The sequence below is a fragment of the Dipteris shenzhenensis genome, chromosome 33 (assembly GCF_047967505.1).
Source record: "Dipteris shenzhenensis isolate YYH24624 ecotype China chromosome 33, Dip_SZ_1.0, whole genome shotgun sequence".
NCBI lineage: Eukaryota > Viridiplantae > Streptophyta > Polypodiopsida > Gleicheniales > Dipteridaceae > Dipteris > Dipteris shenzhenensis.
The window spans coordinates 26,798,824-27,087,181 of record NC_141628.1 but is presented as its reverse complement, the minus strand read 5'-3'; the positions used below and the strand labels follow the sequence as shown (position 1 = coordinate 27,087,181).

The 288,358-nt window shown below is 43.3% G+C and overlaps 3 protein-coding genes and 1 pseudogene across 6 annotated transcripts in view; 3 read left to right on the top strand and 1 right to left on the bottom strand.

The window, feature by feature from the left end:
* LOC147879903 (RGS1-HXK1-interacting protein 1-like) overlaps positions 1–95,693 on the bottom strand; it is a 98,876-nt gene extending 3,183 nt beyond the window's left edge. For both annotated transcript variants that reach the window (XM_087371862.1, XM_087371861.1), the window contains exons 1-4: positions 95,399–95,693; positions 33,958–34,024; positions 14,182–14,259; positions 13,948–14,000 (exon numbers count right to left, since the gene is read on the bottom strand). In XM_087371862.1, coding sequence (XP_087227988.1) covers positions 13,948–14,000; positions 14,182–14,259; positions 33,958–34,024; positions 95,399–95,647 — 447 coding nt within the window. In that variant the 5' untranslated portion in view covers positions 95,648–95,693. The remainder of the gene's footprint in view (positions 1–13,947; positions 14,001–14,181; positions 14,260–33,957; positions 34,025–95,398) is intronic.
* A 14,874-nt stretch (positions 95,694–110,567) lies between these two features.
* Positions 110,568–113,479, top strand: LOC147879902 (uncharacterized). 3 transcript variants are annotated; one of them, XM_087371466.1, is made up of 7 exons: positions 110,568–110,828; positions 111,041–111,112; positions 111,450–111,517; positions 111,800–111,956; positions 112,574–112,654; positions 112,760–112,849; positions 112,941–113,479. In XM_087371466.1, the coding sequence occupies exons 1-7, from the start codon at positions 110,574–110,576 to the stop codon at positions 113,184–113,186; spliced, it is 969 nt and encodes a 322-aa protein (XP_087227592.1). In that variant the 5' UTR covers positions 110,568–110,573; the 3' UTR covers positions 113,187–113,479. The 3 variants fall into 3 exon arrangements, with proteins under 3 accessions (XP_087227592.1, XP_087227595.1, XP_087227593.1); XM_087371469.1 differs by having other exon boundaries at positions 112,934–113,159; XM_087371467.1 differs by lacking the exon at positions 112,574–112,654.
* A 23,415-nt stretch (positions 113,480–136,894) lies between these two features.
* Positions 136,895–139,759, top strand: LOC147879901 (uncharacterized; annotated as a pseudogene).
* A 2,578-nt stretch (positions 139,760–142,337) lies between these two features.
* On the top strand, positions 142,338–249,281 carry LOC147879900 (integral membrane family protein). The gene is made up of 5 exons (XM_087371786.1): positions 142,338–142,742; positions 183,851–184,214; positions 208,921–208,991; positions 226,762–226,860; positions 248,807–249,281. Exons 1-5 carry the CDS (start codon positions 142,464–142,466, stop codon positions 248,918–248,920), a joined length of 927 nt encoding a protein of 308 aa, XP_087227912.1. The 5' UTR covers positions 142,338–142,463; the 3' UTR covers positions 248,921–249,281.
* Positions 249,282–288,358: the final 39,077 nt, after the last annotated feature.

Genomic DNA, 288,358 nt, shown 5'->3' with positions numbered 1-288,358 from the left:
GTCAACCAGAGAATAAATATATATTTTTATATTTGTTATGTGTGCACATGTGTTCAGTGGGGACGCCCACCGTGACTAGAACTAGTCCACAATATGTTGTTTGCATGCAAAGCGCTAACAATTAATGAGTGCCATGGTGGTGTGTTTTAATTAATTGTTGCAGGTACTAGGAAGAGTTCTTTTCCTAAGCGCTACAGGAGCCTAATCAGAGTCTGGGAGGCGGTTCGCGTGACTAAGTGCTTCGAAGACTCCAAAGTTGCCCTTAGTGGCATGTAATTAGGAAAGTAATGTAGAAATTGACAAGTGGCTTGTTGCCAAGAAAGGGAGCCTGAGAGCTCATGTAATGATTCATTCATTCACGTTTTGGATTTTCATGCATGAACAGCTCTACGTGAAAGACCTCCAGACAGCTTACAGCCAAGTCCAGACAGCAATCCAAAGGTCTCAAGAAAAACATAAAAGAGCTGCAGATAAGCATAGGAGACAGTTGGATCTCAAGGAAGGGGATTGGGTACTTTTGAAGTTTGAAAAAGCTAGGCTCCGCAAGTTTAAAGGCAAACAAAAAGTGTATGCAAAGTTATCTCCCAGATACTATGGCCCTTTCTGAGGTCAACTGAATAGAAGCCGAAGGGATGTCACCACAATGTAAATATCCTAAGTCAAAGTACAGTTGACCATTTAGTTGATCACAATTAAAGAGTTTTATATGTGTTAATTATGGTCAAAGAGTTCTTTTAATGGTCAAAGAATTGACTACGGTCAAAGAAACTTGACTCTGATCAAGTAAACCTGACCTCAATCGGGGAGACTTGGTTTATTACCAAGAGAGTTAACTACGGTTAACCAGAGAACTACAAAGCTGACTACGGTTAGAGAGTGTTGACTTCGATCAACGAGACTTGGCATGCGCCAAGAGGGTTGGAGAGTTGTGCCAACTTTGGTTGGAGAGTTGTGCTAACTTCGGTTGGAGAGACTTGGCTATAATTAAGGCGCCTCGATCCTTGGTCAAAGCTCCTTAATTATGATCAAGAGCGTTGACTTCAGTCAACCAGAGAATAAATATATTTTTTAATATTTGTTATGTGTGCACATGTGTTCAGTGGGGACGCCCACCGTGACTAGAACTAGTCAACAATGTATTGTTTGCATGCAAAGCGCTGACAATTAATGGGTGCCATGGTGGTGCGCTTTAATTAGTTATTGCAGATACTAGGAAGAGTTATTTTCCTAAGCACTACAGGAGCCTAATCAGAGTCTGGGAGGCGGTTCGCGTGACCAAGTGCTTCGAAGACTCCAAAGTTGCTCTTAGTGGCATGTAATTAGGAAAGTAATGTAGAAATTGACAAGTGGCTTATTCCCAAGAAAGGGAGCCTGAGAGCTCATGTAATGATTCATTCATTCACGTTTTGGATTTTCATGCATGAACAGCTCTACGCTGAACTATGTACTTGATTTCTCTCTGATGAATAAAAACCTTCGGGGGGGTCCAGCCCGACTGTTAACCTGGGCCCTAGTGTCTCTGTTGAGAGAGGGAGAGAAATGAGAGTGTTGTTGGTTGTTTTTCTATGGTAGTATTTCAGTTTGCGCCTTGCATTATCCTCTACTATCTCCTGAAACAAAACAACACCCTTGATTAGTGAGTCACCTGGGTGCAAAAACTTCTTTAAACGAGAAACATGAAACATTGGGTCCACCTTACAACCCTGTGGTAATTCCAATTTTTAGGCAAGGTTATTCTTTTGAGAATTAACCATGGCCTCCAATATCGGGGTGATAACTTAGCACACTGTCCTATAATCAAAGACTTAGTGTGAAGAAATTCTGAGAAGAACTCTCTCCTTAAATTCTGTAAAAGATCTATTTACATCCGCATATGCTTTAGCTCTTGGCAGATGTTAGCTCACGCAAGTGCTAGCATCTCCTGCATCTGGACCACATAGTTCGCGGCACTAGCATTTTCTCAAGTATTCCAACCATAGTTGGATTTGCTGGCCTATAACCATAGTTCAGCTCAAATGCACTCATTCCTGAATAAGAATGTTTTCTATCATTGTAGGCAAATTCCAAAAGATACAACCATTTATCCCACGTATGTTGCCTCAATGAAACATATGCTCTAAGCATATCCACTAAAGTTTGGTTGACTATTTCCATCTGACCATCCATTTCAAGATGATCCCGACTACTCATTCCCAACTCTCTCGTTGTGCCTCAAACATGTCTCAAACACTAGTAAATTTAACGTCCCTGTCTGACATTATGGATCTCGGTAATCCATGCAGACAAAATATATGTTTAATAAACAAATCCGCGACTTGTGGCACTAACACACTCTCTAGTCGAAATGAAGTGAGCCATCTTGGTAAGACGATCAACCCCCACAAGGATAGAATCATATCCACCTTGTGTCGTAGGCAGACCAACTATAAAGTCCATGGAAATGCTCTCCCATTTACCTAATGGTATTTCGAAGGGTTGTAAAAGGCTAGGTGACTTCACCTACTCTGCCTTACTCACTTGACACGAAAAACGTGTCACATATTCATGAATATGCTTTTTTCTTTTTTACCAAAAGAAATCTTGCTCACGAGATCATATGTCTTCTGGACACCTGGATGTCTTGCACACGGGCTATCATGGCACTCTTGGATGACACTCTACCTGAGATATTCTGATTGGGTACGACTACCTTGCCATTTCGTTTCGGCATACCATCCGCTATGGTATATCTTGCATAGGATTGGCCTTTTCTTGATGCCAGGTCATCCCTTTCCCAAGGTTTAAGCATATGCGTCTTACGTCAAAGGCTCTAGACTGACTGGTCCACTTTCAGAGTTTCTCTAATCTTGGTAAAACTTGACCTATAAGGAGGCCTATTTACAAGTTCTTCCCTTGGGATAAGTTCAATCTTATGTGCTCTAGAGGTAAACCATAAGGCAACTCGTCCCTAAAACAATCAGAGAACTCTGCAATCCGATCTGCCAACTACCATCAATCGACTCTATCAATGCTGAACAAAGAAACAAAAACTCTTCCTAAGTTTTTCAAACTTCCATCTCGGAAACTAATGGTCCCTGAGGCACATTGTACATCTTGAATTGATAAACGTGCCTTTTCCAATCAATGGCTAGACTCTTCTTAGAATGCCAAGCCTTTCTCAAGGCTAATGTCTATATGAGCAAGTCTGGTCCTTTCAAAGTCCAGCTTCTCCGCATAATTCTAAATCCAAAATTCCAACTGGGTAACCCTTTGGTCCCATACCTCAATTGAACTTACACCTGCCATCCTGACGGAATATGCATAGTCAGATGGACTAATCTTTATTGTTAGCCTCTTTACGAGCTTGGAGTTAATTACATTGTGTGTTGATGCTAAGTTAAACAACACAATGACGTCATGATTGGCCACTTACCCTTTCATCTTAATTAACTCCGTATCGCTATAAGTTGTATACCATGTTGTTACGGGCTTAGATAGGATATTATCAGGTGCACTGTGTACTACTTAACAACAAACACACACAACAAAACATGTACTGACCTCTGAGAAGATCTCGCTAGCTAAATCTACATCTGTTCGCCTCTAGGCCAGCAATGTAGGATCGCTTAGGAGAGAGAGAGAGTGCAGGTAGCAAAAGAGTCGATGATAAACGCCTTAGCCATCACGTCAAAGTTGGATAATAAAAAACAAAGGAGTACAAGGTACAAGTACCTAGACCTAGGACTAAGTGTCCTAGGTGTCACATAGGACTAAATGTCCTATGTGGCCTAAAAGACACTAACACTATAAGTGTCTTTATTTATGCCTACAAGGCCCATACCATGGCCTATAGGGCATCACTAGAACCACCACAGGATGGCCTACAAACCCCCCTCCATGGGATGGGCTGAAGTACTCTGAAAACGTCTCAGAATACCTGGTATTTTCTGGTCATGGTGGCACATGTTCATTCAAAAGGATATAGCCACCTATGAATGTACAAGGGATGTCACATCATCTAACAAAGGGAACCAAGTGTAAAGCCTGTTGAAAGACTTTGAACATCGGACAAGGAAGTGCCTTTGTAAACATATCTGCTATGTTGTCCTCTGTGGGAAGATAAAACAACTCTATGTCTCCTGCTGACAACCGCTCCCGAACATAATGATAGTGAACTTTAATATGCTTGGTACGCACATAAAACACGGGGTTACGCGCAATGGCCAAAGCACTCTTTCTGTTAGTGTAGACAATAGTGGAGGATTTCTAGCGAATACCAAGATCTGTAAGTAACTGTCGAAGCCAAACACACTCTACTGTAGCGATGAAAGCTGCCCTGTACTCAGCCTCACAGCTAGATGTGGCAACTGTTGGTTGCTTCTTGCTGAGCCGAGAGATACATGAATTGCCAAGCAAAAAACAATTGCCAGTAGGTGACACTCTGGTGTTGGAACATCCTGCCCAATCACTATCCGTGTAAGCATGCATGGTAAGTGAAGCTTAATCACCATAGAAGAGGGCTAAATCCTGACTGCCTCTGAGATATTTGAAGACTGTCTTCACTGCCTACCAATGCTGTGAACTGGGCATGTGCATGAATCTCCTCAGCTGAGATACTGCATACTGCAAGTCAGGTCTAGTGTGACATAAATAAATAAGGCATCCAACAGCCTACTGATAAAGAGTGATATCACATGGTGGGCTCCCATCATGAGACATGTGACAGCTCCATTATTACTTGGGCATTCAGTTTGCTCATGTTGAGAGGGGTATCATGATGTCTCAGTCCAAGTATATTGGACAGCTCCTTGATCATTTTCAGTTTGAGGATTGCAAGCCAATCTCTACTCCAGTGGACCCTGGCTTCAAATTCTCAACTCATGAATCAAATCCACTCCCGTGGACATAAAGAGTGGGTTCTGAGGGACTATTCTGAAAACCAAGGGATAGTAAATGCATGAATTTTGGCATACCATGCCTTGGGTACCTGCTTCAAACTATAAAGGGCTTTTCTAAGCCAGCATACCTTATTTTCATAATTAACAACCTCAAAGCCAGGAGATTGTGTGACATAGACTTCTTCCTACAGATCCCCATGAAGAAAAGTAGTCTTGATGTCAAGTTGGTGCAGTTGCCAATGATGATAGGCTGCAATGGCAATGACACATCTAATGGTAGTAATCCTGGATGTCGGAGCAAAGGTCTCCTCAAAGTCAATGCCTTGTTGTTGGGCATACCCTTTTGCAACAAGACGGGCTTTGTATCGATCTCTGCTACCATACGATTTCCTTTCTAATTTGTAGACCCACCTGCTTCCAATGGCATGCTTGCCTGGAGGGAGATCTACTAATTCCCATGTGTCATTTTTAGCAATGGAATGTAACTCAGCTCTCATTGCATCCATCCACTCTTTGCTATCAAAAGCATCTTTATGGCACAGAGGCTCTTCATTGCAAGTTGTAGCAAGGAGTGCAAACTCAAGAAAGTGACCATGCTGTCTATTCCCTGATCTTGTCAAGGCAGCAAAAGGCTGATCTTGTTTGCTGTCCCTCAATGTATCAAGAAGCCATCTGGGAACTTGCCTTTGCTGTCTATTGACAGCTCTTTCTTCAATGACTGCATCATCAATAGTGGGATCATTTTGTGCTGAAAGAGAAATCTGCAAATCAGCATGAGGTAGTGGCTGATTATTGCTTGGTGGAGGGCCTGCAGGAGGCTCATGTTGCTGGTCAAAGTCCTCTTCTGAGGATGGCAGAGGTAACCAAGATTCAAAGGCATCAAACATGTCAACATCTGGCTTAACTTTGCAGTCCACAAGAGGAGAAGCTGAATGTTCAGCAAAGATTACATCTCTATTGACAACAATCTTCCCAGTATTTGGTTGGTATAACCGATACCCTCTGCTCTCTGGCTGTAACCAATAAATATGCATTTGATTGCCTTGTCATCAAGCTTATGTCTCAGCTGAGATGGTACATGAACATATGCAAGAGACCCAAAAACTCTCATGTGTGAAAGTGAAGGCTTCCTGCCTTTCCATGCTTCATTCCAAAGCAATGCGCTTCCTGCATTCTGTAATGTCGTGTGCAAGCTTGCGACAATAGTTGCATCTTTTCTTCTTTGACTTATCTGCGCTGTATTTTTAGATGCATGGGAGGAATTGCAGCTGCTATGCGCAGATTTTGGCTTGCCCATAGGCTTGGAAGCCTTGTCTCTTCCTATCTGTTGTGAAGCAAATGCATGATAAAAAATAATGGCTTGTCTATTAGCTCTACTTTGCTCTTCCTACAGAAGCAAAGTAACTAGCTGATCAAAAGAATAGTGGTCTGGATTACCCATGGCTACTAATCGAAGGGTTCTAGCAAACCCTTGATATGTATCTGGCAGTCCATTCAATGTGGGACTGACAAGCTGTGAATTTGGCACCACCTCATCAATGTTGGCAAGCTGTTCCATGAGGTCCTTGATCTTTGTCAGGTATGCATCCATAGAGTCACCTTCATTCATACTGACTTCCTGTAATTGCCTTCTCAAATATGCAACACGAGCTTCATTGCGAATCTGATAGAGAGAAGCCAATTTATCCCAAGCATCCTTTGCTGTCCTGCAAGACCGGATGTGTGGAATAATGATTCTCTTGCATGATAAAGCAATGCATGAATGTGCATTTGCATCTCTTGCATCCCATCTTGACTGTTCTTGAGTTGGAAGAGCAGCAGCAGGAGTGCTAGAGGAAGAGGCATCAGGAGGAGTACCCCTGCAGAGGGACCAGCAGTAGAGGCAACCACTGTAGCATTGGCTGGCCTCAGATCAGCCCCAGAAACAATATTCCACAAATGCTTTGCAACTAGAATATGTTTCATGAGATAAGACCACATCGGATAGTTGGTGCCATCCAACTTATCATCTTCACGAAGAACTCCAAATAAATCACTGCAAAAAGCTGGCTGTCCAAAAATGACAGCAAATATCTACAAATTTCTAACCCAAATCAAAGGGCAAATGCAGATTTGACCCAAATATGGCTGTGGCAGGCAATGTTCACTGCAAAAACAGCAAATCTGGCAAAAGCCCCAAATTTATTGAGGGCAAATAGGCCAGAAAGAGGGCAAATACAGAAAAGCCCCAAATTTTGCTGAAATTTTGCAAATGTGACCCAATGTATGCGAATCTGACTCAATGTCTTGCAGAAAAGACTCAATGTCTGAAAATCTGACTCAATGTCCTGCAAATGTGACTCAATGTTCTCCAATCTGTCCCAATGTATTGCAAACAACAAGAGATTGCAGACCAAATTCCAAAGCCCCAATGTTCTTGCAAGAAATTGCAACCAAAGAAGGTGAAATGAACTGAAAGCCCCAAAAATTACCAATGTCTTGAATGTGACTTTGTACGTGCAACACCTGTACGGAGATCTCGAGAGAAGTACTAGCTGTACTGACTTCTCAAGTACCAGATCAAGTACACCGTACGATGGACGGTGTACGACTATACGGTTGTACAACCATACGTTGTATGGAGATCTAAAGTACTGCAGTTGTACACTTTCACACGTGCAGGTACGGAAGATGTATGTAGTGCAGTACGGACAGTACAACGATGCAAGTACTCATCTGTACGGTTTCTCTAGTACGAAACACATCGCAATAAAGTACAATACGACGCAGTACCGAGTGCAAGTACGGACGTAGTGCAATTACGGACGTACGATGAAGGTACAGATTTATACGATGATGCAAGTACATACTCAGTTACGACATATGTATGGGCAGCTGCAAGAACATACGATATCCGTACGTGACTGTACGGACGTCCGTACTGTTGTACGGACAGTATGGATAAGAGGCACAAGCTAGGCTTTGATACCACTGTAGGATCGCTTAGGAGAGAGAGACTGCAGGTAGCAAAAGAGTCGATGATAAACGCCTTAGCCGTCACGTCAAAGTTGGATAATCAAAAACAAAGGAGTACAAGGTACAAGTACCTAGACCTAGGACTAAGTGTCCTAGGTGTCACATAGGACTAAGTGTCCTATGTGGCCTAAAAGACACTAACACTATAAGTGTCTTTATTTATGCCTACAAGGCTCATACCATGGCCTATAGGGCATCACTAGAACCACCAGAGGATGGAAGAAGAAAAAGCGAGGAGAGTAGGCTTGTGCTGTTGATGCCTTCAACCTCATCAGTGGAAAGTTTGTCCACGGAACAAGGATCGTCGGATGGCTGAGATGGTGATCTCAGAGTGCAACGTGGAGATGAAGGAGGCTTGTGAAGGGCGCCTAGATCTCCAAAAGGTCTCGAATCAAGGCGGCTGGCTATGGAGGCAATAACTAAAGCAAATAGCTACTGCAAACGGGTGCAAGGAGGAGGTGAATAGAGGCGAAATGGAGCAGGGCTGATGCAGTTGCAAGCTATAGGAAGAAGGGCTGAAGCAGAAATAGGGTTAGGACTAGGGTGATGTGCCAGCTACTTGGTTTGCTCCCTTTCGCATCCTCATAGTTTCCTTTCCTTTCTGAACTTCCATCTAGATTCTATCATTCAGTACGAAAATAAAGTCCTTTACTTGTACCGACTGAGGAAGAGGTTTAAAACACCTGCATTACACATTCTCTAAATTTATCAGTGTATTCAGCCAGTGACAAATTTCTCTAACGAAGGTTTCTATACTGATCCCAAGCTCGAGACGCTTCATTAGGAGATGAGAAATGTTTTATAAAGTCTTTCTTGAACCCCTCCCACGTAGTAGATGCTCCACCATCCCTTTGTTCCTTAAATCACCATTTATTCGCTGCCTTAATAAACATACGGGTTGCCCCGCGGATTTTCTTCATGTCATTCCTGATTTCACGAATGGCAAAAGCCTCTTCCCATTTGTGAAACCAGGCTTCTATGGCATCAAAACTATGGTAAGTCATCCGACCAGAATACTTTTCTGGTCTATAATTGGCAATATTAGGTACCTAAGCCCCCCTAGGCTTGATTGTATGAAAACACGTTTCAAGCTCCATTGGATCTTTTCCTTTATCATCTCGGGATGGTCTAGTAGACATACTCTGAACCATTTTTCTAAATTCGGATGGCCCTAAGTTTGCTTGCAATTGCTGAGCCAGAATCTGTTGTAAGGCATCCTCTAATAAAGCAATCCTACCTGATAGTGTGTGGGCTGCTGGGTGCAACACCTACTGTGTCTGCCGCACTCCCGATTCCACGGATCCACCCTTGAAGCCTCTTCTTCAACCTCCATTGTTATAGCTTCGCCTTTGTCCATAAAATCTTAGATTTAAAAGTTTTAACCTTGCCTAGGTTGGTTGAGTGAGTTTTTTTTTTCTTTTACATTGCTTCAACTATATTTACAATTGGAAATCCCAACTTCCAATTATGAACTGTAAACTCCAAATGCTCAAAACAACAGCTATACATGCATATATTAGGCTGCAAACCAATAATAATTTTCCCTATACTAGGGAATTCCTGCACCACCAAACAACTGGAAATATCTATTGCTGCAATCAAAAGACTCAGAAATTTCCTAACACGACCAAATCTAAATCTAAATAAGGAAAGGAAACTCCCTGGTCAATTATGTTTGCTCCTGCTCCGATCACCGAATATCCAGCTCCTTTTTCTTTTATGTTTTCCACACTGCTATTCTTCCTCTGCTTATCAAGTTCATCTGGCACAAAATTTGCTACTTGGTTCTTCCACTCAAGCACATCATCCAAGTTCATATTTAGCACCGTTGCCCCCAAAATGGTAAAAACGTAAGCCTGAATCTGTTCACATGGATTTGTGAGTGTGGAACTCCAATAGTCAATGTGTCCAGCCCTGATCCACTGTCTTCAGCCTCGCAATTGGCCAGAAAGCCACTACGTGGGGAAACACCTCTCTGTGTTTTCCTTCCAAGAACCCCAAGAGGCAGCCTTGCCCGCAACATAAGACAGCACCAAAGATAGCCTTGCCCCTTCCTCCTGCTAACCAATCCGCAATGCAACGTCAATACAGACATTGTCCCGGTGATCAATCGCATCGTGCCATTTCTTTGTCTTCACTCTTAGCCAGCCCGTATAACCCCAACATGGGAAGAGCTCACTAAAGCATGTCAAACACCACGACACGTGAAGAAGCACCGAGATCTCTGTGTGCCTTTTCTTTCTACCTGACAATTTATAGACCCGCATGACGTGATAAAGGCACAAATCTTTGTTTTCATCATGTAAGCCGCAAGCATGCCTGCGCAACGTGGAGAGAAACCAGCAGGAGTTCTTTGTATAGAACCCAGAAAGCCATGCTCTCTAGCCTAGAAAAATCGATGTGTCACTCCAGAGACGCCTTCCTAAACTCATGCCACATGAACAACCCTTCGTCGATCACGTAGCTCTGATACCAAATGATACAACCAACTACTGAAATCTGGAAATCTGAAATATATTGTAAGAATCATAGGTGATGGCACGATGATAATCCTCCCAACCAACCTGTGTAAAAGCAAGCGCATCAGATCAAACATAATTTCGCTCCTGCAAGCTTTTGCAGAGCCCTCATCTCCCTATATGAACCTGGATGCCACGTGTGATAATCGAGACGCCCCTAGCATGCACCCTTTTTCGCCCTTTATTGGGATAAACATTAATTCCATTTTCTCCTTGGCAATTCACATATTTCGGTGCACCTAGGTCCTCGACATTAGATTCGTCTAGTCTATGCCATGTCACCCTCACCGAGGACCTTGACATTGATTCCTTTAACTGTTTACTTGAAGCACAATAAAATATAATACAAAAGTCATCCTCTAAAGGAAAATGACCACTGGCCCTTCCGAGGTCATGTTATCTCGGCTTCAGCATAACAGTCCCACACTTTTTGGAATGTCAAGAAAGCCTTAGAAACTTACCAAATCACTGAATCTGAATATCCAAGTCAAACGAAGAGGTGAAGCAGACCATGGGAAACATTACGATGCCCAAGGGCATATGGTAGGAAGTAAGAAAATGGCAGAGCCCCATGAACGTGGATGATGTTTGTTCGCACATTAAGAAACTTGGAAGAAGGCAAAGCCTCGGGCATATCCCTTTAAAAAACATCCGGCCGCTCTTAACACGTAAGAGGCTTGGAAGCAAGCAGTGAGGATATTTTCAAGCACATAAGAAACATGAAATTTGATATGGTATGCCTGCAACAAAACCAAAATCAAGTGAATTGCACTTCACATGGTAAAATCATCCCCAAAGGCTAAAAATAGGAACCTAAATATTTTCTTTGTGTTGGCGATCAACATTCTCTCACTCCTCTCCCATCCTTAGAGGCCTTTAGCAATGAGATGTGGACTCTTTCCCTCTTCAACATGTGAGCTTGTTTAACCAAATTATGAATCATGTCAATGAATATAGACGGCGACAAGTTGATGGACAGCGATTTTGAGTTGCGCCTTGATGAGGACTCCTTCAAACTCTATGGGGGTGTCTTTCAGTCGCTCTGCAAGCCGATCATCATTCACAGCTCTATCAGCAGTTCATAGTCTAACTATTGAGGGCGGTAGCAAACTAGTTCAGAATGAATCATCGACGATTACCATCGCGGGCCACAAAGGTGAGGCATCTCGACGGTGGACTTCTCATTCTTCTCGTATCAAGGTTCGTTGCAGATGGCAGAATGGGAGTGGTGGGGGATCCTCCAAGAGAGTTAGATAGAGAATTGTCCATGGGATTGAGCATAAAATGCAGACTAGAAAGAACAAAGGACCCTTCTACGGTCTTTACCTATGTCTAGATCAATCCAACAAATGCCGAAACTCATCCTCAAAAAATACAACACAACGCAATTTCAATCAAATACAACAAAATGCAGTTTCAATCTAATGGCATTCAATAACAAGGTTGAAAACCAAAAAACTCCATCATGCATAGAAAGGATAGCTACTATGACATCCCCACTGCATCATTCGCGCCCAAGGGTGGGTGTAGACCATAGTGTAAAGATATGTTCTCACATATACACACCCACACATATTTGAGCATCCATTTATACAAGTACAGCTTCAATCTCATGACAATGCCTCACAAGCTCGACAACCATAAACTGCATCACGCATAGCAAGGACTAGCTATAGCTATGGCCTTTACCTTACTAAATTGCTTGCCGATCTTGCGCATGGTTGTAGCACACATTCTATTGTCATATACAAGTATTGTTTCAATCTCGTGACAGCCTCTCACAAGCTCAACATACCATAAACTCCATCACACATAGCAAGGACTGTGGCTATAGCCATGGTCTTTGCCTTACTAAATTGCTTGTTGAGCTTGCACTTGGTTGCAGCACACATTCTATTGTCATACTTTCTATTGTCTTCCTCAAGGCTTGGGTTCATCCCTTTGCCCCAACAATGTGCTTGACCAATGCTCAATCCTAGAAATCCTACACAAAGCTCTTCGCTATTTGCATGTCTTGTGAGTCTTTAATGGCAGTGGGAATCGAGGGAGATGGCATTCTTGCTAGAGAAAGAAAGAAAGAAAGAAAGATATATTAACCTCAACGGGAGGCCTCACGGGCCTATGGAACAAAGTACACAGAAAAGCGAAATCATACAAGCCTCAATGGGCTAAAGCAAACGGTACGCTATGACCCTTGCTGAGTATTAATCTATGCTAACAGAATCATAAACATAGAAAAAACAAGGTCAACTACAACTGCAGAGTGGGCCATATCAATCAATCCATCTATCCAGGTGCTAGGACGCAACCAAAGCCTAGTACAATGATGGATCTTTGGTGGGCTGCGAAGATGTCTCGTATCTGCGTCTCTCTAACTTTCTCGCGCTGTGGTGGGGAACGCGGTCTCCTCGCTCCTCTAGACTCTCTGAGCTACGTCTAGGGTGACCCCTCGTCTCTGTCGGTCTTCCCTTAGGAAAGCTGTGATAGATCAGACCTCAATAGAGTGTACCTTAGGGGCTCTCTGTCGCACATGTGGCCTCTGAGCCCCTCTCTCCGTGGTACTGTGCCGGCTGCTCATCCAGACTGCTCTCATGTCGGCTAGCTCCTCCTCCTCCTCCACTTCCCTTGTGCGAGGGCTGACACAAATGTATATGAGTCTGTGACGTGTCGATGTGCCCGGTCACCCTCTATGTCCTGTAGTGGTCTGACCATCCCTTGCTGCTCTCTGATCTGTCATAGAATTGTCTCCCTATGTCGCCGCATCTCCATCAAATAAAGCCCGATATAGACATGGTCATGGAAATGGATCAGTCGTGACAAAGGACCGAAGCCACTCCCCTCTAGATAGAGACAGTGGTAGCGTCCCCGAATCTCGTAGTAGGCTGGGCAAACACAAAGAAAATGCTCCTCTGTCTCAACCGCCCCTAGCGTGCAGACCCGTTGCTCTCTCGGTATACCCGTTGCTCTCCCTGCCTTGACCCTCAGCTGGTGGGACGAAACCCGCATCTGACCAATGGCAATCCTCAGTGCATGGGAGACTCCTCTATCCTCGAGATACTGGGGTCTGATAATGAATCCCTCCTCTGATACTCTTAGGAAGTGGTCGCGATAAAACTGAGTCTTGGTGGGGAGCTCCTAGTCCTCCCCCCAAGTCCGGGATGTGTGAAGCTAGAGGAGGTCTAACCGTATGATACGGCTAATCTCATCTCGCGGGATCGACGTAGGAGGTGCATCCATGCTGTACAGAAAGAGGGGAAGCATGTCCATCTAGATACCGTGCCAAGATCTCCCAAAGAGTGAAAGAGCATCTGTTGAGAGGCATGTTCTGCTGGCTAGCTGCCTTTGCACATTATGCCGACTTGCCATGCCAGATACAACCATAGCAACAGAACAATGGCATCCATCAAATGCAAGAAACCAACCAATTGGCATGTTAAATAGAAAACCTCAAGCTCATATATTGCTTGCTATAAAGGCCTAATATATCAGTGATGAAAGAATCAACAAGTTAGAAATAGTTTGGTTATAACTTATACCTCGTCACTCTGAAATTGACCTATGGTGTATCGAAATAAAAACCTTCTTGGCCCTGCAGAGATAAAATTTCACGTTTTACATTAGATATAAGCTGTAAGAATACAAAATCGGGACTTTCCTTTGCCTGACATATGATGGAGCTTTACAATTCCCATATTTCTTTCTAAAAATCTAAAAGATGAGAGAAGATAAGCATGTGATGCATGGCTTCAGTTTTCCCAAATTACTCTTACTTTTCATTAGGAGAAGCCCCAATCCAGCTAAGACACTGTATGATATTCCAGGATGATTGCCAGCACTTCGTAGACCTTCTGTTTGAACCACAAGAAGCAACCTCAGTCAATAAGACAAAGAGAAATGAAAGAGGCGGCAAAAACAAGGACGCTTTTGAATGATTCATGAGAAGGCTCTGCACCAGTTTCTTTTACATAGAGTAATGGTTTCATGTTATTTTGAGACCCACAACACCTGACATCTAAGATACACTGTACATTCATTGAAAAAAGACACAAGCCTAGCACAAAGTAACTTTCTCCATCTCATAAAAGAAGATCACAAAACCAGCATCACTGACCTGACACACGACGATAAAAGCTTAACTTTTATTCCCAAAGTTAGCATCGAAAAGTGACAATTGTACCATTTGAAAACACAATCTGCTCTATACCCCCCAGCACTGCCACCATTGCCAACAATGAGAATTCAGATCATGAAGGCAACATGTTCAAGGTTACAGATCACTCTGGCATAAGCCTTGGAAGTGACTTTTAGGAGTTTCAAAACAAGGATTCGACTTTGGATACAGCCTGCCTGGCTTCTTTTGGTGAAGCTGATTATTCTGTAGGAGAAGGCCAAGGCTCCAAAACTTTGGATAAGCAAAGACAACATGATCCTAACGATGTTGTGTTGTCAGCATTCAATTGCAGGTTGGGGTGCCAAGTCGAGGCCAAGCATTCTTCTATCTTGAATCGAATTCTCGCTCTCTGATGCATTGGATCACCATGAGATCAATCAAGACTTTCACCTAGAGAGTCTCTCGATTGTTGATGGCACTAGCAACAGTGTTGCTCCTTGAACCTCCAGCTGGACAAGAAATAGTTATTCCACCACATGTAAAGAGCAAATACTTCACACAGCCGTTGTTTCTCAGGGTGCTAGACAGTCTTCAAAGAAGGTACTGGAAACGTCTGCATCCTACTGAGAAGATCCTTATAATGGAGGTTCTACTCTCCATTTGCTTCATACAACAGTTACAAGAACCTGCAAACACGTATTCAGCATTTGCTAGTGACATAATCTGTTGAGACAGGAGACTGGAGGAACACAATACTCAATAAAACACGAGGCTACACCTGAAAACTGTGCATGAAGTCCGTAGTTTTATGGGACTCTGCTCCTATTACAAGAGATTCATCAGGCATTTTACAAGCTCCACTACATGACCTTACCAAGAAAAATGCAACCTTCACATGGGGAATGTCACAAAAGAAAGCATTCAATACACTCAAGGAGAAGTTGACTACAGAGCCTATTCTTGTAGTCCCGGATCTTTATCAACCTTTTGATGTTCATTGTGATGCCTGCGGAGAGTGTGTTGGGGCTGCATTGCATCAGAATGGACATGTAGTAGCATACGAAAGCCAAAGATCGTGTGATTCTGAGAGATACCTGGGAATCTATGAAAAAGAATTGTGGAAGGCACCTGGCCTACTTATGCCTCTTCCCGCGCCTCAGGCATCGTGGGAAAGTATTACAATGGACTTGATTTTTTATTTACCAAGATCAAAGTCAAGTAATGATGGGATTTGGACTATCATTGATAGATTCAGCAAGCAAGCTCATTTCATTCCAGTTCGCAAAACCTTAAAGGCAGATCATATGGCTAAGCTTTTCATGGCACAGATCTTTAAGCATCATGGTATGCCTAAGTCCATTGTCAGTGATCGAGATCCCAGAATGACCAATCTATTCTGGAGAGCTTTATTTGATAATATGGGGACGAATCTGAATTTTTCTTCTTCTTTCCATACCCAAACAGATGATCAAAGTGAAGTAGCAAATTCTACAGCATTGCATATGCTGAAATGCTACGTGGGTGACCAAGGTTCAAACTGGGAAAAGTACCTACCATTGGTAGAGTTCGCTTACAATAATACAGTTCACAGCTCTACAGGCAAAGCCCCCTTTGAGGTCATCTATGGGAAGGTGATTCTGCGACCTATCCTAAGGACCAAAGATGGAATATTTGCAGCTGATAAGTTTGTGAGAGACCTCCGGACAGCTTTCAGCCAAGCCCGGACAGCAATTGAAAGGTCTCAAGAAAAGCATAAAAGAGCTGCAGATAAGCATAGGAGACAATTAGATCTCAAAGAAGGGGATTGCGTACTTTTAAAGTTCGAGAAAGCTAGGCTCCACAAGTTTAAAGGCAAACAGAAAGTGTATGCAAAGTTCTCTCCCGGGTACTATGGCCCTTTCAGGGTTACAGAAAGAATAAATGAGGTTGCATACACGTTGGCATTGCCAGAGCATTGGAGGATTCACAATGCATTCCATGTGAGTCTTCTAAAGAAATTCAAGGGGCCAAAGCCTACAGAGCCAATAGCAGAGAATCCACTAGAAGTGGATGAACTGGAGGAGGTGATTGTGTACCATATTGTACGCAAAGGCCCTCAGGGCAAGGAATTTTACAAGTACCTTGTAAAATTCAAGAATTATACCGCATTGGATGCCAAGTGGATGGATGAAGACATGTTGTCCGATCATCCACAACATTTGGATGTTTACAAGGAAGCTTTTCAGTTGAGGTCAACTGAATAGAAGCCGAGGGGATGTCACCACAATGTAAATATCCTAAGTCAAAGTACAATTGACCATTTCTTTGATCGTAATTAAAGAATTTTCCATCTAGGTTAATTATGGTCAAAAGAGTTCTTCTATAGGTCAAAGAATTGACTACGGTCAAAGATACTTGACTTCGGTTAAGTAAGCCTGACTTCGGTTAGGAAGACTTGGTTTATACCAAGAAGGTTAACTGTGGTTAACCAAGATGTGCCAACTTCGGTTGGAGAGTTGTGCCACCTTCGATTGGAGAGACTTGACTATAATTAAGGCGCCTCGACCCTTGGTCCAAGCCCCTTAATCATGATCAAGAGCATTGACTCCGGTCAACCAAACAATATATATATTTATATATAGTTGTTATGTGTGCACATGTGTTCAGTGGGGACGCCCACCGTGACTAGGATTAGTCCATAGTTTATTATTTTTGCATGCAAACACTAACAACTAATGGGTACCATGGTGGTGCGCTTTAATTAATTGTTACAGGTACTATCAGGGGCTAAAGACCCAAGCAATTTGGAGCATAGCAAGCATTTCAGAGGCCACCCACGTGACCAAGTGCTACGAAGATCCTAGTCTAGATTTTAGACAAGTGGCATGTTGCCATTTTGGAATGAGCTTGAAGCTCTTGTAAAGATTGATTCACGTTTGAAAATAGGTATGACAGCTCTACGCTGAACTATGTACTCCAATTCTCTCTTCTTTAATAAAAACCTTGGGGGGGGTCCAGCCCGACGATTGTTCTGGGCCCTAATGTATCTGTAGAGAGAGGGAGAGAGGGAGAGCAAGAGAGAGTGTTTGCAGCAGTTTGCTTCCTGTGATTTCTGCAAGCAGGAAGGGTGAAAAACGGAAGGATGTTTTAATGATGGAGATTGCATAAGGTGTTGCAGCAAATTGGGAATGTGGCATATAGTTTGAAGCTACCTATTTCTCAACCATCATCGTTGCTGCAGTTCAGCATGCAATAGTGGGGACTATTGACAGATGCAACAGAGAATACTCACTCCATTCACTGTTACATATATGCTATGTAGACATGAGCTTCTCTTCTTCATTTTATTGTTTGTGACTCCTCGTTACAGCTCCATTGCAAATTTGAGGGTAAATTTCCTTTGAGCAATGTGGACTACTTAGTGACTTTCTAGTCTAATCAGCCTTTTAATGGCATTGTAAATAAGTAGTACTTTAATAGGATGGCCTAATGTTGCCATGTGGCAACCTAGGGTGGACATCCCATAAGCATTGTGGTATATTTTGCCCAACCCTATACATATAAAAGGGGGCCCTGCTGTACCATGTACTCATTCTTGAAATGCAATCTAATGAACATTCATTTACAGCTGAGCCTTGTTTTGCTAGGCTGTGAGCTAGCTTAGCTACAAAAACCCAGGACAAATGCAGTTCTACAAACAAGAAATTAACCCAATGGACAGCTCCGGCATGCCGAAATACCTAGGGGAAGACCATGATTGTATTCAAGTCTGCGGGAGACCCTTCACGATCTATGGGGGACTGGCGATCAATATCAATTAATAGTGATCCCTTACACCTAATAGAGAGAATATTACCAGCTTGTCATGTATTCAGTACTTGTGGGGCTAGCTTGTGTGCTAGACCCAGTATCTTGTTACGGTGTTTCAAAATCTATTTCAAGTAGCTTCCTAGCCTTTTGGTTTGTTGCTCCAGCAGATTTTTTAGATCTCTTCTGTCGACATAGCCTTCTCTGATCTGTGCGTAGGCTCTACATGTAAGGAATACATTACTGTTCATTCTCTACTTCCCTTGTGGGGCAGATTTTGCAGGTTTTCCTCTTTGGGAATCCGTGGTCTTATCCATCTACCTCGATATGATGTGAACTAGTTTTGATTTTGCGTATTAGATGCCTACATTCCTATGTCTTTCCAGAGATATTTCTGCATACCATGGCTGTCCATTGAATTAATTTCCTGTTTATGAAACTGCATTTTGTTACCGGATTTTGCTGCGTCACAATCTCCCTTATTTCACATGCATCTTCTAGTATATGAGTGGTTGTTATACCCCATGATTTCATCCACTTCATTCCCTCTCTGTGCCAGCCCAATCCGTGTAGTTTCCATCGCCTTGTACACTGGTGTCCATGTTCTCAAATTTGTCGAGGTAAGCCAAGAATTGACACAATGCTCCCACCTCTAGAGGTATCATACCCCTTTCAGCCAGTAGAATGGGGCAGTGTGTGTATGCCTTAACCCCTAACTCTCCTATCAGGAAACGTTTATGTATAGTTTCTATTCTTTCACAGTATATCCTAGACAGCCCGGGTGACCAAGCGGGCATCCGGGAGAGAGAGAGAGAGAGAGAGAGAGAGAGAGAGAGAGAGAGAGAGAGAGAGAAGCTAATTAACGTGTGTAGAAGTCCAAGAAGGCATCCGTGAGTATTGAATTACATCATGTGAAAAACTGGTGATCTTAGATTACTCATGAATGACATATTACCGAAAAAGTCTTGACACATGGAGTGTTTTCCTTTCTCTCGCATGGGCTCGAGTGGGGACCTAGTGCCTCTGAAACACGGTTGAACTTTGATGTTGTCTGTCTCTATCCTTCCCTAGGGGCCTCTCACATGGGCATTGTGAGAGATCTTAGCATATTGTGATCCAAGGCATGTGTCCTATCTTGCTGACCTAATGTCCTTGGGGAGAAGGCTAAAGTTCGATCCTGACAGCCCTTAGCACGCATTTTGAGCTAGATCGTAGTCAGCTAGCCACGTTGATAGGCAGATTTCGAGGACCCCAATTTTGAATTGCTAGTCATAGTAACTAGGTGGATTTGATATTATTGTACACCTTAGGTCATGTTGTTAGAATTATTGGTATATTCTAGGCCATGGCCAATGTAATTTAATAAATAGGTTAGGGGCACTTTTCCCTCATTGAGGTTTTTCCCCCTAACCACAGTTAGATCCTTAACTACGATTAGTGGATAGGATAAGGTTTTGTCACTTAGACAAAACCTCACACTCTCTTGTATTTTCACTCATCTATTCAGACATTTTGCTCCTCTTGCATTCTTCTCTCACATTTGGTATCAGAGCAGGTTGCTCCCGGTACTGCTCCTTACCCGCAAGCTCGAGCTCTAGCCCACGTTCCTACTAGTCCGTACAGTCCATACGACTATAAGGATTTCTGTCGCTATAAATCTGAAGGTCGCCGTACAGCAAGCGCCATTTGTACTAGCTCGCTCGTACATCTGCAACTGACAGGTCGTTCCGTACATCTGCACCATCCATACCAGCTCGTCGTACATCTACCAATCGTCCATACCTTGTACGGATTCTGTACACTGACTACGTCTCAGATGCGTACATTCTCGTCATACATTTTCGTGCAGGTGTACGGATTCCGTCAACAATGGGGGGTAGACCATAGTATAAAAATATGCGCTCACACATACAAATCCACACACCCACACAAACTTAAGCATCCATTTATACAAAGTCTTTGTATTGAGTTTCTGTCGGCACTCTGGAGGTGAAGGGCATACTCAGCCATGATGAAGGCTAGCACTAAAGGAGAAGGCTAATCAAAAACTAGTCCAAAATCTATTCATTCAAGCTACAACTGCTTGTGAAGTCTAAACGATTTCATTTTAGTCTCTCCCAAACGAGCATCTAAATCTATCCGATAGGGCAACGCACCATTTAAGATAGAAAGAATTATCGCAATACCAACAAGCCGCGACATGGACGAAAACTTCACAAGGTGAAATTTGCATGTCCGCTAATACGGCAGAAGCATATACCTAGATGAATCTAGGAACATTCCCAAACTCATCCTCTAAAAACACAACATAGTGCAGTTTCAATCTCATGATAGTCACTCATAAGGTTGAAAACCATAAACTCCATCACGCATAGCAGGGACTAGCTCCTATGACATCCCCGCTAACGTTTTGTTGCAGGCATTGCAGTCAGGTTGCAAAACCTGCTCCAAAAATTTGGGGCTTTTTTGGTTTTGCTTGCAATCTTGCATACAAAATTTGGGGCTTTTGCAGATAATTGCAAAATTTGAGGTTTTTGGATGCTTTGCCCCCTTTCAGCTGCAATTTCTCGCAAGAATTTGCAGCTTTTGCATTTTGAATGTAATTTGGCCGTGGAAAGATCATTTGGGAGCTTTGAAAGCAGTTTTGGACTCAGTTTGAGTCATATTGCAGACATTTGCCACTTTTTGCAGATATACTTAGCAGTGTTTTAGCATTTGCAGAGCATTGTGGTGCATCTCAAGCTTTTGATAGGCTATGACAGCAATTGAGTTTGTTGGCAGAAGTTTTTGGCAAACTTTGGTTGTGCATTTTACATCCCAGGAAGGGATTTTATGTGTCTAGTTTCCTGCATTTTTTAGTTTTCTGGCAGAAATGGCTCAAAACAACCCCAAGGAGGTGTTTGGAATCCTCACTCAAGAGGATAAGATGGATGGAACCAACTACTGCTTGTGGAGTTTTATGGTTCACAACATCTTGGTTGGCAGGCATCTGTGGGATTATGTCAATGGAGATGAGACAAGGCCAAAAACTGTGGCTACTTGTCACTCCTACAGCTGGAGGCACGGGTCGAGGTCAAAATGCAGGACAAGTGATTGGAGCAGCAGCTGCTACTCCAGTGGCTCCCACAACAGAACATAAAAGGTGAGATTCTAGGGATGCACAAGCTCTTTCAGTTAGTTCTCTTTCTGTCGAGCGATTTATTATTCCTCACATTCAGTCATGCAAGACCTCGAAGGCAGCTTGGGAAATTTTAGAGAGCATGTTTGCAGCAAGAAATGATACCAGAGTTTCCTTCGTGAAGAGAGAGCTATCTCATACACATATGGATGAGGGAGATTCCATGAATGCTTACCTCACAAAACTTCACGATTTGAGGGAATTGTTGCTGAATATAGATGAGGTTATTCAAGATTCAGAGATGATTACCACCACTCTAAATTCTCTTCCTAGGTCTTATCTCAGTTTCCACACCTCACAGAATTTCTCATTGAGGGGGGGATGCAATCCTACGAGTGGGTAGGACTCTTCTTCCAGGAAGAGCAAACAAGACAGAACATGGCAATACATGCTGCTTTCTAAGTTCAAGCCCAAAGGGAAAGGGCAGCAAAAGCAGCATGGAAATCAGCCCACACATCAGCATAAAGTTGATTCAAGATAGCCCTCTTATAAGGCTAAAGGGAATGCAGATAAGCCTAAGAGGAAGGGCATTTGTCAATACAGCAAGAAGCTAGGTCATTACATTGGTGAATGCAAGAAACGAATAGCTAAGGAAAAGAAAAGGGATTCAGGTATGGCTATTTCAAATGCATCAGCTCCTAATGCACATGATGGAGGGGATGTTACAGCCAACTTTGTGAAAAAGCACTATGCATTTTTTTCTTGCATTTCAGATTTTCCAGTGGCTAGTCCATATACTACAGCCACTCTTGAGGATGACCCGTATGCTTTCTTGACTTGCAGCTATGACCCTTCAAAGGATGCATGCTCTTTCAGTGTTACCGAGACACTGAACACTTGGTATTTTGATAGTGGTGCTTCTAAGAACATCACTTCTAGGAAGGTCTTTTTGCATCTCTGAACGCACCACCTGCTAAAAAGAAGGTGACATGTGCAAGCAATTCTTCTTATTCAGTGTGTGGAGTAGGTGACATCATACTCACGAGTCACATCCACGGATGGCACAAATTTTAGAATTACAGATGTTCTTTATGTGCCAGGTATAAAGAAGAATTTGCTTTTAGTGCCCTCTCTCAATCGAGGAGGATTTCAGGTCATATTTGAAGATGCTAAGTGTGCAGACGAGACAAAGAGAATGACTAAGCTTGGATGTTGTCTGGCACTTTGTATCGTGGTCTTTTTCAGCTTGACATTTATGAGAAACGATCCGATCTTGCACTTTCAGTGAGCACTACCACTACTGCGATGCAGAATGTGTAGTTATGGCATGCCAGATATGGGCACATGAGCTATGGCAGCTTGGTGACACTTCAGAAGCATGCTATGGTTGATGCATTGCCTCCTTTGGAGTCACCTCCTCCTCATGCATGTGACAGATGCATCCTTGGCAAGATGCATAGATTTCCTTTTAAGAAGGATGGTGCAATTAGAGCTACTCGTAAATTACAGCTCATACACAGAGATGTCTACGGTCCCATGAGGACACTTGCTTTTGGGGGTTATCTCTATTATGTTACATTCATAGATGACTTCACCAACTACACTTGGGTCTGTGGTAGGAAGAAAATGTGTTTATGCATTTCAACAATGTGTGGCCATTGTTGCAAATAAGGCAAGACTCAAGGTGTAGACACTTCGCACTGATAAAGGGGGGGAGTATATGTCTCATGAATTTGAAGGGGGAGAGTATATGTCTCATAAATTTGAGGCATTTTTTAAGGAGAAAGGCATCATGCATTAGCTTACAGTGAGGCTTACACCTCAGCAAAATGGCAAAGCTGAGCGCAAAAATCACACTCTCATGGAGATGGATAGATGCATGCTTACTAGTAAAAAGTTCCCTCACAGATTTTGGCTCGAAGGCCTCATGTGTGCCAATTATGTTTTGAATTGGGCTCCACCAAAGGCTTTGAAGACAATCACTCCCTATGAGGCTTGGCATGGGAAAAAGCCTTCAGTGGATTACTTCAAAGTTTTTGGTTGTCTTGCATATGCCCACGTGCCTGTGGAGTTTCGACATAAGTTGTCAGATAAGACACATACGTGTATTTTTGTTGGGTATAGTGCACAAAGCAAAGGCTATAGTCTCTACAATCTTGCTTCTCGCAAGATTTTTGTGAGTAGAGATGTTATTTATTCATAGAATTCAGCACATACACATGCTGAATTTACTATTCCAGCTTCTTCAGATGATGTTTTTGAGGGGATGCTTCCTATAGCTTTTGGTTCCCCACCTGAGGCTCATGCTGAAAATCGGAATTTACAGCAACCTCCTCTTGATCCGCATGCCCCGATTCAGCCACATGCTGATTTTGTTCCTCCACAAGGTGTGGATAAAGTTGTCAGGCAAGATATTCAAGAGATACATGCAGCCAAAACAGTTCCGAATTACAGCCACGCTGTTGGATGCCTCATTTATTTGTGCAATACAAGGCCCGATATTCAGTTTGCAGTATCTCAGGTGAGTAGGTATACGCACAACCCAAAGACAACACATTGGCAAGCTGTAAAATGCATCTTTCGTTATTTGCAAGGCACAAAGTCTTATGGCTTGATGTTTCCCGGGGGGTTGACTTGCAGATGCATGCTTACAATGATTCAGATTGGGCTGGAGACTATGATACCAGGCAGTCCACTAGTGGTTATTGTTTCTTTTTGGGCAAAGCTTGCATTTCTTGGCTAAGCAGGAAACAATCTACAGTGGCTACTTCCTCATGTGAAGCTGAGTACAGGCCAGCTTTCACAGCGACAGTTGAATGTGTTTGGCTGTGTCGTTTGTTTGCTTATCTTCATCTCTTGTTGGAGGGTCCTTCTCCAATTCTCACTGATAGTCAGAGTGCTATAGCAATGGCAAAGAATCATGTGTTCCATGCTCGCACGAAGCACATTGAGGTTTATGTCTGAGAGAAGTTGCATGCAGGGCAGACAAGTATGATCTATGCGTCAACACATGACAATGCTGCAAACATCTTCACCAAAGCACTTCCACGTGAGAAGTTTGAGGCATTTCGCAATGCCCTGAACTTATCTCCTTTTGGTGATTGATCACTACCTTGTACACCACATTGGCACTGCAGGGGGTGTTAGAATTATTGGTATATTCTAGGCAGTGGCCAATGTAATGTAATAAGTAGGTTAGGGGCACTTTTCCCTCATTGAGGTTTTTTCCCCTAACCACAGTTAGATCCCTAACTACGGTTAGTGGATGTCACTTAGACAAAACCTCACACTCTCTTGTATCTTCACTACTCATCTATTCAGACGTTTTGCTCACTCTTGCATTCTGCTCCCTCTTCTTTCACACATGTTTTGCATGCTAGGACTAGATGTTTATTTGCATGAAGATAGAAATTGATTGTTGATTGTGTAACTGGTGGTAGATAGACCAGTGGAGCAGTGGGTAAAGAGCATGTAGATTAAAAAAGCACCTATCAGTATTTTTGCAATGACTTTTGATCCGTAACTCAGGTTTAGGAGTTTTTATTGCTAAGAACGAGATCTACGACTTTCTAGAAGAAGTCGGGGTCTAAATTGCGAAAGAGAGAGTCTCCTACTTTGCGCCATTGGAGTCTTCCTTGTGTATGAGAGCCTCCTACTTTGCGCCATATTGGAGTCTTCCTTGTGTATGAGAGCCTCCTTGATCGCTGTTCTGGATTGCAGAAGTGTTGGTTGTAGAAGTCAAGACTGTTGCAAGGTGTGTTGATGAAATATATGAGTTGCCGATTCTTTTCTCGTCTTCAATGTATGTTCTAATGTTCGGTGTATGTTTATGTGTTAGAGGCCTATGATAAAGGTCATCCACGGTCCTCTGGTTTCTCTCATCCCTGTTTTGGAGCTTCCAATGAGGAGTTTCCTCAAGAATTTCTGGTGATTAGGGAGAAATACTCACGTCACATATGTAGCTGTTGTTGTAAGAGCGAGATGGCCCAAGATTTTTCCAAGTTTCTTAGATTGCCTATTGAGAATCCTTCTCAATTCATCGAAGACTTCAAAGTGTTGCTAAAAGGCAAAGATAGACCCGGAGTTCTTTAGCAGATCCTAGGCTAAGCAAGGATATGGTTTTAGAGATTTGTTCAAGGTGTTTCGGTAACCCAAAATTGGGACGTTGAATATTAGGAGGTAAGAGCTGCGCTTTTAGTTCAATATGCATATGAAAAGGATCTGGAACGAGTTGTGTAACCACTAGCAAGCACCCAATCAGGAAGTGGACCAATACCCAAACCGCTTTGCTGAGCTGTGGCAGGAATGGAAGGCTTCTTTGCATCTTGAAGTCCCACCCGAGACATTCGTTGCTGGACTCATGTTAGGACATTCGTTGCTGGACTCATGTTAGATCTCAAGTTGAAGGTGGAATTGAAGAATCCTCGTCGGTTTGATGAAGCTATTGAAATTGCACGTGCCAAGCAGTGGAAAATGCATCACTTGGATTTTTTCAAGTTTACAAGGGAAGTGGTCTTATGCATCAAAGCTCGTAAAGCCTGCTTTGGATGTGTCTATGTTGCCTTATACACCAAGCAGTGGATTTCTTTCCGATGTATCAATGTCAACAATGCAAGTGGATACGATGTAATGAAATCAGAGGAGACCAATGATATGCTTTTTTCCACCGCCAATGATAGGTGCTACAGATTCATTTATAGAAGGTGGTGAAGGAGTGCTTGATGACACTTTGAACTCTCATATTATAGATGCAGAATCATATTTAGCAGAGGCGAATGAAGTGGAGCTAAAGATGCTTGAAGGGGGTGATTAGAAGAGGATCCGGGACCTCTTGAAAAAGAACTGTGCATGCATGTTGAAAATGAGGCGGGTTTTTATGCTGAAGAAGAGAAACAGATGATTTATATTTCCAACTAGAAAGACGATCGTTTGAAGGTGGTAGATGCTCAGCATGATGAAGAGGTGGATGCTTGGGATTCATTTATGCAACTAGTCCATGAGACAGAGACAATGATGGCCAAGTTACAAGAAGCCATTTGCACACAAGCTAAAGGTAGACAAGAGGATGGGCATGAGCCGTATCAACCCCATATTGATGAAGAGGTAGTGCCAGTGCAAACAACCTGTGAGGATGATGAGGATGATAATGAAGAGCAAGAGAATAGTGAGGCTTCTTACTCGATGATGCTGATGTGTTTGACAGAAACAACCATTTCGCTTCTCTTTCTACCTTTCCTTATCCTTCTTTGGGACGAGTCAATATGATGTGGCAGAGCCTCTTGTAGCAACTCCAATGCAGGAGAAGAGAGTCGAAGATTCTCGTAGGGATATGCCTCTTGATGCAATGGATGTACTGCAAGTGCAAGCCTGTGAGTTGGATGCCTTTGACAAAGATATATCTGTCTAGATCATGTGCGATGAAGGAATCTTGGATAACCATAAAGGTAGCAGGTGATGTTTTGCCACATGACTCAATGCATGATGCATCTTATGGAGAGTTTTCAAATAGAGACGTGTATGCACAAACCACATACAATAGGGAGGTTCTTGATTGGGGCTTTAAGAAATCGATTGAAGCATCGGATTTGAAGATGGCATGCATATTGGAGAGATTGAAACAAACCACATACAATAGGGAGGTTCTTGATTGGGGCTTTAAGAAATAGATTGAAGCATCGGATTTGAAGATGGCATGCATATTGGAGAGATTGAAACATGGACTATAAACTTTGAAGACACAAGAAAAAGAGACTCAAATAGTGACTGGTACAAAAGGAAGGGTTAATTTCCTTCTTATCCAGAACGATAACAAGGCAAAGAAAAAGGAGACTCTGTCCACAGCTGAGGGGTGAGAAAAATGATGGCGGACTCCAATTTTGAAGATAGAAACTGATTGTTGATTGTGGAACTAGTGGTAGATAGACTAGTGGAGGTGTGGGTAAAGAGCATGTAGATAAAAAAAGTAGTCGCACCTCCCAAAAGAAAAAGCAACAGTCACTATTTTTGCGATAAATTTTCATCCGTAACTCGAATTTAGGAGTATTTGTTATCATTGCAAAGCTGCAATCGAGATCTACAACTTCTAGGAGAAGTCGGTCTAAATCGGCAGAAGAAAGGGTCGGAACTGAAAATACGATATGGAACTTGTTTTTGGTGTGAAAGGTGTAGAAAAGTTGATGTTTTTGAGGGGCAGTTGTCAGTATCTTGGGATTGGAAGAAGGGTGGTGCTTCTACTTTGCACCCCTTGTGTATAAGAGCTTCCTTGATCATTGTTCTTGGTTGCAGAAGTGTGGGTTGTAGAAGTCATGATTGCTGCACGGTGTGTTGATGATGAGTTACAAGTCTTTTTCTAGTGTTCGGTGTATGTTTGTGTGTTAGAGGCCTATCATAAAGGTCACCCACGGTCCTTTGGTTTCTCTGATTAACGTATGCCATGTGATTAACATATATGCCATGTGAACGGAACGTACTAACACTACTCATGTGGTAGCATTGTTTATCTCCCTCATATGATGAAAGAGCTCTAGTAACTTTTGTCTATTGTCATCTATTAGGGCATGCTGTCTAGCTCCATTTTAATGTGTAATGATTTGAAACGAGACATCCATGTACAAATGTCTCGCTGCAAACTCTACAAGTTCGATGTCATGTGGAGTGCACCTAGTCCTCAGATCATGCAAGAGAGTGTCATCCACGTGAAGTCCGTCCGTTCATCCTCTCTAAGGTCTATCATCCAAAAGCTCATCCTCCATACAGGGCTTCTTGTCGGACTAGTCAAGTAAATACAAGTCCTCTGTATTGACGTACTAGAAGTGAGCCTGGAAACGTTCTTGCTATATCATTGCTAGTGATAAACAAGCACACCTATCTCAAGCAATTCACCTACAAAGGTGATTGAATCGTGCTGAAGCTAAGCTTCATTGGTATTGAAGATCACAACTTTGGTTTTAGCTATGTTAACCGTCACGTCCGGGCTCTCAAAAAAGGCTTGTAGAGCGTGGATGCATTCTGTAATCCTTTTGTTGTCTTTGAGATCAACACTACATCGTCAACCTAGACATTTGTATGTACGATTATGTTATACAAGGTATGAGTATATTTAAGTCCGCATTAGACCCTTTAGGAGCTATGAGACTCTTCAATGAAAGAAAATATTACCAACTTGCTACATGGCGAGCACTTGTTGGGCTAGTTTGTTTGCTAGCCCTAGTACCTTTTCGAGGTGTTCCAAAACCTCTTTTAAGTAGTTTCCTAGCTTTTTGGCTGACTGCTCTAGCAATTTTTAAAAACTATTTATTTTGTCCCCATAACCTTCTCTGATGTGTGCGTATGCTCTACATCTCAAGAGTAAATGTTGCTCATTTTCCACCTCCCCCCTGGGGTGGATTTTGTAGGTCCTTTCTCCTCTGGGCATCCTAGGTCTTCCAACCTACCTCTCTCCACTTGTAGATCATGTGAACTGGTTGTAATTTTGCAAATTAGATGCCTTTTCAACATTGATAATGCTCTCTCTCTCTCTCTCTCTCTCTCTCTCTCTCTCTCTCTCTCTCTAGAGACGCTACGCGAGTACCATCATCTGATACGCAGGAAGAAACTTGACTTCGTGCGTCAAAACGAGGAGGAGCTACTGAACATTCTGTTCAGTAATAACTCTAAGGACTTCCAGCGGAGATTTCTAGAGGGACGGCCCCCCCCACCACTCATTGACACTCAGGTTTGGTCTGATTATGCACGCACGCTCTATGATATCCCAAATCAGCCAACCCCTAACCTATCACATATGCCACGCCCCACATCCTGCACCCTCTTCACTAGGGAGGAGTAAAGGATGCCGTAATGAAACTACATAATCGCCGAGCAAAGGATCATGAGGGACTATGCACTAAGTTCATTGCATATGGGATTAACCTCCTAGCCCCGATCTTAGCCAAGCTATTTAATGAAGCCGTTTGCTTGGGGTTTCCATGCACATGGACCATCAACACTATCTCACCCATCCACAAGGCAGGGGATCCCATGAACCCAGAGAACTACAGGACCATTATGATTGGACATGTCATGTCCAAGATTTATGCATCAATACTTGATTCTGAGGTCAGCAGATTTGCGTAGTATCAAGGACTCAGAGCAGCAGGACAGGCCGGTTTCAGGCACGATCATGGGACCATGGACCACATTCTTGCGCTCAGATGTATCATCGAGGAGGCAAGGGCACGGAAGCAGAGGGTTTACTGTTGCTTTGTGGACTTCCGCAAGGCATTTGACACTGTTCTGAAAGCCCACCTCATACGACGCCTACAGGACTTCGGTTACGACCAGGAGATCATTTGGGCTATCATGGCACTTTATGAGCGAGTTTCAAGCAGAGTCCGGACAAGATCTGGATGGACAGACGAGATCATGAGCACTATCGGGATCAAACAAGGGCACCATTATCACGTACCTTGTTTGGCCTCTACATTGACGAGCTCGAGACAATGATGCAGGCACAGGGTGGGGTAGGCTAATCTCTCGCGGGCACGCTGATCCGGATATTACTTTACGCAGATGACGTGGCTCTCTTGACCTCCTCAGCAGAGGGGCTCTAGACACACCTTGACGCACTTCAGTCCTTTTGTGAGTCTCATGATTTGAAGGTCAACTTGGGTAAAACCAAGGTTATGATCTTCAATACATCTCGAGTCGTCATGCGCGATGAGCATTTCGCATTTGATGGGTCCCCTCTTGAGGTAGTTTCATCATACACTTATATGGGAGTCCTCTTTTCCGGATCCATCTTCACCATGAGACTCGCGATGTAGGCACGCCTGAGCAGAGGATATGCCTCATTGGCTAGACTAGAGAGACAGTGCTTCCGCTCTCACTTTCAAGATCCACGGACCAAAGGGTTGCTTTTTAACTCCTTGGTCCCCGCCTGTCAGGGATGTATCGCAGTCCATGCTAGGGGCCAGACTTGTCGGACACAGACTCGGCCAAGGTGGAGCGGCTACGGGTTCTCATGTTATCATGGATGATCCGTGGTAAGCCATTTGTCCCTCACCACATCATTCGCGCGGAGTTTGGGTCGCCCCCATTACAACTAGATGCTGCATTTCAGGTCATTACATATCTGTACCGAGTCAGGGAGTATGGGGATTACACATCTGGGCGTAGCAGGATACCATGGCTAGCACTTTCCTCTTCTATGGCACTTGCAGCAAGGGGAGATCAGAGATGCTAGTATGCACGTACAGAGAGATGGTTTGCGGGAGCTCCACATAGACAGACTACCTCCTTTTCAGTACAGTAAGGATGCTCCTCTCTCTCCCCTCCTATCACACGAGGTCAACCCGGTTATCCGTGAGGATCTACTATAGCTACACACATTCCGGACTTGGTTGGGCCGAAGTGATCTCCCAGTGAAGCTGGGCTTCTACAGAGATCACTTCTTACATATCACAGCGAAGGGTTTCATTGATCCGCCAGGATACACACAGATTCACCCACCCCACTCGCTGAGGATCTCCCTTGGGCAGTTCTGAGTCTCTTCACACAGACTTTGTATCGAAAGCAGCAAAGCAGAGCGCTTACCCAAGGAGAGGCGCATATGCACACTGTGTGACATGCAGGAGGGGTTGAGACAGAGGAGCATTTCATCTTTAGGTGCCCTATTTACTATGAGATCCGAGGGCGTTTCTACTGCCTCTTCAGAGATAGTTATGGGATGTTGGCCCGTTTCCTCTCCTACCCAAACCAGCGATGTTTGGCTGGTTTCATTCATGAGGTGCTCAAACACCGCAATAGGATACTCCGATCACAGAGACAAGAGCAGACTTCTCCCTCGACTCATGCTTCTCAGAGCTCTATCACGGAGTTCTTTCAGCCAAATCACATAGACCCCCACGAGGCGAGACCTCGACATGACCATGACTCGGAGCCTGTGACCCGACATCTCAGACAGAGAGTTGACTCACAGATCATACTTGGGGACATTCCCTCCTTGTTTAGGGTTGGAGCCCGACCGACAGGGGTCACAGTGGCCTTGGTTAGACGCAGAGCTACGACCAGGAGACGTACCAAGAGTGCATCCTTGAGGGGGCAACAGCATTCTATTGTTGACCTCATGCCTCCACTTCCACAGCCCCATTCATCATGATGTCCTGCTGCTGGCAATGATGATGATGATGGTTATGATGATGCCGACGATGATGCTGAGATTGATACATATAGTCGGGAGATGACTATGTTGTACTTAGGACTTAGTACTGCCATTTTGCATTTTTTTGCATTATGCATTGGTGTGGATGCTCGTTTAGTAGCTCCACTACCACAACTCATTGTATCAGGTTTTTCACAGTCTCATAGACCCATCGGTCTTCTGAAGACTTTAATAAACTCTCTCTCTCTCTCTCTCTCTCTCTCTCTCTCTCTCTCTCTCTCTCTCTCCACAACTCGATCCGCACATGTCCCAACACGGAAGATGCCTCACCCTACGAGTGCAAAGACATGAGAGCTAACCTGAGACATGAGCGAGCCTTAGGCCATCTGACGTCACCTAAGGTACAACAGATCTCACGACAATTGGCACAGCGTAAGAGGGGGCCTTTCCTTGCACACAGGATGGATGAGGCAACCAAATCATTTCAAGAGGGAGATGCTACCATTGGGTGGGGGTTTCTATCCTAGGGGAAGCCGCCTATAGATCCAAATGTTTGGCACGCATATGCATGCTCTCTCTATGACGTCCCGATATAGGCACCACTTGATATGCCCTCTATGCCCAGGCCCACTACTCGTCATTTGTTCACTACACAGAAAATACGGGCTGCACTCCGTCGGCTCCATAACAAGAGAGCATAGGATCATGAGGGACTATGGACCTAGCATTTCGCACATGGGCAAGAGAACCTGGCTCCGGTTGTGGCACGGATGTTCAACAATGTTGTATACCACGGCTTCCCATCTGCTTGGAGCACTACCACCATTGTACCAAAAATACACAACGCATGGGACTGGGAACTACCGCACTCCAATGATTGACCACACTTTGGCCAAGATTTATGGATCAGTACTACAGAGGGGGATCAACAGCCCCACAGAGGCTTATGGACAGCCGGCTCTAGGGCAAGCAAGAGTTCGGAGACAACAGAGAGAGAAATCTGCTGTAGAGAAAGAAAGAAGAGAGAGAAAGTGGCATTAGAGCAGAAAATCATGGGAATTTACCAGGATATGAGCTCGTTTCTTTTAAATTTTGAGTGTGCATGCACGCGCACAAACTTTTGTCATGGGCCCACTAGCACAAATAGCCAAATATCTGCAACTTTAGAAAGACTGAAGGGTTTACTCATTCAGCCACCAACAGCACTGGCACATGCTGTGACTCACAAGCATTTTGACACAGTGCCAAGACAAAGCTATGGGATAGAGTAGTAGCTTAGAATGTCACAAAGGAAATAAAAGAGGCAGCTTTACGATTATAGGAAAAGCTTTTGGCTGAGCTAGCAAGATGCATTGTAGACGGCTCAAAAGGAGAAGAAAAACTTAAAAGAAACCTTTGCTAACATCAGGGAGAAACAAGGCTGCCCAGTCTCCCAAACCTTGTTTGGGATATTTGTAGATCAGTTTGAAATTAGATAAGGAGATGAAGAGAAAAAAGCGTCGAAATATATGGGTATGTCCTTGTTCTGCTACTATATGTACATGATGATGCGGTGTTAGTAGCAAGGGACAAATCTAATCTCCAAAGACACCTGGATGCACCCACTAGATCCACCTCGATGCACTCACTAAAACCTGCAAGATTCATAAGATGGAGGTGAACCTAGTCAAGACCAAAAGTGATGATTGTAGGAACGGGGATTTAGTTTTTCAAAAGACGGATAGATAGACAGCTACAAATGCTTGTGTGGAGAGTAAAAGACTTGGGAGGACAAAAAGCACTCTTTAAAATGCATAAGACACATGTATGGAATTGGAAAATCTGAGTTCTTATTCACTAATTTGGAACAACTACTTGTTTTGTATAGCTGCCAAGCATGCGGACTTGCCCTAGCAGAAGAAACATGGAAATAAAATAAATACGCAAAATGCCGAAAAGAGAGGACATAAAAGCTATGCACACGTGCATTGGCAGAGGATGAAGCTCACATACTACTCTATTACAGCAACAATTAGCATATAAGAAGGAAACTAGTCACCCAGAACTTGCAGCCTCTTACTTTCTATGTCTCCTTGAATTGTATCCAAAGAGCAACGAGCGACGGAGGGGCCAGACAGTGGTAGGGAGAGCTTGGTAAAGCAGATGTGTATGAAAGGAGGGAGAGCAAACAACAGTGAGGCATGGGCAATATTATTCAAACCTAAGACGCCTTGAATAACCATCAACTGTAGATATGCTCTCACATGTATGCCTATAATCACAGGTCTTTGTATTGGAATGCCAGATGTGAAGAGCAGACTCAATCATGATGAAGGCTAGCTCTTAAGAAAAGCCTAATCGAAAAATCACAGATGAGACACCTTGGAATATCTTATCGTGAGAACTATCAATACCTTTGAGCTTCCCAAAAAGTAGGTCTTCATATTGGCCATATTGAGATCGCACATTCTGCCATACAACCTGCACACAACTTTTGAAGTAAGCACAAGCCTTACCACGTTCCACACTTTCTCCACTTTCGTACGTTCAATATGAGAAATTAAAAAAATACACAGCCATAGTGCGAGCTACGAGTCATCCATACTATCTTTCAGCTTAAAGATATTTAAAAGCCTTTATAATGTCTGATCTTTCAGCTTAAAGATAGTTAAAAGCCTTTATAATGTCTAACATACAAGTAGAAACCTCAACTCTACATCAGCCCGAGGACTCCATCTCAGTCACTCAACCCCACCCAGCCAGTTGGCTTTTCGGTATTCTTATTTCCCCCGCCACCTTTTTCCATTCGAGAGAAACAGTCTCTGTCATGGCACTGGTGCGTTGCTTGGTGAGAGATTGACCAGGTGAAGAATGATGTTTAGGCAGCTTTGGCATGCTCCACTACACGCATTACTCTAAAGTCTTCCCCCTTGGGAAAGGATGATATTGCATTCAGTTTGGAAGACCAGAGCATTTAGAGGAGGTTCTTATACAGATCCCTATTGACCTGTGCACAGGGATTGGCTTTTTTCCAAGTGGGTATAGGGACAAGACTTCTCAGTTTTGGGGGCCGGCCTGGTGGCCAACATATACTTTCCTAGGCTTCATATAGAGTATTTATCACACATCCATGACATATGGTGGAGCTCTGGCCATGTGGTCCAGAGGGACAGATCCTTGGTTAGATTGGACCTGCCCCTTGTTCCTTCCATCCGAGTAGTTACATGTTACCAGAGTGGCGGACCGAGCTTCCCAACATCTATGGTGGAGGGATCATACCGCATAAATGTCTTGGTCAAGGGCCAATGCTTTGCTTGTAGACAGTTGAGGCATGTTGCAGCAGTTTGCCCCACAAGTAGACAAAGTCATCTTACACGAAGAGAGACAAGGAGGTGTCTCTCAGGACAGGGAGGACAGCAGACAAGACAGCAAAGGGTCGAGTAGCAACCAGAGACAGTAGCAAAGGCCTCATGAAGGGGGATGGAAGAACTCCGCACAAGAGGTCAGAGAGAGAGAGAGAGAGAGAGAGAGAGAGAGAGAGAGAGGGCCATGACAAGAGAGACGAAGAGGAAACATCAATAGGCTCAGTGCAAGAGTGTTCAAATGGAGTGTCGCCCTGTGCAGCAGACTACTGAGACATGCATGCAAAGGCATTGTTGAGAGAGAGAGGCTCAGACTCACAAGAGTAAGCCCCATGGCACTTCACAGACCTAGGCACACATAAACACCTCCATGGATGAAGCAAATGCCTCGAAGTTGTCTACCCCTCCGTCAAGGTACACTGCCCCGTAAAATTGGCAAACTTTGCATCAAGATTCTTCGAGAAGCTCCTCCAAAGTTGGGCATCCTGATGCCATGAATACCAATTCCTTTGTCTCTTGACAAATTGCTCTACCTTTTGCATCAAGAAGCTCCTCCAAAGTTGGGCATCCTGATGCCATGAATACCAATGCCTTTGTCTCTTAACAAACTGCTGTACGTTTTGCAATAAATAGAAAAAGTAGAGGGGCCAAGGAACATCCTTGTCTCATTGATCTAGCCATATGAAATGTGTCCCGCAAGGTGCCCCTAGCTCAAACTTGGCTATGTGTCGAGGAGTAGAACAACAAAAAAATCTAAATTTGTACGATTGGATTTATTCTAGTCTTACAAAGGGTGGAGTAGTAGAATGTTGACACTCCTATTATCCACTATCGCGGGAAGCCCATCCCCCTCAAGAAACTCCCAATCCACCTTATCATAAAACCTTTTCAAAATCAAGAAGCAAGATCAAAGAATGTTCGCCTCTCCTCCTTCCCTCCTATCATCTCAAGTCTCTAGCGTATTGAAATCATGCCTAATACACCAGTAGTCAGCGATTGGAAGAGCCGATTAGATGGTGGTGCAACCTGCTTGTTGCCACATTAGGGGCATAAAATGGACAAAAGTCCTATTGCAATGTCATGGGCATCCACAGCCCATGTCATACTCCTTTCACATGCTGTCGCATCAGCAGCACAACAGGATAGAAGTCAGAAGAGGACAAAGTAGGTTGAAAAACAGAGTTGACTTTTATAGTCAAAAGGCCAACCTGCATTGACTAGTTGATCAGGGCCGGCCAGTCAACAGCCCTATTCCTATAAAGCCCACTAGTCCTCTCTCATTCTTGCATCTTCTATGTAACCATAGTTCCTCCAGCGTATCTAGACTTACCTTCAGCAGAATGACCTTCATAGAAATAGTAGATGGTCACCCTAGTTAGCCTCAGCCTCGCGCCTCGCAACAGTGAGCTTAGCCTCAGCCCTACAGTTATAGCCCTTCAGTGGGATCCCATCACGTAGCTTCAGCTCTCTTCAACGAGGATTCATAGTTGTGAAAGGATATCTAGACTTTCCCAAGCCCAAAGCACGAAGAAGAAAGATAGTAGCTTAGCATAAAGTCTGAGTTCATGCCTATTTCAATATCTCTATTTCCATGCTTCAGCGAGGATGGGCTTAGTTAGCTGAGTGAAGGACTCTTAGCCCTCAAGCTTGTTACATTGGTGTCGGAGCCTAAAAATTTCCCTGCGGTTGGAAGCAGCAGCAAGGGCCATCCTTCAACCTGGGTGGGACTAGTATCACCAGCAGGTATATGGTGACAACCCGCACCGGAAGGACACCATTAGCTCAGCAGTCCGGCATGGAAGAGGAGGAGGCAAGATCCACAGACGTATCAAATCTCCTTACAGTATCTCTAGCTACACAGGTTCCAGTGATGCAGGAGGATCGAGTATACAAAGTTGGAGAACGTGAGCATGAAGCCCAAGGAGCAAAGGAAGCACGTGATGGTACTGACCGAGAAGCCGAGCGTGAGGCTCGGTAAGCAAAGGAAGAACGAGATCATCATCTTCTCATTTCCCTATCCTAACCACAGGGAAGTGAGCAAATCAAGAGGGTCCATCAGCCGCAATTGTCATCCCTGGGAAGCTCAACTTCTTATGGTATGATATAAAACAAACCCCTTAGTGTTGATTTCCTGGTTCAATCAATTCGAAAGGTGTTTTTCAGTTGTAGCCATAGAAGTGTATTCTTGCATAATGCATCTCATAGGAAAGGCGATTACCTGGTGGCATAACTGTGTTAGAATTATTGTTATAATTTAGCAGTGACCAATGTAATGTAATAAGTAGGTTAGGGGCACTTTTCCCTCATTTTAGAGGTTTTTTCCCCTAACCACAGTTAGTTCACTAACTACGATTAGTGAAGAATAAGGTTTTGTCGCTTAGACAAAACCTATCCCTCTCTTCAGTTGTATCACACTCTTCTATTGCAACTATAGCTTTCAGCTCTCACTCTCCAACTCACATTTGGTATCAGAGCCAGGTTGACCCTGCTCCCTGCTTTCTTGCTCGCAAGCTCCCTACTCCAAGCTCAACAGCTCGCTGCCCGTCCGTACAAGCCCGTCGTCCGTACAGTCCTCCGTACAATCTGTACGGACTGTACTTCCTGCGCCGTACAACTCCCAAGCGTGCAGCTCCCATCGCCCGTACCTTCATCGTACAACCGTACTGTTTCGTACAGCTGCCGTACGCTTGTCCGTACCTGCACGCGCTGACAGCGCCATCTGTACGCACAGTCACTGCTACAGCCCCTTGCTGCGCACATGATCTCTACACACTTACAGATCTGAAGCGGCGCCCATACACTGCTGCCGTGAGCAGTCCATACTCCACGTCAACCTTGCTCTCGTCCGTACTATGTACTGCAAAGGTCGTCGTCCGTACAAGCTACCAGTTCCGTACATCGCCAAACAGTTCGTTGACCGTACAACCATACACCTTGTCCGTACAGCTCGCCGCCAGATCCGTACATCCGTACAGAAATCTGCACTATACCGTACGCCCATACACAGGAGGGTACCCGTCCGTACAGCAAGGTAGCTATTGGTTGGTAAATCAAATGGTAGATTTTTGCTTTGCAGGCCATTTTGTCCGCAGATTTGGACACATTTTGTGTATTGGGAATTTTGTCAAATTTGGGGCTTTTGCATTTGTTACAGAGAATTGCAAAAATTTGGAGCTTTTGCAATCACACTGCAATTTTGCAGTGATATTTGGGGCTTTTGCAGGCAGAGTGCAATTTGTGCAACATTTGGGGCTTTTAGACCATTTGCCCCTTTCTGCTTGCAATTTCAAGCCACAAATTGGGGCTTTTGTGTTATGAGAGCAATTTTGCAGGTTTCAGTTCACAATAGCTTTCTGTAAGTGTTTGGAAGCACTTTTGGTAGGTTTTGGGAGAGATTGGATGCTCTGGCAGATTTCTGACGGAGACATTACAGAGATTTGAGTTGCATTTTCAGCCAGTGTTTGGCTGTATTTTTTGGGAAACTCCATTCCCAGCAAGGGAATTCAGATTTGCATTTACTGTATTTTCTTTCTCAGACATGGCCCAGCAAAATCAGAATGATTTCCAATTCAGTGGTCTCTCACAAGAGGATAAGCTGGATGGTACCAACTACTCCCTCTGGAGTTTTATGGTACACAATATTCTGATTTCCCGTAATTTGTGGGACTATGTAAATGGGGATGAGATCCGGCCAGCAAATGTGGCACCTAATACCCCTCCCCAGCAAGGAGGAGGCAGAGGTCGTGCACAGGGTACAGCTACAACACAAGTTATTGGTGCAGTTATACCTACCACTCCAGAGCAAAAGAGATGGGATTCACGTGATGCTTTAGCTTTGTCGTGTATTTCTCTTTCAGTGAAAAGATTCATCATTCCGCATATCCGGTCGTGTAAGACCTCAAAGGCAGCATGGGATATTTTGGAGAGCATGTATGCAGCTCGGAATGATGCCAGGGTGTCTTTTTTGAAAAGAGAATTGTCTCATACACATATGGAAGAGGGTGACTCCATGTCAGTGCACCTCACAAAGCTACAGGATTTACGAGAGCAATTGCTGAATATTGATGAGATCATTCCTGATTCAGAGATGAGTACCACTACTCTGAATTCTCTTCCTGAGTCTTATCTCAGCTTTCATACCTCGCTGAATTTGTCATTGAGGGGGGGTGCAAATCCTCTCAATTTTCACGAGTTGATAGGACTTTTGTTGCAAGAAGAGCAGACCAGTAAAAACATGGCTTCACGAGCAGGTGAACATGCCATGCTTTCAAAATTCAAGCCTAAAGTAAAGGGACAAGCAAAGACATCAGCAAATCAGCCTTCCAGTGGTTCAGGACAGCCTTCTCAAAAGGTTAAGGGTGATGCAGGTAAGCCCAAGGAGAAGGGAATATGTCATTACTGCAAAAAGCCAGGTCACTACATTGGAGAATGCAAGAAGAGGCTTGCAAAAGAAAAGAAAAACAGCTCCGGTATGGCTGTTTCAGATTCAGCTCCTCATGCATCTGACAATGAGCAAGCTACAGCCAACTTTGTGGAGCACGACTATGCCTTCTTGTCTTGCATTTCAGACTCTCAGTTGGCTGCTCCGGATACTACAGCCACTTGTAATGATGACTCTTATGCTTTTCTGACATGCAGTTATGATTCTTCCAAGGATGCATCAGCTTTCAGTGTCAATGAGACACAAAATACATGGTATTTTGATAGCGGTGCCTCAAAGCATATCACTTCCAGGAAGTTTCTTTTCACATCTCTGCATCCACCTCCCGTTGGTAAAAAGGTCACATGTGCCAACAACTCCTCCTATTCAGTTCGTGGTACAGGAGAAGTTGAACTTACAGCCATTGATGGCTCAACATTCAAAATTTCTGATGTCTTGTATGTGCCTGGTATCACAAAAAATCTACTTTCAGTGTTCATTCTTAACAGAGCTGGATTTCAGGTCATTTTTCAAGATGACAAGTGTGCAGTCCATGACAGAGAAAATGACAATGCCTTGAGATTGTCTGGCACTTTGTTACATGGTCTTTTTCAGCTTGACATGTATGAGAAAAGACCAGCACATGCTCTTGCAATTTCCACTCCTACTGCTGCTATGCAGAATGCGGAGTTATGGCATGCCAGATATGGACACATGCATTATGGCAGCTTGATGACACTTCAAAAACATGCTATGGTTAATGCATTGCCTCCTCTTGAAACACCTCCTCCACATGCCTGTGAAGGGTGCATTCTTGGTAAAATGCACAGATTTCCTTTCAAGAAGGATGGATCAGTAAAAGCTGTTCGAAAATTACAGCTTATTCATACTGATGTCTGTGGTCCCATGAGGACTCCATCATTGGGTGGTCATCTTTACTTTGTCACTTTTATAGATGACTACTCCAACTACACTTGGGTTTATGGGCTGAAACGCAAATTCGAAGTGTTTATGGTTTTCAAACACTTTGCAGCCATGGTTGAGAATGAATCAGGACTCAAGATACAGACATTACGCACAGATAGAGGAGGGGAGTATTTGTCTGCAGATTTTGATGCATTTTTGAAAGACAAGGGCATTGCACATCAGCTTACAGTGAGGCTAACCCCTCAGCAAAATGGCAAACCTGAGAGGAAAATTCGTACTCTTACGGAGATGGACACATGCATGCTAAAAAGCAAAAGATTGCCTCACAAATTTTGGCTTGAAGGTCTCATGTGTGCCAATTATGTTTTGGATTGGGCTCCCACAAAAGCTTTGAAGACCAAGACTCCCTATGAAGTTTGGCAAGGGAGAAAGCCTTCTGTGGATCATTTTCGTGTTTTTGGATGCCTTGCATATGCTCATGTGCCCGTTGAGTTTCGGCATAAGTTGTCTGATAAGGCAATCAAATGCATTTTTGTTGGGTACAGTGCAGAGAGCAAGGGCTACCATCTCTACAATCTTGTTACACGCAAGATTATTGTCAGTAGAGATGTTGTATTTTCAGAAAATTCAGCTCACACTCAAGCTGAATTTGATTTGCCTACTTCTTCCGATGATGTCTTTGAAGTTTGGCAAGGGAGAAAGCCTTCTGTCTCTGGCGACGCTGCATGAAGAAACCGTGGTCTCCTGGCTCTGGCTCAAAGAGAGCAAAGGCTCCAGACCCTCTCCCCCATAGGGCAGCACCCCATGTCATCAGAAAGGACTCGGATGTAACATATGAGAACAACCCGAAAATACCTGCCCATACCACTCTAGAGCTAGGGCAGCTCCATAAACAATGCTTACTAGATTCCTCTGCAAGCTGACAACGCATACACAAGGAAGGTCTACCCATCTGCTGAAGCCATGTACCCACTGGTATACCCCTATGTATAGTGAGCCAAAGAAAATATGATACTTTCCTGGCTCTACTAATGCCAGAGACGGGGTCCGACTGATGTCAGCATCATGGAGCCGCATGATTTACTTTTGTTACCTATACCTGCTCAGGATTCCATGCCTACTTCACCTGCAGGGACAGCCTGGGAGGTGATTTCCAGCATCACTCTATGGTGTTCCCGATGCTCTTTTGTCCTTGGGGACCATTTATGCACGGAGGCTGACACTCTTGCTTCCATTTGGGCGGAGATTATCTTCACTCTCAGGAGTCAGTGGGAGCGGTGTACAGGCACCTCTTTGGCAGCTCGTGGGAGACTTCTATCCTTCATGAGGACATGGGACTGCTCATTATTTTTTCATTTGACCCCTTTTGGGATGTCGTGGCATTTTAGACCACCACCATGGCTTTTTTGCCACATTGTTGAGGCTAGGGATAGAGTACTTTCTCTCCCACCCGTTGTATGATTCGTTTTGAATAGAATATATCACTTTTCCAAAAAAAAAAGCCTTATGTGGATCATTTTGGCAAGGGAGAGAGCCTTCTGTGGATCATTTTCGTGTTTTTGGATGCCTTGCATATGCTCATGTGCCCGTTGAGTTTCGGCATAAGTTGTCTGATAAGGCAATCAAATGCATTTTTGTTGGGTACAGTGCAGAGAGCAAGCGCTACCATCTTTACAATCCTGTTACACGCAAGATTATTGTCAGTAGAGATGTTATATTTTCAAAAAATTCAGCTCACACTCAAGCTGAATTTGATTTGGCTACTTCTTCCGATGATGTCTTTGAGGGATTACTACCCATTGCCTTGGGTTCCCCTGCTGATATATCTGATGCAAATCAAAATTTCCAGATACCTCCACATGCTCCGATTCAGCCACAGGATGTCTTACCACCTCCACAAGCAGTGGAAGAGGTTGTTCAGCAAGAAATTGCAGATATACATGCAGCAAAAACAGTTCCAAATTGGCTGTTACAAAGTCTCAGGGAGAGTAAAATTGATGCTCCATTACTTGGCAGAACTCGGAGTGCAGTAAGGCATGGGGGGGGAGCTCTTTCAGTTGAATCAGCTTATGCAGGGACTCTTCTTGATGAGGAGGAGCCTAAGACATTTGAAGAAGCACAGGATAATGTGCATTGGATGAATGCCATGCATGATGAATTGCAGTCCATTCAGAAAAATCAGACATGGGAAGTTGTCGATTTGCCACCAGGTAAACATGCCATAGGTACACGGTGGGTTTTCAAAGTCAAAAGAAAGCCAGATGGGTCCGTTGATCGGTACAAGGCAAGGCTGGTTGCAAAAGGATATGCTCAGAAAAAGGGCATAGACTATGAGGAGACTTTTGCTCCTACATCCAGAATGACAACCATCCGGTCAGTTATAGCCATGGCTGCAAATTTTGAATGGAATGTTCATCAGTTGGACATTAAAACAGCTTTCCTTAATGACTTGTTGGAAGAGGTTTATGTCAAACAACCTCCAGGCTTTGAAATTTCAGGAAATGCACTTCAGGTATGCAAGCTGAATAAAGCTTTGTAAGGGCTGAAACAAGCCCCACGTGCATGGTATGCCAAAATTCATGCCTTTCTGACCAGCAAGGGGCTGCACAATAGTCCAACTGAAAGCACCCTCTACATCAAGAAGGATGGGGGGGATATTTTAGTCATCATTCTTTATGTAGATGACTAACTGCTCACAGGGTCAAATGAGGATAATATTGCAGATTTTAAAGCTGAATTGCAGACCACTTTTGACATGTCAGAATTGGGGCTGCTACACTTTTATTTGGGGATCCAATTCACTCAAGAGAAAAGTGGCATCGTTATGTCTCAATAATCCAAGTATGTGCAGAAACTCTAGGACAGATTCAACATGCAGGATTGTAAGCCCATAGCTACTCCCATGGAGCCGGGGCTGAAGCTTACAATGCATGATGCAGGTGAATCAATTGATGTCACACTCTACACTCAGGCTGTTGAATGCCTCATTTATCTCTCCAATACATGACCTGATATTCAGTTTGCAGTTTCTCAGGTGAGCAGATATATGCACAGCCCAAAGACTATGCATTGGCAGGCTGTAAAACGCATCTTCCGTTATTTGCAAGGTACAAAGTCTTTTGGCTTGATGTTTCCCAGGGGGGTGACTTGCAGATGCATGCCTACAGTGACTCAGATTGGGCTGGAGACTATGACACTAGGCAGTCCACAAGTGGCAATTGTTTCTTTTTGGGCAAAGCTTGTATTTCTTGGTTGAGCAAGAAACAGTCTACAGTGGCTACCTCCTCATGTGAAGCTGAGTACAGGGCAGCTTTCACAGCGACAGTTGAATGTGTTTGGCTGCATCGTTTATTTGCTGATCTTCATCTTTCATTGGAGGGTCCTTCTCCAATTCTCACCGATAGTCAAAGTGCTATTGCAGTGGCAAAGAATCCTGTGTTTCATGCTCGCACGAAGCACATTGAGGTTCACTATCACTACGTCAGAGAGAAGTTGCATGCAAGAGAGATCAGTATGATCTATGTGTCAACACATGACAATGTTGCATACATTTTCACCAAAGCACTTCCACGTGAAAAGTTTGAGGCATTTCGCGGTGCCATGAACCTATCTCCTTTTGGTGATTGATCATTTCCTTGTACATGACATTGGCAATGCAGGGGGGTGTTAGAATTATTGTTATAATTTAGCAATGACCAATGTAATGTAATAAGTAGGTTAGGGGCACTTTTCCCTCATTTTAGAGGGTTTTCCCCCTAACCACAGTTAGTTCACTAACTATGGTTAGTGAAGGATAAGGTTTTGTCACTTAGACAAAACCTATCCCTCTCTTCAGTTGTATCACACCCTTCTATTGCAACTATAGCTTTCAGCTCTCACTCTCCAACTCACAAACTGGCGCTAGGATCATTATGATGCAGAGCACGAGTAGCCATAGTATGAGTGGACACAGTTCCTGAAGGACACCAGGGAACGTTTCCTTCCTCATTACTTGGATCGGTTAGAGTTACAGTTCTACGAACGTAACCAAGGATCCACAGAGTCAGCAAAAGTCAGGCCAACCAGTTCAATCAGGTTGCCATTCGGTTATGGAAAGATGAGCGCGATAAGACCATGAAGTTCCTTCATGGGTTGTAAGCAGGCATTCAATAGTATGTTCGTAGCTTCAGACCTACTGGATTTGACAGCACTTATGAGCTTGCTGAAATTTTTGAACACAAGAGCAACGGACCCAACTCCAAAGGCCATCCAAACAACAAGACCCAGGAGATCTCAGGTTCCATAGATACCACAGCCAGCGGTACAACAGGTAGCCAGCCCACAACCAACAGCAAGTTTGGAGGTTTCCTCAACGTAGAGAAGAAGCTGAGACATGACAGAGTATCTTTGCTCCCACTGCCATGAGAAGGAACATGACAAGTGGTACTACCCTTATTTGCATCCGCCAACCAACGTAGCCATCAAAATAGCTTCTTTTGCTGAGATGACAGAATGTCACACAAGGGCCAGAGAACCCATCAGAGAGGTTCGCATGTGTTATGGACAAGTAACAAGCAGGAAGTCACCATTCTTTTTTATGGACGCAACTCGGAGGATTTGCTCGATACCATAGTAGCAGTTGAGAGATTTCCCCCTCGTATAGTCACGGTTGGTGTTTAAGCTTTTTTAGCGCATTTGGCACAGCTCAGCCCCTAGTTAGCACCAGCGCAGGAGCCCAAGATGTCAAGCTCCGCATCAGTGGGATGGCAGAGAATCGTACCTTCATTGTCGCCCTGTTAGGCCCAAATAACGTCATCCTTAGTGCCCCATGGCTTGCTGACCACGCATTAGTTGTCATTGGCAAGACTGCACTATTGCAGCTCAGGAGCCAGCCAGGAAGACTCGGGTACTTTTTATGGTGCCTGCATTGACCCATAGGCAATAAGTAGCTGGTCTATCAATGACTCAGCACCAGCCACAGGTTCCAATAGCGTGCACAAGGGCTTTTACAGCTTTAGTAGAAGGGGATGTCATGGGCATCCACAGCCTATGTCGTGCGTACTCCTTTCACACGCTGCCACATCAGCAATACAGCATGTTGAAAAATGCAGAGTTGACTTTTTTAGTTTAAAAGTCAATGTCGACTTTTGACAATCATGTTCAATGGTCGGCGTTGACTAGCTTGTTAGAAGTCATTGACCCATCCATGAGCCCCAAGACAAGGGTCAGTAGACTAGTGAGCGGTTGCGCAGCAAACGTGTCAGGATTAAAGGATTGTTTGCATCTGTGAAGGGTTCAGTGAGGCTGCGATGGATCTGCAGAGGATTGCATTGCAGTGGGGCAGAAAGACAGCCAATAAGAGGGGCCTATTTATAGGCCTGGTTGTAGGCGCCTTTGTCTGCAACAGGTCGCAAGTCAAAAGGGGCAAAATCCTGGCAAGTCCAGTCGGGACAACCTGGTAGACCCAGTCAGTAGATCTACAGTCTGAGTCGGCCATTTTGGGACAGGATTCATCCCTATAAACAGCCCCCACTTCCCTGCACACACTATAGAAATACTGAAGCCCTTTTCCAGCAGGCGACATGGACCTGAGAAGTGGAGTCAGGTTTTATCACATCCGTGGATCAATAAAGATTGAGTTCTCCTTCTCTGCTGTACATTCTTTGAGTGAGTGCATCTAAAAATGTTTGGAATGAGTTTCCGTAGATCTGTTTGTGAAAGCAGCGTGTGGGCGGAAGCATGCAAGAAAGAAAGAGAGAAAAACAGACACAGAAGTAGGCAATAGCAATTGTATATATCAAGGAATACAACTACAACTTGAGGAATGCTAGAGGGAAAGAATGCACCAAGTGAGCTTGTGTGAGAAACATATGAGTGTGGAAGGGGGGCATATTTCCAGCCTGGTCAGCCTGAGAGAATTTGATCGACCAGCAGGTCAGCTCTACCCGACCGGTAGGTCGGGCTGACCCGACCCAAGCAGGCTTCGGTTAGGTCAGTTGACCCGACTAGTCAGGTCAGTTAGCCCGATCTGGTTGGGAGCCCAAATTGCGCCGCAACTCAGCCCTGACCATGGGCCTTAATGGCCTCCACCAGCCAACCTACGCTAGGCCATCAACTAGTCCTAAAACTGCTCTTTACCCTAGCAAGCATGCTTAAGTATGTGGCGGAATGTGTGCCTACTCCTCACTCTGGGCGGGCACCACAAAGAAGCTCTCTCATTAGGAGATGCCAGCAAAATGATCTGGAGAAGCGAGCCGATGAAGATGCAACCATGGACCCTTCAGCAACGTGCATACTGGATTTACCTCAGTGAGAACAACTGAAAGCTGGGATCCTTATAGCAAAATGCCTAGCTTGGATTTCCCATACTAGTCTGCATTGAGTAGAATGACATGCCCAGTCCTTGGTGAACACATCATGTCTAGGAACCTCGAACAATGAGCTCCCGTACACACCGTGTCCATAGTCTCTGCGACATCAAGCAATGGACCTTGAACATATCTGGTCCATAGCTCCGTAGCCTTGCTTTGCCTGCCAGACTTTCAAATGATAGGGGCTGCAATCAGCCTGCCCTCCCGCCCACACGCCCTCTCTAGCTGTGACACGTGGGAGAATACTTCCTTTTTGTTAGAAGGCTGGTACTATCTGGCATTCCTGAGCAATAGCTGCAACCTTGGAAGCGCCTAATGGTTGGAAGGTGAGTCTGACTCCGTGTCCTAGTCGTTAGCTTTGCCTTTGTTCTTGGACCGGCAATCCTTGGTGCCCTCTCTTCCCACATGCATAGCACATGCTCTGCCTTGTGCATTATCGAAAGTCCTTCAACACCACCCTGAGTGAGCTTGACTCACTCTAATTCACAAAGAAGAAGAGCTCGAGCATTGCCAAGACAAGCTTGAAGACATGCAACAATCTTTGGCAGTACGCACATTCAGCATTGAAGAGCTTACAATGGAATGCAGAATCATAAAGGACCAACTTGCTACCGCTCAAGAGGCCAGTGCAGCACAATTCTTGGACCAATGGTCCAATACCACTAAAGACATTCCTCAACAGGCGAAGGTCACCTTGCAAATGAGAAAGCTTGAAGCATATACGTCCATCTACCATAAATATAAAGAAAAAATGGATGAGATGCAATCCCAAAAGATAATCATCTCCAAGCTTGAACTCCAATTGCTAGTGCACAACAATGAGGCAATGGAAGACAACACCAATGAAGCCCTACTACAAAGCACAACGGTGGTGTACCACAAGCTCCATGAGCTTGTGGCTGCTCTACAAGCGGAAGATCACCTCAATGCACATGCTTATCCAATGGAAGCAGCTCCAAATCAGGATCATATTCGCTCATACAACAATCAAATGGAAACGTTCCATAGGGACCAAAACTCTGTGCAGAATTTGCCAAGACTTGTCCAAAGATGAGAAAAATATCTTATGTCTGTCTACACATGCCGGGTTTATAGCACTCAGGACAGATGCTTTCATCGCATATGTATGCCTCATGGGTAGTCCTCCCCTCAGAGTTACTGCTGGTTTGTTGCCATTGCTACAAAGGCCATCACTATTATTTGCAAGGCATGACATAACTGACATCCCACCACTTTCAAAGCACATTTGTGAGGGATGCTTGTTGGGGAAGATGCACAAGTTCTCCACTCCCAAGGATGGGATTGTTGGTGCAGCTTGCAAATTGCATCTAGTACATAGCGATGTGTGTGGTGCTATTTCTATTGGTGTATTTGACTATTTTGTTACTTTGGTGGATGATCAAAACACTTGGGTCTATGCTTCAGATGTATACTTGCCATGTTTGACTACTTGTCCTTCTCATGGCATAGTTCATCAGTGTAATAATCAATTATACACCAGAGTAGAATGGTGTTGCAGAATGCAAGAACTGGACTCTAATGGAGATAGCCAGGTGTATGTTAAAGGGTAAGTCTTTGCCCAATAAATTCTGCATGGATTCTATTATATGTACAAATTGTGTGTTGAATAGAGCACCCACCAGGGCATTGAAAACTATAACACCCTTTAAGGCATGGACATGCCGCAAGCTAGTTATCTCATAGTATGAGGGTCTTTGGTTGTTTGGTTTATGCACATGTATTGTCTCAGTTGTTGCGGCATAAGTTGGAGGATAAGGCAGTGAAATGCATCTTCATTGGTTATAGTTCCCAAAGTAAAGGCTACTGTTTATACCAACACTGAGGATGATTGTCAGTAGAGATGTTATCTTTCCTGAAAAATTAGGTTTACCTTGGTCCTTTACTGGTCTGTCAGAAACAGCTTGATGTTGATGCCTCTATTGCCTTTGACACACTACTGCCCCTTTTTAAATCAGGTATACAAATTGATCAGCCATTGGAGAGTACAAATTCCTCAGCTGCACATAGTTCTCAGCCTCAGTGGTGCAAATAATCACCCTAATATCCCTTTGAACAATGACAATACTATTGAGCAAGTTGTTATCAAGGAAAGAGCTGTTATTAGACAACACAAAATAGTCTTGAGATTTTTTGCTACACTTAAGGGCAACAAATAGGATGATACTTTGGCTGCCTACAACAATAGAGGTGCCAACCACTAGATGCATGCTCAATTAGTTACTGTTGCAATGGTTGATGTAGCTTGTAATGAAGAGCCATTATGCCACAAGGATGCCTTCAAGAGAAAGTATTGGATGGGGGCTATGCAATCATATTTGGATTCCATTCATTACAATGGCACTTGGGAGTTGTGTGATTTGCCTCTTGGCAAACGTGCCATTGATACCAAGTAGGTGTACAAATTGAAGCGAAAAGCTGATGGCAATATTGACCGCTACCAAGCCCAGCTTGTGCAAAGGGATATGATCAATAGTAGGGCATTGAATTTGAAGAAATTTTTTCGCCCCACTCGTGCATTACTACTACCCACAGTGACTGGGCAGGTTGTTATGACACTAAGGTGTCACACAGTGGCAACTATTTTATGCTTGGGACCTCATGCATTTATTGGTTTAGCAAGAAGCAACCCATAGTTGCTACTTTGAGTTGTGAGGCTGAGTCTTTATAGCTACTGTGGAGTGTGTCTGGCTCCGTCAGTTACTTGTAGTCTTGATGTTGGTCAGACATCTTGTACTACTATCTACACTAACAACTAGAGTACCTTGGCTATGGCACGCAATCCAATGTCTCATGCATGTACTAAGCACATAGAGGTTCACTATCACATTAAGTCAGGGAGCGACTGTCAGCAGGTGATATACAGTTGTGTTATGTTCCCATAGATGACAACTTGGCAGATCTCTTCACGAAGGCTTTCTATGGCCCAAGTTTGAAGTTTTTTGACAAGCTTTACACTTGGTTCCTTTTGTTACGTGATATTGCTATCCCTGTACTATCATAGGTAGCTATATCCTATATGGATGAACATGAGCAACCATGATTTAGTTTCCAAGTATCTCTCAGATGTTTCCAAGATACGTCTATCATACCATTGTGGGGATTTTGTTCACAATTATGCCCTTGTACGTCTTGCAGGCTAGGCTAGATATGCTGATTTTAGTTCGTTTAGGGCAATTAGTAAAGTTAGAACTCTTATGACACCTGCGACACCTAGGTTTATCTTATGTTGTCACAGCAGGTGGTGGTACTTTGAGGACCATCATGGTACATTTTTCTAATGGTCCTCCAACGATCTAGGTAGTATTATCTTGTAAGTAACTTGATTTTCACTAGGAAAACATGCCTCTTTCACTCAATTGTAGTTCACTTCTAGTTTTACATATCACTTTGTCCTCGAACTAATGTGATTCTTCATTTACCAACCTTTAAAAGAACCCAATATTTTACTTGGAATTGCACATCTCTTTGCTTCTTATTGGCTACTCTCTTGTATTGGAATTGAGCCTACTACTCCAACTCAGGAACAAACAAGATGGGATGCAGAAGATGCAAATGCGCATTCCTGTATTGCTTTATCATGCAAGAGAATCATTATTCCCCACATCCGGTCATGCAGGACAGTAAAGGATGCTTGGGACAAATTGGCTTCTCTTTATCAGATTCGCAATGAGGCACATGTTGCATATTTAAGAAGGCAATTGCAGGAAGTCACCATGAATGAAGGTGACTCTATGGATGCATACTTGACAAAGGTCTCGCAAGGACCTCATGGAACAACTTGCCAATATTGATGAGGTGGTGCCAAAATCTCAGCTTGTCAATACCACATTGAATGGGCTGCCAGATACATATCAAGGGTTTGCTACAACCCTTCGACTAGTGGCCATGGGTAATCCAGACCACTACTCCTTTGATTAGTTCGTCACTTTGCTTTTCCAGGAAGAGCAAAGTTGTGCTTTTCAGAATGCAGGAAGCGCAGTGCTTCGGAGAAAAAGAAAGCAAGATTGACAGTCAATGCCTCACATCCAATTGAATCCCACCAGCCAACAGATGCCTCACATGCACATGCTCTCCAGGATGATTGGGCATGGGCTGTCCATTGCTCCTTTGATCCCTCCAAAGTTGATGCATTCTTTACTACTAATGATGCTCAATCTTGGTATTTTGATAGTGGTGCTTCCAAGCACGTCACATCTTGCAGACACACAACATATTGCTGGGTATATGCTTTAAAAGCCAAATCTGAAATGTTCTCATGCTTTCAAAGGTGGCTGAATATGGTTGAGAATGAATCAGGATGCAAGCTTGTCACCCTCAACACGGATAAGGAGGGAGAGTATATGTCAAAGGAGTTTGATGCATTTTTGTCTTCACGGGGCATTGTTCACTCATGCACTACTCCTTACACTCCTCAGCATAATCCTGTTCCTGAAAGAAAGAACACGTCCACTATGGAGATGGCCAGATGCATGCTTAAGGCCAAGACCTTGCCCAATAAATTTTAGCTTGATGCAGTGATGTGTGCCAACTATGTGCTGAATAGATCACCCACAAGGGCATTGAGGACTGTTACACCTTATGAAACATGGAAAGGCAAGAAGCCTTCACTTTCACACATGAGAGTTTTTGGGTCTCTTGCATATGTCCATGTACCATCTCAGCTGAGACATAAGCTTGATGAAAAGGAAATCAAATGCATATTTATTAGTTACAACCAGGAGAGCAGAGGGTATAAGGTATACCAACCAAATACTGGGAAGATTATTGTTAGTAGAGATGTAATCTTTGCTGAACATTCGGCTTCTCCTCTTGTGGACTGCAAAGCTAAGCCAGTACCTGACATGTTAGATGCCTTTGACTCTTGGTTACCTCTGTTTCCCTCAGAGGGGGACTTTGACCAGCAACATGAGCCTCCTGCAGGCCCTCCAACAAGCAATGATCAGCCAGCAAGCACTCCATGCTGATTTGCAGGTCCCTCTTTCAGCACAAAATGATCCCACTATTCATGATGCAGTGATTGAAGAAAGAGCTGACAATAGACAGCAAAGGCAAGTTCCCAGATGCCTTCTTAACACATTGAGGGACAGCAAACAAGATCAACCTCTTGCTGCCGAGACAAGATCGGGGAAGAGACAGATGCATGGTAATTTTCTTGAGTTTGCACTCCTTGCTACAGCTTGCAATGAAGAGCCTTTGTGCCATAAAGATGCTTTTGACAACAAAGAGTGGATGGATGCAATGAGAGCTGAGCTACAATCTATTGCCAAAAATGACACATGGGAATTAGTAGATCTCCCTCCCGACAAGCATGCCATTGGTACCCAGTGGGTCTACAAATTAAAAAGGAAATCTGATGGCAGCATAGATAGACACAAAGCCCGTCTTGTTACAAAAGGGTATGCCCAACAACAACGCATTGACTTTGAGGAGACCTTTGCTCCCACCTCCACGATTACTAGTATTAGATGTGTCATTGCCATTGCAGCCCATCACCATTGGCAAGTGCACCAGCTTGACATCAAGACTAACTTTCTTCATGGGGATCTGCAGGAAGAAGTTTATGTGATGCAACCTCCTGGCTTTGAGGTTGTTGGCTCTGAAAACAAGGTATGCCGATTGAGAAAAGCCCTTTATGGTTTGAAGGAGGCACCCCGAGCATGGTATGCTAAAATTCATGCACACTTATTGTCCCTTGGTTTTCAAAATAGCCCCACAGAGTCCACTCTTTATGTCCGTGGGAGTGGATCTGATTTTTTAGTGCATATTTTATATGCGGATGACATGCTGATCGCGAGCCCTGATACTCAGCATATTGCAGCTTTCAAGGCTAATTTGCAACAAGCTTTTGAAATGTCAGACATGGGACAGCTGCACTATTATTTGGGCATTCAGATTGCTCATGTTGAGGGGGGTGTCATGATGTCACTGTTAGAATTATAGTTATAATTCAGCAGTGACCAATGTAATTTAATAAGCTAGTTAGGGGCACTTTTCCCTCTTTAAAAGGTTTTTCCCCCTAACCGCAGTTAGTTCACTAACTATGGTTAGTAACTACTAAGGTTTTGTCACTAGGACAAAACCTTATCTCTCACTCTTTCAGTTGTACTCTCACACTCTTCTATTGCAACCAAGCTTTCAAGCTTTCAGCTCTCAGCTCACTCTCTCTTGCTCTCTCTCTCCCCAATACTCACATTTGGTATCAGAGCAGGTTCAAGAGCTCTGTGCTCCCTGCTCCCTTAAGCTCTTGCTCTCTGCCTCCAGCTCCAGCCCAACATCTCCCTGCTCCAATCGCTCGCTCTCCGTGCTGATCTGCAGTACCTACGCTGTCCGTACTGATCGTGATCGTCTGTACCTGTTGCTTTCGTACCTTCCGTACAATCCTGCCGTACCTGCGCTTCCTTCTTTGACACTCCGTACGTTCGCCGTACATCTTCTATACTGCACGCCGTACAACAGTCGCTGTCCGTACTGCAGCGCCGTACCAACCTTACCTGCATCAGCGCCGTACCAGTCGTACATGCCATAAGTTTGCCGTGCGTACATACGCGTACCTGCCGTACCTGTTTCCATACATTGTCCGTACATGCTTCCGTACATCGTCGTACCTGCTTCCGTACAGGTCCTGTTTTCGTACAGGTCGTCATACGTCTCTGCACCGTACATCTGTACTTTGCCGTACAGCCTCGCCAAGTTCAGTTCGTACACCTCGTACACTTGCGCTGAGTTGTCCGTACAGATTCCATACATCAATACTATCTGCTTGCAGCCCATTCATACAGGCACTCTTGAAGATTGGTCATTTGGCAGGTACACTTTGCTTGTTTGGCAGAGCAATCTTTGGACAGATTTGAGCACAATCTGTGAATTGGGCAGTTTGTTAGATTTGGGGCTTTTGTCCATTTTTTGGCACACATTGCAAGCATATTGCAAAGATTGGACAAGAAATTGGGACTTTTGCAGGAGAATAGCTATTTGGGTGAAATTTGACTCAATTTCAAGCTCGAAATTTGGGGCTTTCAATTCTGCAGTACAATTTCTTGAAGAAATTTGGGGACTTTGTAATTACACTACAATTTTGCAATGAAATTTGGGGCTTTTGCAGACAGAGCGCAATTCTTGCAACATTTGGGGCTTTTGATCAATTTGCCCCTTTCCGGTTGCAATTCCGGGCCTATTTTGGGGCTTTTGTGTTGGGAGAGCAATTTTGGAGATTTCAGTTCATACTGCCTTTCTTGAAGTGTTTTGCAGCACTTTTGGCGGATTCTGGAGAGTTTTTGATGCTTGGACAGATTTCTGACAGTGCGAGTGCAAAAATCTGAGTTGTGTGTGTTTTTTGGGAGTTATGCATTTCATTCCCAGTAAGGGAATTCAGTCGTGTATCTGCTAAAATCTCTTTCTCAGATATGGCCCAGCAAAATCAGAATGACTTCCAGTTCGGTGGTCTTTCACAAGAAGTTAAGTTGGATGGTACCAACTACTCCCTCTGGAGTTTTATGGTACGCAATATTCTGATTTCTCGCAATTTATGGGATTATGTGAATGGGAATGAGATCTGACCAGCAGGTATGGCACCTAATACCCCTCCTCAGCAAGGAGGTGGAAGAGGTCGTGCACAGGGTGCAGCTGCAAAACAAGTTGTTGGTGCAGCTATAGCCACTACTCCAGAGCAGAAGAGATGGGATTCACGGGATGCCTTAGCTTTGTCATGCATCTCTCTTTCAGTGAAAAGATTTATCATTCTGCATATCCGGTCATGTAAGACCTCGAAGGCAGCGTGGGATATCTTAGAAAGCATGTATGCAGCCCGGAATCATGCAAGGGTATCTTTCTTAAAAAGAGAGTTAAGTAATACACATATGGAAGAGGGTGACTCCATGTCACTCCACCTCACAAAGCTACAGGATCTCAAAGAGCAATTATTGGACATAGATGAGATTATTCCTGATTCAGAGCTGATTACTACCACTCTGAATTCTCTTCCTGAGTCTTATCTCAGCTTTCATACCTCGCTGAACTTATCATTGAGGGGGGGTGCAAATCCTCTCACTTTTTATGAGTTGATAGGACTTCTGCTTCAAGAAGAGCAGACCAGGAAAAACTTGGCTTCATGTGCAGGTGAACAAGCTATGCTCTCAAAGTTCAAGTCAAAAACAAAAGGGACAGGCAAAGACATCAGTACATCAGCCTTCTAGTGGGTCAGGACAGCCTTCACAAAAGGCTAAAAATGATGCAAGTAAGCCCAAGAAGAAGGGTTTTTGTCATTACTGCAAAAAGCCAGGTCATCACATTGCAGAATGCAGGAAAAGGCTTGCAAAAGAGAAGAAAAACAGCTCCGGTATGGCTGTTTCAGATTCAGCTCCTCATGCATCTGACAGTGGGGATGCTGCAGCCAACTTTGTTGGACAGGATTATGCCTTTTTATCTTGCATTTCAGATTCTAGGCTGGCTGCTCCAGATGCTCGGGATAGTACAGCCACTTGTAGTGATGATACATATGCCTTTTTGACTTGCAGTTATGATCCTTCCACAGATGCATCAGCTTTCAGTGTCAATGAAACACTGAATACTTGGTATTTTGACAGCGGTGCCTCCAAGCATATCACTTCTAGGAAGTGTCTCTTTACTTCCTTGCATCCACCTCCCGTTGGTAAGAAAGTCACTTGTGCCAACAACTCGTCATATTCAGTACGTGGTACAGGAGAAGTTGAGCTTACCGCCATTGATGGCTCAGTTTTCAGACTTTGAGATGTCTTATATGTGCCTGGTATCACCAAGAATCTTCTTTCAGTGTCCACTCTTAACAGGGCTGGATTTCAGGTCATCTTTGAGGATGACAAATGTGCTGTCCGGGACAGAGAAAATGATTATGCCTTGAGATTATCTGGTACTCTGCTGCGTGGGCTTTTTCAGCTTGATCTTTTTGAGAAAAGAGTAGCCCATGCTCTTGCAGTTTCTACTCCTACTGTTGCCATGCAGAATGCAGAGTTATGGCATGCCAGATATGGCCACATGCATTACAACAGCTTGATGACACTTCAGAAGCACTCTATGGTTGATGCATTGCCACCTCTTGAGATACCTCCTCCACATGCCTGTGAAGGGTGCATTTAAAGCAAGATGCATAGATTCCCCTTCAAAAAGGATGGTTCAGTTAAAGCTGTCCGGAAATTACAACTTATACACAATGATGTCTGAGGTCCCATGAGGACTCCATCATTGGGTGGTCATCTCTACTTTGTTACTTTCATTGATGATTACTCCAATTTCACTTGGGTCTTTGGGCTGAAGCGCAAATCAGAAGTGTTCATGGTGTTCAAACACTTTTCAGCCATGGTTGACAATGAAACCGGACTCAAGATACAGACATTGCGCACAGATAGAGGTGGGGAATACTTGTCTACAGATTTTGATGCTTTTCTGAAAGCCAAGGGTATTGTGCATCAGCTCACAGTGAGGCTGACCCCTCAGCAAAATGGCAAAGCTGAGAGGAAAAATAGAACTCTTACGGAGATGGACAGATGTATGCTGAAAAGCAAACACATGCCTCACAAATTCTGGCTTGAAGGTCTGATGTGTGCCAACTACATTTTAGATCGGGCTCCCACTAAGGCTCTGAAAACAAAAACTCCCTATGAGATCTGGAATGGGAGAAAGCCTTCAGTGGATCATTTCCGAGTCTTTGGATGCCTTGCATATGCTCATGTGCCAGTTGAATTTCGGCACAAGTTGTCAAATAAGGCAATTAAGTGCATATTTGTTGGGTACAGTGCAGAAAGAAAGGGGTACCGTCTCTACAATCCTGCTACACGCAAGATCATTGTCAGTAGAGATGTGATATTTGCAGAAAATTCAGCTCACACTCAAGCTGAATTTCATATGCCTTCTTCTTCAGAGGATGTTTTTGAAGGGTTACTACCCATTGCTTTGGGTTCCCCTGCTGATATTTCTTATGCAAATCAGAATTTACAGCCACCTCGCGATGCTCCAGTTCAGCCACAAGATGTCCTACCACCTCCACAGGCAGTGGAACAGGTGGTTCAGCAAGAAATTGCAGACATACATGCAGCAAAAACAGTCCAAGATTGATGCTCCATTACTTGGCAGGACTCGCAGTGCAGCAAGGGACATGGAAGGTGCTAATTCAGTGGAATCAGCATATGCAGGTACTCTTCTCGATGAGGAGGAGCCTGCAACATTCGAAGAAGCAAACGACAATGTGCATTGGATGAATGCCATGCACGATGAGTTGCAGTCCATTAAGAAAAATCAGACTTGGGATGTCGTAGACTTGCCACCAGGTAAACATGCCATTGGTACACGATGGGTTTTCAAGGTGAAATGGAAGCCAGATGGCTCCATTGACAGATACAAGGCAAGGCTGGTTGCTAAAGGCTATGCTCAGAAAAAGGGCATAGATTATGAGGAGACATTTGCTCCTACATCCCGGATGACCACCATCCGATCTGTTATTGCAATGGCTCCACATTTTGAGTGGAATGTTCATCAGTTGGACATAAAAACAGCCTTCTTAGTTGGAGACTTGCTGGAAGAGGTTTATGTCGAACAACCTCCAGGCTTTGAAATTACAGCAAATGCACTTCAGGTATGCAAGCTAAACAAAGCTTTGTATGGGCTGAAACAGGCCCCTCGTGCATGGTATGCCAAGTTTCATGCCTTTTTGACCAGCAAGGGGCTGCACAATAGTCCTACTGAAAGCACCCTCTACATCAAGATGGATGGGGGGGAAATTTTAGGCATCCTTCTTTATGTCGATGACTTACTGCTCACAGGGTCCAATGAAGATAATATTGCAGATTTCAAAGCTGATTTGCAGACCACCTTTGACATGTCAGATTTGGGGTTGCTTCACTTTTATTTGGGGATCCAGTTCTCTCAAGAGAGACGTGGCACTGTTATGTCTCAGTCCAAGCATGTGCAAAAACTCCTGAACAGATTTAACATGCATGATTGTAAGCCCATAGCCACTCCCATGGAGCCGGGGCTGAAACTCACAATGCATGATGCAGGAGAATCAGTTGATGCCACATCTTACAGTCAGGCTGTTGGATGCCTCATATATCTCTGCAACACTAGACCTGATATTCAGTTTGCAGTATCTCAGGTGAGCAGGTATATGCACAGCCCAAAAACTATGCATTGGCAGGCAGTTAAGCGCATCTTCCGTTATTTGCAGGGCACGAAACTTTTGGCTTGTTATTTCCCAGGGGGGTGACTTGTAGATGCATGCCTACAGTGATTCAGATTGGGCTGGTGATTATGACACTAGGCAGTCCATGTTTCTTTTTGGGTAAATCTTGCATTTCCTAGCTCAGCAAGAAACAATCTACAGTGACTACCTCATCATGTGAAGCTGAGTACAGGGCAGCTTTCACAGCAACAGTTGAATGTGTCTGACTGTGACGTCTATTTGCTGATCTTCATCTGTCTTTGAAGGGTCCTTCTCCAATTCTCACTGATAGTCAGAGTGCCATTGCAGTGGCAAAGAATCCAGTGTTTCATGCTCGCACGAAGCACATTGAGGTTCACTATCACTACGTAAGAGAGAAGTTGCATGCAGGAGAGATCAGTATGATCTTTGTGTCCACACATGACAACGTTGCTGATATTTTCACCAAAGCACTACCACGTGAAAAGTTTGAGGCATTTCGCAGTGCCCTGAACTTATATCCGTTTGGTGATTGATCAGCACTGCAGGGGGGTGTTAGAATTATAGATATAATTCAGCAGTGACCAATGTAATTTAATAAGCTAGTTAGGGGCACTTTTGCCTCTTTAAGAGGTTTTTCCCCCTAACCGCAGTTCGTTCACTAACTTTCGTTAGTGACTACTAAGGTTTTGTCACTAGGACAAAACCTTATCTCCCACTCTTTCAATTGTACTCTCACACTCTTCTATTGCAACTAAGCTTTCAAGCTTTCAGCTCTCAGCTCACTCTCTCTTGCTCTCTCTCTCCCCAATACTCACATTTGGTATCAGTTAGAATTATAGATATAATTCAGCAGTGACCAATGTAATTTAATAAGCTAGTTAGGGGCACTTTTCCCACTTTCAGAGGATTTTCCCCCTAACCGCAATTAGTTCACTAACTATGGTTAGTGACTACTAAGGTTTTGTCACTAGGACAAAACCTTATCTCTCACTCTTTCAGTTGTACTCTCACACTCTTCTATTGCAACTAAGGTTTCAAGCTTTCAGCTCTCAGCTCGTGTTCTGAGACGTTTCCAGAATACTTCAGCACATACCATGGAGGCGGGTTTATAAGGCATCTTCTCCCGATCGTTTTGATACCCTCTGGGCCTTGGTATGTGCCATGTAGCTTTAGTTATTGGCACTTAGGTCACCTAGTACTTTTAGTGTCTTATGACACCTAGTACTAGTGGTGATCCTTCCACGGATGCATCAGCTTTCAGTGTCAATGAAACACTGAATACTTGGTATTTTGACAGCGGTGCCACCAAGCATATCACTTCTATGAAGTGTCTCTTTACTTCCTTGCATCCACCTCCCGTTGGTAAGAAAGTCACTTGTGCCAACAACTCGTCATATTCAGTACGTGGTACAGGAGAAGTTGAGCTTACCGCCATTGATGGCTCAATTTTCAGACTTTGAGATGTCTTATATGTGCCTGGTATCACCAAGAATCTTCTTTCAGTGTCCACTCTTAACAGGGCTGGATTTCAGGTCATCTTTGAGGATGACAAATGTGTTGTCCGGGACAGAGAAAATGATTAAGCCTTGAGACTATCTGGTACTCTGCTGCGTGGGCTTTTTCAGCTTGATCTTTTTGAGAAAAGAGCAGCCCATGCTCTTGCAGTTTCTACTCCTACTGTTGCCATGCAGAATGCAGAGTTATGGCATGCCAAATATGGCCACATGCATTACAACAGCTTGATGACACTTCAGAAGCACTCTATGGTTGATGCATTGCCACCTCTTGAGATACCTCCTCCACATGCCTGTGAAGGGTGCATTTTAGGCAAGATGCATAGATTCCCCTTCAAAAAGGATGGTTCAATTAAAGCTGTCCGGAAATTACAACTTATACACAGTGATGTCTGAGGTCCCATGAGGACTCCATCATTGGGTGGTCATCTCTACTTTGTTACTTTCATTGATGATTACTCCAACTTCACTTGGGTCTTTGGGCTGAAGCGCAAATCAGAAGTGTTCATGGTGTTTAAACACTTTTCAGCCATGGTTGAAAATGAAACCGGACTCAAGATACAGACATTGCGCATAGATAGAGGTGGGGAATACTTGTCTGCAGATTTTGATACTTTTCTGAAAGGCAAGGGTATTGTGCATCAACTCACAGTGAGGCTGACCCCTCAGCAAAATGGCAAAGCTAAGAGGAAAAATAGAACTCTTATGGAGATGGACAGATGTATGCTGAAAAGCAAACACATGCACAAATTCTGGCTTGAAGGTCTAATGTGTGCCAACTACATCTTAAATCGGGCTCCCACTAAGGCTTTGAAAACAAAAACTCCCTATGAAGTCTAGAATGGGAGAAAGCCTTCAGTGGATCATTTCCGTGTCTTTGGATGCCATGCATATGCTCATGTGCCAGTTGAATTTCAGCATAAGTTGTCAGATAAGGCAATTAAGTGCATATTTATTGGGTATAGTGCAGAAAGCAAGGGGTATCGTCCCTACAATCTTGCTACACGCAAGATCATTGTCAGTAGAGATGTGATATTTGCAAAAAATTCAGCTCACACTCGGGCTGAATTTCATATGCCTTCTTCTTCAGAGGATGTTTTTGAGGGGTTGCTACCCATTGCCTTGGGTTCCCCTGCTGATATTTCTGATGCAAAGCAGAATTTACAGCCACCTCCCGATGCTCCAGTTCAGCCATAGAATGTCTTGCCACCTCCACAGGCAGTGGAACAGGTGGTTCAGCAAGAAATTGCAGACATACATGCAGCAAAAACAGTCCCAAATTGGCTGTTACAGACTCTCAGGGAGAGTAAGATTGATGCTCCATTACCTGGCAGGACTCGCAGTGCAGTAAGGCACATGGAAGGTGCTAATTCAGTGGAATCAGCATATGCAGGTGCTCTTCTCGATGAGGAGGAGCCTGCAACATTCGAAGAAGCTAAGGACAATGTGCATTGGATGAATGCCATGCACGATGAGTTGCAGTCCATTAAGAAAAACCAGACTTGGGATGTCGTAGACTTGCCACCAGGTAAACATGCCATTGGTACACGATGGGTTTTCAAGGTGAAACAGAAGCCAGATGGCTCCATTGACAAATACAAGGCAAGGCTGGTTGCCAAAGGCTATGCTCAGAAAAAGGGCATAGATTATGCGGAGACTTTTGCTCCTACATCCCGGATGACCACCATCCGATCTGTTATTGCAATGGCTGCACATTTTGAGTGGAATGTTCATCAGTTGGACATTAAAACAGCCTTCCTAAACGGAGACTTGTTGGAAGAGGTTTATGTCAAACAACCTCCAGGCTTTGAAATTACAGCAAATGCACTTCAGGTATGCAAGCTAAATAAAGCTTTGTACGGGCTGAAACAGGCCCCTCGTGCATGGTATGCCAAGATTCATGCCTTTTTGACCAGCAAGGGGCTGCATAATAGTCCTACTGAGAGCACCCTCTACATCAAGAAGGATGGGGGGGCAATTTTAGTCATCATTCTTTATGTCGATGACTTACTGCTCACAGGGTCCAATGAAGATAATATTGCAGATTTCAAAGCTGATTTGCAGACCAACTTTGACATGTCAGATTTGGGGTTGCTTCACTTTTATTTGGGGATCCAGTTCTCTGAAGAGAGACGTGGCACTGTTATGTCTCAGTCCAAGTATGTGCAGAAACTCTTGGACACATTTAACATGCATGATTGTAAGCCCATAGCCACTCCCATGGAGCCGAGGCTGAAATTTTAGTCATCATTCTTTATGTCGATGACTTACTGCTCACAGGGTCCAATGAAGATAATATTGCAGATTTCAAAGCTGATTTGCAGACCAACTTTGACATGTCAGATTTGGGGCTGCTTCACTTTTATTTGGGGATCCAGTTCTCTCAAGAGAGACGTGGCACTGTTATGTCTCAGTCCAAGTATGTGCAGAAACTTTTGGACACATTTAACATGCATAATTGTAAGCCCATAGCCACTCCCATGGAGCGGGGGCCGAAACTCACAATGCATGATGCAGGAGAATCAGTTGATGCCACATTTTACAGTCAGGCTGTTGGATGCCTCATCTATCTCTGCAACACTAGACCTGATATTCAGTTTGCAGTATCTCAGGTGAGCAGGTATATGCACAGCCCAAAAACTATGCATTGGCAGGCAGTTAAGCGCATCTTCCGTTATTTGCAGGGCACGAAGTCTTTTGGCTTGTTATTTCCCGAGGGGGTGACTTGCAGATGCATGCCTACAGTGATTCAGATTGGGCTGGTGATTATGACACTAGGCAGTCCACTAGTGGCAATTGTTTCTTTTTGGGTAAAGCTTGCATTTCCTGGCTGAGCAAGAAACAATCTACAGTGGCTACCTCATCATGTGAAGCTGAGTACACGGCAGCTTTCACAGCAACAGTTGAATGTGTCTGGCTGCGTCGTCTATTTGCTGATTTTCATCTGTCATTGGAGGGTCCTTCTCCAATTCTCATTGATAGTCAGAGTGCCATTGCCGTGGCAAAGAATCCAGTGTTTCATGCTTGCACGAAGCACATTGACGTTCACTATCACTACGTCAGAGAGAAGTTACATGCAGAAGAGATCAATATGATCTTTGTGTCCACACATGACAATGTTGCAGATATTTTCACCAAAGCACTTCCACGTGAAAAGTTTGAGGCATTTCGCAGTGCCCTGAACTTATATCCGGTTGGTGATTAATCATCCTTGTACATGACATTGGCACTGCAGGGGGGTGTTAGAATTATAGATATAAGTCAGCAGTGACCAATGTAATTTAATAAGCTAGTTAGGCGCACTTTTCCCTCTTTAAGAGGTTTTTCCCCCTAACCGTAGTTAGTCCACTAACTACGGTTAGTGACTACTAAGGTTTTGTCACTAGGACAAACCTTATCTCTCACTCTTTTTCAGTTGTACTCTTACACTCTTCTATTGCAACTTAGCTTTCAAGCTTTCAGCTCTCAGCTCACTCTCTTGCTCTCTCTCTCTCCCCAAATCTTACAAGCCATTCTATGGGCTATCCATAGGTGCCACTCATTCCTTGGTATGTGCCTTGTAGGCCTAGTTACATTCAATTAGTCGGTTGGTATAGTTACTACATGTACCACTTAGGACAGTTAGGACACTTAGTCCAATTAGGACACTTAGCCCTAGGGTTTTGTTATGTTGGCTCTCTCCTCAGCCTCCACTCTCAGTTTTGCAGCAATTCATTACAACATCTCGTTTTTTGTCTTCTCACCTCCATTTTTGAGTTTCCATTGCTTGCCATAGCCTACAGTGGTTTCAGAGCAGGTCGGGAACCCATTCCCTCAGCCATTGACAACTTTTCCAAGCTGTATGGCAGCCTCTCGAGCCCTCTTTCTTACTGGTTTGCTCATTTTTCAAAGTTTTCTTCATGTGCGTGAACACTTGAGGCCTCCCCAAGCAACTCCATCGCGGGAAATCTGCATTTTGGAGCATCTCCTTCAAAAATCAGCTCATTTTCTTCCTACTGCAGCATAGCCACCTCACATGTGTGGAAGTACGGCGCATTTATTGTGTGCAGTCTGCTGTACGGATTCTGTACATACGGGAGCATTTAATGCAGTACGGATTTATATGGAGCTATTTCGGCAGGTGTACGGCCATTGTTCGGGTGCATTTAAAGCTGTACGGGACTTGCACCGAAGAGCGTGCCAGCCATTTGAAGCCCCTTCTCAACGAATTTCTTCATTTGGAGGCTTGTGCTTGGTTGTTGAATACATTTGGAGATTGTTGAAGCGATCCGGAGGCCTCTCCTTGAGCCCATTCCTTCTCATTTGGCTGCCCTTTGCCTCGGGCTGTGAGTTTCACTCCATTGGATCACTCTGCTCTCATTTCCAAGTGCTCTCCTCCTCATGGGAGCACTTTCCCTTGCTATAACTCTCATTTCCAGCCCTCTGTTGGCATCTCTCATTGCCATTTGCTCTCATTTTCACCTCTCCTTCAAGGGTGAATTGCTCTGCTTGCATTCAGAGTCTTTTCCCTGCTGTATTTTTGGGCTACATCATTGGTTCTTTCCAATTTCTACTTCATTTGCATTTTGGAAAGGCCACGTGTTGCCTTGGAAGGCCTCATATTGCCATTTTGGGGAATTTTCTGCAACATGTACACCTTGCAACAGCAGAGTCTTTTGCAGTGAAGCTTGAGCAGAATTTTGCCGCTTGATGTTGAGAGGTTGCCTTCCTCTCATTTGCCTTTTTGAATTTCAGAACCATGACTAGCAGCAAGGATCATTTGTTTGGGATGCTTGGGGCTGAGGACAAGCTTGATGGCACAAATTACCCCATGTGCATGTATTTTGTGGCACATTGTTTTAGGATCTGAGGCTAGGCCTACACGCAATGCAGCTTATGACGCTACACCTACTGCCTCTAGTGCTACAAGTATTACTTCAGGCTCATTAGGTGATGGGTCCAATGCTACTTCTGGAGCAACTGCATCTTCTACTACAGGTACTTTGCCTACTACACAGGAGCAGATTCAGTGGGATGGTCGTGATGCCGAAGTACATGCCTTGATTGTTCTTTCAGTTAAAAGGGTCATTATCCCTCATATCCGGTCTTGCAAGACAACAAAGTAAGCGTGGGATCAGCTTGCATTATTATATCAGGTGCGGAATGAGGCGAGAGTTGCCTATCTCCACAAGCAGTTGAAGGACTTGAAGCCTGAAGAGGGTAATAACATGGATGCCTATCTTACCGGTGTGATAAGGTGGTGCCTGATTCTCAGCTTGTTTCTAATACCCTTAATGGGTTGACTGACTTATCAGGGCTTTGCTACTACATTGAGATTGGTTGTAGGTGGCAATGCCAACCATTATTCTTTTGACCAGCTGGTTGCTCGTCTACTTCAGGAGGAGCAAAGCCGTGCAAACCGCAATGCTTCTATGGCTAGTGATCAAGCCTTTGCTACCCAGCATAAAAACAAAGGCAAAGGCTAGGTTTCCACTGGTAAACCCCCTCATTCACATGCTGGTCACTCTCATCGTGCCTCTTCTTCGGGGGATAACAAGAAGAAAATGCAACTATTGCAGGAAACTTGGGCATGATATGTCTGAATGCAGGAAGAGAATTCTTGTAGTATCTGGTTCTCCTAGTCCGGAAGATCGACATGAGTCAGCCTACTTTGCACAAGACCAGCATTGGGATTTTTTGGTTACATGTCAGTATAATCTTGATGTTCATGATGTTCATGATGCCTGCACAACAGTTTCTGATGTATCTGATGCCTGGTTCTTTGATAGTGGTGCTAGCAAGCATATTACTTCCAGAGGAAGTTATTCATCTCACTTGAGCATACATCTACTAAGGGGGGGAGCGTCACATGTGCCAATAATGCATCATATACAGTGAAAGGCATTGAGCAAGTTTCTCTTACTTTTGTTTCTAGTGGTCTTGTCACTCTAGAGAATGTGCTTTATGTTCGAGGCATTTGCAAGAACCCAATTCTATATTTCAGCCATAGCTACTTGTGGCTATCAGGTTCTTTTTTATGGTGTTTGGTGTGCAGTGTATGATGCTACACATGCCTTTACTATGGTCTTGACTGGGAAATAGACTCAAGAATTGTATAGACTTGATGCCTATGGCAGATGCTTGGATGATGCTCGACTTGCAGATGCAACTGCCTTTGCTGTTGATTCCTCTACCATGGCAGATACCCATTTGTGGCATGAGAGGTTTGGACACCTCAATTTTGGAGCTTTGGTGAAGCTTCATAAGGATGGTTTACTTGTTGATCTTCCCAAAATGCATATGCCTTCAAAGCATGTTTGTGAACCTTGTTTGCTTGGTGAGATGCACCGTTTTGCATTTCCCAAGGATGAGAGAGTTGGTGCCTCTCGCAAGCATTATTTGATTCATAGTGATGTTTGTGGACCCATGCGAGTTGCAGCTCTTGGGAGATTCTATTATTTTGTCACATGCATTCATGACTTCACCAGGTATACTTTGGTTTTTGCATCGAAATACAAATCTGAAGTTTCTACATGCTTTAGGCATTTTATTGCCTTGGCTGAGAATGAGAGTGGGCTGAACATTGCTCACCATAATACAGACAGGAGGGGTGAATATATGTTAAAGGAGTTTGCTGTTTTTTTGGCCTCCCATGGCATTCATCATCAGTGTACGGTGCCTTACACTCCTCGCTAAGCGCAAGAATAGATCATTGATGGAGATGGCTAGGTGTATGCTGAAAGGCAAGCACTTGCCTAATAAGTTGTGGTTGGATGCCGTTATGTGTACTAATTACATTTTGAACAGATGTCCTACAAAGGCATTGAAGAAGTCACCACAATGTAAATATCCTAAGTCAAAGTACAATTGACCATTTATTTGATCATAATTAAAGAGTTTTCCATCTGGATTAATTATGATCAAAAGAGTTTTTCTATTGGTCAAAGAATTGACTACAGTCAAAGATACTTGACTTCGGTCAAGTAAGCCTAATCTCAGTCAGGAAGACTTGGTTTATACCAAGAAGGTTAACTGCAATTAACCAAGATGTGCCAACTTCGGTTGGAGAGACTTGCTATAATTAAGGCGCCTCGACCTTTGGTCAAAGCCCCTTAATTATGATCAAGAGCATTGACTCCGGTCAACCAGAGAATAAATATATTTTTATATTTGTTATGTGTGCACATGTGTTCAGTGGGGACACCCACCGTGACTAGAATTAGTCCACAGTATATTATTTGCATGCAAAAGCGCTAACAATTAATGGGTGCCATGGTGGTGCGCTTTAATTAATTGTTGCAAGTACTAGGAAGAGCTATTTTCCTAAGTGCGATGGAGCCTAACAAGAGTCTAGGAGGCAGTTCGCGTGACCAAGTGCTTCGAAAACTCCAGAGTTGCCCTTAGTGGCATGTAATTAGGAAAGTAATGTAGGAATTGACAAGTGTCTTGTTGCCAAGAAGGAGAGCGTGAGAGCTCATGTAATTTGAAATTCATATTTTGAATTTTGTATGCTCAGCTATACGCTGAACTATTGTACTAAAAGTTTTGTCTCAAGTAAAAAAGAACCTTTGGGGGGTCCAGCCCGACATGTTGTCCTGGGCCCTAGCTGTTGTAGAGGGAGGAAAAGAGAGAGTTTTTAAGAGAGTGATTTGAGTGTAGAAATTTGATGCTAGTGAATGAATAAGGTTGCATTGGTATCAGAGCACGGCATGAATTGCCTTCTATAGCAATCACGATCAAAGAAAACAATTCTTGTGTGACGATGGAAAAAAAGAGCGAGGTCTGGGATGGTGGGTGGTGTAGGAATATAAAAGGAAGAACTAGAAACTAGAAAACTAGAAGTAAAAATAAGAACAAGATTGAAAGACAAAGAAGTACCTTGAGAAGAGTGTAGACAAGACACAAGCTAGATAGATTGCAATGATGTGACCCATGAATATATGGGCCAAAGTACAAGACATAGAGCAAGAGTGCTTATGGGATAATTGTAGAGGTGCCACATGGCACACACTCAAGACACAAAGACTAGCCTAGACTAGACAAATGTAGACTAGGAAAATAGTACACTTAGTGTGCACTTATCTCCAACACCCTCCTTAAGTGGACACTAGGAGGAAGACAGAAAGACAAGACTAGAAGACAGACATAAAGACTGATAGACTGAGAGACAAGATAGAAGACATGACAGACAAAGATCCTGAGACACCCCTCCTCAAGTGATATCCTCATATGGGTCCACAAGGGTAGGGACAAGATGGATCTGAAACAAAACATAGTCAGATTGATAAACAAATAGACAAACAGACAAGACTAGATAGACAGAAGACTGACTGTAGACAAACAGATAGACCTTGGAGACATTCCCTCCCAGATCCAAAAGCAGAATGAGTAAGACACTAGAACCCCTTGACCTACATCATCCGTGGTCAAAGTGGTAGACAAGAAATATGAAGTAATCAGAAAGCCCACTTCTCATCATATGAGGAAGGAACAGCAAGATCTGCTGATGGAGATGTTGCAGCAACATGGGCTGAGGTAGATGCAGGGGCTGATGTAGAGGGTTTGGAGTAGCAGTCCTTCTCCCGGTGATTATCACGGCCACAAATGGTGCATGGATGAGCCTTGAAACGGTCCTTCTCCATATGATTAGTTTTGCCACAATGGGTGCAAGGCTTTCTTACCTTAGAACTTCCTTTCTTTGCTAAAAATGCAGTGTCAGTTACCTTTCGTTGTTGAGTTCTTTCTTCTTCTTGGAGAGCATTGATGATACCTTCAAGAGAAGGATTATTGTGATACTTGAAGGTAGTGACAAGAGTAGCATAGGTGTCAGGTAAGCTTTTGAGAAGCACAGCAATAGCAATATCTTCGGAGATGGGGGACTTCACTGATGCAAGCTGAACCATAAGACTGCGAAGATAATTGACACGAGAGGCTATAGTAGCTCCCTCCTGCATATGTAGATCAAAGAATGAGATCATAAGTGCAATCTTAGAGTTTTTAGATCGGGGTCCAAAAAGGGTATCCAAAGTGATCCATGCTTGAGAAGCAGACTGTATGTCGGAGATGTGATGAATGTAATCATCTCCAAGACCGAGCAAGATGATAGCATAGGCTTTGTCGTTCTTGGCATTGGGAACATAAGTGACAACTTGCTCAATGTCGGAATCTTCGGGAGCAGCACGGTGAACAACGTCCCAAAGACCTTCTTTCATAAGATGGCACTTGATTTTGATTTGCCAAGTATGAAAGTTGGACCCATTGAATTTGTCAATAGACATGAGAGAATGAGTAGAAGAGGCCATATGGGAAGGTCTTACCTCTTGCTAAGATGCCAGGGCAGTGTCTATTCCCTTACAAGATTGCAGAAATGAAAGAGGAGATCCAAGAAGCCGGCTCTCTCTCCAAGAAGCAGTTTGCAGATATGAGGATTAAAAAAAAGACTGCTCAGCAAACTGAAAGAGACAATGCACAGTACCTTGTAGACTCTTCAAGAGGAAGTGATGGCAGAACTGAATGCAGGTTGGGCAGAGATAGAACAGCTTCAGCTCCTCCTTTGTTTCGAACAGAAAAGGTACGTGCAGCAGCTTCAGAAAGTCGTGGGCAGCAACATGGAGCGGCTCTTCAGCATGAACAGGGGCGGCAGCTCACAGCGCAGCAATGACGCGCTGAGCGCAGCAATGGCGCGCAGATCTGGCAGAGATGTGGCGGCCTGATGTGGTGGCGCAGATCTGGCAGAGCAGACAGGAGCAGCCCGTGGCGCAGAGAATGGCCGGGCAGACAGAAGCAGCCCATTTCGGGGATGATGGCGACCAGCTGAGAGGGGCAGAAATCTGAGAAGAGGCGGCTATGGCTACAGCAGACTGAGGGGAGAGAAGAGGGATCTACATGGCTCTGATACCATGTAGGAATATAAAAGGAAGAACTAGAAACTAGAAAACTAGAAGTAAAAATAAGAACAAGATTGAAAGACAAAGAAGTACCTTGAGAAGAGTGTAGACAAGACACAAGCTAGATAGATTGCAATGATGTGACCCATGAATATATGGGCCAAAGTACAAGACATGGAGCAAGAGTGCTTATGGGATAATTGTAGAGGTGCCACATGGCACACACTCAAGACACAAAGACTAGACTAGACTAGACAAATGTAGACTACACTTAGTGTGCACTTATCTCCAATAGGTGGGAGTACCGGAGGGGCATCTAAACTATACTGAAAAGGAGGTATCCTATCGATGTGAAACCCTAGTCTCACAAACCTTCTGTGAGTCCATGCATACCAGCATCGCTCGTCTCCCTCTGCTGCCAACCTCATGGAGGAATCGAGAGCCAACCATGGCAACCTCTGTCTCCCTGATGTGCAGTCCCCATATGATCTAACCTGGTGTAGATATGTGATGGTCTGAAAGGCTGCATCTAGTTGGAGTGGAGAAGCACCAAACTCGGCCTGAACGATGGGATGTGGTACAGACGATTTCCCTCGGATCATCCATGAGAGCATGAGGATCTGCAAGCGCTCCACCCGTGTCCACTCTATCTCTGACATGTCAGGCCCCCAACAAGGGCTACCATACATACCGGCTGGTCGGACGAAGGAGTCGAAGAGAAGAGCCTTGGTCCGAGGGTCCTGGAAGTGGGAGTGAAAGCACTGTCTCTCTAGCCGGGCCAGTGAGGCGTATCCCCTGCTCAGTCTGGCCTGCATCGCTGGTCTCATCATGAAGATCGGGCCGGAGAAGATGACCCCCAAGTAAGTGTATGAGGATACGATCTCAACTGGTGACCCACCCAAAGTAAAAGTAAACTGCTTCCATTGCATGTTTGCTCGAGAGGTGTTAAAGATCATGACCTTGGTCTTGCCAAGGTTGACCTCCAAATCATGGGATAAACAAAAATCCTGCAATGCATCCAGGTGTCGCTGAAGCCCCTCGGGTGTGGACAACAAGAGTGCCACGTCATCTACATAAAGAAGAATCCTGATGATGATACCGACAAGTGAGCAACCGATCCCTCTTGAAAGTCTCAAGCTCATCGATGTAGAGGCCAAATAGAGTCGGTGATAAGGGACAACCCTGTTTGACCCCTATGGTACTCAGGATCTCATCTGTCCAACCTGCGCCTGTACGAACTCCACCTGAGACTCTCTCATACAGTGCCATGACTGCCCAGATGATCTCTTGATCAAATCCCAGTGTCTGTAGGTGTGTGATAAGACGAGCTCGAGGTACTGTGTCAAAGGCTTTGCAGAAATCCACAAAGCAATAGTATACCCTCTCCTTCCGTGGTCTGGCCTCCTCAATGACACTCCTAAGTATGAGTATGTGATCCATAGTCCCATGGTCTCGCCTGAAACCGGCCTAACCCTCTGCTCTGAGCCCTCTCATCTCTACAAATGACAACAAACTTTGTGTTGCTCAATATTCACAAGTTAAAGTGGAAGTTTCTACCTTTAGATTAGGCAATTATGTTTATGCCAATGTAAGTCGCCAAGCACTGTCTTTACTTGATGTTATGCTAGAGATGCATAAACTATGGTTGAAATGCTTAAGACGACACTGGAGCGTTTAAAAATCAAACACCTCAAAGGATCTATAACTAGCCTACTGATGGGTCAACCATTCCCACCTGTTGACATGTCCATCTCCTACATAATGCCTCCTTTTAATACTAGAGATTGCAAGGAGGGGTGCCATGTGGCATTGCCCTCTACATGCCACATTACATCTCACAAGTAAGGAGATATAAAGATAAAGAGCCAAAGAGGTCGTGGTGGATGGCAAAGAGGCCAAAATGCAAACAACAATGTTGAATGCTACTACTGTGGTAAAATGGGTCATATGGTTAAAGACTGCTATAAAAAGCAGAATGACATCATGATTGGAGAATTGTAGCAAGGCAATTATGCATCCTCTAGTAAACAGGGTGATGACAGAAATGAGCATCTGTTTATGGTGCAGCACATGACCAATTCTCTGACAAGTGCAAAAGAAAGCAATGATGTGTGGTATGAATCTTGGACATCACATGTCCAATCATGATAGTCCTGTAGTTACTCAGGTCCATGGGATCCCCTACCTTGGATGGGGGTGATGGTGTTGAGTGTCCAAGTGCGGGGGAAGCCAAGGCAAACAGCATCATAGAATAGCTTTGCTAGGATCGGGGCTTACGTGTCCATCCCATATGCGATAAACTCAATGCATAGCCCCTCGTGATCCTTAGCTCGGCCATTGTGCAATTTCAATGTCGCCTCCTTGACTCCCCCTTTGGTGAACAACGTGCAAGTGGTGGGACGAAGTGTGTGTATGAGGTCTGGAGTAGGCTAGTGTGGGACATCATATAGATGGTGTGCATACGTGTGCCAGACTCTCGTGTCGGTGAGAGGTGATGGGGACCTACGCTCAAGGAATCTCCGCCAAAAACCCTTAGAGTTGTTACTGTACAAGATGTGCATCAGCTCCTCATTTTGACGAAGAAAATCCTACTTCTTCCAATGTACGAGACGTCGGTACTTGCATACCGTGTCTGGTGTATTCGGAAGGTGACATCTGGTTTCAAGTCGGAGCTGTCGGCGATAAGCCTTGCACTTTGCATCGCACCAATTTTTGCAGGGTACAGAACCAAGAGGTGGTGGTCTAGTGGACTGTGTGGTGTGGGGAAAGATTTGGAGGACAACCTCGTGGAGTGTGCGACTAATCAAGGCAGCACGGTCCTCTATGAGTGGTATGTGATCGATGTAGGTTAGGAGTCTGTTTAGGAGTCCAAAGTAGGCCAGTGAGAGGCTGTGATCAAAGTGTATGTCGTGGCAGGTGTCGTGCTTCCTATGTGATGTGTGGTGTGGCTAAGCGTGGGGTGGTGATAGTGAAGAATAGGTACCTGTGATCAGCTCTTGGAGGGAGTAGTGCTACGGTGAAGTCGGTGATACATGAAGTGAAGGTAGGGGATCCCATGATGTAATCTACTACACTAGTTCCCCCCCATGTGGGAAGCAAGTAAAACCATCTGAGGAGGGCCATAGGTCGAGCCCGTTGTAGATGATGAGATCATGCATCCTGCCCAAATCAAGGAGCGCGTGTCCATATGGTGTAACAGGCCCGTGTCGGTCCAATGAGGTCCTGGTCATACCTGCTCCGTCTAGGTCCATCTCTAGCAGCATGATAGAGTCGTCTCGAAAGTCCAAGAGTGGTGCCTGTCGCGTACTCGTCCTGGCGTTGAAGTCCCCAACAAGGAGAACTTCCCCGCGGGCTGAAAGGTCTGGGATATCCTGATGTAAGGGTGCATATGGCGATGTCTCACCATCTTCTCGTGCCACTCAGGCGAAGTGGGATGTGTCTGGCGGGAAGTAGCATATTGCTATGAAAAGGTCACGGGTGTCTGTACGTCGGATCCGGATCCACATGAATCGGAAGTGTGCATCCTTCCTCTCAATGGAGATGGCTCTAGCGAGGGAAGACCTGTACAATACTACGACCCCGCCTGATCCTCGAACTCCTCCTGTATCCCTCGTCTCATCCCTAAAGGCTGACTCCCATGTGTAGCCACTAACTATCGGTAGTGGACGCTCTGGGCTCTGGTGTGTCTCCGTGTAAAAGACTATGTCTTGTCCTGTAAAAGACTCCGAGAAGTTCCCTGGGTCTCACCATAAGGTGCCATTACAGTTCCAAATGGTGCAGTCTAGGGTTTCGGAAACCTGAGTCTCATAGGCCCCGTCTCCCTAGGGGGTATGGGTGGGAGCCCGACGGGTGCCGGTCAACAACCTACCATCTCGGACCACGGCCCATTTCCCCTCCTTGAGAGTATTTACTGTCAGAAAAAGCAGAAATCAGAGAAAATCAGAGATTTGCAGAAAAAGAGTATGCATGTCTTTGAGCAGTGAAAAGAGGAAAAAACAGATGCTTTTTGAAGTCATTTGCAGTAGCCAAAAAAGGGGCACACAGATTTGAGTTTATGCCTTGAGTTGACAGCCCGGCACTGGCATAAGTTGTGAATGCAAGACACCTCTTGTTGAGGTAATTTTCTCTTTAAAAAGCAAAGGCAACGTGCATCAGTTGCATACACAGTGTGTGTGAGAAACTTGCAGATCTCAGACAAGTTGTAGGAGAATGGCTCAATCACCTATCCAGTGGGATCCACAAGATAGGGATGCACATCCAAGACAAAGGAGTGTGCAACAAACTCAGCAAGAATTTGAGCAGATAGTACGCACTCGTATGCACGAGATGGAAAATCTTAGAAGGGATCCAAGAGCTCAGCATTTGTTTCAGCTTATGATGTGCCAATGCCAGAGGCACACTCTCGTGTACAGCCCGAGAGAGACAGAAGGATCTCATAGGGGACGGTCTCATAGCAGGAAGAGATCGAGGCATCATCACCGATCCCCAAGTTCTTCACCATCTACCTCAAGTTCAACTTCTGTATCTTCTTCTTTATCAGATAAACCATCCAAGAAAAGAAGGAAACACAAGAAGTCTAGGAAGAGTAAGTCTTCCAAAGAGACCAAGGAATTCAAAGATGGAGGTAAATCTGTCAAGTTTATGACCTATAATGGACAATATGGTCATACAAACAAAGCATTGCAGTTCATTAGACAGTTTGATGCTGCATTTGGTACAGAAAAGTTTTCGGAATCCTCCAAGTTGAGAATGGTCAGTTTGCACTTGACAGCGACAGCTAGTGCATGGTGAAGTGCACAGACCACAGATGGGTCAGCCCAAAAGACTTCAAGAAAGCCTTCTACCAACAATTCATGCCTAAACAGTTTAGAGATCATGTTCTTCAAGATTGGGACAATTTGCATATGGATGCAAGAGATACAGTGAATGTGTACAACCAAAAGTTTTGGGATGCTTATTTGCAAGTTGCACCTTTCAAAAAGATCTCCACAAGAACCCAAATGAGAAAGTACAGAGGAGGTCTCAGTCCAAAAATTCAAGCAGTGGTAAATGCTTTGGGGGCAAAGAACATTCAAGATATCATGCATTCAGCTTCAGTAGCTAGTCTCGTGCCGTTACAAGATCCATCCACAGTGCTATCCTTGCATGCAGGAGGTGCTGAAAGGAAGAAAACTGATTTTTCAAAATCAGAAAAGAAAGAGTATCCCAAAGTTGAAAAGAAAGGATTTCAGCCTTAGAAGCCGAGGGGTACTCAATTTACAAATATAAAGGCAAATCCCCATTCACTCCTGAACAGATAACTGAATTCCGCAGAGATGGGAAATGCTTTAGATGTGGGAAAGAGGGGCATATGGCTGCCCAGTGCCCTGAGAAGCCTTCCGGTTCTAAGGAGCAGAAAAAGCCACAAGTACCACCGAGGCCAGTGGTGGGAGCAGTCCCAGATGTTTTGGGTAGTGCCTCTGTCATCACAATGTAAATATCCTAAGTCAAAGTATAGTTGACCATTTATTTGATCATAATTAAAGAGTCTTAAATGTGTTAATTATGGTCAAAGAGTTATTTTAATGGTCAAAGGATTGACTACGGTCAAAGATACTTGACTCTAGTCAAGTAAACCTGACTGCGGTCAGAGAGTGTTGACTTCGGTCAACAAGACTTGGCATGCGCCAAGAGGGTTAACCCCGGTTAACCAAGATGTGCCAACTTCGGTTGGAGAGACTTGGCTATAATTAAGGCGCCTTGACCTTTGGTCAAAGCTCTTTAATTATAATCAAGAGTGTTGACTCCGGTCAACCAGAGAATATATATTTATTTATTTGTATATATATTTGTTTAGATGTGCACATGTGTTCAGTGGGGACGCCCACCGTGACTAGGATTAGTCCACACTGTGTTATTTGCATGCAAAGCGCTAACAATTAATGGGTGCCATGGTGGTGCGCTTTAATTAATTGTTGCAGGTACTAGGAAGGATTATTTTTCCTAAGCGTAATGGGAGCCTGACAAGCATCTAGGAAGCGGTTCGTGTGACCGAGAGCTTTGAAGACTCCAAAATGGCCCTTAGTGGCATGTAATAGGATTTATTCTAGATTTTAGACAAGTGGCATGTTGCCAATTTGAATTGAGCTTGAAGCTCTTGTAGAAAAGTGGATTTTTCACGTTTGCATGTAGAGAGAGGTTTCCAGACAGCGTGCTGAATTTCTGTAACAGATTTTCTCTCATGAATAAAGACCTTCGGGGGGGTCCAGCCCGACGATTTGTCCTGGGCTCTAGTGCATCTTCAGAGAGAGGGAGTGAGGGAGAGCTTTTGAAAGCATAAATTCCGTCGTTTATGAGTGGTAATAGCTGTCCTACACCCACGATCCGGTTTCATTGGTATCAGAGCCTGGGATTCGCCATCTTTTCAGGTGGTGACGATCCAAGAAAGGCTGGAGGGTGTATGGTTGGGTGATCAGAAGATTATCGGACCTTTCAATGTTCTATTTTGCCTGCTGCAAATTACGCCCAAACAGTGGACTACGAGATTCTGGCTCTCAAGCTCTAGTTTTCAAAACGACTGGTGACCACCTACCCTTGGATACACCGACGAAGGCTATACGCAGGACGGTGGCCAAGCAAAGTGCGAAGGTTCATAGGGTCCTGCAGTTAGTAAGCTAAACGAGGAGTCGGGGGCATGGGCTTAAGTCATTCCTTGGAGAGATCTTTGAGCAAATAATTGCGTGACGCATCGGGTGGGACAGCGACGCCTTCACGCACGGGTTCGCTAGTTCGCTGGCTGACGGAAGACCATCGCCTCTCCAGAGATGTAAAAACCAACGACGCCCGACGACGACCAGTGCATAGCCAAGGTTTGGAACCTTAGGCTCTTGCTGACGTGGCCAGGTGTTCAGCCAGGTGTACACGTGGCGCTGACGTGGTAGGCTTAGCCGACAGATGACGTGGCAACCAGCAGATCCAGTTGACGTGGCAACCACACGTGCGAGGTGACGTGGCAGCCAGGTGGCATGCACGTGCTGACGCTGACGTGGCAGATGAGTAGTGGGCCTGATGACGTGGCAGTCCATGCTGGCAGACAGCGCAGTTGCTGACGAGGCTTTGACACGTGGTAGGTGCTGATGTGACAGGGCTGACAGAAAGCTGATGTGGCACTGACATGTGGCAAACCAGTGGTTAAATTAATTCTGGTTAGTTAACTCTGGTCAGAGGTCTAGTTAACTTGACCCAACCAGACCAGTCTGGTCACTGCAACCAGACTGTGACCAGTCCAGTTGGTCCAGTTGCAAACTAATCAAACCAGAACCAGTCAATCTGGTTAGAGTAACTACTGGGATCCCTTTTGAGATTTTCCAGCTCTTGTATACGAGTGCGTACCATCTGTTCAAATTCTTGTTGAGTTTGCGGCACATTTCTCTGTCTTGGATGTACATCCCTATCTTGTGAATCCCACTGGATAGGTGATTGATCCATATTCTGAGATCTGCAGATTTCTCACACCGTGCAGGTAACTGATGCACACTACCTTTGCTTTTCCAACAGAAAAAGTACCTCAACAAGAGGTGTTTTGCATTCACAATCTATGCCAGTACTGGCTGTCAGTTCAAGGCATATACCCACACAGTTGCCAAAGCATCAACAACTATATTGCCTTTTTCTGGCTGTTGCAGATGGCTTCAAAAGGCATCTGTTTTTTCCCTCTTTTTACTGCTCAAAGGCATGCATACTCTTTTTCTGCAAATCTCTGATTTCTCTGTTTTCTCTGTTTTTCTGCTGCTTTTCTGACAGTAAAAGTCTGACAAGCAGGTGAAAATTGCTAGCAGAAACAGTCTTTGCAACTGTTCTTTTTTTTTTTTTTTTTGTGGAAAAGAACAGTAACCAGATAGAGTAACTTCAATAGAATGATGGATCGCATCTTCCGAAAGTACAAGCACTTCACGGGTACTTTCTTTGATGATATCCTAGTCTTTTCAAAGACAGAAGAAGAGCACAGGGAATATCTTGCTTTAGTATTTCAAGAACTTCAAAATCATCAGCTTTTTGCCAATAGCAAGAAAAGTGAATTCTTTTTGGAAGAGATCCATTGTCTGGGACACATAATATCCAAGAATGGGATACAGATGGATCCTGCAAAGATCCGAGCCATCCAAGAATGGCCCGAGCTGAAAATTGTGCATGAAGTCCATAGTTTTTTGGGACTTTGGTCCTATTACAGGAGATTCATCAGGCATTTTGCTGATATCGCAGCTCCACTACATGACCTTACTAAGAAAAATGCAGCCTTCACATGGGGAATGTCACAGAAGAAAGCATTCAATACACTCAAGGAGAAGTTGACTACAGAGCCTATTCTTATAGTCTCGGATCTTTATCAACCTTTTGATGTTGATTGCAATGCCTCTGGAGAGTGTGTTGGGGCTGCATTACATCAGAATGGACATGTAGTAGCATATGAAAGCCGAAGATTGCGTGATGCTGAAAGATATCTGGGGATCTATGAAAAAGAATTATTGGCTGTAGTTCATGCTATGAATACATGGAAGTAACATCTTTTGGGTGCAGATTTTACTGTTAAAATAGATCACCAAAGTCTGAAATATTTTCTAACTCAGACAAAACTCTCCGAGAAGCATATGAAATGGGCAAATATGCTGTGAACGTATCATTTTCAGATTGTCCATACTCCAGGAATTCAGAACAGAGTGATAGATGCCTTGTCCCGAAGACCCCAGGTCAACAATGTGACCATTTCTTATCAACAGGACCTGGAAGGCATGAGGGAGCAATATGCTAATGATGCAGATTTTGATGAGATTTTACAGCAAATGCAAGAGGTGCAGTCCACCAGTCACTATTCCCTGAAAGATGGGTATTTAATGAAAGATGACTGCCTATGCATCATGACTGCCTATGCATCACCCAGGAGATGAGGAAAAAGATTTGGGGGAATGCCATGCACCTCCCTATGCAGACATAGAGGAAATACAGCAACAACTCTAGCACTAGAGAGGTATTTCTTTTGGCCAGGGATGCAGAAAGATATACATCAGTTTGTTACTGAATGCCTTACGTGTCAAAAAGTAAGGTATGATAGACGGAAGGCACCTGGCCTACTTATGCCTCTTCCCGTGCCTCAGGCACCACGGGAAAGTATTACAATGGACTTCATTTTTTATTTACCAAGATCAAAGTCAGGGAATGATGGGATTTGGACTATCATTGATAGATTCAGCAAGCAAGCTCATTTCATTCCGGTTCGCAAAACCATAAAGGTGTTAGAAATGACCCAACAGAGGGTACATGCAGCGGAAGACTTATAGTAATGCCCAGGAGCTCACACAGTGTGTGGTGTGGGTGTGGAATCACAAACTTCTTTACTTATGTGCATACAATAGGTGTGCAGACTCATCAATAGACAATGAACCAACCAGATAGAGAAACCACCAAAATATATATTTCCCTCCACAACTATGGACACAATACAAAAGAGACAGATCCAGAGTCCCACCAATGGTGTGGTCCTCTCATCTTACCACAAGGTACTTCTCCTATCTGCTAGCTATCTCTAGACTCGAGCCCGCGTGCTCCACCTCGAGCGTAAGTAGACTTTCCGTCTAGAATGATCCTCTCCACCTTGCTGTCTGGAAACCAGCCTAGGTGGGCAGCCTCCTGCAAGCTAGGTCTGCAGCACAAGGTACTTCTTTCTCCTCCTGACTATAGGCCCAAAGGTAGCCCTGCTGCTGCTCCTTCTGCTGGTGGATTGGCTGCTCCAGATGATGAATGAATGAGGCTAAATGGCCTCTTTATATAGGCCCCAGGCCTTGCTCCAAAAAAACCGACCAGCAGCATCATTCTGGCTGACCCAAACAGGCCGACCAGTCTGCTGGAAAACCGCCCTTAAAGGGCTCTCATTACAAGGGCCCTTGGCCCACAACACTAGGGCTTTGGCCCTCCTTTCAAGGGCAGATGCCCTACTATATATTCAGGGTCCAGCCCCTCCCAAACCTACTGCAAACAGTGCGCCTCCATGTCCTAGATCCATCACAATCTGTCCCAGACTGTCTTGCCTCTGCTCCAGGCTTGTTCCAGTTCTAGGGCTCCTGCCTGAGCTCCGTACGTGTCCCTGAAACCAGCCGTACAGCAGGCGTCTGTAATCCGTACAGATCTGCCATGCTTCCGCACTATCCTGGCCCTCTGTCCTGCCCATAACAGCTCTAGATGTGCTGCCCACATGACAGCCATGATGCTGTCGATGTGGCAGCCCCTTTCTATCTTTTTCTGTTGGGTATTGCCCTAGGTCTCCCTCCCCCATGCTCTCCTCATATGGGGGCTTACAGATGGGGAGGTGACCTTTCCAACAGGCAGATCATATGGCTAAGCTTTTCATGGCACAGATCTTTAAGCATCGTGGTATGCCTAAGTGCATTGTCAGTGATCGAGATCCTAGAGTGACCAGTCTATTTTGGAGAGCTTTATTAGATAATATGGGGACGAATCTGAATTTTTCTTCTGCTTTCCATCCCCAGACAAATGGTCAAAGTGAAGTAGCAAATTCTACAGCATTGGATATGCTGAAATGCTACGTGGGTGACCAAGGTTCAGACTGGGAAAAGTACCTACCATTGGTACAGTTTGCTTACAATAATAGAATACACAGCTCTACAGGGAAAGCCCCCTTTGAGGTCATCTATGGGAAGGTGATTCTGCCACCTATCCTGAGGGCCAAGGACGAAATATTTGCAGCTGATCAGTTTGTGAGAGACCTCCAGACAGCTTACAGTCAAGTCCGGACAGCAATTGAAAGGTCTCAAGAGAAGCATAAAAGAGCTGCAGATAAGCATAGGAGACAGTTAGATCTCAAGGAAGGGGATTCGGTACTTTTGAAGTTCAAGAAAGCTAGGCTCCACAAGTTCAAAGGCAAACAGAAAGTGTATGCAAAGTTATCTCCCAGGTACTATGGTCCTTTTAGGGTTACAGAAAGAATAAATGAGGTTGCATACAAGTTAGCATTGCCAGAGCATTGGAGGGTTCACAATGCATTCCATGTGAGTCTTCTAAAGAAATTTCAGAGGCCAGAGCCTACAGAGGCAATATCAAAGGATCCACCAGAAGTGGATGAGCTAGAGGAGGTCCTTCAGCTAGAGAAGATAGTGTACCATACTGTACGCAAAGGCCCTCAGGGTAAGGAATTTTACAGGTATCTTGTAAAATTCAAGAACTATACGGCATTGGATGCCAAATGGATGGATGAAGACATGTTGTTCGATCATCCACAGCTTTTGGATGTTTACAAGGAAGCTTTTCAATTGAGGTCAACTGAATAGAAGCCGAGGGGATGTCACCACAATGTAAATATCCTAAGTCAAAGTACAGTTGACCATTTATTTGATCATAATTAAAGAGTTTTCCATATGGATTAATTATGGTCAAAAGAGTTTTTCTATTGGTCAAAGAATTGACTACGGTCAAAGATACTTGACTTTGGTCAAGTAAGCCTGATCTCAGTCAAGAAGACTTGGTTTATACCAAGAAGGTTAACTGCAGTTAACTAAGATGTGCCAACTTCGGTTGGAGAGACTTGACTATAATTAAGGCGCCTCGACCTTTGGTCAAAGCCCCTTAATTGTAGTGTTTGCTCACTCTTTTGCTATTGATTTTCTATTGCACTCTCACAACTTCTTGATCCCATCCTTGTCAGACGCGTGCAATTGAATAGCCACTTGCATAAAAAATTTCATGTAGTGGTTGACTGACTCTGTGAACTAGCTCGAAGAATTAGGCGTGAAGACAGTACATGTATTGAGGTAGCAAGAATTAGGCTCAAATGTCCTTAAGAACTCCGTCCAATCGTAGTGAGCTATTGCTAGCACGTCACTATACTACTCTGTGCGCCACTTGTGTCACCAAGTAACGCCTTCACTTGTCCAGTGCATGCAAGCCAACTTCTCATTGTCTTGCATCTTAACAACGAGAAAGTAACTATCAAACTAGTTGGGCCAAGACAAGAGAGATAATGGTTTTGTCTTTCCATTCGTCTCTGTCAAAGTTCAGCTTCCTTGGAAAAGATGATGTGAGTGGGTCCAAGCTCGCAATCCGTGTTTCATGCTCGGACAAAACATATTGGGATGCAGTACCGTTGTGTTTGGGAGAAGCTGCTCAATGAAGTGATCTTGCTCAGCTTCTATAAGACGGAGGACAACACGGCGGCCCTATTTACCAAGCCACTTTCACAGCAGCCATGGTGGTGCGCTTTAATTAATTGTTGCGGGTACTAGGAAGAGTTATTTTTCTAAGCGCAAGGGAGCCTAACAAGAGTCTACGAGGCGGTTCGCATGACCAAGTGCTTCGAAGACTCCAGAGTTGCCCTTAGTGACATGTAATTAGGAAAGTAATGTAGGAATTGACAAGTGGCTTGTTGCCAAGAAGGAGAGCCTGAGAGCTCATGTAATTTGGAATTCACGTTTTGAATTTTGTATGCTCAGCTCTACGCTGAACTATTGGACTCAGAGTTTTCTCTCAAGTAATAAAGAACCTTCAGGGGAGTCCAGCCGCACATGTTGTCCTGGGCCCTAGCTGTTGTAGAGGGAGGAAAAGAGAGAGAGTTTTTGAGAGAGTGATTTGAACGCAGGAATTTGACACTGGCGAATGAATGAGGTTGCAAAAGACCATCACACCTTATGAGGCTTGGACAAGTCATAAGCCCAGATTTCTCACATGAGGACTTTTGGATGCTTGTGTTAGAAATCGACCAACAGAGGGTACGCACAGCGGAAGACTAATAGAATAGCCCAAGAGCTCACACAGTGTGTGTGGGGAGTGGAATCACAAACTTCTTTAACTTATGTGCATCAAATAGATGTGCAGACTTATCAATAGACCATGATCCAGCTAGATAGAGAAACCACCAAAACATATTTCTGTCTAAAGCTATGGACACAATACAAAATAGATAGATCCAAAGTCCCACCAGGGTGTGGTCCTTTAATCTTACCACAAGTTACTTCTACTATGTGCCGGATATCTGTAGACTTGAGCCCGCGTGCTCCATCTTGAGCGTATGTAGACTTTCCGTCCAGATCCCTTCCACCTTGCTGTCTTTGCACCAGCCTAGGTGGGCAGCACCCTAAGCTAAGTCTGCAGCTTCTGTCTACTCCCTTTACCTCCAGTGATGAGGCCCAAGGCAAGCTCCCTGCTGCTCCTTTCTGCTGGGACTATTCTGCTGCTCCAAGTGATAAGTGTATGAGGCACAATGGCCTCCTTATATAGGACCAAGGCATGCCCCAAAAAACCGACCAGCAGCCTCAATCTGGCCAACCCAAACAGGCTGACCAGGCTGCTGCAAAACTGCCCTAAAAGGGCTCTCATAACAAGGGCCCGTGGCCCACAAAACTAGGGCTTTGGCCCTCCCTTCAAGGGTAGATTCCCTCCTATATCTGCAGGGGCCAGCCCCCCTCTGCCATGCCATTTTCTAGGCATGGTAGGCTGGCTGGAACCAGCCCTACCAGGCCTATACCTGGCCGACCAGGCTGCTGGTAACCCCGCCATATTGCACCTCTGCTAGGCCCTTCTCCAGCGCCATACAGATCTGTACACCCTGCAGATGTCAGCCCCATGTTATCGCCTCCTATTTTGGGTCCCTTGTGCTGGCTACTGCTTCACCTTTTGCTGCTGCAGATCCCAGCTCTCTTTTCCCTCCATGTTCTTTGATGTGAGGTGCTGCCCATGTGGCAGCCCCCTCTCTTCCTTTTCTCTTGGGCACATCCTGCCCTAGGTCTCCCTCCCCCATGCTCTCCTGATGGGGGCTTGCAGATGGGGAGGTGACCTTTCCAACACCCCCTCTCACCGACACATCTTGGCCCAATGCCAACACGTCGATGGCAATGCTCCAATGACTCCTTGGTAGTAGTCCTCTGGAACATTTTGATGTAGAAGTCTTTTCATGGCTTTTCATCCAGTGGTTCTTGCTCCACCAAGTCTGGTTTTGCTTCCGCACACCATCCTGGTACACCAATCCATCTCTGGTAGCACCTCCTGGCACCACCACCTTCAGTCACGATCCCTCCTTCGAACTCGAGCAACCCAAACACCACGATCTTCTAGTTGTCCCCGTCATAATGAGTGAACAACCTGGAGTCTTCCAAGCACCAATACTCTGAGCATCTGTTTCAACGCGTCCTTCCTTTGTCAAGGTCCGTAATAAAAGAACCATCTCGAGAAATGAAATTCCAGGAATATCTCTAGATAACCTGGACCACAAACTCTCAATGAGCTCTCAAGCAGGTACTCTTCTGGCTTCAGTACACCTTGTCCATCACCTTCCAGCAATCTATGTCCGAGATTTAAAGAAGCACCCACACTTTCCCTTCTGCCTTCGAAGAAGGCTCCTTCCTTCCAATCTCGCATTACCTGAGACATATGAGGAGCAAATTCTCTCCACATCATGCTATAAAGGCTTAAATCAGGCACATACCAAATCCTCGTACTGACTGTGCTCTGAAAGCAAACCATGCACCTCATCGAGGCACCTACCAATAACCTATGCAATCCTATACTGCCTCCTCTTGAATTATAGCATCCATCTGAACATGAAACCCTAGGGCTCTCCATGGGATCCACCCTCATGTTAATATCAACAACCATGCACCTCGAAGATTCCAAGCACTCCATGATGTCCTTCAACTTCACAAAGGTTTTTGTTTCACCGTCGGCCCACATCTCAATGTCAGCAGACATCTTCACTGTCAGCAGCAAGGCATTGACTTTGAGGAGACTTGTGCCTCCACTTCCAGGATCACTACTATTCAACAATATTGCCTTTGTTGCCACTTTCATTGGGGGTACATCAGCTTGATATCAAGACAAATTTCCTTCATGGGCATTTGTAGGAAGAGGTCTATGTTTCCCAACCATTGGCTTTGAGGTTCAAGGTTCTGAAAGCAGGGTATGCCGCTTAAAGAAATCCCTCTATGGATTGAAGCAGACACCTCGGGCTTGGTATTCCAGGATACATACTCATTTGCTCTGTCGCACGGTGAAAAAACATGATTTGACCACTCAAATTCACACTAAACTTGCATGCATGTTGTGAAGCATGGTATCTCAAAGTCACTCAGCATTTGGGCCTCCTTTATGAGGCTGATTCTTCACTTGTTATGCATGGATTCACTGATAGTGATTGGGCTGGCTGTTTGGACACCCGTGTGTCACATAGTGGCGTTGTATGTGTCAAAAACACTCTAGAAAGCTTGTTTGACAGAGCAAGGTCTTTAATTGGAACAATGATGGTTACATCCAATATGTTAAGAGCAATGGGCTGTGTGTTATGCTTCACACCCACATTTCTCAATATGAATTGAAACTCACCCATTGTCTTGAATTTCTCGACAACCTTGACATAGTCCGACCTTCTATTACTCCAAAAGGTAAGCTATGGAAGAAATCCAATAACACATTAGTGGTTGAGTTATTGGGACAAGAAAACTATAGAAGCCAATGAAGAAAGAAATTGTCAATGGGGACTTGTGGTGATTAGATCCTCAGCCAACACACCATCTCCAATTATCAACTCTTCCCTTTGCTTGAAAGAGGTGCCCAGCTTGATAATTGTAATAGCTAACGTTGCCATGGGTAGCTGAGTTCCCTTACCTTTATCGATGAGGTCTTTGCATGTTTCCTTGTGCTTGGTAATGCTATTTTCAGGTAAGAAGTACGGCTCTACAGAAAAAGCTAGAATCCTATTGATGCAAGTGGAGGGGTCAAAAGTGACTGTGTAATCGGTAGTTCCCCCATCATTTCGAGCATTCTTCACACAGACAAAGAAGTTGGCAATACGTGCACAATCTCCCACATTCAATGTCTTTACAAATTCTACATAAACACCTTGTCTATGTGGAGAGTGATACACCAAATACCTTTTTGATCTGCTAGGTCAACCTTTAAGGACTTTGGGTATGACACATTTTGCAACATAATGGTGCCATATTTATTTAGCACTCAACCCTCAAGGACTCCATTCTTTATTGAAAATTAGTCAATATCCTAAATGCACAATGGTTTGTTATTCAATGGAGCAACTATTGCTGGTTTCTCTTCACCCTTCCAACGATTAGGCGATCTTGGAGGAGCTAAAGGCAATGGGTCAACATGGGGGGACTTGTTGGATGATTCAGCCAAAAATCCAATGTTTTTGTCTTTCTTGTCCTCAAGTGCCTCACTCTCATACAAGGAACCTTGGTAGCAACTCTATGACCAGGAGACCCTACAAAAGATGGTGGATGGGAGGCAGCTAGCAATGACGCAACTCCATAAAGCAAAGATGGATTTGAGGTAGGACTCTCAAAGGGGAAGACTCATGGGACAAAGGAGCATTCTCTTTCTCATCAGCATATTGATCTGGTATGCAAAAGCAAAAGTTACTTTAGAAAGTTACAAAGGCATAGTTCACAAATACAATAATAACACTTGTCTTATTGTTTCATGCTTGGTATTTCTGCATTTCTTGGTTCAGCAAGAAGCAGAGTACAGTTGCTACTTCTAGCTGTGAAGCTAAGTACAGAGCAACTTTTACAGCTACAGTGGAGTGTTTGGCTCCGGAAGTTACTTACAGATCTTTATGCATGTTAGACTGCTCCTACCGTCATCTAGTTTTCCATAATCGCACAAAGCATATTGAGGTTCACTATCACTATGTCAGAGAGAGATTATCAACAGGTGATATTTAGTTGTCTTATGTTCCCACTGAAGACAACTTGGCAAATCTTTTTACGAAGGCTCTTCCTCGACCTAAGTTTGAAGCTTTTCGGCAAGCTTTAAACTTTGTACCTTTTGTGACTTAATATGTTGTGCTCTGTACAGTCATAGGTTGCTATATCCCTACAGAACGAACATATGCAACCATGACATTAGATATTCAGGTATCCTGAGCCATGTCCAAGATACTTCAGCCCATACCATGGAGGGGGGTTTGTAGGCCATTATATGGGCTATCCATAGGTGCCACTCATTCCTTGGTATGTACCTTGTAGGCCTAGTTACATTTAGCTAGGTCGGTTGGTACAGTTAGTACATGTACCACCTAGGACAGTTAGGACACTTAGTCCAGTTAGGCCACTTAGCCCTAGGGTTTTGTTATGTTGGCTCTCTCTTGAGCCTTACTCTTAGTTTTGCAGCAATTCATTATAGCATCTTGTTTTATGTCTTCTCACCTCCATTTTTGAGCTTCCATTGCTTGCCATAGCCTTCACAAATAGTGTGCAAGCAAATCTTAAATTCGACCAAGTTTCGACGTTTGGGTCCGACCAAAGTCTCAACTCCCTTCTTCTTGAGTTTTTACCTTTGTGCAAACGGGAGACAAATGTCACCGATCCCGGTTCTTTTGGGCAACAAAATAGATAGAAAAAACAAGAAATCTTCGCGATAGAAATAATCAGATGCAAACTGAAAACTCAAAGCTGAATCTACCATCACTAATCACATAGACCTTCGCAACAGAACGCCGGGAAAAAGAGAAGAGAGAAGCACCACGTGCAACTCTAGGGCCTAGAAATAAGGGTTGGACCCCCGAAGGTTTTTATTGCACTAAAATAAGGTTTGTACAACTGACTCATAAAATAGAATTAGCATGAGTACTACTCTTCAATGAATCTAGGAGCACTGAGGATCTTCTTTTATAGACTCATCCTAACAAAAAGCTAGACCTGCTTTTCTAAAGCTACTTTAACAACTGCTACTAATCAGCCTGGTAGGAGATAGGAGTGGTCCTAGACAATGCCTTCTGGCTGCCATGAATTTTCTCTATGTAGACCTTGTTGCAGAGTACATGGTCTCTAAAACCCACGATGCACTCATGAACATAGAGGATGTGGCCCTCCTCATCCATAGGTGGCAACTCCAAAAGAACATGGACATGCTGTCCCACATGTGCTTTCAGCAAAGACACATGGAAAATATCATGGATTTTGGAGGTACTCGGTAGCTCCAACTAATATGCTACCTCTCCAACCTTGCAGATCATCATGTAAGGACCGTAATACCTATGAGCAAGCTTTGTGTTGGTATTACCTTTCAGCGAGGTACAACAGTGCTTATGGAGACACAAATGCACATAATCTGCTTCGCTTGGGCATCCTGCATTTTTTTTTTTGCCAACCGTAGAAGGGCATCCATCCTCTCAAAGTCATTCCGTGCTTGCTTATTTTTCACAAGTATTTTGCATTCTCAGTTAACTGGGAACACAATAGAAACTCAAATTTCTTCTTAGATTGATCAAAATGATACTCCAGCAACGTTGATACTGCAATAAAAAATGATATCTCTGTTGAGCACATTGTTACTAACATAAGATCAGTCTCGGGATGGTAAGCAGTGCTAGGTGTGAGTAACGTACCCACTGCTATAAATAACTCCTACCAAAAGTGACCCATAAATTTTGCATCTCGGCAATTTCCTGAGGGAAACCATGAGGCTTAAAGACATGCTCAATGAATTGCCCAGCAACCTGTGATGCTGAATACCGGTCTTAGTGGGTATGAAATGGGCTTGTTTTGTCATCCTATCCACCACAACAAAGATGCTGTCCCATCCCCTCTCTGTAGAAGGCAATCCTGTGATGAAATCCATTGCTATGTGCATCCATTTGCCCTCTGGAATGGGTAATGGCTGCAAGAGACCTGCAGGTAATTTGCTGTCCACTTTATTCTGTTGGCAAGGCAAGCATTCAGCCACGTATTTAACCACATCCCTCCACATACCTTCCAAGATAAAGCTCTGCTTGATGCTTTCAGATGTTTTAGTGACGCCCGCATGTCCAGCCATAGAAGAGGAGTGCATTTTTTGCAAAACCAGCTGTCTATATTTTGAGTCTGGCACTAAATTAATTATGTCCTGGCACCACAACAGCCCATTATGCAATTTGAATTCCGGATGACCCTAACTAGAAGGCTTCTGCAAATCTGAAAATATGGGAGCTGCCTTAGAATTCTGCATATACTCTTCTTGAATGCCATGAATCCACTCTTGATATATGGTAGAGATAGCAGACAAATTGCAAGCCCACATCCTGGACAAGGCATCTGTAACCACATTTTCCTTCTCTTTTCTGTACTCAATGTCAAAATCATAGGATTGGACTGCAGCCAAACACCTCTTCTGCTTATATGACAAATTTGGCTGGGTGAGGAAGAATCTGAGTGTCCTATGATCTGTTTTCACTTTAATTTTACTCCCGTACAGATAGCGGTGCCATTTCTTGAAAGCATGCGAAATAGCCAACATCTCTTGATCATAAACATGGCAGTTGAGTTCTTTGGCACCAAACTTCCTGCTTTCAAAGGCTATTACCACATGTTCCTTCCTCAGAACAGCCCCCAATCCTTTGCCACTGGCATCTGCCTCCACAATTAAAAGATGCGAAAAATCAGGACATACCAAGACCAGGGCATGAGTGAGAGCAAATTTCAGGTCTTCAAAGCTGCATTGTGCTTCCTTTGACCACCGAAAAGCATCCTTCTTCAAGAGGGTCAATAACAAGAGCTGCCCTCTTGGCAAATTTGCGAATAAAGCGCCTATAGAAGGAAGCATTAAAATCCTCTCAACTGGGTGGGATTTTGTGGCTGTGGCCAATCTTTGATGCATTTCACCTTTGTTGGATCCACCCAAATGCCACTCTACTCACAATATGCCCCGGGCACTCAACCTCCTTTGCCATAAAAGTGCATTTGCTGGCTTTTGCATAAAGTTAATGCATCCTCAAAATTTTCAGCCCCTGCTTCACATGCTTGATGTGTTCCTGTCTATCCTTGCTGTAAATGAGGATATCATCAAAGAAAACCAGCACGCATTTGAAGAGAAGTGACTGTAATATCTTGTTCATCAGCGCCTGGAAGGTGGCTGGTGCATTAGTCAATCCAAAAGGCATCACCTTGAATTCATACAAGCCCCAATCTGTGCGGAAGCCATTTTGTGCTCATCTCCTTCTTTCACCCTGATTTGTTGGTAACCAGACCTCAAATCTATCTTCGTGAAAAACTGAGTTCATCCAACAGGTCATCTATCCTGGGGATTGGAAACCTATTCTTGATAGTGGCCTTATTGAGATCCCTGTAATCAATGCACATGCGGTACGATCCATCTTTCTTCTTCACCAGAAGCACCGGGGAGGCAAAAGGAGAAGTGCTATGAGAGATAAAGTCCTTCCCAAGCAATGCCCGCACCTGTACTGCCACTTCCTCCCGCTGAACCTTAGAGAGACTGTATGGGGCTTCGTTTATGGGCTTATTGCCAAGCTCTAGAACAATGGCATGATCCACATCCCTCTTTAGAGGCAATTGGGATGGCATATCAGCAAATACATCAGCAAACTCCAAGAGCAACATCACAATCCTCAACACAGAGAATGCTACCCCCCTGAATTACTGACATATTCAATGCATAAAGGGCATTCTCCTTCCTGAGCTTTCTGGCCAACTACCTTGCTGAAATGACCTGCAATTTAGGAGTGGCAATGCCATGCAATACTACAGTTCTACTCTTGTGGACAAAGCTGAGTGATAGAGCAGTTAAATCCATGCTGATTTTACCCAAAGATTTTAACCAATCACAGCCCAAGACAGCATCTATTGGACCCATGTCCTAGTGCCAAGAGATCCCCAGCAAAATCATAATCCTCAGAGAGCTTGATCCTTGCATCTTGGCAACAAAATTTACTGATCAAATGCTGTCCATTTGCCACCTCTGCTCTCAGCCCATGATCAAACTCAGTAGCAATCAGTCCCACCCTTCTATAAGGTCTTAAAATTGATGAAACTATGGTGCTACCACTGTCCACAAGAATGTGAACAGTCCTGCCATTAATTTGTCCTTTCAATCTGATAGTTTCCGCACTTTTGGCACCCATCAAGGCAAGAGAAGAGATAGCATAAACTGCTTGCTGCGCATCCCAATAGATCTCCTCCTCGTCCACAGGAGGATTTGCATTTGCATCCTCTCGCGCATGAAAAGGCACAGCAACTTGATGCTCCACATGAAAGATTGTAGGCCAACGGCCTCGCATTCCACATGTGGGCTGAGTGTCATTGGATTGTATACCATGCATGTTATGTTCAATAGCACCATCGAGATATCAGTCCACTTTGTGGCTCCGGTATCTAGAGCTTCTTCCACGTCCTGTGCATCCTCTAAATCATCATGAGTGGCATCCAAGGTCTCAAAAGCATCCATTATATCCTCATCATCCGATATCTCAATAATCATGCTGAGTTTTGCAGTACCACTGCTACACATTTTGCAAACTTCCCGATGCTCAGGACTCCACTTTGCTCACTTTCTACTATCCATAATAGCCCTGGCGTGTTGTTTAAATTCTGATTTTTCATTACCAGCACTTGGCTTAGCTCCTCGCTTAGCATCAGATGACCTGTATGGCTTAGCATATGGCATCTTGCAGCTTGTAACAGTGGGAAACCTTGGAAATGGTGCTGCTGTTGATTTCCTATCATGCCAATCAGTGACCTTAGGCTTCTTCTCAGCCTCATTTGCACTTCCATATGCGCTGCCCGCTGCCATCTTATACTTGTTGGCATATTTGGGCTCAAACACCTCCGCCAATTGGGCTGCATGCTCAATTGTTTGAGGGTTATGTGCCTTCACATCAGCAGCCAGGGAAGGACTCAATCCCTGGATGAAACGCAGCAACTTCCCTTTCACTTCCTTAGGGGAAAAACTTGCACATCCACACCTCGTCGCCTTGCACCTTAGTTTTCCAGGGTCCTGCCCCACACAAGTACAAACTCACGCCCTTGTGACAACCTTTGACTTTGAGAATTACTTGCTTCTGATTCATTTTGAATGGGATTTGCACTCTTAATAGCCATCAATTCCTTGGAGATGTCATTGGAGTGGACTGATGTCCATTCTTGTGCACCTCTAAGAATGTGGACCATCGAAGTTCAATTGGCTTAATTTTGAAGAATATGGACAATTAAAGCCATCAGGATTGCTTGATGGCCACTGACCTGGCATACGTGGATCTAACATCGGACTTCTAGTCACGACCATCTAGATATTTCACAAGGCTCAGATTAACATTGAGCCAGAATCCAATTGTTAGAACAATAGGATATCATATTGTTAGAACAATGACTGTTCACTCAAGACCATCTAATTTGTAGGCTCAGATTGTATCAAACTAATAGAACAATAGAAAACTAGACTATCAGAACAATAGGAATGCAGATTGTTGGAACAATGTTTTTGCACTCAGACCATCAAAATCTGCTAACAATTTTCAATTTGCTAGTTTGATTGCTATTGAATTAGGCTCCCCAAACCATTATGATTGGGCTCCGGTGATTGAAATTCTTTTGTGGCAATCATCTAATTTGCACATGATGGGCTCCGAAGTTTGAGAAATATTATGTATTGGCCAAAATGGCTGCCTACACTAGGCTAGGCTACCGGTGAGGTGGATGCTTCTTGGAATATTTAAGTGGAACTCTGCATGCGCCACCCCTCTTCTCAAGAGTTCTCACCTACAGCGCCACTTTTCTCACCGCTCGTCTCGACACGTAAAGTCATCCCGACAAGGTCGTCAACAAGGTGTCGGTATCGGGAGTGTGACAATGGTCGTGAGATGGTAAAATACGAAGGGGGATTGTGTGATCTCATGTCACAAGGACATGAATTTATGGGAATTTTGATTTGCGACTCCTGTAATTTGTGTGTGACTACCTTGAGCCTCTGGGGCACGGAAGTCTAGCCACGTGTACGGGACTTGGGGAATTAAAATTTCTAGTGGGGCCTTTGAAATTTGTGAATGTGCAGGCCAATTACTAGACAATTAATTCCTAGGACCAGTGTGTGCAACAAAGGGGCAAAAGAGTGGTACAATTAAAAATTGCTATTTTTGACACGGGACTCCAAAATCAGCACAAGACACCTGTTTGGCATGCAGGAGGCCAAAAAGCAAGCCAAAAGAGAGAAAATCCATCATAATTTTCCCTGCAGGAAATATGGAGCTGGGCGACCTATTTTCAGGCTGGATTTTGGACTTCTGCTGCTGCTGGTGACTTCCAGGCTGGTGGGCGACTTGTTTGGATGCTGTTTGGATGCTACCGGAAGCTAATTCTGGGGCCCAGAAGTGTAGCGATTTTTTCTATAGGCTGTTTTCACTGATTTCTGGGCTCGAAAAGGAGAGGGGATTCATCTTGCTGCTTCCCAGGCTGCAAAAAGTGGGGCGAAATGCTTTTTGGCTGATTCATGTCAGTTGTTGTTGGTTTCAGGACCTTTTCCTGTGGGATGACCTGTTTTGGAGCTGCCTTTGGATTGTGCCAGGGCTGAATCATCTATTCTTCGCTGGATTCAGGGTTTTTCATTTCAAATGACCTAACTCCTATGGATTCTGGGTAGAGGAAGGCTGGTCTTTGCCTGCTTTTGCAGTTTTCGTACTGGTTGTTGGCCGGTTATTGCATTTGGTATTGTTTCGAGGTAGAGGAAGGATGATTTATTTTGTTGGGTTGTGGCTAGGGTGACTACAGATAGGAACGACCTGTTTTGGAAGGGTTTTCCTGGCCGGTTGCGCCAGAGTCTTGGCTGTCTTTGGATTTTCTGCAGCTGTTTAGCCATGTCTGGCTGGTTGGGCACTTGGTTGTGTAGGTACAATGGGCATAGAGATAACTTATGCCTTGGGTTCTGTTGCACGCTTGGTCGGAAGGAAGAGTGCATGACTACCTAGTGATTGGATGCATATTAAATTCGAGCCAGAATTGCAGGGTGTGCAGGAAATTGGAAGTCTGTGGGCAGTGGTTTGCCTGTGATGCAGCTTTCAGGAGACCTTGTAATCAACCTCTTGGTTATATTCATATTAAAGAAATACCGCACGGGGCGCCAGTGTTTGGGGCCAATTAGTGTCTTTACTTCTAAGTAGGAGCGCTCTAGCTCCCTGTGATTTAATCTATAATTTGATTATTTACAGTGTATGCTGTGTTTAAAGTGGATTCTACCACCCTTTGATTAGTGAAGGCTGGTTTCATCTCATTTAAGAGGCTGCCGGTATCGGGATTCAAAAGTGATAGTGATCCTAAAATAGCGAAGTCCCAAGGGGAATTGTGTGATCATAGCAACAAGAGATACCCGGGAAGCAGTGAGTTGACAAGGGGGAGGGCGATAAGTCCCCCAACCCTAGCTATAGAAAGGCATCAAGGGAGGAGAAAAACCGCAAGGAAAGCCCTTGCCTCCCCCCCCCCTCTCTTCCTTCTCTCTCCTTTTGCACGGTCACAAAGCCCCCCTCCACCCTCTCAAATGCCCCCTTTTCCTCCCCTGTGATGAATCTTTTGCTGCGACCCTGGCAGTTCCTTCTACGACCTCACATAGGAGCGGGATGCGTCCATTATGCTACCCAAGTCATGGGATGTAGGGTTTGCTTTGGCTCACCGTCTTGCAACACTCAACTGGCCGTAGCCACAACAAGAGGAGTTGCAGGATGGGGAGCCAAGTCAAACGAGTCCCCGCAGGCTACTTGAGTCAGAGGCATGTTGCCTGGTAGTGAACTGTGGAAGGAGCTACTTCTTCATAGACTTTATAAGATCCGACAGGAGTTGGGAGTCGGGACGTCCTTGAGAGCCTAGTACTAGGTGGATTTTTCTTAGGATGAGGGCTCCTTGCATGGGTAGGAGCTCATAGGTGAGGTACAACAGCTATTCTCAAGGCGATGGGATGTAGTGCAAGATACTTTCTTACAAGCATCCCATGTCATTTGAAGAGAGGAAGCAACCCCTCCTATTCAACGGCCTTATCACAATGACGATCAAAGACACCATTGGACAGAGAACCAACCTCTCCTAGGGAGGTTTTGCTCGGACTGTGGCCAGCACAGTGGAGAAAAAATGCAGACTTATGAGGTCTGAAATGGCAAACATAAAAAGTAACCTTCACATGGATAGTTTATACCTTTGAGTTAATAGTGGCCACACCTTGAGACATAAATGCACCTTTAAACGGAACATTATGCCTAATAGAAAATAGATGTGATGTTGGAACAATACACGATACAAAGTTATAAGGTGGATCTAAAGGATAAGTATATGTGTGTGTGAGAGTGTGTGCGCGCGCACTTTTGAGCATTTTTCCATCTGGACAGATGTTGGCTCGTAGACACATTGCTTCTGCGCGTTGCCGCAGATGTTTGAGTTCTCAAGAGACTGTGTCTCATTTATTCTAGTTTTGTCCATGTTCTCGTGAGTTCATTTATCTTCTTTGGCAGCGCCTGCGAGCAAGATTCTCAACTGTTCCTTTTGGAAAGTCTTTCTAGCTCTTTGGTTTTCATCCACCCAAACCGGAGTTTCATCTTTTCTTTGTTTGGGTTCACTATTGGGCACTCTGGACTTTATGGACAGAGAAGAACTGTAACGTCTTTGGTGATCCTATATTTTTCTGGTTTGGCTTTTTTAAGCGTTCTCTGCAACAATCCTTCTTTGATTGCTTGCAGACGCGCTGCATAGATCATGATGTATTTCTAGCATACACTGAGATTTTCAGCTGATGTAATTTCGATTGCCTCGTTTTGAGGTCGCTACTCTTGTGATATAATCAATCAAAACTTTTCACTATTAAAAAAAAGTGTGTGTGTGTGTGTGTGATGTTTCAATCTCATGAAAATCGTTCATCCAATGATTCATTGTCATAAGCGCCTAAAGGTGGGTGTAGACCATAGTATAAACAAGTGCTCTCATATATACAGATCCACACACCCACGCACACTTGGGCAACCATTTATACAAGTCTTTGTGTGTAGTCTCCAGGGATGAAGGGTAGACTCTAACTAAAAAATGCTTAGAACGATAGCTGATTGGGGCCATGCACCACTCAAGATAGAAAGAAGATAGAAAGAATTTAGGCCGCAACATGGACAATAACTTCACAAAGTGAACTTTGCACGTCCCCCCTAAACGATGAGGATAGTGGAACATGGCTGTTATATAAGATCTGATAACCATTCGAGCGACATGGTTGCCAAAGTGGATGACCAATGCGTGCTTCCCGTGGCGTGCCAATAACTTATCCCCAATGCATTCCAGACCCTCACAAAACTTAATTTATAGCTGATCCGAAAGCTTCTCTACGTGATTTATCCACCACTGTTGCAAACATGTGACGTCAAATGCATCCTTCAGCTCACCTGGTCATTTCAAAACCCCTCTCTCATCGCAATTAAGAGAAACTCTTCTCAACTAACACACCTGTGCTGATCGTAAGCGATGAGAAGAGGCTGACTGCAGCTCGCCGAGCTGAGCAAGGGCAGAGTCCAAAGCGGTATCGGTGGACTCGACCATCGTACGCCGAAGCTCATCTGCCTGGGCTACGGTGTGTGCGAGCCAGGGTTTCGCTAGATCGATTGCGGAAGTTGTAGGAGGCGATTCAAACTCCTGAGTCGTATGGTCTTCGAGCATGTTGGAAAGCGTCGAGGAAGAGGAGGACGAGTCCCCCATCACACGATAACTTCGGGAGGTGAGCCCTCTTAATAACCGGGCCTACGGAAAGTGGGGTTTCGTGAAATTAGTGTGTTAATATGTTATTGTTAAATACGATTAGGGTTGATTTTTGGCCATGGGTAGGGTTATAGTGATGATTGTTCTCGTTTTGAAAGGTAAATTAGTTATAATGTGGATTATTTTGATTAGGACACATGGAAATTTGTAATTGGTTGTAGCTTTAATCACGTGGTCATTGCGAATTGAGATTAATGTTCCTCCTAAAAGTCTATGGAATTATTTGTATGTGAACGGGGTTTTCGACGAATTGATTAATGCTATGTGCAGTCATGCAATGTTGCATGCACTGGTTCTGAGAGACGCATGAAGTTTACGCAGCTGTTCATCCAATTTTGGCTATCTTTCAATGGAGATATGAGCAGCGGTACTCTGCACCCATGCCTTGGTAGTTGTATGCAGCCTTTGTTTCATTCGCAAGAAGATTTGGTAATCAAGAAGCGGATTTCCTCCATAAATTGATCATCGTCAGCATACAGAGTGTTCGGAGAGTGTGAAATGCTCATAAATTTTGCTTGATTTTCTTCGAGTTGTCAAGATTTTCGTCTGCTTGATTAGCTTCCTGCTGTGTACTCGTTCTCATATGGCAGACTATGAAAACGTCCCTGAGGCAATTCGAAAAAGGTTTGTTCTCCTTCTACTTCCACTTCAACTTTCTTTTTCATACTTTTTCTTGAATCATTCGTGTGATCTTCAATGTATCGCTCCTTCGTTTGTGTGATTGTTCAATGTATCGCTCCTTCATTTGTGTGATCTTCAATGTATCGCTCCTTCATTTGATCTTCAATGTATCACTCCTGCAATTCGATGTAAATTTTTCCTTCCTTCGTTTCAACACTAGAGTGATACGTTGAAGATTATGGTGACCTGAACCCTTCGATGTTCTGCTTTAGTTATGTTGACCCTTCGTTTTAGAAAAAATTCGTTTGATAAACCCTTCATTCTGTGAAACCCTTTTCTGTGTGTCAATCAGCCTGGTACTTGTTTTTTGCACAACCTGGTACTTCGTTTGATAAACCCTTCGTTGTAAAAGGGCCAAAATACTTAGATGTTCTGCTTTAGTTATGGTGACCTAGACCCTTCGCAGGCGGTCGATTATAGTGTTGGAGGTTTCACACTTCTCGATTTCTTTTGACAAATCCTGGAAATTGGAAGAGCATTAGAACATTGTGGTGAATTTTTCTAGCGTCATTAAGTTGTTGATTACTCCAAGCTACTACTACGATCGTTGTTTGGTGCAAATTACTCCATGCTGCTACGATCGCTGTTTGGTGCAGAATTCATATCGCATGCCTTTGCTAGGTCACGCAAAACGGCAAACGAATATGATGATTCATGCATCGCTTTGACTTGCTTCTACTGATCTTTCTGTTCACATACCTTCTTCTTTCTTTCACGTCTTCCGTTAGTAGTTCTCATACGAACCACCTTCTTCTTCACCTCCATCATCAACCTTTTCCTAGGGATAGCTCCTTTTGTACTCTTATGCTGCTCTTCCAAGCTCATCCCAACTTTGTTGCCTTATCTCAAGTGTATTTTTTGGCTAAACCAACTTTGCGTCTACCAATAAGAAGTCACTCGTGCACAGACTGAGCTTTAGATATCGCAATTGCCATCCATTCATAGGCCCTTTCTGGTAGAACTGTTGTCTAGTCCAAATTCGAATCACATGCTGTTTGCCAGCGCACACAAAACTGCAAACAAAAACCATGATTCGCCCAAGTTTTTGGACTTTCGCTATTAATTTGTTTGATTTTTTCTTTGTTTAATCGACCGGGCGCTTTTTTACAATAGAGTTAGAGACCAAATATGGAAAAGGCATCAAGGCGGATACAGAGGTGGACAACACAGTTTTTGACAATATGTTTTGTTAAAGTCTAAGGCGTTTAAAATAGAAGCGAGCATTTTGTTTGTTTGTAGAAGGAGGGATTCATGGAAATGGTTTTCCAGAGTCTCATAGCCCAGCAAAGGAGACACCTTTGGTGTAGAATTATACAACTTTTTCATATGCTACTCTAGTGATGGTTACTGGTACAGCAAAAGTGCCACACCTACAAGCACAATCAACTATCAATAAATCAACAAAGCGTTCTCTAAAGAAATCTTTCCATGCTGCAGCAAAACAGGCTTATACAGAATGTATATATTTGTGACCATTGTATTTTCATTTTGTGCATTTTGAATTTGTGTCAATTTGTGGACATTATTGATTGATCGTTGTTTGCAGGTACCTTCTACTCCAACAAGCGGCTGTGGTTTTATTGTTGCACATATAGCGGATGTTCTGCATTGCCTCTTGAAATTTTTTGAACTAGTCAGTTTTTTACGTATAAGTCAGTTGCGCTCTGAGCCTTAGAGCATATGATTTACTATTTTTGACAATAATTTTGTGTTTTTAACTTCAACAAATCCAAAAAGTGAAATTGTGACGATAAATAGTCATGTAATAGATGTGTCATTTAGAAATGACATTTTATGCTTCCTTAACTTCCAAAAAGAAATAAGTCATCTTATATGTGCTTTTACATAATTTTCCTTTTGTTTTTCTTCATTAAAATGTTAGTTATCTTCTTTATGATTGAAGCACTTAATTGTGACATTATTTTTAGCTTATGTTAGTAGCTAATGTTATAGTTCTTTTTGAAAGGTTTCTTCTCTTTTGTTTGTTCAAAACTTATGCTTTAATAAATTGATTGGGAAGAATTCATTTGTTATTGTGTTTAGTTTATAGCATTGGAGTTCATGTGAAAGTATGATTAATATTAGGCATTTGTTAAAGCAATTAACTTTGAATAAAATGTGATGATAACAAGCAATCTGCATATGTCTTTGCTAAATAAACTTTTCAAATACAATTGCAGCAACAAGTAAAGCATGCACAACTTCAAAAAGATCTAGTAAAGAGGATGTCAACTCCAAAGTTAAAGGTGTTGAGGGACAAGCAAAATCCTTGCCTTCCAACTATGATAATCCAAACCTTCAAGCCATGGTTCCAATCACCAAAGACATAATAGACGGTGCTAATTCACTACCATTGCTATACATATGGCAACTGACTGATTGCATCAATCATAGGTTCGCCTTTGAGGGTAAACTTCTAGTCAAGTATGGAACTTACAAAGCTAAGGATCCTGACTACCCGATTTTCTTGAGAGCATACTTCACTGATATGCGCAATTGTGACACGATAACATTTGTTGTGTCACATTCATATGTAGAAGAATTCAAGGATAGACTTCAAGTTGACCAATTCTATAGAATAGAAGGCGCAATCGTTCTTAAGCGTAGCATTGGAGAAGGAGGAACCTCGAATTACTCCATTCAACTTGATGCCACCACAAGCATTATAAAGGAAGAGCCTTTCGAGGGAACCATCACATTGATGAATGACCACAAGCTTTGTCAGTATGTGCCTTTTGTCACAAAGAATTACAAATCATTGAAGCATATAAATGCACACATGGGAACCATATCATTCGTGATCATAAAAGTAGACATTGATGGCGGAGTTGCTAACCAACTCATTATTGCTGATGGGCCTAGAAACGAAGATCGTGCTGCGATAAGTCCAAGAAATACACCTTTAACATTCACTTTAGTTTGACTTTAATGGCTTGCTCTAAAAGCTTCTTTGCTTGCAGCTCACTTTTGTGAATGAGCGTAAGGGGCTATTCACATGTTTAGTGCAAGAGTACAATAAGGAAGGTATTGTGATGTACAAATTGAAAAATCTATCATACATGGCAACTAGAAACACATTGTGTGTTTTCAACTTCACTATCTTAGCAAATGTACCTGACAGCCCAAAGAAAGACCAGCTCACTAAAGTTTTTTGTCACACAAGTTGGAAACCTTGGGATACAATCACATGGTAAGCCCTTTTTTGCATTATCAACTATGACATATGGATTAGCACTTCACTATTAATGCTACTGTGTTGTTACTTTATAGATGAGTGGATTGCTTGAATTCACAAATCTCAACTCTCAACTTGTGGAGTATGCATGCGAAGTTTGTGCCGGTACACGTGTGAGCCTTAACTTGCAACATCCCTTTTGCTCCACTTGCAACCAAGCATAAGGCATCACACAAACTGCAACCTTGACTAGGAAAATAGTTTGGCATGGAGGAGATGAAGTCATTGTTCACCTTCGCGGTAGCCACATGGACAGCATATTAACATTGGACGCTCCCTTCTTAGTCTTGCATAGTGAAAGCACTCTCCGCATGCACTCAATGCTCCATTGCATGAAGCGCAGTGGGACTTTTACCATAAAAAGTTCAGGTCAGATTATTGGATTTGAGCCAAGTGTTTAAAGAATAAAAAACCTTGAAATCTTTAAAGAGGCTATCATTATTTATCTTATTTCCAATAACCCTCATTTACATTTTTCTTGCAATGGACATCTCATATGCAAAAGAAACACTCCAAAATTTAGATGAATTCGATCCTTTAGCAAATAGGAGATTCCTATATGAAAATCCAAAAAACGTTGACATTATTAAATGTTTAGTTCAATTGTTCCCTTTGCAAACGTACTCCTCGTTACTAAACAAGCTTCATGTTCAATTTTACAAAAAACAAACTCAAGCAATTGTCCATGGAATGCCCTTAAAAGTATTAACGTTGATTGGCATGATGACCACATTCGTAAAAACTACATTGCAAGCATGTTAGCCAACATTTCTAGTTCTAGAGCGCTAATATATAGCTGACTAAGTAACGCATCCCAAGAATTACAACACTCATTCGTGGTAATTTGTCGTACAATAACCAATGTGCACAAAAGCTATCATGTAGTATGTCATGAGAGTGTACAAGAGCATACAATTCTTCTAGATGAAACAACAACTCCAATTGAAATCTACTGTTTGCTTGAATTAAAACAAAAGCTCCAATATGTCTCTTGGAATAAAGAGCATGAAGTAGACCTTGCACATCTTCTTCAACTTAACCCAAGTCTTAGTGCTAGAGAAGTAGGAACTATATTCATTGCAAACCATAACATGAAAAGTATCCTATTCAATCAGTGATACGCAAGGTCTACAGAATGAATGATGCAATTGTTGCGAACACAAACCAAACATCAAAGCCTATAAATGCTCATCAAGTAGCAAGGAAACATTGCCATGGTTAGTGAACAACAAGCAGCAAGACAAAAGTCCTCTAAGAACCCAAGGAAGAGAAAAAGAGAAACAAGTAAAGCTCTCACAAAGTATGCAAAAGCAATCCAACACTCACCACAACATATTTGCATATGTTGTAACACTTTGACTTTTCTATCAAAACTCAAGATTTCCAAAGCACAAATGTGTACTCTAACAATTCAAAACAATATTGTTACCGATGAAATCCCTCCTAGGAGAAAAAGCTTATGTGCTTCTTGCTTCAAACTTCTTAAACAAAATGTCATCCACAAATATTGTCATAAGAACATCGTTTTATCAAAGAAAACACCGTTCACTACCACATTGAATGACATTGAAGCACGTCTAATATTAGTACGTATTCCATTCGCACAAATACAAGAGCCTAGCTTCGATGGTCAATATGGTCTTAAAGGTAGAATTGTGAACGTATTTGCAGATGTTGATAGAATGCAACAAGTTCCACCGAGATTCATCACCGATGGTGCTAAAGCAATAGTTGCCATAAAAAGAAAATTGTAGTACACACATAATTACATGATCGACCCACACTAACAATGCGTGCTTTGAAGGAACTATTGCAAGCACCAAGTAATTGACTTCGAGGATCGTGCCATTGCTATTGCACCTTTAGAGGGATTCTCTCCTCTATGCATTTTCAAAGATAAGTACTGTGAGGAATTAGCTTTTCCAAATATCTTCTATGGGCATGCACGCAAATACAATTTACTGGAATGTACTTCATACCAAGAAATAGCACACTACGAACTCACAAACAAAGATTGACGATTCGCAATGTCTATTGAAAACATTTTCTTCAAAAGAATGAAGATAATGATACAACAAATTTTATCTTCGACATGGGCGTGAATGTGCAAAGCAAAATTGCATGGCCGTACATTGAAAGCAAGAGATGCCCTCGAGAACACTAACATAGAGCACCTCCTAGGTTCAAACCTTGGGTATCGTGCTTTCGCCTGTCTACAAACATCATCAGATTACAAACTGAAACTTAAAAATAACCTCTTTGCCATGGTTCGCCAACTAGGCCCTCCTACATTCTTTGTAACTCTATCAACTCTACATAGAAACAATGGGAACCTTTGATTCAATGCTTGGAAGCAATTGAGCACAAATCAATCACTCAAGAGAAATATAATGAAACACAAAAAAAAAGAAACTTGATTCACCAAGACCTAGTAACAACAGCACAGTACTATGTGCATAGATTCCAAGCACTCAAATGTCTCTTGAAGCAAGACCCTTCAATTGTAGGCAAAGTTCAAGACTCCTACTTTGTTATCGAATTTCAAAATCATGGTAGTTAGTAGCTAGCATTGTGTAGTCTCGACGGTGACTCACGTGTCATGGGGATCTTGAAGGAATGTTGATGGAGCCTCCACTCCAAGTTATACATGTCACCTTTTGAAGGGAAGGCCAACCCTAATCTCTTTATACCACTCTCTCTTCTCATTCTTTTACCATCCTCTTGGGCCCATCTAACTCCAAGACACAATCCTGGCTCTACGGACTTGCCACTGTCCATCAAATCACATTACTAACCAGCGATGGCATATTGTTACCCAATCTGTTAGCATGCCCACCTTCCTGATCTCGATCTAGTCCTCTGGATCGTGCAACATTCATGGTTGTTGGAGTGTTGTGAAGATCATGCAAAGTAGTCTTTCTTGTGCATTGGGTTGAATCTTCTTTTAGTTGTTGGAGTGTTGTCAATGAAGATCATGCAAAGTAGTCTTTCTTGTGCACCGGGCTGAATCTTCTTTTGGTCCATTGCAATAGAGGGATGTAGTGGCTCCTTGTTATGGGATGATTGCTGGAAGTATGGATGAGTGATTCTTTTAGAACTAGCACCTCAGGGTTTGAGTGAGCCGAGTTGAGTACTTGTGACCATCCAAACAAGTAAGAAAAAGGAAAATAAAAGTATAAGGGGTAAGTTATTAGTGGGGATTGATGTAATATCCTAGTGTTGTTAGTGTTAGCAGAGTAAGTAAAGTGCATTCTCATGCTCCTCTTAAGTCCCATATTTGATTTGAGTGGGACTTCAAATGGATTCTCATCAGACTATGTCTTTGTAATGCCATGTTTGAACGTCTAGAATTGTGCATAACAGTTTGTCTTAGGCATAAGTCAGTGCCCTATTATGTTTTGGCTCTGCTGAAGGGATGTGTTGTTGATGCTAATTGGTGTATTGACTTTCCATAGTGTTTGTAGCTCATCTTATTGACCAAGGATCCCTTGCGCTGATGTAGTTGTCATTTGCTGAGTGTGCAGTGCTGAGGATTGAAAGAGGACTTACCACCTATTTGCACCTAGTCTTATTTTCATCTAGGACTTCCACATGTGAGGAGAGAGGTAGTCCCACTAGGAATCTTAGAGAGGGATCCCCTTTTGCACCCATCATTTATTATTAAGCCTAGGTATAAGCCTAGACCCAAGCCTTCATAGCCACACCAAAAAGCAAGTGTTGTCAAGCCTTAACATGACATGTACGTGAATTCGTAAAGGAGCATGATCAATATTCAAGGTCTCGATCGGATTGCTTGTCATGATTTCTTTTGGAAGTGAAATATTATGAGTTGTCAATATTTACAAGCTTTTGTAGATATATACAAGCTTTGGTCTTCATGATATCCAAAAAGCTAATACTTTCCATCGTCTACAGTAAGGCATGATAGGATGCAACTCTTAGAAGTACGATTGATCACATTTGTCAAAGAGATGATTCAAACATTGTATTGCATATTTTTAGTGCTTTGTGGTTTGTAAGAATATTGGCATGTGTCTATTTTGCAAGTTTGTTATCAATCTGTTCATAAGAAAAACCATGATGCCATTCAGAATAAAAAACATGGTTACGAATACGTGGAATGCCTTGGTGCAAATGAGAATGTAGAATCATTGCTCTCCATAAGAAAGATTAGCCTTTATCTATCCTTTGATAACTCACTCAACTCCTGGATATACATGATCCATGCCATCGTCATTGGCTTCACCCCCGATGGTTTATGAGGGCCTAGTTATTTGATTGATGCTTGTGCTCATGGCGTAAGGTAAAAGCCCCATAAGGTGACCAACTCCCATTGTCTGTCAAGTTTTTTATGCTCGGCTTTTGTGCTATCTATGTTTGACTTCTCCTTGTCTACATTCCAATAAAATCCAAGGTGTCTATTTGTGACGTTAGAAAATGTGCTTCCTTATTGGTGATGCTTTCCTCTAGATTGAATTGCATGTTGTGAAGATTTTGTTTCCATGGGTTTTACCCCTTAGGGATGGCTACTCACCTTCAAAACATGCCATTTTGTCCGTCTCTAATAAGGCTACGATTTGCTTGTAGGAGGCATCGAGATATATGGGACCAAGCATGGCAATACATCAAGCATGGGCGAAAATCCGCATATTGGGTGTTAATAAACTATAGCTCTCCATGCATCGTGCATTGAATGCATCTTGGCCATGGGTTGGATGTGGGCATGCAATCTTGCCCATCCATGATCCGTGCCCATGGTGCGCAAGTTTGTAAAAACCCTTAGGAGAGCGTGGGAAGGAGTGCTAGTGGTGCTTGGAAAGCATTATTTTTTTTGGCCTGCCCTTGTAAGGGTAGGTCTTAGTAACAAGTTTCAATCTTGAAAAAGGAAAAATGATTTTTCAGTGTAATTATTTGGCATCTTGATTTTGTGGTGAGCTGAATGGCTGTTTGCCACGTCTGCTGGTTCCTTTAAGGGAGTGGTAGTGTTAACAGTGGTGCGTGTGCACGTGGTGTTCAAGTAAGGTCGTGCATGATTTTATTTGCACATGGTGTTGTGCCCCTGGTTCCAAATGGAATTGGCTTGGGCTGAGTAGAAATAATGGCTTCAACGCTTCGATCTACACAACCTCGATCATAATTTTTGCAGCTCTCTGCCTAGAGAGAAAACATCATTGATTGATTCATTGCAGAGATGGCAAGCTCGGAGGCTTTCGGGGGGTCAATGGATACCGGCAACTGCAATGTTGGTGGGGTTTCATCTACGAAGTGTGGTCCATTCTCTTAAGCTTTCTTTGTTCATTCATTCATTGTTATTCAAGCTTGGACTTCATTCTTTCTTCGTTGTTGGTCTGATAAGAGTCATTGCGCTATATAGAGAGGGAAGAAGGGAACAAAGGTGCACCCGATGGTGGCTTAGAAGAGGTGAATTCGGGTTTTGTGGATCTCGAAAGTGGATAGTGTATTTGGTTACGTTTATATTCCACCTCCTATAAATCAGGCTTTGGTGCTGTCCAATTAATGATGATTGGAGTGATTATTTCTGTGTAGGTGGGCTAGTATCCTGTTTAGAGGGCTTTCCCATGATGGCAAATATGCCAATATTTGCTGGGATTTGCCGCATATCTTGTTTTTTAGCTGACATCTTTGGGCATTACAGGTGCTCCAGTGGAGACAGAAATTCTTCCTCCACCCGGGCATTACAAGGTTAAACCCCTTTTTCCCCGAAAATTGCAACCTTCCTAGTGAATCGTTGGCTGTTACACCACTTGCATCTGACAATCGCTGACAATGGTTGGCAACTCCAAGCACAAATGCTATGCGGGGACAGACTCCGAGTAATGCTGCAATATGCAAGCCCCTACTAGCCTTCTCATACACGGGAATGCTCTCTTAGCAAGTTGCCGCTATCAAAACGACATCACCTGTTGCACGGATAGGGATCCCACTTGATATTATCAAAAGCAAACGTCCACTTAGAGATGCTCTAGGTGAGGCGCACAAACGGCCATGGAGAAGCTTGCAAGGAGCATTAAAAAACGTGGCTTTGCAAGGCTACACGGAAGGTAACAATGTGCTAATCAAGTGTGTGGTGTACGTAGGTTGTTTGGTGTTTGTTTTGTGATTATCCCACAGAATTGGAGTGAATACAAAAATTTAACGTATTGAGTTCATCTCAGTGCGCAATATCTTACAAGAGAGAGGAACTTGTGGCACTCTAAAATGCATGTTGGCCTTCTACGTCGGTCCTGCACTTGAAGGAGTGGACTTCGAAGAGCATATAGAGGATATCGCCTCGTCCATCACATATTTGGGCAACATAGAATAAGTGTCAAAGCAGCGTAGAGGCAGCAAGTTGGTTTGAAAATATAGCATCTACACATTAATTTGCTAAACTTGTTACGTGATGCCACCTACAAGATGCCAAAATACTTACACAGATTTCACATAGCTTTAAAATCATGGAGACCGTTTTTTTCGCTGCCTCGATGAGCCGCAAGAGAGATTTGGCTTCCCAAGACCCTGTTGTGTTGAGAGCATGTTTGAGGCTCAATCCCGTGTAATAGGTTGGAGTGACCCTTACACAGGTTGGAGTGACCCAGCCTCAAAAAATGTAGATTAAGTTGCCCACACAACCTCTAGTTTTTATTGGGAACACAGGAGACGTCCCCTAATGCCCTTTTAAAACAATTGAAAAATCAATGAAGATATCTCCTTTGCGCACTAATTTGTATTTCGTTTTTGCTATTAAGATTGTATGCACGCACACCCTAATCAGTTGAATTGTTTTAGAATACCCTTGACTATGGCTAAAGTCGTCGTACTTGTGGGTGACTTGTGGCCAGCAAGTGTAGAGGCATTACAAGCAAGTAAGGCTATGTTCGAAATACAAACACCATGCCAACAATCCTCCCCAAAGAAGCAATTGCAAACCCAAAGACATTGGGCCGTGTAGTGGCCAAGTACGGAACTTTTAAGGCAAGAGACACAAATTACCCCACATATATGCGAGTTGATTTTACCAACTCCGCGTGCTATGAAACAATTACTCTACATCTTCCCCACAAGTATGTTTTCCAATTAACGGACATCCTAGAGGTGGAAGAGTTTTATCATGTCGAAGTTCCTTCCATAGCAAAGAAATCCCTCAGCGAGGGTGGAACCTGTGATGTGTCACTATGTGTGGATGCAACAACTAGTGTTGTAAAAGTGGAGCCTTTTATGGCAAACTGTATTTCGTACCTGAGAAAACAATTAGTTTGTACGTTCCATGGGTGATGCAACAAATGCAGAATGGGAGAGTCCTACTCACCTTAGTGATGGAAACAATTGCTTTCCTGATAGTGTAGATCAATCTTGATAGCCCTACATTAGAACAGATAATCATAGCCGATGGACCCAATGCTGAGGACCGTGCCACAGTGAGTTGTTCCCGTTTTGCTCTCGACTTTAATCTAATGTGTGCACACCATGTTCTAATATTGTGATTGCTATAGTTATCTTGTGTAGCGGATCAACGATCTCTTCTATCGTGCTTAATCTAGGAATTCCATGACGGTGGTGTGGTAATGTACGTGGTGAGAAACAGCAGCTCGTACATGTGTGCTAGGCGTTCACTTGCTATATTTGATTTCACCATCTTGGCAGCCATGCCAGAAGGAAGACTCCATGAGAGATTGCTTGCTGCATCTTAAGCATCCACACCAACACCATGGTTTTGGCCTCCCCATGAACGCAAATTTGGATGTTTCTTTGTATCGATCGGCATGATTTAATGGGGCAAACTTCACTTCCGATCATGTATCGCTATAGGAATCATACATGTCAATTCTACAAAACTCCTCTAGCTCCAGAGCCTTGCTGCACAATTGTTTGATGCACGTTTCTGTAAAGTTTTCAACTACATTCACGCTCATCTACTGGAGTGAAGCTAGCCCGACCGAGATAGTCGTAGTAGGGCCCTCCACCATGAAACACCGCCACACTATATTTGTGAACAATTCTTGCTATCCTCTTGCCATGACACAATTGACACTAGTTCTCACAAAGCGAAAGTACAATGCTTGGACAAAGGAGGACGAGGTGGCCCTTATTCAAAGACTATGTAACCATCCTAGCCTTTCTGCGATGGACGCTGCTACTCAATACCAGCACGAGCATCCTCATGGACAATACTCCTTGCGTGACAATCTACAAGTTATGGGCAACCGCATCAAGGCAACCTACTACCGAAGTACAACCGCAAGAAGTAGATGCAACCACCAGCAATTAGCACATTTTTGGTCCTGGTACAACTGCAAAAGATGAGCCAACTACGCTAGGTACTAGCAATTGTCGAAAAAGAGAAAGGCATGCAACAAATGCTCGATTGGTATACATCAAGAAAGTGGAGCCACCCCAAGTTACGTGTGCGCATGTTATGGAACTTTGACTTTTAATGTGAAGCTCCAACTAACATCCACAATGGATGCACTTTTTGAAAGTGTGGGTGTGCAGTTACGCAATTGTAAGGTGAGCATTGCATTTGCCCAAATTACCTCAACCAAGCACGCAGGCAACAACAAATGCCAAAGTTTTGCTCTGAGAACATGGTTGTCGTGGCAAAAACCCGATACACATCAACGTTAAATCGAATTGAAGAAAGGGTTGTGGCAATTCGAATACCATTTGTACAAATAAGGGAGCTAACATATGAAGGCCAATATGGCCTGCACAGAGGTATTGTCAATGTCTTCGCAGATACTGATAGAGTGAAATATGTACTGGCAAGGTTCCTTGCACACAATGCAACAATCCTTGTCGTAAAATCAAACAGAGGCTGCAGTACTCACACAACTAGATGAGTGGCCTTGTCCAACCAACAACAACAATGCGCGCACTGCACGAGCTCCTTGACACACCACTTTACAAGGAGAGCAATGTCCAAGTTATAATCCACTTTGTTTGGCATACATACACATACTACAAGAGAATATAAACCTGCAAGAACAACATGAAGCTGAAACCTCACAGCTTGCCACCACAGAGGAGTACATAAACACGGACACTCTAGTGCATGGGTTGTACACAAGCCACCAGGTGGTCGACTACCAGGACTCGCCCATAGTTATTGCACCGTCCGAGGGATTCTCTCCCCTGAGCATATTCAAAGACAAGCACTGCGAAGAAATGACATTTCCAACATTATTCTATGGCCACCCTCGTGCATACAACGTTACAGAAAGAACAACTTCTCAAGAGATTGTGAAATGGGAGCTAATCAATGAGGACATGCGATTTGCTACTTGCATACAGAACCTATTCTTCAAGATCCTCATGCGGCAAATTCTATCATCCACATGGGTTCGAATGCACAAAGGGTAATTGAGAGGGGCAACATTGCGAGCAAGGGATGCATTGGTTGACACAAACATAGAAAGGTTTCTACAGTCAAATATTGGTTACCATGACTTCACATGCTTGCGTACATCTGCAAATTATAAGCAACGCCTAAAAAGCGAACTCTTCCCAATGGTCCGCCAATTTGGGCCATCGACTTTCTTTGTTACTTTCTCCGTTGCAGAGAAGCTGTGGGAGCCACTACTCCAATGCTTGCAAAAGTTGTGAGCACTTGCACATGAGTAGCGACATAGTGACACCCACAAAAAACAAACACAATGATTACGTATTTAAAACCATCGACACACAGGCACGCATATTACATGCCATAAACGTTAAACATAAATCATGCAACAAGAACATCAACATACCTACAGACACAAGGCTGACAGCTGGGGGCTTCACACAGAATTACGGCTAAAAGATGGCATGATTGTTGAAATCTACTCTAGCAACATCGACACGAGCAATGGCATAGTCAACGGTGCATATGGCATATTCAAGGCGAGCACGACTACTATAAAACTGCCAATAGTTTGGATTGAATTCTTCAACTCACAGATCGAAACGAAAGCAAGAAGCGACAACAAGTTCCTGTACACTCCGCTTACGTAGCTACGATGGACTCCTATTCTGCAAGTTGCCAAAGAGTTCCAGATCGGGAAAAACAACCTCTACAACATCACGCACAGGCAATTTCCTGTACAACCGACAGCTGCACACATCGTGCATCGTTCATAAGGGCTAACAATGGGTGTGGTTCCGCTTGACCCTTCAAGAATCAAGACACATGGACTCATTTACACAACTATTTCACACGTACGAGATCCCTCAAACCTATTCCTTCTATCAAAGCTAGAGCAAAAACACATCAAAGTCGACCACATAATACAACAAGAGATCGAACGCTTGCGATCCCATTGCACATGGCAATTTGTGCACAACCATCCCATGAGCGAACATCATGCAACAAAAACAATACAATCATTGAACATGAGATCGTTGACCTGCCACCTACCGAGGATATTTGTTGCTACAACATCTAGAAAACACGTTGCAACAAATACTGTTGGCAACAATCACATACATAGTGGGGGATTGCAACATGGACTACAACATACAAAGCAATGCCAAAACGACAACTCCAATAATTCACGTCTCATTACAAACTCAAACAGCGAATCAACACACCTACTACAATATACGGGTCTACTCTCAACCACATCTAGACAAACACAACATTGGCCGACGAAGAAAAAGGGACGAACGTTGTCTACTGCTCCGATCACTCCCTCCTCTTGACAAAAATAAACACGGCCTTAAAAAAACATGCCAAAAGATACAACACATATACGCTTTCCGTACATTGCAAAACACCAGCCCCATCCACGGGCACCTGGCCACTTGGACAATGTCCACCTTGTTTAAATTATTAATGAAAATTCCGGCTTAATTATTAGTGATTCACTCTTTCAATTTCAAAACACCAGAGGCAACGGTCAAATTTAGGCAAGGCTGATTAAAGGGCGTCCAGACTTGTGATGGACGCCTTCAAAGCTTTTCCCTGCATCAGCCATGAACGATCATTTTGCTCTATGCGTCGACCGCCTTCTCATTTCCTCCTCCTCTTCCTCCTCCTCCGCCGCTGCTGCTCCGTCTCCCACACAAGGAGACTCTCATTATATCCTTCAAATCCATTCCAGTGCTGGTCAGGAATCGTGCAAGTCGCACCTTGACACGTCGGAAGGCGTCGCAGAGTGCCGAATTTGCCAAGAAGAAGACGACGCGGGGAATTTAGAGGCTCCATGCGCTTGTTCTGGGAGTCTGAAGGTTTTCTACCCTAGGAATCCCACTTTCCATTTGGCAGAGTTCAGAATCGTCTCTGGTCGTCTACGTTCTGGCCTTTAGGGGGTCAGAACTTTGTGAGTGTCAGTCTGTTTGTGCCAACATGTGCGCGCATGTTTGTTTCGCTCTGGGTCCATGTTATTTTTTGCGCTTAGTCTTTTGGTATCATCCTCCAATTTAAGTCGTTTGCAATGCAGTTTGCGCATCGGAAATGCGTACAACGCTGGTGCAATGAGAAAGGAGACACATTCTGCGAGATCTGTCATCAGGTATCTCTTGGTAGCTCTGTCCTTTAGGGCTTATAAATCGATTGTAAAGAAAGGAACGTTGCCACCTTACCCACGATAACGACAGTAAGAGGTGCCGGATTTAAATTTCGCCTTTGTTTGCTACTTCAAGTCTTCCAAGATCGTTCTGTTCTATGCGATTTTCAGCATTGAGCATGAGGTTGAATGATGCCTAGGATCAAAAGTAATATATTAAGAAGCATGATTGCTTCTATCACGACTAGTCCTCCTTTTCATCCTGTTGTTGTAAATGAAACGTTTTCCTCTGTTGCCGCATGCGATCATTGGTCTGCTCTCTGAACGTGGGATGGCTTCCCAGCCTTACAAGAGTGGTTACACAGCTCCAGCACGACCATTGCAAACGGATAGCATTCCCATTGATATAAGGTACATTAGTGCATTTGAACACCCTACTGTGCTCATAGTTGCCAAGCTTTTAAAGTTCGGATCTCTACGTCCTCTCAGTTACCAGATAATAAACAATAGCTGCGATCCTTCGTCTCTAAAAGAAAAGGGGTGCAAATCCTGCGTTCCTGCTCTGCAAGGATAGAAGAGTTTAGTGAATTTTGGTGTCTTTCAAATATGAAAAAATTGTCTCTGAGAGAGTAGATGATTACAAAATAAGATATACCTTTACCTCAGTCGAAGAACTGCCATATATCTGAGCAGTGACAACTGGGGGATTGTCGTTGGATCTCAACTCGACCTACAAGATCGTCGGATTCTCACCATGGCCGCAGATGGTCGCTTTTTTGAAGCTGAATATGATGAATATGAGGCAACCAATGCTAGTGGTGCTGCTTGTTGCCGCTCAGCAGCACTGATTGTAAGGATCACATTCTCTTCTCAATCTCCCCAGAGTATGGTCACACTTTTGGAATCATGAATATGTTAATCTTGGAATGTATCTACTGGCATATATCAAGCTTGTGAGCGTTGTTACAGCATGTAGGTATAAACAATTCGATTGTTAATGATCTGAATCATAGGGCAGCTACGCTAGTTAGTTACCTCCCATGAAACGAAGTAGCCCCTGTGCTAGCGTGTGCTATGATATTTGCTATGACCTCTATACTAAAGTTGCTGTGAAACGTCCATGAAAGTTGCAGTTTTCTAGAAGTTGTGTTTTAAGTAGGGCAAGTAGCCATACCATACCATCCCCTGCCAAACAGTGGTTAAACGGTTGCCATTCTGTTGGGCCTCTTCCTACAGCCATTGGCTAGAAAAATGACCTTTCTTTCTAGGCAAACAATCAGTAGGGCTAGACACTTTTAACTACGGTAAGAACAACAAAATTAGAGTGTACCAGGAAGGACATTCAGCATAGACACGGATTACAATTGAAGCAGCAAACGAGGAATTGTCTGTTCTTAGGAATCAGTAGTTGAAGTTTTGGATGCTGAACCTTACCAATTTGAATCAGCCTCTTTGCACTTGTTGTAGTTGATGGCTCTACTGCTGCTGCGTCATGTTCTCACTTTTACATCTGCAGCACGAGAGGAAGAAGCATCGACATTCTTCACAGTAATCATTCTTATGTTTGTTTTAAGACCTGATCCAATAAAGTCCGTATATATTTAGTGTATTGATGACATATGTACTGATAAAGCTGTTCACACTTTGCAACAGCTGTTTGTTCTAAGAGCAGTGGGACTTTTACTGCCTTGCTACATCTTGGCTCGTGCAATGAATATACTGCAGCAGAGACGCCGGAGACAGGTATAGCTTTTCATATTTTCAATACAGTAGACAATGGTATTTCCCATCTGGATTAACAAAAACTTTTCCTTTGGTGTGATAAAGGAAGCAGCTATGGCTGCAGCTGAAGTTGCAATTTTACTCCAAGCTGGCCATGCTCGAGGCACACACTTTGCAGTGGCTCCTAGTCTGTTGTCAGCCCATGAATTGCCATAATGAACTATTGGAAGTAATCACCATGGCTATAAGGAACGAGATCATCAATACCAATATGATCAATTGGGCATATTATAATGTGTTATTCCAGGTGCTGGTGGCCTTATCCTCAGCATTGTATGGAGCCTTTGCCTTGGCCTAAGCTTACCGCATTTTGAAGCTATGTTCAAAATGCCTCATGCCGACTATACTAAGAATTTGCAGAAGCTAAGCTCTTGATCTGAGTGGATAACTGTATTCAGTGAAGACTTACAGTGGCATTCAGAGAATCCATTTTGGCACAAGGTCAGGCGCCCACATACTCACTGATCTCTTCTAAACTACATGTGGAAACTTTAATTGTATATTTTTAGTCGGCCCATGCAATTTTTGTACTAAGGCTAAACTCTGACTTCTGAGAGGTCACCTAAATTGCAGAAAAGGTTGATATTTGCATCAATGAAAATTCTTCATAACTAGGAACCCTATGTCTCTGTCGTAACATATGCCTCCCCAGGCCAGTTCTACAGAATGGTTTGACTGGAGCTCCAGAATTCTGTTGACCCTAAATGTGTATATGCAGAAAATCACTTTAAAGCATCAGAGAGCATCATTTAATAGTGCAGATCAGGACTAAAAACTTTCCAAATCATCTTCTGGTTTAGAAAAATAACTAACAAGGAAATCTCCCCTGAGGTTTGAAGTGCTTACTTGCGAGGAACACAGATCAATTGCTTGTGCTTGGAGCTGTAAATGTATAGCTGTCTTTCTAGCAGGATGTGATTCAAAATTTCCCCCAACATCCCAGGGAGAGACAAGTAGAATCAGTGAAAATGGACCGCAGTGGATGAGTTAGCTTAGTTCTAGCAACGCAGACCAATTGCCTGTGCATGGAGCTGTAATGTATAGGTTCATAGCAGAAGTGTGATTCAAAATTCCCAATGTCACCGGGAGAGACCCGTAGAATTAGTGAAAATGGTCCATCCATTCACTCTCTAAAGCCTTCAGAAGCAAAACTGTTGCCTATGCGTCGAGCTGTAGATGTATAGGCTTGTAGCAGGAGTGTGATTCAAAATTCCCCAATGTCCCAGTGAGGGACCAGTGGAATTAATGAAAATGGACCAGCTATGTTCACTCTCTAAAGGGAAAATTACCTTCAGAAGTAAAACTGTTCCAAAGCGCGTCTTTTGGAAAACACATCCTAAGAAACAGCCTTCCGAACCACATATTTGGGGCATCAGCATAAGTGCAGATCAAGTTTAACCTTTCCAAAACATTTTCTGGTAGAAACACATAACAAATGAGGAGCTATGTTCACTCTCTAAAGGGAAAATTACCTTCAGAAGTAAAACTGTTCCAAAGCGCGTCTTTTGGAAAACACATCCTAAGAAACAGCCTTCCGAACCACATATTTGGGGCATCAGCATAAGTGCAGATCAAGATTAACCTTTCCAAAACATTTTCTGGTAGAAATACATAACAAACGAGGAAACTCTTCCCTGACATTTGAAATTAGCTTAGGTCAAGTAAAGCAAATCAATTGCTTGGGGCATGGAGCTGTACATGTAAAGCTATATGGAGGACTGATTCAAGATTCCCCAATGCCCCAAATAGAGACCAGTAGAATTAGTGAAAATGGAGGCACACATTACCTTAGTTTGAGCAAGCAAATCAATGGCCTGTGCATGGAGCTGTGAGTGTACGGGTTTGTAGCAGGAGTGTGATTCGAAATTCCCCAATGTCCCAGGGAGAGAACAGTAGAATATGTGAAAATAGACCAGCCATGTGATATCAGTTCACTCTCTAAAAGGGAAATTACCACAGAACCTTCAGAAGTGAAGATGTTCCATCCACAGCATGTCTTTTGTGGGAAAAAAGAAGCACATCCTAAGAAACAACCTTCTGAAGCACAGATTTGAAGCTTGCTTTGCTTAGCTTGAACAGAACGAACATGATTTGTGAAAACTCAACATTCACATATAAAATCTTCTAAAGCGCATTCCACGTAAATCAAGAATAAACCAACAGTACCTGAGCCATGCATGCATGTTGACCGATCAGCAGCTCAATTGCTGTGTTTAAAGTGCAGGTTATGTCCAATATAGAAACAATGAAACTAGATTGCCTTTCACAAAGAGGCCACTTTGCAAGCATGAATGGCAGGTGAAGAGGAAAAGTGAACAGAGCAAAGAGCGCCTGAATGAGAGATCCAAAGTCTGCTAAAGTTTGAGCATAATAGATCATTGCTTGTGCATGACAGTATCAAGTCCAAAAATAAACTCTGATCATAAAAGATCGCCTTAGACAGTATCAAGGGGATCAAAACCAGACATTTGAAGAAACTTGGTTAGGTTGACTGACTGGTCAGCTGTGTGCTTATTTTCTTGCTTAAGATTCAATCTTTCCTGAACAGAGAGCAAACAGTGCGAGAACCAGAGATGCAAAGTCTGCTAAGGATTGAACAATATTCTGAGAGCAGCGAGTCTGCTACGGTAAGTTATTCCTTGGAGTATGTATAGTAGATCATTGCTTGTGCATGGGGGGTTTACAACATCAAGTCCAAAAACATATGATCACCTTAGACAGAATCAAGGGCATTGAACCAAGACATTTGAAATTGGTTAGGTTGACTGAGTGATCAAATGTGTGCATAAAGCTTTCTTGCTCGCTTAAAGATTCAATCTTTCCTGTCAAACCACTAAAAAAATCACTGAAACAAAATTCTCAGCATGGGGAATTCCAGTATCAAGTTCAAAAATAAACCTTGAGCATGATCACATTAAACATGATCAAGGGCAAGAAAACCAGACATTCCAAATTTGGATGGTTAGGTTCACTGACTGACCATCTGTATGCATAAAGCTTTTTGAGCCTTCCTGCTGAATCAAGCTGAATCAATGAAGAAAAGCCTTAACATTGGAATAAGTATTTAAGGGCACATAAAACGACAACAAATAAGGATTGCACATCATTTTGAGCCAGGGATTAAATATTCAAAATGCAGACTCAAGTCGCCATCCAGTTGAAAGAGTTTTTACAAATCTTCATCTGCAAATAAGTATTCACAGCACTGAACAGAACTCGAAAGCTTGATTAAGTTCATAGATAGCACATGAGCATTGCCTTCTGCACTGAGTCCTAAATGGCGCATGACTGTTGCCTTCTATTGCACATAGTTTTGACCGAGGGATTAAATATTCAAAATGCACCGAGTCGCCATCCAGTTGAAAGAGTTTTACAAATGTTCATCTGCAAATAAGTATTCACAGCACTGTACAGAACTCGAAAGCTTGATTAACATGACCATTGCCTTCCACACTGAATCCTAAATGGCACATGACTGTTGGCCTTCTGCTGAGCCCTAAACAGAGAGATACGGAGTCTAGCGTAGAAAATGATTTCAGCTGCCTCTTAGTACAGCAATAGCAAACTGAGTAGCCGTGATCTTGCAAGAGCATATCTTACAAATGTTCATCTGCAAATAAGTATTCACAGCACTGAGCAGAACTCGAAAGCTTGATTAACATGACCATTGCCTTCTACACTGAATCCTAAATGGCACATGACTGTTGGCCTTCTGCTGAGCCCTAAACAGAGAGATACGGAGTCTAGTGTAGAAAATGATTTCAGCTGCCTGTTAGTACAGCAATAGCAAGCTGAGTAGCCGTGATCTTGCAAGAGCATATCTTAAATAGTTCAAAGCGTCCTTGGGATTTCTAACCCGGCTAGCCAAGCGAACTACTAAATGAATTCCAATTCTCTCCTGGCTGTGAGCTCAGATCTTGGCCTCATTGACGATCAAAGCATGGCGGTTCTCAAGGCAGCTCCTGGTAGTCTTCTCCTATAAGATGGCTTGTTGTTTCGACTGGAGCTAGTAGCTAGCATGTATTCAGACATGTAAGACTCCAACAAGCTCAGTAGAGCTGAGGAGTTCATATGAAGAAAGTTGATCATGCTTTCAATCTTGCTCTCAGTTTCATGCCTTTGAATTTTTATTGTACTTCTTGTTCGGTTTAGCTGTCAGTACAACAATTCGGTCTGCATAAACCTGATATCAGAGCTAAGTTCAAAGAGATGGAAAGCAAATCTGAGCATAGTTACAACGGGTCGAATTTTTCAATATGCCATCTCACGCTTCGTCTGTATCTAATGGAGTTGGGTTTTTGGCCAGTTGTCTTAGGTACTGAGAAGAAACTGACCGGGAAAAGGGCACATGACTCCCCCGAGTTGGGTGGATCGATAGGAGGAGAGGAATGAAAAGACTCTTGATATTCTAGGGCAAGCACTTGGTGGAAAATATAGTCATCTCGACTTCACCAAGACAGCATCCGAGAATTGGACAACGATAGAGGTTTGAGGCTCAGGAATTCTAAGTTCCTACTATATAGTGTCAAGATGGTGATGGCCAGACTATGGGAGAACACCTGAATCGTATGCGCAACAACTGGCAGATCTCAGTGCTCGAGTGGAGGATGACGATATAAAGGCCATATTGCTCCCATCTGCTTATGATGATCTCGTTAAAATTTTGAGGGTGAATAATTCAAATGAGGTGAGTCTTTCAAAGATGACTTCCATGCTTTTAAATGAAGAACTTCGAATTGTTGGCAACTATTAATAAAGAGCATGCATACACAAGCCAAGCTTCTACAAGAAAGGGTAATAAATGTAATCAGAAGTGCACTTGATGCGGAAAACCAGGACATAGGGAAGAGTACTGCTTCAAGAAGAGATGACTCTGAAGAACAAGGAGAATGCACATGTAGTCGAGGGCTCTGCATGAGATACCAGCAACGACGAAGGTTGGGTGTTCTAAGTCAGTAGACCTTCATGCATGATTAGGTTTCTTTTCTACATAAAATGTCATCTTAAGTTTGTCTTGTTCGAAGGTACATTAAAGGTCTGTTTGCACTGTTGGTCTTCTTCGGAATACTTCTCTTGTTTTGTGTAGTAATGTCTGGTTTCCACACTCATTTTGTGATGGAGATGCTTTGGAGATTCAAGCTGGTGCTGGCTTTCGACTTATTGTGTTGAGGGAGGATGTTTTGACAATTTATGCACTATCCTCTCTTTGGTTTGAGGGGGGTGTTGACCAAGGGGGGTTGGTCGATTGTCACTTATCATGTGTGCATGGAGTGCATGGCCACCTACATGAAGCGTCTTCTGGAGTCGGTGAGCTTCATGATTCATGGTGGAATTTTCTCCTGGTTGTGAGCGCAAATCTCAAATTGATTGACATCAAAGCATAACACTTATTTCATTAATTTTAGACTTGTCAACGTACAAATTCATTTTAATAGATACTTTTGGACTAGTTTTTTGATAAAATTTAAGAAAAACCCACTCTTCAAAGCACAGATTAAAACATAAAAGCAAGCAATTTTTTAGAGATTTTTAAAGGAGATGAAATGAAAATTCTAAAATTTAACGTGAGACGGATAAGTTACACCAAAAGATAAGATTCGGCAGTTGGTAAACTCTCATAATATTTATAATGGTGTTAAGAAATACCTTCAAAAGTTACAATAAGCAAACTGTCATAATATTTATAATGGTGTTAACGTTTACATCTTTAAAAGTTACAATATTAAGCAAACTCTCATAATATTTATAATGGTGTTAACAAACACCAAAAGTTACAATAAGCCTCTCATCGGAAGACATTCATATTTGTCATTTCTATCCTAACTCTGTTGAGACCATCTCATCATGATCAATGGAGTTAAAACTACAAAAGAGAAGTAAGAAATTATAAATTTTTCCCTAGATAGAACTTTCTTGATTCCGTATAGCTTGCATTTCATGGGATGGAAATCTTTCATAATGAGTGCTACGCGAAGTAACCTCACTTAGAAAGTCTTTTAGCTCTCTCCTATATGAAAGTAATCTATTTATTTCTCTAGTGTTTAATCTACTTATACTCTCTCCTCCTTCTCTAGGCGCTTTTCTTCAAAAAGCAAACTCCTTTTTATCCTGGGTTAATGGAGCTCGTTGTCTCTTTCTTTGCTCTCTGTTCGCCTCTTTCTCGATGCTAATGGCTTCCTCCATGGAATTGATGACTTTGAAAAGATCCAAGCTTTAAGCTATGAGAATATGGAATGAGGAACAAGAGAAAGTGAGGGAGTAAGGTGAGATGGAAGAAGAGTTCTAGAGTAGAGAAGAGTGCAAGAATGATAATGGGAGTAGACTCGAAATTCAAGGTGAGATGAAAGAAGAGTTTGAGAGTAAGGTTGTGAGATGAGTGCAAGAATAGTTATGGGAGTAGACTCGAGTTTGAGAGTACGACTGCGGGCAAGATGGAAGGAGTAAGTTTGAGGAGCAGAGGAAGGTAATGAGAGCATAGTGGAAGAAGAGCTTGAGAGTAAAGCTGTGAGTGAGATGTAGAAGACGAACGACTAGAGTAGAGAAGAGTGCAAGAATGATAATGGGAGTAGACTCGAAATTCAAGGTGAGATGAAAGAAGAGTTTGAGAGTAAGGTTGTGAGATGAGTGCAAGAATAGTTATGGGAGTAGACTCGAGTTTGAGAGTACGACTGCGGGCAAGATGGAAGGAGTAAGTTTGAGGAGCAGAGGAAGGTAATGAGAGCATAGTGGAAGAAGAGCTTGAGAGTAAAGCTGTGAGTGAGATGTAGAAGACGAACGACTAGAGAGGGATTTATAGAACTACAGACTCATAATGTCAGATGAAAGATTTATAATAAAGAATTGGGAGAGGCTGAGGTGTCATTATAATGATGTTTGGAGAACGCTAGACTACTAGATTAAGGTATGTAATAGATGCAAGATCGTATTGCGAGACATGTGAGACGATAGATTTTGAGTACATTGAAATCTATAAAATAAAGTGATGGAACACAAGAATGATTTAATTATTAGAATCATGAGATATTTATTGTATATAATAAATTAGACTTCAAATAAAGTGAAACTGATTAAATAAATTTAGAGAGGTGAGTTGCCGATTGAGTGAAGTAAAAGATGCAAGACCGTAATGCATTGATTTCTTTGCGTAATCTTGTGAGCCATGAAGATCATCCATGTCATCGTCTGCGACGATCATCTCTACATCATTACATGCATCCTCTTCGTTATTTTTTACGTACTCTTTATCTTGGGAGCCATCAAGATCATCCGTGTCATCATCTCCAATCCTCTTATGTTCCACCTCTTTCTTGTAGTAGCCGATAGTTAGATCAGCTTGCAAGTGAAATTATGCCATGTAAGCCTTTCTTTCAACAATATTAGTGGAATATGCTTTTTTTAGAAGATCTTTGAAAAGATATAACATCCGTAATAAGGTGACCTCCCAATTAGGCGGTTGCAATAAGTATTCCAATATAGTAATCAAAAAGACTTCCACTTTTTGCTGGACATGCATATATTTTGGAGTGCACATGATGGCGAGAGGACCCGTGGATTTCTTTCTCCTCTAGCATGAGACGCAAACTCTTGGAAGTCCCCCTTATGTTATGTTGTAGGGAGTGGTTAGGATATGGACTCCGCATGCATAAGAGGAATGATTCGAGGCATTGGATCTTTAATCCACATTCTCTCTTGCTTGTCTTTGTTGCATACACACCATTGTAGATCTTGAAATCACAAGCATAAACTTTCTCCAAAGTATTATGCGTCTCTTTCTTGTTTTCTTTATTGACAAAAATGACATTGCGAATTCCAACTCTACTAATGGTGGTATATAGTATTCTATTGACGAATTGGTGAATATCATTGAAAGAAACCTCATCAATAAAGAATACTAGGGGCTTATCCCAACTTGTTTCATCAAGTAAAAAGTCCTCATCTGAAACGCCCTTGCACGCTACAACCTTTCTAGGTTATGAAGTGATATTGACATTGAATTGAAAGCCATGGTTAATGTCCCTTAATATTCTAAGTCTATGCTCATTCACAAACTTCTCAACATATGCAATCACTTGTGGTGGGATTTGGGCTCTCATGAATGAGGTGACTAATTTGGACCCATCTTCTTGATTCTTCATCAACTTATGTGCCCATGTCTTTTCCTTAGCTATAGATAAAGCGGTTATATGCTTCACAATACTAGGGTCAATATTACATTGACCAATAGGGATATCTTTTTATGTGAGCAAACATTTAATCGCACTATCCACTGCATCACGTTTCACCTGTATGTTGATGCAATGATCTTTGTCCTTCTTGCCAAAAAATTATTGCCATTGTTACATAGCTATCCGACAAATATTTTACGGGCCTCCATATTCTTGTTATCACATCTTTTTTCTCAACCTTTGACTTTTGTGACAGTAACAAAGGACCTTCATAAGTGACCTCACCCTTCTCATATGCACGGTAAACTACCACAACTTGCTCAAACATCTCATCAGGTCAAAAAATTATACATGTGTAGTTTGCATACCTATCTCTCGCTACCTTGAAGCTTGTGAGAGATTCTTCTCGTTCTTGATTTTCCCTTGGTACAACTGCACTTAAACGTATAAAATTTGACTAATGTGTATGCATTCGCTTTTGTGGCAGTTCTTTTTAAATGTGTTGCTAGAGAATCAAGTGTCGTCCATAAACACCTCGCTTTCATTAGGATTTCTGATGCTGAGGTTATCTTAGACTTTGCAAAAATATCATGATTTAGCCTTTTGGACTCAATCAAATATTTTGTTGGATGCTTAAAAATACATATTGTGGCCTTATAAAAATTGAAGGGATGCCGAACACATTTGCCTTCTGAAATACAACCAGCAAAGCTAAACTATTCCACGTATGATAAAGAATAAATGTATGGGAATTCACTGCTAGTCGGAACAAGTATATTCTTGGATGGTAAATACAACAAGTATTCATTTTCTTCAGTTTTTAAATGAAATAGGGCTTCAGATTCTGAAAAGAACGAAAATCAATATCTATGGAAGGATGCTCCTCCTTGAAATTAAGGAAGAATTCTGCCTACTGCAAAATCAATCATCAACACTCGGTATTATTTAAACCTAGATAGCATTTCTCTGCTACAATTAATGTGTATTTGCAATAGCATATAATTGTAGCATTTTTTGTACTTGAAGGAATATGCCAGTTACTTTTTTTTACAAGCATTAGATTTAACTATAAAAAATTAAGTATTGAGGAGTTCAATATGTATTGTTCAAATATAAGTATACTTGTATACTTAAATTTTCTTATAAGTATACTTGTATACTTAAGGTATGCACATCATGTACAATCTTATGGAGATAGGTGATTAAGCGCATGTCATGAGTACATGGTGGGTTGGGGGGGTACGTGACATGCACGCAAAGGGTCGCATGGGGGGTAGGAGGGGGGGTACGCGATATGCGTGCAAGGGGGGGGGGGGAGAGAAGATGGTAATATAGGAGCTTTGTTGAATTTTCAACAAAGCAAAGGAAAGGGGGATAGAATACAGAGGAAGTCATCCACAAGATATTGACTACATTGGATGGGGCCACAATCTTTCCTTCATTGAGAGAGAAATCAAACTACATTTACCAATTTTTTGGAGACCAATTTTGTTTATAGACACATGATAATGTTTATCGAACCATGCCTTCCACAAGTTTCAGATGGAGTTGTAGTTTTGTCACGGTTGTGGTGCCATATCTACGTCATCGGCAGCCATGATGAGAACAGTTGCATCTTCAACATGTGCAACAATCCGCCTCAACCTCCACAATACCAAGCAGCACCCATGCCAGTATATAGGCAACCAGCATTTGCACAAAGCGCCCCTAGCTCTGAGGCTAAATCCTGTTCCCATTTGGAGTAGACCCAAAGTTGCATGACCAATTGATGGTTATGAATCCCACTTCCTTAGAACTCTACAGCAAAGTAGCCATCTATATAAGTGATAATATGATGGATAAGGTTGTTGTCCAAGACAAAACTACAACTCCATCTGAGGTATCACAATCGGTAAGGTCTTCCAGTATGGAGCCTACCAAGAAGGAGAACAATGAACCTAAGGGTTTGGATATGAGCGAGTTGGCCTCCAACCTACTAAATCAGCTGGGCCAACAGTGGAATTCAGGAACCTCCAAAGAAACACTGAGTAACCCCCACTTATTTCCCAAGAGGAATATGAGGCATTCACATCTCCAGCCGCATGTGGAGATATATGCCATAGTGCATTCAGCTATTCAGGCAATTCCATTCCAACATCTATCATTGATGCTTTCCCCTCTAACACAGAGCATATCTGAGACACAGTTTATATCAGTAGTACAAATCAATAGATCAGTCTTTAGGACATTCTAACATTGGCTCAGCCTTGTCACATTGCACCACACTTGGATCTAGTGATCACAACCTTTTTCAATTAGGAGATCATTCCTCAACGTGAGGATATTTATCCATTAGTGCAGTCCTGTCCACTACACTGCAGTCCTGCCCCAGTGTAGTGGATATCATCAAGTTTAGCCATAGTGCAACCTAGGGAACCTCAGTGTTTCAACATGCACTTATGGCTATTGTATACAGTCCATACTTGATGCAGATTAGTGGTTGGATCCAGGACTTCAGATCAATAACTACATCCGCATTTGGCACCGCATATGCCTTAGGGACATCTTATGCATTTTCAATTGTATTTCAAGCTTCTAGGCCCTTATAATGTCAGCTCCTTCTTGATGAGCCTTAGACAAATGCTACATCCCATGCCGATGGATGTTTAGCAATGCACATATTAGACAACCTTGAAGCTCATGACAGTTGAGCATACATGTTTGACAGGTTGCCGTACCTTGTCAATTTTATGGGCCTCTTCATCAATAGAGCAATGTATCACACCTGCACTTTCGGCCCTATTGTAGCATACCTCCACCATTATTGTTAGTTCTTTTGGGTTGGTGATGCCCTCGTATGTCACAACCTACTAGATTCTTTCTTCATAGCTACATCAACTAGCTTCACTTCCGGATGCCTATTCTATAAAGGAGCTGTATAGTCCATGGTGACATATGACATTTACAGCTTTGACATGTTCAGCACATAGCCATACACACCGTTCTTCACACGTAGTCATCTTTGGATTGACCAGTCTTTGAACCAGGACTTTACTGTCTACATATTTCGTGCCTCTTCCCTATCTTCTGGTTTTATTCCTAAAGGCAAAGGATGACCCACAACTTAAGAGGGGGAAATGCACATCATCTACAAGATCGTAAGTTGTATTCATTGTACATGCTTCCATTGCATAGCCGCTGCTGTGCTCACATATGCACATACTACTTTGATTTCTTTTTAGTTTTCTTTTCTGGTTTTGGATGCTATCATATGCACCAAACAAAACACAAAGTGGTCTTGTACATGCACCCTCTACTTACCGAGGTCCAATAAAGAACCAACTGTTTCTTTGTCTTCGACTGAAGTAGAATATAGAGCACTCACTATAGGTGCATGTGAGGCTATATGGCTCATAAGGCTATTGCCAGAAACAGATTACTTTGATGAGTCAAAGCCAACAACAATATACTATGATAATCAATCGGGGCCCAAGCATTGGCCAAGAATCCAGTATATCACTCCAGGACAAAGCACATTGATCTTAGAGAGCAGTTCATCAGAGAAAGAGTGTTACTTGGTGACATCACACTATAGCATTGTGATAGCAAAGAGAATGTTATAGACATCTTTACCAAACCACTCGATAAAGAGCTATTCGAGAAACATCGACTAGGTCTTGGTTTGACGCAGAGGAAGGACATTCCCATTAAAGGGGTGTGATGGAATGTAATGTTCAATCCTTCTTCGATTCCTTAAAATCATCATCTTGAGGGAAGGCCTACTTCATGATGTTGATCTTGAGGGAAGGTGTTGAGAGTTCACACTCAACATCATGTTATCATGTGTGCATAGCACCATCATGTGATCATATGTGCATAGCACTAACCTTATAGAGTGCTATAAAGGAAAGGGTTAGATCCCCTAACCCTAACCCTAAATGGGTTTGTATATATTCTACATTTTTAACTAAGTCTAGTGTACAACTAGTCATTTGTAGTGTGCTCTCTAGCTGTGCCCTCTCTCCTCATCTCCACTCTTCTCCTCTCCCCTCTTCATATTTTGTCACTGTGATCCATATGTTCCAAATAGCTTCCAATACATTAATAACCATTCTACTTGCAACCTAATACAAAACAACATTATCATTGAAATAATAGCAACTCATGCTATGGCATTGAAATTACAACTTACATAAGAGCAAAAAACAAAATATATGTAATTTCTAACATATAGAGACCACCATCCAAAAACTACAAAATATTCACTGAATTGTCACAAAATCTACTAGCACCTTTGACAACAACAACCATGGCTATACTAACAGAGACTTCAACATTGACATTGCAGGCAATAAGCAAAAAGTCACGAACATTAGAAGAAATTAGGAGCACTTTCAATTACATAATACAACTCAATCACATTGCAATATACAAAATGCAACTACAGCATATTTGGACCAACATACCAAACATAAAAAATCATTGTAGAATAGCATAAACAACTAGAGCATATTTGGACCAACATACCAAACATAAACAATCATTATAGGATAGCATATGTATATTGAACATATCACTTTATAACCTATATACATGCTACATTTCAACAAACCCCCCCTGATTACTTAATAGTCATAAGTTCTCTTGCCACCCCATACTTTTAACCTTTTCATACCTCCTCCAACCAACCACCCTTAAATTTTGACTATTACCACTTTTCCACCCACAATAATACCTACTTCCTACACTCAACAAATAATTAAACAATTACACTTTCCACCATGGTATGATTCACACTACCTAAAACAACAAAGCAATTCTTTTTTTAAACATAGAGATACAACAAGACAAAGTGTTCATTACTCAATCAAACAAAATATCAATAATAAGTGTACTAATACAAATCAAAGGCATAACTAATCAAACTAACATACTAAACACAAAACAAGAATGCACTTAACATTTCACCACCCGCCAAACAAAAAATAAACCTTTCCCCTCATCCAGCAATCTATAACACCAAACAACAAAATCACTTCTCCCATTAGATAAACATTGCACCTCCACAAAATAATATCTATATCAACTATTCAACTTAGAAGTAAGTGAACATCTCCATCAACAAATAATAAAATTCAAACAACAATAAAAATTATTGCTTTTATTACTAAATCTATTAGGGATCCAGGTAGAACTTTGATATAAGAAGAAGGGGATCATCCCCAAAATGAATTCATTATAACCATGTTTTCATTCCCTTCTATTCATAACAAGTCAGATGCTTCGTTTCCTCGATGAGTTGTCCAATCACCTCATGCGTACTCACTACACCTACAAATAATACCAATAACAACTGTTACATTCTATGTCGTATCCTACGGTAGTGACTCACATGCCATGAGGTTCTTGGAATAATTACAATGAATTCCTTAACTCCATGGAACCTACTCCTTGTGAGAGCAATGTAAGCACAAACAATCTACAAGTGTCACTCAAGTGGCTTCCAGAGTTGTTGCAATCATGAATCCACCAAGAAGAGAAGGGAGAGGCAGAGGGAGATCAAAAGGAAAGAAGGGAGAAGGAGGAAAAAGGAGGCAATGAGAGGGGAGAAGGGGAAGATGATATGTGGCATTCACAAAAGGCAAGAGCATAAAGGAGACAACACACAACTCGTGAAGGAATGTATTCTATAAAACTTGCATACAACAATTGAAGACCAAAGTCAAAGTTTTGGCCTTTTATACATGCCACCTTTTGAAGGGAGGGCCAACCCTATGCTTTCTTTTCCTTCCTACCCTTGCTAATCTATTATTCCTAGTTTTACAATCTTCTTGGGCTTGTGTGGCTCCCACACACTCTTAGCAAAATCCTCAAGCATGGAATTACATAGAAAGGTGCAAAATGTGGTGGTGTCAACCAATGCAGTTAGCATAATCCATCCTTAGATCAAGGTCATGCAAGCCAGGCATTGTGTAGCCTGGATGATGGAGTAGTAGTTGAGGAGCCATGGTGAGATGTAATAAAAAGGGTGGTGTGGATCCCAAAAGTGTGTATCGTTCATGCTCTTGAATGTTTGAATATGATGTGCATGAAGATTTTAGACATGGAGGCACATACACATCATTTGTTGGAAGATGGACCCTCATCAGGATCAAAAACTAGTTCATTGCCAATGTTGAGATGGTGTTCCTCAACCGTGGGCCCACGATCGGGGAAGTCTTGGAGCAAAATTATAAGAAGGAAAAATGAATGGAGACCACCACAGTAGGGTCAAGGGACCTCGGTGTAGGTTTCCATAAGTTCTTGGTAGATGAGGACGTAGAGGGTAGTGACTTTCTAGAAGTTGAGGCAAGGAAAAGTGTATAGTACATTGGGGTCACTCATTTGCAACTCCTAAAAAAATGATCAATTTCCAATGATGCCGGAAGGGAAGATTTATGGCATGCACCCTACAATCGTGGCTTATATTGTAGTACATCTACCAAAATTGAGGTTGCTTCAAAAAAGGGATCCTCTAGGCTAGTTATAATCTAGCATCTACATGTGGTAGCCACCTCATTTACCAAGGCCAAAAAGTTTTTTTAATGAAGGCAGTGAGAGCTCGGACCTCCATAATATCGAGTGCCTTTAGATCAAAACTTTGGAGCTTTCCCTTCCATCGACTTAAGTTTGTGATATCCTCCAAGGGCCAAAAGTTATTGAGGACCCATTGCCATTGGGGATCCAATGTAGGAATTTCTTCTATGGGTTGATCATCCCCATCAGCTAGAAAATTCTTGGGTTCCTCTATCGATTGTTGTGGTGGAAGGGGCTCTTTCAAGAAGAGAGTAGGCTACAAAACAGTTTGAACTTGATTGAGAGTATATTCATTAGGCATTTATCTATACCAAGTCCCACAAGGTCACCATTGGAACCTAAGTGTGTGCACATGGAGTAAATTCAATGGGCATTGTATCTATACCAAGTCCTGCAAGGTCACCGTTGGAACCTAAGTGTGTGCACGTGTAGGTGGTGGGTTGTGAGGTAGGGGACGTGCAGAGGCAGAAGGAGCATGAGGGTTAGAATGGATGGATTGGATTAGAAAATTCAAATACATTTCAAGAGGGTTAGAATGGATTGGATTAAAAAATTCAAATACGTTTTTAGTGAGTAGGCTAGAGGGAAGATAGTGTTGCAAGAGGGATGTGGGTTATTGGCAAGATCACGATAATCACTGAATTAGAAAATGGGTATGGCCATGTCATAGCCCTCCTAGTTTAGATTGGTTGGGTAGGCCACATGCTCAGTTTTGAATCAATTGGAACTTACTTTGAATCGACTCGAACCTACTTCGAGCATGTTTTGCATGGAAAACTTTCTTATACAAGATAAGGATGCCGGAAGGGTGATATTGAGTCACATTATTTCGGATGAGGTAGTCCCTTATCCACTCAACTTCCATGCAACTATGTTCTTGCAACCACTTGAGGTCTTCATCCACCACAAAATCTGGACTACAGGGCCAAGTTGGCAAGTTAGCTGGTTTTGTGAGCTCGAGTATGTCATCTCAGATGAGAAAAGTGAGGAATGATGCAACACCAGCCCCAAAATTTGAGGAGTATTGGATGGAATGGGAGGGGCTAGATGTTAGCATCATTTTTGAATTGGTGATGCCCGCTAAAAAAGGCCATGGCCAAAATTGGGTGTGCATGGCTGGAAGGGCGGTGAAGGATAGCAAGAAGATAACTAGGAGGGAGAATGTTAATGAGGCTAAAATGATATTGTGCGGAGGCTACTCTATCAATATTTATATGGAAGCAAAGTGTGTCCTCTATAGTGTGGGATTCTAGCATTTGAGTGCCTAAATCAACCTACATATTTGAGTGGGGGATTCTAGCATTTGAGTGCCTAAATCAACTGATGCCCATAGGACCCTGTCATATTCTTCTTCTCACTAACTTTCAATTTATGGCTCCTCTTGAGGCAAGTAGTGAGCCGCCTTAATAAGATGTTGCAAGTGTAGGGTGTGCTTGTGTTGGGCATGCACTTTAGCCTACAAGGCTCCTATTTAGTTTTGTGGGCCTGCATGAGCCCACTTGGCATTATTTCTATAGGCTTTGGATGAGCCTATAAGGCTCCTATTTAGCTTTGTGGGGTTGCATGAGCCTGCTTGGCATTCTTTCTATAGGCTTTGGATGTTTCTTTGATTTTGAGGAGCATTGTTTGAGCCCATTTGCACGAGCTTTCTCCGCTACCAACTCACCTTCTAGCAGAGTCAGGCTCCTATTTAGTTTTGTGGGGTTGCATGAGCCTGCTTGGCATTATTTCTATAGGCTTTGGATGTTTCTTTGATTTTGATGAGCATTGTTTGAGCCCATCTGCACGAGCTTTCTCCACTACCAGCTCACCCTCTAGCAGAGTCAATTGCTCCCTCAGTGCAACATTGGTGGCATAGTCAAGTAAGGCCCTTTCTTTCAATTTGTCACCGATTTCTTAGAGAGACACCACTCTATTATGTTCATTTTGTATCATCTACAGTAGTAGCTGGCAATCCTTGAGCTTAGTGAGGGTAAGGTTAGTGGAGGTGGCTAATTGATTTTCCTAGCATCATTTATAGATTTCAAGGTGGCTTTCGTGCTATGCACTAAGAACTCCATGAATCGGTCTTCCATGAGGGTGGTCTTCTCTAGGGCCTTTGGTTGGAACTCTCGATATTCATTGGGAGAGCTATAGCTAGAGGAGGAGAAATAGCACAATGCTTCTATGATGTCGATCCAATATGAGCCTGGTGGAGTATGTTAGCATTCCATGGGCTCCTTGCCCTTGATGTTGGCAAGGAAGATCACCATTTGTTGTGTAGTTACATCATAGGGTGGGTTTTGAGGTCTAGGGCTAAAGGGTTCGCCAAGCTTAAACAAGAGGTCAATCCCATCTCATGATATTTCAATTTATAATTGGTATTCCTTACACTACACAATAATGCAAGGCTGCCTCCACTAAGGTCCTTGTGTTTTAGCTTGCGGTCAAACAAAGTTTTTGATGTAACTTTTCAACCTTGATGCCATATGCAACCCTTAGTCAGATCTTGTTGAGTTTTTCAGGATCTACATGCCTTTCTAGTATGGCTTCCTTGGATAACCTCTCCCTAACTGGAGCCTATAGGTTGGATATTACAAATTTCATAGGCATCACCACCTCTACCCTAGAGGTACGACTAAATGGGGTGTAATTAGTTGTAGCCTTATATGCGGTATGATATGCCCACAAGGTGCCCATGAGCTTTTGTTCCCAATCATTTTGCATGGCCTCTATTATGCATGTCATCATGTTACATAAAGTTTTGTTCAATCTTTCAGCTTTTCCATTTGCCCTAGGGTAGTAGGGAGTGTATTTTTTATGAACCATTAAGAAATCACTCATACGGATTGTATGGTCTCATTAACAAATTGAGTTCCTCGATCCCTGACTATTTCCAAGGGCAAACCAAAGCATGATATAACAATTTCATACAAAAATTTAGTTGTTGCCCTAGCATCATCTTTTCTAGTTGCCTTGGCTTCTATCCACTTAGTGAAATCATTAATCACCACGATAATATATCATGCTTGTTTCTTTAGTTACCGAAATTATAGATCTAATAAAATCAATGCCCCACTTTTCAAAGGGTTGATCCGTAAGTATTGTCATGAGGGGCATATAGTCCTTCTTTTAGGGTATGTATGCTCTTGCATAGGCATTGCAATGTTTAACAAATTCAACTGCATTTGCAAAATGAATAGGACACCATAACCCATCTTGTAATAACTTACGGGCCCTGATTTCCCCTACAAAGTGACCATGCTATGCTTGAGTGTGCTTATTCCAACACCTCAATGAACTCATCCTCATAGACAAAGTGACACACAATGTCATCCTTTCCCATCCATTATAATTGACCAGCAATCAGCCTTGTCAGGTGGAAACCCATTGGCCATAAAATGATCAATCCTATGCCCATTCTAGTATTAAGTCAACAAGGAATAGTGGAGCATCAGGGAGGTCATCATCGATCCTGATTGCTAATACTACACGAGATCCTATGATCTACCATAAAATGGGTTCTCTGCATGCGAACTGCGATAGTGAAATCAAACTCCAAAAGTATTAGCATCTACCACTTAATGCATCCAGTCATACATGGTTTATTTACGAAATGGAGAAGTGCCTAATGGTCTACAAAGAATACGAGTTTATTTGCCAAGTAGTGGCAAAACTTCTTAACTATGTTAACCATTGCAAGGTCTCTCCCTCTCCATGGTCGTATAGTTCATCTTGGCATTGTTAAGTTGGTGACTTGCAAAATACATGGGGTAATCCAAGTCATACTCACTTGGATACACTGATGCACATCCTACAACAAATTTTAATGCATCTATATGCACATGGGATATCAAGTTCCAATCCAGTGCCCACAACATAAGAGCTAAAGCCAACGCAATGTTAAGGGTTTTAAATGAGGCTTGGCATTCCTCTATCTAGATAAATACTATCATGAGCTTATACAAGGGGTGAGAAATCTTGTCATAGCTATGTATGAATCTTTTGTAATAGCTTGTATGCCCAATAAATCATTGCACACCCTTGGCATTGGTAGGGGTTGGTGGGTCTACCTCTTTAAACTTGGCCAATCCATCAAAGCCTTGCTGATTTCCCTGTTATGTTGTCCTTTTGACTTGCTATAGGAGTATATTATGAGCTTATAAATTTTATGACTTTAAATATAATGGGACTTGGCGTAAGTCCACTTTATCATCCTCATCAACATCTAAGTCTTTTTGGACGGATTGCTTCTCCATAGTAGGAGTCTTACTACTTTTAGCCTTTTAAGTCTCAACCATTTGCCGAGTCTCTTAATATGCCTTAAGAGATCCTATTGAAACCTTTAATAGATTTAGTCTTGTGCACCATTGTAACGAGTGGTAGCACTAATGTATCTGAGCCAATGAACATTAGACCTTACCTTCACTTCTCCCTTACTTTCCTTGGATTCCCTTAGCACATTAATCATATTCAAGTGCACTATGGCCCTCGACACCCTAGGATCAAAAGTTGCCATTTGTGATCCCCTCTTTTTGGAAATAGCTATGGTTGCAAGGATATGCATCCAATTGTGTGAGAACTCAGGCTCTGCAGTGGAGTATACCAATAGTCATCCCGGTGCTCACCTACTAAGGTGGGTCCGCTAAGTGATATCCAATTTTGTTGCAAATAGGTTCCCTTACATAGGGTGACCTTTCCATGGCTAAAGGTTGATGCTTGTGACATGCTTGTCCTTACATAAATGTATTCTATTTGAGCTCTAATCATGGACCAAGGCCACAATACACATGAAAGGTCTACCTAATATGATGTCATAGCCATCTAGATTGTTGTATGTGGAGCCTGATCTTTATTTCAAAGATTTTTTTTAGCAGTTCTTTGGACTTAGGCATGCTTATACCCATCCCATGAAGGGGGTAAGGGGGAATGCCCCCCCAAGCACTATCACTGGGGGGGTTTCACAGGGGGCTGGTGACATGCCTTAGGCCCCCTTGGTGGGAGTTTGGGGGTAGCACCCCCGAAGCCAAAAACAAATGAAAATTGGTGCATGTGAGTTGTGTGGTCAAAATTGTAAGGTAAGGGTGTGGCTCACATAGTAGGAGAGTAGTGGATATACTGTTTGTATCTTGTATCTTCTCATTTTTTGGATAAGAAAGATGCAAAACTGGCTATTTCTCCATGGACGTAGCCAACACTGGATGAACCACATCTATTGATGTCTCTTTGTCTCTTCCATTCCGTGCGCTTTCTGTACTGTGTATGTTACGCATTCCAATTCTCACATTATTGCTCCATTATCATGTTGCTCCTAAGATGGATGGTTGTCGAAGTCCATTATGACAAACCACACTCATTAGATCAGACCAAAGGTCTTAAACTTGATGTCCCTTAGAACTCCTACTAGTTGACCTATTTCTCATCAATCAATTTTACTATGAGGTTTGTGCTATCCATCTAAGGTCATCCCCACTTGGCCTAGCACTGCTTAGTGACTACGCTCACAACTACTCCTCTATCCAAGATTATAGGCATGCTCTTATCTTGGTAGGAGATTGGAAGTATTACCTTGGTGCAATCACTCTATGCTATCCCACCGGTCATTGTCAGACTAGCTCTATCCCCACGGCCGTAGGGATAGCTCTAGGAACCCAAAAAGCAAGAAAAAGCACATGAAAATTGGGAGCCCGAGAATCAAGAAATGATGAAATTTTCATACAAATTACATGAAGCCACAAGGGGCTACCGCCCCTTGCCCTCATGTAAAGGCGGACTCAACCTAGAATTGAGGCCTCAACCGTGCCAATGAACACATGATCTTGAGATTAGGAAGAGTCCTACAAGATCAGATTTGGTGGTGGGGCTAGCCGCATTTTGAGGTAACACAAAAATTTGAATTTGGATTTGGTAATGGAGAAATGCTTAGGATGTTTTCAAATAACTTATTTGCAATATCCATACATTGAAAGTGTGCCCCCACTGCAAAAATGACTCATGGGATATGTCTATCTATTGGTTTTTTAGTTCTACAGTGTCGCCAAGTAACGTGAGGTTATCATATCTATAACTAAAACTGGTAATAGTGTAGGCTTCTTCATCTTGATCAATGCATTTCTAACCCACTCCTCTGACCATCTACTGACTTTTCTATATTCTTCCTCTATAATTCTACAAGTAGATACTACAGTATCCCAATTCTCAGACTTCTTACCTTGAGCAAGTGTACTAGAAGAGCGATTTGTCTTTGAATTAAAATTTCAAGACCTCAAACAAATAACAAGAAAGCAGATACTACGTTGTTCTTTCTAGATATAGCTTTTGCTTTATTTTTTGTTAAAAAATCTCATTCGATGATGGGCCCAAAGCAAGAGAAAGGTCAACTACCAAAGGTGAGGAAATATAAAGGAAAGGAAAAGCAATTGCTATAGAAGATGGAATCTATGGATTTGGAGGAACTACATCATGGAAATTATAGAATTCCTTATTCAATATTCTCCAAACTAGAAAAGGAAACTCTCAATCTAGAAACTTAGTGGGATTATGTTAATGATTCTAGCCAATGGGGTCATAGCCTAGTGATTTAGTGTATGTGTGTTTGTGTGTGTGTGTGCACATGTGCACGTGTGTTTGTGTGTGTGTGCATGCATGAGCTCAACCCCCAATGAGGCCCTACTGTCACTAAAAAAAGTAATAGATTCGTTAAAAACCTCTAATGAATTGATTTCCAAGTTATCAAATTCTTAATCTATAACTCAGTTGAAATATTGCCAACTCCTCCGTGTCAAATTGAAGCATCTTCCTCAAATATATTGAAACACCTAAAGCCACTAATTTATGATGGAGATGGGAAATAGAAAAATAAGGATGCTATAAATTTACAAAAGTGGTAAGATTTCCATAGATTTAGGAATACACCTCTTGAAAATCCATTGGTGGAGGTAGTCTTTCCCTAGGCAAGAAAGCATATAAATGGTGGTTGAGCCTTAAAGAGACTAACAAGATCCCAAAGTATCACTCTAAGTTTGAACAAGTATTCCTAACCAAATTCTTACCTAAATATGCATATATGAATCTTGAAAGGGCACGAGAAGCTTGGGATTGTTGTACTATAGGTAAAAACTCTCTAATGCAATACATAGTTAATTATAAAAATCAGTCCTCAAGTTAAAAGGCATTGATATGTTTCAAAACAAAAGATGTTTTTTGAGGTGTCTAGAAGACAATTACAAGATATAAGTGAGAAGGAATTCTCTCCCAAATCCTTTGAAAAAGATATCAAGTATTTATGATGATATGATAAGGAGATCTAAGGGCGAAACTATCCGAATAAACTATTGTTCTCAAATTCAAAAAAAATCACAATTCTAAAAGAAAAGGGCAATTCAAAAATGAGTTTTTCAAACATATTCCAAGAAACTCTAAACTCAAAGGTATTTACTTTTGAAGAAAGAGGAATATGAAAATCTAAGCAATAAAATATTTGCTTTAAATGTCTAGGCAAAGATCATTCTACTTAGAACTACCCAAAGATTTAAAAGATGGGAGTTAAAGGCCTAATATATCTCAACAGAAACAACACATGTAGTATAGGTTCCATTGAAGCAAAGGTACTGAAAGTAGAGGTTTATCATGAGGATAGCACCCCCATATGTTGCTTATCATCAACAATGTGACAATCCACTTTTAATCCTCATGATCATATGAGGATGCATGGAAATATTATGGGGGGAAAAGCAATAATAATGGTCGGTGATTGTTGAGAGTGATAATGCTAAAATATAGCGACGTATAGTTGAGTTAGATGGGAAAATCATGATCATCCATAACATGCACTATAGTATCCCAAGCAGAATATTTGGAAAGCACCGCTCCATCAATCCCATGATCAAACGACCATCTCACAAACAGATTCTACCTTTGCTTTTCTTGCTTTTCTCTACAAGGCAACATGTAGTTGCCACCACTTTTGAAAACAAATAGTACATGCTTACTTCTCCCTTCAAATTAGTCAATAACCTTATGCCTGTGTTCATTGTATTCTGTTATCAAATAAAGATTCCTTGGAGGTGGCAGTCATTGAAAAAGGTAGCATGTACTAGGAAGGAGCAACAACAATTGGGTTATCAAATAAGAGATGCTATACTATGCATAGCTCCATGGTTGTGATTTCAAAAGAGGCCAAAATTTTGATCCCTATTGTTGAATTCTTAGAGCAAAGTGTTTTCTCCATTTTGGCAGTGCAGGAGGCCTTACGTAAGCTTAAGATCATTTTTTTAGAGATACTGAGAGGGTATTTCATTGCATTACCACTCCAACCTTGGGTCCTAGTGCTCTTTTTCTTGTCTTTTCACATACCTATAGGGCTTTTCATCGCGTTATCGTCCAACCTCGACTCCTACTACTCCATCATAATGTTTTGGTCTCTCTTTCCCTCAAAACCTATTAAGATGTGGAGCTCTCTCTAGACCCCACGCCTAAGCCAAGTGATTGCCACTTAGGACCCTTATGGGTGCCATGTCTCCAATAATGGACTTTCATTACTTTATACCTCCTTTGGACCTTACCAATGCACACTTTAAATTATCGCCTAGGCCTAGGTCTAACCATAGGCCATAACTCTACTAAATGTGACTCCCTTTGTTAATGTCCATCCCTTATAACTCCTCATGGTGTCCTACCTTTCCATAACCAAGGCATAGGCTTCCACAGTTAGGGCTAACATAATGGTCTAGCCTCCTTAGTAACCGCCGCTCTAAGAGTGAAGATATGATTGAGTGTGGAGTTGTCCCATTTGAATCCTACTTGGCTTGTTGCATGCAGGCCTACCCACTTAACCTAGGTATCTCACAGATGCCTACTCACTCGACCTACTCATTCATATGTATCTCAAGTGTTCATCCATTCACCTTGGCCATCGGGTGGCCTACCATGATGCTCTCATAGTTATTATTGCCCCTAGGATCTCCTGCTTTGTGGATTGGGACCATGATATTCACAATCCAAGAAGGCGGCATATAAAACCACACAACCTTACATAACAAACACACCCTTTTCGACAATTATTATTATTAGCACTGGCTCTCCTAGAGATGGTGCTTAAGGATTGAGTTGAGACAAAGTTTTGTGATTATTCAATTTGTTGGGGGAATTTTGGATGGGTGAATTCTTTTTTTGGAACTTGATGCATGGCTTTTTGTTGCACCCTCCACTTCTTCTTCTTCTTATCATCTTGGCTCTGGGGCGCCTCCCCTCACCATCCCCATCCCATCCCTTCCATCCCAAGAACATCCAACCTCGCTTTGCAACCATGCCACTCTTCGATCTCACCATCCTTGTAGGCAAGAATAGGACTCCTTACATGCTCAACATCGACACCTTGCGCAGTTCTTCTTACTTTGTCATTGATTACAAAGAATCGGCATTCCAAACATGATGACCATTCTTCGCTATGGAAGCTTTGTAGGAGTTCCTAAAATGTCCGGATCAGAGATGTTCAAGCTCAGGAGGGAGCTTGAACTCTATGGAATTGAGGTCATGGATTCCCCTAGCAAATCTACATCTAGCAGGACAATTTCTCTCTTACTTCTATGAGCCCCAGAGCACCATATGAAGCAAGCAACTCTCGACATTTCTCCCTCACATATCTGTCGGACTTCCTGGTAGACCTTATGGACCCTTCCAACCTTGTGCTCATGAGTGATGAGATTGGATGACGATGTCTGCCAAAGATGCCCATGTTCCACAAAGGAGACACCGAGTGTATGGGCTCTCAATTTCTACCACATGCATGCCTTTTGCACGACATGTGGGAAATCGCCTTCAAGCATGGCTCCGAAGTTTTTTGCAAAGATGTTTACAGTGGCAACTGCCTACTTTGTGGAAGAAGTGGTATGTGCGATGCAATTCCACTTGCATGCTCAAATTCACATCATCCATTTCATGTTGTTGCTGCTCTTCTTTGAGCAAGTCCTCTGTGTGGGTAGCAAACACCTACTATTCCCATGCTTTCTGCCCTCTATGTGGAAAATGCGTAGAGGGCTGCATATTAGTGTGCCAAGGTGCCAATTAGCAGGGGAGCAACCACTTTGCAGCTAGACCCGTGCTGGCCTCCAACTAGAATGCCAAGCTATGGAAGCCAAGGATCTGGCTGAGGCATGATCTCATGCATTGGAGTGAGGTTGGAATGAGTGAAAGCTCACTCCTTTTTCTGTGCTCCTGTAGTCTCTCAAGAGCCTTCCTTACCACCATATTTTTATGTTGGGTCTCTTACATCTTTGTAGTCTCTCTAAAGCCTTCCTCGCATGTGTATAAAACTTGAGCAATAATATCTGAGATTGCTATGCAAGGATTATCTTGTCAAACCATGCTTTCGCAACAAAATCTCATGATGTGGAGCAGTCATTTTGGAATGTGCACTACAAGCAAATCAATCATTGAGGAGTTTGGATATTGGGTCAGCAATATCAAAAACATTTCTTCAACTGTCGATTCTCAAGTGCTGTCAGGCACATCCAATTCTAGGAGTGGGCAGTTTTTATCATGAGTTGATATCAAAGCTTATAGCCAAGTATGGGCTTTCACTTGATTTAGCTGATGGGATTTCGATTGTAAGCCATGATGAAAGCAGAACTTTAGATTTGAGGAGATGTCATCTATGGTGCCATAAGTGCTTGGTTTCACCTTGGGCATTTTGAAGAGGATTTTGACCACAATGGGAAAATTGAAATGACTGTGAAAGCTGCGAGTGATAGATGCACCCCACTTGATTTACTTGCTAATGGAATGAGGAAAGCTAGTTCTCCTTGAAAGCGATAATAGCCTCAACTGCAACATAAGTTGATTGCTGCATATAGGCCCATCCAATATTACCTTGAAGAACAATGATATGGAGTCGATGGCATCAAAGTGTAGCACACTTGGTTGAATGTTAATTCACCTGTAGTTGGTGAGCACGTTTGTCGTCGTAGTACAGGGCTTGTCAGAATGATCTACGCCCTTTTTTGTTAAGGACCAAGCCATGGGTCCAGGACTTCGAGGGTACTACAATTTATTCCATATATTGCTACGGTTTTCATTAATGAATCAGATTTACATTTTTCAGTGCTTTAGTGTTTGGAAATTCCCATTTAGTGTCATTGAAAGGCTCATTAGATAAACAAAACCAGTGAAAAGAATTCTCATTAGAACCCCAAGGCCTTGAAGTGAATGTTACGAATTGAATTTGTCCTTTGCACTTTGCAAAAACACTTTCTTTTTGGAGCTAGGCATGCTTCTATACATTCGATTTCATCCATGAGAACATTGTGGAGTGTTTTCATTGTACTTTGCTTTTGTGCATCCCACCTGTTCTTTTTCATTAAATGTTTCATTAGTGAGTGTGCGATAGTCGTATCTGCTTTAGGGAATTCCCAGAAGGGTTTTTTCAGATGGCACATGGTATTTGAACATTATTGTATTTGTATGGTCGGTCAATGAATGTGCCCATTCTCTTTCATTAAGTGTTTCATTAGAGAGAGAGTGCTATATGGTTGAGTGCACTTTTAAATATTCCTAAGTGATGATGGTCTTGATTTTCTTTTAATTGATTTTTTAAAAGTACTCCTATGCATAAAAAAGTGTGCACGTTTTCTATCTTCTTTGGAGTATCCATGCAAAGGTTTGCTGGAATAACACATGGAATTCGCAGGCACTGGTCAGTAAATGATAGTTTTTTCTTTTATTAAAAAAAGAGATTTGTGAAATGTTTTTGTTGTAGTCTGCTTTTGTGTGTCCCATCTGCTTTGGGGTATCCATGTAAGGGTTTGCTCAAATGGCACATGGGATTTGCAAAAAGATGATCAATGCATGTGCCCGTTCTCTTTCATTAAATATTTCATTATAGAGAGCGTTTTGGTACCATCTACTTCAATATTATTTTGAAAGGGTTTCCTTAGATAATGCATGGGATTTAATTGTCACTATATATGTATGGTTAAGTGCACTTTTGAATACTCCTAAGTGATGATTATTTTGGAATGTACTAGTTTCCTATGTACCAATAACAGATCCTGAAGATGAATGTGCCTTGCAGAATTCAAAAACTGAGGACAAGTATGCTACTGAAGCCGCTGCCTTAAAAAAGAAAAAAATTGCAAACCAAAAAGCCGTTTGTCGAAAAGGCCAGTTTGCCTGAAAAGAAAAGCCAGTGTGCTTGAAAATGATGTTTGCTTGTTGAAGGGGTTTAATGCCAGCCAAATGGGCTTTATGCTTGCCGGTGAAAAGATTGTTGTTTACTAAAACTGTAAAAGAAAAACTAGGGTGTGGTAGGCCGCCTAAGGGGAATGAATGAAGAGAGTAGTCTACAATATGTTGATTATAAATTAATGATGAAGAAAGGATGACAGGCTGATAATTAAAAATACCCGACCATAAACTAAGTTGACAATAGCAGGCTCGACCAAATGGCGTATGTGTTTAAGCGTTCCCTTCTTGCGAACACCTCAGCACACAAATAGAAAAAGAAGAATTTAGAATACGCAAAAGCAAAAGAAAACACATAACTTGAAATGGAAAAGAGATATATATATAGATATGTATATATTTTATATAACACACATAGTGTGGGCGGGGAGGTGGTGCGCTTCCTTCCCCAAATAGTTATAATCTAAGGGAACGGGCCCTTCCCCATGCATTGAGGTTTAATCATCGAGAATATTAGCACCGAGATAAAGTATCGCGAATATGTAAGAGAATGATATATTACCTAAATCTCAATGAGTGTATTTGTATTCCAACTCGAGCATCAATCGAATTCTTATAATGATTTCTTCCACCATTTGCCATGGAAATCCTGTCTCCACCTCCGAATTGGTTTTTTGATGTGAGCGATGGTGGAGAGAGAGGGCGGCAAAGCCAACATCAGCTAGACAATCCAAAGAGTTGAAGTTTATAAGATATATAGATTTAGAGACCTTCAAAAGTGCTCATGCCTTTTCATCCAAAAGCATGCTTTTCATCAAGTGTTGTAGGCCTTCAGATCAAAATTAAATCCAAGGCTTATATTAGGACACGTGGCTCAAAGAGAGTCCAAAAAGGATGCTTTTCATCGAGTGTTGTAGGCCTTTAGATCAAAATTAAATCCAAGGCTTATATTAGGACACGTGGCTCAAGGAGAGGTAAAAGCATGCTTTTGATCAAGTGTTGTAGGCCTTCAGATCAAAATTAAATCCAAGGCTTATATTAGGACACGTGGCTCAAGAAGAGGCCAAAAAGCATGCTTTTCATCAAGTGTTGTTGTAGGCCTTATATTAAAATTAAATCCAAGGCTTATATTAGGACACATGGCTCAAGGAGAGGCCAAGAAACCCAAAATTCCCCACAGGCTACCTATCGTAAAAAAGGAAAAAAAAAGGAAAGTTGCCATCAACACTTTGCATGTAAGTACTGGTCCAGGAGATATCATTTATAAAGCCTTCATTGTTTTAGTTATTTTCTATTCTCTTTACTAACCTATGCATGGCTTCTAGAAGGATATCAAAGTGATTCATTTAAAATTGTAAAGGTAGCCCTGTTGACATATTTTTTCTCTTTGGAGAAAAAAAAGGCGAGCCTGGCATTCAAAACAACAACAATGGACCCAAACAAATCAATTGATAGCATCTTGCAGAAACATAACTTAAGCCGTGTCATGCATTTTGGTTACACACTAAGCGATTGTTTATTTGACGCAATTGCATACCTATTGAAAAACAAGATGACCTCTGAACAACTATAAACTATAACAATCCAAAATTTTGTTTCGAACTTGCACAACAATGACCAACACGCAATAAACTGTTTCAACACATATTTGGATTTGAGATTCATATGTGAACAACATGGAGTTAAAATGCACGACGAATACCTTACACGAATGAGTGTTTCAATATCATGAGGTGGTCTTTGGGGAGATAGATTTGTCATTGCATGGCTTTTAAAGTTCCTTCAAAGGCTAATTCAAGTGTGGTCATCTGCAACAACCAGAAACACATGTATGTAGTGTAGCAATGAAAACGCATCGACCCCATTATGGATCTTGTATGGTGACAACTCTATACACCCTTATCGCTTTGGGTCAAATGTTGAAATGGAAACTCAATTTGATGAAGAGGTTGTAATTCTTGCAGCAACTACAAACCTAGATCTCGCACCTAGTATTAAAAACCAGCACTCAATTGATGCTGTCCTACGTTATCCACACAACCCTGTTGAATGTTTATTTGATATAATAAAGTTACTTCGTCGATCCTATTGGACTCTAATATTATCGATGTTGCTTCAACCTATTATTTAGGTTGCAACCAAGGATGAGTTATGAGCTCTTGTGAGCATAGTCTTATTCATATATTTGCTAGCCAAATCTTTGCACATCACTAAGGCAATAATAAAACACTACCCCTGACATTTGCAGGGAGGATCGGGTCTTGATGGACCCTGTGTCATTGTCTCATGTTTACATTTTTATTTGTTCTTTTTTTTTCTCTTTATGATATTTTCATTAAACGGTAGGATCCAATTGTAGTTATGTGCTCCATGATAAAAAAAGGAACTGCGTAATATAGAGCTATCAATGACAATAAGCGAGTCTCTCAAGGTTAAGTAGAGGCAAATCGCCTTGAAGTAACGTTGCATTTTTCAACTACAGCGACGCAGAAATTGTGCTTAAATTTCTTTGCGATAGAGCCTCATAAGCAGAAGCGAGTGCTTTTGCGCATACATGCACTCTTGTTATTATTATTCAAAGTACCAAAGCACCCACACGGTTTAAGCGCTTGCTGGCATTTCTGGAATTAAAACGAATAATTATACTCATTCAAAAATCAGAAGCCGCATTTACAGATTTGGCCTATCGTGAAGACATGGCGGGCATTCCTGCAGCTGCCATCCGTCAACCTCATCAAATCACCCAACCATTTCTAATTTCCTGCCGTAAACCTGCGGAGCTCCGGTTCAGGTTCCAGCGATGGTCTTCTCCGTCACTTGTCTGTCGTAGTGCCTCGTATGGCCTGATCGGAACTTCAAGGAACAATGTGCGGGTAGTTCTGCGAGCTGCACTAGACGATTCCCCATCTCGGAAAAGAGAGGTTTTCCAAGGCACATACGGGCCGTGGTCCGTCGATTCCAGTGACGTGCGCGAGGTCTCGTAATCTTTCAGCTCTTTTCGCAACTGGACGTAAAAAGCAAATCAAGTTTTCACGCAAAATATACTCACAAGCTGTGTCGCACACAATCAGGCTCCATAAGACCCCACACAATCAGGCTCTCTACCAAAGTACTAGTTGAAGTTTATTCGTTCCTGTTGTGATCTCCGTCCTTCAAATTTGCTATCCATTTGAGTCGAACAGTCATCTCAACACCAACCTTCACCACATGCAGAAGGCACTCACACACATTATAGTAACCATCCATAGAAATGCCATGTCCATGTACATATAAGCACAAATAGTTTGTGAACAATCAATACTTTTATTAAAGCTGAATTGTGAAATAGAACGTTGATATGCCATATCGAGTTGGCTGCTGCCATCTAAGAGGATGGTATCTCCTAATTTGGTTGTTTTAATATTACAATCCTGGTAAGATTCGCTCCTTCCTCTTACAGAAAATGGAGAGCGAATTTTGTGCCTTGGAGTAGAGAAAGCAGCAGTGCCTTCTGAACTAGGTAGTACAAATGATGTGTGAAATGAAAATGGATTTTGAAGTGCTTATAAAAGATTCCCAATGTGATAGAGCTCTCGAGGGATGTTAGAATATTTTATGGGGTTCAGAGCTTTGCATGTGATAGATACGACTCATGTGGTGACATTGCCCTTTTGAGGTTGTTTACATTGCTTTCTGTGAGGAAGGCCATAACAGGCCTGGTGTTGAGGCTATACTCCAATGCATATTGAGACGTTAAGGAGCTGAGAAATAAACGTGTTGTAATGTCAATATGGATTAAAGAGGACAGAGCTAGCCATGCATGTGTGACACTGGGACATGAAATGAATCAAGGTCGTCATAGAACATTGCCCTTCTATGTAGCGGAAGAGGGAGATTTTATTTTGTTTACATTGCTTTCTGTGATGAAGGCCATACCAGGCCTGGTGTTGAGGCTATACTCGAATGCATATACTGAGACGTTAAGGAGCTGACAAAGAAACGTGGTGTATTAAAGAGGACAGAGTTAGGCATGGGATCATGTGACACTGGGACATGAACTGAATCAAGCTTGGTCGGAGTCATTGTCCAATTTTTTAGGGGGGGTATTTCTTGCGCTTTTTTTTTCAGGTGGGACTATTGCCACTTTCCTGAGCGTGATGTGGTGTGGCTCGGAAGACTTCCCTTCAGTATGTCTACAAGACATGAGACTGTAGCCTCTCAAAAGGGACCATTTGTTATCATTAGATTTGAGGCCCAAAAATACAGCACTATGTACATGCTTTAAAAGCGTTTCAAATAAGAGGGGTTCGTCTCAGCACGTTGCAAATGAATACACAAAAGTTCAGGCTAAGTATGCGAACACGTTGGATGATGCAATAGCCATAGCCTTGAACTATGAAGATGCCAAGGGCAGCAGGCCAAGTGGGTTTGCACAGGTTGGAACCCAGTATGGGTACCAAAAGAAATATGGATTTAAGAAGAAGTGGATTAGTAAAGGGAGTAGGGTTCTCAGCCGAGTGGTCAAGCCAAGTAGGTGAAACCAGCTGAAACTCCTAAATCAAGTACCACTATTGGAGTGAAGAGGAAAGTAACACCAATGGCAGCCCGGGCTTGGTCAAAGTCTCCCTTAAACCCATAGCAAAGAGAAAAAGCGAGGAGAGAAGGCTTGTGTTTTGGTTGCCTTCAGCCTCATCAGTGGAAGGATTGTCCACGAAATAAGGATCGTCGGATGGCTGAGATGGTAGTCTCAGAATGCGACGTGGAAATGGAGGGAAGTCCTAGAGCGGAACAGATGTAGATTCAGCTAGCGGGATCTTCTTAGAGGTCAGTACCTTGTTTGTTATGTGTGTCTGTTGCTAAGCTAGTAACGAGTGCACCTGATAACATCCTATCTAAGCCCGCAGCAACAGGGTATACAGTCTTTAATGATACGGAGTTAATTAAGATGAAAGGGCAAGTGGCCAATCATGATGTCGTTGTGTTGTTTGACTCGGCGTCAACGCACAATGTGATTAACTCCAAGCTCGTGAAGAGGTTGAAGTTAAAGACTAGCCCATCTGACTATGCATATACAGTCAGGATGATAGATGGAAGTTCAATTAAAGTATGGGACGAAAGGGTTATCCAGTTGGAGCTTCGTATTCAGGACTATGCTGAGAAGCTTGATTTTGAAATGACTAAGCTTGCTCATGCAGATATAGCCCTGGGTATGGCATGGCATTCCAGGAAGAATCCAGCCATTGATGGGAAAAAGCACGTATATCAATTCAAGATGAATGATGTGCTTTATGTCTTGCGAGGTGAAAAAGATGTACCTCAAGGACCGTTGGTTTCCGTGATGGAAATCCGAAAAGCTCAAGAAGAGTTTTTATTCCTTTGTACGGCATCGGTAGAGCCGGTTGATGATTCTTCGGCTAGCACTGATGTTGCGCAAAGTGGTGAGATGGCCAAGCTGGCTAATCTTATAGTAGAGGAGTTCTCTGACTGTTTTAGGGATGAACTACCTTATGGGTTACCTCCAGAGCGGAATGTTCAGCATAAGATTGAACTGATCCCGGGGGCAGAACCTGTAAATAGACCTCCCTATAGAATGAGTTTTACTGAAGAAGCGGAGGTGGGTAGACAATTGGAAGAATACCTCAAGTTGGGGCAGATTGAACCAAGTTTCTCACCTTTTGCTTCGCCGGTGATATTAAAGAACAAAAAGGATGATACGTTTCGCCTTTGTATAGATTACAGAGCATTGAATAATATCACTGCTAAGCACAGGTATCCGATGGCTCGGATTGATGATTTGCTAGATGCATTACATGGAGCCGTGATTTTCAGCAAGATAGATCTTAAGTGTGGCTACCATCAGATCCGGATTAGAGCCGAGGATGTGCATAAAACCGCTTTCAGAAGCAGGTTTGGTCATTATGAGTTTTTGGTAATGCCCTTCGGACTTACCCATGCTCCAACTACATTCGTCATGCTTATGAACGATTTACTACGTTTATATATTGGAAAGTTTGTAGTACATTTTATTGACGATATTTTGGTATTCAATAAAAGTATTACTGAGCATCGTGAACACTTAAGAATAGTGTTCAGTACTTTGAGGAAAGCCAGTCTTTATGTAAATAAAAAGAAAACTATACTGTGTATGGTTAGGCTTGAATATTTAGGACTCATAATTACTCCAGAGGGGGTAGAAATGGATCCAAAGAAAGTGGCTGCGATACTGACTTGGCCGATCCCTCATTGTCTGACCGCTTTGCGATCATTCTTGGGATTTGTCCAATTTTATCGAAGGCATATCAAAGGATATTCCGAAATAGTATCGCCATTGACTGATCTGACCTCAGATAAAGTACCTTTTATATGGGGACAGAATCAACAAGAAAGTTTTAACACCATAAAACAAGCTGTGGTCACAGGACCGGTGTTAAAAATAGTTGATGCCCAGAAACCGTTGTTCCTGGAAACCGATGCAAGTGGCATTGCGGTAGGAGCAGTTCTCCTTCAAGAGGGAAGGCCAATAGCCTTTGAAAGCAAGAAGCTTTCTCCCTCTCAAAGGAATTGGCCAACTCATGAATTAGAGTTGTATGATGTTATCCATGCTTTGAAAACATGGAGGCATTATTTGTACGGTTCAGAGTTTTATGTGGATGTGGATCATGATACTCTGAAATATTTTTATAAACAGCCTGACTTGAGGGGCCGCCAAGCTAGGTGGACAGAGCTCATGCAGGAGTTTAATTTGACAATTCGGTACCGAAGAGGGAAGGATAATAAGGTTGCTGATGCGTTGTCTCGCATTATGCACAATATGAGTTTTACGGTATTAGAGAGTGCTCTAATGATCGAGATTAGAGAAACTCAAAAGGTGGACGAGTTTGTCCAGAGCTTATGGCCTAAAGCTCATGTGTGTGGACCCGGGGAAGAAAAGGATGACCTGGCATCCAGAAAAGGCCAAACATATGCAAGATATACCATAAGGGATGGTATGCTGAAAAGAAATGGGAAGGCTGTAGTACCTTGTCAGAATGATCTCAGGCAGAGAGTCATTCGATAGTGCCATGATAGCCCATGTGCGGGACATCCAGGAGTCAAGAAGACATATGATCTCGTGAAGCAAGATTTCTTTTGGCCGAAGATGAGAAAGCATATTCATGAATATGTGACACGGTGTTTTTCGTGTCAGGTAAGCAAGGCCGAGCGGGTGAAGCCACCCGGACTTTTACAGCCCTTGGAGATACCACTAAGTAAGTGGGACAGCATTCCCATGGACTTTATTGTGGGGCTGCCTACGACACAAGGAGGGTATGATTCTATCCTTGTGGTGGTTGATCGTCTAACCAAGATGGCTCACTTCATTCTGACTAGAGAGTCTGTTAGTGCCCCGCAAGTGGCGGATTTGTTTATTAGACATATATTTCGTCTGCATGGATTGCCTATATCCATAGTGTCAGACAGAGATGTCAGGTTTACCGGTCATTTTTGGACGGCGGTATTTGAGACACTAAGGACTGAGTTGGGAATGAGACGGAGACAGTCAGCCAGACTTTAGAGGATATGCTGAGGGCATATGTGTCATTGAGGCAACATACATGGGACAAGTGGTTGCCATTGTTGGAGTTTGCCTACAATGATAGAAAACATTTCTCTACAGGGTTCAGTCCGTTTGAGCTGAACTATGGTTATAGACCAGTGAATCCAACTATAGTTGGAGTACCTCAGAAAGTGCCTAGTGCCGCGAACTTTGTGGTTCAGATGCGGGAAATGCTAGCACTTGCGAGAGCTAATATCCGCCAGGATATGGATAGAGCCAAGGCGTATGCGGATGAAAACCGGTCTATAAGAGTATTTAAGGAAGGAGAAAAAGTTTTTCTTAGAGTTCCTTCGCACTCGAAGTCGTTAACTTCAGGAGAGTGTGCTAAGTTATCACCTCGATACTGTGGGCTGTGGTTAATTCTAAAGAGAATAGGTAAGGTAGCCTATAAATTAGAATTACCACAGGGGTGTAAGGTGCACCCAGTGTTTCATGTTTCTCGTTTAAAGAAATTTTGCATACTGGTGACTCAATCGAAGGTATGGTTTTGTTTTAGGAGATAGAGGATAATGCAAAGCGCAAACCAACAAGAATCCTGGACCGAGGAACAATGCAAGTGTGAAATCGGAAGATACCCACGGTGTTGGTTGCATGGCATGGTCAGCCTCTATCAGAAGCTACCTGGGAATCCGTATACCAGTTGCGGAGAGTATTCCTAGACTTTATCATCGAGGACGCTGATGTCTGAAGAGGGAAGGAATGTTATGCTCTAGCCGAGGTAGCATGACCTTGGAAGAATCAGTCGACATTTCCCTTAAAGGATCTCTGTTTGTAATATATCTGTTTGCGCTTCATGTAAATGATCGGGAGGGAATTAATGTCAAGGTCCTAGGTGAGGGCTGATAGCACCAGACTAGGTGGATCTAAGGGTAAGGGCCTAATGCAAGAAATGTGCCTAGGGGCAAAGGACATTAAAGTATCCCAAGAGAGGGGTGAAAAGATGCATTAGGAAGGCCCTATGATGATGACATGTGGCATCTAGATCCATCTAGGGAGATGGGGCTTGTTGGAGTTAGTGAGAGAAGGAGAATGTACTTTCACGTGTGATTTTTTTTGGATTTCAACTCTCTGAGAGCTCTCACGCTCGAACAGGAATTGGCAGGGAGGATACTCGTGGTGCTGCTTCCGTGATATGCACTAGTAAATAGAGAAAGTCTGTAATACAAGATCTCTCCAACTCTCACACACTCAACTCAGATAGATGATCACAGATGCAACAAACACACACTCAGAAATAAATATAGACGGAGAGAGAGAGTATATTCATCCACCGGATGGTGGGCAGAAAATGGCTCCAAGGGAGCAATAAAAAACAGCAGAGTGCTGGAGAAAACTGATGGACTTTCTCTCACAAACTGCACCAGATGTGAGTGCTAAACACAGCCTTGGAGAAGGGCTTTCAGTATCGCACTGGATGCTGGGCTGAATGGAGAAGTGGGCCTTTTATAGGCACTGCCCAGGCCCCTTGAGATGACCGACCAACAGGGTCGGTACCCTGTCTGGTGGCCGACCATATGGGCCCCATTAAATTGACCAAGGTTGGCCCTGGTCGGTGGTCCTAGTTGGGCCGACTTGGCCTGCCACAGGCCCCTATATAAGGGTGCCCTAGGCAGCCAGTCTGCGCTGCTGCAGGAGCCTCCATGTGAGGCCTAAAGCCCCCTTATACTTGCTGTTGCAGGCTGCGTCCAGCCCGTGTGCTGGTCGCCTATATCTGCCATGCTATCCTCCCTCTAGTTCTGGCCTGAGTCTCTCTCCCAGCCCTCCTACCTCTCCTTGCCCTTTGTCCCCTCAAATCAGGGGCTCACAGATATTCATTGGTTGCAGACCTTGCCAAAGGAAGGACGGGTTGAAACAGACCCTTAGAGCATGGTGCCTGGAAGACTCTAGGTTGTTCACTCAGTATGAGGGGGACAACTGGAAGATCGTGACGGCTGGATTGCTTGAGTTTGAAGGCAGGAACGTGACTGAAGGAGGTGGTGCCAGGAGGTGCTACCAAAGATGGAAATGTGTACTTGGATGGTGTGCGGAAGCGGAACCAGACCTGGTGGAGCAGGAGCCACTGGATGAAAAGCCACGAAAAGATTTTGACATCGAAAAGTTCTAGAGGACTACGACCAGGGAGTTACTGGAGCATCATCATTGACCTGTTGGCATTGGGCCTGAATGTGTCGGTGAGAGGGGGTGTTGACATGGCCACCTCCCAATCTGTAAGCCCCACATGAGGAGAGCATGGGGGAGGTAGACCAAGGCATGATTAGGCTGCTACATGGGCAGCACAAAGGAGACCTTGTGCAGGAAAGATGGCGGGGGCATGAAGCCCGGGATCTGGCCTGGCAAGACGGAACTAATGAGCAGGTATACGGCCTGCAACAGGACCCTGTGAAGGGCATGCTGACATCAGCAGGGTAGGGCCCCACTGTACAGTGCTGTACGGAGGCTTATTTGATGAAAAACAGGGCTGCTGGAAGTCTGACAGAGGGCGGGATCTGCAGTGGCCAAAGGCGCCTGCATGGCAGGGCCTTTGGGCCTTGTATGGAGCCTGCAGCAGGCCTGGAACAGGGCCAGCAGGTGGGCAGAGTGTCTGGGCCTATGGCGGGCTGCCACGTGGCCAGGCAGGTCTGTAGAACAGCCCCCAACCAGGTCAGTTTACAGACTGGGGGGGGGGCAGACTGGTCGGTCCAAACAGACCCTAGGGGTCAGCCCTACCAGGTCGGTCCATTTCAGGGCCCCTTGGGCCTATAAAAGAGGAGGCATTTGGCCTCATTCAACATCACCTGGAGCAGGCCTGGAACAGGGCCAGCAGGTGGGCAGAGTGTCTGGGCCTATGGCGGGCTGCCACGTGGCCAGGCAGGTCTGTAGAACAGCCCCCAACCAGGTCAGTTTACAGACTGGGGGGGGGCAGACTGGTCGGTCCAAACAGACCCTAGGGGTCAGCCCTACCAGGTCGGTCCATTTCAGGGCCCCTTGGGCCTATAAAAGAGGAGGCATTTGGCCTCATTCAACATCACCTGGAGCAGCCAAAAATCAGCAGATTGGAGCAGCAGTAAGACCTATGTATCTTCTGGAGGTGAAGGATGTACATCATAGCCTGCAGACAAAGCTGAGAAAGGGCTGCCCACCTAGGCTGGCTTCCGGACAGGAAGGTGGAAGGGATCTAGACAGAGAGTCTACATATGGTCGAGATGGAGCACGCGGGCTCGAGTCTAGAGATAGCCAGCATATAGGAGAAGGACCTTGTGGTAAGATTAGAGGACCACACCATTGCACACCCCACACCACATTGTGTGAGCTCTAGGGCAATTCTATCAGTCTTCCGCTGTGTGTATCTTCTGTTGGGTTATTTCTAACATGTAGTCTACTAGGAGAGTTCCCAGCTTCTTGTTGGATATCTTGTGCTCACGCTGAGCTTGGTTTTGTCCACTATTTGGTGGAGGAATACATCTGAGTTCTCTCTCATATTTTCTCTGTTTTATATACTGTCTATACTCTATTTGTTGAGTGAGGCTCTAGCGTGTGGTCTGCATCATTGAGTGAGTGAGACGGAGCTGTTCCTATTTCGCAGAGGTTGCGAGTTTTTAGTGATTCTATCGCTCATTTCCAACATGGTATCAGAGCATGGTTCTCAGCTCTAGACGCTCTCACATCGAAGGAAGGAGTTCTTCTTCAGGAAAGCGGCTCCGATTCAAACAAGGTTTGCAGAGTTCTATTTCATCTACTGCACGCTCTATGTAGAGATTCTTTGCTGTGTGAAATTCGTGGTAGACATGTCGAAGTCAAAAGCCTCTTCTGCCACTACTAATCTGCCACTACTTTTCATACTCCTTGTGCCAGTCATGTTCCCTCTTATACTGTCCCTAACTTTGGAGAGTCTGGGAAGTTGGATGAGACAAATTACCCATCTGGAAGGTAAAGATCCAGAGTCACCTTGTGGCCCGGAAGGTGTGGAAGCTCGTGACGGGAGTGGACGCAAAGCCAGAGGATGTTGTAGATCACAAAGGCAGGATTTTGATGCCGGTGGACAAAGATGAACTCGAAGCATGGGCCCAGGCCCTGGCTTTAATCATAGGGACGACGGCGGACTCTGTGATTCCTCATATCTAGATAGTTGACATGTCAGTGGAGGCGTGGGCCACTTTGAAGAACTTGTACGAGACAGATACCACTTATTGTATCTTGACTCTCGAGCACCAGCTTTTCAATATGCACATGGATGAGGTACATGACCACTTGATGAAAGTCAACGTGTTAAGAGAAAGAGATCAATTGGCATCGGTTGGTCAAAAGGTGGATACCTGTCAGCTGGCACTGTTGACACTCGGGAATTTACCTCGCAGCTTCAAGGGATTCGTCACCATTGTGACAGCAGGACAAAGGACCAAGCCTCTGACATTCGAAGAGCTTGGGCCCTTGTTACTATAGGAGGAAGCGCGGGAGAAGTTGTACAACAAGGACAATGATAAAGCACTTCTGGCGAAGGACAAGCCCGGCAAGCCCAAGGACTCCAAATGCAAAGCCGATGACTCAGAGCAGAAAAAGAAGGTCAAATGTTTCTACTGTGAAAGCTTGGTCATTATTGTGAAAGACTACTGGAAGAAGAAGGCGGATCAAGAGAAAAAGGAGTCCCATAGCAAGGAGGAGCCTAAGACAGACAGCCAACATCACTACTGGAGAGCTTTTCTTGTGCATAGAGCATTGCTCACTTGCTCATGTAGTCAGTGACCACAAGGAGGCTTGGTACATGGACAACGGGGCCTCAAAATACATGTCCAACAAATGAGTGGTTCAAGACCATGGAGGGGACCCATCTTGTAATGAAGGGGCTATGTTAGTGGTCCTTCAGGTGGGAATTGGGGAGGGACCATCCTCCCCTCATTTTGTACTTTTTAATGTGGCATCCAATCCTATCTACTCTCCCTCCTTCCTCCTCCTTGTAGCATACACTCTCTCTCTTCCCAATGTGTGTGTGTAATTCCATAAAAAAAAAAAAGTGTGTGTGTGTGTGTGTGTCCCACCTCTTCCTCTCTCTCCTATCTCTCTTCCTTCCTCTCTCTCCCTTCCTCTTCTCAATCCCCCTTTCTCTAATCAGTCCCCTACCCCTTTCCTACATTGGTATCAGAGCTCCGACTCTTGGACCTTTGCTTTTCCTTTCGCGATTCCGTACGGATCTCAACTTGTACGCCAATGCCTATCTTCAATGGTGAAAGGTGGCTCCTTCCACTGGCAAACTGCAAGCATCGTTCACTAGCCAGACGAGCACACCAATGCAAACCCCAACGAAAAACGTAGGATTGGACCACACCAGTCGAACCTCACGATAAACGACTAAGTTGAACTAGCTAAACCAAATCAGTTGTGCCTTTGTTCCTCCACATGTTGCACGCGGCCCGGTTCCTCGTCAATGACGCTAATACCAATCGTCACGAATCTGCTCGACTTGCCATCTTTACTGTCGTCAGACCCGACATGAAGTAGGTTGGGTAAAGGGGAGCGGCTAGTTGTGACCTCCGTCATCAGACCTAACCTCCCCGCCTAGCGACATTCCTTTGTCGAGCGATCCTCGAAATCCACCCGGCTGCTACCTGAATTCCATCGTGACTCGACCTGCTCCTTAGCTCATACAAGAGCTCGTGACATCGCCAGTAGCAAGATCCTAATGGCAAAGAAACAAATTGAGGCCGCCGACGATCGCACCGTATCGACCATCGTTGATTTCTGACGCTCCTCCCTGACGCCGACGCCTATGCCGTAGCTCCAACGTATAGGCAACCTCACCAATTCTCTGCAAGACCTTGTAGGGACCATAGTATCTGTGGGCCAGCTTAGTGTTAGTGTTCCGTTTTAATGAAGCATATCTGGACTTATGGAGCATGAGGAAGACATAATCCTCTCATTCAAAAGCTATGCTCATCAGCATATGCCTTCATGCGTGCTTGTGCTTTAACCATATGGTCCTTGCACTGCTTGAGTAGGGCTACCATATGTGTCAAATCATCAATGGCTTGCTGGTTAGTCATGGCTCTATCCAAAACAGTAGAACGAACATGTACCTTGTACCCATACATGGCCTCAAATGGGCTTATCCTTATGGAGGTGTGCTTAGTATTGTTGTAGCAAAAGCCAAGTGTAGCCACCTGTCCCATGTGGTCTGGGTGTCAAAACAGAAGTGCCTAAGATACTCCTCCAGCCACCTATTGACTCTTTCAGACTGACCATCAGTTTGTGGGTGCTGGGAGTGAGGAGTGTCCCCATTGCCTTGAACAATTCTTGCCAAAACTGGCCCATGAATTGAGTGTCTTTGTCACTGCACTATGTTGTGTTTTTAGAGGATGAGTTTGGGAATTTTCCTGGATTCATCTAGGTATATGTCTGCCTTTGTGAGCCTATCCACCACAACAAAGATGCTCCTAGCTGTCACAGGAAGGCCGGTTATGAAGTCCATTGAAATGTGGGTCCACTTACCCTCTGGAATGGGTAGAGGCTGAAGCAACCCTGCTGGCCTGAGGTTCAATTCTCTGTTTTGTTGGCAGGCCTGCAGCTTTGAACATTATAAACATCCTTCCATAAACCCTTCCATATAAAGCTCTGCTTTACCATTTCATAGGTCTTAAAAAGTCCAATATGACCAGCCATGGGTGAGGAATGCATTTCCAGGACCAACAGTCTATAGGTAGAATTTTCCACTAGAAAAATGCTCCCTTTGTACCATAATAGGCCATTGTACAACTTGTAGTTGGGATGGTCTTCATGGTCTTGAAATATGACAGCAGCTGCTGGATCTGATAGGTATTTCTCTTGAATTCCATGGATCCATTCCTTGTTTATAAAGGTAAGGCTGTAAAATCTTGTTCATGAGGGCTTGAAAAGTGGCTGGGGCATTGGTGAGACCAAATGCCATGACCTTGACTTGGTACAGTCCTGGAGGCAGACGCCAGTGGCAAAGGATTGGGGGTTGTTCAAAGGCAGGAACATGGGGTAATAGCCTTTGAAAGCAGGAAGATCGATGCCAAGGAACTCAATTATGATCGCGAGATGTTGGCTATCTTGCATGCTTTCAAGAAATGGCACCACTATCTGTATGGGAGAAAAATTAAGGTGAAAACAGATCATAGGACACTCAGATTCTTCCTCACTCAGCCAAATTTGTCATATAATCAAAAGAGGTGGTTGGTTGTAGTTCAATCCTATGATTTTGACATTGAGTACAGAAAAGGGAAGGACAATGTGGTTGCAGAGGCTATCCAAAATGTGGGCTTGCAATTTATCTTCTATCTCTACCATATATCAGGAGTGGATTCATGGCATTCAAGAAGAGTATATGCAGAATTCTAAGGCAGCTCCCATATTTTCAGACTTACAAAAGCCTTCTAGCTAGGGTCAGCTGGAATTCAATTTGCATAATGGGCTGTTGTGGTGCAAGGACAGGATTTATTTAGTGCCAGACTCACAATATAGACAGCTGGTTTTGCGAGAAATGCATTCTTCTCCCATGGCTGGACATGCGGGTGTCACTAAGACATATGAGAGAATCAAACAAAGCTTCATCTGGAAAGGCATGTGGCGGGATGTGGTTAATTACGTGGCTGATGCTTGCCTTGCCAACAAAATAAGTGGACAGCAAATTATGCGCAGGCAAAGGGCAAATGGACGCACATAGCAATGGACATCATCACAGGATTGCCTTCTACTGAGAGGGGATGGGTTCCTTGGCAATTCATTTAGCATTTTTTAAAGCATCATGGCTTTCCTCAAGAAATTGTCAGTGACAAAGATGCAAAATTAATGGGTCACTTTTGGCAGGAGTTATTTACTGCAGTGGGTACTTTGCTTACACCTAGCACTGCATACCATCCTAATACTGTGGACAGTCGGAAAGGGTGAACAAGTGGGTGGAGGCATACTTGAGGCACTTTTGTCATGATACTCAGAAGACTTGGGATAGATGGTTGGCACTTGCTGAGTTTTGCTACCACAATACCAAGCAAATGAATGGATGCAAGGTTGGAATGCCCTGTTCACTTGCAGACATGGCTGTGAAAAATGAGCAAGCACGGAATGATTCGGAAAGCATGGATGCCCTTCTGCAGTTGGCTAAAAGGAATATGTAGGATGCCAAAGCCAAGCAGACGACGACGTCCTAGACCTGATGTATTGTCCAACCGCCGACAACCTTTATGACGTCTTCACGAAGGCTCTCCCAGGGAGCAAATGGAGAACCTTATTCGACGCATGGGGATCGGCCCACAGTTGTGTCATTGAGAGAGGGGGTGTTAGAGATCAATGTACCCACTTGTGAGTCCCCAATTGTGGGGACAAAAGGACATTGGAACATAGGAACATATGATTGTCAAGGGGAGGGATAAGGGACAGTTTTGCGCTGCATACCAGCAGCAAACAAAGGCTGGGAGGAGGCCAGACCAACTAGGGCAAAAAGCCCTAAGTGAACCCCTTTTCAGCCCCTTATATAGGCTGCCCAGGCGGCCTCTTTGAGGTTAGGAAAGGGCTGACTAGCAGGTCGGGCTGCTAGCCCCTAGACCGCCGACCAAAAAGTCGGCTAGGATGCATCCCTTCCAGCCCCCTATAAAAGGGGCCCCTTGGCCCCCTCATTTCTCATCAGCCACAACATCCATAGAAGCCTATAGAGATGCAATGTGGAGCAGCAGTAGTACTAGGAGAGTTCCAGAACCTTGGCCAGCCCCTTGTTGGATATCTTGTGCTCACCTTGAGCTTGGTTTTGCCCACTATTTGGTGGAGCAATAGTAGTCTACTAGGAGAGTTCCAGAACTTTGGTCAGCCCCTTGTTGGATATCTTGTGCTCACCTTGAGCTTGGTTTTGCCCACTATTTGGTGGAAGAATACATCAGAGTCCTTTCATATTCTATTTCTTGTATATGCTGTCTATATTCCTTCTTTTGAGTGAGGCTCTAGTGTGTGGTCTGCATCATTGAGTGAGTGAGACCGAGCTGTTCCTATCCCGTAGAGGTTGTGTGGTTAGAGTGATTCGATCCCTCATTTCCAACACTGACAACTGTAGGATCGCTTGAGAGAGAGGGAATACAGATAGCAAAACGTAGCACAAGCCTTAGCCGTCACGTTAAACTTGGATTAGATAATCAAAAACAAAGGCGTACAAGGTACAAGTACCTAGACCTAGGACTAAGTGTCCTACGTGTCACATAGGACTAAGTGTCCTATGTGGCCTAAAAGACACTAACACTGTAAGTGTCTTTATTTATGCCTACAAGGCACATACCATGGCCTATAGGGCATCACTAGAACCACCAGAGGATGGCCTACAACCCCCCCTCCATGGGATGGGCTGAAGTACTCTCGAAACATCTCAGAATACGTGGTATTTTCTGGTCATGGTGGCACATGTTCATCCAAAGGATATAGCCACCTATGAATGTACAAGGGGTGTCAGATCATGTAACAAAGGGAACCAAGTGTAAAGCCTGTCGAAAGACTTCGAACTTGGGACGAGGAAGTGCCTTTGTAAACATATCTGCTATGTTGTCCTCTGTAGGAAGATAGGACAACTCTATGTCCCCTGTTGACAACCGCTCCCGAACATAATGATAGTGAACTTCAATATGCTTGGTACACGCATGAAACACTGGGTTACGCGCAATGGCCAAAGTACTCTAGCTGTCAGTGTAGACAATAGTGGAGGATGTCTGGCGAATACCAAGATCCGTAAGTAACTGTTGAAGCCAAAGACACTCTACTGTAGCGGTGAAAGCTGCCCTGTACTCAGCCTCACAGCTAGATGTGGCAACTGTTGGTTGCTTCTTGCTGAGCCAAGAGATACATGAATTGCCAAGCAAAAAACAATTGCCAGTATGTGACACTTTGGTGTCGGAACATCCTGCCCGGTCACTATCCGTGTAAGCATGCATGGTAAGTGGACCCTGATCACCATAGAAGAGGGCTAAATCTTGAGTGCCTCTGAGATATCTGAAGACTCTCTTCACTGCCTTCCAATGCTGTGAACTGGCCATGTGCATGAATCTGCTGAGCTGAGATACTGCATACTCCAAGTCAGGTCTGGTGTGACATAAATAAATAAGGCATCCAACAGCCTGCTGATAAAGAGTGATATCGCATGGTGGGCTCCCATCATGAGCTGAGAATTTGAAGCCAGGGTCCACTGGAGTAGAGATTGGGTTGCAATCCTCAAACTGAAAACGATCAAGGAGCTGTCCAATGTACTTGGACTGAGACATCATGATACCCCCCTCAACATGAGCAAACTGAATGCCCAAATAATAATGGAGCCGTCCCATGTCTGACATGTCAAAAATCTGCTGCAAATCAGCCTTGAAAGCTGCAATTTGCTGAGTATCTGGGCCCGTGATGAGCATATCATCCACATATAAAATCAGCACTAAAAAATCAGATCCACTCCCACGGACATAAAGAGTGGGTTCTGTGGGACTATTCTGAAAACCAAGGGATAGTAAGTGTGCATGAATTTCGGCATACCATGCCCTGGGTGCCTGCTTCAAACCATAAAGGGCTTTTCTAAGCCGGCATAGCTTATTTTCAGAATTAACGACCTCAAAGCCAGGAGGTTGTGTGACATAGACTTCTTCCTGCAGATCCCCATGAAGAAAAGCAGTTTTGATGTCAAGCTGGTGCACTTGCCAATGATGATGGGCTGCAATGGGAATGACACATCTAATGGTAGTAATCCTGGATGTGGGAGCAAATGTCTCCTCAAAGTCAATGCTTTGTTGTTGGGAATACCCTTTTGCAACAAGACGGGCTTTGTATCGATCTATGCTACCATCAGATTTCCTTTTTAATTTGTAGACCCACCGCGTTCCAATGGCATGCTTGCCGGGAGGGAGATCTACTAATTCGCATGTGTCATTTTTGGCAATAGATTGTAACTCAGCTCTCATTGCATCCATCCACTCTTTGCTGTCAAAAGCATCTTTATGGCACAGAGGCTCTTCATTGCAAGCTGTAGCAAGGAGTGCAAACTCAAGAAAGTGACCATGCTGTCTATTCCCTGATCTTATCCAGGCAGCAAAAGGCTGATTTTGTTTGCTGTCCCTCAATGTATCAAGAAGCCATCTGGGAACTTGCCTTTGCTGTGTATTAACAGCTCTTTCTTCAATGACTGCATCATGAATAGTGGGATCATTTTGTGCCGGAAGAGAAACCTGCAAATCAGCATGAGGTTGTGGTTGATTATTGCTTAGTGGAGGGCCTGTAGGAGGCTCATGTTGCTGGTCAAAATCCTCTTCTGATGATGGGAGAGGTAACCAAGATTCAAAGGCATCAAACATGTCAACATCTGGCTTTGCTTTGCAGTCCACAAGAGGAGAAGCTGAATGTTCAGCGAAGATTACATCTCTACTGACAATAATCTTCCCAGTATTTGGTTGATATAACCAATACCCTCTGCTCTCCTGCTGTAACCAATAGATATGCATTTGATTGCCTTGTCATCAAGCTTATGTCTCAACTGAGATGGTACATGAAAGCATGCATCTGGCCATCTCCATTGTGGACCTGTTTTTCCTTTCAGAAAAAGGATTTTTCTGAGGAGTGTAAGGAGTAGTTTTTCCTCTCATGTGTGAAAGTGAAGGCTTCCTGCCTTTCCATGCTTCATAAGGTGTAACAGTCTTCAATGCCCGTGTAGGTGATCTATTCAGCACATAGTTGGCACACATTACTGCATCAAGCCGAAATTTATTTGGCAAAGACTTGGCCTTAAGCATGCATCTGGCCATCTTCATTGTGGACCTGTTTTTCCTTTCAGAAACAGGATTTTGCTGAGGAGTGTAAGGAGTAGTGCATGAAGAGATTTTGGACTATCTTTTCATTAGCCTTCTCCTTTAGTGCTAGCCTTCATCATGGCTGAGTCTGCCCTTCACTCCAGAGTGCCGACAGAAACTCAGTACGAAGACTTTGTATAAATGGATGCTCAAGTATGTGTGGGTGTGTGGATTTGTATGTGTGAGAGCATATTTTTATACTATGGTCTACACCCACTGTTGGGCGCTGATGACGTTAGTGGGGATGTCATAGTAGCTAGTCCCTGCTATGCATGATGGAGTTTATGGTTTTCAACCTTTTGAGTGACTATCATGAGATTGAAACTGCACTATGTTGTGTTTTTAGAGGATGAGTTTGGGAATGTTCCTGGATTCATCTAGGTATATGCTTCTGCCGTATTAGCGGACATGCAAATTTCACCTTGTGAAGTTTTTGTCCAAGTTGCGGCCTGCTGGTAATGTAATTCTTTTTATCTTAAATGGTGCGTTGCCCTATCAGCTAGATTTAGATTTAGATGCTCGTTGGGGAGAGACTAAAATGAAAATGTTTAGACTTCACAAGCAGTTGTAGCTTGAATGAAGAGATTTTGGACTACCTTTTGATTAGCCTTCTCCTTTAGTGCTAGCCTTCATCATGGCTGAGTCTGCCCTTCACCTCCGGAGTGCCGACAAAAACTCAGTAGAAGACTTCGTATAAATGGATGCTCAAGTATGTGTGGGTGTGTGGATTTGTATGTGTGAGAGCATATTTTTATACTATGGTCTACACCCACTGTTGGGCGTTGATGACGTCAGTGGGGATGTCATAGTAGCTAGTCCCTGCTATGCATGATGGAGTTTATGGTTTTCAACCTTGTGAGTGACTATCATGAGATTGAAACTGCACTATGTTGTGTTTTTAGAGGATGAGTTTGGGAATGTTCTTGGATTCATTTAGGTATATACATGAGTGAATAATGCCCCGTGAAGACAGAAATGCATCAAACTCCTTTGACATATACTCTCCCCCCCTATCTGTGTTGAGGGTGACAAGCTTGCATCCTAATTCATTCTCAACCATATTCAGCGATCTCTAAAAGCATAAGAAAACTTCAGATTTGGCTTTTAAAGGATATACCCAGCAATATCTTGTGAAATCATCAATGAGAGTCATGAAATACTTACACCCCCCAATGGCATTTGTCCTCATTGGGCCAGAGACATCACTGTGTACTAGCTGCAATTTCCTTTGTGAGAGTTTTGGACAATTCTTTTGAAAAGGAAACTGATGCATCTTACCCAAAAGACAACCCTCACACACATGTTTGGAAACTGTGTGAGTTTGAGGTACATCATTTGCCATCTGCTGTGAATGTAGCTTTGCAAGAGCTTTATAATTGAGATGACCCATTCTCTCATGCCAAAGATGAGTTTCAGCAAGCTATGAATCTGAAATTGCAAATGCTTCAATAGAAAGTGCAGCTGAGTGATGATCAAGGTGATAAAGCCCCTTTTGCAAAGTGCCAGTGAGAACTATGGCATTGTCATCACGAAGATCATAAACTAGGCATCTATAGCCATCAAAAATAACTCTGAAACCTGAAGTGGCAATTGCTGAAAGTGAAATCAAGTTTTTAACAACATATGAAGCATTATTAGCACATGTGACAGTCCCCCCTCGGCTAAAGAATGAAACAACTGTCTGCAAGATGTGACATGCTTGGAAGCACCACTATTAAAGTACCAGGACTGAGCATCATTAGCGTAAAGAATGCATCAGCTTTGGAGGGATCAAATGAGCAATGGACAGCCCATGCCCAATCATCCTGAAGAGCATGTGCATGTGAAGCATCTTCTGGCTCATGGGATTCAATAGCATGTGAGGCATTAACTGTCAATACTGCTTTCTTTTTCTCCGAAGCAATGCGCTTCCTGCATTCTGAAATGTCATGTCCAGGCTTGCGACAATAGTTGCATCTTTTCTTCTTTGACTTATCTGCTGTATTTTTAGATGCATGGGAGGAATTGCAGCTGCTATGTGCAGATTTTGGCTTGCCCATAGGCTTGGAATCCTTGCCTCTTCTTGTCTGCTGTGAAGCAAATGCATGATCAGGAATAATGGCTTGTCTATTAGCTCTGCTTTGCTCTTCCTGCAAAAGCAAAGTCACGAGCTGATCAAAAGAATAGTGGTCTGGATTACCCATGGCCACTAATCAAAGGGTTGTAGCAAACCCTTGATATGTATCTGGCAGTCCATTCAATGTGGTACTGACAAGCTTTGAATTTGGCACCACCTTATCAATGTTGGCAAGCTATTCCATGAGGTCCTTGACCTTTGTCAGGTATGCATCAATAGACTCACCTTCATTTATACTGACTTCTTGTAATTGCCTTCTCAAATATGCAACACGAGCTTCATTGCGAATCTGATAGAGAGAAGCCAATTTATCCCAAGCATCCTTTGCTGTCCTGCAAGACCGGATGTGTGGAATAATGATTCTCTTGCATGATACAGCAATGCATGAATGTGCATTTGCATCTCTTGCATCCCATCTTGACTGTTCTTGAGTTGGAAGAGCAGCAGTAGGATTGCTATATGAAGAGGCATCAGGAGTAGTACCCCCTGCAGAAGGACCAGCAGTAGAGGCAACCACTGTAGCATTGGCTGGCCTCAGATCAGCCCCATAAACAATATTCCACAAATGCTTTGCAACAAGAATATGTTTCATGAGATAAGACCACATCGGATAGTTGGTGCCATCTAACTTATCATCTTCACAAAGAACTCCAAATAAATCTTGATTGTTCCTAGCCATAGCAAATGTGATACCCTGAAAAAGACTTGAAAACCCAAAAGCCTCAAGGCTATCACTGCAAAAAGCTGGCTGTCCAAAAATGACAGCAAATATGTGCAAATTTCCGACCCAAATCAAAGGGCAAATGCATATTTGACCCAAATGTGACTGTAGCAGGCAATGTTCACTGCAAAAACAGCAAATTTGGCAAAAGCCCCAAATTTATTGAGGGCAAATAGGCCAAAAAAAGGGCAAATGCAGAAAAGCCCCAAATTTTGCTGAATTTTTTTTCAAATGTGACCCAATGTATGCAAATCTCTGTCAATGTCGTGCAAAAGTGACTCAATGTCCTGCAATCTGACCCAATGTACTGCAAACAACAAGAGATTGCAGACTAAATCCCAAAGCCCCAATGTTCTTGCAGGAATTTGCAACCAAAGAAGCTGAAATGAGCTGAAAGTCCTAAAAAATACCAATGCCAGAATGTAACCTTGCACGTGGAACCACCTGTACGGGAACCTTGAAAGATGTACCAGTTGTACGGATAGCTCAAGTACAGTGTACAGTAACCATACGGATCAAGTACGGATCAAGTACAGATCAAGTGCATCCTACGATGTACGGTTGAAGTATAGAGATGGTACAGGTACAATGGTACGCTGGTACAAAAATTGTACGGAACAGTACGTTCCCACGTGCATGTACGGCTTGCAGTACGGACAAGTATGTAGGGCAAGTACGGAGTTGTACACCTGCTCAAGTATGGAGCTGTACTGCGCAAGTACGATGGCAGGTACGAATCTGTACGAATGCATGTGCGATACCTGTACGGAAACGTACTGACGAGTACGGCGATGCAGGTTCACCTCTGAACGGCTGCTCAGGTACGTTGTACGAAACTCAAACAGGATGTATGGCGCAAGTACGTACGGACTGTACGAGACCTTCTGTACGCTTGTACGGAAAATGTACGACGCAGTACGGGCTTGTGTGAAAGTCCGTACGGAAGGTGATGTAGGGAGTCGGGGGGCAGGAAGATGAGTCAACACTAGCTCTGATACCATTGTAGGATTGCTTGAGAGAGAGAGAGTACAAATAGCAAAACGTAGCACAAGCCTTAGCTGTCACGTTAAACTTGGATTAGATAATTAAAAACAAAGGAGTACAAGGTACAAGTACCTAGACCTAGGACTAAGTGTCCTAGGTGTCACATAGGACTAAGTGTCCTATGTGGCCTAAAAGACACTAACACTATAAGTGTCTTTATTTATGCCTACATGGCACATACCATGGCCTATAGGGCATCACTAGAACCACCAGAGGATGGCCTACAACAAAATACCTCCGAGGCTGTGTCATGTAGACCTCCTCATTCAAAAACCATTGAGGAATGCATTCTTCACATTCATCTGATGGATGGGCTAGTCAAAGGAGAGGCAAGAGCTATGGTTGTCCTGACTGTGGTCATCCTTACAACTGGTGCAAAGGTCTCTTCATAATCCGTTGGGCATATCCCTTGGCTACCAGCTTGGCATTGTATTTATCAACCTCTCCATCTGAGTTGCGTTGGACTTTGTAGACCCATTTGCATCCTATGGGCTTCTTTGTGGTAGGAAGATCTGTCCAAGTCCAAGCTTGGTTTTGGAGGAGAGCATTGTAGTCTTCATCCATTGCATGTTGCTAAATAAAGGACTTGCACTGCTTCTTGGAAAGAGGTTGGCTAATCGAATTTCATCACTTTGGCCATGAATGCATAATTGCTCTGTAGGTGCACCTCTTAGGTGCCTTTTGGTCACAAGCAAATCTTCTGAGACTGGAGGTGGAACTCGCTGAGATGTTGGTGATGACTTTAGTAGTGGCTATATCCACTATGTCAAAGATCTTCTCTTTGCCTTTACTTTGAGTGGTCAATGTGGGCTGTGCACTGATTGACGTTGCAAGCAAAGAAATCCGTTGTATCATTGGCATTGATTGCTGAGGTGGAGCAGAAATTGTAGTTTGACTATCACATTACGACGAAGCCTTGTCAACGATAACATCCCTGGATATGATCAGTCGCTGCTTGGCTGGATCATAGAGTCCGTATGCCTTTGATTCTTCAACATATACTCTGAAGATGCACTTGATTGACTTGACATCAAGTTTGTTCCTCAGTGCATTGGGAACGTGACCGTAAGGGAGAGAGCCCAATTACTCTCAATTGGTCGACAGATGGCTTAGTTCTTGTGAATGCCTCTTTTGGTATCATGTCATGTTTGATCCAAGTCTATGCTTGATTTCTTGACATTTGCTCTATGTTGCTAGACTTTTCTTAGCACTGCTTGCAGTATCGTTTTGCATGTTTGATCCAAGTTTGTGCTTGATTTCTTGACTTATGATTTATGTTGCTAGACTTTGCTTGGCACTTCTTGGAGTGTTGTCTATAGGTTGAGTGCCGTAGCCTATAGATAGCATCTTTGATGTTAACACCCATAATTCCAACTTCACAACTTTTGTCTTATTATTCAAACGACGTCTACCAAAAATAACATTTCCAAAAGGATGGCAATGAGTTAAAAGTCTTCTTGTCGTTTCCGAAAATTTTTATTATAGCAAGAGAACATAAATGCTAGTCGGCAGGGCTCTTGTTCTTCTAGTACATAGCTGTGTCACAGGCTTTGGCCCAATACTATCTTGGAACCTTCTTCTCATTGAGCATGCATCTGGTTGACTCTACTATCACTTTGTGTTCTTGCGCTCAGGGACTCCATTCTGCTCTTGATTGTATCTACATGTGAACTAGCATTTGATCCTATAATGTATCATACCTTTTTCAGCCAATAGGATGGGGTAGGGTGTCTGTGCCTTTGCCCCTATCTCCCCTATCAAGAGATGTTGGTGTAAAGTTTCAATCCTTTCCCAATACATCCTAGAGAGCCCGGGTGCCCAAGCTGGACATCTGTAGAGGATTATTGTTTGCACTAGCATGATGTACATAAACTTCTCATTTCCCAATTCCAGAGATGAGCCTTCCTGCATTTATTTTGGAAGCTATACAAAGCTTTCAAATCTCCTAGAATCCTCCTTTCCACACATGCGTTCCATTTGTAGTTGTCTATAAAAAATCTAGCCCTAGGTATTTATATGTGTTGACTATTTCCGGAGGCTCCCCTTCAAAGGTGATATCCACTTGTTTATTATGTTTTCCGATCACCATTACTTTTGTCTTATCTATGTTGACTGTTGACCTGCATACCTGAACGTTTGTAGAATTCTCTCAGTGCATCCAAATGTGCTTGCAAATTCTACTTGTTCTTTGTGAAGAATACCACATCGTCCATGTAGATAAGCATTAGCAAAGCATAAGAGAGATAAAGAGAGAGAGAAAGAAAGATGTATTAACGTCTGTAGGAGGCCTCACGCGCCTATGAGACAAAGCACACACAAAAAGGGTAAACAACAACATCAATTATAGACTGAGAGTCTCTTGGGAGTCTGTATACCACTCCAAGAGTTATTATAGATTAGCTATGATCTACTACGAAAGATAATCGGCCTGAGTTATATTAGTTTAAGATTGAGAGTCCGTGGGTTTGGTTTTGAAGTCTTTGATAAGTGCTTTTCCATCTCTATGGACAGCCCATTTTCCTTCCTTACGAGCGTCCTTTACTCTGTTCAATTATATGGCTTTCATCTTGAGCTAAGTTGGGGTGAGCTCCTCCGAGCTCTCTTATTTTTTGCTGTAAGTACTAAATCTGCTCTTGTGGATCTTTGCCAATCCTTTGCTTGAAAATCAATGCGTATGGGTTGGGTGTTGCTGCAATGGTAGAGTATGAGGGCTTGCTGGTTGGTGTAGAAGCGAATAGTTTTGGGGGGGGAGAGAGAGAGAGAGAGAGAGAGAGAGAGAGAGAGAGAGAGAGAGAGAGAGAGATTAACGTCCACGGGAGGCCTCACGGGCCTATGGGACAAAGTACACAAAAAGCGAACTCATACAAGCCTCAGTGGGCTGAAGCAAAGGGTACGCTAGGTGTTAGAAATGACCCAACAGAGGGTACACATAGCGGAAGACTTATAGTAATGCCCAGGAGCTCACACAGTGTGTGTGTGGGTGTGGGATCACAAACTTCTTTACTTAATGTGCGTCACATAGATTTGCAGACTTATCATTAGACAATGAACCAACCAGATAGAGAAACCACCAAAATATATATTTCCGTCCAAAACTATGGACACAATACAGAAGATATAGATCCAGAGTCCCACCAATGGTGTGGTCCTCTGATCTTACCACAAGGTCCTTCTCCTATCTGCCAGTTATCTCTAGACTCGAGCCCGCGTGCTCCACCTCGAGCGTCTGTAGACTTTCCGTCTAGTATGTTCTTCTCCACCTTATTGCCTGTGAATCAGCCTAGGTGGGCAGCCCTTGCCAAGCTTTGTCTGCAGCACACAGGTCCCCTTGGTCCTCTTGAATGTAGGCCCCAAGATAGCTGTTCCATTGCTCCAACAACCTGCTTGTGAATGGCTGCTCGAGAAGGTATGCTGATCACAACACCTTGCTGCCCCAAGGTCCAGCCTCTAGGGAACTCAGTCTGCAGCACACCTTCCACTCCTTCACCGCCAGTGTGAGGCCCAAGGGAGTGGCTCTGGCTGCTCCTGTCAGCTCCTTTCCTGCTGGATAGTTGGATAATGAAATGAGGCAAGTGCCTCTCCTTTTATAGGCCCTAATGGGCTGGCAGAAAACCGACTAGTCAGGCTGCCTATGGCCGACCCAAACAGGCTGACCAGGCCCTGACCTGGCCTGCCTATAACTGCCCCTTTGGGGCCCTCTTTTCTAGGGCCTTTGGCCCACACTTCAAGGCAGGGTCCCAGCCCCTAGGTCTGCCCTACATAAGGCCTGGTTGGCTGGCTCCAACCAGCCTCTTCATATAGCCGACTCCCTCCGCTGGTCTGCCCTGTCCTGTTGCGCCCCTTGCTGGCACCCTGATCTGCCCAAACGTGTGCGCCTCAGTTCCGTACTACTGCTGACGTCATCCGTGACCTGTTCCAGCAAGACAGTCCTCCATGGATCTGCTTCTGACAGCCAGGTTCTTTTCTTTGGCTTGCTGCCCACATGACATCCTGTGTGCTGCCCATGTGGCAGCCCCCTCTCTCTCTCTTCTCTGGGCATCTTCTGCCCTAGGTCTCCCTCCCCCACGCTCTCCTCATATGGGGTCTTATAGATGGGGAGGTGACCATTCCAACACCCCCTCTCACCGACACATCCAGGCCCAATGCCAACACGTCGATGAAGATGCTCCAGCAACTCCCTGGTCGTAGTCCTCTGGAACTTTTCGATGTCAAAATCTCTTCTTGGCTTTTCATCCAGTGGCTCCTGCTCCACCAGGTATGGTTCCGCTTCCGCACAGCATCTTGGTACATAGGTCCATCTTTGGTAGCACCTCCTGGCACCACCTCCTTTAGTCACGTTCCCGCCTTTGAACTCGAGCAATCCAGCCGTCACGATCTTCCAGTTGTCCCCCTCATAATGAGTGAACAACCTGGAGTCTTCCAGGCACCATGCTGTGAGGGCTGTTTCATTTCGTCCTTCTTTTGGCAAGATGTGCAACAAAAGTACATCTCCAGATAACCTGGACCGCGAACTTTAAACGCACTTGACTGATTCTGAGTCACCCTCCTTCTCGCAAGGGCACAATCGTCAAGTCGTGGAAGTCGATTCCCAAGAGCTTTTGAATCAGGGTCATCCTTTAGCAAGGTCCCTGCCTTCAGGATCCCACACATGTGAGCCTCCTACTTGGGCTCTGATACCATGTTAGAAATGACCCAACAGAGGGTACAGAGAGCGGAAGACTTATAGTAATGCCCAGGAGCTCACACAGTGTGCGTGTGGGTGTGGAATCACAAACTTCTTTACTTAATGTGCATCACATAGATTTGCAGACTTATTAATAGACAATGAACCAACCAGATAGAGAAACCACCAAAATATATATTTCCGTCCAAAACTATGGACACAATACAGAAGATATAGATCTAGAGTCCCACCAATGGTGTCGTCCTCTGATCTTACCACAAGGTCCTTCTCCTATCTACTAGTTATCTCTAGACTCGCGCCCGCGTGCTCCACCGCGAGCGTCTGTAGACTTTCCGTCTAGTATGTTCTTCTCCACCTTACTGCTTGTGAATTAGCCTAGGTGGGCAGCCCCTGCCAAGCTTTGTCTGTAGCACACAGGTCCCCTTGGTCCTCCTGAATGTAGGCCCCAAGATAGGTGTTCCACTGCTCCAACAACCTGCTTGTGATTGGCTGCTCCAGAAGGTATGCTGATCACAACACCTTGCTGCCCTAGAAGACAGCCAAGACCCAGCCTCTAGGGAACTCAATCTGCAGCACACCTTCCACTCTCCTTCACCCCCAGTGTGAGGCCCAAGGGATGAAGGTCCGAAACGAAGAGAGAGAGAGAGAGTGCAGGTACAAGATGGATAGGTAGTCACGTCAAAAAAACCTAGATAACTTGAAAACACGCAAGTACAAAGTACTTGTACCTAGACCTAGGACTAAGTGTCCTAGGTGTCACATAGGACTAAGTGTCCTATGTGGCCTAGAAGGCACTAACACTATAAGTGCCTACCCTTATGCCTACAAGGCACATACCATGGCCTATAGGGCATCACTAGAACCACCAGAAGATGGCCTACAAACCCCCCTCCATGGGATGAGCTGAAGTACTCTGGAAACGTCTCAGAATACCTGGTAGTTTCTGGTCATGGTGGCACATGTTCATCCAAAAGGATATAGCCACCTATGAATGTACAAGGAATGTCAGGTCGTGTAACAAAGGGAACCAAGTGTAAAGCCTGTCGGAAGACTTCGAACATCGGACGAGGAAGTGCCTTTGTAAACATATCTACAATGTTGTCCTCTGTGGGAAGATAGGACAACTCTATGTCTCTTGCTGACAACCGCTCCCGAACATAATGATAGTGAACTTCAATATGCTTGGTACGCGCATGAAACACTGGGTTACGCGCAATGACCAAAGCACTCTGGCTGTCAGTGTAGACAATAGTGGAGGATGTCTGGCAAATACCAAGATCTGTAAGTAACTGTCGAAGCCAAACACACTCTACTGGAGCGGTGAAAGCTGCCCTGTACTCAGCCTCACAGCTAGACGTGGCAACTGTCGGTTGCTTCTTGTTGAGCCAAGAAATACATGAATTGCCAAGCAAAAAACAATTGCCAGTATGTGACACTTTGGTGTCGGAACATCCTGCCCAGTCACTATCCGTGTAAGCATGCATGGTAAGTGAACCGTGATCACCGTAGAAGAGGGCTAAATCCTGAGTGGCTCTGAGATATCTGAAGACTCTCTTCACTGCCTTCCAATGCTGTGAACTGGGCATGTGCATGAATCTGCTGAGCTGAGATACTGCATACTGCAAGTCAGGTCTGGTGTGATATAAATAAATAAGGCATCCAATAGCCTACTGATAAAGAGTGATATCACATGGTGGGCTCCCATCCTGAGCTGAGAATTTGAAGCCAGGGTCCACTGGAGTAGAGATTGGGTTGCAATCCTCAAACTGAAAACGATCAAGGAGCTGTCCAATGTACTTGGACTGAGACATCATGATACTCCCCTCAACATGAGCAAACTGAATGCCCAAATAATAATGAAGCCGTCCCATGTCTGACATGTCAAAAATCTGCTAAAAATCAGCCTTGAAAGCTGCAATTTGCTGAGTATCTGGGCCCGTGATAAGCATATCATCCACATATAAAATCAGCACTAAAAAATCAGACCCACTCCCACGGACATAAAGAGTGGGTTCGGTGGGGCTATTTTGAAAACCAAGGGATAGTAAGTGTGCATGAATTTTGGCATACCATGCCCTGGGTGCCTGCTTCAAACCATAAAGGGCTTTTCTAAGCCGGCATAGCTTATTTTCAGAATTAACAACCTCAAAGTCAGGAGGTTGTGTGACATAGACTTCTTCGTGCAGATCCCCATGAAGAAAAGCGGTCTTGATGTCAAGTTGGTGCACTTGCCAATGATGATGGGCTGCAATGGCAATGACACATCGAATGGTAGTAATCCTGGATGTGGGAGCAAATGTCTCCTCAAAGTCAATGCCTTGTTTTTGGGCATACCCTTTTGCAACAAGACGGTCGATCTGTGCTGCCATCAGATTTCCTTTTTAATTTGTAGACCCACCGCGTTCCAATGACATGCTTGCTAGGTGGGAGATCTACTAATTCCCATGTGTCATTTTTGGCAATAGATTGTAACTCAGCTTTCATTGCATCCATCCACTCTTTGCTGTCAAAAGCATCTTTATGGCACAAAGGCTCTTCATTGCAAGCTGTAGCAAGGAGTGCAAACTCAAGAAAGTGACCATGCTATCTTTTCCCTGATCTTGTCCGGGCAGCAAAAGGCTGATCTTGTTTGCTGTCCCTCAATGTATCAAGAAGCCATCTGGGAACTTGCCTTTGCTGTCTATTGACAGCTCTTTCTTCAATGACTGCATCATGAGTAATGGGATCATTTTGTGCCGGAAAAGAAACCTGCAAATCAGCATGAGGTTGTGGCTGATTATTGCTTAGTGGAGGGCGTGTAGGAGGCTCATGTTGCTGCTCAAAATCCTCCTCTGATGATGGCAGAGGTAACCAAGATTCAAAGGCATCAAACATGTCAACATCTGGCTTTGCTTTGCAGTCCACAAGAGGAGAAGCTGAATGTTCAGCAAAGATCACATATCTACTGACAATAATCTTCCCAGTATTTGGTTGATATAACCGATACCCTCTGCTCTCCTGGCTGTAACCAATGAATATGCATTTGATTGCCTTGTCATCAAGCTTATGTCTCAGCTGAGATGGTACATGAACATATGCAAGAGACCCAAAAACTTTCATGTGTGAAAGTGAAGGCTTCCTGCCTTTCCATGCTTCATAAGGTGTAATAGTCTTTAATGCCCGTGTAGGTGATCTATTCAGCACATAGTTGGCACACATTACTGCATCAAGCCAAAATTTATTGGGCAAAGACTTGGCCTTAAGCATGCATCTGGCCATCTCCATTGTGGACATGTTTTTCCTTTTAGAAACAGGATTCTGCTGAGGAGTGTAAGGAGTAGTGCATGAGTGAATAATGCCCCATGAGGATAGAAATGCATCAAACTCCTTTGATATATACTCACCCCCCTTAGGGTGACAAGCTTGTTTCCAGATTCATTCTCAACCATATGCAGCCATCTCTGAAAGCATAAGAAAACTTCAGATTTGGCCTTTAAAGGATATACCCAGCAATACCTTGTGAAATCATCAATGAGAGTCATGAAATACTTGTATCCTCCAATGGCATTTGTCCTCATTGGGCCACAGACATCACTGTGTACTAGCTGCAATTTCCTTTGTGAGAGTTTTGGATAATTCTTTTGAAAAGGAAATCGATGCATCTTACCCAAAAGACAACCCTCACACACATGTTTGGAAACTGTGTGAGTCTGAGGTACATCATTTGCCATCTGTTGTGAATGTAGCTTTGCAAGAGCTCTATAATTGAGATGGCCCATTCTCTCATGCCAAAGATGAGTTTCAGCAAGCTGTGAATCTGAACTAGCCAATGCTTCAATAGAAAGTGCAGCTGGATGATGATCAAGGTGATAAAGCCCTTTTTGCAAAGTGCTAGTGAGAACTATGGCATTGTCATCACGAAGATCATATACTAGGCATCTGTAGCCATCAAAAATTACTCTGAAACCTGAAGTAGCAATTGCTGAAATTGAAATCAAGTTGACTTCAATGCTAGGCACAAAAAGAACATTTGTCAAAGTGATAGGATGGCTGGAACTGGATGTCAACTGCACATCTCCAACTCCTTTTACAGCATATGAAGCATTATTAGCAGATGTAACAGTCCCCCCTCGATGTGCATCAGCTAGAGAATGAAACAACTGTCTAGAAGATGTGACATGCTTGGAAGCACCACTATCAAAGTACCAGGACTGAGCATCATTAGCAGTAAAGAGTGCATCAGCTTTGGAGGGATCAAATGAGCAATGGACAGCCCATGCCCAATCATCCTGAAGAGCATGTGCATGTGAAGCATCTTGCATTCTGAAATGTCATGTCCAGGCTTGCGACAATAGTTGCATCTTTTCTTCTTTCCCTTATCTGCTGTATTTTAGATGCATGGGAGGAATTGCAGCTGCTATGCGTAGAGGAATTGCAGCTGGTGTGCGCAGATTTTGGCTTGCCCATGGGCTTGGAAGCCTTGCCTCTTCCTGTCTGCTGTGAAGCAAATGCATGATCAGGAATAATGGCTTGTCTGTTAGCTCTACTTTGCTCTTCCTGCAAAAGCAAAGTAACTAGTTGGTCAAAAGAATAGTGGTCTGGATTAGCCATGGCCAATAATCGAAGGGTTGTAGCAAACCCTTGATATGTATCTGGCAGTCCATTCAATGTGGTATTGACAAGCTGTGAATTTGGCACCACCTCATCAATGTTGGCAAGCTGCTCCATGAGGTCCTTGACCTTTGTCAAATATGCATCCATTGACTCATCTTCATTCATATTCACTTCCTGTAATTGCCTTCTCAAATATGCAATACGAGCTTCATTGCGAATCTGATAGAGAGAAGCCAACTTATCCCAAGCATCCTTTGCTGTCCTGCACGACCGGATGTGTGGAATAATGATTCTCTTGCCTCTTGCATGATAAAGCAATGCATGAATGTGCATTTGCATCTCTTGAATCCCATCTTGACTGTTCTTGAGTTGGAAGAGCAGCAGCAGGAGTGCGCTAGAGGAAGAGGCATCAGGAGGAGTACCCCCTGTAGAAGAACCAGTAGTAGAAACAACCACTGTAGCATTGGCTGGCCTCAGATCAGCCCCAGAAACAATATTCCACAAATGCTTTGCAACAAGAATATGTTTCATGAGATAAGACCACATCGGATAGTTGGTGCCATCCAACTTATAATCTTCACGAAGAACTCCAAATAAATCTTGATTGTTCCCAGCCATAGGAACTGTGATACCCTGAAAAAGACTTGAAAACCCAAAAGCCTGAAGGCTATCACTGCCCAAAAAAAAAAAAGCTGGCTATCCCAAAAGTGACAGCAAATATCTGCAAATTTCAGACCCAAATCAAAGGGCAAATGCAGATCTGATCCAAATGTGACTGTGACAGGCAATGTTCACTGCAAAAACAGCAAATTTGGCAAAAGCCCCAAATTTATTGAGGGTACATAGGCCAAAAAGAGGGCAAATGCAGAAAAGCCCCAAATTTTGCTGAAATTTTTGCAAATGTGACCCAATGTTTGCAAATTTGACTCAATGTCCTGCAAATGTAACTTAATGTCCTGCAATCTGACCCAATGTACTGCAATCTAAACAAGAATTTGCAATCAAAGGAGGTGAGAGGAACTGAAAGCCCCAAATTTGCCAATGTCTTGCAGAAGCTCCAAAACTGCAAATGTTTGTAGATGACTGTAGGTAGAGTCGCACGTGTGAAATTGTACGGAATACGCAGAGCAAGTACAAGCTGTACGATCAGCTGTTCTACATGTACATGTGTACGGAAAGCTAGTACAAGCTGCTGACGATTGATTTGTATGTATACATGTACGGAAGATCGTACGAAAACAGGTACCTTGTACGAAACTACGCAGGTACAGTTGTACAGAGAAGTTTCTGCACAAGTACAGTTGTACGGCGAAGTTTCTTTGTACTGAAAAGTTCCTGTGCAGGTACGGTTGTGTGGCGCAGGTACTGTTGTACGGCGAATCTACCACTGAAGATACGATGATGCAGATACCATTGAAGGTATGGCGATGCAGGTACGGACGTGCAGTACGGTGATGCGATGTGACGACCAACAGTGCAGCAGACTCCCAATGAGCAATGGGAGACTCGGGAGCTGACTTGAGCTGGAAGACAAGAGCAATACTTGCTCTGATACCATTGAAGGTCCGAAACGAAGAGAGAGAGAGAGAGTGCAGGTACAAGACGGATAGGTAGTCACGTCAAAAAAACTTAGATAACTTGAAAACACACAAGTACAAAGTACTTGTACCTAGACCTAGGACTAAGTGTCCTAGGTGTCACATAGGACTAAGTGTCCTATGTGGCCTAGAAGGTACTAACACTATAAGTGCCTACACTTATGCCTACAAGGCACATACCATGGCCTATAGGGCATCACTAGAACCACCAGAAGATGGCCTAAAAGGGAGTGGCTCTGGCTGCTCCTGTCTGCTCCTTTCCTGTTGGATGCTCCTTTCTTGTTGGATAGTTGGATAATGAAATGAGGCAAGGGCCTCTTCTTTTATAGGCCCTAATGGGCTGGCAGAAAACCGACTAGTCAGGCTGCCTATGGCCGACCCAAACAGGCCGACCAGGCCCTGACCTGGTCTGCCTATAAATGCCCCTTTGGGGCCCTCTTTTCTAGGGCCTTTGGCCCACACTTCAAGGCAGGGTCCCAGCCCCTAGGTCTGCCCTACATAAGGCTTGGTTGGCTGGCTCCAACCAGCCCAACCAGCCTCTTCATATAGCCGACTCCCTCTGCTGGTCTGCCCTGTCCTGTTGCGCCCCTTGCCAGCACCCTGATCTGCCCAAATGTGTGCGCCTCAGTTCCGTACTACTGCTGACGTCATCCGTGACCTGTTCCAGCAAGACAGTCCTCCATGGATCTGCTCCTGACAGCCAGGTTCTTTTCTTTGGCTTGCTGCCCACATGACAGCCTGTGTGCTGCCCATGTGGCAGCCCCCTCTCTCTCTCTTCCCTGGGCATCTTCTACCCTAGGTCTCCCTCCCCCACGCTCTCCTCATATGGGGGCTTACAGATGGGGAGGTGACCATTCCAACACTAGGACCCTTGCTGAGTACTAATCTATGCTAACAAAATCATAATCATAGTAAAAGTCAACTACAACTGCATAGTGGGCTAGATCAATCAATCTATCCAGGCATTGGGATGAAACTGAAGCTTGGTACAGTGATGGCTCTCTGGTGGGCTGAGAAGATGTCTCTTTGGGGGGGCGGAGAGAGAGAGAGAGAGATGTATTAACGTCTGTAGGAGGGCTTGCGGGCCTTGAGACAAGGTGCAAAACCAAAAGATAACTCGTACAAGCCACTAAGGGCTGAAGCAAAGGGCTCACTTAGGCCCTTGCTGAAAGATGAAGTGCTAAGCTAGTGAACAAAATAGTAGAGTAGCAAAATATCAGAAGAGTATCGGGTGCTCAGAGCTAATGCTCCTAGTACATGCCCATGTTCCATATATTCAGGTAAATTGGTGGCTCTCTGATGAGATGTGAGGAGCTCTATCTGTGTCTGTCGAGCTGTTTCTCGATGCAGTGGAGGGCGTAGTCTCCTCGATCTCTGTATCCGATTTGCTACGTCAAGGGTGACGCCTCATCTTTGACGGTCACCTTTGAGGAGGGCTGAGATAGACTGGACCTCGATCGTGCGTGCTTTGGTCCCTCTCCGTGTCGCATGTGGAGTGTGTGTCTCTCGTCTGGTAGCATCGTGGTGGAGACTGCCACTGCTAATCCATGATCCTCTCATCTCATCAAGCTCCTCTCCCTCAGCCTCACAGGAAGCTAACTCAGATGCATAGAAATCTGTAACAAGTGTTTGTGCTCTGCCGATCACGGTTACCTATGGCATCAATCCCTGCTGCTCTTTGGTCACAGAGAGAGAGAGAGAGAGAGAGAGAGAGAGAGAGAGAGAGAGAGAGAGAGATTTTATTAGTCTTCGGAAGAGCGATGGGTCTATGAGACTGAAAGAAAACCTGATACAAATCACAGTAAGGGCGGAGCTACTGAAACGAGCATCATCACCCGTGCTGAACCCTAAGTTTGATCATACATAATCAAATACATCTGGATGTAACAATGAAAAGAAAAGAAAAGGACTGGAGCAGAGTGGAATCCTCCGTATGTCATGTCGCCTTGGCTGGTGCATAGCCGGTGATGGGATGCTGGCGCCCGTCAAGGTGTGCTGTGCGTCTCGGTCTCCTCGATGAGGCTCGACACAAGACTAGAGCCACCGTGACTCCCATGGGACGTATCCCGGGTCTAAACAATGACGGGAGGTCCCTCAGAGTGATCTGTGTCCCCCCTCGATGTCTCGTGTGTCGTGCTGTGGTCGTGGGGTCGGGGTCTCTGTCACGTCTGCGGCTAGAGACTGGACGATCAATGTCACTCGATGGAAAGAACTCTGTGATCCTGCTCTGAGAGGTGTCTGATGATGTGGCCAAGCCTCGTCGCTTGAGTAAGTACTCTCTATGTCGGACCCCCTCGTGAATGAAGGCCACGAGGCATCTCTGATCTGGGTAGGCGAGGAATCTGGAAAGGAGCCTGGAGCCGTCTCTGAAGAGGCAGTCGTAGCGACCTCGGATCTTGTAGTACACTGGGCATCTGAAAATAAAATGCTCCTCCGACTCAACCTCCTGACAGTCGCACGATATGCATAAGCGATGCTCCCTAGGAATCCCTTGTGCTCTGCTGCTCTCTATGCGGAGGCGGTGTGACGATACTCGAAACTGTCCGATGGAGATCTGTAGTGAGTGAGGCAAATGAAGCTTAGTGTACCCCGGTGGTGTGATGAATCCCTTCTCCGAAATACGAAGACAGTAATCTCTGTAGAAACTCAGCTTCACTGGGAGCTCCCTCGGCTCCAACCAGGTCCTAAAGGTGTGTAGCTGCAGGAGATCCTCTCGAATGACCTGGTTAGTGTGTGGCCCAATCGGGATGTTGGGTGGGAGTACCGGAGGGGCATCTAAACTGTACTGTAAAGGAGGTATCCTATCGATGTGGAACCCTAGTCTCACAAACCATCTGTGAGTCTGTGCATACCAGCATCGCTCGTCTCCCTCTGTTGCCAACCTCATGGAGGAATTGAGAGCCAACCATGGCAACCTCTGTCTCCCTGATGTGCAGTCCCCATATGATCTAACCCGGTGTAGATATGTGATGGTCTGAAAGACTGCATCTAGTTGGAGTGGAGAAGCACCAAACTCGATGAGCTTGAGACTTTCATGGGGACGTTCGGAGGGACCGATTGCTCACTTGCCGGGATCATCATCAGGATTCTTCTTTATGCAGATGATGTGGCACTCTTGTCGTCCACACCCGAGGGGCTCCAGCGACACCTGGATGCACTGCAGGCTTTTTGTTTATCCCATTATTTGGAGGTCAACCTTGGCAAGACCAAGGTCATGATCTTTAACACCTCTCGAGCAAACATGCAACGGAACCAGGTTTCTTTTACTTTCGGTGGGTCACCAACTGAGATCGTATCCTCATACACTTACTTGGGGGTCATCTTCTCCGGCCCGATCTTCACGATGAGACCAACGATGCAGGCCAGACTGAGCAGGGGATACACCTCACTGGCTCAGCTAGAGAGACAATGCTTTCACTCCCACTTCCAGGACCCTCGGACCAAGGCTCTTCTCTTCGACTCCTTGGTTCGACCAGCCGGTATGTATGGCAGCCCTTGTTGGGGGCCTGACATGTCAGAGATAGAGTGGACACGGGTGGAGCGCCTGCAGATCCTCATGCTCTCACGGATGATCCGGGGGAAACCGTCTGTACCACATCACATCATTTGACCGATTCATCCAATAGAGCTGCATAGATCTTGGACATCACATGTCCAATCATGATAGTCCTATAGTTACTCGGGTCCATGGGATCCCCTGCCTTGTGGATGGGGGTGATGGTGTTGAGTGTCCAGGTGCGGGGGAAGCGTCATTGAATAGCTTTGCTAGGATCGGGGCTTACGTGTCGATCCCATATGCAATAAACTCAATGCATAGCCCCTCGTGATCCTTAGCTCGGCCATTGTGCAATTTCAATGTCGCCTCCTTGACTCCCCCTTTGGTGAACAACGTGCAAGTGGTGGGACGAAGTGTGTGTATGAGGTCTGGAGTAGGCTAGTGTGGGACATCATATAGATGGTGTGCATACATGTGCCAGACTCTCGTGTCGGTGAGAGGTGATGGGGACCTACGCTCAAGGAATCTCTGCCAAAAATCCTTAGAGTTGTTACTGTACAAGATGTGCATCAGCTCCTCCTCATTTTGACGAAGAAATGCCTGCTTCTTCCGACGTACGAGACGTAGGTACTTGCATACGTGTCTGGTGTGTTCGGAAGGTGACATTTGGTTTCAAGTCGGAGCTGTCGGCGATAAGCCTTGCACTCTGCATCGCACCAATTTTTGCAGGGTACAGAACCAAGAGGTGGTGGTCTAGTGGACTGTGTGGTGTGGGGAAAGATTTGGAGGACAACCTCGTGGAGTGTGCGACTAATCAAGGCAGCACGGTCCTCTATGAGTGGTATGTGATCGATGTAGGTTAGGAGTTTGTTTAGGCATCCAGAGTAGGCCGATGAGAGGCTGTGATCAAAGTGTATGTCGTGGTAGGTGTCGTGCTTCCTATGTGGTGTGTGTGGTGTGGCTAAGCGTGGGGTGGCGATAGTGAAGAATAGGTATGTGTGATCAACTCTTGGAGGGAGTGGTGCTACGGTGAAGTCGGTGATACATGAAGTGAAGGTAGGGGATCCCTTGATGTAATCTACTACACTAGTGCCCCCCCCACGTGGGAAGCAAGTAAAACCACTTGAGGAGAGCCATAGGTCGAGCCCGTTGTAGTGATGGGATATCTCAAGGTGTATGCCCCAGGCACACCGTGGTTTCTATGTGTGTGTGTGCTAGAGGCACAGTTAGGTGCCCATAAGCACTGTTAGGTGGTGATGATTGAGGAGCTTGGTGGCTCATGTAGAGGTGCCTACATATGGACCTCACCTTTCTTCATTCCATAAGCAACAAGCATTCTCTCATTTCGTGTTCAGCTTCATGCTTTCCTTTCACTTCTTCAACATGGTATCAGAGCACTATGATCCTCCTTGAGCCCATTTATGCCATGTCATCATCTTCTTCTTCTTCATCTTCACCATTTCTTCCCCAAACTTGTGAGAGCTTGTTCTCCCTCGTCATTTCACCATTCTCCAAGTCCTTCTGGTTGGAGAGACCCTTCGAATGGGCGAACTTCCACATGCAAAGAATTAAAGAATGATTGTCGCTGCTGGTCGCCATTCCTCGAATTCCGTCGAAGCTCTTTGTCGCGTATTCTCCTGCTCTGCTCCACCTCTTTCTAATTCCTTTTAGGGAAAGCTTCTCCATACTTTGGACTCTCTTGTGTTCAAGTTTGAGCAGCAATGGCTGTATATTCGAGGACAACAAAGCTAAAAACCAGTCGACTTTGACGACGTTCCAGCCAGCAACATCGCGCGACATTTTGTCTGACCTCTGCACCAGAAATTCGCCCATATGTGAGCTTTCATTTGAGCAAGAAAGCCCTGTTTTCTTTGCTCTGAAGAAGGAGATACAAGCCCTCCAAGTTCATTTTTGATGTTTTAAAGTGTTGAATAGCATCAGTACAATTGTGGCTACAACTTTTCTTTAAGTTGCTATACCTGGATTTTCTTGGAATACTTTCATTTAGCCACCTCTATGAAGCATGCAAGTTGAAGCATCATTTCCATTATGATTTGTAGTATGGAATTTGGTTACAAGTCTTTGCTACACTAAATGCTTGTACTTTGAAGCTTTTCAACTCTTTCTAGCCTTGTAAGAGAGTAGACACTGCTCATTTTGGGTTAGACCCTCTCATGGCTACCTTCTTGAATATGGATAAGTTCAATGGTAAAGGCTTTCACACATGGCATATGAAAGTTAAGTTTGCATTGATGAGGGAAAACCTCTGGGGGCTTGTCAAACCTGCTTCAACTTCTTCTTCAACAGCCTCTAATGCTGGAGAATCCTCAGCTCCTACACACCCGGCACGAGATCTTGCTAGAGAGGAGAAAGCCTATGGCATTATAGCTCTTGGCTTAGGAGATGACTATTTTCATCGCATTTCTGATATGGAGTCTCCTTCTGAAGCTTGGCAGAAGCTTGATATTATTTTTGGTGCCAGCTCTCACATCTCAAAATTGTCACTTAAGATTGCTTTCTTTGAATTGAAGATGGCTAGTGGCACTCCCTTGGCTGCCCATGTCAATCATATGCGGAATCTCATGACTCAACTTGCTTCTATCAACTCTCCAATCACTACAGATGATGCAATGGCAATATTGCTCAAAAGTGTGCTTGAAGATTATGATCATGTTGTTACCACATTAAAAAATCTTCCTAATCCTACTCTTGAAGGTCTTATTACTGCTCTTCAAGAAGAAGAAAGGCACAAGGAACTCCGGAGAGGCAATGACACAGCCTATGCCATAAAAACTCAAAAGGGCAAGTTTTCACCTCGCAAACATTGTGGGAAGACTAATCACCTCTCAAAAGATTGCTTCAAGATCAATCCTTGCAAATATTGTGGCAAAAACAATCACCATGAAAAGTTTTGTAAGGCTAAAAAGGAAGCAACTACAAAACCGGAAATTGCCAATTTACTTTCAGTTGATGTGCTTCACAAGATGAGGCCTCCTATGATGATTATGCTTTTTGAACCATCTCCATATATGCTCCAGATCTCTCTTTTATGTTGAGTCAAGGTACTCTGCCTGGATAGTCCTCCAAAATGAATGGAATAAACTATTGTGTTCTTTGTAAACACCTCTGGTCACCATATGATGTAGGCCATGTGTATGTGTTTTGCTCCATGGTACCTCTTGCAGACATTGTGTGCATGTACATGTAGGGGAGATAACCATTGGAAGGTCTTATGTATCCCTTTTTTTTACTTCACACTTTTTTTTACTTCACACCCTTGGGAACCCTTGCTAGCATGAGATCCTAGCCATAGATTTATCCTTGACCACCATGAGATGGCATGAGAAACTATGAGACTAGATGTATCCTTGACATAGCCTGAGGCATTCCCTTGAGGGGAGGTATGATGGGATATCTCAAGGTGTATGCCCCAGGCACACCTTGGTTTCTATGTGTGTGTGTGCTAGAGGCACAGTTAGGTGCCCATAAGCACTGTTAGGTGGTGGTAGATGCCACATAGGATGAATGAGAGATTCTAGGAGCTAATTGAGGAGATGATTGTGGAGCTTGGTGGCTCATGTAGAGGTGCCTACATATGGATCTCACCTTTCTTCATTCCATAAGCAAGCAAGCATTCTCTCATTTCGTGTTCAGCTTCATGCTTTCCTTTCACTTCTTCAACATGTAGATGATGAGATCATGCATTCTGCCCAGATCAAGGAGCGCGTGTCCATATGGTGTAACAGGCCCGTGTCGGCGGTCCGATGAGGTCCTAGTCATACCTACTCCGTCTAGGTCATGTCTGGTAGCATGATAGAGTCGTCTCGGAAGTCCATGAGTGGTGCCTGGCGTGTGCTTGTCTTGGCGTTGAAGTCCCCAACGAGGAGAACTTCCCCACGGGCTGAAAGGTCTGGGATATCCTGATGTAAGGGTGCATATGGCGATGTCTCACCCTCCTCTCGTGCCACTCTGGCGAAGTGGGATGTGTCTGGCGGAAAGTAGCATATTGCTATGAAAAGGTCACGGGTGTCTGTGCGTCGGATCCGGATCCACATGAATCGGGAGTGTGCGTCCTTCCTCTCAATGGAGATGGCTCCAACGAGGGAAGATCTGTACAATACTGCGACCCTGCCTGATCCTCGGACTCGTCCTGTATCCCTCGTTTCATCCCTGAAGGCTGACTCCCATGTGTAGCCATTGACTATCGATAGTGGATGCTCTAGGCTGTGGTGTGTTTCCGTGTAAAAGACTATGTCTCGTCCTGTAAAAGACTCCGAGAAGTTCCCTAGGTCTGACCATAAGGTACCATTACAGTTCCAAATGGTGCAGTCTAGGGTCTTGGAAACCTGAGTCTCATAGGCCCCGTCCCCCTAGGAGGAACGGGTGGGAGCCCGATAGGTGTCGGTCAACAACCTACCATCTCGGACCACGGCCCATTTCCCCTCCTTGCGGGCAACATTCCGCTGCTGCAGAAGAACTCGTCGCTCCTCAATCTATTGTGGTGTCAAATCCTCGTCCATGGACAGGGTGGGATGCTCTCGTAGAGAGGCTCGACGTTGGAGTGTCGCTAGTCGAGCATGTGAATCTCTGAAGCGAATGACTAGGGGCTGCTCTTTGTTGGGATCTCTCCCAACATGCCATGCTCCCTCTATGCCATGGTCGGGGACTGCCATGGTGGTGGTCACAAAGGTGATCGCCTCCTCCATGGGCATCGTAGTGGTGCTGGTGCTGTCTTGCATGATCCCTCGTACCCGGATGTTGAGGGCCTTTGAATCCCTCTGGTGCTGCTCATGTATGGCGGCTGAAACGGTTGCCTTTGCGGGCTCCCGTTTCGCCACGTCCACCCATCTAGTCGTCTCTGCTATAGCCCGTGGCTATCTGTGCCTCCATCTCTGTGACTGGGGTCCCTCCATGCGCTGCTCTGAGGGTCTCGAGCTTCTCTCGAAGCTGTGTGATGTCGTGTTTGAGTCCCTGGATAAGGGTGCCCTGCTCCTGTATAATGCGGGCCTGCTCCTGGGTGTAATGTGTCAGCTCTGCCTGACGGGGCCGGATGCTGTGTATCTCAGCCAATAGGGAGTCCCAAGCATTTGGCGGGGGCCTAAGATGTCCTGGTCCAGGTGGGAACTGGATCTCGAGAGGGGTTGGAATGAAGGTGGGCTGCTGAGGTTGTACTGAGGGTGGGGGGCTGCTGAGGTTGTACTGAGGGTGGGGGCAGCATGATCTGGGCGGGGGAGTGATATGTAGGAGTAGCGAGGCCGGACGAGGTGATGAAGGGTGGCTGACTGAGAGGTGGAGGTGATACAAGGGGAAAGTATTGTGGAGCCGTGGCTAGTGGGGCCAGTGGTGAGGCTACTGGAGAGGAGACCTGTGATGATGATGCAGGAGAGGGGGAGGAGAGAGGTGGCGTAGATGATGAGGCGGATGATGGTGGTGAAATAGTGGTGGTAACCATAGAGGTCGAGGATGTTGTGAGTGGCATGGGCTTTGGGTGGGCCCCTTTCTTTTGGGCCGCGGTGCTGTCCACTGTCAAACCGTTCCGGTTGCTGCGTTTGTTGAAGTCCTCCAGACTGAGTTGCTTTTGTGTTTTCGGCTTGTCACCGTTCCCCTTCCCCATCTCCACGCGTATGCAGATTTGGATCGAAGGGTCTCCCGCCTAGTCTCCTGTCCTCATCCCCCTATTCACTTCATTAAGGGGGAAACAGCAGTGGGCAAAGAAGGAAGTGCAGGAGGTCGAAGCTGATTCTCTTTTTTTTTCTTTTTTTTTAGTCGGAGCTAAGAGCGGGGGTTTTTTTTTAAAAAAAAAGGAAAAAAAAAAACAGGGGGGGGGGGGGTAAGCGGGGTTAGCGGAGGGGGTAGCGGGGGGGTAGAGAGGGGTAGTGGGGGGGGTAGCGGAGGGGGTAGCAAGGGGGTAGAGGGGGGGGTAGCGGAGGGGGTTAGCGAGGAGGTAGCGGGGGGGTAGCGGGGGCTGAGTGGAGATGTTGATCGAGACTAAGACATACAACATGATAAGGTCTTTGGCCATGCTATGATAATGTATCTTTAAAGTAACAGTGCCATGCTTCTATGTTATGCTATGTATGAAATCATGCAAGGAAATAATAAATATAAAGTAACACCACCATGTCTACTTTAAGGCTTCCTAGAAACAAGTGCACTAAATATATCCCAAACTTTTTGAAGGGTGTGCTACTGTTTGACTCTCTGTAGCGAGAAGTCTCGCCAATGGCCTGCTAGTCTCCTAAGATCTGCTCCCCAGCAAAATAATTAGTTATAAGAATCACAAGGCTTGCTTGATGAAAATGATAATCAAGATTGCATTTTACTTTGTATTGGTGTCAGCGGCAATGCCAAGTTACTACTTCTGAGACATGAGATATTGTAAGCATATTACATAACCAAATAATATATCAAATGGGTATATATTCTTTGTGAGATTATCACGCTTGGAAGTTCTTGTTTGTTTTGTGCACAGGTTCTCTTATACAGAGCTGGACTGGTAGCAACAGCTGTGGCGTTTGTAACTGTAGCATCAAGGGCCTTTTTGCCTCGAGATAATCCCATCCAATCTGTTTTGGAACAATACTCTGATATTTTTTATGGCATTGGTGCTGGAGGTTTAGGGATTGCATTGCTCCTCATCCATATCTATGTAACGCCAATCAAGAGGACGCTGCAGGTGTTGTGGGCTTCTGGGGTGTTAGGTTCACTTATTATAGCTTTGAACTTTGCAGCACCTGTGGACGAAGGTCTTGTGAATTATGTGCTACAAAATCGTTGGGCTATTTGGCTTGTCGGACCTTTGTTTGCTGCTCTAACTGGACTCGTGTTCAAAGAAGGTTTTTTTCACAAAGCCTTCCCAACTAGCAATCTCTTTACTTGATGTCTATTCCTCGTCTATTTGCATCACATGTGTGTATGATGGAATTTGCAATTTAGTGTTTGGCTTGATTTGATATCAATGGTATGTTGATGGAAATCTGGCATTGATGTGCACCTTTTGGTGGTCACATAGTTCTACATCTAATCAATGTTTTTTGACTCATGGGTTTGATATTGGCAGTGCTATCGTACATTGAAGCAACTTATATGCACATCGTGTGTCAGCAGCTAGTGAGGGAAACCTTAATGCTTTGAATTGTCTCAAGGGATTGCCAATTTAATGCTTGTGAATTTAAAGGGCTCTACCTTGAGACTCACCACAGCTAAACATGAGATTTTTCCTGCAGTAAATGGGTGCAAGTATCACATATGGAAGTCCTTGTAATAGTTTGGGAGAACCAGCATGACTCCCACATTAATTTTGTCCTCTCTAGTTGACTGAACCTACTTCTTGAGAATATGTAAATTTAGTTAAATAGAGATGAATCAACGAAAGATGAGGGTCTACTTGTACACACACACACACACACACATTCTTTTAAAGAAAATTCTTATTAAGAAAGCGTTTACATTCATAGCTGTCCCATAGTGGGACAGCTACTACTCATAACAAAATACTAACAACTAAAAGCATTAAAAGCTGCTGCAGTAAAGAACGGCTATTACACACACACACACACACACACACATTTATTTTTTTGGGGTGAAACTAAGAACATTATATTATGAAACACCCATTTTACAACAGAGCAGTGCTCCAAAAAAGAGCCAATGCCCTATCCATCAGAACTAGTAAAAGAAAAGCTCAATGCAAGAGACATCCAAATCCTCCTCATGCAAGGCATCATATAAGGACTGCTGCAATGAGGCCCGGAAGAACTCATAAGGGTGCTGAAGAGATGAATTTAGAAATGCATGATTTCATTGAAGCCAGAGGGTCCACAATGCCCAGTATTTGATCCAATGGAAGAAAAGAGAGTACTGGGACAAAGAAGCTGGCAATCTGCCAAACATGCAGAAAAACCTCGAGAATCTGTGTGCTGGAAATCTGAGAGATAAAAAATAGGAGATCTTGTCCAGAAGGTCTTTGGAATATGAACAAAACCACAATAAGTGCTGAATACTCTCAGGAGCATGATGACATCTTGGACAAAGAGGAGAGGCAATCCTTCTTTGAGCCAATTTCACTCCCATTGGAAAAATACCAACAATGCATCTCGAGAAAAAGAGTCTTTGCTTTAATGGCATTCAATTTCCATATTAATTTCAATTTTGCTTTCCACCAAGATAAAGACTTATTCAGATGCCAAAGAGAATTGGCATGATAAGCAATCCATGGAGCAGGTAAAATCAATCCATAAGCTTGTATGGAAGTCAATAAATGCAAAGGTTGAGAGGATAAGCCTGGACTTGAAGACTGAAGATGCCAATCTTGAAACCTGTCTCTTACTGCCAATGGTGAAATCGGAACAAAAGGGAGTAAGAGATCTGCAATAACTTTCCATATGGATCTATGATGCATCCCAAGATTGTATTGTTGACAAGCTGCCGGAAAAGAGAGAATATGCCCCTGAATATCTACCACATCATCAATGAACCGAATGCCCAACTTCATGAGATTGTAAGCCTTGATTGGTTGTTGTACAGCAAGAGGAGAGTAAAAAACAGCACTCCAGTGAAGGCTTTCCAGTCGAAGAGATGAAGCTATAGAAGCAGGATGGGGAGACCATTTGATGTGAGAGAGCACCTGCTTCCAATCCTGAATCAAGGCAGTAGAAAATGGACAGCTAGGTATTTTACCTTGAAATTTGCCAAGTACTACTTTCCATGGATCAATGAGCCAATGCCCATAAGCATTTGTGCGCATCTAGCCACACAAAAACGCCAACATAATAGACCATGGCTGCTCTTGCTGAAAAAAATTCCTGAGCATAGTGACCTTTCTTGCCAACACATGAAATTTGATGTTTAGAATATTCAAACCTCCATGCATCTTTGGAGAGCAAAGCAGGTCCATTTTGAGCAACCTCAAAGTTCTTTTATGAAGCTTAGTTTTCCAAAAAATCTCCATGGCTTGAGACATAAAAGAAGAGAGATCTCGAGATGACCAATGTACTAAAGGCAGGTAAAACTGGACATAAGCCAAAACAATGGACTGGACAATTCGAAGCCGAACATGCAAAGGCCAAGTGGAGATCTTCCAATATTCTAATTTGTCCTGAATTTTGTTGATTACCCAAGACATTTGTTGCTTATTGCTGATTTTCCAGCCAATTGGATAACCCAAATGCCTTACTATGTGCTCAGGATGAATAATCTGACCTGGCCAAAGAAGAGCATGCTGGTCACAATGCTTGAGAGGCAAGAGTTTTGATTTCTGAAAATTAATATTTAGACCAGCTACCAACCCAAAATCAGAAAGGGTATCCATCAATAAGCGAAGCTCCCGAGGACAATTCCTTGGCATGAAGAAAGAATCATCTGCATAAGCCTGTGCAATGAAAGGCCGTGAGCCAAGAATCTGAAGCCCCACAAGCTGTCCAGTATCAACCAAATGATCCATATAAAGTAGCAAAGGATGAGAAGCAATAGCATAGAGCAAAGCACTGAGAGGGCATCCCTGTCAAACTGACCGTTCCAGAGTCCAAGACTCAGACAAATGATTCCCTATAAAGCATTGAGCAGTGGAATCTGAGTAAAGCCAATAAATGACATTAACTAGCTTTGGCCCAAAACCAAGTCTAGACATGGTTTGAGAGACATAATCCCACTGTACGGTATCAAATGCCTTTGCCACATCCACCTGCATGACCAAAACATCTTGTGCTGAATATTTAGCATATTCCATTGCAGTGAGAGTATTTGAGATATTATCATGTATATTCCTTCTTGGAACAAAACCATATTGCCTGGTGGGATGAAGACCATCATGAAGAATATCCTTTATCCGGTGAACCAACATTTTGGCAATAAGTTTATATATAACAGGCATCAAAGTGATGGGTCTCCAGTCAGCCATAGTCTCACATAGGAGTTTTTTGGGCACAAGCTTGACCAGACCATGCTTCCAAGCTGAAGGAAGATGTTGATGCTGCCAGGCTACATTAATGAGCTGTAAGATTGGACCCTTCAATTCAGCCCAGAAGGCAACAAAAAATTCAACCGTCAAACCATCCCAGCCAGGGGAATTATGTTTACTAAATGTTTGAGAGCATCATCCAATTCAATATCTGAAAAAGACACTTCCAGCAATGAAGCTTTTGGCAAAGAAACAATAGGAGAGACAAGATCAATAAATTTGCTTTGAGCTAATTCAACTTGAGGAGTAGAAGAAGATGGCTGAGAAAAGCGAAGCTGAAAATGATCCAGACATTGTTTTTCAAGCTGAGATAAAGTCTGGGTCCAAATACCATGTGATTTTCTAATTTTCATGATAGATTGACTTTGTCTATATGCATGCAAATTTCGAAAAAAAGATTTTGAGGAACAGCCCTTATCTAGCAAAGGCTTAACTCTAGCCCTTGTTTGCCATTTGGAAAGCTTGCGTTTATCATTGGCATCAATAATGGAAGAAGCACAAGACAATGAACCCTGTTCAGAAGCGGATAGGGACCTTTGATGGCTATTCTGTACCAAGGACTGCTTTTGTGATTTTGCCCACTGGATATGATGCCTGGTTTTTGCCATGTACCATCTTCCATATTCCTTAATGACATTTTGAATGCGATGCACAAAAGAGTTCCAAGCAAAGTCAATGTCCCAAACATGTGATAACAATGGCCTGCAAGCCAATCCAACCATTTGCTAGAATTTTTTATGAGAAAGATATAATTGATTGACATGTAAGTGTCTGTCTGGAGAGAACTGCATATCATCTAGAGGCATACCAAATGAAAAGTTCAGTCAATGAGGGGTGTGATCAGACAGTTGTTGAGAATAGTCAGTCCACATTTGAGATGTATAATTATCATATTGCTGAGCATGAATAAGATACAATCTGTCAAGCCTAGCCCAATACTCTGTAAAAGCATTATGATGGTATGTAAAGCCCAAAACTGAAGGGGGAGTTGCTGTCCATAAATATGCAGTATGAAGTGATGAAATCATATCTTCCCATTGCTGAATTTCAGAGGGCAGCATATGGGATTTATGAGTAGTATTGTCCTTCCAGTGAGGAGAATTATTGAAATCACCACAAAGTGTAGCATTAGTAGACCAAGGATATTGCTTTATGGAATCCCACATTCGAGCTCTACAATCTGAAGTTTGAGAGGCATACAAGGAACCAATTTAAAAAATCTCTCCATTGATCATGCATTGGATAATCATCCATCGGCCACAAAGATCATTAGATGCTATACAGGGCTGCAAATCATGTTTGGCTAGAACGCACACCCCAGAGAATAGATCAGAACGTGCATAGAATATATCATATCTTGAAAAGAACCCATGCTGGCTAGCAAAAGAATGCTGATTATGCTCTTGCAGACACACAATATCTGGATGAGTTGTATTTACATAGTGCCAAAGGAGCCTCCATTTATTCGGGTTGCAGAGGCCCTGTATATTGTAAGAAACACATCTAAGAGAAGCACGCATGAAAATATGTACAAGGACTAAGTAAACCTCAGAAAGAAAAGGAGGCATCAGGCCTCTGCCATTGCCTCAGGGTCTTGCTGACCTTCAGAATCCAATTCCCTGACAAGATCATCTTCTTCACAAAGCGGAATACCCTTCTTGACTGCATTGACCCATGCCTTTGAGATTGGGCTATCAAAAGAGGTAGATGGTTGACCAGGAGGAGGAGCAGAAGCATCCCAATTATGGGATTGGAGAGGTCTTTGTTTTAGAGGCACTGTCTTCTTTGCCATGAGAAGATGAATTGTTTTCCACTTGCTTGCCCTTTCCTTTATGCTTACTTTGAGCTGAAATGACTTGACTCCCTGTTTGAACTGAAGGCTTTGCCCCTTTGGCTTGTGGCCTCCTTTATTAGATGGCTAGGGAATGGCAGCTAGAGGAGGAGGATGAAGGATAGAGGGACACTCAGAAGCTAAGTGTCCAAACTTGTGACAAGAAAAACAAGCTCCAGCAAAGATCCCCCATTTCAAAGTGAAATATTTCTTTCCCAAATTAACACCCTCAATCTCAACAACAATAGAAGGAGGGGTTGGTCTATCAGTATCCCATAAGATGCAAAAGCGATTTTTATTACCTGTGGGACGAGAGGGACAAATCACTTGTCTCAATGTCATAGCTAAGCCAAGAAGCTCCATCCTCATGTAATCTGGGAACTCAACCACTTCAACCCATACAGGGCAATGGTACTTGATGAGATTCTGATAGTCATCATTAGGAGCCGAAGGCATGATATGCACCATCTGACGGCCAAAAAACAAAGGGGACATTTCAAGCATCTTTTGTTTTGTCAAAGCATCCAAGAGATGAACTTCCTCGAGAGGCAAAATAAACTCCTTCCACATAGCAGCCACCTAATAGCACATCATTAGCCGAAGATAGTTTCCCAGGGAAAAAGATGATGACTGCAGTCTGGGAGAGCTTCTTCAGAGGATGCACAAGAGAAGGCAACTTCATTTTGTAAGTGAGTTCCGGAGCAGGCAGCATTCATTCTCTTCTACTTTGTTGAAATTCCTCATTGAGCACAAACACATAGGAAGCATCTTTAGATGAAGAGGCTAGGGGGGGCAGAGTCTCCCTTGACTGTCTTTTGGGTTCTGGAGAGAACACCCTCTTTGCATAATGCTTATTTGTTTCTGTCATGTGGAGGACAGTCGGTACAATAGAAAAGATTCAGCGCTGAAATTGCAGTCGGATAAGAAGCTATGAAATAGAGGGAGTTGAGGACCGAGACGAAATAAACAGTTGGGGCAGTAAAACCACAGTCGGGGCAGATAGTGAGCAGAAATGGAATAGACAATCGGGGCGCGAACCAAGCGAGAGATGGAATAAACTGACGGGACGCGAACTAGACAAGAGGAAGCAGTATGAGACAGACTGGGTAGAAACCAAACTAGGGGTGGCGACGCTGGAGCGGCTGGGCTAGAACAGTTTCAATAGCAGCGAGGAGAGCTGGGTAGAAGGGCACGGGACCTAGATAGAAGGGCACGAGAACCTGGAGCGATGAACTTAATTGTAGGAATACTGTGGGCAGCCAGGACCTGGACAGAAGGGCGCGGGAACCTTTAGAAAACCATAGCTCGTCGAAGGAGCCCCCTCCCACCCCCCCACACACACACACATTTATGTTTTTTTTTGGTGAGAAGAATATTTATTGCTGTGAAATAATTACATTCATAGGTACTCCAAAAGCGGAGTAACTACTACTCAACCGAAAATCTCAGTATAAGCCATATATACATCATGGTCAATCAAATGAGTCTAAAGCAATCATAAAACGATTGCCACAGAGATCGTTTGAAAAAAACAAAAGATGGAAAATTAGGATCACCAAAGACTCTATGATTTTTGTCCATCCATAGAGTCCAAAGTGCCTACTAGCGCACCCAAACAAAAAATAAATCAAAACCTTGTCTAGCTGGATGAAGACCAAATAACCAGATGAACTTGCCAAAAGTAACAGTAGGAAATCTCGCTCGAAGCCCCTGACAAATGTGAGCGAGGAAATCACAAGTATGTGGACAGTGCCATAAAATGTGAGGCACAGTTTTAGCAGAATGTAGACATTGGTGGCAAACAGCCGAGGCAATATGTGTATGCGCGAGTAACTGCCCAGATGGAAAAATGCCAAGTAGGACTCGCCAGAGGAAAACCTGTTGCCGAAGAGGGACTTTATAATGCCAAAGGAGACGCAATTGCTTTCTCCACCACTTTGATGGGCGATCCATATGCCAAACAGAATTGGCTCTATCAGAAACCCAAGACGGAGGTAACAACACTTTATACAGAGAAGGCACTGTGATATGTGACAGCTTCAAAGGACGGGCTGAAGAGGAGGAAGAATGGAGAGTCCAATCCTCAAGCCTATCTTGAAGTTCCAAACGAGGTACCGGCAAGAAAGGTTGAAGCATTTCTGAAATTTTGTGCCATAAAGGACGATAATGAGCTCCCAAACCATACTTGCTAGCAGTCGCAGAAAAAGATAAAAGAGTACCATCATCCTGAAGTACATCCGCCACAGAAGCAATACCTTTGAAAGATATAAAATAAGAACGCCTGGGTTCTTGTATAGCCAAAGGAGGGTGGAATACTTTGGACCAATAATATTCTCAGCTCTCAAGGAATTTCCCAACAAAGAATTCCTGCCATTCCATTCCAAGTGAGATAAAATATGCTTCCAATCAAGAAGCAAACGAGAGAGGAAAGGGCAGCCTCTGATCTTGCCTTGAATAGAGCCAAGTAGAAAATCCCATGGTGTAGGCTGCCAATGCCCAAAAGCAGAAGTATCAATATGCAATAGAAGAGAGCGGATCATGAAAGCCCAAGGCTGATCCCCTTGCATAAACTGCAACATCATTTTCCCCCTGTGAGCAAGTATATGCACTTGAATATTGAGTATGTTCAAACCCTCGTGCATCTTTGGAGAACAGAGACGATGCATAGAGAGTAATATGAGACTTTTCTTGCTATTTTTTGAACGCCAAAAAATCTCCATGATAGCAGACATGAAGGAAGCCAGATTTGCCTTAGTAAACATAATGAGGGGTAGATAGAATTGTATGTATGCTATCAAAATGGATTGCGTTATTTGCAAACGAACATGTAATGGCCAAGTTGCAAGCTTCCAATATTCAAGTCTTTTCCTCAGCTTTGTGAGCACCCAATCAGTTTGTTGAGAATGAGTGAGCCCCCAACCTAGAGGATTAGTAGCCAAGATGTCGAATTAATTGAGAAGGTGGAACAATTTCCTCAGGCCACAAAAGACTATGCTAGTCTTTAGCATGTAAAGGCAAGAGCTTGGATTTCTGAAAATTCACATGAAAACCAGCAGCCAAGCCATATGTGGAAAGAGCCTGCATAATCAAGGAGAGATCGCTCTGAGTATTTTTCGGGGTAAAGAAAGAATCATCAGCATATGCTTGAGCGATCATGCTGCGTCTGCTAGGAATTTCCAATCCATGCAACATGCCAGTGTCCAAAAGGTGGTCCATATATTGAAGCATTGGATGAGTGGCTATGGCAAATAGTAAAGCACTAAGGGGACAGCCTTGCCGAACAGAACAACCAAGAGTCCAGGTTGTAGAAATATCCCGTGAAAGTATGCAGGTAGCTTTACTATCTTGATATAGCCAATTGATAACTTGCTGCATTTTTTGCCAAATCCCAAGGCCTGAATTGTTTGTGAAATAAAGTCCCACTGAACAGTGTCAAAATCTTTGGCAATATCAACTTGCAATAGCAAAACATCCTGCTGCATACATTTGGCATATTCTATTCCAACATAGGCATTAGCAATGCTGTCTGTGATATGCTTACGAGGAACAAAACCATATTGCGCAGGATGCAACCCATCATGCAAATAGCCTTTTATCCGGTCAACAATTATTTTGGTAGTAATTTTGTAAATAGCGGGCATAAGCGTGATAGGTCTCCAATCAGTGAGGCATTTTCTGATTTTGCCAAGCAGAATTCACTATATGCAGCAAAGTATGCTTCTAAAGAGGCCAATATTCTAAGAAAAACTCAATTGTAACACCATCCCATCCTGGAGATTTCCATCTATTACAAGATTTGATTGCATCTGACAATTCCCTTTCAATAAAAGGTTCCTCCAATTCCAAAGCCTGAGTAGTGGAGATAATAGGAGAAACATGCTGTAAAAGCAAATTTCTTGCAGAGAAAATCTACTGTGAAGGAGGATCTGCATAACCAAACTGCTGAGAGAAATGATGTACACAAACAGAAGCAAGCTGTTGCCTTGATGTAGTCCATGAACCATCAGGCATAAGCACCCTGCAAATGTTTGTGTTTAATCTCTTCTGATGCAAGCTTTTAAAAAATTGTTTGGAAGAACATTCTTTATCTATGAAAGCTCTTTGTCTTGCTCTGGTCTCCCATTCGGCAAGTTTCTTGTTATCATTGATTTGGAGACAACGTTTAGCTTGGCATAGTGTTGTTTGCTCATGCAAGAACAAAGGACAAAATTGACTGAGTTCAGTGAGGTCTTGGCAAGTCAATTTAGCCTGAGCAACAGTTTCCCTCATAGTCTTCACGTTAGACTTGCCATAATCTCTAATTACAACTTGCATTTTGGAAACAAAAGAATCCCATGCATTATGAATATCAAAGTGGGTTTGAGAAGATAGAGATTGATAGGCATTAGTAACCATTGCCTTGAAAGTAACATGCTGCAAATAGCTATTTTTCACAATCAAATGTCGCCTTTTAGGCAGTCTATCATCTGGCATATCATGAAAAGATAGCCTCAACCATAACGGTGCACGATCTGAATGCACAAAGGCATAGTCAACCCCCGAAGACCCCAGGTCAACAATGTGACTATTGCTTATCATCAGGACCTGGAAGGCATGAGGGAGCAATATGCTAATGATGCAGATTTTACTGTTAAAACAGATCACCAAAGTCTGAGATATTTTCTAACTTAGACAATTGCAGGCCTTAAGGGGTGCTGATGTGGTAGTACACGTGGCAGCCAGCTCAGATGCTGATGTGGCACTGACACGTGGTAGACAGGTGGCTGATGTGGCAGACTTGAGGTTAAGCCAACCTAACCTTGGTTAGTGGAGTCGTTAGAGGTCCAGTTAGTTGACCCTGTTGGAACGGTCACCTCCCCATCTGTAAGCCCCCAAATGAGGAGAGCGTGGGGGAGGGAGACCTAGGGCAGGATGTGCCCAAGAGAGAAAAAAGAGCCGGGTTGCCACATGGGCAGCACCTCACAGCCAAGAGTGAAGAGATGGCTGCTGCCACATGGACAGCAGCAAGGCTGTCATGTGGGCAGCACTGCTCAAGAGCATCCTGGAGAGCCTAGAGCGAGGTCTTTGGGCTGCGAGTATCTGCAGCAGACGTGCAGGCGGACAGCACAACTGTACGGGCCAGTACGGAGGGCTGGAAGCAAGGTACGGAGCAGATGCAGATGACCATAGGGCTGGAGCAAAGGCGTGGTACAGGCGGGTCAGGAGAGCAGGGTGAACAGGCGCTGACATGGCGGGGGATGGAGCAGCACATGGCAGCCCATATGGAGGGCTGGTTGGGCTGGGCAAAGCCAGCCAACCAGGCCCTATCTAGGGCTGGCCAAGGGCTCAGCCCTTGCATGGAAGTGTGGGCCAAAGGCCCTAGAAGTGTGGGGCCAAAAGCCCCGGGTTGTGAGCCCTTAAAGGGCTGGACCAGCCACAGTCTGGGGCAGGCTGGTCGGTTTTTTGCAGCAGGCCTTGGGGCCTATAAAAGGAGAGGCACTTGCCTCATTTCATCATCCAACAGTTCAGCAGAACAGGCAGCAGACAGGAGCAGCCAGAAGACATTTCCTTGGGCCTCATCTTGGAGGTGAAGGAGAGTAGGAGGTGTGCTGCAGACTGAGCTCTCAAGGGCTGAACCTTGGCTTTCTCTCAGGGCAGCAAGGTGTTGTGATCTGGACGGAAAGTCTATAGAAGCTCAAGGTGGAGCACGTGGGCTCCAGTCTAGAGATAGCCAGCAGATAGGAGAAGGACCTTGTGGTTAGATCAGAGGACCACACCATTGGTGGGACTCTGGATCTATATCTTTTGTATTGTGTCCATAGTTTTTGGACGGAAATATATATTTTGGTGGTTTCTCTATCTGGCTGGTTCATTGTCTATTGATGAGTCTGCACATCTATTGTATGCACATTAAGTAAAGAAGTTTGTGATTCCACACCCACACCACACTGTGTGAGCTCTTGGGCATTACTATAAGTCTTGACTCTTCCGCTGTGCGTACCCTCTGTTGGGTCTTTTCTAACAGACCCAACCAGACTAGTCTGGTCACTGTAACCAGACTGTGACCAGTCCAGTTAGTTTAGTTGCAGACTAACCAAACCAGAACCAGTTAGTCTGGTTAGAGTAACCAGTAGTTACCCATCTGGTTACTGTCCCAAAAAAAAAAAAAAGGGACTGTTGCAGAGATTGTTTCTGCTAGCAGTTTTCACTTATCTGAGGGAGAGAGGGAGAGAAAATGAGAGTATCTTTGCTATCTTTTACAAACACACTTTTTTTTAAAAAATAAAGTGAAATCTTATATTTCTGTGTGGGAAACCTCAAAAGAGGTAAAAACCCACCAATAAGTACAAGAAAAAAATTTACAAGTAAAGCCTCAGAGCAAAAGTCATGAGGCAGCCAAGTAAAAAGTTACATATCAAGCTGGAGGAGGATCAAACACAGCATCCTCCAGCTTCAAATTATTGCTCTGTAAAAAATGATGCAATGATGAAACCACACCATCAATAAAAACCAGCTGTTTTTTGCCCTTGTGATTCTTCTTGATATAGGTTGGTACCCGAAATTTCTAAATCACAGGGTCAAAAACTTATTGTAACATGGGATGAAAAGATTCCGGTAAAAAAGGCACTTCTGTATCCTGAACAGGAGACTTTGGCACAGGTATCAGAGGCAAAGGAGCTAGATCAACATCTGTATCCTTCGACGAAAGAGCTGCATCTGATAAAGCAGGACTCAGCATTTCAGCTTCACTTCGAGGATGAACCTGAGAAAGAGCATGTGCAGCACCCTGTATGATCCCCTCTGCAAGGGGCACACCCATATCTAGAGGAGAAGGAGGCTGATGATGTTCAACGGGAGCCGGATCCTGAACTTCTTTAGCAAGAGGAAGATTAACCTGTGATTTTTCTACCTTCCTCCAATAATGCTTCAGAGTAGTAAAAGAAGGCTTATCTAGTAAAGCCTTAGCAGAAACCGGAGGAGAAGGAAGAGTAAACTTTACAGTTGAAGAAGGAACAGGAGGAGTGGTCATGGAAGCCGAAGGGCAAGCACGTGCAACATGACCAACCTACCAGTACCGATATAATGCTGTAGAAAAAGAGGCAAAATGCAGCGTGATGCGCATCAGATGAGCAAATCCCAAATCAAGATCTAGAGTAGAGGGCACGGGCTGCATCATATCCCATAAAATACAAAGGCAAACATCCGGAGTAGCCTGCAAAAACTCCTGTCTCGGAATATGTAGAGGCCTCCCCAAAAAAGCTGCAAGAGTAGGAAGATGCTGAAGAAGAGGCAGAGGCAACGCTTTGAGGGTAATCTTGACTGGACAGTGAGTCAAAAGAGAGTCAGACGGATCAAAAAGCGGATCCCAGGGCATCACATAAGCAAAGAAACCAGCCCCATGAATACGAGCACGACTGACAAGTCGCTCCACCACATCAGTCGAAGAGCAGTGAGCATAATACAAACCTTTGCCCAGAAAGAGAAAGGAAGAAAGGCAATCCTGTCCCACTGCAACTTCAGCTCAACGACGAAGTTGAGCTGTAGATAAAACCCTGCCCATAAAGTAGAGACAGACCCCAAACTGTTGAGCCTGTCGAAGACCGAAAACCAGAAGGGCAGAATCCAAAGAACAAACAAGCGGTGAACCCGATGAAGGAACATCTGTAACGGAAGCAAAACACATTTGGTGAAGAAGGTCCAGCTGGAGGGAAGACGAAGGACCATGTGCAATATCCAGCTTTGCCGATTTAACCAAAGTGGAGGGAGGCAAAGCACCACACTTCCGCCGAAAGAAGACACGTGCAGGAGGAACAGAGGCAGAAGGGGGGGCTGAAGTAGAGAAAACGAAAGAGCCATTTGTTGGAGCAGCAGGAAGAGGGGAGGAAGAGACATCAGGAAGAGATTGTACCGAACCCGACTGTATGGACATGGGAGCAGGTACGGATGAAGAAAATTGTACGAAGGGGGGAGGCTGTACAGATGACCGTACAACAGGTACGGCCTGCGTAGAGGCAAAGGAAGGGGTAAGAACAGAGGGGAGCGCTGAGGGGGCGGGCAAAGAAGGTATGGCTAGGGGTGGGCTGAGAAGGTACGGGCAGCAGTGGGCCATGTACGGGGGTTGACGGAGAAGGTACAAAAGAAGGCAGAGGAGCAGCAGCAGGGTGCGGGCAAGGTACAGGGACAGATGAGGGAGAGGCTGAGCTCGCCATCCCAATCTCACACACACACTCTCTCTCTACACACACAAACACACACACACACTTTTTTTGTGTGAAACCAGTAACTATATTATTAACATGAGATCAATGTACATGACATTAGACTCCAAAAGAGAGCCTAATGGAAGAACTCAAAAACAGTCAGAAAAGACTTCAAGGCTAGTAGCATCCAAGTCCCTCGCAGCATAACTATCATATAAAGATTGCTTGAGGGACATTCTGAAGAAAGCATATGCCTGAGGAAACTGTTGTCCCATCCTGGAATGCAATCTTTGTGTCCAAATAGTCCAGAGTACCCAAAAACGAGTCCAGTGAAAGAAAAGGAGGAATGGAAACATCTGGGATGAGAAGCATCCAAACATCCAGAAGAGTTTCCCAAATCTGATAGAGGGAAAGTGAAGCCGCAGCAAATGAGAAACATGAGTGATCAATAACCGAGAGTGCGGGCAAGACCATAACAAGTGGGGAACTGTCTCACGGTGATAAGAGCAACGGGGGCAGGAAGGGGAAGCAATGCGACGTGCTGCCAATTTCACCCCAATGGAAAAGGCTCCCACTATACATCTCTAAAAGAAAAGCCTCTGTTTCAATGGCAATTTGGCTTTCCAAAATTTCTTGAGTCGTGATTGCCACCAAGATAGAGGCCTATCCAAATTCCAAAGAGTGTTGGCATGCTTATCAATGCATGGCGGTGGAAGAAGAAATCTGTAAACCATCGGGGAGGCTAGATTATGCATTGAAAGCGAACAGGTAGCAGGGGATAAGGAAGTCAGATTCCAGTCTAGCAATCTGTCCTGTACAAATAGTGGAGGAACAGGAACAAATGGCTGCAACATAGTTGTAAGTATTCTCCAAATGGGCTGATGATGCAGACCCAAGGGGAATGTCTTGCAAGCTTGTGGGAATGAAAGCACATAACCATGTTGATCCATAACATCTTCGATAAATCTTATGCCAAGTTTCATAAGATTATATGCTTTGATAGGTGCCTGTAAAGCAAGAGGCGATCCAAACACCTTGCTCCAATGGATGCTTTCCAAGCGAAAAGAATTACCATGATGGGAAGAAGCACCTGTCCATTTAGCATAAGAGAGAATTCTCTTCCAATCATGAATAAAAGCAGTAGAGACAGGACAACCAGGAATTTTTCCCTGAAATGTGGTCATGACTGCTTCCTAGTGATTTGTAATCCAATGCCCATATGCATGGGACGTCATGTTTCCACACATAGCTGCCAACATAATAGCCCATGGCTGTTTTTGCTGAAAAAAATCAGCAATCATAGTGCTCTTTCTTGCCAGCATATGAAACTGAAGATTGAGAATATTCAGTCCCCCATGAGTCTTAGGAGAACAAACAGCCTGCATGGGAAGAAGTCGCAATGCCTATTTGTGAGATTTGCTTTTCCAAAATATCTCCATAGCCTGGGACATATAGGAGGCCAAATGCTTAAAAGACCAGGGAAGAAGAGGCAAAAAAAATTGCACGTATGCCATAATGATAGAATGTACTATCCGAAGTCGAACATGTAGAGGCCAAGTGGACAAATGCCAGTATTCCAGCTTCTTGTTGATCTTTTGAAGCACCCATTTGAGCTGTTGTTGAGGGGTAATATTCCAGCCAATGGGATATCCTAGATGCCTCACAAGAGTATGGGAAGGGAGGATGTGGCCTGGCCAGAGAAGTGCATGCCAATCAGCTTCTTTCAATGCTAAAAGATTCGATTTCTGAAAGTTAATATGCAGTCCAGCAGGTATGCCAAAATCATTCAGAGTATGCATCAAGTGAGAGAGGTCACTTTGAGAATTCCTGGGCATGAAATATGAATCATCAGCATATGCCTGTGCAAGAAACGGCTGTGCCCTTGGAATTTGCAAGCCATGAAGCTGCCCTGTAGTTGCAAGATGATCCATATGCAACAATAACGGATGAGTAGCAATGGCATATAGTAGCGAACTAAGAGGGCAACCCTGTCTCACTGAGCGGGTCATAGTCCATGCTCTTGACAACCCACCACCAAGCAAACACTGCGCGCACAGTGGCATGAGAATAGAGCGAGTAAATAATATGGACCAGCCGAGGGCCAAATCCCAATTTATGCATAGTCTGAGAAATAAAATCCCAATGGACAGTATCAAATGCTTTGGCAATGTCCACTTGCAGAATGAGAACATCTTGTTTAGAATATTTGGCATACTTAATTGCAAGCAAAGCATTGGAGATATTATCAGTAATCTGTCTTCTGGGAACAAACCCATACTGCCTAGGATGAAGTCCTGCTTGCAAGATAAATCGAACCCTGAGGACAATCATTTTGGCAATGAGTTTGTAAATGACTGGCATAAGAGATATGGGCCGCCAATCAGCCATTGTCTCACACAACCTTTTTTTGGGGATCAATTTGACAAGGTCATGTTTCCAAGAAGGAGGAAGAGATTGTTCTGCCCAAGCATGATTGATCATAAGAAGCAGAGTGTTCTTGAGATCACCCCAAAATGCACGGAAGAATTCTACAGTCAATCCATCCCAACCAGGAGAGCTGCCTTTACGTAAATGACTCAGAGCATCATCTAGTTCATTAAGCATAAAGGGCTGCTCTAGTGCATGAGCCCGTTCTGGGGACAGTATGGGCTGAACATGCATAAGAAATTGAGACCTAGCTGCATTCACTTGCATTGAATGATCAAGCTGAGGAGAAAAGAGATGCTGGAAATGACTAGAGCATTGCGATTCCAATTCTGATTTGGATGTGGTTCAGGTGCCATCATCTTGCCTGATTCTGCAAATATCCTCCTTTCGCCTATCCGCATGCAGGCTTTTAAAGAAGGCTTTGGAGGAGCAGCCCTTATCCAAAAGGGGTTTCATGCGAGCTCGGATTTGCCACTTCTTTAATTTGCGAAAATCATTTTGATGGATGATGTGAACCGCGTAGGCACAGGAATCCTGTTCAGAGGAGGTGAGCTGCCTATGAGAGCTGATTAAATCCATTTGTTGCTTATGAGATTGAGCCCATTTCAGCTTAAGCCTGAGGTTTCCCATGTAACTCCGTCCATAATCTTGAATGACAGCCTGCAAGCGATGGGCAAGACTGATCCAGGCGAAATCCATGTCCTCCTGAGCATGTGAAAGGAGGGGGCGAACAGCCACTCTCACCATGTTCTGAAATTGTTGATGCAGCAAATAAGCACCATTTACATGGAGTAGGCGACGACCCAAAAAAGGCATATCATCTGTCAAACGTGCTATAGATAATGTCAAGCATATTGGGAAGTGATCAGATAACAAGAGGGAATGATCAACCCATAGTGCACATGTGAAACTAGCATACTGCTGAGCATGCAACAAATACCATCTGTCAAGTCAAGCCCAGTAATGAGTAAAGGAATTGTGATGGTATGTGTAACCCATATCTCTATCCCTTGTTGAGAGCCATAAATCTTGTGCATGCAAGAAAGAAAGCATATCTTCCCAATGTCGAAGCTCAGTGGGGATCATGTGAGAACGATGAGTGGTGTTGTCTTGGATGGCTGGCGAATTATTAAAGTCTCCACACAAAAAGGCATTGGACAGCCATGGATATTGTTTGAGGGAGGCCCACATTCGAGCTCTTGTCGCAGAAGTTTGAGAGGCATAAACAGATGCTATTTCATAAAGATCAGCATGACAGATGCATCTGATCACCATCCATCGACCCTGGGGGTCATTGTAAGCAACCGTGGGCTGCATATCATGTTTCACCAGCATGCATACCCCCGAAAAGTGCATTGTACCAGCATAAAAGATGTCGTAACCAGCAAAATGGCCTTGCTGGCCAGCCAAGAAGTGTTGGTTGTGTTCCTGTAAAGAAATTACATCGGGGTGCATTCTATGTACATAGTGCCAAAAAAGTCTCCACTTATTGACATTGCAAAGACCTTGAACGTTGTATGAAATGCAAGTAATTGAAGTAGACATAGAAGGTATGTACAGCCGAACCAAAAAGCATAGTGAAGGTGTAAGTTGTCAGGCCTCAGCCATGACATCGACATCCACTTGGCCTCCTGGATCAGTGGCTCTATAATCCTCATCATTGTCACATAAACACACACACACACACACACACACACACAAACACACATGTGAAAACCATTTGTATTGTATTACAAGAAACTGTGCAACGGTGCATGTAGGCAATCAAAGAATGATTGCCGTAGAGAGCACGGAAGAAATGATACTTAGGCAGGGCAAGGTCTCCAGAGACTCTATGATATTGGTCCTTGCATAGAGTCCATAGTGCCCAAAAACGAACCCAATGAAAGAAAGGATCAAATCCCTGCCTTACAGGATGAACATCGAAGATTTAGAATAGCTTGCCAAATTTAGCTATAGGAAAATAGGAAATCACGAGAATCCGGGCAATGCCAAAAACAAATGAGGCACAGATTCCCACAAGGATAGAAATCGGCGACAAACAGCAGGAACAATGTGCATGGCACCTGAAGCAACTAGATGATACAGAGTATATGAGCATCGGGTGAGTAGCAATCGCATAAAACAAGGCACTGAATGGACAACCTTACTGTACCGAACTTGAAAGAGTTGACTCATCTGTTATATCCCCATCTAGAATAGCTGCAACCTTACTATCCTAATAAAGCCAATAAAATAGGTTTTACATTTTCTCCCCAAGTCCTAGAGACTGCATGGTTTGCGAAATGAAGTCCCATTCTACCATGTCAAATGCCTTAGCAATACCCACTTGCATCAAAAGGAAAAAGCATTTTCGATCCCCACATAAGCATTAGCAATGTTATTAGTAATATGTCTGTAGGGAATTAATCCATATTGAGCATGATGTAGATCCATATGTTAAAAACTCTTGATACGATTCACTGTCATCTTAGCAACCAACTTATAGATGACAGGCATGAGTGTGATGGGCCTCCAATCAGCAAACGTCTCACATATTTATGTTTTAGGAAATAATTTGATTAAACCTTTCTTCCAACTGGTTGGCATATGCTGTGTTTCGCGGGCATTATTAACCATATATATACTAGTGCAGGTGAAGTTGCATCCCAAAATTGCAGAAAGAATTCACCGAAAGACCATCCCAACCGGAGCTTTCCATTCACCACATAATTTGATGGCATCCTTCAACTCTCTTCCTGTGAAAGGAGTTTCAATCTGCATGGCCTGTTGGGAAGATAGAATTGGACAGACATATTGAAGAAGCTCTTGCAGTGCAGCCCTCACAGCATATGAGGGGGAAGCAACATGCCCAAAACTGATGAGTAAAATGAGTAACACATGCCCAAGTAAGTTGTGCTCCCAAATGAGTCCAGTTACCATCTGCATTTTTAACCCGGCATATATTGTCACCTTGCCTTTTATAATGCATAGAAGAGCAGCCTTTGTTAGAGAAGGCCCTTTGCCTGGCCCTAGTTTCCCACTATTTGTACCTCCTTCTGCTTCCTTAAGCCTACAGTGGTATTAGAGCAGCTTCTTGCTCGTGGTGCTTCTTCCCCTCCTCTGCTTGCCCACAGCTCCATGGAGGCGTCGTACGTCATCTACGTTTTGCATCACCAACTGTGAGAATGTTTGTACGATTCTTGCAGATCTTCATACAGCCCTGCGTCAATCTTCTGTACAGCCCTGCACCAATCTTTCTTACAAGCCTGTGCTAGTTTTCGTTCAGCTTGCGTCAGATTTGGGTGTTCATCCGCACAGGTTGCATGGCGCCGTACAACTTGCAAAATTCTTCGTTCACCTTTGTACCCCATTGGCTTAGATTTGCAGGTTTGCAGTTATATTGTCAAGGACAGTTGAAATTTGGGGCTCTTGTGTCACATTTGCAGGTTTTGCAGTGACATTTTCTCCTTCAGTCACATTTTTTGGGCTTTTGCAGTATTTGCCATTTGTTGGCTCAATTTCATCTCCAAAATTGGGGCTTTAGAGTGTTTTGACGTCAGATTGTCAATTTACAGCAATTTTTGGGGCCTATTCCTTAATTTGGCTTCTTTTGCTGCAATTTGCCCTTTAGAAATTGGGGCTTTTTACATTGAGCTTCAATTTTGCAAAGGACAAGGCCTTTGGTAGATTTGCAGGTACTTTTGCTCTCAATTTGAGTGAGAGAATCTGACATTTGCTATCTCTAGCAGTCAGATTGGTCTATTTGGCATTTTTGCAAGACATTGCAGTCAGATTGCAGGATATTCTCAGATTTGCAGGTTATTTTGCCACATTTTCTCAAATAACAGTGACATTTACCTGCTTTGGTCTGAAATTGGCGATTTTTAGTGAAATTGACAAGAAATTGCAAGACATTGCAGGACATTTGGTCACATTTGCAAAGTTGCAGCTTAATTTGGGGCTTTTGCCTTAGCTTCTATTTGCAGTACTGCGGCATTCTCCTTGAAGATGATAAGTTGGATGGCACCAACTATCCTATGTGGTCCTACCTTATGAAGCATATTCTAGTTGCAAGAAACTTTTGGAATATTGTTTTAGGTATTGATTTGAGGCCAGCCAATGCTGCTCAAGTGGGCTGCCCCTACTGCTGGCACTCCTCCAGGGGGGAATCTTCTTGACTCTTCTTCCTCTAGTACTCATGTCACTACTCCTCCTACTTAGGATCAGATCAGATGGGACTCTAGAGATGCAAATGCACACTCACGTATTGCCTTATCATGCAAGAGAATCATTATTCCACACATTAGGTCATGCAGGACAGCAAAGGATGCTTGGGATAAGCTAGCTTCTCTTTATCAGGTTCGCAATGAGGCACAGGTTGCATATTTGAGAAGACAATTGCAGGAACTCAGCATGTAGGAAAGTGACTCAATGGATACATATTTAACAAAGGTCAAGGACCTCATGGAGCAACTTGCAAATATTGATGAAGTGGTGCCTACTTCTCAGGTTGTTAGCACTACATTGAATGGACTGCCAGACACATATCAAGGGTTTGCTACAACCCTTAGACTTGTAGCCAATGGAAATCCTGATCACTACTCATTTGATCAGTTAGTCACTTTGCTTTTGCAGGAAGAGCAAAGTCGTGCTAATAGGCAAGCTACTATTCCTCATCATGCATTTGCTTCACAGCAGAAAGGAAAAGGCAAGGCTTCCAAGCCTATGGGCAAGCCTAAATATGTGCCTAATAGTCGCAATTCCTCCAATGTATCTCACAATACAGTAGATAAGTCCAAGAAGAAAAGATGCAACTATTGTCGCAAGCCAGGGCATGAAATTTCAGAATGCAAGAAGCGCATTGCTTTGGAGAAAAAGAAAGCATGATTGGCAGTAAATGCCTCACATGCAATTGAATCCCATGAGCCAGTAGATGCCTCACATGCACATGCTCTCGAGGATGATTGGGCATGGGCTGTCCATTGCTCTTTTGATCCCTCCAAAGTTGATGCATTCTTTTCTGCTAATGATGCTCAATCTTGGTATTTTGATAGTGGTACTTCCAAGCACGTAACCTCTTGTAGACAGTTGTTTCATTCCTTGGCTAATGCACCTCGAGGGGGACTGTCACATGTGCTAATAATGCTTCCTATGCTGTAAAAGGAATTGGAGATGTGCGGCTCACATCCATTTCAAGCCATCCTGTCACTTTGACAAATGTTCTTTTTGTGCCCGGAATTGAAGTCAACTTGATTTCAATTTCAGCAATTGCCACTTCAGGTTTCAGAGTGATTTTTGATGGATACAGATGCCTAGTATATGATCTTCATGATGACAATGCCATAGTTCTGACTGGCACTTCGAAAAAGGGGCTTTATCACCTTGATTATCACTCAGCTGCACTTTCTATTGAAGCAGATTCATAGCTTGCCGAAAATCATCTTTGGCATGAGAGAATGGGTCATCTAAATTATAGAGCTCTTGCCAAGTTACATTCACAGGGCATGGCAAACGATGTATCTAAACTTACACAGTTTCCAAACATGTATGTGAGGGTTGTCATTTGGGTAAGATGCATCGATTTCCTTTTCAAAAAGATTGTCTAAAATTCTCACAAAGGAAATTGCAGCTAGTGCCCAGTGATGTCTGTGGCCCAATGAGGACAAATGCCATAGGAGGGTACAAATATTTCATGACTTTAATTGATGACTTCACAAGATATTGCTGGGTATATGCTTTAAAAGCCAAATCTGAAGTGTTCTCATGCTTTCAGAGGTGGCTGAATATGGTTGAGAATGAATCAGGATGCAAGCTTGTCACGCTTAACACAGATAGGGGGGGAGAGTATACGTCAAAGGAGTTTAATGCATTTTTGTCTTCACGGGGCATTATTCACTCGCGCACTACTCCTTACACTCCTCAGCATAATCCTATTCCTGAAAGAAAGAACAGGTCCACTATGGAGATGGCCAGATGCATGCTTAAGGCCAAGTCCTTGCCCAATAAATTTTTGCTTGATGCAGTGATGTGTTACACCTTACGAAGCATGGAAAGGCAAGAAGCCTTCACTTTCACAGATGAGAGTTTTTGGGTCTCTTGCATATGTGCATGTACCATCTCAGCTGAGACATAAGCTTGATGGTAAGGCAATCAAATGTATATATATTGGTTACAGCCAGGAGAGCAGAGGGTATCGGTTGTACCAACAAATACTGGCAAGATTATTGTCAGTAGAGATGTAATCTTTGCTGAACATTCAGCTTCTCCTCTTGTGGACTGCAAAGCTAAGCCAGAAGTTGACATGTTTGATGCCTTTGACTCTTGGTTATCTCTTCTTCCCTCAGGGGGGACTTTGACCAGCAACATGAGCCTCCTGCAGGCCCTCCAACAAGCAATGATCAGTCAACAACCCATGCTGATTTGCAGGTTCCTCTTCCAGCACAAAATGATCCCAATATTCATGATGTAGTGATTGAAGAAAGAGCTGTGAATAGACAGCAAAGGCAAGTCCCCAGATGGCTTCTTGACACATTGAAGGACTGCAAACAAGATCAACCTCTTGCTGCCTGGACAAGATCAGGGAATAAACAGATGCATGGTCACTTTCTTGATTTTGCACTCCTTGCTATAGCTTGCAATGAAGAGCCTTTGTGCCATAAAGATGCTTTTAATGGCAAAGAATAGATGGATGCAATGAGAGCTGAGCTACAATCCATTGCCAAAAATGACACATGGGAATTAGTAGATCTACCTCCTGGCAAGCATGCCATTCGTACCCGGTAGGTCTACAAATTAAAAAGGAAATCTGATGGCAGCATAGATCGACACAAAGCCCATCATGTTGCAAAAGGGTATGCCCAACAACAAGGCATTGACTTTGAGGAGACCTTTGCGCCCACGTCCAGGATGGTATGCTAAAATTCATGCACATTTACTGTCCCTTGGTTTTCATAATAGCCCAACAGAGCCCACTCTTTATGTCCGTGGGAGTGGATTTGATTTTTTAGTGCTGATTTTATATGTGGATGACATGTTGATCACGGGATGAGGTTGAAGGCATCCAAAGCACTAGGCTTCTCTCCTTGTTTTCTCTTTTTGCTCTGGGATTAATTAAGATTTTGACCAGGCCCGGGCTGCCATTGGGGTTCTTTTCTTTTCACCCCAATGGTGGTACTTGGTTTAAAAGGAGTCTCAACTGGGTTCGCGTGCTTGGCTTAGCCACTAGGCTGTGAGACACTCCCTTTACTAACCCACTTCTTCTTAAACCCACTTTTGTTCGGGTACTCATACCGAGCCCCAGCCTGCACAAACACTCTTGGTTTGTTACCTTTGGCATCCTCATAGTTCAAGGCTATGGCAATCGGCTTCAGAGCTTGCGTAGGAGAGATAATGGGAGGGATAGGCCGTAACAATTGGCTCCTGGTTGCAAGAACCCCTTGTGAAAAGAGATCTGCAATGCCAAATTGACTAGAAAAATGAGGAACATGTGTTGTAGCAAGTTGTGCTTGAGAAGAAGTCCAAACACCATCAAGCATAAGAGCACGGCAAATATTTGCAGATTGTCTCTTGTAATGTAGGCCTTTAAAGAAATCTATGGATGATCAACCTTTATTGAAGAAAGCGCTCTGTCTTGCTTTTGTCTCCCATTTAGTGATTTTTCTATGATCATTACTTTGTAGACAGTATCTAGCCTGACATAGAGATGTGCTTTCTTCCCTGGATAAAGCCGAAAATGACTAAGCTCAGTCAAAGATTGGCAAGTATTTTTGGCGTGAGCAACAGTGTCCCTGAAGGTCTTCATATAATTTTTGCCATAATCCCGAATAACTAATTGCATTCTAGCAACAAAAGCATCCCAGGCATAATCCATATCAATGAGACTCTGCTGCAAAAGAGGTTGACAAGCATCATAGACCATTGCCTTATATGAATCATGCTCCAAATAAGTATTGTTTACAATGAGCAGCCTTCTTTGTAAGAGTCTATCATGTGGCATTTCATGTAAAGAAATCCTCAACCATAAAGGGGCATGGTCAGAATGCGTAAAAGCATAATCCACCCACATTTTGGTAGTGAGATTATCATAGTGTTGCGGGCTGACCCTACACCAACGATCCAGGCGAGCCTGATAAGAAGAATGTGCATTATGTTGGAAAGTGTAGCCTGGCAAAATGCAAACATGGTTACGATTCCTTCCAAAGATCAGCCAAACTGAGCTGAAGCAATAATTGAGACCAATAATGCCTTTCAGAGGCCAACAAATGAGTAAGACCAGATGTATTATCTCCCTATTGAGGGGCATTATTAAAGTCTCCACAAAGGAAAGCATGGTGTCTCTAGGGATACCGCTGCATATCATCCCAAATCCTACCTCTACCACCAGATGATTTGGGTGCATAAACTGAAGCAAATTCAAAGATCTCTCCTTGAACAAGATACTGCATAACAATCCATCTGCCCTGAGTGTCATTAAAGGCAACAGTTGGCTGAAGATCATGCTTCCTCAAAAAGACCACACCTAAAAAAGAGTGCTCTCCCACATAAAAGATATCATAGCCAGCAAATGTTGTCCTGCATACATATGTTGATGAGAGCTTGGTAATCCGTGGTCGGTGACCATGGAAGCACATGTACCGTTTTCTGTCCATAAAAAAGAGGAGAATGCTCCAATAGCACTTGCTTATGCTCCTCATCTGTCATAATGACAAAAAAGCCCTGGCTGCATAATGGACCTTGCAAACAAAAGAACCACCAAGTGTCGTGGTCAACCAGTTTCCTACATCTGCAGCAACTGGCATACGACTTGGAAGTAGATGTTGAATTGCTTTGGCGATTCAGTCCCACTTGAGCACAGTAGAGGCTAGATAAATATTGACCAACAGATCAGCATTGTTAAGGTTATGATTAGTGTAGTAATGACACAGTAAACCACTGTTCAATACAAATTCTCCGTGGTAACATGGCAAAAACAAAATTTCCTTGTTTTGACCTTTCTTGCAGTAATAGTATTTGTATACTATGGCCACTTACTGTAGACAAAAAGACGGTCTAGGAAAATATTTCCTTGTGTCTTCTTTTCAGCAACTTTTCCTTGAGAGTCTTGTGAATATTGTTTGGAACTATTCTCAGTTTGTATGGGCAACCATGCATTTATGTGACTACAGGCTTGTGCTATGGAAAGTTGGAGGCTGGAGTTCTTGTTTTTGTCATCCCTACTCTTCTGCTTGGACATCTAGTATGCCTCTTCTCTCTTCCCAGTCTGGCTGCATGTTTTTAACTTGAATTTATAGCGTCTATGTATGTGATATAAACTTCTGGAGGTGATTCTTGAAATAATACACTTAAAATTCATATGATCTACACTTCTGCGAAATGGGTTAATCATTCGATAGTAGAGTTTTATTGAAAACTTGAATATATTGTAAATTGTTTTATTTCTCAAAAATTTCCTTTTATCTTACTGATTTTCTGTGTACATAAAAACCAATCCAAGGAACAAAAGGAAAGCCATGGATTAAGTGTTGTGAAGGAAAGCATGCATGATTAGTAAAGGAGGTTTGACACACAAGGGAATTTTATTCAACAATGTAGGGCCTATTAAGGGGTTTAGTCTCCCTCCATTGAATCTGGATGCTGAATTGTAGTTGGATTCCTTAGAATTTTCCTATCTGATATCTCAAAAGTTCTAACTTTATTTTCATTTTAATGCACATCCTGCAACCCTCTTGACCTTGCTCCTTTTGGTTCTATGCTCTTAACATTGATGCAACTTTGGATCACAAATGAATTCTAAATTAAAGATTTTGGTCTGCCATAAGCGAGCGCTCCCTCCTGCAAGGTGTCAACTTGGATGGATACTATGATCCTAAGATGGTTATAGCTGCCTGGTACACTGCAGATCCTTACTTTGTCAGAGTGACTTCTTCTTTTTGGCTTACTCACTTGTCATATTACATTGAATTAAATATTGGATGATTGATCACAATTAAGCAGGCTCAACAGCAAAGCCATTGTATCTGTTATGCTCTAGTCGAGATAGCATGACCTCGGATAGATCGGTGGGCATTTTCTCTAAGATGACCAACTTTTGTAATAATTAATGCGCGTAATTAAATGGTCAAGAGAAGTAACTGCCAAGGTCCTAGGTGAGGGCGTAATGGCATTGACTAGATAGTTCTAATAGGGCTAGGGCCTAGGTGCATCTAAATGTGCAAATTGCCAAGGGGCAATTGTTTTAAAAGGGAACCCCAAGAGAGGGGTGAAAAAGGATGCATCTAAGTAAGGGCCTAAAATGTGACATGTGGCCAGGAACTATCTAGGGAGATGTGGGTCTCAAGGATAAGGATGAGGAAAAAATCATGAAGAAACGTACGTAATGAGACGAATCCTATCCGGAGAGTTTGGCTGGGTGGAAAAATGAGTTGCCATCGCCCGTGACTGCACTAGCGTAGGAATTAACACTGAAGGGTTTAACACTTGGTATCAGAGCGCAGTAAGGGAGAGATCGACGTGAAGGAGCTGTTAGGAAAAATTGCGTAACCCTGCTCGTCGTCATCTCCACGTAAGTGACGAAAGCTACGAACGGGGAGAGATGATGCATTGAAATACCTTCAGTTTGCCGTGATGCAAATCTAATCTCAGCAATTTCAAACCTGCGAGAAACGAGATTGGAACGGACGTGGCACGAAAATTTGCAGAGATGGAGACGCCGTTTGCGGTGATGACAATTCGGAAAGATGTCTGCAAGCGATGGCGGAAATGCAACGTCAAATAAGCATTGGCACGATCTCTGGCGGAGAAACAACGGGCCTGTGAGGCGAAAGGGAAGTAGCGCAGGTTAGTTACCGTGGCCAACGAACGGTCAACATTTGGAATAGCGGGGTGGTTCTGCAGTTCGACGAGGAACGACGAATCAGTTGGAGGTCTCTAAGAGATACATCGTAGGAGTCAAGGAATTGCGACAGCAAAGCTTCCCATAATCGAGCATCTGAAAATGATTAGCTCGCTGGAAAGCTGGAGGTCCTACGAGGGTTACTGATTCGTTACTATGCTGAGCCAGTTGACAAGGAGTACGGTCTAAGTGCAGTATATTTGGCGATGCTTCGCGGTTATGCTTCGCTGCTGACATTCGACGGCTACGAAAGGCCCTAGTTTTTTCCCCACATCGTTTGGATTTGTCGATCAGCGCTCACGTGGTGACGGCAGGCTGTTCATCATTTTAGATTGACAGATCAAGAATAAAATAGGGCGGAGTTTTCTTTTTCGAGTTCAAGGATATCCAGGGGGCATCTCTTTCCCTTTAGGATATATATTTCAAGTTCTTAGTTTGCGGTACTTTGTTCCTGTACAGGAAGGAATTTTGAAGTGCGGTACTTTTGGAGTTTTCGCATTTATTATATTTTTTTTAAAAAAAAAAAGAGGAAAAAAAAAAAAGAGAAAAATTTTTATTTCCCTTTTCAACAAAATGGAAGCAGAAGGGCAGAGTTCAAGGGTGAATCCTAGTGAGTCTAGAGCTCAATCTACACAACAGATGTCACATCACGCAGCACCTACATTGATTGGTAGGATCTCAATATTAGAGGATGCTTTACAGCAGATTATGAACCAGCAGCTTCAGGTGAATGCTGGTCAAAATGAGATTAGGGAGATGGTGCAAGCCTTGTCGGCTAGACCGTCTAGGATTGACAAGAGCAAAGCTCCAGCAGAGCCAGAGCCCAGTGTTCATTCCTTAGAGCGCGCTAGGGTCAAAGTGCCCAATATTGCTAATTATAGACCGGAGAAGTACGCTGGTCGGATGACCGAGCGCAGCTCTGATGTGATCGAGGTTTGGTTGCACAAGTGGGAAGAAGCCTTCGCCATTTGTGAGATTAGATCCGATCTAAAGAAGATCCGCGAGGCCACACACCTGTTTATTGAGGCAGCGGATAGATGGTGGATAAAGCAACAGAAGGATCAAGTTGCTCCAACCACCTGGGAAGGGTTCAAAACTGAATTCAAGAAACACTTTCTCCCACCTGATGAAGAATCCCGAGCTTGGGATGCTTATAGAAATCTTCGTCAGAGGAGCTTGTCAGTGGCAGAATACACTGACAAATTCAGGGAATGTGTTATGAAGATAATAGACCCTCTCCCTATGTCGGTTCAGTTAAAAGACTATATCTATGGACTGAACGATAAGATAAAAATGGAAGTTCGGGCTAAATATGTGACTACACTAGATGAATCTATAGCAGTAGCCCTGAACTATGAGGATGCCAGAGGTAGGTCTGGTGGATTTGTGCAGGCAGGGACTCAGTATGAGCACCCAAGAAAAGGGGGATTTCAGAGGAAATGGGTTTCAAAGACAAGTGTCTCGCAGCCAAGTGGCCAAACCAAGCAGGTGAAGCCGGTTGAGGGACCAGTAAAGACAAGTACCACCGTTGGGGTGAAAAGGAAAATAACTCCAATGGCAGCCCGGGCTTGGTCAAAGTCCTCATTGACCCCTGAACAAAAAGAGAAAGCTAGGAAAGAGGGATTGTGCTTCGGCTGCCTTCAGCGACATCAGTGGAAGGATTGTCCACTGAATAAAGATTGTCGCACGGCTAATATGATAATATCTGAATGCGACGTAGAAATGCAGGAGAGTCCCAGTGTGGAACATATGCAGATGCAACTGGCGGGACCTTCTCAGAGGTTAGTACCTTGTTTGTTATGTGTATCTGTTGCTAAGTTAGTGACGAGTGCACCTGATAACATCCTATCTAAGCCCGCAGCAACGGGGTATACAGCCTTCAATGATACGGAGCTAATCAAAATGAAAGGGCAAGTGGCCAGTCATGATGTCATTGTGTTGTTTGACTCAGCGTCAACTCACAATGTGATTAACTCCAAGCTCGTGAAGAGGCTGAAATTAAAGACAAGTCCATCTGACTATGCGTATACAGTCAGGATGGCAGATGGAAGTTCAACTGAAGTATGGGACCAAAGGGTTACCCAGTTGGAGCTTCGAATTCAGGACTATGCTGAGAAGCTTGATTTTGAAATGACCAAGCTTGCTCATGCGGATATAGCCCTGGGAATGGCGTGGCATTCTAGTAAGAATCCAGCCATTGATTGGAAAAAGCACGTATATCAATTCAAGATGAATGATGTGCTTTATGTCTTGCGAGGTGAAAGAGATATACCTCAGGGACCGTTGGTTTCCGTGATGGAAATCAGAAAGGCTCAAGTAGAGTTTTTATACCTTTGCACAGCATCGGTAGAGTCGGTGGATGATTCTTCGACTAGCACTGATGTTACGCAAAGTGGTGAGATGGCCAAGCTGGCTAATCTTATAACAGAGGAGTTCTCTGAATGTTTTAGGGATGAACTACCTTATGGGTTACCTCCAGAGCGGAATGTTCAGCATAAGATTGAACTGATCCCGGGGGCAGAACCTGTAAATAGACCTCCCTATAGAATGAGTTTTACTGAAGAAACGGAGGTGCGTAGGCAATTGGAAGAATACCTCAAGCTGGGGCAGATTCAACCAAGTTTCTCACCTTTTGCTTCACCAGTGATATTAAAGAGGAAAAAGGATGATACGTTTCGCCTCTGTATAGATTACAGAGCATTGAATAATATCACTGTTAAGCACAGGTATCCGATGGCTCGGATTGATGATTTGGTAGATGCATTACATGGAGCCGTGATTTTCAGCAAGATAGATCTTAAGTGCGGCTATCATCAGATCCGGATTAGAGCCAAGGATGTGCATAAAACCGCTTTTAGAAGCAGGTTTGGTCATTATGAGTTTTTGGTAATGCCCTTCGGACTTACCAATGCTCCAGCGACCTTCGTCATGCTTATGAATGATTTACTACGTCCGTATATCGGAAAGTTCGTAGTACATTTCATTGACGATATCTTGATATTCAGTAAAAGTGTTAATGAGCATTGTGAACACTTAAGGATAGTGTTCAGTACTTTGAGGAAAGCCAGTCTTTACGTGAATAAAAAGAAAACTATACTGTGTATGGTTAGGCTTGAGTACTTAGGGTTCATAATTACTCCACAGGGGGTAGAAATGGATCCGAAGAAAGTGGCTGCGATACTGACTTGGCCAATCCCTCAGAGTCTGACCGCGTTGCGATCATTCTTGGGATTTGTCCAGTTTTATAGAAGGCATATCAAAGGATATTCCGAAATAGTATCGCCATTGACTGATCTGACCTCAGATGAAGTACCTTTTATTTGGGGACAGAATCAACAGGAAAGTTTTAACACCATAAAACAAGCTGTGGTCTCAGGACCGGTGTTAAAAATAGTTGATCCCCAGAAACCGTTGTTCCTAGAAACCGATGCAAGTGGCATTGCGGTAGGAGCAGTCCTCCTTCAAGAGGGAAGGCCAGTAGCCTTTGAAAGCAAGAAGCTTTCTCCCTCTCAAAGGAATTGGCCAACTCATGAATTGGAGTTGTATGCTGTTATCCATGCTTTGAAAACATGGAGGCATTATCTGTATGGTTCAGAGTTTTATGTGGATGTAGATCATGATACTCTGAAACATTTTTGTAAACAACCTGACTTGAGGGGCCGCCAAGCTAGGTGGGCAGAGCTCATGCAGGAGTTTAATCTAACGATTCGGTACCGAAGAGGAAAAGACAATAAGGTAGCTGATGCGTTGTCTCGCATTATGCACAATCTGAGTTTCACGGTATTAGAGAGTGCTCTAATGACCGAGATCAGAGAAACTCAGAAGGTGGACGAGTTTGTCCAGAGCTTATGGCCTAAGGCTCATGTGTTAAAACCCGGGGAAAATGAAAAGGATGACCTGGCATCCAGAAAAGGCCAAACTTATGCAAGATATACCATAAGGGCTGGTATGCTAGTTAGAAATGGCAAGGTTGTAGTACCTGGTCAGAATGATCTCAGGCAGAGAGTCATTCGACAATGCCATGATAGCCCGTGTGCGGGACATCTAGGTGTCGAGAAGACATATGATCTCGTGAAGCGAGATTTCTTTTGGCCGAAGATGAAAAAGCATATTCATGAATATGTGACACGGTGTTTCTCGTGTTAGGTAAGCAAGGCCGAGCGGGTGAAACCACCCGGACTTTTACAGCCCTTGGAAATACCACTAAGTAAGTGGGAGAGCATTTCCATTGATTTTATTGTAGGATTACCTGCAACACAAGGAGGGTATAATTCTATCCTTGTGGTGGTTGATCGTCTAACCAAGATGGCTCACTTCATTCCGACTAGAGAGTCTATTAGTGCCCCGCAAGTAGCGGATTTGTTTATTAGACATATATTTCGTCTACATGGATTGCCTAGATCCATAGTGTCAGACAGAGATGTCAGGTTTACCGGTCACTTTTGGACAGCGGTATTTGAGACACTAAGGACTGAGTTGGGAATGAGTAGTGGGGATCATCCTGAGACGGATGGTCAGACGGAGAGGGTCAACCAGACTTTAGAGGATATGCTGAGAGCATATGTGTCATTGAGGCAACATACATGGGACAAGTGGTTGCCATTGTTGGAGTTTGCCTACAATGATAGGAAACATTCATCTACTGGGTTCAGTCCGTTTGAACTGAACTATGGTTATAGGCCAGCCAATCCAACTATAGTTGGAGTAGCTCAGAAAGTGCCTAGTGCCGCGAACTTTGTAGTTCAGATGCGGGAGATGCTAGCACTTGCGAGAGCTAATATCCGCCAGGCTATGGATAGAGCCAAGGTGTATGCGGACGAAAATCGGTCTATAAGAGTATTTGAAGAAGGAGAAAAAGTTTTTCTCAGAATTCCTTCGCACTCGAAGTCGTTGACTTCAGGGGAGTGTGCTAAGTTATCACCTCGATACTGTGGGCCGTGGTTAATTCTAAAGAGAATAGGCAGTGTAGCTTATAAATTAGAATTGCCACAGGGATGTAAGGTGCACCCGGTTTTTCATGTTTCACGTTTAAAGAAATTTTTACATACAGGTGACTAACTAATCGAAGGTGTGGTTTTGTTTCAGGAAATAGAGGATATTGCAAGGCGCAAACCAACAAGAATCCTGGACCGAGGAACAATGCAAATACGAAATCGGAAGATACCCACGGTGTTGGTTGCATGGCATGGTCAGCCTCTATCGGAAGCTACCTGGGAATCCGTGTACCAGTTACGGAGAGCATTCCCAGATTTCATCATCGAGGACGCTGATGCTTGAAGAGGGAAGGAATGTTATGCTCTAGTCGAGATAGCATGACCTCGGATAGATCGGTGGGCATTTTCTCTAAGATGACCAACTTTTGTAATAATTAATGCGCGTAATTAAATGGTCAAGAGAAGTAACTGCCAAGGTCCTAGGTGAGGGCGTAATGGCATTGACTAGATAGTTCTAATAGGGCTAGGGCCTAGGTGCATCTAAATGTGCAAATTGCCAAGGGGCAATTGTTTTAAAATGGAACCCCAAGAGAGGGGTGAAAAAGGATGCATCTAAGTAAGGGCCTAAAATGTGACATGTGGCCAGGAACTATCTAGGGAGATGTGGGTCTCAAGGATAAGGATGAGGAAAAAATCATGAAGAAACGTACGTAATGAGACGAATCCTATCCGGAGAGTTTGGCTGGGTGGAAAAATGAGTTGCCATCGCCCGTGACTGCACTAGCGTAGGAATTAACACTGAAGGGTTTAACAGTATCTCTATCTCATTAGTAGATATGTTTTTTGTCACGTAGCCCTACTAAAAGGCTAATGAGGTTTTCATGTGTTTGGGTTATCTTTTCATGCATATGTAGCTTGGGCAGTATGTGCTTGTCATCTCACCTCACCCCAAGACAGCCATTCGTTTTATGCATGCAGCTCCTGTGTGTGCACAACCTTAGCAAATATCTATAGACTGCTATTCTTAGATGCACTGTCTTAGCAAATATCCCCTCCTCAGATGCTAAGCTTCATACAGTAGAGCTCGAGACAAGGATGGCCTCCGGATGGGGTATGTATGCTGTGGAGACTGTGAACAATCAGAAGCATGATGGCAAGGAGCTGGTGCTGAAATTCGCGAGATTCAGAATAGGGAAAAATGAAAGAGTGAAGTACAAAAGGGTGTCAACATGACAAAAACCCTAAAACTACAACTCTAGGGTTAAAAGTACACACACTCCTTACCAACTCAACCATGAACTATGGTTAGGGAAGAAACCTCATACAAGGAAAAAAATGCCCCGAACTTCTAATTTTATTTGTACACTGACACGACTTAAAATTTCCAACATACCCTCTTGTAGTGAAGTTTCAAAATGTACAGGTGAATGATCAACCGCCAAAAGGAAGTAAGCCTAAAGCTTTGCGAAAAGGTTCAAACTCTTTTCTGGGTAGTACCTTGGTGGAAAGATCTGCAACATTCTGATGTGTTGGACAGTAGACCAACCTGATGCATACCAAGCTCGAGGGTCCTTTTTAAAGCCATACAAGGCCTTACTTTATTCTCTGGACCGGGCATCACAGACTCAATGACCTACTAGCAATCCCCATCGAGAAAGGCTGTTTTTATGTCCAATTGATGCACATGCCAGCCAAAATGTTTAGCCATAGCGGTGACACACAAATAGTAGTCATTCTTGAAGTGGGTGCAAAAGTCCTGTCATAATCTATGCCCTTTTTCAAAGCATAGCCTTTGGCAACCAATTATGGCTTGTACTAACCAATGGTACCGTCTAAATTTCTTTTCACCTTAAACACCCATTTTGTACCGATTGCCTTCTTATCAACATGCAAATTCACAAATTCCCCAAAGTATGATTTTTCTAAATAGAGTTTGCTTGCATCCAATACATATTCTCCCATGCATTCCTGTTCATCCATATAAAGCTACTACTCATCCAAGCTATGTCAACATATTCTTCTCCTTCTAAACCTCTTAAACCAGCCCTTGTCAGTTGGAACTTCGACTTCAGGACTATACTAAGAAGCTTGATTTTGAAATGACAAAGCTTGCTCACGCTGACATAGCCCTAGGTAAGGCTTGGCATTCTAGGAAGAATCCAGCCATAGATTGGAAAAAGCACATTTATCAATTCAAGATGAATGATGTGCTATATGTCTTACGAGGTGAAAAAGATATACCTCAAGGACCGTTGGTTTCCGTAATGGAAGTTCGAGAAGCTCAAGAAGAGTTTTTGTTTCTTTGTACAGCATCGATAGAGCCGATTGATGGTTCTTCGGCTAGCACTGATGTTACCCAAAATGGAGAGATGGCCAAGCTGGCTGATCAAATAGCAGAGGAGTTCTCTGATTGTTTTAGGGATGAGTTACCTTATGGGTTACCTCCAGAGCGGAATGTTCAGCATAAGATTGAACTAATCCCGGGGGTAGGACCTGTAAATAGACCTCCCTATAGTTTAAGTTTTACCGAAGAAGCGGAGGTACGAAAACAACTGGAAGAATATCTCAAGCTGGGACAGATTCAACCCAGTTTCTCACCTTTTGCTTCGCCAGTGATATTAAAAAAAAAGAAAGATGATACTTTTCGCCTTTGTATAGATTACAGAGCATTGAATAATATCACTATTAAGCACAGGTATCCGATGGCTCGAATCGATGATTTGCTAGATGCGTTACATGGGGCTGTAATTTTCAGTAAGATAGATCTTAAATATGGCTACAATCAGATCGATATTAGAGCTGAGGATGTACATAAAACCGCTTTTAGAAGCAGGTTTGGACATTATGAGTTTTTGGTAATGCGGTTTGGACTTACCAATGCTCCAGCTACATTTGTCATGCTTATGAATGATTTACTACGTCCGTATATCGAGAAGTTTGTAGTACATTTTATTGAAGATATTCTTGTGTTCAGCAAAAGTATTGCTGAGCATCACGAACACTTAAGAATAGTGTTCAATACATTGAGGAAAGTCAGTCTTTATGTAAATAAAAAGAAAACTGTACTGTATATGGTAAGAATTGAATATTTAGGATTCATTATTACTCCTCAGGGGGTAGAAATGGATCCAAAGAAAGTGGCTTCGATACTGACTTGGCCTATCCCTCAGAGTTTGATCGCTTAGCGATCGTTCTTGGGATTTGTCCAATTTTATTGAAGACATATCAAAGGATTCTTCGAAATAGTATCGCCATTCACTGATCTGACCTCAGATAAAGTACCTTTTATATGGGGACAGAATCAACAGAGAGTTTTAACACCATAAAACAAGTTGTGGTCTCAGGACCGGTGTTAAAAATAGTTGATCCCCAGAAACCGTTTTTCCTTAAAACCGATGCAAGTGGCATTGCGGTAGGAGCAGTTGTTCTTCAAGAGGGAAGGCCAGTAGCCTTTGAAAGCAAGAAGCTTTCTCCCTCTCAACGAAATTGGCCAACTCATGAATTAGAGTTGTATGCTGTTGTCCATGCTCTGAAAACATGGAGACATTATTTGTATGGGTCAGAGTTTTATGTTGATGTTAATCATGATACTCTGAAACATTTTTGTAAACAACCTAACTTGAGAGGCCGCCAAGCAGAACCTGATCCCCCCCCTTGTCGCTCTAGCGCCGCCGAGCTACTGCTGTGCTGCTATTGCCGCCCACGACCTAACCCTGGCGTTGTCCGTGCTGCTGTGTCCTGTTGTTACTACAGCAAGCACGGAGGGAAGGGAAGAGAGAAGCAAGCTATGCGAGAGAGAGAGAGAGAGAGAGAGAGAGAGAGAGAGAGAGATTAACATCCTCGGGAGGCCCTGCAGTCTCAATGGGCTGGAGCAAAGGGCGTTGTAAGGCCCTTGCTGAGTACTAAGCTATGCTAAACTAAAGGGCTCAAAAGCTCAAGCAAAATCATGGCTCTCCGATGAGCTATGAAAATATCACGGATCTACGTCTATTGAGTTGTCTCACTCTGTGGCGGGGGATGTGGTCTCCTCGATATTTGAACCCATTGAGCTATGTCCAGAGTGACTCCTTGTCTCTGGCGGTCTCCTCTGAGAAAAGAGGGGGGGGAGTAGAAGTAGAAGTAGAATTTATTAGCGTCCTCGAGGGGCCAAAAATGACCCATGGGACCCATCTCGATACAATGTAAAAAGAGTCTCCTCAAGGAGAGGGGTCAGGAGTCTATGAGTTCTTGACGACACGTAAAAAGATGAGTGGAGAGAACTGATGTCAACTGAGCGGAGTCCCCCAGTATCTGCTGGTAGTCCTCCCTGATATGTGCATATCGGGGGCACTGTAGAGCTACATGTGCCTCCGTCTCAACTGTTTGCATGTCACAAAGGGTACAGACTCTAGCATGTCTAGGCTGGTGTATCTAAGCTCCCTGCTCAATGGCAAATATATGAGATCTGGTACGGAACTTGGCGATGTTTCTGCGATATAGAAGGGGGATAGGTGTGCTAATATAAGGCTGAGCATGAGTCTCTATGGACATGTATGTAGACCAACATGTGCGATTTATGTTGTCTTTGTAATATTCCAGCTTTACCCTCTTTTCACTTGTCAACCAGTGATTCCGCAAAGTGCTCAGTAAAGACAGTTGAAACTCTTGCATGTTGACCTTTTCAGGCGGCATGGTCAAATATGCTTCCACTTTCCATCTGCTGAACCATTTTCTTATGTCGGTTGCCCATCCTGTGCAGGTGACCTTACTTTTGTAGTTCTTTTGAAGCTTTGTGCTGGCATTCCATGCTTTATGAGGCAGCCTATCAGGTTGCATTTGCTGCACCTCTCTTAGGTATTGCATAACTCTGATCAATGCATGAAATTCAATCGGTCTCCTTCCCGTTTCCAACAGAAGTATTGAGTATGGAGTAGTGGGTTTGACACCAAGGTGTCTCCTTAGGAAAGCTTTTTGCATTTTCTCAATATCATTCCATGTAGAGGCTGAAATGCTGCCTCCCCATACTTCCACTCCATATAATACTGTCTGCACTACATATGCATCAAACAATACATTTTGAATTTTCCAGTTCCTAGTGTCGGTGTGCCTGCAATCATTCTCAAGCTGGTAGTGCTTCTCCCAGCCAGTGTCTATCCTTCTATGTATACATTGCGACCATCTATGATCTGCCGGGATATCAACCCCTAAGTATTTGAAGGTGCTGACATACTCAATGATCTGTCCATCAAAGGTGATCTCAGGGGGATGTTCTGGCTGATTGGTACAGACTGCCATCATCTTTGTTTTTCCGACATTTACTTGCAACCCGCTTTCCCTACAAAAAGTCTTAAGCACTTGTAAAAGTTTGTGCATAGATTCCGGATCGCATGCAAAAAGAACATCATCTGCGTATAACAACAATAGCATTGTCCAAAGCCCCGATTGCGGTCCTTGCAGAGAGAGAGAGAGAGAGAGAGAGAGAGAGAGAGAGAGAGAGAGAGACTTAATCCTAGTCAAATCACTGTGATTGTAGTAAGCACAAATGCTCTAGTTGACGAGAGTCAACCCTCCTTGGCCGAAACGAAGATTCCTTAAGGAAAGTCAATGGTTTGACCAAATGGGAAAACTCTTTGACCATAGTAGAATGAAGAAAGAAATTTTTTACCGTGGTCAAATAAAAGGTCAACTTAATATTACTCGGAGTATTTACAACTTGGTGACATAGAGCATGTCACAAAGATTCAGGACTTACGTGAGCAACTTCTAAACATTAATGAAGTCATATCAGATACATAACTTGTCTCACCGAACTCCTTATTGGAGTCTTATCTTTTATCTCATACGTCACTCAATTTCTCTGAGGGGAATCCCAACCCGCTCACCTTTCAAGAGTTGGTGGGATTCTTGTTGCAAGAACGCCAGACTAGAAGAACATGTCTACACCCACTCTTGGGCGCTGATGGTGTCAGTGGGGATGTCATAGTAGCTAGTCCTTGCTATGCATGATGGAGTTTATGGTTTTCAACCTTGTGAGTGACTATAATGAGATTGAAACTGCACTATGTTGTGTTTTTAAAGGATGAGTTTGGGAATGTTCCTAGATTCATCTAGGTATATAGACTAGAAGAACATGTGAATGAGTATGTGCGGTGGAGTTCAAGCTTTTACTGCAAAAGATAAGGAAAAGGGCAAATATCAGTCCAAACATGATGCAAGACAGACTTCTGGTAAAGACAGAAAGGATGCTGAAATTTGTAAAAGGAACGTCGCTGCCCAAAGGATGATCTTGCACTTTTAGTGAGCACTCCCATTGCTGTTGTGATGCAGAATGCGGAGTTATGGCATGCCAGATATGGGCACATGAGGTATGGCAGCTTGATGACACTTCAGAAGCATGCTATGGTTGATGCATTGCCTTCTTTGGAGTCACCTCCTCCTCATGCATGTGAGGGTTGCATCCTTGGCAAGATGCATAGATTTCCTTTGACTTGGTTTGCCACTAAGGCATGACTTGCTAGGGAGAGCTTGGCCGAGCTCCAGTAGAGAAGCTTGCGCCAAACACTCTCAAGGACCGGGGCGATCTGCTGCTCTGCTGTAATGTCAATACCAACTTGGCATCCGAGATATCTCACTGTCTGGCCCTACTGTATCCATCTGAAGCCAAAGTCACTCCCCCACTCACGAATCTCCTATGTCTCCTCATAGCCCATGAAGAAACCTATGGACTTTGTCCAGTTGATCCGCACATCAGAGGCCTCGCAGTAGATAGCCAGGGCTCCCGTGCCTCTCTCCAAACTCGTTGTGGTGCCCTCAACATACAAGGCCGTGTCATGTGCAAACTCAGAGTCAAGCAGTTCCTTCTCCTGTCTGATTGGGAGCCTCAACCCTGTGAGGTCCGCCTCATTTGATCTCAAGTAGTAGCCCAAAGCCTCCGCCACAAAAAGAAGAGGAAGGGAGTGAGTGGGCAGCCCTGGTGGACCGAGGGAGAGAGAGGAAAGGCCTTGCCTGTGTGTCCTCCGATAAGCATCTGGCTAGAGCTCCCCGCATAAGGCGCATAAACTTCTCTGACCCATCTGTCTGAGAAACCCAATCTCTGCATAGTATCCTCCAGGAAGGAGCACTCCACCCTGTCATAGGCCTTCTCGAAATCCATGAGAAGGACGGCTAGTGGTTGTGACTCCTCCTTGGACCAATCCATTGCCTCACAGAACGTGAAGATGTTGTCCAAGATGTTGCGCTCCTGGGCGAACCCCATCTGTGTGTCGTGGATAATGTTAGTAAGATGGGGCCATAAAACCGCATGCTCAAGACCTTGGCGAGGATCTTGTATGCAGTATCAAGCAGAGTGATCGGTCTCCACTGCCGGATGTCTGACCTATCTCCCCCTTTTGGGATCAAACAAATCCACCCTTGCTCAGGGAATGAGGGAGGGAGCCCATGTCAAAAATGTCATGGCATGCTAGTCGGAAAGGGTGGGAGATAATCTCCAAGAAGTTCCGGAAGAAGGCCGGAGTCAAGCCATCCTTGCCAGGACACTTCTGGGTCGGGAGAGCCTTAAGGGCTTCCCAGAGCTCCTCATCCGTGAAAGGCTCCTCCAGTCTACTGCATAAATCCTGCGAGACTACTGTCGGAACGTGATCCCAAACTACCTTTTGGGCCACAATACCAACTAGAGTCATTCTCTCCCTCTGAAAGAGGTGGTTGTAAAAACCTGTGGGCAGGTCTAATATCTCCTACGGGTCAGTGTGCACGATGCCCTGCAGATCTCGGAGACACTGCAGCTGTGTGCCCGCTGATCGAGGCCCAGTGGTCTGAAAAAGCTGTCTCGTCATCCTGTCCCCCTGTTGTACCCACCGGGCCCGGGACGAGTGATAGGAGAACTTAGCCTGCCGAATCTCCGTGTCCTGAAGCTCAAGGCGAGCACTCTCGAACCTGTCGCTAAGCCACTAAGAACCTGGGTCCTGCTCCCTGAGCTGCTCTATGGAGGTGAGGTCTCTCCTCAAAGCTTGCTCGCGCTCTTGAAGAGTCCTCCGCCCCCTAATGGCGTGAGCCTGTAACTCCTCACTGCTCCTCTGGATCGCATCGGCCACCCACGAAGCCTACCCCTCGCATGGTGTTATCTCTGACTGCTCCCAAATCCTTGCCATGACCTGCTGGATCTCCTCGTCCTGCAGGAGGTCCGCTAGAATGCGGACCCCCTTTTGGGGAAGTACTACTGGAGAGTGCTCTGACAGGCGGGGCTGATCTAAGTGAAGTACTACTGGAGAGTGCTCTGACATCGTGGTACCTGCCAGAATCCAGTAGAGCCGTCCCTGTGCAAGTGCCCAGTCCCCAACGTAGAAACAGTCTAGTCTCTCAAGCAGTCCATCGTGTCTCCTCTGTCTGAAAGAGAAGAGGAGGCTGCCAGGTATTCTGCTGAAATTTGGCTCTCGCCATGGGTCTCTGCGACTGATCATGAAAATGAACTGCTCCCAGGTGCTATGCTCTATTGTTGGCATCTCAGAGAAGGAGGCGCCGCCCTGCTTGTCTTCCCCAAACTCCAGGTTGTCGAAGTCCCCTCCAACAATCCATGAGTCTCCATCTCGAAGACACTCTGACAGCCTCCTCCAAAAGGTCGGGCGGCGCTGTCTACACGCTGGGGCATACACGTTCAGGATCCCAATCCTGGACTCTCCTGTCCTAACTCTCATCCAAATTGCCCGCCGTCCTGGGATAAGCTCGCCCTAATCGTAGACCTCGGGAGCCAAAGTCTGTGAGACCGAGATTCAGACCCCTCCACTCCATCCTATTGTAGGGAACCACTCCTCCGGACCTCTCCTTGGGAGAAGGTGGTGTCGCCGTTTGATGTCTGCTGCTAAGAACATATGCTCATGAATCAAAAGGATGTCCACTGTCCGCCCTACACCGCCCTTTGAAACTCGTGCCAGAGTATCAAGTATTCCGGTTGACTATGAGCATGGTCGTGGAGCCCGTGCACATTCCAACTCACTATGGTCCAACTCATGAGGACGGGGGTGCAGAGAACAAGGCTCTCCTGTGAGTGGGTGCTTGTTCCAGAAAGACTGCCTTATGTGACTTTGTCAGGGGTTTGGAGGGCAAATAGTCCGTGTCTATGTGACGACGTACTAGGGTGGATACCGGCTCAATTCTGATCTTCCGTGCCCACTTCATCATGAAGGAGACTTCCACCCCGAACAGCTCCGCCCACTTCTGGAGGGGTTAGTAGTATGCGTGATCCACCTTTGCCTCAAACGGCAATCTGATAACTCCTACTGCCAAACCACACGTCGGCTCCTCTCGCGTGAAGCTCAGCTGAAAATTCACCTCCGCACCATGGGCATGCCAAAGGTCTCGTCCCCGTGCTCCCATCCACTCGTCCATCATGCGTGAAATATGATCTCCCATAATAGCATCAAACACCTCTGGGGTCCACTTCTCCAACCCTGTGGAGGAAAAATGGAAACTCAAATGGGGTGTGTCTGAGGGCCCACTGCGTTGATCAAACCCCCCTTCCGTGGCTGCAGGATCATAAGCGTTACCTCTAGCGGTAAAGGATGAGAGTCTGGGATCTCTAGATAATTCCAGGGTCCCAACCTCCAGAAGTCCCGCGGTAAGGGACGTCCAGGCTGGAGGTGGGGAGCTGCTGACGGGGAGGATGATCCCGGTCTTCCTCCCCGAGTGGACCTGATGCTGCGATGAGGGAATAGAAGGGGACGTCGTCTTACCCTTGCTTGCTAGTAGGGGTGTTGAAGTAGGGGATGGGAGGGAGGCTGAGGAACCTGCTACGGAGGTGGAGAGGGGGGCAGCCGGGGAGGGAGGGAGGTGGGGGGGTAGGTGGTGAGAGTGATCATAGCAGGAGGGGCGAGGGGGCGGGGGGAACCTAGGGGGGGGGAGTGGAGGGGAAGGGGGGGAGGGATTTGGAGGGGAGGGGGAGGGGGGGGAATAGGGGCGACCACAGGCCTACCCTGCTGATCAGGCTCGTCGAGGCTCTGGATCCGTTCCTCCTTAGCCGTTGCCTGGCTAACGTCTGCCATCGCCTCATCAGGAACTCCTTGGGCTCGCTGCTGATACAAGGGTGGATGCGGACGCTGAACCTCCGTCACGGGAGGATCATCTGGCTGGGCGGTGGCCCCTTCCGCTGGGGGAGGTGGATCTTCATGTAAGGGCTCCTGCTGCTGCTGCTCCTCCTCAGGTGCCTCGCGGACAACCCTGTCTCTCTCTCTCTCTGCGTCTGGCCCTTTGCCTGCGGCGCTTGTGAGCCTGTTTGCTTGGTTTCTTTTTCTTTTTAACCATGGTCCAGTCCCCTTCTGAGGGGGTCACCCAGGGGGTCTGAGACTCCTGCTGCTCCTGTCTGAGGGGGTGCTGGACTCTGGTCTGCTGACTCTGACATCCAAATAGTTGGGATGTAGGGGTAACTGTTTGAATTAGTACATCACTTGAAAATAGTTTTGTATTCACAAAGTACCCACTTGGTACAAATGTTTCTAGCAGTACCTATCACATATAGCAACTCAGTACGTGTATCATTGAAAAATTTTACTAGAGCGTTTCTTCTGTGTATGATATACCCCATTCGTTGTAATATTTTGCAAACATAGTGCAAGCGTGTTGTGATAAAAAGGTGGAACAAAGACCTTTATTATTGATGGACATAAGAATTTCAGTAACATGAAACATCAAAATCCCTTGTACTGCTTGTACGGGTTTTCTTGAATTCATGCCCAACTGGAATTGGACCACAACTGTGTTCTTCCTTTGTGTACAGATCTTTCTTGAATTCATGCCCAACTGGAATTGGACCACAACTGTGTTCTTCCTTTGTGTACAGATCTTTCTTATGTATGTGCATTGAGTTTTGCAAGTGTGGCAGCACTAAAGATCTTTAGATTGTTTTCTTTAGGAGCAGAGGGGATTTTTTCCTCCTATGTTCTAAACTATAATTTGAGGTCGGAGGTGTTGACATGTTCTTTAGTTTGTTATGTAAATCTTGAAGTATGGTGATGGTTAAAAGATGTCAGACTGAAACTATCATCAAACAATTAAACAATGTCAATGACATGTCTCCCATTTTGCAGTCATAACAGCTTGCTAACTCTATACAAAGTTTTGGATGACAAGTATCAGCGCCCTCTGTTTGAAACTGTTTGTAAATATATGAACCTTGAACATGAGTTGCAGCTGATTTGTGCCACATGTCACAGTCAGGAGCGTTGGATGAAAAATGGGAGTTAGCCTTACTGTTAGCGTGGATGGGCTTGTACACAGTATTCACAGCTCGAAAATTCACCCAACCAATAAAGGTATTGCTGCTGCAGCAACAGTGTTTAATTGATGAATGCTTGTTACTAAAGTGTGTTTTACCAAAAATCATTTTGTTCACAATATACTGTTTTTCTTGAGGATAGGGCCAATCGTATGTTAAGAGCTAGAATGGACTATTTGCACCAGACTGCCAGACAAAATGTCTCCTAGATCTTCGCTTTTGTCTTAAGCATGCTCTTTATTGCAGGTCTTGTTGTTGACGGGTTGGACAACCTCATCTTTAAATTTGACCTCCACAATCTGTACTAATACTGAGAAGGGCTTTTTGTGTGATTTCTTAATCAATATAAATTCCAGCTTATGTGATACGATGTGCATGGATGGTAATGAGACGTTTCTTCTACTACATGCAACTCCAAATCTTTAAGGTTGCACTCTCATATGCTACTGCATGATTGCCTTGTTCGGAATCGCTCCAAGGTCAACACCAATACTTCTGCTCTTACCAGAAATGGCTGGACAGATCTGAAATGATGAGAACTAGCTCTAAAATAGCCTTTTAAAAAGATAGAAAGGCTGTTGTTGAGCTTTACCTTTCTCTTGTCAGCTTATGGAGTAGACTAGTGATGCAGGTGAATTGCTCTACAAAACCATAATTATACGAGCACAAGCAAGAAATGATATGAAGTGTGAATATTAACTACAGAAGGCCACTTGAAATTATATGAGCACGGGCAAGAAATGATCTGAATGGTGAATATTCACTACAGCTGGCCACTGAACACCATGGTTTTGATCACTGTAGGATCACCATGGTCTCCGAAATGGCTACCAAGGTGTGTACCTTGTCTGTCCGAATATTAGCCAATGTGTTTGTAGGGTGGACCTGGGAACCATCCAAAGCCTCTGTACAGCTGGATCTCCAAATGTGCCACTCCAAAGCCTCTGTGTATCTAGATCTCCAAATGTGCCACTTCTAATATGCTTGCCAGGATATCCCACGAAGTATCCACAGATTCATGCACATGTCTGTATAGAGAGCAAGGAAAATCGTCCATAGAACATTGTCGTCGAACTGAAAGAGCCCAAGAAGAGTCATGTGTCTCGTAGAACACCTAAGGCACCAAAAGGGAGAGCCATGCTACAGAGTGCCAGGTCATGAAGAAAGGAGAACGTATAAAGGTGCTCAATAGTCTAGCGATCCCTTTCAAATGATTTTCGTCTATCTAGAATCCTACAAGCAATGCTGAATAGACTTGTCAACAGAGAGGAGGCCCGTATTCATGGTATGATGAGATGCTCTCATTCCTGACTACAGGAATAATGCCCAAGTACCTAAATTGAGACCAAAGAAAGCGATTGGCATTGCAAAGCCGCTCTTTTGAAGCAGTGTTGGGCCAATTGTATCGACGGCATTTGACAGAGGCCTTGCTGCGGTGTGTCCAGCCTCATGAGCAGGAGGCAGTGCTGATGGAGGCTCATTGCGGGGTTTCGGGTGGTCATTTTGTGGAAATAACCGCAAAGAAAATTCTACAAGTAGGCCTATGGTGGCCAACCATGCAAAAGGATGCTAGGTGGTTTGCAAAGAGTTGCGATCTCTGTCAACGATTGGGTCAATCCACAAATCGTGATCAAATGCCTCTCGACCCCATCTTACCACTGAAGCCATTTCAGAAATGGAGTATGGACTTCATGGGTCCATTCAGGCCAAATATTGCACGCACACAAAATTGTTATACGCTAGTAGCAACCTTTTAGTGTACCAAATGGGTGGAGGCCTGGGCTTTGCGAGACAACACCGCAAATTCTGTTGCAAAGTGCCTCTACCGAGATGTGTTCACCCTATTTGGTTGCCCAATCGAGCTGGTTAGCGACAAGGGTATCCACTTTATCAACAAAGTCATTAAGCGGATGAATTCTTTCTATATGGTGATTCACAAGAAGTCTTCTCCCTACTATTCGCAGGCTAATGGGTTGGCTGAATCGACCAATCATACATTCAAGTGGATTATTTTGCTATTAGTGAATGAGCACTGCACGGATTGGGATGAAAAGTTATTGGCGGCATTATGAGCTTATCACACATCCTTCAAGGTGGCAACAGGGTTGACTCCTTTCAAGTTGGCTTTTGGGCTAGAAGCAATTACACCGATCAAGCATATAGTGCCTAGTTTGTGGATTGCGGTGGGGGACAAGCTTCTTCCGCAGGAATCCATGGTTTTCCGGTTGGATGTCTTGATTAGTTGGATGATATGCGGCTGGAGAGCTACTATCTGACTCTGGAGGTTTAAGCAAGGCAGAAGCGAAGGGTGGATTTGGCTTCGAAAAAAAAGTCGTTTGAACGCGGGCAATTGGTGCTGCTGTTCAATACTCGTCTAGGGAGGATGTCGGGGAAGCTGAAGCTGCGATGGTCGGGCATGTGGGCAGGACCTTGGGAAAACAAGGAGCAAGGTCGAGTACATGTGGAATATTCCCTGAACCCAAAGTCTTTTCCAAAAGGATTTTTGCAAACCAACAAAAATCTGAAAATTCTCCCAATGAGGAGCTCTGGTGGGCTGCCTCTAAGGGTTTTAGGGTCTAGATACCATTCGGACTTCAAAAAGCACTATTCCATGACCTGCAACCCTAACAGGCTGAAAATGCAATATGCATAAGAATATGATCTATAGATCTAGAGAATCCGAGTCCCACAAACTAGAGTGGGATCCGTGATATCGTAAAGGCTCCTGCCATGTGGCCCTAGATTGAAACTTGTTACTTGGAAGAACCCAATCCATTCTATAGCTGCATCAATCTTTTGGATTCTCTTTGCACGTCCTCTGAGGTGACTTATTAACTGGACTTTGCGATCATCTAGAAGGCATTTGAAGAGCCTTCAAGACCCCACAGAGAAAGCAGGACCTCTCTCCCATGAAGACACTACATATAGTGAGAATTACGCAGTCGTCTACCATGCTCATCAAGTATACTATCATTCCGTATGACAGGTAGAGAGGGGCTCTCCGAAGAGTATTTTGAAGATTGACACGGGGGGTTCTTTGAAGGGGGGCTCCGAAGAGTACTTCTGAAGCTGGCCCAAACTTGGATGAAACTTGAGATGGGCTGATGTAATGGTCCATCTAGTACTGTCATGTTGGGGGTAAAGGCACATTGCCAACCCTTAATTAAAGAATTAAAGATAGGACACCTATGATTGTCTTAAGACAGTCATAGGGTAAACCTAATCCTAATAAAACATAAGTGAGTTTGTGGTGTGGCTCACTCTTACTTCACACCCGCACTAGAGTGTCACTCTCTCTCACTCTCACTCTCTTGCTCCCTTCTACTTCTCTTCCCCTCTCAACTGGTATCAGAGCCTCCTCTCCCAAGCCTCCTCTTCCTTGCCTACTCCTTTCCGTACGGACGTACGGCCAGATCCGTACGGCCGTACGTCGTCCGTACAACTGTACGGACGGACTGCGACGTACAGTGCGCAGGCGGCGGCGAACAGGTCGACAGCGCGGGCGCGAGTCAGATCGACGTCACGGGCGTGGTCACGGTGGTGGTCGCTGGTCGCGGGTCTCCTTGCACAGGAGCTGCTAGCTGCAGCTCGAGGCGCCGCATCCAGCTAGCAGCCAGCAGCTGCATAGCAGCTGCTACTAGCTGCTAAGCCTCTCGAGGCATTGTGAGGGCGCAGGGCAGCAGATCAGGGCGTCGTCGAGTTGCGATACTGCATCAGGCAGCTCCATAGCTGCGCGGCGCAGCTATTCCACGTCAACTGTACGGACTGTCCGTACAGTCGTACGGACTGCCGTACAACTGTACGGACGACAGTCCTTCATCCACCTGCAGGTACAATAGGTTGGCGTCGACAGCAGGGTACAGAAGTACAGCAGGACTTGTTTGTTTTGCTGCAAAGACTCAACTCGATTTTTTTTTTTTGGGGGAAGCGTGCTGCTGCGAGGACAGAAGTACAGCAGGTACTCTGTACTCTGCAGGAACAGAAGTACAGCAGTACATGAAGCTTTTCTGATACATTCCTGGAGCATTCTAGCAGTATACTGTGCATTTGTTGAGGTACATCAGGTACTCTTGTGTCACTCACGCTTGAGGTGACTTGTGCCACAGTGGTGGTGTTTGTGCAGTTACTTGTCATTCAGGAAGGTCAGATGCTTGTTTTGCAGAAGCTTCTATGCATTTACTGAGTGCAATTCTCAGTTTTGAGTGACCATTTCAAAGGGCTTTTGCCTGGATGTGTTTGCAATATATGCCTTGAGGCAGTGTGTAGCCGGGGAGCACACATTTGCTTTGTTTCCGCAGTGCATTTGGTGACATTTGTTGCAGGTCACATTCTTTGTACGCACTTTGAAAATCTCAGTTGAGCCACGCTTGGTCAGGGCGCATCGAGTTTACTCGGTCCCTAACTGCCCATCGTTGACAGTGCTCAAAAGATTTTCTTCTTGGTGTTTGTACTTTGTGATTTGTGTTGTTACTGAGTACACAGGGGCAGTCTATGCATTGCACATTGTCAGGTACAAGTGTCAGAGAGATTTTTCATATTGCATGCTACCTCAGTGTTGAGGTGTTCTCCACTTGATTCAAGTGTCAGATCAAGGGGCTTTTGCCCAGACTTTGTTTGATAGCACTTGGGTTACCGACAGAGATCTTCAGATGCATTTTCTCCCCTTGGTATAAGGGTGATTGCTTGGGATTTATCCCATTTACTGTTGCAGGTTTTGTGACAGGCTGAAGGGTCATTTACTGTTTTTGGGGTGTTTGTCAAGTGGTTTCTGCAATTTAACTCAGTGCAATACCTCATTTGAGGTGGGAGAAGTGATCAGTACAGTCAGTACAGCAGTGTTTACAGCAGTGTTGGTGGTTTTGTCAGATGATTATGCACTGTTAAGCACTTGTTGAGCAGCAGCAGCAGTCTGAAATTACTGTTTTTATGCCTCTTTGAGCTCAGAACAGTGTGTCGGAAGGTACAGTAGTTGCAGGGACATTTACTGTTTTGCTGCAGATTTTACGGACAGTAAAAAAACAGCACCATTGAGAGTGCTTCTGGCTCTAGAATAGAGCAGGCCTTTTTTCTGAGAAATCAGAACCTTTATTCAGCCTCTTTTACTTCCAGGGAGTCAGGTACTTTCCTCATCTGATATGGCATCAGGAGGAGGTGATTCTTCAATTCGGAACATAAAGAAACTGGAAGGAGCACATAACTATGCATTATGGGCAGAACAGTGCTTGAATGTACTTCTGTTAAAGAAGATTGCTAAGCCCATAAGGGTGAAGGGTGTCAAGCCATCTGATATGGCAGCTGATGACTGGGAAGAGCTTGATTTGTCCGCGAGGGCAGCTATCATGCTCACTATTTCAGACACTCTTGTGTTCAATGTACAGGCTGAAAAGACCTCTTATGGTCTATGGCAAAGACTAGAAGAATTATATGCCCAAAAGAGCTCAGCCAGTAAGGTTTATTGGCTGAAGAAGCTGGTTGATCTTCGCATGAAGGAAGGTACAGCTATGACCTCACACTTGAGTGAGTTCAATGCTATCTTTACACAGCTGATTGCACAGGGGTTGAACCTTGATGAGGAGTTCAAGGCTACTTTCTTGCTGTGTACCCTCCCCGAGAGTTGGGACACTTTCAAGACCACCCTGTCAAACTCGAATGCCACTCTTATTTATGCTGATGTAGAGAGCTCTCTCCTTATGGAGGAGATGAGCAGGAAGAATAATGCGGGCAGCAAGTCTTCAAATGCTTTGCAGGTACAGGACAGAGGCAGGACTCAGCAGAAGGGGAGATCTGCTAGTAAGTCCAAATCCCGCAGTCAGTCCCGTGGCAAAAAGGACATTGAATGCTTTTATTGTGGCAAGAAGGGACATGTGAAGTCGAAGTGCTTCAAGTTCATACGGGATCAGAAAGCCAAGAAGGCTGAAACAAAGGATGTAGGAAATGCAAGCAAAGGCAAAGGCAAGGCCAAGGCAGATGACTTGGATGCAGTGAATGTTGCAGCAGAGGACAGTGACAGTGACATACATGATGTTTTATGCTCTTCTGCTGTAATAGCACATGCTTTGGTTATTGATGGCCATGACATGCACACCTGGCTCTTGGATTCAGGTGCCTCTTTTCATGTTACTCCTCATAGGGAGTGGTTTACTTCCTACACAGGTACTCATGGAGTTGTTCATCTTGGGAACAACTATGCATGTCAGATTGCAGGGATTGGCAGTATACAGATAATACTTCCTGATGGACAGTCATTTATGCTTGATGGCGTTCGCCATGTGCCGCAAATCAAGAAAAATCTGATTAGCACTGGCTTATTAGATGACAGTGGTTACCACACCACATTTGGGGATTCCAAATGGGTGATTACTGATGGCCAGACTGTAGTGGCTGAGGGTTTTAAGAGTGATACCTTGTACCCTCTTTATGTTTCCAGTGTGGGTAATCATGTTGTTGCCATAACCGAGCTGCCAAAGGTTTCATTGTGGCATAGCCGGTTGGGACACATGTCTGTGAAAGGAATGCAAGAACTGTCACGTTTGGGTTATCTGCCGCCTCTTTCTTTTTCAGATTTGCCTACTTGTGATCATTGTATTTTTGGCAAGCATTCTGTGACTCCTCATAAGAGGAGATCTCCCCAGAATAAAGCACCACTTGATCTAGTGCACACTGATTTGTGTGAGATGCCACAGTTATCACTAGGGGGTGCAAAATATTTTATTACTTTCATTGATGATGCCACACGAAAGGTGTGGGTCTATTTCTTGAAGCATAAGGGAGATGCCTTAGATGCTTTCAAGAAGTTTGTCGCTCAGGTTGAGAATCGGACAGGTCGTAGGCTGAAATGCCTCAGATCCGATAATGGGGGTGAGTATGTGTCACATGCTTTTGTGCAGTTTTGCCAAGCTAAGGGCATCAAACAGGAACTCACAGCCCCTCATAATGCATCTCAAAATGGTGCAAGTGAGCGGATGAATCGAACTATACAGGAGAAGGTTCGATGTATGTTGTCTTATGCTGCATTACCCCATGGCTTTTGGGCAGAAGCCGTGCAAACAGCAGTTCACATTATTAACAGGTCACCAAATAAGGCTTTGGAGTTGAAAGTGCCAGAGGAGGTGTGGTCTGGCAAGCCACCCTCATATAAGCACTTACGTGTATTTGGCTGCGAGTGCTTTGCTCATGTACGCAAAGATCTACGCACCAAACTGGATCCAAAGTCTATCAGATGCATCTTTATGGGTTATGGTGACGAAGGTGAAATGGGGTACAGGTTATGGGATCCCGTTAAACGGAAGATTATACGCAGCAATGATGTCATCTTTAAAGAAGATAGTGTACACAAGGAACCCGTGCAACCTGTGGAATACAGGAGGGTTATTTATGATGATGTTGGACAGCAAAGAATGCCCATTTATATGCAGCAGCAGCCTGCTGCAGATCACCCTGTTCAAGAGGGTATACAGGCTGAAAATCAGCCAGATAATTTTGCCAGTGATGCACCACTGGATGTGCCAACAGATGGGGCTGTAGAACAGCCAGATATGGTGGTACAGCCACCCGTCATGCATGAAGAACAGGCTGGACAGCAGCCTAATCCGGAACATTTTGTGAGGAGGAGCACCCGTGCACAACGGCCTCCTGCCAGGTTTGTTCCAGGAGCCAATAATGTGGCTGATTTTATCATGCTGACTGATTGTGGTGAGCCTTCCAGCTTCAAGGAAGCTATGGGAAGAACAGAGAAAAAGAAGTGGGAGAAAGCCATGCAGTCAGAAATGGACTCCCTACTTCAGAATGATACATGGGACTTGGTGCAGCTACCTGCAGGCAGAAAGGTTTTGCCATGCAAGTGGGTTTACAAAGTCAAAGTGGATTCAAATGCTTTACCTCGGTATAAAGCCAGATTGGTTGCCAAGGGATTTAAGCAGGAAAAGGGCATTGACTTTGATGAGATTTTTTCCCCTGTAGTCAAAATGACTACTTTGAGAGCAGTGTTAGCTCTTGTTGCTCATGATGACATGGATTTATGTCAGATGGATGTGAAGACAGCTTTTCTTCACGGAGATCTTCATGATGAGATCTATATGAGTCAGCCAGAGGGATATGCTGTTAAAGGGAAAGAACAGCTTGTGTGTAAGCTCAAGAGGAGCTTGTATGGACTCAAGCAGGCGCCAAGGGAATGGTACAAGAAGTTTGATGCCTTCATGCAGTCCCAAGGGTATCATCGGTGTGAGACCGATCATTGCTTGTACACCAAACGGGCAAAGGATGGCAGTTTGATGCTACTTATTCTATATGTGGATGACATGCTTATTGCCAGTAAATCTCAGCATGAGATTAGTGCTTTGAAGAAACAACTGCATAAGTCTTTTGACATGAAAGACTTGGGTGATGCAAATCATATTCTTGGCATGCGTATTACTCGTGACAGGTCCAAGGGACTTTTATTTCTGTCACAGAAAGAGTATATTGACAAAGTACTGCAGAGGTTTAAAATGGAGGGGGGGAAGTCCATTAGTACCCCGTTGCCTCCACATTTAAAACTCAGCAGTAAGGACAGCCCCAGATCAGATGATGATAAGGCTGAAATGGCCAAGGTTCCGTATGCATCTGCAGTTGGATCTTTGATGTATGCCATGGTTGCCACTCGTCCGGATATTGCTTTTGCGGTGGGAGTCATTAGCAGGTATATGGCAAATCCAGGCAAGCGGCATTGGGAAGCAGTGAAAGGTGTCTTGAGGTATCTCAAGGGTACCAAAGACTTGTGCATATGCTATGGTAGGCAGGATGCATTGGTGCATGGCTTTACAGATTCAGACTATGCAGGGAATGCGGATAACCGGAAGTCTACTACCGGTTATATTTTCACATTTGCAGGAGGTGCTATATCATGGGTGTCTCGGTTGCAGAAATGCGTTGCACTGTCAACCACAGAAGCTGAATATGTTGCAGCCACTGAGGCTTGCAAGGAAGCAATATGGCTTACTCGGCTGGTGGGAGATTTGGGCATTACAGGAGATATGCCAGTTTTGCATTGTGATAGTCAGAGTGCTATCATGTTGGCAAAGAATCCGGTCTTTCATCAGAAGACCAAGCACATAGAAGTGAAATATCATTTCATTAGGGAGGTACTGGAAGACAAGCGACTTGAGCTTGTGAAAGTGCACACTGATGATAATCCTGCAGATTTGCTCACTAAGAGCCTGCCTACAGAGCGGTTTGCACATTGCCGCCACATCATGGGATTAGGATGAGACCATTCTTACTTTATGGTCTTGTATATAGTAATTGTATATTGCTGTAATTTTGTATTCTTTTCTCCCCTTTAGGCACATTGGCCTTTAGGTGGGAGGTTGTTGGGGGTAAAGGCACATTGCCAACCCTTAATTAAAGAATTAAAGATAGGACACCTATGACTGTCTTAAGACAGTCATAGGGTAAACCTAATCCTAATAAAACATAAGTGAGTTTGTGGTGTGGCTCACTCTTACTTCACACCCGCACTAGAGTGTCACTCTCTCTCACTCTCACTCTCTTGCTCCCTTCTACTTCTCTTCCCCTCTCATGTCATTCCAATCTCCTTCTGTGGAAGGAGAGTAGGACTGCATGCATCTAATGAATAAATCTTTCTAGGGTTCTGCCCTAAGCAAGAGTCCTCAAACCACCACCTTGCATAATAACACTATGCTCTGCAAGTCTGTAGCCATTATATTGAGGCCACCTTTCTACCTGGGTAGGATCTGAGTCTTGCAAGTCACCCTAGCTCTGGTTGACCACCACCTTGGAAGCGAGGTCAAGGTTGGCTGAGCTCCAAAAGAGAAGCTTCCTCCATCCAGCACAAGGGTGGATTACTGCGATGGATAGATGCTCGCACTGATTTGGCAACTCAAGTACCTGATAGAAACACCCCTCTAGATCCAAGTAAAGCCAAAATCAGAACCCTAGGCTAGAGTGTCCTCATCAGTACTCCAAATGCTATTGGATTTGTTCCCATTGATGTGTACACCTGCTGCAATACAAAACAAATCCAAGGCCGTTATGAAGGATATGAGGTTCTTTGTGGTGGCATTTATAAAAACAGCAGTTTCATTAGCCAGCTCACTATCCAAGAGCTCCTCATCCTATCTAAGGGGAAGTCTCAGGCCAATAATGTCCGCCCGGGGTCACAAAAATCTGCTCATCACTTCAGCCACAAATAAATACGAGAAGGGGGCAAGAGGGCATCCTTGTTGAATGATCTGGAAAATCTCTCTCTTCCCTTTCTCCTCTGATAAGCACTTGGATGTGGGCTAACTTGTATAAGGAGGGAACCCCTCTAATCCATGCATTTGAAAATCCAAAGCGTGCAAGAGTACCTTCCAAAAAACTCCAATCTACTCTATCATATGCCTTTTCAAAATCAAAGAGTAGAATGGCAAGGCAGTGGCCACTTTGCATAGCCCAATTTGAAGCTTCCCAAAAAGAGAAGATATTATAAAAAATGCTTATGCCATGCATGAAGCCCGTTGGCGTATCATGAAATAAGATATGTAAGATTGGGCTGCAAATGTAGAGGGATAGCTTTGGCCAAAATCTTGCTAAAGGTTCCCAACAAACTGATGGGTCTTTATTGGGATATGAAATTTCTACAACCTCCCTTTGGGATAAGATGAATGAGACCCTCTGTAAGTGAATTAGGCATAATACTAGAGTCCCAAACACCCTGCAGGGCTGAGGTAATATGATATCCAATCATGTCCCAAAAAGCAATATAAAAGGAAGGCGTCAGCTCAATTGAGCCCAGGTAGCTGCCCTTATGAACAAACCGCATGACGACATCAGGATCTGTTTGCAAAACCCCGTCAGAGTCAATAAGCCAAGATACACTCTCTCTACCATGTGTTAGGCCGAGAGTAGGGAAAAGTGGTTATTGACCCTTCCTCCCTTCTAAACTCAGAAGGATTCCTATGCATGAAAGGCATAGTTTGCTCTCTGATCTAGTAAAATCTGTATATGAGCCCTGGCTGCATTGCCTCTTCATTGCACGCTGTAGCAACTAATGCACAAGCAACCAGATTACCATGCTCTGTATAGACAGCTAGAGGAGTATCCTGTCTTTTAATGAGTCAAGGAGCCAACGGGGGACCTTTTTGGGCTCCTAAATTTCAACTCTTTCCTGGTCAAGAGCCTTGTGTATAATGTCCTGATCAAGCTGAGGCATATCAGGCTGTAAATGAGGCTGAATATTGTGCTGCACATGTGGCTGCAAATGACCAACAGATGGAGGAAGAGCAACCTCAGATGTGACATCATCATGAGCGTCTGACAGAAACAAAGGAATCAAGCTACCAAAGAGATCTGGAGCATCAACAACGGGCTGTTTTTGACAGTCCAACAAAGGCATAGTGGAGGATTCATCAAATACAACATCCCTACTAACAAAACCCTTGCTCGTGCGGGGTTGGTAGAGCTTGTAGCCCTTGCTCTTTGAGCTATACCCAATAAAAATGCATTTGGCAGCTTTATCATCCAACTTGGTGCGTGTCCTGAGAAGGCACATGGGCATATGCCAAGCATCCAAAAGTCCTCAGGTGAGAAATCGAGGCTTATGACTTGTCCAAGCTTCATAAGGTGTGATGGTCTTTAATGCCTTTGTGGGACATTTTTCAAAATTTAATTAGCACACATAACGGGATCCAACCACAACTTGTTAGGCAAGTGCTTGCCTTTCAACATACACCTAGCCATCTCCATCACTGATCTATTCTTCCACTCAGCCACGGGATTTTGTTGAGGAGTGTAAGGCACCGTGCACTGATGATGAAGGCCACAAAAACATCAAACTCCTTTGACATATTTTCGCCCCTCCTATCTGTATTAAGTGAGCAATTTTTGGCCCACTCTCATTCTTAGCCAAGACAATAAAATGCCTTAAGCATGCAGAAACTTCAGATTTCGATTTCAATGCAAAAATCCAAGTATACCTGGTGAAGTCATCAATGAATGTGACAAAATAATAGAATCCCCAAGAGCTGCAACCCGAGTGGGTCCACAAACATCACTATGAACCAAATAAAGCTTGCGTGAGGCACCAACTCTCCCATCTCCCATCCTTGGGAAATGCAAAACGGTGCATCTTATCAAGCAAACAAGGTTCGCAATATGCTTATGTTTTTTCTTTTCTTTTTTTGCAAAGAAAGGATGCTTGAAAGACTTTATACAAAACAGCAGCCCCGAAGGTGCTGAGTATGGAAAAAACTGGAAAAGGCTGAAAGAAGAAAAATCGGCTTGCTCCAGTGTGAATATGTAAAAAAATCCTGTAGGCCAAGCCTTGCACAAATGAGCGCGCCTTGCGACAGTCAGCCTAGAGCCTAGGATCCCACGCTTCCAGGTGGAGTGGAGGGTGTAGATGATATCTTGTCAGATGGCAACCAAGGTAGCCGAGGGTGGAACCAGATGCTCATCCATCACCAGATTGCAGCGAGCAACCCAAATGCTCCACGTCGTGATACTGGCTACTGCCTCCCATACTCTGTCCTTCAGAGGAGAATGAGGAGTGAGGCTATCAGGAGGGACCGCCTCATGGATCTCTATCCTCTGAATGCTCTGACCTTGTATTTGGTAAGCTGTGGAGACCTCATCAATCTAGAACGCATGTCCTCCCTCAGTCAACTAGGCCACCATCCCCCAAGTGTAGTCGCTTTGAAGGCTCTGCATCCAGGTCATAATCCCGAGGGCTCCCATTTAAATCCTCGCTGCACTGCGACAAGTCCAGAGGCAGTGAGGGATCGTGACATTGTCCCTCCACCCACCTTTGCTCCAGCCACGGGCCGATGGGCAAGCCTCCATGGGCAGCCAGCCAGAAGAAGTAGGAGATCTTCCTCGGCCACAAATTGGACCATAACCGTGTCCAAAACCTGGAATGTATCTCCTGGGGCACTCTCTGGGCCACCAATTGGCTCTCCCTCAAAGGGGTCGAAATCGAAGAGTCCATCTGAAGCCTCTTACCAATCCGTGTGGTGTAGGAAAAGACGGGCATCACATCCACCTGCTCGGCAAGGCTACCCTTGGAGGGCCAAAACCACTCTCTTAGATCCCACTGGACCTTTGTCAAGGGCCTACCCTCCCGGATCCTATGAAGAAACCTATGGATTTTTTCCAGTTAATCCGCGCACCCGAGGCCTCACAGTAGATAGTCAGGGCTCCCCTGACTCTCTCCAAACTTGCTGTGGTACCTTCTACGTACAGGGCCATGTCATTTGCAAACTTAGAGTCTAGCAGCTCCTCCTTCTGTTTGATTGGGAGCCTCAACCTTGTGAGGTCCGCCACCTGTGATCTCAAGTAGTAGCCCAGAGCCTCCGCCACAAACAAGAAGAGGAAGGGAGTAAGGAGGCAGCCCTGGCAGACCGAGCGAGAGAGAGGAAAAGCCTCCCTCGCCCATGTGTCCACTGATAAGCATTTGACTAGAGCTCCCCGCATAAAGCGCAGAAACTCCTCTGATCCATCTGTTTGAGAAACCCAATCTCCACATGGTACCCTCCAGGAAAGACCACTCCACCTTGTCGTAAGCCTTCTCAAAACCCAAGGGAAGGATGTCCAAAGGGTGTGACTCCTCCCTGGACCAATCCACTGCCTCCCAAAACATGAAGATGCTGTCCAAGATGCTGCGCTCCTGAACGAACCCGGTGTGAGTTTCGTGTGGATGATGTCAGTGAGATGGGGCCGTAACCGCAAACTCAAGACCTTGGCGAGGATCTTGTATGCAATATCAAGCAAAGTGATTTTGGTCTCCACATCCGGATGTTTGACCTATCTCCCCCTTTCGGGATCAAACAAAGATCTCCTGGCGGTTAGTCGGAAAGGGATGGAGATGATCTCCCAAAAGTTTCAAAAGAAGACCGGAGTCAAGCCATCCTCGCCAGGACACTTTTAGGTTGGGAGAGCTTTGAGGGCTTCCCAAAGCTCCTCATCCGTGAAAGGCTCCTCTAGGCTCTTGCACAAATCTTGCGAGACTACTGTCGGAACGTGGTCCCAAACTAACTCATGGGCCACAAAGACAAGCTGGAGTCATCCTCTGCGTCTGAAAGAGTTGGCTGTAAAATCCTGTAGTCAGGTCTAAAATCTCCTGCGGATGATTGTGCATGATGCTCTACGGATCCCATAGACGCTGCAACTGTGTATTTGCGGATCGTTGCCCAGTGTTCAGAAAGAACTGCTTCGTCATCCTATCCCCCAGGAGGAGTGATTAGAGAACTCACCCTGCCGAATCTCTATGTCTTGAAGCTCAAGGCACGTGCTCTCAAACCTGCCACTAATCCACTTGGATCCTTGGTCTTGTTCCTTGAGCCTCTCTATGGAGACGAGGTCTCTCCGCAGTACCCACTCGCGCTCCTGAAGAGCCCTCCTCCGTCCAAGGGCATGAGCCTGCAACTCCTCATTGCTCCTCTGGATCGCGTCGGCCACCCACAAAGCCCAGCCCTCGCAAGGTGCCGTCTTTGAGTGCTACCAAATATCTGCCATAACCTACTGAATCTCCCCATCCTTTTTGCTGGGAGAGTGGTTTGACATGGTGGTGCCTGCTAGAATCTCGGTGGAGCCGCCTCTGTGTAGTGCTCAGTCCCCAACGTAGAAGCGGTCCAGCCTCTCAAGCAGTCCATCATGTCTCCTCTGTTCGAAAGAGTACAGGAGGCTGCCAGGTATCTTGTTGAACTCTGGCTCTCACCACGGGTCTTTGCCACTGATCATGAAGATGAACTGCTCCGAGGTGCTACGCTCTGCTGCTTGCATCTTAGAGAAAGAGGCACCACCCTGCTTGTCCCCCCCAAACTCTAGGTTGTTGAAGTCTCTTCCAACAATCCAAGAGGCTACATCCGGAAGACACTCTATTAGCCTCATCCAAAAGGCGGTACGGTCCTGTTTGCATGCTGGGGCATATACGTTCAAGATCCTAATCTTAGACTCTCCCATCCAAAGTGCCTGTCTTGGGATAAGCTCGTCCTAATCATAAACCTTTGGAGCTACTGTCTGTGAGACCGAGATGCAGACCCCTCCGCTCCGTCCCACTGCGGGGGACATGAACATCATGAACATCATGAACATGAGGATTATACTGACATGTAACCAAGAAAGCCCAATGCCGGTCTTGTGCAAAATTACGTGACTCATGTCGATCTTCTGGAGTAGGAGAACCAAATATTGCAAGACCAGACTCTTTCTTCTTCTTTTTCAGATGCAATTCTCTTTATGAATTCATAGATATTATACCCAAGTTTCTTGCAATAGTTACATCTTTTCTTCTTGTTATCCCCGAAGAAGAGGCACCATGGGAGTGACCAGCATATGAATGAGGGGGTTTACCAGCTGAAACCTTGCCTTTGCCTTTGTTTTTATGCTGGGCAGCAAAGGCTTGAAGCTCTAGCATAGGTAGAGGCGCTGCACGGGGCATCTTTGTCTTAGTATGCAGAGCGCGCCATGTGTCCCTTGGATGTGAGCCGGGTGCGGGGTTCCCAGACTCGCCCCATAGCCGCCCACAAAGCTCCATAGCCCCCAAAAAGTCTCGGGAGGGGATGACTGTGGAGGGCTCTAGATACCAATATATTCAAGGTTCTCCAAGAGTGATTATTGCTTATGGGATGGAACTCCTCCTCTACACGTGTCGACAATGCGTAGCCTTCATTTCCTTGTATTTTCCATGTTACTCTCTACAGGTTGTTTTTGCAAGGTCTCTTTGCAGCAGGTGACCTTTTTAGGCTACATTTGCAGGTGATAGGTGTAGATTACATTTGGGGCATTTTTGTTTTTTTGCAAACATTGCAATCAGTTTGCAAAATTTGCTCCAAAATTCGGGGCTTTTGGTTTTTCTTGCAATTTTGTAGAGAAATTTGGGGCTTTTGTAGATGATTGCAAACTTTGGGGCTTTAAGCTAATTGGCCCTCTTTTGGATGCAATTTCCCTAAAGAAATTAGGGCTTTTGGCATTCGGATGCAATTTGGCAGTGTACTAGCAGTTTGGGACTGTTGCGGGCAGTTTTGGACTTAGTTTGAGTGACATTGCAAACATTTGCCATCTTTGCAGTGTTATTTTGACAATTTTTGGACATTTGCAGGACTTTTTGGGTGCATTTTAAGCCTTCGATTGGCTTTAACAGTAAGCTATCATTGTTGACAGATTTCTTGGCATTTTTGAGGAAGGGATAATCTTGTCACATTTGCTTGCTGCAATTTGTTTTTCTTTGGCAGTTACGGCCCAGAACAATCCCAATGAAGAGTTTGGAGTCCTTACACAGGAGGATAAGTTGGATGTTACCAACTACTCCTTATGGAGTTTTATGGTTCGCAATATCTTAGTTGGCAAACACTTGTGGGATTATGTCAATGGGGATGAGACACGGTGGCGAGAGAATGTGGTTGCACCTGTCATTCCTCCTCAACAAGATGGAGAAAGGGGTAGAGGACAAGCTCAGGGTGCAAGACAAGTGCTAGGTGCAGCAGCTGCTACAATGGTGGCTCCCACACAGGAATAGAAAAGGTGGGATTCACGTGATGCACTAGCACTTTCAGCTATCTCCCTTTCCGTAAAAAGGTTTATTATCCCGCACATTCGGTCATGCAAGACCTCAAAGGCAGCTTGGGATATTTTGGAGAGTATGTTTTCAGCCCGCAATGATGCCAGGGTCTCTTTCCAAAAGAGAAAGTTGACTCATACTCATATGGATGACGGTGACCCTATGTCTGAGCACCTCACTAAACTTCAGGATTTGAGAGAGCAATTGTTGAATATCGATGAGATCATTCCGGATTCAGAGATAGTCACTATCACTTTGAATTCTCTTCCCGAGCCTTATCTTGGTTTTCACACCTCATTAAACTTGTCTTTGAGGGGGGGTGGCAACCCTCTCACCTTTTATGAGTGATAGGACTTTTGTTGCTGGAAGAACATGGCTTCACGAGCTGGTGAGCATTCCATGCTTTTGAAATTCAAGCCCAAAGGAAAGGGGCAGTGTAAGCAGCATGCAAATCAGCCTTCACATTAGCATAAAGCTGATTCTAGACAGCCTTCTCACAAGGCTAAGAATGATGCAGAGAATCCCAAGAGAAAGGGTGTTTGTCATTGTTGCAAGAAGCTGGGTCACTACATAGGAGAATGCAAGAAAATAATTGCCAAGGAAAAGGAAAAGGATCCAAGTATGGCTGTCACAGATTCAGCTCCTCATGTACATGTTGGTGGTGATGCTTCAGCCAACTTAGTGGAAGAAGAGTATGCCTTTTTGACTTGCAGTCCTGATTTTCAGGTGGTTGCTCCAGATATTACAGCCACATTTGAGGATGACTCTTATGTTTTTCTGACTTGCAGTTATGAGCCTTCTAAGGATTCATGTGCTTTCAATGTCAATGAGTGTTTGTTTGATTCTCTGCATCCATCACCTGTTGGATAAAGGGTGTCTTGTGCAAATGATTCTTCTTCTTCAGTTCGTGGTATTGGTGAGATTGTACTTACAGCCATAGATGGCACAAATTTCAGAATTCATGATGTGCTTTATGTACTCGGAACCAAGAAGAATGTGCTTTTAGTGTCCTCTTTCTATAAAGTAGGATTTCAGGTTGTCTTTGAAGATGACAAGTGTGCGGTCCGAGATAGGGAAGATGATTATGCCTTGAGACTATTTGGCATGCTGTTTCATGGTCTTTTTCAGCTTGATGTTTTTGAGAAAAGATTAGATGATGCACTTGCAGTTTCTTCTCCCTAGAAGCATTTCCTATTTCAGATTCACAGCTTGCTGAAATTCATCTTTGGCATGAGAGAATGGGTCATCTAAATTATAGAGCTCTTGCCAAGTTACATTCACAGGGCATGGCAAATGATGTACCTCAAACTCACACAGTTTTCAAACATGTGTGTGAGGGTTGTCTTTTGGGTAAGATGCATCGGCTTTCTTTTCAAAAAGATTGTCCAAAATTCTCACAAAGGAAATTGCAGCTAGTGCACAGTGATGTTCGTGGCCCAATGAGGACAAATGCCATAGGAGGGTACAAATATTTCATGACTCTAATTGATGATTTTACAAGATACTGCTGCGTATATGCTTTAACAGCCAAATCTGAAGTGTTCTCATGCTTTCAGAGGTCACCCTCAATGAATTAGGATGCAAGCTTGTCATCCTCAACACAGATAGGGGGGGAGAGTATATGTCAAAGGAGTTTGATGCATTTTTGTCTCTTCACGGGGAATTGTTTACTCATGCACTACTCCTTATACTCCTCAGCATAATCCTGTTCTTGAAAGAAAGAACAGGTCCACTATGGAGATGGCCAAATCCATGCTTAAGGCCAAGTCCTTGCCTAATAAATTTTTGCTTGATGCAGTGATGTGTGCCAACTACGTGCTGAATATATCACCTACAAGGGCAGTGAGGACTATTACACCTTATGAAGCATGGAAAGGAAGGTTGCCTTCTCTTTCACAAATGAGAGTTTTTGGGTCTCTTGCATATGTACATGTACCACCTCAGCTGAGACATAAGCTTGATGATAAGGCAATCAAATGCATATTTATTGGTTACAGCCAAGAGAGCATAGGGTATCGGTATTACCAACCAAATACTGGGAAGATTATTGTCAGTAGAGATGTAATCTTTGCTGAACATTCAGCTTCTCCTCTTGTGGACTGCAAAGCTAAGCCAGAAGTTGACATGTTTGATGCCTTTGACTCTTGGTTACCTCTCCTTCCCAATACAAGGTATTCTGAGACGTTTCTAGAATACTTCAGGTCATACCATGGGAGGGGTTTGCGGCCATCATCTCCCGGTCGTATTGATGTCCTTTGGGCCCTGGTATGTGCCATGTAGCTTTAGTTATTGGCACTTAGGTTACCTAGTACTTTGTGTCTTATGACTCCTAGTACTAGTGGTACAACTAGGACACGGTCCTAGGGTTCCCCTTTATTTTGTACTTTGTACTTTTATTTCACAGTTGTTTATGTGACGGCTTTCAGCTTTCTAGTCCACGTTTGTACCTCCTTCCACTTCCTTGAGCCTACACTGTTCGTGTCACTCCATCCGTCGGAGACTATGGTGCATCCATACCAACTCTAGGCTTCCTTGTGTCCCTCCATGTCTTTCTTAATTAATCCCACCTGCTTCTTCAATTTTGTGGTGCGAAGAGTCTCAGAACTAGCAGGTGAAATGGATGATGCTCCTACTCTACCAACTGCTATAAGTGCATGGTAAAACTTTTTGTAGGCAGAAGTCCTTGCAACATTGAAGGGAATATTGCAAGAGTAGAAAAATTGCTTTTCTATAATTTCAGCCTCTTGCTTCAAGCGTGCTGTCCAAGCAGTCTATATAGGAGTAACTCTTGAAGTGACATCTGCTAGACCACGTGTCCTCTTGGTAGGAGGCCGTGGAGGAGCTAATGGCATAGCGGACAGCCCAACTGACATGGATGCCGATGGAGTCGTGCCATATAAAGGCTCAGTAAAGGCACTCCCATGCACCTGTGAAGACGATGTAGCTTACCCATACCACCTCTTGTGCTGTGACTGTGACATATCCACATCCCCGGTATCTGACTGAGATGATGTGGCAGTGGATGTGACGGTTGCCTGTATGCCCAACTTATTATGCTCTTGCAACACATTAGTATGAAGAACCTGTTCTGTGACCACAGGATGAAGGAGGGGTCGAATCTCTGCAAATTTGGATGGGGTACCTCCATATGCCAAGAAGATTCCCTCTGGAATGCCTTGGCAAGGACCTTTACCATGGCCTTCCTCCCATAAAAAATGTGCTCGAACTCGAGGGGCGGATCTTGTCGCTGTCTCACCACAAAACTTGCATACTGACCTCCTTGTGCCAAAGGACCCATTTATCTTTATAAAAATGGTATCTTGACATACATCCCGCCTTGGAAGCACACCGGCACCAGGACTCGAGGCAATGGTATGGATAATGGGAATTGGGATGAAGAAGTGCTTAGAAGTGTTGGAGAGGGAAGCCAAGTGCAAGGGGTTGACAAGGCTAGAGGCTAGTGTAAGGGTTGGAGAGGATAGAGAGAAATAGAGAGGTTGGAGAGGGTAGAGCGATGGAGAGGCTGAGGAGAGTAGGAGAGGCTAAAGAGGCTATGGTAGAGGGAATAGGAAGGGCAAGTAGAGGGTTTAGCAAGAGAGGGTAGAGTAGAGAGTGTAGGGAGTGATACGGAAGCAAGACATGGAGCAGGAGCAGCAAATTGGCAGTCCAAACGATGCAAACAGAAAAAGCCCGTCGGAAATCGCATGTACGGTTGTTTTACAGCAGGGCGTTTCTCCCAAGACAGTGCGTTTCGAGAGTTTCGGGGCATTTCGGTGCCCCTAAACGCGTTTTTTAGTAACACTGGATGAATGCCATGCAAGATAAGTTGCAGTCCATTAAGAAAAATCAGACCTGGAATCTTGTGGATTTGTCACCAGGCAAGAATGCCATAGGTACCAAATGGGTTTTCAAAGTAAAAAGAAAGTCCGATGGGTCCATTAATAGGTACAAGGCATGGCTGGTTGTAAAAGGCTATGCTCAGAAGAAGGGCATTGATTATGAGGAGACATTTGCTCCTACTTCCAAGATGAAAACTATCAAATCAGTTATTGCTATAGCTGTACGTTTTGATTGGAATGTTCATCAATTCGACATAAAAACGCTTTTCTTAATGGAGACTTGTTGGAAAAGGTTTATGTCAAATAACCTCTTGGCTTTGAAATTTCGGGTAATGCACATAATGTTTGCAAGCTCAATAAAGCTTTGTATGGGCTTAAACAAGCCCCACATGCATGGTACTCCAAGATTGATGCCTTTCTGACCAACAAGGGACTTCATATAAGTCCAATTGAAAGTGCCCTCTACATCAAGAAGGATGGGGGGGATATTTTGGTCATCATTCTTTATGTAGATGACATGCTACTCACACGGTCACATGAAGAAATAATTGCATATTTCAAAGCTGAATTGAAAGCTATATTTAACATGTCAGATTTGGGCATTGGCTACGCCGCTTATTTGTTGATCTTCATCTATCATTGGAGGGTTCTTCTCCAATTCTCACTATAGTCAGAGTGCTATAGCAATTGCAAAGAATCATGTGTTTCATGCTTGCACGAAGCACATTGAGGCTCATTATCATTATGTGAGAGAGAAGTTACTTGCAGGGGAGATCAGTATGATCTGTCTCCACACATGACAATGTTGCAGACATCTTCACCAAAGCATTTCCACGTGGGAAGTTTGAGGCATTTCATTGTGCCTTGAACTTATCTCCTTTTGGTGATTGATCCTTATCTTGTACATTATCACATTGGCACTGCAGGGGGGTGTTGGAATTATCGTCATAATTCATGGCAGTGAATGTATGACCAATAAATGGGTTAGGGACGGGGCACTTTTTTCTCATTAGAGGTTTCCCCCCTAACCACAGTTAGGACACTTAAATACAGTAAGTAGTTAGGATAGGTTTTGCTACTAAGACAAAACCTTAGTGACAAAAGATTAAGCTTGTACTTTCTTCTTATCTCTTCTATTCAGACCGTTTGCAGCTCTCTTGTTTTCTCATAGTTAGAGGTGCCTTAATAAAAATCCACACATGGTGACTTTACTGGAGGTTGAGTAAAAAGAAATAGGGTCTAACATAGTTTTTGGCCATTCTTATGTGAGAATTATTCAAATACATTACATTATTACACAACAAAAATAGAGTCAACAGGCTTTTTGCCATTCAAAATCTTCATAAACTAATGTAGGACGATTTTCTTTTGACGTAAAACTCATTGCTATAAATTTCAATGTTGTTTACTAGGAAAGTGGAGTCTCTAATTTGAGAGTTCTTCCCATAGAGACTTTGATATTTATGCTAAATTCATCTTAGTCGTCTAGTTAAGAAACATAGTTTTCGACACTGTTTGATTGAAAGAGAATGGATGCTTTTTTTTTTAAATTTACCGGTTGTGAGTTCTTCCACAGAAGTCACAAAAGGAAATTACGTTTTATTTGATAGGATGACATTGGGGACAAATCCATCTTTGTCTTCAATGCACTTTCTGTGGAGGAAAAGAAGGCTTTCCTTTTGAAGATTAAAAAACAAGCCAAAATGGATGATGGTGAACAATGACTAGCAGCATCCAAAATGCACAAATGTCAATGAAAAGGGAGACAAGAGGAAGCATGTTGGCATTTATTTCAGCAGTTTGGTATACCAAAACCTTGTGTATGTCATAGACTTGGGATAGGCATCAATAGAATATTTGCCTTGTCTTGTGCATAGTGTGACAAGAAATGTTTCTAGATTTTGCCAAGCATTTCGTCTAGAAATGGGTTTTTAAAATGTATTTTATATGAATTATATATAAAACATAAATAATTATCTTCAGATTCTCTCTCTCTTTGAAAAGAGCTCTTAAATACACATATACACATTGAGCACTCTCAAAAGAGTCAAGCAATAGGTGACAACCTGTACTAGGGTGTTCGGCCCAATTCATTGGCGTTTTGCCTATTTCGGTGAAACGTTTCTAAGTGTTTTGCCTGCTAGAAATGCGTTTTTTGGTTACACTACTTGTGCATGAAAATCTTGCTTGTGATGTAAATACTACTCACATTGGTGTAAAATACAAATAAAAATGGTATGAGAGCATGTATCATTTGCTTGTCAACGTAGTATATTCTTTAAACATTAGGGCTACAACTACAATTCAAACCTATTTATTCTTTAAACATTAGGATTGCAATTACAATTCTCTTTTTTAAGAGAATGTGAGAGTCTGATTAGTCTTTCTGTTTCACTTGAACGAAGGGTTGGTGTTCTGTCAAGTATTTACTATGAAGGATTATTTAAAAAAAACAATATTCGTCAGAGGAAAGTGAGATGTACAGGCAGCCTTTCTTTTGGAACTCTCATATCTAGAGTGATGGGCAGTTAAATAATCTTCGGTTAAGAGCAAGATGTCTTTTGTGTGTGTGTGCGCATTCAAGGTTGGGGGGGGGGGGGGGGCAAAGGAGAGAAGATACAATCTTGTCTTCACACATATTAGATACCATCCTAGGTTAATATTAAGTGTGTGCGCGTTCAGGGTGGGGGGGGGGGCTGAGGGGAGAAGATGCGAGCTTGAGGTCTTCACACATGTTAGATGCCATTCTAGGTTAATGGGGCCCTTGCCATTTAGCACTTTTTGCCTTCATTGAGTTATACTGCGTCCTTGTGGCCTTGAGCTTGGAATTAACCCCTTTGCCAATGCCAGTACATGATTTTAGTTCTCATGGACATGTAAGCTCTCTTGACGAGCCACCTTTGACCATTCGTTTAATATCTTAACCTAGAATAAACCTAGCCATGAAACAACATAGGCCAACACTCACCAAACCAAAGATAATTACCTATGTTATGTACATTTACTCTTTCTAGAGAGCTTTGTTTAGAGGTCCACTTGATTGTAACATTTTTTCTCCCTTCTCCAAATTCTTGGAAAGATCTATCCTCCTCATTTGCATAAGCTTTAGCAATATCCATAGCTTGGCTCATATTGGATCTTGTTAGAGATCACTTCCTACTTTTGGACCATGTGGTCTATTGCACTAGGATTTTTTGAGATATTTTGATCGTCAGGGGACTTGCTCATCTACAACATTAGTGACCATCCTTGTGTATTTCTATGGAAACTTTAGTTCTGCAAATTTCTTGTCATTTGCATAATCTTTAGCATTGTCCATAGCTTGGCTCATATTAGAATGTTTTAGAGCTAATATGTCCTACATTTGCACGATTTAGTATGACATTAGGTACTTTTGAGATACTCAAATTGTAATTGGGCTTGCTTATCTACTACAACTATATTCCAATTCAACAAACATACTTACGAATGAATGCAATTCATATTTTAATCCAAACTCTTATGATAACCAATTCACGTAATAGGTGTCAAATTGAAATTTTTTTAAGCAACAATAGGTCGCTTAAAACTCATTGAAAAAATATGTTCTTGCAAGATACATCACATCTCATGCAAACATTTCATTTTTTTGTGCTTGGGTGAACCCCTATCACTTGAACCCAAGTCTTGCACCCTTACATGCTTTCCCACTTATGAACACAAGGGCTTCCCTATGTCACATGTCCTCCCATGTCTTTTGAACTTTTGCTATTTGGCACTCTTGGCCTTTGCCAAGTCATCATACCTCATTATGGCCTTGACTTTAGAACTAATTGCTTCCACAATACAACATGCGGACACCTAGTCCTATTATCAAGAACATTGACAAAGCATCTTGGACCATTAGTTTAACATTGTGACCCATAAATATTTTGAGCCAACAAACCAATGTAGATGCATAAATTGACCTAGACCATATGTATAGTTTTCAAGATGTATTAGCCATTCTATGGGTTGTGTAAAGACCTTTGTCAACCAATCCAGCCAAGGTCATGTTAAAGTGGAATGTATCCGTAGGCATCTTTAAAGCTAGATACCATCCTAACGTCTTATTAAAAACCGTTCAATCAGTCCATTCAAGGTCATGTTACACCATAATTGGAATGGAACATGCATCCTTAATGAATTCTTTTTCAAAGAGTGGCATCCTTACCTCTAAATGTAAATACTCATGATAGCATGATAGCCCATTGTGTTGGGTGAGCTAGAGGAACTGATAGACGTCCTGTTGTCAAAATTTTACCAATATCTCACTAAAGGGCACTCAAAGACGTTGCAAAATATTAATCCAAGCAATATCAATAGCAATTGGTAATGCATAGGATCGTAAAAGAAAGTTCCTATTGAATGTAGTATAAGGGATGGACTTGTAATTAGTCTAAGTGTTGACTTGTAATTAGCCTAAGTGTTGCAAGATATATTGGTCAAAGATGGAGGTAATAAAATTTGATTGTTCTAAGTTTGATAACATTACATTACTTAAAGAATTTGTGGAGACTTGAAAGAATTGAATGTTTGTCCTTCAAGCTTAAGCTATTAGGCCAATAAATTTCTCTAGTCTTTACTAGCAGTGGAATAAGGAGAAGTCTTAAATAGAACCTAAGTCTTGGATGGCACACAAAGGATTGATGATTTGCATCTAGCTAGGAATTAATCACCTTTGACTCTACCATCCCACGGTTTGAATTTTGGACAAGGATAGTTTTGGAGTTGGGTTCTTATGCCACTTGTTACAAAATATGATGGTCCCCTCATATACATCCAACTGATGTTCTTTATGTATTCAGAGATTTCTCTTACTATTACCAATTTGAGAGTAAAATTGTAGTTTTAAGGGAGAGAATTTAAAAAGATGTGTTTTAGCATCCCTTGAATTGAATTCAGTGACCCTTTGGCGGAGGAACATACTGATCCTAGTAGGTCTATTCCCTCATTCCCAAGATTACATTCAAAGGCATCAAAGGCAATTATTCAACCTTTAAAGGGTCTCTCATAGGCATAATCTTGAAGGATAAATTTCTAGAATATAAGTTGGAACTAGCACAACTCTAAATCTATGCTTGCAAAAAGCTCTCCCAACTCCACATGTTATCTATTTTTTATTTACAAACAAAAGAGTGCTTTTGTGATTCTTGTCACCTTAGCAATTGTGAAACATACTTATATAGGGAATATTACTATAAAGCAAAGTAGTGTATTAAAGACATAACTTGTAGTTGTTAGTATTTGATCAATCTTAAAAAAACATACATGTAGTTTGGAACTATGCTATCATCCAATTGGCTAAGGAGACTCCTTTATCAATTCTAGAGATCCTTGGATTGTGGGACATGCTTGTAGACAAATCCTTAGAAATATTGTAGGTGAATTCCCTATTGGAAGGTAGTTCTCCCAAACTAATAATTGCCTTGAGAAAAATGCATTAGCATATCCTCCATGATTTCATATGTCTTTGTTTTCCCATCAAAGTGGGGATGATCAGCCAAGATCAAGCTTAAAGAACGTCCTTTCTCAAAAACTCTTGCTAGAAGTGTGATAAATTGGTCAGTAACTCACTAGGCAAACCATAAAGTCCAAGAAGTTGGTAAATAAACGGTTGTGCTAATTCCTCTAAAGAATCTAACTATAAACACTTCCAAGGTTTAAAATATATTAAGATGGATCGACAAAACTACTTTAAAGATGTACATTTATGCTATTATGAATCTCCAATCACTCTTCAAAGGGTCATTTTTTCTCAAAAATCCATTCTATCCTCACATGAGCCTACTTTATCTAAATTTACAATTAGAAAGTGAGATTTAGAACCTTCTAATCCCAAAGCTATCCTTATCTTGATGCCATTTGAACTCTATAAAGGTGATCACAAGGCACGATTGGAATTCCCAAACTTTGTACTGGTTTATGGTGAATGAAGAAGAGCCAAGCTAAAAAATGATGCGAACATCTTGATCTAAGACTTTCCTATTTATCTTGATTAAATGATTAGGGTCAAAAAAGAAACTAAGCTTATAATCGCAACACTAGTTTCAATGGAGAAAATCAATGAATCGTCGTTGAGGTAAATCATCTAGGCAACCGTTAGTCTTCAAGGGAAATCCTTCTTCAAGTGGCCCTCGTTGCATACATCCAAAACATAGGCCCTCTTTGTAAGTTTTGACCAATTCTAAAGGAGCAGTTTTCTTCTTTGAATGTGATGTGTTTGATTATCCTTCCTAAGAGTAAAACAAATTCTTTTTCCTATTAAATCCACCAGTTTTCTCATTGGTTGGGATATTTGTATTCTTACATGTGGCTACAATCATATCATCATCGATCTTCATGAAACAAATCACTTTTCAAAAATGAAATCTCATTCCTAGAAACTTTTCTATGGTGGTCTCGATGAATCCCTTTTTGCTTTTGTTTTCTAAAGAAATATGTTGGCTTTTATTATACGAGGAGTGTTGAGATATCAAGCTCTACCCCCGATATATCTCCTGGATGACTATCATTTATGTCACCGCCTATGTTAGTTGTACTCGTGGTGTAGTTAGACTACCACGTATGTTTTTGGTTTGGGTTCACATATGAACCACGTATTCTAGGTTTTGACATATAGGGTATTTCCCTCTTCTATTGTATTGTTGTTGTGTGCAAAAGTGAAGAAAGGCTTCACCCTCCAACCTTGTGTCCTCTCTCTTTTGTGTGTTGTGAAGAAAGCTGAACTTGAGTCTCCTATCTCTCTCCCTCATTCTTTACATGGTATCAGAGCCTTGTTCGTGGTAAGGAGCTCAAGAAAGCAAGCCAAGTTTGTGGTGTCTTGGTAAGAGGACCAGTGTTGCTTTCCTATTTCGAGTTTGGGAGCAAATCTCTGCAGGTAGCACAGCCAGAAGTGCAGGAGTGCACTGTTGCAGATTGAGAGGCCCTTCGCGGTGTGGCGAGAGCGCAGTATATGCTGCGGGAAAGGGCAAAGCCCTTGGTGACTTTATTTTTTTGATTTGGGGCCGTTTCGGGGCCCGTTTTGGAGGCGGAAGTTCTTCGCAGACATTCATAAAAAGGCCCTGTTTTTCGCTGTGTGACCACTGCGCGGCTAGTCGGTGGAAAGGTGCCACCGAAATTGCATCGTATGCCTGTGTGCAGAGATATTGGGAGTTGCAGATTCATGCCTGTTGCCTGTTGATGCAAAATCGTCACTAGGAAGTGACTGTGTAGTGAAATACCACTTTCGTCAGTGTTGCAGATCTGCCCCTGTGAGGCTTTTTGCAGAAGTTTTGCTATTTGCCCTTGTGAGGCATTTGCTGTGTTTACAGGTTGCTGTTGCAATTCGTGATTTGTAAAATGTCTGAGAATCTGTCTACCATTGTCAGTGAGAAGCTTGACAAGAACAACTTCCAAGCATGGAAGTTCAGGATGACAAACTTCCTTATGGGAAAGGGAGTTTGGGATTACATCAGTGGTGAAACTGCAGAACCAGTTTTGGGTACTGCTCCCACTCCTGCTGAATTGAAGGCCTTTAAGGAATGGCATGAAAAAGCCAGAAAATGCTTGTATTGGCTATCTGTTAGCATTTCAGACTCTATGATTGTGCATATACATGATGTAGAGACGCCTAAGGAGGCATGGGATACATTGGTAAAGCTGTATAGCACAAATACCAAAGCACGAAAGATGCAGCTAAAGCAGGAGTTGCACAATGTGTGCAAAGGAAAAATATGAATATAAATGAGTATTCCTTGAATGTGAAAGGCCTTGCAGATTCTCTTGCCTCCATTGGAGCACCTGTTGATGATGAGGACTTAGTGTCCGTGACCTTGAATGGTCTTGGGAAAGATTATGCACAGTTTCGGACATCCATTGGAGTCCGTGAAACATTTCCTGATTTTCAGGAACTTATTGCTCTCTTGCTGAGTGAAGAGCAAAGGAATGGTGGTTCAGCCACCTCAACTTCTCAAGAGACTGCTTTCTACTCGAATACAGGTAGAGGCAGGGGTAGAGGAAGAGGCCGTTTTGGTGGCCGTGCAGGAAATCAGAACCAACAGCAACAATAGGAAAACCAGTCCTATGGAGGAGGACGTGGTAGTTCTAGAGGCAGGGGGAGCCAAAGAGGCCGTGGTTCATGGCAAAGGAACCAGCAAGTAAATAGCAGCACAGAATGCTATTATTGTGGAAAGCCTGGACACAAGGAGAATACATGCTATAAAAAACAGAATGACATCAAAAGTGGGAAGTTGCAGCAAAGCAACTATGCATCATCAAGTGGGCATGGTGACGATAGAAATGAGCACCTTTTTGTGATGCAGCATATGGTTAACTCCATGTCAGGAGATGCTGCAGCTTGCAATGATGTTTGGTATGTTGATTCAGGTGCCTCTAACCACATGACCAGTCATGGTGAGTGGTTTCATGATGTTAGAAATTTGGATAAGCCAGGTTATGTTGAAACAGGTGATGATACTGCGCACCCAATTACGCAGGTTGGCAAAGTGCCATTGGCTATGCAGGATGGCAAAACGAAGTACTTGGCAGATGTACTTCATGTTCCAAAAATCACTAAGAACCTGGTTTCAGTTGGCCAGATGGTTGAGCAAGGTCTGCAGGTTAGATTTAATCCTGATGGATGCTTCGTTGAGGACTTGAAAAATAAGTGCCGCTTGGTTGCGAAAGGCAACAAAAATGGCAGAATGTTCACCTTGGATGTTGATATGCCTGAGGTGAAAGCCGCTATGTTTGCGCATGGGAGAGGTGTCATTGCAGATATTGAGATATGGCACAAGCGCATTGGGCACGTGAATATACAAAGGCTGAAATCTATGCAAACGAAAAACATTGTTGCAGGTTTGCCTAAATTCAGAGTTGAGGGAATGCAAAAGGTATGTGAAGCATGCCAAATGGGTAAGCAGGCCAGACATGCATTTCCCAAAAATGCTAAGGTGAGCAGAAGACCTTTGGAAGTGATCCATTCAGATGTTTGGACAACCAAAGCTGCTTCTATTGGTGGATGCCATTATTATGTGACGTTTATTGATGACTACACTAGGAAGGTGTGGATTTATTTTATGAAGCACAAAAGTGAAGTGTTCAGCCATTTCAAGGCTTTTAAGGCCATGGTTGAAAAAGAGAAAGGTGTGCATATTAAAGTGCTAAGATCTGATGGAGGGGGAGAGTACTTTTCAGAAGAATTTTGTGAATATCTGAAAGAACAGGGAATTCAAAGGAAGTACTCATGCAGGTCTACCCCTCAGCAGAATGGGGTTGCAGAAAGGAAGAACAGCATATTGCAAAAGTAGGACGGGCGATCCTAAATGAGAAAAACATGCCTGATTATTTTTGGGCTGAAGCAGTAGCAACTGCTGTTTATATTATGAACAGAACCCCCACTGCAGCTGTCCATGGCATGACGCCTGAAGAAATGTATACAGGCCAAAAACCAGATATTTCTCACTTGAAGGTATTTGGTTGCATAGCTTATGTTCATGTTCCTGATGAGAAGAGAACAAAGCTGGATCCAAAGGCAGAAAAATGCATCTTTATTGGATATGCTCTGCACCAGAAAGGGTATCGCTGTTATAACCCTTCCACCCGCAAAATGCAAGTGAGCAGAGATGTTGTTTTTGATGAAATGAGCAGCTGGTATGCACCAACTGTTATGGTAGGAGATGCAGATGCAGGAAATGGGAATGCTGCAATAAATGCAGAGCAGCAATCTCAAGCCTTGAGTGGACCCAGAGAGTCCTCTACTACTGGATCTAATGCATGGACAGGGAGATTGAGATCTAGTGAATCGTCACATGGCAGTCCTGATAGTGTTGTGCAGGTATCACATAAGGGAAAAGAAAAAGTGGACCATGCTCCAGTGTTTGATGTGTCTGCTGGTAGCTCTCATGTTGATGGAGAGTCAAGCGGCTCTGAAATGAGCCTTGATGAGGAACTTGGGATTCCTTCTGTTGTTACACCTGGTGCAAGGAAAAGCAGGCATGATTTAAAGACTCCTGCAACTGATCCAGTTGTACGGAGGTCCACTCGTATTAAGTATCCAGTTGATAGGCTGAGATATGATGGGTATACAGCACATCACTATGCTTATATGGTCAAGGCTCTAGAGGAGCCAGAGCCCACATGTTTTGAGGATGCAGCAGGGCATAAAAATTGGGAAGCAGCTATGGATGAAGAGATGGCTGCCTTGGATGCAAACCACACTTGGGATTTGATGCCTTTGCCTCATGATAAGAAGGCTATTGGCTGCAAGTGGGTTTACAAAGTAAAGCACAATGCTGATGGGTCTGTTAGCAGGTACAAGGCAAGATTGGTTGCCAAAGGTTTTGCGCAGACATATGGAATTGACTATGAGGAAACTTTCAGCCCAGTTGCAAGGATGGCAACCGTGAGAGCAGTAATTGCTATGGCTGCTGCAAAGGGATGGTCTTTGCATCAGATGGATGTGAAAAATGCCTTCTTGCATGGTGACTTGCAGGAAGAGGTTTATATGATGCAGCCAGAAGGTTATGAGGATGATGCACACCCCGATTTTGTATGCAGGTTGCGCAAAGCCTTGTATGGCTTAAAACAGGCGCCGAGGGCATGGTCAGACAAGATAGGGCAATATCTTGTCACTATTGGATTTCAGATTTCCAATTCAGATTTTTCACTTTATGTGAAAAGGACAAACAGAGGGATTGTGCTTATAGTCATCTATGTTGATGACTTGATTATTACAGGTGATAGTGATGCAGACATTAAGGAAGTGAAGCTGCTGTTGAAGCAGAAATTTGAGATGAAGGATTTGGGAGAGCTGCGTTACTTCTTGGGCATTGAGGTTATTAGATCCCCGAGTGGGATATGGCTGTTGCAAAGGCAATACGGTTTGGACATGCTGTCCAAATATGGGATGACAGGCTGTAAGCCTATATCTGTTCCATTGGAGCAGAATGTGAAGCTCAATGCAGAGTCAGGTGAGCTTCTTGAAGATATTACTATGTACAGGCGCATAGTAGGTAGCTTGATTTACATGACTATAACCAGACCAGATTTGAGCTATGCTGTGGGGCTGGTGAGTCAGTTTATGCAGGCACCGAGGAAGCCACATTTGGATGCGGCTAGACGCATACTGCGGTATGTGAAGTCCACATTGCATTATGGACTGTTTTATGAAGCTGGGTGTGCATTACAGGTACATGGATACACAGATGCTGACTGGGCTGGTAGTGTCTCAGACAGGAGATCTACTAGTGGTTTTATGTTTTCCCTTGGGAGTGGTGCCATCAGTTGGAGCAGCAAGAAGCAGCCAACAGTTGCCTTGTCGAGCACAGAGGCTGAGTACAGGGGTGCAGCAATGGCTGCATGTGAGGTAGCTTGGTTACGGAAGCTACTTGCAGATATGGGACAGTCAGTTCATGCAGTAGTTGTCATTCATTGTGACAACATTAGCAGCATCATGCTTGCTAATAACCCAGTTTATCATGCTAGAACGAAGCACATTGAGGTGCATTATCACTTTGTGAGAGAGAAGGTTCTAGCTGGTGAGATTGATCTTGTCTATGTCAGCACTGAGGAGCAGGTGGCTGATATTTTTACGAAGGCATTGGGTACCGAGAAGCTTCGCAGATTTAGGAGCTTGCTTGGTGTACGTGAGATGGATTTGAGCTTGAGGGGGAGTGTTGAGATATCAAGCTCTATCCCCGATATATCTCCTGGATGACTATCATTTATGTCACCGCCTATGTTAGTTGTACTCGTGGTGTAGTTAGACTACCACGTATGTTTTTGGTTTGGGTTTACATATGAACCACGTATTCTAGGTTTTGACATATAGGGTATTTCCCTCTTCTATTGTATTGTTGTTGTGTGCAAAAGTGAAGAAAGGCTTCACCCTCCAACCTTGTGTTCTCTCTCTTTTGTGTGTTGTGAAGAAAGCTGAACTTGAGTCTCCTATCTCTCTCCCTCATTCTTTACAAGGAGAGACCCCAAAAAACAAACCCCCTCATTTACAATGATGGATTAACAAATAGGGCACATTGCTAAGAGCCCACGGTGCCTAAGCAGCAGGATGTCTAACCAAGAAGATATCCACTCACCTCACGAAGACTCAAACTTGCCACAAGAATTTATTCCTGAAGATAACATAAAAATCCACGTGTGTCATCCTCAGAAAACCCAATAGAGAAAACTCACAATACGTCCTTTGAGATCCATCTTGAGACACAAGTTGATTCCTTACTATCAAACCAAACAATAACACAACTGCCCACAGAAAGGGCTAGCATGTGGTAATGTAAAGTGCATCCCCTTTGAGTCACTCATCAAAGACATTCTGCAATTCAAACCTAGGGAGAAACGATCAATTAAAATGGACCTTTGGATAGACCCCTCTAGAAGCTGCCAAAGATTGCACAACACTGGACAAGCCCAAAGAAGATGCTAGACCCCTTGTATAGAACTTCCACACATTGGACAATCGGGATTCATGGCTACCGACTTAGCCAACCGGCCCCTCATGGGCAACCAAAAATGTAAAACCCTCAAGCCGATCCTGCCACCATCTTGGCTACAACCTCAACCTCCACTTACACTTAAGAATTCGTACCAAGGAATGCTCCATTAATTTCTTATATACAAATTGGACAAAAGTATTCCTTAAGTGGGACTCTCCATGCACTACCCCTCATCTCTAGAGTTCTTATTTGTATACAGCTGCATCTTCCTCACTGCTCGTCTTGACACATAAAATCATCCCAACAAGGTTAGTATGTAAGGGGGGGTGTCGGTATTTAGGGTAAAGAAGATGGAAAAATCCAAAGATGGATTGTGTGATCTCATTTAAGGGGTGCCCATATAGAGAGTGATGATGGTCTTGAGATGGCAAAATCCTAAGGGGGATTTTGTAATCATTACACGCTCAAGCTAACGTATAGAACAAAGGAGTAGGAAACGAGATACTTTGGAACTCCCTCCAAGTAGCTCATCTATAATGGATAGCTCGAGACATGGTAGCACACAATACTCCGAGGAAGGAAGTAAGGTCTCCTCTGAGTAACTCTTTTGGAGAAACAGGATCCTTCTAAAAGGATACTATTTTGATGAGCAAGTTTAGAAATGCATCTCCATATGGAGAAAGATACTGAAAAGTACAAGGGAACATGACTTTCCGCACTTCACCCATGTTCTTTTTTATAACCCTTTGCTTGAGGGCATGGTTTTGAGAGACTTTTTATACCAAGATTGTGTTGTGTGTAATGTTGTTTTGGAACAAACAATCTTGGATAATATCTTATTTACCTGGAAGCTCCACAAAAACCTATTAGGGTTTTTTTAATTCTCCAACAAAGACCTTTTATGCTAATGATGAGTCACATTGCTTATGCCATAAGTATGAACGGTTTATCAATAAAAATGGGGTCATGTGATTACTTGTAATTTAGGGATAGTTGACTATGAACCATTAAGATTAGAACTCATGAAGGGACTAAACCACATCCCTGCTAAAAGACCTTGTGTGCTTGATGCTCAAAAAGCTCTAGAGCAGTTGTGCCACTTTACTTGGAATATCCTCACCTTCTACAGTACACGTGTTCAGAAAGTTTTCTTATGTATACACAGCTTGAGCATGCTCGATATTCTTTTGTACAGTAGCCAAAATGCTAGAGAAATCTTCAGTAAATTGATCAGCAGCCTCTACTTGGTGCTTAAGGCAGAGGTCAATGGAGTAGGAATGGTCTTTCCATAGACAATTTGGAATGGAGATTTGCCAGTAGCAAAGTGCTTAGTGTTATTGTAGGCAAATTGTAATATGTGTATAGATTTGTCCCATTTGCCTCGCTAACCAGATGCGTAAGCACGTAACATGTCACAAATAGTATTTTGTGTGACCTTAGTTTGGCCATTAGACTTGGGATGAAAAGCAATGGAAAAATCTAACTTCGTACCAAGATTGTCAAAGAGTGCAGTCCAAAAGTTACTATAAAATTTACTATCCTAGTCTGGCACGATTACTTTTGGAAACCCATGGTGTATAAAGATGTGCTTGATGAACAAATGAGTAGCCTGAACTGCGGTCAAGGTCTTCTTACAAGGAATAAAGTAAGCCTACTTGCTAAATCTATCAATGATAGTCCAAATCATATCAAAACCTAAGCTAGTCATAGGAAATCCAGTAATAAAGTCCATAGAAATCTGCTCCCATGGGCCATCAAGAATTGGTAAAGGCATAAGTAAACCTTGATATTTACCCTTGTAGCTCTTGACTTTTTGACAAATAAGACATTGTGTAATAAAAGTTGCAACATCAACTTTAAGCTTAGGCCATAAAAAATCTTGAATTATAGTCTAATACGTAGCAGCGACGCCTCTATGTCCCATGTAGGGTGGTTGATGTACCTCTTCTAGTACCAAGTGTCGAAATGGTGCAGTGACACACAAGTGCTTTTCATAGAATAGATAGTCATTATGAATGGAATACGAGGCCATAGGGGTGCTATTAGCTTGCTTAATCTTATGCCAAATTTTTGAAAAGTCTCAATCAGTAGGATAGTCCGCCTTCATAGGCTCGAAAGGGTCTCCCTTGATGACTGAGATATTATTTATGCTAGGTCGACAGCTCAGTGGATTGGCAACTACATTGTCTTTGCCTAGTTGATATTGGATCATCGTTTTAAAGCTGTCAATAAAGGCAGCTCATTTAATGTGCCGATCCGAGATCACCGGCTGAGTAAGGAGGTGTCTAAGACTCTAGTGATCAGTCCTAATGAGTAACTCGGAACCCATAAGATAGTGTTTCCAGAGTTTAAGGGCATGCACCATAGCGGCTAGTTCTTTATCATACGTGGAATAATTTAGCTGTGCTGGTTTTAATTTACGTGACTCGAATGCAATTGGATGGTTATCTTGCATGAGCACAGCCCCAAAACCCTGTCCACTAGCATCAGTAACCATGACAAAAAAGGGTCTCGTAAAGTCTGCCATGGTCAAAACTGGTGTGTGCGTCATTGCACCCTTAAGTCGTTGAAAAGCTAAAGTGTGCTACTCACCCCAAGAGAAAGCACGAGTCTTATGCAGTAGTTCGATCAATGGATGTGCCTTATGTGCAAAATTTCTAACAAATCTGCGATAGAAACTACACAGTCCTAGAAAAGATTGTAACTCATGGATATCTTTAGGTTGTGGCCAGTTTACTCTCACTTCTACCTTCTTGGGATCTACTCGAATGCCTTCAGTTGAAACAATGTGTCCAAGACATTCAATTTCAGGCTGGAAAAAAGAACTTTTCTACGGGTTGGCATACAGTTGGTTCTCACATAAGAGAGAGAAAACAAGATTCAAGTGTTTCTCATGTTCCTCTCGACTCTTGCTATAAATCATGATATCATCAAAGAAAACTGCCACAAAGTCTTGATAGGGTAGGAAGATACGATTCATCATCCGACTAAATGTGGCAGGTGCATTGGTCAATCCAAAAGGCATAACAAGAAATTCATAGTGACCAGTTTGGGTTCTAAAGGTAGTCTTGAAAATATCGGGCTCGATCACTCTCACTTGATGATATCCTGACTTAAGATCAATCTTGCTAAAGATTGTGGATCCTTTCAACTTATCGAGTAGATCATCAACTCTCAGAATGGGGTATCGATTTTTCATTGTGATTTTATTTAAGGCATGATAATCAATGCACATTCGGAAAGTTCCATTTTTCTTCTTGACAAGAAGAACGGGTGCCCCAAATGGTGAGCTACTAGGTCAAATTAGGCCTCTAGCCAAAAGATCTTCTATTTGGGATTGAATCTCTTGCTACGTAGTAGGATTGTGCCTATATGGTGATTTACATGGTGGTGCGCTACCTAGAATAAGGTCAATCTTATGATCCTCAGGTCTAGATTGAGGTAGACTAGGGGGTAAGTCTTCCATAAAGCAGTGGTCATAGGTAGCTAGAAAAGGATCCAAAGGCTCTTGCTTAGTTTTCTTAGTCTCAGGACTAGCCTCAATCTTATTGACCATAACCAAATATGTCTTTTCATGTTTGCGCAAAGCTCTTTTAGCTTGGGTATGTGACAATGTAGGCCAAGAGGGAAGATTCTTGTCGCATTATAGAGTCATAGTCTCAGTGCCTTGAGTTAGAGTAATGGTGCATTCAAGATAATCAGGTTTGGCATTATGATCGACGTGCCAAGGCATCCCTAGAATGAGATCTTGCTCACGCAAAGGAGCGACTAAGAAATCACGGCTCTCAACTAATGGCCCTTATGTCACCTCAAGATCCTTAACCATTTGCAAACAATTATAATTCGATCCTTGAAAAGCTCATTTGACTTGATATTTTGTTTTGATGGTTGCGAGCCCTAACTTTTCAACTAAACTTTGTGAAATGAAATCATGGGTGCTTCCATCATCAAATAAGACACTATGTTCTTTTTCGTGCAATAGTGTAGTCATATGTAACAAAGAAGTACGAAAATAAGATGCACTTTTACCTAAATAACACTTACCTGAAGGGGTGTAGTAGGCATCTTCAGTGTTGTCCTCCTCATCCTTGCCCTCTTGCTTGAAAGATTTATCATGGGATCCATCATCAATGTAGTTGATCTATGCGGAGTTGTTGCACTGACTATTACCGTTGGTACGCCCATTGGCTCTCCCTCCATTGCCTCCATTGTTGTTGTTGGTAGCATTCTTTACTTGGGTACATGTCTTGTGTGTAGCAAGTGGATTCTTTGGTTATTCATAAGAGTAGTGTCCCTTCTCTTTGCATTCGTAACATGTGACAAGTTCTTTGGTTCTTTGACTAATACGTGACTTAGCAGGTTTCCAATTAGACTTACCATCATATCTACCAACTTTACCTCTTACATCCTCTTGCTTGAAGTATGAAGTATGCTTCTTTGCTCGAGGGGTGCGAGTAGCAAAGCTTCTTCCCTACTTTCTTTCTAACTCTAATGCGAAATCCATAGCATTAGAAGTTGTAAATGGTCGAAGCATACATACATTAGCATGAATAGTAGGACGTAAATCCTCAACAAAGGTATGACATTGCTCCTTTTGGGACACTTTCTCAATAGTTTGCAATTGAAGTAGAGAGGAAAGATATTTCTCAGTGTATGTGTCCACACTCTCATTATCCAACTGCCTCAATCTTCGCCATTGCTTGCGAGTATCCTCTTCAAACTGTGTAGGTAGTAAGCGCTTCTTGATTTTATCTTTGAATGCTTCCCATGTCTTTAAAACATGAGTGATTTTGGCAACCACACTCCACCATAATTGTGCACTGCTTGTCATATGACTCGCAGCAATTTTACCTTCTCGATCTCTTTGTGCCGTTCTCCCAAAAAGTATTGATTGAAAGAACTAATCCACAAAAGTAAAGCTTGTCCATCTCTTTTACCATCATATTTTAGAAAAGAAAAAGTTTTGCGATTAATCTTACCAGACTTCTTCTTATCACAAAGCTTGATTCTTATCACAAAGCTTGAGTGCTTTCAAGATGGCCTTTCCCACGTTGTCTTCATCGCTGGACTCATGTGAAGGAGTAGTGTCATGATGTCGTCATAGTGAAGTCTTCACATGTCGCTTCTTCTTCCTTTGATGTCTCATCTTGCTTCTTCCATGCTCACTATCACTGGTGTCTGATGATTTGTTGCTTTCACTTTTTTCATCATCTCTGTCCTTCATACGCTTCTTTGTGACTTCAGTCATCTCTTTTAACACTCGATTTGTGTGTTCTTCGTTGGCTTTATGCGTGTCGCACATGTTGCGCATGTACTCAAGTTCCTACTCAAGGTCCCGTGCATGATGTTTCCATGCATCCAGTGAAACAGATGCATGCATAGGTTCCTTGTCCTCAATCGATATAGGTGACTTCCAAGTTGTCGTCACTTGGCATAGAGCATCTTCAATCTCTTGACATTGTTGCTTCTCATGATGATAGCGTTCTCGCCATTCTTCCTCAGTAAGTGTCGTCGGTGTTGAACTTCTTCTTGACCGATGGTGATCACTTTCCACATCCTCATCATGATGTAGATCTTCAGGATAACCTATCTCTGATGGAATACGCCTTCCAGACATAGTTAAGTATGTGCATGGTGCAAAGAAGAAATCACTATGAAAGGAAATACACACAAACACAAGACTTATCTCAATTCGGTTTCCAAGATTTGAAAGCGGCTATTTGTCGAATAGTGTCTCTGTGGGCTCTTGAACTCACATGATTCCAACAAGTGAATCCACGTTGCAAGGTACAAAGCAAAGCTCATGTCCGATAGCACTTGTAGACTACCTCCTGCTCTTGTGAACACTTGCTTTTGAGATTCTCCTCTTCCAAAATCCATTGGGTTGCTCCCTTGTTTGCATTTTTGCCTTGAAGGATATCTTTATGACTAGGAACTTTAAAGAATAGAGCAACAAAGTGACTTGATCTAGTGGATAGTCACCAATTCTTAAGGGGACTTGAGCTAGAACAGTACCAGGATGGGGGACCTCCTGGGAAGTTTTGAGAGCAATCTCCCAAGGCTTCCTCGCATGCAGCCAACGGTGCCAATAGTGCCTTCAGTGCCAGGTATGCCAAGGACTATGTCAGGTGTGCGTTCACCTTCGACTTGTCTACGTACAATCGACTTCTTTTGTTGCGATTTTTTTTTTCACCGCACGTTTTCCTGCTTGCGAGCCATTCTGCGCTATTTGCTTCTATTGCTTCGAACTTCGTTGCATTCTTATATGCGGTGTTCGTGTCCGCAATCTGATGCGTGCTGTGGTTTCTTGTTCAAGGACGCAGGGTGCGTGTGCTTTCCGTGCTATGGACGACGAACCCTGGCTCTAATACCACTGCAACGGGAAACGCTCACGGAACTTGTAAATCCTTGAAAAACATAGCAACACTCTTTGAAAATACGCACAAACTCTCAAAACTTATAAACTAAAGAGACATAAACAAGCGTGCTGGGTACAATCTCCCCCCATAGGTGTGGTGCTCTCCTTCCACCTCCTATGTGTTTATGTATATTCCCCAAAAAGCTTCTGAGCAAAAATCATACAAAAGCCTCTGTGCTTTCCTCCATACACCCTTTTACAAAAAGCCCATCCTCTAGAATAGCTAGCTTTTTCTAAAAACAAAGCTTTTTCTAACTTTAGTTTATACACTTAGCCAAGCCACTAATATTCCATTATTTACGCCCAAAATATGGTAGATCATGCTTGCCAGATGCCATCGCCCGATCAATTACTCTTCCCCTGGATTCACACGATCAATAGTAATGAAATATTTCAAGCATAAGATAACCTTGGAATTAATCACCACAATCAATCAACCTTTCAGTATTATAGCAATGCGAAATCAATAAATCACATATGAATGGTGCACACATGCGACACATACCATCTCATGGTGCACCTGATGCTACACATGAATAAAATCATACGAATGGTGCACACATGCCACACATACCATCATTGTGTAAGTGGTGCACACAATGCTACACACTCATATAGCCCGCAGCCATATATCCAGCCATGTAGGAGCACACATGCATCACTACGGAACAACGAGCACATATGCATCAGCTGCACGATAAAAATGGTGGATCTTACTAAACTAAATACTGAAGGATTAAATTATTGGGATAATTCCAATTCTCGTAACAAAAACCATCCAAATGATGGAAGCCATATGTGAGTCAATGGTTTGCTCTATTGAAAATTTTCATTTGGAATCTACTTAATGTTGTGAATGTAAACTTAGTAAGGTAATTTTTGAAATATTGATTTAATTAAAATGAATGGTACAATCTCATGTCATGATATATGCATCCTTTGCTTACCTTAGATTAACTCATGATTTAATTGATCATAGTCTAGTGGACAGACTCCAAATCTTGAGGAAACCTAGTGATCACTTCTATAGAGTTTGAATGGTGTCGAATAGAGGATAGATTTTGGACCAAATGATTACAAATATTCATTTATAGGTTTAGGATTACATGGAAGAGTTTCCATTGTTATGAATCTTTGGAAATATTTAATGTATCACATGATCCTGCTTTTGAAACCTTTTTAAATATAGCTAGTTCCTTTCTCTTTTGATATTTCTATTGTTTGTCATAAACAAATACCTGTAGAAACTTAAGAGGAATTATTAATCAAAAAAGAAATGAAGTATCTCCAAAGGAATTATGGGTTAACACTATTCAAGGTGTCGGCAGCCATAAAATAGATCTACTTCTTGGTACTACACTTGTCTTTTTGAATCCTTACAGGTTAAGTCAAAAGGAAGAAGAGATTGCAAGCTAAACCCATAGATGATTGGTTTAGAAAGAGGAGGCACTAGGAAAAGTTGGAAGAAAGATTTTTGCAAGGCCAAATTAATTAGAGTGGGCTAAGGTTAAATTTGATATTTAAAGACACTCATAATTAAAGGAAAAAGGCTAATATTTTTTTAGGAAAAAAAGAGTTGGAACATGAAATGAAAGAAAAAAATATGTAAATTATCAACTATATTATTGAGAATAACTATTTTTACAATTGTTCAAGTGGATGGCAAAGAAAGTTGCATGACCATTTGAATTCAAGATGGTTGTTTTAACACAGAAGTAGTTGCATTTTAAAGAAACTATTCTATTAATCCCAATGTATATTATTTCAAATTTATTGGTGATGAAAGTTGGTAGTCATCATAATGAGGGGTCTTATCATGATATGGAGAGATGGAAACTCTTGGAGATGTTATGTCTTAGAGTACATTCAACAGAACATATATCATATGGGAAAGAGATGAGACTTATTTAAAGGAAATCCTCAGAATACAAAGTACATCTTTAGATTTTAGAGTAGGATATAATCTCATATGGAAGGAAACTATTGGAACTTGAACAAGTGCATTAGTTTTCTTGCATGGATGAAGATTACTAAACTCACAAATGATGGTCTTTTTAATGATAAGCCTTGTTAAATGGTCCATATCATGAGGCAGGAAAGGGTATGAGATAGAGCATGCAATTACTGAAGGCAAGGGGGAGAGATGTGTTTAACCATAACAATAATGTATACTATAAAGAAAGAGGATAACTACAAAGAAAGGATAACAATAAGGTATAACAATAAGAAAGAGGATAACAATAACAAGGTATACTATGAAGAAAGAGAATAACAATAACAATAAGGTATACTATGAAGAAAGCAGATAACTACAAAGAGATCATATCCACATGTCAATTCTGCATTATTGTATTAATAATAATAGACTTATAATTATGCATGAAGTAGCACCTTTAAGAGTTGATCACATCACTAAAGCCATTATCTTTTAGGATAGTAGAAGGTTTGTTCTTTTAAATGTGGATGATTTCAACCATCACCCTTCTAAATTTGATTCTAGAAGTAATATATTAGGAGGCATGAATAAGTTCATTAACATTCCTTGAGGGGAAGAATTAGGATTCATATCTTATTAAGATTAGTGGATGAGTTCATTGACATTGATAAAGGTGAAGAGGACATTGATGTTGTGAAGACTAGAGTAACTGGCCAATAAGTGCCATTTTCTTGGAGTGGATGAGTTGTGAGATCATGCAAAGAATCAAGATGAAGGACAAAGAATGCAAGCAAATATGATGTACATGAGGAGCCAAAATAAACATACAAATGTATAAAAAGGAAGAGGATCCACGTGGCTTCACCTCAAGACATGCAAGAAAAATGTGTGGCAAAAGAGGGAGAGTGAACAAAAGGAGTAAATATATCCTTGTGTACTTTACTTGCTTCCTTCAAAATGATAAGACATAATAAACTTCAATCTTCTTGTAAATACCAAGAGATTTTTAGTAATTCATATCAACTTGTGACAAGGTTATCACATGGAACATATCAGGATTAAGTTGGTAAGGCTAAAGAAGGCATGAAATCCAACATTAATTAGAACACAAGAAGTCCAAAGCAAGGGGTGGAGCTTTATGGTGGGTGGAAGCAACTCTTTATATTTTTTGGAGAAGAATGCTTTGGTCAAACCACACATCTCACAAACTCCCTAATGGTGGTGAAGAGGTCACCAAGCATCTTCCAATGGCATTAAGATAGAAAATAAGTAACCCAATATTAATAGTGGCAAATACCCCACCCTTGTCTTTGGGATTCAATTTGAATCTCCAATTCCATCTCCATCTTGTGGACCTTGGATTGTTGATCAATGCATATCAGTATCGATGCATTGTATGAAAAATAATGGGTCACAACATCATCAAGGTACACAAACAACCATAGTGTCTTGGAGACCAAAGGCTACAAAGACCAAGAAGCATATGAAGTTATATATGGTAAAACAAGAAATATGGATACCACAATATTTTGTAGGACAAATAAAAGAGTTTTGAAGGATGCTTGTCAAGGAGGAAGACGAAATGGAAAAGATAAATAAAGACCAGCAACTTGTGTATAGACACTCATATAATAACACAATGATGCTAAGATAGACCATGTACTCTTTTCTCATTTATTGTAACTTTTAGAAACTGGCCCTCCCATGCTCCCACATCTACTATTTGGGCAATACCCTCAACCTTTAGATGCACAGGACATCAACAAACTAAACATGATAATGAAAATCAATCACATGTTTTGATCTAAGAGGATTATAATAACTAGAAACAACACTTTATGAAATATAGTCTACACATGAAAATGAAAATCAAATACATGTTTCTCTCTAATAATAATGTAATAACTAGAAACAGCACTTTATGAGATATAGTCTACAATTCATAATGAAGAAAATTAGGTTATATTAACAAGGTTGATAAAATCATTTGATTTAGGCTTCAATAACAAACGAGGTGATTTGACCTGCCCATCTCACAAAATTCATTTAGGGGGAGATTGATATGTAGACCTCATTTGATCATCTTGAACTAAGGTGTTGGATATGAAAACATAAATAACATGGAATGAATAAGGTTTCTATATAGAAGGTTTGTTTACAAAAGCATAAAGTACAAGTGGTTAGTGTAGGATGTTCAATGTTTTGTCTTGATTCTTACTCGGATTCCTACTTGTGTGTGCGTGCATGTTGGAAGAGAGAGAGAGAGAGAGGGGGGGGGGGGAGGGCTACCTAGTGGACATGTCTGAACACAAATGACTCCAAACCATCATCTTGTGCAAAGGGAGTGCAAAGGGTATTTAGAGCCATCAAGCTTGCCAATTTCCCTTGAGAAGTTGGGCATGGGCATCCAACTAGCCGTCTTGATTTGGACCTCCTCTGAGTCAAGATATGCAGCACTTGACTAAATCATTAAGCTTCCTTAAATCAAGAGGAATTCATTCATTCAATATTGATGTAGAATATGAGAATTCTTTAGCAACAAGTCTCTAATACCATGTCAGCTTTTGACATCCAACTTAACCCCAAATGTAAGTGGAAATTTAGCACGAAGGGCCTTCGTCAAGAAAGGAATTTTTGTAGTCCTCCTTCTCACCAGTGCCATAACTAGACTCCCAAGCATGATGCATACATAAAAAATAGATGGAGATCCAAACACAAGTACATCAAATTACTCCTTGATTATATGAATCTATCAAGTGCTTCACACAACTTTGACCTAGTTAAAAGACCCAATTAAAATGTATTGAAAATTCCCAAACTATAAATAATAGGTGACGTTGGTTGGGATCCCACATGCCTCCTCAAGGTGTTCAATAGAATTAGGTGTGTGCTTGTGCATTCTTGCTCGTGCTTGCCAATGTTACTCAACACCTTGGCCTACTGAAGAAGGTGTGTGCTTGCTCATTCTTACTCGTGCTTGCTACCATTACTTAGCACCTTGGCCCATTGTTTTGGGAGATGGGCTTGCGACTACTCCATGTTGCTAAGTCTAGACATCTTCAGCAAAGATTCTAGTAGCAACAACAATGTGTGCATCTTATCCCTTGAAATACACTTGCCTGATCACTCCACCTGCCCTTCACAGTCATACCTCTCCTACCTTCAATCATGGACATAATGGTTATGTAAATTCTTGACTAGCTCTTGGACCATGATTGTCACTTGGAATAAACCCTACCTGGTTATGAAGATTATTTCAATTTTTAGGCCAACCCTTGAATCAATGCTCTAACTCAACTTAGGGGTGTCAACTAGATTCCCATCATCCATGTCCACTTGATAATTCTACTCTCTAGAACCCATTTTATAGATTTACAGGGGCTACCCATCATCAAGGTTCACCTTGATCTCTTTCCTTTCAAAGCCTAGTCTAAGATTACTACCAGAACCTAGTTTAGGTTTTAAATATACACCCCTACATGATTTCCCATATGTATCCCTACCTAGGTTACACCTAGATGCCTATCTATGTTAACCTCTAGTATCGTAGCCTCATGGTGAAGCTTGGATCCAAGATATTTAATCACTTACTACCTTTTCCTCCTCATACAGGGCTCACATGTGGGGTAGTCATCTCCAACAATCACCGATTCAAGGCATCAATGATGTTACACTGAATCCAATTGATGGATAAGAAAGAGATATATGCCACGTGTTATATGTATCAAGTTGTAGCAAAAAAAATTGTATCTACACCAAAAATTACTAATCAAAAGATCAAGGTTCTCTTTGGCAACAAGAAATGCATAGTGTGTTCAATCAATATCAAATTCTTACACATGGTGGGTGCCATTTGCAAGTGTCACTCAAGTAGCTCATGGATTGTGTCACAATGTGTTTCCACTAGAGAAAGAGGGAAAGGGGAGAGGGGAGAAGGAGAGGAGAAGAGGAGAATGAAGGGGGATGGAGTGGAAAACACAAAGGCACTACAAAGGAAACAAGAGAATACCCAAAAACACTCTTGGAAGAGAAGAGGGAGCTTGTATTCCAAATTTGTGCATCCAACAATAAAGACCAAAGTCAACAACTTGGCCTTTTATATATGTCACCTTTTGAAGGTAGGACCAACCCTAATCTCTTTATGTCACTGTCTTTCCTCATTCTTTTCAATCAACTTGAGACTATTTGGCTCCAAGGCACAACCTAGCTCTATGGACTTGCCACTATTCCTCAAATGACATCACGAACCAATGATGGCATATCCCTCAGAAGAAGACAAGGACAATACAAAGTTCTAATCTCAGTGAGATAGTAAGGCCATTCCACAAGCTTTCCACCCCTACCTCCCACACCCAATGCTAGGTGCCCCACCTAAAAATGCCACAAACAACAGGTACACAAAGCCATTATATATGCAGAATGCCACTTTAACAAAAGCCAAAGGCCCAGGAAGATCGAGGCAGGGTGACAAATATGAAGAGGGGAGAGGAGAAGAGTGGAGATAAGGAGAGAGGGCATAGCTAGAGAGCACACCACAAATGATTAAATGTGCCCTAGATGTACTTGAAAATGTAGAATATATACAAACCCATTTAGGGTTAGGGTTAGGGCATCTAACCCTTTCCTTTATAGCACTCTATCCATATCAGTGCTATGTGCATGTAATCACATGATGTTGAGCGTGGTCTCTCAACACCTTCCCTCAAGATTCACATCATGAAGTAGGCCTTTCCTCAAGATGATGATTCTGGGGAATTGAACAAGGACTAAGCATTACATTCCATCACACCCCTTTAATGAGAATTTCCTTCCTTTGCATCAAACCAAGAGCTTGTCGGTGTTTCTTGAAAAGCACTTTGTCGAGTGGTTTTGGTTATAGATGTCTACAACATTCTCTTTGCTATCACAATATTGCAGTGTGATGTCACCAAGTAACACTCTTTCTCTAATGAAGTGCTCTTTGACATCAATGTGCTTTGTCTTGGAGTGATATACTAGATTCTTGTTCAATGCTTGAGTTGATTGATTATCACAATATATTGTTGTTGGCTTTGATTCATCAAAGTAATCTATTTTGACAATACTCTTCTAAGCCATATAGCCACATGCACCTATAGTGAGTGCTCTATATTTTGCTGCAGTCGAAGACAAAGAAACAGTTGGTTGTTTGTTTGATAACCATGATATAGCACCTTGACCAAGGAAAAATGCATATCCCTATGTGGATCTCTCCTGGTCTCATGATCTCTGGCATAGTCACTGTCACAGTATCCCATGCAACCTTGGATGACTTCCTCTGCATTCTATCCCAAATTGTCTTGTACCTCTAATGTATCTAAAGACTCTTTTGACTACATTCCAGTGAGACTTTTTTGGATTTTCCATAAACTGTGCAAGTGAACTTACTGCATAACAAATATCTGATCGTGTGATAGATATATAAGAGATTTGATGAGCTACCTATAGTACCTATAATTGAATGTAGGCTTTTCTAAATCTTTAGTAAGTTTCAAACTCTATTCCATGGGAGTGGATGCAATCTTGCAATCTTCCATATAAAACTTCTTCAAGAGACTATCAACATATTTCAGCTGACTCATAAAGGTGCTATTTGAATCTCTCCAGAACTCAATTCCAAGACAATAGTGCATAAGTCCAAGATCTTTCATGTCAAACTCTATAGATAAGTCTTGTTTCGATTTCTTGATGAAGCTATCCTTTCTTCCTGTCACAATCAGATCATCTACGTACAAAAAAGAAATAGTAATGGTAATGTCTTCCCCTTGAACTTTGTAGTAGAGTATATGATCTGCATTGGACTTCATGTATCCCAGATTAGCAAAATACTTGTCGATTCTGCTGTACCAACTTCTAGGTGCTTGCTAAGCAATAGACACTTTTCTTGAGATTGCAAACCTGATCCTCCTTTCTTGGTTCAACATAACCTGTTGGTTGTTGCATGTAGACTTCCTCATCTAGATAACCATTGTCATTCTGTTCCATACTATAAGGATAATGCCGTCAGCTAGGACCCCATCGACATCAAATATTTCCCTAGGGACTATGCTGTACCAATTGGCCTCAACCCTAGAGCCCATGGCACTCCAGCCACCCCCTCTTCACCCCAAGTTATGGCCATAGCTTCTGTCCAACCCTAGGATTAGTACTTGATGCATCACCGGATCTTCTTCATCCCCATGGACCGAGTATACAGAAGCCCTCCAATTTTGTAGCGCATCACAATACCAGACACTGGGTGGCTAGAACTCCATGTCACCAGTTGCTGGATGCGATGGCCTAGCTCCTGCCACCAGTGGCGCAAATGATTTTGCAAAGGAGGCAAGAGCACACCTCCTAGCTATCATCCTCTCTCCTCCAAGCACAACTTAGCACGCGCGACAACCACACACTTATGGTCACTGCACAAATTAGTAGGCAAACTGCTCGACAAAGTAGAGGAATATTAGGCCAAGGCTGAAGACCTAGAAGTCTCCCTCTCCAAGCTCAAGTATGAGCCTTCTGCCAGTGAATTTCTAGTACAAACCCTCATGGACCAGTTGGATAAGGCAGGATCTAGCATTCGTGCCACAGAAGAACGACGAGCATAAGCCAAGGAACAGCATGCTATGCTTAGGGAGGGGTCCGATAGACAAATCTAAACCCTCTAGGATGTACTTGCATAGGAGTGCACCCTCACAATCACCATGCAAGCAGAGAATGAGAGCATGCGCACTTTGGCCTCCCATAGGAATCAACATTGGAAGATAGAGAGTAGCAGGAGTTCTCAATGTATAGAAAGGTCTCCGCACAACTCCCACTTACACTCTTGCCCCATGCACCATCCATCAAACACTCCAAATGCACTTCGATGCCCTCGATGCACAGAACCTAATCTTCCACATAGACCTCACTACTCCTCTTCTGCCCAACGCACTCTAAACTATCCTCCACCACAATCCCGACCATTGTCGCCAATCTCCCTTGACCTTCAGCCCACACCAATGTCTCACTTCTCCACCCTTTTGATCTGCAGATCTTCATTGCCCACCCCATCCTGCTAAACTTCTAGGCATGGTGCCAGGTAATCATGGAGTCTACAAATTATCCACAGGAAAATGAAGTGATGCAACTAGCGAAGCCCAATGAACTTAGCTCATGGGTCTGCACTCCCGACAGCCTCCAAGATGACATAAGCTGGATGCAGACCTATGGTCAAACCTCTGTTGTCCAAACACAAGGGAACCTAATTGCATACTGCTCCACCACCTACCATCCCCTTGGAATCTTCATTTTGTATAACTGAGTGCTACAAGCTCTCCAAGACTCCCTTGAGTCCTTGGTCATCAATTTTGAAAGCATTCATATAGCCTACCCCGAAGATGTCACCCTGGAAGAAGGGAAGGAAACCATAACTATCTTCAACTCTATCACCCCCCCCACCAAAATTCTGTAGCCACCTCCTATAGATGCTGCCTGACCCCTATAGCAACCTACCAATCTCGTCCTGTCCTGCCCCCTCTCCCCTGCACAAACTGCTTGGAGTACTCCTCTAATGCCTCCAACATAAGCTCTGCATAGCACAAGACCTCCCAGTCCATTTCCTCCAACACTCTTGTCGATCTTTTTGATGAGGCACTCAGCACGCTCCTGAAGCTAGCAAATTTTGAACCTATGCCCCTCGATCCATTGCTCGTAGGGATTGCTAAGGAGGAACCTATGCCAAACGGTGATGATTATGTCCCTTTAACATGCCCCTCATCCCTGCCCAAAGATGTCCAATAGAAAACTGATCTGTAGTCCTTCCAAGATCTCCCTGAGGGCGCCTCATGCATCATTGGAAGGCTCAACTCCAAGGCTCTCGCCTCCATCTGTATGAAATCATGGAAGTTTTCCCCCTCACTCACTTCATTACCCAATCCTTCAATGATTGGCAGCAAGCCCATCCGAAGCACACACGTGGTGGTTACCATTTAGCCCCCAATGCACCCATTCCCCTCACTGACATGGACATCAGCCTTCAACCTCATTGGCTCATCCCCTTTTTGAAGAAGAAGCAATTTTGGCACTGCTATCACAATGCACACCTCGAGCGGTGGATCCATCCCCTTTACATGCCCATGGAACGACGATGGACTTGGACCCACTTTTGCGAGCTCCAGCAAAAGGATTTGAATATCCTTTACAACTTCCCGAAGTACAATTTTCCTAAGGAAATGACTTAGGGGGGGTTTTGCTTCGGCCTCCAGTCATTCAACGATACCTATGGCTCTATTCCAGATTTATAGTGTTGCAACAGTCCACTTGAATTGCCTCATCCTCTTGCTACTTGGTGATCTTCTAGCCCACAGTCGGCCCATTGATGAATAGCTCCATAATATCAACAACTAGCTTTCTTTCAACCCTAACATCGGCCCCTCTTAGCTCTAGGACCTCCACCTCTACCTTCGAGTCCGTAACCTCCATGGCCATCACATTTGCACCTTCGAGGACATGCATGCCACCCTCTTTTGGAAGTTTTGCTCGTACTTCATGCAGATCATCACCCCCCACCAATTGGACCACTACGTAGTCCTCTAGACAGTTCTCTCCACCCACCTACTCTAGTGCGGCTACTGATCCGAGGATGGCTCAACAACAAGAAGGTGGGCATGTTAATAGCCACAGCCATGGAGCATGGTGATGGATCTGGCCCTATAGGTTTTGAGCCACAAATGGCTCAAAAACAAGCTGGCCCAATGGGGTTTGAGCCGCAAATGGCTCAACATTGACCTAGTCCTATGAGTTTGAGCCTCAAATGGCTTAGGACAAAGGCATGCACCACGATCATCCAAATTGGCAAGGATAGCATGAGCCATTTGGATCCCATATATGGATAACACAAGAGCCATTTGAAGACAAGAGGAGTTTGAGAGAATGCCTTGGCACCATATGGACCCAAGTGGTTGTAACAAAAGAGAGATGAGAGAGAGTGGTATAAGGAAAAGGGTTGGTCCTCCCTTCAAAAGGTGACTTGTATAAAGGGCCAAATGGTTGACTTTGGTCTTCATTGTTGTATGCACAAGTTTGGAATACAAGCTCCCTCTTCTCTTTCAAGAGAGTCTTTGGGTGTTCTTTTGTTTTCGTTATAGTGCCTTTGTGTTTTCCACTCCATCCCTCTCACTCTTCCCTTCCCCTCTCCCTCTCCTCAATTCTCCCATCTCCCCTTCTCCCTCTCTTCTCCCTTCTCCCCTTTCCTCTTTCTCTCATTAAAACACATCACAACAATCCAAGAGCCACTTGAGTGACACTTGCAGATGGATTGTGCTTTGCATTGATCTCACAAGGAGTAGCTTGGAGTGGAGGCTCCATCAGCCTTCCTTCAAGATCCCCATGACATGTGAGTCATAGTTGACTCTACAGTCTTGCAAAGGACCTATGCAAAAGGAACCGTGATGAAAGTGGCATCCAAAGCTTTACCTTTGAAGGAGTAAGTAGCCAAGCAAGTCTTGCCATCAAAGTATGCCAAGTGAGTAAGAGAGACACAACACCATGCAGTACATAACCTTACTATTAGGAGAAGACATCAAGAGCCCAAGAACTAAAGAGATTCGTCATACATACTTCAGTGTGGCTAGAAGGACTACTGCCACTGAAAGCAAAGAGGAGAAGAAGGTGGCAAAAAAAACCTAGATCTACCAAGAACAAACATAGGAATACACTAAGAAAGCATGAGGACTACCAGGAGTAACAGTAGCCTCGTGGATCAGAGATGGTCCATGCACAAGAAAGGACCCATTTGTGAATAGGAGAAGCATCTTAGATGATACTGTATTGAGTCAACTCTCTATAGAGCATTAGAGTGCAGACACAACCAGAGAGAATCCTAAATCTAGGGTTGGAGAAAAATGCAAATGCATGCACTGCTTCAAGCAGAATCACTAAGCATAATTAGCAAAGAGTCAACCAATTAGGATCATGAATAACCATGTATGTAGCTACCATCCCAAGTGCAGCAAGAAGTAAATCAAAATCCATGGCCAACACTAGCCTCCTTTCCAATGTGAGTCCAAGCAAGCAACAAAAATAAAGAAGAAAAATTCAAATGCCGTACCTGAGAGACTACCATGAGCATGTAAAAGCTGAAGCCCTTGAGTAGGTCCATGAAAAATGCAGTAGAGAATAGCCCATGATAGCAACCATAGAGGACTCAAGAGTAGAAAAGCCAAGGGGGAACCGAGTGCAATCAGCAAGAACCAACAAGAAGCAAGAAAACCGAGTCACCCAAAAGAACATGAGTTATTGCCGACCACCCACACCACCAATGTAACCAGCCAAACTTAGAAACACATTTTGTTGAACAAGGAAGGACCATCTACATTCCATAACTATATCCTTATCAACATCCATTAGTAAGTTACATAGTAAGGAACTTTATCTTTCACGGCATGTGAATGAGCAACCTCCAATGTGTACGGATGCAATAATGTATCAGTGAGCATCACAACTTAAATATGATTAATTATATCCATCATATACGAGAGGTAGGATAATTAAATTGGATTAATTATATCCAAAGTTCATACTTATTCAAAGAAATTTATCTATATAAGACAATATACTACAAAAGAATAAGTTTAAACATAAAGTGGAAGATTTTATTGCCAAGAATCTCATTGCAAAATGTCTTAGAGATTTTGACAACCACCAAAACTTCAAAAGAAATACAAACAAAAAAGCCATAAAGCTAATCCCATCAGATTTGATGCTAATGAGATGATATAAAAAGGAACACACCACAAAACAAACACAAATGTTCATCAGCTCTTGCGTGTCATTCATATTGGTAGCAATCCTTCTCAAAGTAGGAACTCTCAGTAGGTCATTCATCCCTTATATTAATAGTATCCTACATGCCATGTAGAATAAACTAGAAAGGTAAGTGTATCAAATGGTGAGCCATTACCAAATTACCAGCAGCTAGGGGAGTGTGAGAAAAGTATGAAATTAGCAAGATGTAACCCAGTAATATTGATGTCTATATGTGTACCTTAGACTATGTGTGTGAATTAGCTCAGTGTATTTCAATTTCTAGCATGCATGCATGCATGTGTGTGTGTGTGTGTGTGTGTGTAATTAGCCTAGCAAACTAGTATTAGTATAATAATATGTGTGAGCATGTGTGAGTGTGAGTGTGTGTGTGTGTGTATGTGTGTGTGTGTGTGTGTGTGTGTGTGTGTGTGTGTGTGTGTGTGTTTAGATTTAATAATACCATCAATAAATGAACCATACAATTAATTCAATCATTTGGATAATAATAAAAAGTTGCATATAATAAATGGATTGAAATTTTTAAGAAAACAAAATTGACATAACTTTGACCTGAGTAATAGGATCGGTGATATAATTTTTCTTTATACAGGTTGCAAATTTAAGCAAAGAAATAGTACAAATGTGTCGAATCCATCAGGTAGTCCAAGCTCCGAGGTTAGGGTCTACTTACCTGCCACCATTCAAGAAAAACTAAGTGTTAGAACATCATAGTTTCAATTGGGTAGAGAGGTAATGCATGTATTCCTTGGCACGTTATTGCTTTACCTAGGAACACAGACATCCGTCTAGATTCACAAATATCAATTTTTTGCAAATACCATGTTATATGTACAATCAGTGTCACAAACCCATCAATACCCTACCACTAAAGTGTGTGAGATGATAAGGGAACCAATATTACCAATTTAAAGGGAACCAAGGGATGGTCCACCTCTTTATTGAAAAAAGACAAGGGGGCTAGTCTATCCCTTTTGGAAAAACAAATTGTCTCTTTATTATAATTGAATGATGATGATGAAGGGGGGTAATCCACACCCATTATTGGTAATTAAAGATCAAAACAATTTGAAAAAATAAGTGATTGAAGCAAAAAATAACATGCACATAGGAAAAATAACAAAGAATTCATAAAGGAACAATCAAAATAATTAAGCCATGCAATAATTAATTAGATAATTTAAATAATTAATTTGTAGAAAAGTTAAGATACTAAGAAAATTGCAATAATTTACATAAAGCACTTGAAATGGAAAAAGGGCCTAAATAAGCACGTGAAATGAATTATAGAAAAAAATTAACTAATTTGAGGATAAAGAAAAAGCACAAGAGAGGAAACTACCAAGAAAAACTAAAGCATCCTAAAACAAGTTGTAGTCCATGAAGCAAAAAAGATATTGAACCCCTTTTCTTGAGGAAAAGATGCCAAGGGGTGTAGTCCAAGCCACACAATAGCCAAATCAATATAAAAAATTTGCTACAATAATGATATAGAGGTTAATAAAAAAGTTAACTATGAGACAATTAAAAAACAAACTCTTAAAAAAAGGCAAATGAATTAATTAAAGTAATTTCAAAAGCCAACTTAGATAACTAGAAAAAAATAAAATCAGCACATCTTATTTATATAATAATAAACGTAGAACAAGACCAAAAAGTTCTATAAGAAAGAAGTAAGCAAGCTTTTATATATATATATATATATATATAGATCTTGCAAGAAAAGGGGAATAGTCATTAATAAAATCATTAAATAATTAACAAAGTGTAAAATAAAATGTAAACATAATAAATATTTGTTAGACAAGCGCTTTCAATAAACTATAAGAAAGTATAGACATAAGGAAAAGCTCTAATAAGAGAAAATATAAGAATAAGTTTACCGTGTCATTGTGTGTGTGTGTCAATAAAAGGTTCAAAACAAATAAAGAGTCAATCAAATAAACAGTAAGCAAAAGTCAACCAAATGGTTGACTGAGCGAAAAGCAAGAAATTGCCATGCAGCCAAGCCACTAAAACATCGCAACACTAAGAAGTGAAGAGTCAAGCACAACAAGTTGAGTGCAGGCATCGTGACAACTCAAATGAAGTGTCCAGGCACCTGAGCTTGCAGAATGTTCACCATGTGGTGACCCAGCCAGGGGTTAACTTGACCTAGAGTTAACCTGACTTGGGGTTGCATCATGAACCTTACCATGGTTACAAGTGTGGTTTGTGGATAAGGTCCACGTGTCAGTTGATTGGCCACAACTGTGTGTGGTGACCCTTGTGATAGGGTGAGTGCCATGTGTCTCTGCCTGGGCAGACAAATCTTTAAGATACTGACAAAGTCTTTTTAGATTCTATGCTTGTGGATTTTCATCGGTGTTGTAGTGTCGGCTCCCGTTGAAGAAATAGCTATGAGTCTGGAGCTTAGGCTTTGCAGGCTGCAAAGGGCATTGGAGAGAGGTGGTGGCCTTTTTAGAGCTGTGCTATGGAGGTGTCATGCTAGGTCACAGATGTAAGACTGTAGCAATAGACGTTTGGGTATCGCTAGTGCAGTTACAGAAGACCTAGGACGACGCTAGCAGTTTGGAGAGGCGGATGGCTTGGCTATTGATGGAGCACTGGAAGGAGCCTTAGAGCTTCCTTAGTGAGGGCATCATTGTCTTGTAGAAGGTTGCAGTTGGAGCATTGACGAGAGCTGCTGGAAGAGCTAGTGTTAGGCTACAGTTATTGGAGACTCTATGTAAGGCGATCACTGTAGGGCTTGGTTGACGATCGATTGAAGGTCAGTTGGCAGAGCTGAGCCATTTGGAGGCACAGGAGCTCGAAGCTAGGTTGTTGGAGACTAGTCCATAGCGTAGTAGAACAGGGCATTGGAGTCTTGGATGCACCTTGGCACTGTGCTGGAGAAGGGCAGCGTAGAGCCACTGAAGCTCTATGAAAGGTAGGGATTCTCTGGAGTTGTTGGCCTTAGAGCATCTATCCTATGCACATGTGATCACATGATGTTGAGCGTGAACTCTCAACATGTGTCATCTTGGGGGATTTCAATATGGTGGAGAATTCTAAAGAGAGATGGATGCAAAAGGGCTCAGTAATTAGGGGTCCTGAATAAAAAATCTAGGAGGATCTCAAGGAAAACTTGCAAGTTTTTAACATTGGGACACTCAGTATATACACATGGAGCAACAGGCAGGTAGGCAATCTGAGGAGAGAAGCCAAACTAGACAGAGTGTATATTGCCCAATCTATGATTGATCAAACAATCAACCTTCTCCTTTCTCACCTTGTCAGACCACAAGTCTGTGTTAGCTTATATTGATTTGGGAAGTGGGAAGAAAGGAAATTTTTGGTTCAAAGCTGACCCATCCTTGTTCAAGCTGCAAACTGTCCAAAAATAGATTATAGAAAAATGGAATTTTTCTTTTTCAACAGCAGATTCATTTTCACAGGGTTGGCAAGATGTTGTAGAAAGTGTTTAGAGAATTATAAAGAAAGCCAGAAAAAACAGAGCTGCTATCAAAGTAAGGAGAATGTATAAGCTTAAGATGGAGATTGAAATACTGGAACAAAGAGCAATGATGAATGATATTAATGTGCAACAACAATTATTGGATTAAAAAAAGGAAATCAAGATACAAGAGCCGATTAAGATACAAAATGCCAAGATTTATTTTAGGGAATAGTGGGCAGGCAATGTAGATAGACCACCAAGGAGAATTTCATGAGGATCAGGAAAAAGGTACACCAAAAGGAAATTCCTTTATTGCAAAAGGAAGATGGAGAAGTGGCCAGAACAAAAGCAGAAAATATGGACATTATTGTCAGTCATTTCAAGAATATATTGAGTACAGTGGACACAACAGATGACAAGGTCTTGGAGGCTAGAGATAGGTGTCAATCAATCAAACAAATCAAAGTGTCTAACTTAGACAGAATTCATCTAGAAAATGATCTCCCCACAGGGACTTAAAGAGGTAGCCTTTTTAATGGCTGATGGCAAAACACCTGGAGAAGATGGACTTCCTATAGAATTCTACAAGCTCTTTTGGGACATTATTGGGCCTTCTTTATTGGCTGTTTGGAGAGAGAGTGTTGATCAAGTCTTTCTTTCAAACCACCTAAATGGAGGGATAATAAAGCTCATTCTAAAAGAAGGAGACAGATCAGTTCTAAACAATTAGAGACCCCTCACCATGGTAAATTGCTCATATAAGATTTATGCCAAAGCCATTGCTTTGAGATTGAGGTGTAAAATGGACAACTGGATTCTGTAGGAATAAAAAGGATTCATAAAGAACAGGCATCTTCTTGAGGCAATTATCGACCTATGGGAAGGCTACACACATGCTGAGGAAAGCAAGCAAGAGATCTACTTAATAAAAGTAGACTTTGATAAGGCATATGACAGGCTTAACTGGGAATTTCTATTACAATCCCTTAATAGCTTGGGACTAGGAACCAAGTTCACCTCTTATGTAGCCCTATTGCTCTCCAATGCCTCAATAAAGATATGTGTTAATGGATAAATGTCCCAGAACTTCATGCTTAAAAGATCCATAAGACAAGGATGCCCATTGACTCCTCTCTTATTTGCCATAGCTGTAGATGCCTTGGGATGGCTGATAGAAGACCAAGTGTCAATGGGTGAAATCAATGGTATAGAGCTCCCTTAAGGAAAGCATCTAGTTAACCAGCAATTTGCAGATGATACTACTCTAACCATCAGAAACACAGATGTAGATATACAAAGAGCTATGGACTGTATGGACATCTTCTGTATTGCATCTGGATCCAAAATAAACCACTCCAAAACTGGTTATGCCTTGATATCTAGAGACCCCCAAAAATCTTCTGGAGCAGATGGGATGCAAGAGAATTCCTTATGGACAAATCTTCACACTGTTGAGTATCCCTATGCGTTTCAAAGTTAAGATGAAAGACATATGGGATTGGTTTCTAGAAAGGTTCAAAAAAACAATAGAAAGACTCACAGGTTTACAGGAAAACATAGCAGGGAGAAGAGTAGTACTAAACCATTGTATTTACCCAATAGCTATCTTCTATCTCTCATTCTGGTGTCCTTCCAGAATAGGTTTAGAAAATTTTATGAGAATTTGCAGATCCTTATGGGGGGGAGTGACACAAGAAGAAGAATAGCCAAGGTCAAATGGGCTTTCTACACCAGACTCAGAAAGGAAGGAGGTTTGGGAGTTATAAATATACAGTTGGCAGGATATAAATTAGCAGCCACATGGATAATAAAAGCTATCACTTCTCCTAAAAGTGATTGGGCTAACCTCCTTCTTAGAAACTTCAAGTATGTTAGACCATACAGGGCCCCTAGATGGAAAGACTATCCCCTTCTCTCAACCATAGGTAATCCAGAACCCTGCACAACCAAGGGGAGCCAGCTTTCGAAAACTTTATGGTGGGCCTTTGAATAGATCAAAAGTAACATTATCCTCTCTGGGAAAAGGGAGCTTCATGGCTCTAGATTCAATGTGGGTTTCTGCCCTCTTCACCAAACTACAATTAAGTGATGAGGACTTCCCCAAAGCATGCATTTGTCAAAGAAAGGGTTATCCTACTAGGGAGATGTGTGGGACAAAACCAACTTCAAGTGGAAGACGTGGCTTGAGATAAGAAGAGAATTCAGACTCAGCAATGAAACCAAGAGTTGATTATGAGCAAAATATAGTTGTGGGAGGGAGACATCACCTGGAAAGGGGGGAGGTTCCTTATCTTCCCTAAAGAGTTTGGCTAGGTAGGCAATTCATCCCTCTTACCTATACCCACTCCCTTTGAAGGCATTAAAGAGATTGTGACCAAACTTAATGCTAGATGGAACAATGCTGATAATGAAAGGAAATGGGGTAACAGATTTGAGTTGATCTAGGACAGAAGAATCCTAGAGAAAATGTCCACTTTGTTATGGCTAATTCTACACAAGGCTATTTGGACTAACTGCAGGAGCCTCAGGATTGGTAAGGGAGATGGTACATGTAAACACTGTTTTAGTATCAAGGAGGACATTTTCCATTTGTTTATAGCTTTCCCCAAAGCAAGAAAGGTCTGGAAATATGTGTAGTTAAGGATAGGGGAACCAATAAACTGGAGGTCTATTCTTTTGGGAGATGCACTCAAAGTTCCTCATGCTACATGGGTTCACATCATGGCACATGCATTATGGTTTATTTGGATTTCCAAAAATGCTTATCAATTCAATGAAGAGGTCATGCATGCTGATCAGATCTTTTTTAATTGGTATGAAATATACTCTTACTAATTGAACACTATTTTCTATGGTCCAAGCCAAGTTCTTGTTGGACCAAGAGTTTCATAATTATAATGATCAAGTCTCACAACTATAGGTAGAGCTTGAAGACCATATTAAGGATGCAGGGAGCTGTACCAATCCAAGGGTTGATCTACAAGCATAACGCCTGCCATCTCTGTTCCTTGTTAAAGCAGCACCCTCTGTTTAAAGAGCTCTCTCTGGCACAACCATTCTCTATCTCATTGTCCCTCTATTACCAGGTTTACTGCAGCCTTTTTTGTTGCCAGGTAAACTATAGCAAGTTTTGTTCATAGATCAACTGCAGCCTTCTTTGGTATCAGGTCAACTACAGCAGGTCTTGCTTTTTTTGGGTTGACAAGGAGGCTACACTACTTATATAGTGAATCTGAGTTTTGGTTCCTCTCCTCTATGGATCCTAGAGCATTGGTTTCTCCCTTAGCATATGCAAGCTAGATATTCCTCTGTCCATTATGGACTTCGTTGTACAAATCATATGATTATGTGTATGCTATGTAGTTATAGGAATCCCATTTCCACATTGTGTAATTCAATTCTTACAGCCAACCACATTTTAATTAGTACTCTTGCAAGCACGTCTATAGCCGACAATTACAATTCCAAATAAAACATTACAACTCCAAAACGTTTAGTTCACAAGGCATTAATTGATAGAACGTTGCACAAGAAAATTGAAAGCCAAAAAAATAAAAAGAGTATATAAATTCATAGCTCAAAAAGTGCTTGTATGTACATATAGCACAAAGCTAAGCCACGTCCTATAGCTTCAAGTACCAAAAATAAGAGGAGTGGCTTGGCTTTAAGTACAAAAAAGAGTAGCTAGCACTACTTCTACAACTAATCTAAGTTCTCCACGTCCTCGCTTCCTTCTACGCCCCCTTCTGTGCTCCCTTCTTTGCTTCCTTCCTCGTCTTTTTCCTCGTCTCCTTGTGCAAGGGCCTGTAAACAAGGGATAACATATATCAATGTATGAAAAATCAAATCTTTACTTATAATATTGACATTATTTGATTACTTTCAAATACCTCGGGGATGCTCCAGTAGCCTGGATATACTGCTCCTCAGTAATCAACCCGTCATTATAGAAGTGCTTTATGTATCTCCTCTGCGATGGTGGCAGTGGTAGGTTGTCTCCATAGGAGTAGGGTACTCGCCCAAGATATCAAGCTACAAGATGACACAATTTGCAGAGGGGTTAGTACAAAGAAACAACCTTCTAATAAACAATATAAACAATATAATTTGAGATCGATACTTACAAATTGGGCCTCCCATGATTCAACACCCCCTGCTCCAAAATGCACGCTTCCATATTGCTCCATTTGGATCCTTCGTGCCTCCATGTGCTGTAGACTGGGTTCCTCCCTCGCTGACTTCATTGCTTTCTTCCACTCATGCTTGTGAGTAGTGTGGGTCATCTTTCTTTCAATCCCTTTTCCTTGGGGAACCTTGCCAACGATGCAATCATCATCCTTGTTATGCCAAGCTTGCGGCATATCGGGATCCATGGATGCAAGAAACTCTGTGATACATACTAATGACTCTTGCACAAGCCATCCCTCTGCCATGCTTTCTTCTGGTCTTGCTCTTTGTCTTACAAATCCCTTTAAAGTTTTCATAAACCGCTCGAGAAAAAACATCCATCGACTATGAACGGTACTCGTAATAGCCACCTCATCAACTATGTGCACAAGCAAGTGGACTTGAGTTGTCATAATGCTTGAGGGAAAGTGCTTCTAAAGCAAGCATACGGCTTCAATGGATTCCACCCTAGCCTTCTCGATGCTCGATATGGAGATCTCTTTTTGAGATATCCACCTATTTCACATGTCCATGTAAGATATTTTCATAATCAGTCTACAGATTAATCAACTTAAATTGAAGAAAATGCAATCAATGTGATTTGATAGTAAGCATACCTCACAATACCATAGATCTTGAATATAGCATTTCTAACATCTTCTTTTAAGCACCCTTTTATTATAATTGGGAGGATGAACTGTCAAAGCAACAAAGAAGTCATGTTAACAATATAACATAATCATAATTACGCTAACGCATCACGATTACACGTACACTAATTCTACTTAGAATACCTGTAAGACCTTGTGCCAATCATGGGACTTGAGCCCACTAAGCTTATTTTCCTTTGAAAATGCTCCTTTCAAGCAATGCATGTACCCTGTCGGTGTTTGAAAAGAGGCAATGTCTGCCTTGACTGCTACCTCCTCCCTCGTAGAGAGGATCCACGTTGCTTTCGGGAGGATAAATTTTTTTGAAGCATGCACTTGGGGCCACAAATGAGACATCCTATTCATAGCACGCAAGTCTTCTCGCACTCCTCTTGAGTCTTTGGAACCAACCAGGTGTGCCCAAATAGTAGCCCCCACATTCTTGAAGATATGCATGGGATCCAAGAGATGATTAATTTGTAACTGACCTCAATAAGGAAGCTTGTGCAAGATCGATAGCCTCTTCATACTAGGAGGAGCTTCCTCTCCATTTGTCCTCCAAGCTTGAATCCAGTCACTTGCCTTCAAATATGATGGTGGTGGATCAAGCTAACCTCCATGTGGGAGATGGTTGAGCAGAAGGTATCGAGCATGATCTTCATAAACATTTTTCCTCATATGTTTGGAGTAGCATGCAAGTGATTTCAAACCTGGTCCATAAACAGGACAAGCATGGTCCCTCATTATACATGTAGAGACACAACCACGTACCTGCGCACTCTCCATATCCTGGGTAGTCATGCATGGTCCACATCAGGATACCCCTGACCAAAATATCATTGGTATGTCTAGGAGCTTTGGAAATATCAAAGACCTGCACTCCTCTCCATTCACTTCATCTCTTGATGCGGGCATGGTATTTGGTGCAGGCAACATCTTCTGGAGTAACCTATGACAATTCAAACATACATAGGCTTCAAACAACGATGATTCGGTATACACTATCCAAATGATGATTCTCAAAACAAACAATATCCAAATAATGAGACAAATTAATGCAAGAGCTAACCTCATTAAGGCCGAGACACTTGTATCTGACCACCCATACTTGCAGATTCAAGATTGAGAGACAAGCACATAGTTTAGACATCCTAGCACCCTCGTACAATTGTGTTGATTGCAACTATCGCATTTTGACCTCAAACTCTGACATAACATGTACATGGGATGTAGTGCCCTTAAAAATAAAATCCATCATGTTGACCATACCCTCGTCATCATCCGAGAGGCTATAGTC

Coding starts and splice junctions, on each gene's coding strand:
- LOC147879902 (XM_087371466.1), top strand. CDS start 110,574: ATGAACGATCATTTTGCTCTATGCGTCGACCGCCTTCTCATTTCCTCC. Junction 111,518..111,799: donor AGCATTCCCATTGATATAAG/GTACATTAGTGC, acceptor ATATCTGAGCAG/TGACAACTGGGGGATTGTCG. Junction 111,957..112,573: donor GCCGCTCAGCAGCACTGATT/GTAAGGATCACA, acceptor CACTTGTTGTAG/TTGATGGCTCTACTGCTGCT.
- LOC147879900 (XM_087371786.1), top strand. CDS start 142,464: ATGGCGGGCATTCCTGCAGCTGCCATCCGTCAACCTCATCAAATCACC. Junction 142,743..183,850: donor ATTCCAGTGACGTGCGCGAG/GTCTCGTAATCT, acceptor TTTTGTGCACAG/GTTCTCTTATACAGAGCTGG. Junction 226,861..248,806: donor AATTCACCCAACCAATAAAG/GTATTGCTGCTG, acceptor TTTATTTGATAG/GATGACATTGGGGACAAATC.